This window comes from Anolis carolinensis, chromosome 5, assembly GCF_035594765.1.
Source record: "Anolis carolinensis isolate JA03-04 chromosome 5, rAnoCar3.1.pri, whole genome shotgun sequence".
NCBI classification, from domain to species: Eukaryota; Metazoa; Chordata; class Lepidosauria; order Squamata; family Dactyloidae; genus Anolis; species Anolis carolinensis.
In genome coordinates this window covers 79385346-79673703 of record NC_085845.1, presented here as the reverse complement: position 1 = coordinate 79673703, position 288358 = coordinate 79385346, and the positions used below count along the sequence as shown (strand labels likewise).

The 288358-nt window shown below is 40.2% G+C and overlaps 3 protein-coding genes across 8 annotated transcripts in view; 1 reads left to right on the top strand and 2 right to left on the bottom strand.

The window, feature by feature from the left end:
• Positions 1 to 8292, bottom strand: part of bend4 (BEN domain containing 4) — a 56342-nt gene extending 48050 nt beyond the window's left edge. For 3 of the 4 annotated variants that reach the window (XM_008111646.3, XM_003221549.4, XM_008111647.2), the window contains exon 1: positions 2142 to 2692. In XM_008111646.3, the coding sequence (XP_008109853.1) occupies positions 2142 to 2601 (460 nt within the window). In that variant the 5' untranslated portion in view covers positions 2602 to 2692. Of the gene's footprint in view, positions 1 to 2141; positions 2693 to 6720; positions 6784 to 8149 lie in introns of those variants that run through there. The other variant, XM_062981641.1, reaches the window with a different exon arrangement.
• Positions 8293 to 86312: 78020 nt separating this feature from the next.
• On the top strand, positions 86313 to 97580 carry shisa3 (shisa family member 3). Its single transcript, XM_003221550.4, has 2 exons — positions 86313 to 86748; positions 90859 to 97580. Exons 1-2 carry the CDS (start codon positions 86436 to 86438, stop codon positions 91305 to 91307), a joined length of 762 nt encoding a protein of 253 aa, XP_003221598.2. The 5' UTR covers positions 86313 to 86435; the 3' UTR covers positions 91308 to 97580.
• On the bottom strand, positions 96130 to 212810 carry atp8a1 (ATPase phospholipid transporting 8A1). 3 transcript variants are annotated; one of them, XM_008111650.3, is made up of 37 exons: positions 212572 to 212810; positions 184573 to 184687; positions 182171 to 182270; positions 181086 to 181184; positions 179827 to 179872; positions 178305 to 178345; positions 176842 to 176915; positions 171039 to 171108; positions 168609 to 168736; positions 167054 to 167165; positions 166300 to 166465; positions 164465 to 164592; positions 160511 to 160588; positions 153763 to 153851; positions 146657 to 146701; positions 145429 to 145501; positions 144180 to 144285; positions 142050 to 142132; positions 141888 to 141937; positions 138761 to 138830; positions 136808 to 136892; positions 136004 to 136143; positions 133643 to 133781; positions 130439 to 130503; positions 125723 to 125895; positions 123581 to 123764; positions 123365 to 123475; positions 120225 to 120299; positions 120001 to 120123; positions 114322 to 114400; positions 113043 to 113104; positions 111755 to 111811; positions 110355 to 110462; positions 104803 to 104891; positions 104285 to 104377; positions 102295 to 102386; positions 96130 to 100484 (listed from the first exon to the last, which is right to left on the bottom strand). In XM_008111650.3, the coding sequence occupies exons 1-37, from the start codon at positions 212618 to 212620 to the stop codon at positions 100387 to 100389; spliced, it is 3495 nt and encodes a 1164-aa protein (XP_008109857.1). In that variant the 5' UTR covers positions 212621 to 212810; the 3' UTR covers positions 96130 to 100386. The 3 variants fall into 3 exon arrangements, with proteins under 3 accessions (XP_008109857.1, XP_062837709.1, XP_062837710.1); XM_062981639.1 differs by lacking the exon at positions 176842 to 176915 and adding an exon at positions 173497 to 173570 and having other exon boundaries at positions 212572 to 212809; XM_062981640.1 differs by lacking the exon at positions 146657 to 146701.
• Positions 212811 to 288358: the final 75548 nt, after the last annotated feature.

Sequence of the window (288358 nt, the reverse complement as noted above, 5' to 3'; positions counted from 1 at the left end):
AAAGGTCATTTTTGGACATTCTGAACAAAACATGTCTTTGCATGCTCAAGAGTACTTACACTGTGACCAATAAAACATCTTTACCATAACGCTGAAACAGTAAAAGTAATTTTTAGAGCCCCCGCACAAGTGTACGATCACTCTTGCCCTCTGCACGTGCTCAGGGGTGCTTATACAGTGTCCAAAAATACCTTTACCACATCTGGTGTATATAAAACTGAAAGGAAAGGTAAGTTTTAAAGACCCTGCACAAGCATATTACACTATGTAACAAAATTTGAAGAAAAAAAAATCTGCTCCCAGTTTGAAAGTGTCATTTTCTGTTTAATTATGCGGTACTAATCTGAAAGTCATCGTTATGCTCCAGAAACTTCCATTTTTGTGGCTGCCAAGAACACTGTCCAACTGCTTGAGATATTGTGTTGTCCTAGGCTTTCATGGCTGGAATCACTGGGGCTCCTTCCACACAGCTGAATAAAATCCCACATTTTCTGCTTTGAGCTGGGATATATGGCAGTGTGGACTCAGAAAACCCAGTTCAAAGTAGATATTGTGGGATTTTCTGCCTTGATATTTTGGGTTATATGACTGTGTGGAAGGGTTCTGGGTTGCTGTGAGTTCTTTCGGGCTGTATGGCCAAATTCCAGCAGCATTTTCTCCTGACATTTTACCTGCATCTGTGGCAAGCTTCCTCAGAAGTTTGTTCAGAGGTCTGTTCGAAATGAGGCAGTTGGAGTGTATATCTGTGGAATGTCCAAGGTGGGAAAAAACCCTGTCTGAACATACATCCTGAAAAAACCTCACAGCAACCTGGTTGAGATATTCATTCAAAAACTAGAGCAAAATCTGCTGCAGGATGTCCCTCCCGCAAAAACAACATTTTGGCAGGTTAACTCTTCCCATGTGTTGGCAAAGGCTTTTATGGACGGAACCACTGGGTTGCTGGGAGTTTTCCGGGTTGAATGGAAGCATTCTCTCCTGACATTTCATTCACATCTATGGCAAGTATCCTCAGAGGTTGTGAGGTCTGTTGGAAAGTAGGCAAGTGAGGTTTTTATATCTGTGGAATGTTCAGGGTGGGAGAAAGAACAAAGGATTTCCACAGGTATGAATCAGCCAGGCTTTGAAGCTGCAACACTATTCAATGCTAATCAAGGTAATTAGTTGCAACATTCACACTTGCCTCCAACAGACAAGAGTTCTTTCTCCCACCCTGGACCTTTCACAGCTATATAAACATCAATTAGTTTCCAACAAACCTCACAACCTCTGAGGATGCCTGCCACAGATGTGGGCGAAACGTCAGGTGAAAAATGCTTCTGATACATGGCCATACAACCCAGACAACTCACAGGAACCCAACCCAAGCACAATACACCATGTGTGAAATGATTTTATGATAGGACCAATTAGGAAACAGCATTGATAACCCAAGTACAAAATTGTGTTATGATAGTGTTATCACTCTTACCCTCTGCACATGTTCAGAGGTGCTTCAAAGAGAGAAATAGTGGCATGCAAAATGAAAGGGGGGAAGAAAGAAAGCAATGTGTTACCGAAGGCTTTCATGGCCTTGAACATGAACAAAATCCGGTTAGCAGTATTAAAAAAACTCTAAAATCAGCACAGTAAATAAAGAACAACAGGAGAATTCCAGACAGGAAACAATCAGGGCCAGCTAACACCTCCCAACAAAGGATTCCCCCAGGCAGAAAGCAGCCAGGATTTGAAGCTGCAAGGCCATTAAATGCTAAACAAGGTGATTAATTGCAACATTCACACTTACACTAGATAAGAGTTCTTTCTCTCACCCTGGACATTCCACTAATATATAAACCCCAGTTGCCTAGCTTCCAACAAACCTCACAACCTCAGAGGATGCCTGCCACAGATGAGGGCGAAACGTCAGGAGAGAATGTTTCTGGAAAATGGCCATGCGGCCCGGAAAACTCAACAGCAATCCAAAGAAAGGAATGGTGGCATATAAAATTAAAGGGGGGGGGGGGCAGCGAGTAAGGAATGGTGGCATACAAAGTTAAGGTTGGGGGGGGCAGCGAGAAAGGAATGGTGGCATACAAAGTTAAGGTTAAGGGGGGCTCAGCGTTCTTTTCACATCACAGCCGCCCAAGAAAAGTTGCTACCTGCGCTGAGCTCCAGGCTGCCGCCTCCCTCGCTGCTGCCGCTACTGCTGCTGCTACTACTTGCTGCCCCCTGGTGGCCGTGGCCGAACCTGGCCGAAGAGGAGGAGGGCGCAGGAGCCGCCTGGTGCCTCAGCTGCGTCCTGGAGCTCGGCTGGCCCTGCTGCGAGCCCCGGAAGGCGCCGTGCGCTTGGTAAGGGAGCGGGTGCTCGCTGAGTGACGACGACGAGGAGGAGGCGACGGGCGGCAGCGGCTGGAAGGAGGCATGGTGCTGGTGCTGCGCCCTGACCTGCGGGATCTCCACCAGGGTGGGTCGCTCGTAGCGCCTGCCCAGCGCCGGCCGCCGGCTGCTGGGGAAGGTCTTGAGGACGCTGTACGGGCTGCGCTGCTGCTTGAAGATCTTGGCCACGATGGGGCCCTCTTCCGCCGCCGCCGCCTGCATCTCCTCCTCCTCCATCAGCATCGTCTGCTGCCCTTCTTCTTCGCTGAGGAAAGCGATGGTGGCTCCGCGCGCCTCCTGAGAGTCCCGCCGCGCGGCGCTGAGGGAGATTGGAAGGGGGCGGGGGCGGGGGGGGGGGGAGAGCGCGAGACAGAGGGAGGCTGGCGTGTGATTGACAGGCAGCCCCGCCAATGCCTGGAGGGAGAGAGCCAGGCGGGGAGCCCCCGGCCGCTAATGGGAACGGCCCGGGGTGGGGAGGCGGGGTCGCGGGGAGAAAGGGGAGGGAAGGGAGGACAGCAGTGGCCGTGGATTGCGCTTGAGGCGCTGCTCGGAGGCGGAGGCGGAGGGGGCTTCTCGGCGGGGCAGGTGCAGCCCGAGACCCCGAGCAGCGCCTCAAGTGCAATAAATAAGCCGCGCGTAAAACGAGAAACAGTTCACAAGTCCCGCGCTTTCCCTCTTGGCTGAGGGAAGCCCTCGTTGTTTGTTGTCCTGAGAGAAAGTCCGGCCCAACTCGACGGCGTCGTCTTTCTCTAGCCATGTACTCTCTCCTGCCCCCTGCACGCTTTCTAAATACAGCTTGTCCAGTAAATAACGAAGTCTTTGAGAGCCCTGGGGGCGGCTGAGGGCCCCTCCACACAGCCATATAACCCAGAGTATCAAGGCAGATAACCCACAATGTTATTTGTCTCTCCATCAATGTTTGACACCTACACAAATGATCAGCCACTGCCAGAAGGCACAGTGAGTTTCATCTATGCTGATATCATGCAATCACCAGCCAAGCAGAAAGCTTTGAAATGGCTGAACAGAAGCTCTCTGAAGCTTTAGGTGCTCTTACTGCCTATTACAGGGAAAACCAACAGATCCCTAATCCATCTAAAATGGACTGGACCCCTTTTAAAGAATGGATGAAAGACAGCAAGTTAAAATTTTTAATTTAAAGGGTACGAGAATAAAGAGAATTCTGCAAAGCAAATAGAGACAGGAAGAAATGGACACTTAAAAAGATTGTATGGTTCCACTGTAAAGAAAAATGGAAGTTCAGAACCTTTTTTTTCTTTTTTTCGTTTCTTTTCTACATTCTCCTCCCCCCCCCCCCCACACCCCTCTCTTTTTTAAAAACCCTATATTCTCACAGTTTTGTCTTGGGGGAGTTTTAAATTTTCTTTAATCTTTTTAAATATTTTCTTTATTTACCCCCTTTTATCTGTACACATGAAAATCTTCAATAACATTTTTGTAAAAAATGCAAACGTCTGCTTTTCACCTTAAGAACAGACAAATTCTCGAGCTCTGAGGATTACCTGGGAAGGAATCCCACTGGAGTATTGCAGCACACCAAAATACTTGGGAGTTACTCTGGATCATGCCCTGACTTACAAGAAGCACTGCTTGACTATCAAACAAAAAGTGGGCACCAGAAATAACACTGTACAAAAGTTGACTGGCACAACCTGGGGATCACAACCACAGTGAAGACATCTGCCCTTCGCTTTGCTACTCTGCTGCCGAATATGCATGCCCAGTGTGGAATACATCTTACCACGTTAAAATAGTGGATGTGACTCTTAATGAGACATGCCGCACCATCACAGGATGTCTAGGCCCCACACCACTGGAGAAATTATACTGCTTAGCCAGCATTGCACCACCTGACATCCGCCAGGAAATAGCACTCAGCAACAAAAGAGCCAAGGCATTGACATCCCCAGCCCATCCCCTGTTCAGGTATCAGCCAGCACACCAACACCTTAAATCAAGAAATAGTTTTCTAAGATCTACAGAGATGCTCGCAGAAACACCTCAGAAAGGGAGAGTCCAAAAGTGGCAGGCTAAAACCAGGAACCTCAATCAGTGGCTGATGCCGGATGAGAGACTCCCTCCTGGGTACACAGAAGACTGGGTGACTTGGAAGGTACTGAACAGACCTTCCAAATAAACATATAGCAGAGTAATTCATTAGCAGCAGTGTGACCTAACACCAGTAGACAAAAGTGATAAAAGGAACAAAAACAGACCAATGTTAATAATGTGTGTCGAAGGCTTTCATAGCTGGAATCACTGAGGGCCGTTCCACACAACCCTATATCCCAGAATATCAAGGCAGAAAATCCCACAATATATGTTTTGAACTGGGTTATCAGAGTCCACACTGCCATAAATTTCAGTTCAAAGCAGAAAATGTGTGATTTTATTCAGCTGTGTGGAAGGGGCCTGGGTTGTTGTGCATTTTCCGGGCTGTTTCCAACATACCTCACAACCTCTGAGGATGCCTGCTACAGATGTGGGTGAAATGTCAGGAGAGAAAGCGTATGGAACATGGCCTTACAGCCTGACCGCAACCCTATGGTTTTACTATTTACAAAAACAAGGTTTCCATAACACAAAGTTCTTTATACTTCCTTTTTTGCTTCCACACTGAGCTTCTTTCTCATGCAGATAAACAGCTCTCACAGAGCTTTACACACAGCAGCCTTCACACAGGAGCTTCACACATAAGGCCTTCAACCTGGAGCTTCTCTCACTGCAGCTTCTCACAGCAGGCCTAACTCACACAGAGGCCTACCTCACACAAAGGCCTTCTCTCGCTCCTCAGGACGGCACTAGTTTTGGCCCACTAACTCCAACAGGCTTCAGCCTACTCACTCTCTTCAGGATGACAGTAGCTTTGGCCCAGTAGTCACAACAGGCCTCGGCCTATTCACTCTCTTCAGGATGACTAGCTTTGGCCCACTAACTCCAACAGGCCTCGGGCTACTCACTCTCCTCAGGCCAACACTAGCATTTGGCCCAGTAGTCACAACAGGCCTCGGCCTACTCACTCTCTTCATGACGGCACAAGCTTTGGCCCACAAACTCCAACAGGCCTCGTCCTACTCGCTCTCCTCAGGACAACCCTAGCTTTGGCCCACGAACTCCCAACAGGCCTCGACTTACTCATTCTCCTCAGGGCAACACTAGCTTTGGGCCACGAACTCCAACAGGCCTCGACTTACTCATTCTCCTCAGGGCAACACTAGCTTTTGGCCCATTAGCCCCAACAGGCCTCGGTCTACTCACTCTCTTCAGGACAACACTAGACTTGGCCCACTAACTCTAACAGGCCTTGGCCTACTCACTCTTTTCAGGACAACACTAGCTTTGGCCCACTAACAGGCCTCGGCCTACTCACTATCCTCAGAGCGACACTAGCTTATTTAACCCTTTCAGTGCTTGACTCATATTTTTGTAATTAAAAATACCTCATTAATTTTTAATAGTTCTGACATCCCCTTCCACCCAGCTGTATGAAATCCAAATTGAACTCGTTTATATGACAGTGTGGACTCAGATAACCCAGGATCCTCCCACACAGACATATAACCCAGAATATCAAGGCAGAAAATCCCATAATATCTGTTTTGAATTGGCATATCTGAGTCCACACTGTCATATATCCCAGTTCAAAGCAGATAATCTAGGATTATAGTTGGCTGTGTGGAAGGGCCCCCAGTTCAAAGCAGATATTGTGAGTTATCTGCCTTAATATTCTGGATTATATGGCTGTGTGGAAGGACCCTTTGTTTCTCATTCTGTAACCCTGGCATGTCAGGCCCCTCCAGGCCTGAAGAGAGATAGATGGTGAATCAACAGCCTCAAGGGAGATGTGCTGAAAAAAAAGATGGGGAAGTAAATGAAGAGAGAATAGCTTTCCTAAGAGCTCAGCTTTCTTCTTTCACAAACTTTTTTTTCAAATGAGGCAGACATGTGGAAGATGGTGCTGCCCTCAGAAAGCCTCTTTTCCTCAGAAAAGGCTGCAAAGTGAGAAGGAAGGAATGTCCCAATGTCAGGCATTGAGAGGAAAGTGAAGAACGGCTGAGCATCCCTTTGGCCAAAATCCTCCCAAATTGGTGGCTAAAAGAGTTGACAGCTTCGCTTTTTGACAGTTCACTGGATGCAAACTTGGGCCCCTCCCACACAGCTGAATAAAATCCCACGTTTTATTCCTTTTTGTTTCTCTTTCCTGTCTTAGCCTTCAGCACTTGGCTTTGCAAAGTCTAATTCCTAGCCTGTGGAACCAGTTGCTCGTTGGCTAGGAATGCCTTTACCTCTCTTTATGTATTGTCTGTCCTTGTTAATTTCACAACAGCACTGAATGCTTACCATATGTGTGTTCTGTAAGCCATTTTGAGTCCTCTTCGGGGTGAGAAGGGCAAGGTATAAATGCTGTAAATAAATAAAATAAGACCAGCTGACTCTTTGGCTTTCAACACCAGCTTGATAAGACTAAGAAAGATTTTATATTGTTTTATTTAGAGTGATTTAGGACGTGTGGTGTGACAATAAGAGATAAAGTCAGCAATAAAGAGCTGTGTCAAAGAACCGGGGTATGTGACGTGATCAATAAAATCTATGAGACCAAAATAAGATGGGTGGGACATAGAAAAGACATATCGACTAACGAACTGGATACCAAGAGACCATAAGCAGCCCTTGGGCAGACCTCGTACTCAATGGGACGAACCAGTGGTTAAGCTATTTGGCCAGAAATGGAAAAGAAAAGCACAGGATCATATATTTTGGCAAAGGGTAAATTTGCATAATGCCCAAAGGAGTGGATTGATGACAAATCGCATAGAATAATTAGAGTGAAGTTGTTGCATGCCTTCAAGTAGTTTCAGACTTATGGCTACCCTAAGTTGGACCAGTCAAAGTATTTCCTTGGTAATGTTTCTTCACAAGGTATTTGCCATTATCTTCTTCTGAAACTGAAAGATCAACTGACATGCCCAATAGTTTCAGTGGCCTCAGACTACCAGCAATGTTGTGGTAAATTCTGAATTGCTAGTGCACATTAGGATAGGATACTCGTCTAGCTCCAGCCATCCAGGGAGAATTCCATAAATGTAGCCCAACAAACCAACCTACCCCTAAAGTTTTAGATCTAGATCCAATTGCTAGTCCTAACTAAAGCACACTCATAGTGTCAACGAGGTTCATGTAATTTTTAGCAATTTGTTTAGCAACTAGTTGGGATAAGCCATTGAATTCAAACTGGAGGTAGGACCGGTGGCCCTCCAGATGTTGAACTGCAATTCCTATCAGCCTCATCCAACATAGTCAATTGCAAAGGATGATGATGGGAGTTACAATTCAACAACATCTGGAGACTACATTTTTCCCACCCTGGATTTAGGCTTTTACTTCCATAATAGTGGGCCCAAATAGATCACAATTATCCATTCAAGGTGAAGCCACTTCAGAATTCTTTGTATTACAAGAGAGAGAGAGACCAATAATATGTTGTTGTTGAAAATCCAGCCTTCCCCAACTACTGCAAGAAAGGCCGCTAAACTCAATGGGAACAGGCAAGTGAGGGGGTAGTACAATACAGTGTCTTCGTCCCTCTTAATCAGATTGTCGTGAAACTTCAATTCTACTCACACTGGAACACTGCAGACAATTGACTTTTCAAACTATCAAAGTAATAGTATCAACCAAGGTACTGATAAAGCCCTGAGTGGCAACCCTGCTGCTGAGCAAACACAAGCCTAGGCTTAAAATTCTTACCACTGAGCTCAGTGGGACTTACTTCTGGTTTGATTGCTCACTTGCATTTTCATCCCTCACTAAAGCCTTCAGACAGATCCATTCATCAAAGCTGCAAATTCAACATGAGACCAGGCACTATTTACACTCTGGTAAGATTTCAAACTCTGCCCAAATCTGAAAGAAAAAAAAAGAAAAAGCTATGAGTATAATATGCTGTTTTGTTGCCTCAACACTAAACATTTTTATTTCTATCTGGCTGGCTGGTATTTCAAGTTGGTTGTCGTTTCTGATTTTCCCTAATGCACTTCAGCCTGGCAGAGTAAAATAGGATTTTCAGACGAGAGAATACAAATAGCAGATGCATACCTCTGCAATCTGTGTAATGTGGAACAGAGGGACTCAACATCTGGGGGCGATACACATCTGAATATCAGCTCCAGAGGGGCAGATGGGATGTCCGTCACTTTCATGGTTATTTGGGAGCCCTCAGTTTGGGATACAGGGCAGCCAGGCATGAACATGATTGACTCTTGAAGTGTGGATGAAGCACAATAGAAAAGAGCAGATGTTTTGTATTACCCCATCTATGGTCAATAAAAGCTGTTCAATATTCAGGCTTTCTTAACCAGGTGCCATCCAGTTGGCAGGACTGCACCTTCCATCACTGGCTGTGGATGATGGGAGTTGTAATTCCACCCCATTCAAAGGGTAGCAGATTGGAGAAGGCTGGATTAGAAGCACATTCCATCTGCCAATAGCATCCTGGTTTTCAATAAAAGTACTGTGCTTCTCAATAAATGCTATGTGACAATTGGTTGATCTGGAGTCATGTAAACTCAGGACACTTCCACACAGTAATATAACCCAGAATATCAAGGCAGAAAATCCCAAATATCTGCTTTGAACTGGGTTAGCTGAGTCCACATTGCCATATATTCCAGTTCAAAACAGATAATGTGGGGTTTTATTCAGCTGTGTGGAAGGGGCCCCAGAGCTTCCTGGACCAGCTTGTGAGGAACAATATCTCTTCTGGTGCCAGCTGTTATCTTACTCCTTACTTCTTTCTCCCTTGGAAAGATAGGGTTGAAAACAAATAAATTATTAATAATAATAATAATAATTTCCCCATGTTGAGAAAAATAGCCTTGGTGGTGGGGAGGGGCCACCACTACCTGATTTTAATAAGTGGCTAGTCCCAGCCATTCAAAACCAAGAAGGCCCTCAAGTGACATGGTGCATCTGATGATGAACCATGAAGAGCATTTCCATTTTCTTGCCTCTCATCATTTTGAAGCAGGTTCAGTCACTGCAACGACTGCTTGGAAACCAATGACTTGTCATTAAAGTCTATGTTTGTGTAGATGATGTCACCTGGGCAAAAAAGGGATGGCTGTCACTCACAATTACAAGCAATCTTGGTGGTGTGCAAATGGTTCAAGAGTGACTGTAGCACCATATTGTTATCCCAGTCAAGTGAGATTAAAAGCTTTTCTCTGGGCATTTTTGTTTAGCGAATAGCTAAACAGTCTTTTTCCTAAACATTATCTTTTGTTGGACTGGGATGGTGAGACGATGTTCACTTAACTGACCACTGATGGGTTTGATGAGTTCTTTTATCTCCTTCCTTCTTTTCTTCCCTCCCTCCTACACACACATACCCCTTTTTGGACAAAGAAGAAGGATACTCCACCACAGACAGAAAAGCTGCAAGACCAAGAACAAGGCACGAGAGTAAAAAGGAAGTGTTCTTACCATATATCAAGGGAACCACTGACCACATAGGGAAGCTGATGAAGCAACACAACCTAAAACTATCTACAGACCTACTAAGAAAATCCAACAAATGCTACATTCAGCAAAGGAGAAGAGGAATCCACTCACCTCTTCAGGAGCCTACCGTATACCATGCAGCTGAGGACAAGTCTACATAGGGACTAGCAAACACAGCAATTGGCAAACACGAATCAAGGAACATGAAAGGCACTGCAGACTAACTCAACCAGAGAAGTCAGCCATTGCAGAGCACTTGATGAACCAACCTGGACACAGCATATTATCTGAGAACACAGAAATGCCGGACCACTCTAGCAACCACCATGTCAGACTACACAGAGAAGCTATAGAAATCCACAAGCATGTGGACAATTTCAACAAAAAGGAGGGAACCATGAAAATGAACAAATCTGGCTACCAGTATTAAAAAAATCTCTAAAATCAGGACAGTAAATAAAGAACAACACTCAGAAATCAGGGGAATTCCAGACATGAAACAATCAGGACCAGCTAACACCTCCCAACAAAGGATCCCTCCAGGCAGTAAGCAGCCAGGCTTTGAAACTGCAAGGCTTTTCAATGCTAATCAAGGTGGCCAAATGCAACATTCACACTTGCCTCAAACAGACACAAGTCCTTTCTCCCACCCTGGACATTCCACAGATATAAAAAAAAACCCTTGCCTGGTTTCCAACAGGCTTCACAACCTCTGAGGATGCCTGCCATAGATGTGGGCGAAACGTCAGGAGAGAATGCTTCTGGACCATGGCCATACAGCTTGGAAAACTCACAGCAACCCAAGAAGGAAATAGTTTGGTCTGCTGGAATGAAGCAAAAAATGAAGGTTAATGGGTATTAAAAATGGAGAACAAGGAGGAGGATAGGTGTGATTCTGTAGTGTTTGTCTGTTTTGCCATGTCCAACTGATGTATTAGTAAACAAAAAGGTCCCCACATTTACTATGAATAGCTCTAGTCCTACAGTAATAATTTCCTGAAATATTCAAAACATAAAACAATTCCTCATATTTGTTGTTCTCTGTGTGTATTTACACTCCACCATAGAGAGAACAGCCACAAACAAGAGAAGCCGCTAATGTGGTATCTACTGTCCTGTCTTACACATTTGGTGTAAAAATGCATGGAATTTTGAATATTTTAAAGACTGCTTTCTGGGGATTAAGAGAAAAGAAGGAAAAGAAGAACATGAAAGGGAAGAGAACTGCAAAGTCAGCCACATTGCTGCACATTCCCTGTCGTCTTTCTAGAAAATATTATGAAGTAGCGCATGTTGTAGTAGATCGAAAAATACCCAGTCTAGACATGGGCTATCAATCATGAAATGTGTCACTGTCTGAAGGTGGAGTACTCAAAGAACAAAGCAGTACTCACAGAACAAAAGCAATTTAGCTCTACCTTCAGAGCAATGGCTAAATCGCTCTCCTCTTATGCCAGACTCAATTGCTGACAAGATTATGGAGGGCGAATGCGATTTGCCCTGCACATTCGCTGGCATTACTGACTACATTTGCCAAGTGGGATGAACGCTGCAATCAGGAACCATCCCCTGTAATCTAAGCTGCTTTTTGAGCAGGCTAACTGACCGTGTTTCTCCCATCCCTTCAAACATTTAACTTCAGCTAGCTAATTGAAGCCTAGTTCAATTGCTCATGTTTATGAATAACCAAACAAAATAGTCAGGAGGATCAAAAGGAAAAAGATGACTGTAAAATGTTTCAGCAGCTCTTGATAGAGAGAGAAAAGGGGGGGGGGGAGGAATTGGTATCAAAGAGCACCATTCCAAACCATAGGCCTTCAATTATGGTAATGAGCCTAACAAGGAAATGAGATTGAAGCAGCCATTCTTCTTTCTTTTTTTTTTATAAATCCCCTGAGGTTATAGATTATGCAGTGTTTGTTTCTGTTTTTAACCTCATTGGTGATTCTCACTGTAAGCCTCCACTGTGAAGACTGGATCAATCTGGTGACTGGAGCTCAGAGGGTCCTCCTCCTGAATTGCTGGCCATTGATAACTCATGAAATCTTCTTGTCTCCTTCAATATAAATGTAAATATTTCTATGGAGGATGTTGCTTCATACCCAAAATAATTTTCCATGCATTCTGAGGGAAAAGAATCTGTAATGCATTAGTTATACTGGACAATAGTCTTTATCTGAGGAGAGGGATCTTGCCATTATAATTTCGGCAATGCAATCTTTACAGATTTGCTTCGAGAAGGCAACTTCAGATGGCCTAGAATTCTGCTGCTTGGCTCACCAGGGAGAGCACATTCATGACTTGATCTGTATTTACACAAAATATTAAAATCCTACCCTTCTTGTGCCTCTTCATCACTTAGAGTAACTCACAACAATCATACTTTTTTTTTTAAAAAAAAACCCTCATCACAAAGAAAATAAAAGCGGCAGAAATAAAACAACTGTGGATAATCCACACTTCACTGGGCAGGATGTGGGCAACTACTGGGAAAGCCTTATCTCATTGTCTTTAGCTAGGCCTATTTAGGAAACAAAAATATGGACAAGTTATTATGCAGCTTCTTATAAACAACCAGTTGGCTGTTTGAACAAAACGCTGGTCTAGACAAGTCTGGTTTTAATCTTACTATCTCTCACTTTCAGCCTTCATCAATACCAAAAGAGATTGCAATAGGACTTTGCATTGCAAGACTGTTACAAAGAGTATTGAGATAAAGCTTTCAGCTCCATGGAACACAGTTCCATGGAACCCACTGGGTGACTTTCAGCAAGTCATATGCTCTCACCCTAATAAGTAAAAGGTGACAAACCTTTGAAAGTATATGCATTAGGCTTGTGCATTTTGGCTGAACCTTGATCCGTTTCTGCTGGCCGAATTCTGAGAGACTTGCAGATCCGTTTTCGCATGCTTCCCAAAAACGGGCGGGTAGCCAAATAGCCGATTTTGGTCTGCCACCAAAAATGTGGTGGTTAGATCCAGCCCATTGGCAGCAATGGGGGGCTCTGCGGGCTCCCTGTCATTTTTAGGGCTATCGAGATGAAAATGACCACACTTGAAGGACACATCTAACACTATCAGCTCACCAAGTTTCATAATGTTTGAGTCATCCCTGATTTTTAGGAAATCCTTTTCTTTTTAGAAATAAAATCTCCTTTAAAAATTCCCCAAAAGGTATTCCCCCCCCCCCCCCACACACACACACACTGGCCCTGCCCTGTAACTTCTCCAGGAGCAGCAGCAGGGCACCATTCCTTCCTGCCAAATGTCAAAGATGCACATCCACATCACACAGCCAGTGCCCCACTATTACACTTTCTTCTTTACTAATAAAAAAAACAATAACAGCAAGCAACTTCATCCAAAGCTTTTGCATTTCTTATTCTCACAAAACATACGGCAAGAGGCCAGCAGCAGCAAGCAAGCATTGTCCCCTTATTAGAAAAACTCTCCTATATAATCCACTTGGGGGGGGGGGGCATTTTCAAAATGTATTGTGGGAAATCTAGCCATGTTTGGGGAAAAAACGTGTTTTTGGAGCATACTATTTTAAGTCTTAGCAGTTCAGAGAAGGTCATCATCAGCTTCACTGATTCAGAAAGGTGAGGCAGCAAATGAATGAAATTATAGGGAGGTAGGTAACTAGGTAGTAGTATTCTCAGAATGAGACTTTTCTTTTTTATGGGATTATTATTATTAATTATTATTGACCGTTTTGGGTCCCCCGGGGGAGAAGAGCGGTATATAAAATAAATAAATAAATAATCTTTTAGAAGTATTTTCTGAAGGAAAGGAGAGGGGACGACGTGTTCTGACAAAGTTTCTCCACAGATAGAAGCCCAAAACTAAGTTTTGTAGTTGTTCTTTCTACTGGCAGTGGCTCAAAACAGCCAATACTACTACTACTACTACTACTACTACTTATTATTATTATTATTATTATTATTATTATTATTATTATATTATTATTTACTTGAAATTCAGAAGGTAGAGTGACTGCACCCACAGAGATATATATAAAAAGAGAGAACTAGTTTGCAAAGGAATGAAATTATAAGTAGGTGGCAGGTAGATAACTAGGTAGTACTTTTCTGAGAATGAGGCTTTTCTTTACTATTAATTATTATTATTAATAATAACAATGATCTTTTAGAAGTATTTTCTGAAGGAGGGGAGGAGAAAAAGAAGCTAAAGGGTGACTCTCCCAAGCCCCCAAACATATGTGCACACCCCACCCACCCATACTGCATGTTCCCAACTCTCAGCCAGCCCCACTAAATAAAAAGAATCAAGAAAATAAAGGATTCAAGATTCAAGAAAGAGGCCAAACCAGGACAAAAAAATAAATAAAAATAAAGCAGAGAGCGAGCAGCAAGGCAGTCGGACTGGAGGCAGGATGCAACTGAGAGTAATGGAGGTGGTCACCCCATTAAATAGACACAGCTTGTGTAAGACACGTCACGGCAGTCTTCTGTTCTGATTGGCCCAACAGGCAGGGCTCACAGGGAAACCCCATACAAACAGCACAAGGCAGCCTCTCCGCGATGCATGGTGCAGAATAGGAGAGGAGGAGCTGTGATAGGCTGCCATGTGGTCCCGTTACAGATAAAAAAGTAACAGCTGAGCCCTTACCATTATGGCCATCCGGCCAAGCCGAACAAGCCAGGTTGGCCAAAGGGAACTAACTACTCCGAATCTGTGCACAAGCCTAATACACATGCGTATGTATGTATTCAAACTGGTCTGGTGATATTTTTCAACAAGGTGGAAATTCTTTCTTGGAATTGAAAAGATCAGAGACCTTTCACCAAAGGCTATGTCTCAGTTTTTCTGTTCCTCCTCTTTATGTTGGACTACAATCTAAAACTATTTTTCTCTATGGACTCAGGAGCCCAGGCAGGCAGAGAGGGAAAAAAACAAACAAATTGATAGAAACCTTGAAGTCCACCTTCTTAGATCATCCTTCCCAGTCCATGAAGAGAAGGGGGCTATCTGTCAGAACCTGACCCTGACAAAAGGCCAAAGGGCATGATGGAGGAGCAGAAAGGCCAGAGGCTCTTATTTACTTCAGTAATATTGAGGACTGAAAGGAGACAGATTTTCCTTTATGGGGAGAGAACGTACTTCTAAATTTTGCCTTTCGTTTGATGAGAGGAAATTCTGAAAGGGACAATTGTTTGGATGAGAACTTAATGTGTAAAGGGAACTGGTTCCTTGGAAGTATGTGTGTGTTGCGGATACACGCTTAGAGGTATAGACTCCAGACGCTCTTATCCAACGCCCTATTTTGCTCCAGCATTTCCCCATCAATTAAAAGAGCACTTCCCAGCTCTCTCTCCATTCCCAATAAGTGAAAAAGGCAAGACAAGGAGGAGGAGGGAGGAAAGGTGGAAAAGAGGCAGGACCAGAAGCGGAAGCGTCCTCCCTCTTTCCCTCTCTGATTTCCACACTTCTCTTCCACATCCGGGCACTTCCTGCTGGGCTGCTCTAGCCCCAAGGCATTGCCTTGATTTAAAACTTTGAGTCCCTGTTGTTAGTATTCTAGGTGTCTAGTGCCGTGTCAGACGGGTAACAGTAGGAGACTCTGTATTATCTGACATTTTAGTTTATCCGTCATTCTGTCAGCTCATTTATGTCGGATAAGTGAGACTCTACTGGATAAAGTCCAACTGTTATTGTTTTCCAATGAGACAAGGACTAACAATACCTTTGTGCCCTTTAGATACAACTATTTTTTGTCTTTAGTGCCAACAGACTAAGTGTTCATGTACCTTAAAGGCACCTCTGATCTTGGAATCTAAGCAGGGACAACTCTGATTAAAACTTGGATGGGAGACCACCAATAAATACCAGATGCTGTAAAGGAAAAAAACTAGCAAAGTGACTTCTGGTCTAGGAAAATTCTATGAAATTCAAGGGCCGCCATAAGTTAATAAGCAACGTGAAAGCACACACAGACACACATACACAAGCGATAAGTAAAAACACTTCTCCATTAGCCAGCAGCCATCTAATTCTTTAAGTTTTTTGGCTGACTTTCTTAAAAACCTTTGGAAAAACAAACATCCCTATTCATAATCCCATACAGAGTGCAAAGAGACGACAAAATGTACCTTCAATCTAGCATAAACATGTTTAAAAATTGGCCAACGAGATAGTCTGTTATAGTTTGAAAGCTGACTTTCATCAAACAGTGTCTAGGAAGAAAGGAAGTTCTCAAAAGCAGCTACCCTTTTGTAATATGGCGGGATGTGGCTATTGATCTCCCTATCACATCTATTGCAATGATAATAATGAAGTCAATGTGTTGTTGAAGGCTTTCATGTCCAGAATCACTGGGTTGCAATGAGTTTTCCGTGCCTGGGCAATGCAGCATTTGATGATCCCTATGTAGACTTATCCACATGGTATACGGTAGACTGATGCAGAGATGAGAGGATCCCTCTTGTCCTTTGCTGAACGTAGCATTTGTTGGATTTTCTTAGTCGGACAGTAAATAAAGAACAACATTCAAAAAATGGGAATTCCAGACAAGAAACAATCAGGGATAGCTAACACTCCCAACAAATGATTCTCTCAGGCAAGAAGCAGCCAGGCTTTGAAGCTGCAAGGCCTTTTAATGCTAATCAAGGTGGCCAATTGCAACATTCACACCTGCCTTCAACAGACAAGAGTTCTTTCTCCCACCCTGGACCTTCCACAAATATATAAACCTTCCTTGCTTAGTTTTTCCAATATACCTCACAACCTCTGAGGATGCCTGCCATAGATGTGGGCGAAACCTCAGGAGAGAATGCTTTCGGAACATGGCCATACAACCTGGAAAATGCACAGCAACCCGACAATGAAGTTACTTTGCTTGTTTTTAATTACAGTAGGGGTTTCAACTGATGAGAAGCTGTCACTGAACTGGTAAATAAACATAACTCATTCTGGGCGTAAACTCCTGCAATTTAGCAAAACTGTAGCAAATGGAATATTTGAACGGTATAAACAATAGGAAGAGAGCATGATGGAAGGAGGAATAAGGAATGAATGTTTGTTTAGAAGGATCATGTTGTGTGCAGAAAAAAGGAGCATTCTCCCCCGAGAACTGACAAATGGATGGATGAATTATTTAAAAACAGTCAAAGGGGCATGCAGGGAGAAGCAATGGCTTTGACACCAGATGTGGGAGAAAGTATGCATATTTTAAGGAATCCAGTTGTGAACATATAGAAAAGCTCACTTTATTTAAGGACAGGAAATAATGCTGAGGGTTTGACTCCATTAAATATAACAAGAGTAGCCAACAGGTTCAATCATGGCTCCTGGGCAGATCAAATGTCTTTAGAAAAATTAAATTCTGTGACAAAGCAAGAAGAACATATGATATGGTGGAGAGGCAGAAGGGAAGAGTATAATTCTGATTAGTAGGTAGCTTTTATTTCTGATATAGCTGGAGCTCCTGACCTTCTGATGACAAGTTGTTTCCCTAAACGAATGCCATGAAATAGAGCGTGTGAAAACAGAACTGTGAAAAGCCCCCCTTCCTCTGGGTGTTCCCTTGCAATTGGTATTCAGAAGCATAGTCTCTGGTGCAGAACCAAATATATATCCATCATGCTTGAATCAGGCCCTCTTGAGCCATCTTTTGACCATATGCTAAACGTAACTGTATTTCTCAATGTTAAGCAAACATAGCACAGGAAGGTATATCTGGAAATGTATGGACTTTCCAATGAATTTGTCCAAGTCATGAAGGATAATAGGATTTGGGTGGGTATTAAGCTTTCCCGTGTTATGTTTGCTCAACATTCAGAGACTTACATTTAGGATTTTTTCATGTCAGGAGTGACTTGAGAAACTGCAAGTTGCTTCTGGTGTGAGAGATTTGGCTGTCTGCAAGGACGTTGCCCGGGGGATGCCCAGATGTTTGATATTTTACCATCCTGTGGGAGGCTTCTCTCATGTCCCCGCATGGGGAGCTGGAGCTGACAGACAGAGCTCACCAGCTCTCCCCAGATTCGAACCGACAACCTGTCAGTCAGTAGTCCTGCTGGCACAAGGGTTTAACCCATTTACTGCATGGCCGGGAGGACATGGTACAAGAAGACCTGGTTAAAGCTATCACTTAACTAGCAAGATCAGTTCTCACAAAAGTAAAAAATAAAACAAGGATGACAGCATCCCGGTGGGGGGGGGGGGGGGGGGCATGTCAACTGTATAATTGCCCTGTAGATATATTCCCAATCTTAAAAAAAAAGTGGCAGGCGCAAGACTTGGAATATTTTATATATCTATATCTATATCTATATCTATATATATAATAAAAGTGAATGTTTGTATGTTTGTGTCAGCGTTTTGATTGGTCGGGCGGTGTATGTGCTCGCATTTTGATTGGCCTGGCGGAATATGGATCAGCTTTCTAATTGGCCGGCCGGAATATGGGCCAGCTCTGATTGGCTGCCACTTTCACAGGCCAATGGGACCGCTGAGGCAAAAACTACTACCAACTGGCTTCCTTTGGCCTACTTATCTCCTCAGAACGAAGCTAGCTCTGGGAGAGTTAACAGCCTCGGCCTACACTTTGGTAATCCAAAACACCACTGGGACCACCAGGAAGGCCGGAGCTGGACCAAACCTGACAAACATAACCCCTACAACCCATGAACCCACTGACAACGGATCTGGACCACATAGACTCAACATGCCCAACTGTCATACTGATAATAAAAAACTTTGGTTCTAAGAATTACAGTTCACTCACACATTCACAGCATTCTGAATCCAACTAATGATGGAAAATAATTATGTTTTAATGCTTCCTTTTCAACAATGTTTGTGGGTATGTTTATGAAAACTCTACCCCCTCACCTCACCTCCTTCAGCGCTTCTACTGACAGGCTGCTAGGCCCGGCTAGGCCCAAAGGAGGGGGCCATCTTCACCCCTTAATACTGTTCCAAAGAAGACAGGTTTTCCCTGGCTCATTGGGACATAGTATTATTCACAGCACACTAAAGAGAAAATAATGACTATCTTTTAAATCTTTCCTTTTAAGGATGGTTTACTCCCCCCCCCCCCCCCCCCACAGTTTTTACTGAGGCAAAAAACTACCACAGAGCAGGCTTTGGCCTACTCACTCTAACAGGCCTGACACATACAGTCCCCTTGGCCTACTATACACCCGGGCACTGTTTGGGGTGGGATGGACCATGGATGATGGACTTGCATATGGGAGTTGTAGTTCACCTGCCCCCACTGAACACAGCTATGTCTTATTTATACTACTATTGCTTGACGTTACTTTTATGTTTTATTTATATGGTGGATGTTAGCACGTGGCTTAATGACCTTGCAAGCCACTTTGGGTCCATTGCAGAAAGGCGGGGGAGAAATATCAGAAATAAATAAATAAATAAATGTCTCAATTGTATGTATGGTTGGAATGACCTTCTGTCGGGAGGGCTTGAATGGTCTCTTCCTTTGTGGCAGATGGGGCTGGACTGGATGACCTTCAAAGACCCCTTTCAAATCTAGGACTCTATCTATCTCCCAATCGTATGTATGACTGGATGGCCATCTGTCAGGAGGGCTTGGATGGTGTCTTCCTTTACAGCAGAAGGGGCTGGACTGGATGACCTTCAAAGACCCCTTTCAAATCTAGGACTCTCTCTATCTCCCAATCGCATTTATGACTGGATGGCCATCTGTCGGGAGGGCTTGGATGGTGTCTTCCTCTATGGCAGAAGGGGGTTCAACTAGATGGCCTTTGGACACCCCTTCTAACTCTAGGATTCTATGGAAGCCTTTAAACCAGGCACGGGCCAACTTGGGCCCTCCAGCTGTTTTGGACTCCAACTCCCACAATTCCAGACAGCCTACCCCATGATGCGCTTTATGTCCTGGTGCCGTTTGCGGGATGATGGACCATGGGTGATGGGATATGTAGTACTTTCAATCACTACGATTCCCACAGGCCACTGCGATGCCCACCAGTGACGGAACTGGACCAAACTTGGCACACAGATGGGACATGTAGTACCTTCACTCTCTTCTTGAGACCACAGCAACTGCTACAAATGACAGAACTGAACCAAATCTGGTATATATATCCCAAATGACACACTTTATATGTTGCAGCAGTTTGGGGGAGGACAGACCAAGGACGATGGGAGTTGCAGTACCTTCATCCAATTCACCTCCCACAGGCCACTGTGATTCCCATGAATGACGAAACTGTACCAAACTTGATACACAGGTGCAATGTGGCCCCCTTTACGTCCTGATCCGGTTTGGTGCAGCATGGACCATGGATGATGGGATTTGCAGTACCCTCACCCGATTCACCTCCCACGGACCACTGTGATACCCATGAAAGACGAAACTGTACCATAGTTGACACACAGGTGCAATGTCACACAATTTATGTCCTGGTGTTGTTTGCAGAAGAATGCACCAAGGATGATGGGATTTCCAATACTTTCATCCAATTCACCTCCCACAGACCACTGTGATCCCCATGAATGATGAAACTGTACCAAACTTGACATATAGGTGCAATGTGGCCCACTTTACATCCTCCTATCATTTGAGGGAACAACAGACTATGGATGATGGGATTGACAGTATCTTCACTCACTTCCCCAGACCACTGCGACCCCCACCAATGTCTGATCAAGACCAAACTTGACACATCGAGTCCCCATGACCTGCTTTACATCCCGGAGCTGTTTGGAGGGGGATTGACCATGGACTTGCATATGGGAGTTGTAGTTCACCCATACCAACTAAAGCCAACTGACACTGGATCGAGACTAAACTTGGAACAAAGGCAAACAATTCCGTTCTCAAATAACCCGGGCACCGCCGGGCCCCCAAGCTAGTATATATATATATATGAGACCAGTAATTTATGCTTCATTCAGACAAGTCAAGATAATTATAGAGTGTGGGAAAGAGTGATTAATGACCATCACATACATTGAGTTGACCTTTCCTACAAAGCTGCTGGGTTGCATTTAAGGAGTCTATTCAGTTATTGAAATTTAAACTGGGAAAGAAGCGTTATGATGACTGTTATAGAACAGTGACTATAATCACTAGTGTACTAGTTAACTATCACGTTGATCCAGCACTTTATTAAGACTGGGCCTCCTTTGAATCCCATTAGTTCAGGAGTGGGCAACAGGCTCCATCAATGTTTTCTGTCCTGTAATTCCTAGCAGCTCTCACCACCATAGTCAAAGGTGAGGGATTATGAGAACTGCAGTTAGAAACAACAGTGGTTCATTCCTGAAGATCAGGAGTGGAAAACTGGCCCGCAACTACTCACCCTCCCTTGTGAATGGCCTTCTCAGAAGACCTTAGTTTCTGACCAATTTTTGGCAAATATGAGGTTGCTCATAATGTTTGGCAATACAGGGCTGGCACTATTATTAGGAAGAGGTAGGTGACCTCTCAAGGTGACAGAGGCTAATAGGTGCAGAGTGACTACATTTTGACATTGGTAGGGGATCTGTTCTGTACTATGTTACCCCAAATGCTGAGGAGAGTGCTGTCCTTGTTATGGTGATGATGTCAGCTTTGCTCATGAGAATTTCCAAGAGGTAGAGAAGCAACAACGTGCTCGGTATGACAAGATTACTAGCGAGCACTGTTTTAAGAATGGGAATTGAATGATGGTCTTGAAGGTGCTTCAGCTGAATCCATCTTGAGATGGGCCTTGCCCAGTGTGTAAGACTCTGGAAGTGCTTGGAATTGAAATCAAGCTCACAACAACAATAACTGGAAGCAAAGGATTTATTGTCTTTCCAAATCATTGAGAATAACAACTCTGAAGGTTTTCCCGTTCAAAGCTCCCTGTAAAACAGTGGTTCTCAACCTGGGGTCCCCCGATCTTTTTGGCCTTCAACTCCCAGAAATCCTAACAGCTGGTAAACTGGACGGGATTTCTGGGAGTGTAAGGCAAAAACATCTGGGGACCCCAAGTTGAGAACCACTGCTGTAAAATAACAGCCCAACTCCTATTTGCCCGCTAGCGGCCAAACACTGTGTCCACAGTCTGTTCACTGCAATTCCTAATTCCTTTTCCCCACCTCCCTTCTTTATGGCAGAGTACCGAAGCAGCCAGTTCCAGGCTGCTACAGTGATCCTGACACAGTGACTGAGTGTGCTGGGACTGTGAACGGTTTCATTCAGTTTCCAGAGACTCAGCTTAAGGTTTACCATATGAACTCAGTGAAGCTTTATAATGGCTGAGAAAGGCATCTTTTCATGCCCTGTTTTCTAGAAAATGGCCAAAAAAGTGGCTAGTGGTGTTTTTCTATGATTGGAAAGAGGATAGTAGCTCAGAAAATATCAGGACTCCTCCAAGACTCTGACCCAGCAACAGTAGAATTTCTCCAAACTAACCTCACCTCCATTTTTGCACCCATCTTGGAAATAATGATCTTCATACTACTGTACCAGCAGATGACCAAAAGTCACCTGCAGAACAACCTCAATGCATATCTGTTCTAGTGAAACAAGCTATAGAGAAAGAAGGTAAAGGAGAGTTTGGAAATGGGAATAATTTCACCCTCCCTGTGCACGGACACCTCCTGTTGTTCTTTTGGCAAAGAAGGAGAAATCTAGTTCTATGTAGAATGGAAATATCTGAATACCTCTTTGATGTAGAATCAAAGTATTAAATGGTTTTCAGCAACAGTTTTACTGGCTGTTTTCTTATTCTCAACCCCCCCCCCCCTCCAACTCAGTGGTTCTCAACCTTCCTAATGCCGTGACCTCTGAATACAGTTCCTCATGTTGTGGTAACCCCCAACCATAACATTATTTTCACTGCTACTTCATAACTGTAATTTTGCTACTGTTATGAATCTTAATGTAAATATCTGATATGCGGGATGTATTTTCATTCACTGGACCAAATTGGGCACAAATACCTGATACATCAAAATTTGAATACTGGTGGGGTTGGGGGGGATTTATTTTTCCATTTGGGAGTTGTAGTTGCTGGGATTTATAGTTAACCTACAATGGAATTGAACCAATCTTGGCACACAGAACTTCCATGACTAACAGAAAATACTGGGAGGGTTCAGTGGGCACTCTTGAGTTTTGGAGTTGCAGTTCCACTACATCCAGAGAGCACTGTGGACTCAAAACAACGATAGATCTGGACCAAACTTGGTACGAATACTGAATATGCCCAAATGTGAATACTAGTGGAGTTTGGGGAAAATAGACCTTGACATTTCGGAGTGGTAGTTGCTGGGATTTATAGTTCACCTATAAACAAAGAGCATCCTGGACCCTTCCAATGATAGAATTGGGCCAAACGTCCGACACAGAACCCCCATGACCAATATACTGGGAGATCTGGGAAAAACTGACAGTGATCTAGGGAAGATGTAGTTCATCTACATCTGGAGAGCACTGTGAACCCAAACAACGATGGATCTGGACCAAATTTGGCACAAATTTGGGAAGATTTGCCGTCTGTTTCCAAAAAGGAAGAGAAGGACAGGAGGAGAGATCTTCAGCATTCTTTGCCAAAGGGGTTCCTAACATCATCAGAAATATGTGTTTTCTGATGGTCTTTGGCAACCCCTCTAACACATCCTCACAATTCCCCCAGGTGTCCCGACCCCCAGGTTGAGAAACACTGTCCTAACTCTCTCCTGGTCCTTTGGTCATGTTCAAGTTCTGTATCATCATCCTGAGGTTAAGAAAGGGCATGGCAGAGCCTAGAGCCTAGAAGATTAATCCCCCAGTTTCTGTAGCCATGGAAAACCTAAGAATAGAATACCATACAATCCTCTAAATATGTGGCAAGGGGCCATCTAGTTAGGGGTATCAGGAATATTTGTTTTATTTGTTTTATGCTGTATGTATCAATTACAAAGTTATTTCAATGCAACCTTTTTGTGACGGTGAAACATCTTTTATTAGCTGGGGTGCATTTTCCCCAGGGAGAGGAGAGAGAAAAACAGATTTGTTTCACTACAGGGAAGTAGTGATTTGAGCATTGGACTATGATACTTGGAGCACTGGGTTTGAATCCCTGCTTGGCTGTGAAAACCCACTGGAAGATCTTGAGTAGGTCCACACTCTTAGCCTTAGAAGACCTTAAAAAGGTAAAAAGGTTTCCCCCTGACGTTAAGTCCAGTCATGTCTGACTCTGGGGGTTGGTGCTCATCTCCATTTCTAAGCCGAAGAGCCGGCGTTGTCCGTAGACACCTCCAAGGTCATGTGGCCGGCATGACTGCATGGAGCGATGTTACCTTCCCGCCGGAGCGGTACCTATTGATCCATTCACATTGGCATGTTTTCGAACTGCTAGGTTGGCAGGAGCTGGAGCTAACAGCGGCCGCTCATGCCGCTCCCGGGGTTTGAACCTGGGACCTTTCGGTCTCCAGCTCAGTGCTTTATCGCACTTCGCCACCGGGGTTTATCCTTGGATTTCCATAGTTGGAAACGACTTGAAGAAACATAGAAACAATAAATGCAGAAAGGGGACATGTGAAGTCTGCAGCTGCGGGCTAGGAGTTCCTGGTTGGCTATAACTCATCTCTGCTTACAGGCTCAGAGCGGAAGAATAATCAAGACAGGCCTAACAAACACCTACAGGAAACAGTCTGCAGAGAGATTCTGGAGGCCTCCAGTAGTGATTAACTGCTGTGGTTGAGGGATTGTTGCAAACCAGAAAATTTACAGAAGGGCCTTGGTACAGGGCTGGCTCTGATTTTCATCCTTCTGATTAAAAAATCCACCTTTTTTTGGATCAGAAGGATTCCGGATTTTGGTAATGAGTGTCCCCACTTTAGTTTTTTTTATGTCCCCCCCCCCCCCTGAAATTAACCTCATGGTACATATCTGCAGGGCTTGCAACTCAAGTCCTACAGCACCTGTTCCCTAAGGAGTTAGGCTGTGTTGGAGGCTCCCTAGATACAAATGCAAAAACTTACCATTGTGTGATGTCATTCTAAACTCTCTGTAAACCAGTGGTTCTCAACCTGTGGGTCCCCAGGTGTTTTGGCCTACAACTCCCAGAAATCCCAGTCAGTTTACCAGCTGTTAGGATTTCTGGGAGTTGAAGGTCAAAACATCTGGGGATCCACAGGTTGAGAACCACTGCTGTAATCCAATCTTCAAGGTGTATGAAGAGAGGAATGCATGGAGTAGCTCTATCCCAGCAGCTATGATAAAGTCAAAGGGCTTTGAGCTTTCTCAAAGTGCTTTCACTAGGCTTGGTGTGAGAAGAACAGGGGCTAGGCAGCCAGAGTCCAGTCTCAAGCAAGACAGGTTTGCGACCGCCAAGCCTTGTGTGATAACATCCTTATTCAATGGCATACATAGTATGCTTCTTGGGGAAGAGAGCAAGGGTAAGCCTCCCTGTGCATTAACAAAGTAGGCAGCTATTTGCCAAGGTTGGTCTCTGGTTTTGTAAGGAAAGAATGAGTTTTTGTAATGTTTGACGTGTTTGCTCCAAGGGTCTAGATTTGGAGCCCTGTGGCAAACATTAGTGACCTCTTCAAACTCTGTTGCTTTCCACTCTTGGCATCTTCCCTTTCACCAAGTAACAGCCTTCCAAAAATGGGGCTGCTAAGCTAACAGGTGTGAGGATAGGGAGTAAACCTTTCCTTCTAGTCACCTTTTCCTTTGCACCTTGCAGTTTGGAAGTGGAAGAATGCTTTTAGCTCCTGAGAACATTACACCAGATACCGTTTCACTCTGCAGGCTGTATTGTACTCTATTAAAAATATTGCATTTACCATGGGGTGGTAAATATTTATTTGTAACTTTCAGAGTACATTAAGCAGGGAGTAAACATTCTGTTGATGGCTACACTCAGCTTTCATTGGTAATTTTCACATAAATCAACTGATATGTATGGAAAATGTATTCATAATCTGAGTTTTCTCTATAGTGATAAAATGTTTCTGCTTCTGTGGTAGAAAATAGCTTATTATGCAAAAAGCATTGCTTGTCTTACATTATGCATAGAATTCACCTGGTGAACATCAGAAAGCTTCAATGTCTGTGTCTGTGTGTGTGAGATGGAAGAAAAATTGGTTATTCCGTTTACTGCAACACTTGGCTGTTATAATTAATTGCAAATGAATTGATAGCTGTACTTTGAACCATATTTCACATCTGCTATGGTAAGGTCACAGGAAGAAGAGAATAGATCACATCAGAAGCCTATGGGTTTTGAACAGCGGCCTTCAGGAACTTTTCCCAATTAAACCAACATAAAATACAATTAACATAGTTTCAGTTATTTTTAGTAATATTTACTTGCAGGGTGGCTTATGCCTGTGACTTTGTACACTGCATGTAATTGTCCTCTCAGCAGCTCCCTTGATTTAATTAAGAGATCGGAGTATATACTCTAGATTATCCTTAAAATAAATGGCATTCTAAAGTAGTTAACGCTAAACAAATGGGGGAAATGGAAGGATCTGGAACTCATGTAAAAGTGCATGGATGACCACTTCTTGGGACTTGCTATGGGTCATACTTCCATTCCACACTGCTATAATTTAGCAGCAAATTGCTTGAAGTCATTTAAATTAGTCAGACATTTTGGTTACAACAGTGTTTGCCACAAAAATTTGGCAACAAATGGTTGAAAATGTTTAAAGCACTCATTTTCTTTTTGCTTTAAATGCATTTCAAGTTTTGCTGTCATAATCTGATGCCAAAGTTCAGTACTGTCACCCGCAAACTGCAAATATGCCACTGGGGATTCTAGGCATGTTGCTTTTTCCATACCATGAAGCAGGTGATGGATAAGAGTGTGTGTGGTCTAACTCCTATTTTAGTTCTGACTAGAAGACCAAGTCACCTTGTCTGTCACCTGAGTAATCTGTATAACAACCAAGTAGCAACAGTGAGAACAGACCATGGAACAACAGCCTGGTTCAAGAATGGGAAAGGAGTACGGCAGGGCTGTATACTTTCACCCTATGTATTCAAGTTGTATGCAGAACACATCATGCGATGTACGGGGCTTGATGAATCCAAGGCTGGAGTTAAAATGGCTGAAAGAAACATTAACAACCTTAGATATGCAGATGATACCACTTTGATGGCGGAAAGTGAGGAGGAGCTGAGGTACCTTATAACCAACGCGAAAGAAGAAAGTGCAAAAGCTGGGTTGCAGTTGAACATTTAAAAAACCCAAGATTGTGGCAACCAGACTGATAACTGGCTAACAGAGGGAGGAAATGACAGACTTTGTATTTCTAGGCGTGAAGATTACTGCAGAAACAGGCTGCAGCCAGGAAATCAGAAGACATTTACTTCTTCGGAAGAGAGCAATGACCAACCTCGATAAAATAGTGAAGAGTAGAGACAGCACACTGGCAACGAGGGTCTGCATAGTTAAAACAATGCTATTCCCCCTAGTAACCTATGGATGCGAGAGCTGGACCATAAGGAAGGCTAAGCAAAGGAAGATAGATGCTTTTGAACTGTGGTGTTGGAGGAAAATTCTGAGAGTACCTTGGACCACAAGAAGATCCAACTAGTCCATACTCCAGGAAATAATGCTCACTGGAGGGAAGGATATTAGAGGCAAAGATGAAGTACTTTGCCTCTAAAATGAAGACAGGAAAGCTTGGAGAAGATAATAATGCTGGGGAAAAAGGAAGGAAAAAGGAAGAGGGGCCGACCAAGGGCAAGATGGATGGATGGTATTCTTGAAGTGACTGAGTTAACCTTGAAGGAACAGGGATTGGCAACGGCCAACTGGGAGCTCTGGCGTGGGCTGGCCCAGGAGGTCACGAAGAGTCGGAGGTGACTGAACGAATAAACAACAACAATGTTGGGACTAACTGATGGGATGCCCACCATAATGTGGTACTTGCAGAAAAGAGTTATATCTATGGGGTAAACCCTAGTGAGTAAAAGAAGAAAAGGGTTTATTTAATGAGGAGAGGAAAAGAGAGGAGTAACCAACACAAGGGATAAGCAATTTAAAAGGGCACCTCTCAATTATAAAATGGAAGGAATATGGCCTAGTAATTACACTATCCACAAATGTAATGTTATTTCTTAATATATCCAGTTCTGCAACTTGAGTCTCATCCCTAGTTATGGAGCATCTACTGACTAGGAGCTGTGGGAGATGCTACAGCTGTATCCTTTCTAAATTCTCCTCACTCTACTTAGGATCTCTATTCCATTTTTTTTGTTTCTTCTCTCCTTATAGTTGCTTCACAATATAATTTTTTTCAGTCTCATCTCTGAAGATGACCACATGCATCATCCTGAACCTGGCGAGTCAGAGTCCACTGCAGCTGAGCCAAAATCTGTCAGTTTTGAAGGAGAATCAACTCATTGTCTGTGTCACAATTACTGCTCTACTTTAGCCACAGAGCTCTGTGTGAACTTCTGGCCATTGTGGGCACCCCTTGCTTACATTGGCAGAGGCACTTGCATGATCAGGAAGAAGGATCTGGTCTCCCCACCTTATTTCTGGTCATGTAGGTGCTTCTGCTGATGTTAGTATGATGTACCCACAATGGCCAAGAGTTCACATTCTCTGTGGCAGTCTGGGAGTGTCGATGGTGGTGATACAAGTACAATCCGTCATCTTGTTCCTTAGCTGATGAGCTCCGGGGTTACCCTGGAGTGTTTGACAAATTGCAGAGTACTTCCAGACTGTTACTGTTGTAGGGCTAAGCCATATTAACCCAGTTTAACTCCTAACATTTCATAGAAGTGGAATAATGTCATAGGGAAACCAAGAGCCAACTCAGAGTGAGTCCATATTATAATTCCTATCTAACTGACTACATAGAGCAGTGGTTCTCAACCTGTGGTCCCCAGATGTCTTTGGCCTACAACTCCCAGAAATCCTAATAGCTGGTAAAGTGGCTGGGATTTTGGGAGTTGTAGGCCAAAAACATCTGGGGACCCCAGATTGAGAACCACTGCCATAGAGATAGAATAAGAACACAATATGTGACCCCAGTCCATAGTTCTATGGTTCTATAGCATGGCAGAAGGGAAAAGAGTATCTATATCTATATATGAACCAGAGTGGTAGAATCATGAGAATGTTGAGCTTAAATCATGATGTTCACTGGCGACCTTAAGACAGCCTGATTTGATTAACAGGGTTCTTGAGAGGATGAGGAAGAAGAGGACTATTTGGTACTCCCTGGAGGAAAGGCATGAGATATACAAGTGATCCAGAGTCTGGAAATTTCCTAAATCAATACTTTAAGATGGAGGGTTGTGTGATTCCCAGGATGTATGACCGTGTTCTAGCAGCATGTTCTCCTCATATTTCACCTGCATCTGTGGCTGGCATCTTCAAAGGATCTGTCAGCCACAGATGCAGGTGAAACATCAGGAAAAAATGTTTCTAGAACATGGCCTACTGCCATGCAATATACATCCACACAACAGTGACTCCGGCCATGGAAATCTGCAGGAATACAATATTCTACAATGATGCTATATTTCTTTATAGATATTGTGGAGCCATTTTGTTAGAAATATGCCCCTTTGGAACCTTTTTATTACAAATACTCTGAACACAAAGTTTCGCTGAAGCAGATGTCAATTTAGATAAAGGAACATAAACAAAATGGTAAAGTTCACATTTAAATCTCCCCTTTTTCCATATTACCTCCCCCTTGGATCACGTCAGAAGATCTCATTTCCTGTAAAACAGAGCCATCCTGTTGCTGTATATGGAGCCTCTTCCATCAAGTGTCTTTTGGCACATCTACATATTATATCTCTCTCTTTCCTCTTAATTTGATTTTAATTATCTCTACTTTAAATGACCGAATCCATTCGCTCTTCAACTTTCAGTGACCAGTCTCATCCGTCCTTGAATCTTCAACTCTTCCAGCACTAACAGCCGGCTTTTATCCAAATCTAATTTCGTCCTTTGCCTCACCTGCCTTTAGCATCAATTATTTCCTTTTCTGTAGGATGTCTGTGTAACATCTGCCGTTCTTGTATCTATAGCTTGTCAGCTGTTCTGTATTGTAGGCAACAGACAGACTACAAGTGCTTAATGGAATCTGATTTCTCTATAAATTATTTTATTTACTCCATTAAAAATGGCATTATGTTCATTTATTTCAACCTCAATCCCACCCACTCCTTGGTCCTATTACTTCCATCTTAAGAGAAGAAAATCGTGTAGAAAGTGTCCTAATTGCCACAGTAATCTGGTGGGTGATTTCTTCATTCTTTGGTGCTAGACTATACAACTCAGGGTCATGGCTTTAAACCACACCTTTCAAACTGATCAGTTTCCTAGAGGAAATAATCTTGGAACTCGAGGCAGCTGATGGATCCCCTGGGGCCAGAGCAGGGAATCCACCAAAACATTTTATTACTATTCACCCTGCAGGGGCTGTAAATTGAACTGAAATTCTGCCAGTGCCAACCAGGGAGGCATCTGCACAAAGCAGTTGTGAGAAAAAGCAGAGTGGATTTGCTCATACTGACTGCCCTTACATAAAATACCAGCACAGGATTTGGGATTGGAAAGGGGGGGATTTTGGAATTACAAGTACCTGAATCCCTTAGGCTAGATCTACACTGCCCTATATCCCAGGATCTGATACCAGATTATCTGCTTTGAACTGGATTATATGAGTCTACACCACCAGATAATCCAGGATCAGATCCTGGTATATAGGGCAGTGTAGATCCAGCATTAGACAGTATGGCTACTATTAACATTTTTTGAGTACTATTTCAGAGTATGTAATGTGTTCACCAAGGAGGACAATTCTGTAAGCTTGTCCTGTCAACTGAAGAAGCAACTGTAAGCCCTGGATGGGCTTCAGGATTTTTGTGATCACAGCTGGAAAACCTTAGCTTTAAGAGAAAATAAGAGAGGGACAATTACACAGCCCAATCGTCGGGCAAGTTTGTTATCGGGAAGATGTCACTGATTTAGAATTTCTCTTATGCTGCTATTACTACAGCTGAATAGTTTAGTCACATGTTCTGCAGGTTGTAGACAGTCCACAGTTCTCCCAGACATAATCTCTGTTTGCACCGTTTGATGACATGGCCAAGAAAGATTGGAGGAAGATTGTTTATAGGTTCATAGTCCCCCAGCCCATTTTCCCTTTCCCTATAACTGAATTGAAGGTAAATGGGATGTACATCTACATCACTATGCTTTTAGAAGGACATAAATGCATTTTTTGTCAAATGCCTAAAATTAAAACAATACAGCTAGACAGCACTTACAGTTTGACCGGTGTTTGGATGGGTATCTTGGACTTGGATGCCTGGAACCTAAGATCACATCCTACCTTCTTGGACCAGCTACTTACCAGCCAAACTGTGTTTTTGCTTCTAAGCATTGCAGAGATTACTAGTATATGGAAAGAACATCTGGCAGACCCCTTTGCTTAGGGCAGTGGTTCCCAACCTTTTTTGAGCAGGGATCATTTTGGCCAGGAACCACATTGACAAGGGACCACTCTCCAACATTAGTACCAAAAGGGTTACGAATCAGTTTTTGGTCAACTTTAGACTTGGTTTGGTCATTTCGGTGCTGATTCAGAATCTTGCATTGGATAGACTATATCAACTCTAGTTTCTGATACAGAACATATGCCATCTAGAAGTCGCCATCTGCTCACTCACAGAAAACCATATTTAATAATCTAGAGCTGATGTGGTCTATCTAATGCAATTTTCTGAATCAGCACCCATAATAACCCCAGGAACAGGCCTAAAACAAAGACACCAAGGCACCCCTGCTTCCAGGTGCCACATGGAACGGTTCCGCTCAGGGGGAGGGAAGAGGAGGAGAAGCAGCAGTCAGGGGGCTTGTTGTCGCGCCTTTCGCTTTTTCTCTCCCGACATCGCCGTTACCTTAGCACTATAAAAGGGTTTCGCAAGACCAGTCACTCTCGTTGCAACAGTGTGAGACTGTGGACCTTATTTTAGTTCTTGGGGACCACTGGTTTAGGGGAAAGAGTGGACAAGAGGAGTAGCAGGACTTTGCAGACCAAGGTTGTGTTCTTAAGCAACCACAATCCTTGCTTCCCTTTCCTTTAGTGGTACAAGTTACCTGGCAGCTTCAAGAGACTTCTGTGTTAGCAAATATGGATGCTGCAGTTTGGAATGATAACTGGATCACTCACTGCAATAGTGGACATAGAGATAGAGAGGCAGGGTGGGGTAGAGAGACATAGACAAATTATAGTCTTTTGGCTGTATGATTGATTGAAGGAGAGAGGGAGGGAGGAAAAGGGAGGGGGGAGAGAGAGGATGTAGAAGATGTGCAAGGGGAAGTAAAGTCAAAGTTGCAAGTATCAGTCTACCACATTAGAAAGAAACAGAGCAGACACTATCAGAAACCTTAACTAGTTGTTTCAACCTTTATTGCCCCCTGGTGGCACACTGTCACTTGTACAAGTGCTGTTGCATCTTCACTTCCAATAAAATGGAAGAGGTGATTGTTCTTGGTGATCTGTAACCCATAGCCTCTCTTCTAGAGCTGAAAAAAAAATGGGACCAACTTCTTCCCTGCTCACAGCACAAATACTACTTCCCACAGACTGTGAGTGCTCTGCTGATGGTATTTACTGGTAGTCTAGGACAGTTTTGAGTTTTGGGACTATGCACATTTTCCAATTATTTGCCTGTATAACTCAGGATACAGTAAACCCTTCTGCTCCCAGCTTTCTCCCTGAAGTGCATCCACATATACACACATGCTACTACTAAGAGGGGAATGGGTAACACTGGCCCTGCCTAACAGAAATGTTGTAAGGATTACTCAAATAATGTAATCTTTGAAATGTGAGCTATAACTGCTAAGTGCTATTCTTATTAGTACAGATCTACCAGGAATTTAAATTAGGTGGCCCGGTCTGAAAGTATCTGAAATGTTATGCAAACAAGCACATGGAGATTGATTGCTGCTGTCTGGCTCGATCATCAGCAGTTCTATTTCTTTGGCATTTCTGATGAGATACCACGGCTAAGAAATTGATACTTGAGAAACGTCCTTGAAAATGGATCTACTGGGTCATTCATCGCCTCTGAAATGTCATTTTTAAAATGTCAATTGGGAAGATGCTTGGCTCTGTATGCTTTGAAGGAAAGGAAAGGAATTAGCCACACAGTTCGCTTACACTCTCCTTTTGAAAATGCTCGTTCAAACTCAAGATGTCTGGCATATTTGCTCATCACCCAGATTTGTTTTTTGTGGATTTGCTGCACTGGACTCACACTGGTTCAACAGATAGACTTGTTCCACCAGATATCCTATGACCATAACAAAGGGTAGTCACTTACATATCGCTAACAGAGAAGATGTGTACCATCCTCAGAGAGGACAAAAGAGGGTAATGATTTGCATAAAGCTTACAGGTACTGACAGAAAATAATTAATGTAATTTAAATAAGCCACTGGGAGACATCATGAAGCCACTGGGAGAGATCATCCGGAGTTTCGGGGTGCGGCGTCATCTGTACGCAGATGTCCAGCTCTGTCACTCCTTCCCACCTGTCACTAAGGAGGCTGTTCAGGTCCTGAACAGGTGTCTGGCCGCTGTGTCGGACTGGATGAGGGCAAACAAATTGAAACTGAATCCAGACAAGGCGGAAGTCCTCCTGGTCAGTCGTAGGGCCGAACAGGGAATAGGGTTACAGCCTGTGTTGGACAGGGTCGCACCCCCCTGAAGACACAGGTTCGCAGTCTGGGGGTTCTCTTGGACTCATCGCTGAGCCTGGAACCCCAGGTCTCGGCGGTGGCCAGGGAAGCCTTCGCACAACTCAGACTTGTGCGCCAGCTGCGCCCGTTCCTTGGGAGGTCTGACTTGGCCACTGTGGTCCACGCTCTGGTTACATCCCGTTTGGACTACTGCAACGCTCTCTACGTGAGGTTGCCTTTGAAGACAGCCCGGAAGCTCCAACTAGTACCATGGGCAGCAGCCAGATTAATAACTGGGGCGGCTTACAAGGAGCGTACCACCCGCCTACTTAGCCAGCTCCACTGGCTGCCAATATTCTACCAAGCCCAATTCAAAGTGCTGGTTTTGACCTATAAAGCCCTAAACGGTTCTGGCCCAATCTACTTGTCCAAATGTATCTCCTCCTATGAGCCAGGAAGATCCCTAAGGTCATCTGGTGAGGCCCTGCTCTCGGTCCCGCCTGCCTCACAAGCGCGGCTGGTGGGGACGAGGGACAGGGCCTTCTCGGTGGTGGCTCCCCGGCTGTGGAACACCCTCCCCAGAGAAATACGGCAAGCCCCAACCCTTTTGAGTTTTAGAAAAGCCCTGAAAACATGGCTATGTGTCCAGGCTTTCAAAGATTAAATGATACAGACGACCCGGACTGATTTACGGCTACAGCACGAGGATTTTGGATGAATGGATTTTAATTATATGTTTTATATTTTTATATTGTTTTAATTGTTTTAATTGGATTTTCATTGCTGTTTTAATTATGTGTAGGCATCTAATTGTTGCCAATTTTGTACGCCGCTCTGAGTCCCTTCGGGTGAGAAGGGCGGGTGTTTTGGCCTACAACTCCCAGGAATCCCAACCAGTTTACCAGCTGTTAGGATTTTTGGGAGTTGAAGGCCAAAACATCTGGGGACCCACAGGTTGAGAACCACTGTGCTAATGGGTAATCCCAATATCTATTGTTCTCTCTTCTTAAGGTTCTTTATCTTTACTGAAAACATAGATTTGCAGTTTTTGGGGTACTTCTGGAGCCTGATGGGGCTGAACCTCGCCCCTGTGTTCTAACAAGCGCCTCAGGGGAGGTATACAGAGGCTCAGCCCTGTCTCGCGCTCTTGGGAAGAGGCCCTGCCCCTAGCCCCGCCCTTTAGTCCTAAAAGGCCTCTCAGGAGAGGTATAGAGGCTCAGCCCTGTCTCGGGCTCTTGAAACGAGGCCCCGCCCCCTTCCCTAGCTCCACCCTGTGTGTCCCAACAAGCACCTCAGGAGATGTGTAGATTCTCAGCCCTGTCTCGGGTTCTTGGGAAGAAGCCACACCCAGTCCTCTAGTTTTGCCCCCTGTGTCCTACAAGGCGCCTCAGGGACTCAGCCCTGTCTCTGGCACTTGGGAAGAGGCCCCACCCCTCCCCTGGCCCTGCCCCCGTGTCCTAATAGGTGCCATCACTGACCCCCTGGATCGCTGCAGCACCCACCAGGGGGCAGTAGTGCCCATTTTGGGAATCACTGAGCTAGACTGTTAACTGGGGAACACACAAATCCCCTTTTGTGACAGATCCATTGGCTGCCAGTCTGTTTCTGGGCATAATCCAACATTCTGGCCTACAAAATCCCATTCTACTTGGGTCCAGCTTTTAATGAGAGCCAGTATTGTCTAGTGGTTGATGCGATTATAACTTTGGAGACCAGAGTTCAAATCCCTGCTCAGACATGGAAACCCACTGAGTGCCCTTGGACAAGTCACATTCTTTTAGCCTCGGAGGAAAGCAAAGGCAATGTCAAAACAATTCTTGCCTAGAAAACCCTTTGATAGATTCACCGGAGAGTTGTCATAAGTCAAAAATAACCTGAAGGCATACAACAGTTTTCCCTCTATGAACATATTAGAACTAAGATCATTTAGATGTAGAGTATTTGGCATGTATAGCAGAGTAGAATGCAGTATAGCCAGTGCTATATATGAGTAAGTAAGAAGAGGAGAACACCCTGAAAACAGAGGGCTTACAGACATTAATCATCCAGGGGCAGCTAACACCTCAGAACAAAGGATTCCACCGGGCAAGAATGAAGCTTGCAAGGTCTTTAATGCTAATCAAGGTGATTAATCGGAATATCCACACTGGCCTACAAATGACAATAGTTCCTTCTCCCACCCTGGACCTTCAACAGATATATAAAACTCCCTTGCTTAGTTTTCCAATATACCTCACAAATTCTGAGGATGCCTGCCATAGATGTAGGCAAAATGTCAGGAGAGAATGCTTCTGGAACATAGCCATACAGCCCGGAAAATGCACAACAACCCAGAAGGAGAGAATGTCAGGATGCTGTGGTAAGGTTTACAAAGAGAAAAAATTATTTTTATTGTTCCAGGAAATACATCTCAGATAGAAATGTACCTAACTTTGGTACAGAACCTCTAATGCTGACACTCATGTGTCAACCATTTTGAGACGTAAGGCCTATCAGGCCCATATCCTGGGACCTGTCTAGGTTTTTACTTGGGGTGTCCAAATGACACCCCTGGTAAAAAATAAATCAATCCGGAATAACCTTGGTTATTCTGAATTAATTAACTACCCCATTAGATCTGGGCCTTCCTGAAAGGCCCGCGTCTAATGGGGTATAGGGCCTGTGGGGACTCACCCTCAGGTAGTTCCACGACAATCCGGAATGATGGCTTCTAATGTTATTGATAATTTAATTACAGTTAAAACGTTTGCATGGTTTAAATACAGTTGGCCCACACCATTTTGCTGCACCATTGTATATAATGGGACTTAAGTATCCACATATTTAATATTCATGAAGATGATCCTGGAAGCCCATCTCAGTAGATATTAAGGTCCCCAATGTATTTTGCTATAGGTGTTTTAATGTTCATAAGCCATTTTAGGTGCCCTTCTATACAGGTCCAAAACCTGTTATGCGTTTTGGAATAACCTGAGGTGTCAGGTTAATCTGGATTAATCTAGAATAAACTGGGATTTTCCCATTTATTCTGGATTTTAAAAACACCTGAAGAGATCCAGACCTTACTGCAAGGACCAGATCTTTTCAGGTGCTGGGCCTGTAGGGATTGACTCTCGGGACCACCTTCTGCAATTCCGAGGGCCAATCCCCATTTTATGTGTTGTCGAAGGCTTTCATGGCCGGGATCACAGCGTTGGTGTATGTTTTCTGGGCTGTACGGCCATGTTCCTGCCATAGATGTGGGTGAAACGTCAGGAGAGAATGCTTCTGGAACATGGTCAAACAGCTCAGAAAACATACAACAACCCAATCCCCATTTTATCCCAGTTCTTCGGGCTCTAAGGGATTTGGGCCCAATGTGTGGCCTAAATCGCTAAAGGAATCGGGATTTTAAATCCCGGATCCTTTCAAGATTTGGGCCTGTCTGGAAGGACCCTGTGTTTGAGATTGGGGAAAAGGTGGAACAATAATGACAACAGTAGTAGTAGTTATAATAATACTGAGACACAATAATGACAAAAGTTGTAGTAATGGTAATACTGAGACACATTTCATTGCTGCTTTAAAATACCTGCCTTGGTGAAAACCTTTCATTAAGGTACAGCATAAAAATAATTCTAAGCTTTAGAAACCCCTAAATGACAACAACAGAAAACAAATCAGAGTTTCAGGATTCCATGCATGCCGCTGTCTCTTGGTCATTATGTTTGATATTATATTTCCCTAACAGCCTCGCTGCTGTTATATTACTTTCTGGTATAATATGTAAAGCCCTAGTGTCATATATTTGCTAAGAGATTGAGTTAAACATCGGGAAAGTCCCTGGCTGAATCTTGCTTTTGCCACAAATTTACCATTCTTGTGCATTTTCACTTGGGAATAGGTAAGCAACAGGTAAAACACTCAGGCATAGGCTAGCAATGATGAGTGATACAAGAGGGAATATAGCATATCATTACACATACAAGGTCAGATGGATAATAGGCTCCAGTAGTCAAACTGCAGAAAATGAGACTGTAATATTGCTTGATAAGAGCGATTTACAGTTGTTAAGGGAGCCAATCATTTATATCTTTGTTATATGATGGGCATTTTACAATCAGTTAATCACATTGCATTGTGGGTCTTTTGCCTGATCAAAACTTGAAATCCAAAGAAGCAGTTACCAGGTGATTACAGAAATAGAAGACGGCAATTTCCATACTGAAGACTGAATGCCTCCAAAATAAAAATGCTTGCATTATTAAGATACCCTTGGGTGAAACACAACACCAAATTGTGCATTCAGCACACAGAAACAAACAACCACATCATTCTCATTGTCTAACAGCGTGAAAGTTATTGTGTACCTTTAATGCCTCTGCTACAATATTGTTCTCACAATTAACCACAAGCTGAATATTTATCTGAATATAATCCTCTACCAAGTCTATGTTTCTGGGAATTATTGGATTAGTTAATACACTGGCTTCCAGCTGCCTTTCAGAAATAACTGAAGGTGCTTGTCCTGGTTCCATGCAAGGAAGTAAAATATGTATTGTGAAACCTTAAAAGGTAGTAGATACAGATCAGATTGGAAAAACCAAGGTCAGGGTCCAGCAAAACAGGGCCAAGGTCACAACAAAGCGTATTGTCGAAGGCTTTCATGTCTGGAATCACTGGGGTATGGTGTGGTTTCCGGGCTGTATGGCCATGTTCTAGCAGCATTTTCTCCTGACATTTAACCTGCAACTGTGGCTGGCATTTTCACACAATACCCCTCACCACAAAGTGTTACTGGGAAGTGGAAGATCCAAAGTTGAAGTCCAACAAAGGAAAAGATGATGGAAATGCAGGCTCCAAGGAATGGCAACAGCTGATACAAATAGTCGGCTCTTTACATTTGTGGGTTTCACATTTGTAGATTTGATTATTCAGAGATTTGATGAATATGGTTTCTTTAAGAATCTCTAGATCCTCCAGCGAGGCTCTAGAACAGTGATTCCCAAAGTGGGCGCTACCGGCCCATGGTGGGCACTGTAGCGATCCAGGGGGGCAGTGATGGCCACAGGTGCATTTGCCGTATGCATTAATACATATATCTTTCTGTTTAATTGCTATTAAAATTTAAAAAATTAATTTCCAGGAGTAATATTTTTTTCTGGAAAGGGGACAGTAGGCCAAATAAGTTTGGGAACCACTGTTCTAGAAGTTGACCATACTGTTGCGCCAGAGGACCTAGATATTCCTAAAGAAAACACCTATCTAGGAATTTCTGGGCACTTCCAGACAGTACCAAATCACAGGTTTTCCATGAGGGGGGGAAAAAGGGACCTGAGAGCAGGTCTGCACACAGACCTGTTGGTCCCAGGATTTGTGCCTGCGATGTCTGGACATGCTGCTTTGTTTCGGGATTTAGAAGCTTGCAAAATGGTCACTGCGAGATGTCATTTTTTTCTTCATTTTTAAAATGCGCTGATGCTAATATGAGTATTGTTCATACATGTTTTGTTCCCGGGTTATGTCGGTTCCTCATTGGTACTATCATAAAAACCTGGCAAAAGTTGATTACAGGGCAAAAACTTTGTTGTGGCAAGAGGGACATTGTCATCCACCCATTTATTAAAGTTTGTGACACATAAAGTTTTTGCCGTGTAATCAACGTTCCCCATGTTTTTACAATGGAAGCAATGAGGAACTGACATTTATAACCTGGGAACAAACCAACATAAAAAATCCCGTATTTTCTGATTGCAGGACATACATCTATGGCAGGCATCCTCAGAGGTTGTGACATCTGTTGGAAACTAGGCAAGTTTATATATTTGTGGAATGTCCAGGATGGGAGAAAATGTGAATTCTGTAATTGGTCACCTTGATTAGCACTGAATGGCCTTGCAGCTTCAAAGCCTGGCTGCTTACTGCCTGGGGGAATCCTTTGTTGGGAGGTGTTAGCTGGCCCTGATGGCTTACTGTCTGGAATTCTGCTATTTTCTGAGTGTTGTTCTTTATTTACTGTCCTGATTTTACTTTCCCCCAGAGAGGAAGCAGTCAGACTTTGAAGCTGCCAGGCTATTCAATGCTAATCAAGCTGGCCAATTGCAGTAGTCACACTTGCCTCAAACAGACAAGAGTTCTTTCCCCCACACTGGACATCCCACAGATATATAAAACGAACTTGCTTAGTTTCCAACAGACCTCATAACCTCTGAGGATGCCAGCCATAGATGTGGAAAAAACATCAGGAGATAATGCTCCTGGAACCTGACCATACAGCCCAGAAAACTCACAGCAACCCAGTGATCTTGGCCATGAAAGCCTACAACATATGAATTCAAAAGGTATCAAACAATGTCACTAATACAAATTAGCTCTTTCCTGCCATTAGACAGCTGCTAACATCTGGCTATGATGCTAACAAGGACTCCAGAACCTATCTACCTGATGGCTCTACTCAACACAATAGCATTTGCATTTTACAATGAAGAATTCCCCTATGGGAAGGTACAACTTCCCACATTTTCATCCCTCGATAGTTTGCAGACCATTAAGAGGCTGCATGTGGCTGAGGGTCACGCAATTCCCATGCCTGCTTTAAAATTCTAGAGGAAAAGACTGTTGCTTGATTTTTGCATGGGTGTTTTTTCTTTTCCCCTTCAATAATCCACAATTTTCTTTGGTAAACCATGACCTCAGAAAAAGAGTGTAAACCAGTTTTCCAAGCTCTCTTTCACATTTGTCTTGCTTGCAAGCCCAAAGCTTACAAATGCAAATACTCTTACAAACAGTTGCTTGTTTTTATTTTTACAAGGAGAAAATGCCTGTATGAGTCTGGATGTTGCAAACAATGATTTCACATCAGTACATTAAATTCTATGGTAATGGTCATGGTAAATGGATAAGATGAATATGGACCCTTTTGCATGTTAATAGCACGTCAACCTTGTGGCATATTGATTGTAAACAAAGGAGAAGGTGGGTTAAGCACTGATCAAAGAGTCAATGCACATTTCCAAATCGCAGCTACATCTAAGTGAAACGGATGTGTGGCCGGGTGGGTGGGGGAAAAGAAACTCACAGCATCTATCTACTGTATGTGCTAGACTAGATTTGTTCTGATAGATTGGGTTTCCTTTCCATAACTCTTTGCCTGGTTTAATATGCATGACAGAGAAAATGCGCCTCTGCACCAGCATTGCCAAGATAACCTTGAAGAGTATAAATGAATGCACGTATTGATGGAGCAATTTGTGTTTTTATTGATTTCTTACTGCGTCTCCCTGAATTCTTAACATGAAGACCAGGCGATGGTGATTTTGCTGTCAGGGATGGGCACAATAATATTTTCTTTTAAATGGAGGATTTATGCCATTCAAAAGCACTGGCAGGGAATGTCTGATATAAAATGCACAGTATGAAATGTGGACACAAATGAATTCATAAACGGATAGGGACCCACCAGATTTAGCAGCAGCTTAAAAATGTGGAAGGGACCCTGATGAAAGCAGCTTGATTTGTGGTGAGAGTTTAGAACGACTATGCCTATTTGGTCCACTGCCCGTGGTGATCCTGCTACTTCATTTGAGCCAGCAATATTTACATTTTATATTATTACTGCTTTTAAATAAATGTGTTTAAAAGAGATCATATTTTGCTTTAAAAAAATGCAGGCGGAGGCATCTGAACTTCAAGAAACTGGTTCAAGTTCTTGAGTCCAGATACATTCCATGTGTTTGGATTCAAGAACTTGAACCATTTTCTTGAAGAAAGTTACCCTCTTCCCACTACCCATGTGCTGCTATTTGTCCTGAAAAGGTGCTGCGTACTACAAACGGACTCTTAGGAAACAAATAGAAAAGGGAAAATACTGCATTTACTCGAATCTAATGCTCACCCTTTTTTGGCTAATTTACCATCCTAAAATTAGGGTGCACATTAGATTTGTGTAATATGATAATCTTAGTGCTGAGTCAAAGCAAAAGGGGAAACGTACTTCAAGAGCAGTAGGAGCTCCTATTTGAGGAACATTATGTGTCATTTAATTGCCATGGCTCAATGCTGTGCCATACTGGGATCTGTTGTTTGCTTGTTTGTTTTTTCATGTCAGGAGCGACTTGAGAAACTGCAAGTCGCTTCTGGTGTAAGTGAACTGGCTGTTTGCAAGGATGTTGCCCAGGGGATGTCTGGATATTTTGATGTTTTTACCATCCTTGTGGAAGGCTTCTCTCATGTCTTCGCATGGAGCTGGAGCTGATAGAGGGAGCTCCTCCGTGCTCTCCCTGGGTTGCATTCAAACTGGCAACCTTCAGGTCAGCAATCCAACCTTCAAGTCAGCAGTTCTGCTGGCACTGCGCCATTGGCATCAGCATTCTTTAGCAGCCCCCATGACCCCATAGCATTGAGTCACAGCAGTTAAAGTAGATTCATTCTACAGCATAGATGCATCCCAAGATTTTATTTTCCATTGCTGTAAACTTTGACGTTTTAATACTTCTGTTTTTAAAAAAGGAATTGTAAGCAGGCAGCAACTGTAATGGCCAAATTACAAAGAATGCATTTTTTCCACTGCACATTGCATTCAGCAGCAAAAAATTAAAAACTTTTCATGGTTTTGAAAATTGAGGTGCGTAATAGATTCGATGGAGCATTAGACTCTAGTAAATACGGGTAACAGAAGACCAAGGAACACATAAGTCATCTGGATATAAGGCGCTTCTACACTGACACTATACTCTATCTGGAACTGGTTTGGAGGAACTTGTTGGTTTTGCTGCATAAATAATCAGATTGCCAGGCCTGAAACCAGTTTGAGACCAGGAAGGTGATTTATTTACCACAGAACCCAGCCTCAAACTGCTTTGAAGGTTTTATTCCTTTTTGTTGTTGTTGCAGAAATGTGCACAAGAGGCATGTTTTTATTCCTTCAATTGCTTCCAACTCTTTGTGACCTCATGGACCAGCCCATGCCAGAGCTTCCTGTCCGCTGTGGCCACCCCAGTTCCTTCAAGGTTGACTCAATCATTTCAAGGATATCATCCATCCATCCATCTTGCCCTTGGTCGGCACCTCTTCCTTTTTCCTTCCATTTTCCCCAGCATCATTATCTTCTCCAAGCTTTCTTATCTTCTCATTATGTGGCCAAAGTGTTTCATCTTTGCCTTTAATATCTCCCCTCCAGTGAGCAGCCGGGCATTATTTCCTGGAGTAAAAACTCGTGGATCTTCTTGCGGTCCGAGGCGCTCTCAGAATTTTCCTCCAACACCACAGTTCGAAAACATATATTTTCCTTCACTCAGCCTTCCTTATAGTCCATCTCTCGCATCCATAGATTACTACAGGGAATACCACTGCTTTTACTATGTGAACATTTTCTGCCAGTGTGATGTCTCTACTCTTCACCATTTTATCGAGGTTTGTCATTGCTCTCCTCCCAAGTAAATGTCTTCTGATTTCCTGGCTGCATTATGCATCTACAGTAATCTTTGCGCCTAGAAATATAAATTCTGTCACTGCCTCCACGTTTTCTCCCTCTATTTGCCAGTTATCAATCCACCTGTTTGACATAATCTTGGTTTTCTTGATGTTTAACTGTAACCCAGCTTTTGCATTTCTTCTTTCACTTTGGTTATAAGGCTCCCCAGCTCCTCCTTGCTTTCAGTTATCAAAGTGGTATCATCTGCATGTCTAAGGTTGTTAATGTTTCTTCCAGCAATTTTAACTCCAGCCTTGGTTTAATCAAGCCCTGTACATCACATGATGTGTTCGGCACACAAGTCGAAAAAGTAGGGTGAGAGTATATAGCCCTGCCGTACTCCTTTCCCATTCTTGAACCAGGCTGCTGTTTCATGGTCTGTTCTTAATGTTGCTACTTGGTAGTTATACAGATTTCTCAGGAGACAGACAAGGTTACTTGGTATCCCCATACCACCAAGAACTTGCCACAATTTATTATGATCTACACAGTCAAAGGCTTTAGAATAGTCAATAAAACAGAAATAGATGTTTTTCTCAAACTCCCAAGCTTCCTGTATTATCCAGCAGATACTGGCAATTTGGTCTTTCGTTCCTCTGCCTTTTCTAAACCCAGTGTTGTAGCTCAGCCTGAGCTGGACTTTGATCCTATCCAAAACTGTGATTATAGGCCTGCAATCCAGCTGCGGGCACCTGAATTGGTTTCTACAGAGGACTCTGAAACCAGGGATGAACATTCCGATGAACAGTCAAGGCCAGTTCAGCCAGAAGGTAGCCCGGAGGAGAAGATGGATGGTTTTGACAGAAGGGGGATGGTTTTGACAGAAGGGGGATGTTTATGGAAGGGTGAAGCGAAAGGGAGGTTCGGAGATGAAGCCAGCATTTGGTTCACAGACGGTTAATGAGCAACTTTCTCATGAGACGAACAGCACTCCCTAGGTCCCATAGCCTTGAAATCTCCTTAAATATTCCTTGCTTCCTTTGCACCACAGAGGTGTCAACTTTGCAATTGTGAGAAAGATCTCTCTTCCTGCTCTTGCATTCGTGAATTTCAAGCCAAGATCCTGCCTTGTGGATTAAAAGTATCTCCTGTCTCGTCAACCTTGTTTCCAGTTGGACCTTCCTGATTCCTTGCCTTGTGGATTATAGTTTCGTGGATTACCTTGAGCTTGCTTCTTGCTTCTTGTGGCTTTCTGCTGTTTTCTGCAAAGGAACTCTGTGTGGATTACCTTTGATACTTCTTGTGGGACTAAGCACAGTTCCAGTTTGGATTACATCCGTGATAGACTTTTTTGGACTTCTGTTTAAGGACAGATAAGTACATTGCTGGGTGGTTCGCCCACTCTATTGACTTTGAACTGTACTTTCATTTACTCTATTGACTTTGATCTCTATTTGCTTGTGCTTACTTATATTCTACAATAAACAGCTTGATTGTTTATATTCTGGGCTCCAGTGTGGTTTTCAAGGTGCCTAAGCAGCCTTGGGGTGTAACACCCAGCTTGTACATCTGGCAACTCTCGCTCCATGTATTGCTGGAGTCTACCTTGCAGGATCTTGAGCATTACCTTACTGGCATGTGAAATAAGTGCCACTGTATGAAAGATTGAGCATTCTTTAGCATTTCCTTTTTTGGTATGGGGATATAAATTGATTTTTTTCCAATCCTATGGCCATTCTTGTGTTTTCCATATTTGCTGGCATATGGCATACATCACCTTGACAGCATCATCTTTCAAGATTTTAAACAGTTCATCTGGGATCCCGTTGTCTCCTGCTGCCTTGTTATTAGCATTGCTTCTTAAGGTCCATTTAACCTCACTCCTCAGAATGTCTGGTTCTAATTCACTCACCATACCTTCAAAGCTATCCTCAATATTACTATCTTTCCTATACAAATCTTCTGCTTGGTCTCACCACCATCTCTTGATCTCTTCAGCTTCTGTTTAGTCCTTGCCATCTTTGTTTTTGATCATGCCCATTTTTGCCTGAAATTTACCTCTGATGTTTCTAATTTTCGGGAAGAGATATCTTGTCTTTCCTATTCTATTGTCTTCTTCCACTTCCATGCATTGCTTGTTTAAAAATAGTTCCTTATCTCTTCTGGCTAACTTCTGGAATTGTGCATTTAATTGGGCATATCTTCCGCCATCACTGTTTCCTTTTGCTTTCCTTTTTTCTTGGGCTACTTCCAGTGTCTCAGCAGACATCCCTCTTGCCTTCTTGGTTTTCTTTTTCTTTGGGACGTACTTTGTTGCCTCCTCCTGAACAATGTTGTGAACTTCTGTTCATTGTTCTTCTGGGACACTATTTATTAAATCCAGAGCCGGCCCTAGGTATTTTTCAAGTGTAGGCGAACAGAATTTTGGCGCCCCCCCCCCCAAACCAATCACTGAAAAAAAAAGCGTTGGATAAGCAAAAATGTTGGATAATAAGGAAGGATTAAGGAAAAGCCTATTAAACATCAAATTACATTACGATTTTACAAATTAAGCACCAAAACATCATGTTTTACAACAAATCAACAGAAAAAGCAGTTTCGACTGCACCCCCGTATGTTTTGCACCCGAAGCGACCGCTTAATTTGCCTCATTGTTGGACCGGCTCTGATTAAATCTAATCCCTTAAATCTATTCTTCACCTCCACTGTATATTCACTAGGTATATTAGTGAGATCATATCTAACTGGCCTATGTGTCTTCCCTATTCTCTTTAGTCTGATTCTAAATTCAAGCACTCTCTTCCAACAACCTAGAAGACGGCTTTATACATGGACTTCACCAGATTGTCAACACCGAAATCAGATTGACTACATTCTTTGCAGCCAAAGGTGGCGGACATCCATTCAGTCGGTGAAAACAAGACCTGGAGCTGACTGTAGTTCACATCACAAACTTCTTATTGCAGAATTTAGAACAAGAGGTATAGGAAGTGAAAAAAGATACAGTGACTGAGAGTGGAGGTAATAACTTACCACTCCTAGGGGGTTGATTAGCTCCCTGCCTCCCAGCCATGCCCTTGGGGTGTTTTTCAGCAGTTCCCATTCAGAATTCTTTTCTGCGCTTCAGCAGAGGCAGGTGTCTATAATACAACCTGCATTTTGCACAGACAATTTTGCTCTGGATATGGGATACACCGGCATCTGCTGCAGCACATTTCTTTGGTTGAACTTGGACTTTCTTGAGACTTTTAAAATGTGTTGCATACCCTTAGATGTGTGCTGCTGAGCACATTGGCAGTATTCGTTTCATGGCCACTGAAGACTTGAGTCAGCTTTGAACTGCATTATATGGTTAATGTGAAAAGGCCCATAATCTTCCCTATTATGAGACATACTATATTTCTATTTAAATTACAATAATTATTATCAATTTTTATTCATAATTATACATGACTTTAGAAAAATATTTATCTTCTGTTTTGACAATGCATAAGTAGCTACCATCACAATGCATAAGTAGCTACAGAGCAACATGGCACCTGCACAAAAATTGTGCATAAATCCTGATCTTTACAAGGCCTATGTATATAAACTATCAGTGCAAGTTATATTAAAGAAGAAGTCAATATCATCTGATATTTCTACCAAAAGAGTGGGGGACCCCTAAAATATGATGGCCATGTCTCTTTTGAAATTTAGAATAATTTATGTGGTTTTACAGAATCTGCTTGAAAACTAAGGTTTAATTTAGTGACATCTGTTATAAATTATACTAAGCTATGCATAAGGAACGTTTCTGAGCAATTTAAATTTTTTTCCATGGGTAAGCCCTGTTGATTCAGATTACATGGAATAGGTTTTCATTGTTTTCTCAAAGGTACCATATTTCATCAGGAGCCCTAGTGGCGCATTGGGTTAAACTGCTGAGCTGCTGAACTTGCTGACCGAAAAATCAATGAATCGAATCCAAGGAATGGTGTGAGCTCCCGCTGTTAGCCCCAGTTTTTACCAACCTAGCAGTTTGAAAACATGCAAATGTGAGTAGATCAACAGGTATTGCTCCAGAGGGAAGGTAACAGCACTCCATGCAGTCATGCCAATCACATGACCTTCGAGGTGTCTATGGACAACGCCAGCTCTTTGGCTTAGAAATGGAAATGAGCACCCAGACTCAGACATGACTAATGTTGTGGCTCAGCCATCATGGCCCAGGTTTCATCGAGAGTTAGAAACAGATGAGGCGATGAATTTCGAGGGTATTCCTGCTTCAGTTCCAGACCCCATGGCCTTGCAGGTGCTGGATACTATGGAATCACAGGATCCGCTAATTGACAAACATTCCAAAGTCTCTCCAGTGTTACCTGTACCAGATGGTACAGACGTGGGGGAGAATAGAACTTTTAATCGGAGGGATTTTGTTATAAAAGATAGAAGCAGGAAACAAGGGGTGAGAAGTCAGAGACTCGCTCTCAAATTGGATGATTAAATTTCCCATGAGAACTTTGTGGGCCCTGCACTTCCTAATTCTTGCAGACTTGGGATTCTTTAAAAGAACTCCTCACTCTATTCTGATTGCGGCGTTACCTTTACCTTTCCTCGGAAGAGATTCCAGTTTCCAGCTCCTTGCCTTGTCTTCTGAATCCGTGCCGAGTTTCCAGTTTTAGGAGAGCTGCGCCGAGCTAAGACTCCCAGTAGACCTTGCCTTGTTACCACGACTTCCTTGTTCCTGAATCGAGATTGACTCTGCTTTGTTTACCTTGCTTCCTTGATTTTGCTATGGGACTTTTGAAGCGGATTTGCAGTGCTTTGTTTCTGCTATTGCTTCATGGACAAATTTTGATTTCTAAAGGAAGCTGTCGAGCTTCACTTGTGGATTACAAATTCGACATTGATAAACTCTTTCTGAATTGCAATAGACTATATATTATGGACTATTTCTTACTCTGACTTTCCATCTTAAATGCACATAGATATATATATATTCTGCTTCAATAAACGGCTTGTGTGTTATATCGGCTCCGGTCTGTTTTTTGAGTGCTCGCGCTGCCTTGGGGTGCAACAACTAAACTTAATGTCAGGGGAAAATCTTTACCTTTACCTTTACCTACCATATTTCATCACATAATAGTTGTCATCATGTAGTAGTTGTACCCCATTTCTGGAGTCCCAAAATGAGGCTTCTTCCTTTTCTTGTATAATCGTCACAGGTAGCGTTAAACTAAACCAAACCAAACCAAACCAAACCAAAGCACCCCTAAAAGAGAGTTTAAACAAATGCCAATCTCTCCCTCAAATGAGTCCCCCCATCTTGTCTTGGGTATAAGACAGTTTTTAAAAATAAACACCCAGAAACCGGCAAAAACAAGGCAACATTATTTTTCTATGCATAATAGTCAACCCCTCCCTTTCTGGGGTCAAAAAAGGTGATAAAATGCAACAATTATGCAATGAAATACAGTATAGTATATGGTAACTCACCTGTATTTGCTTTAATCAAAATAGGATTTCTGAAAAGCAGCATATACAAATGCAGGACAGAAGATCATCACATGCACACAGACACACATATTTCTTATCAGGCTATTTATCTGCTTTCTGAAAAAGGTTTTTTTTTTCAGAAGCATGAAAGTTGCCTAGGAAATAGTTTTTCCTTTTGGTCTTTTAAAGATAGTTTTTCAAAGGGACTCTGTTCACACTGTGTACCTAGAAACGAGAATTATTAGAAAATCAAGTCTCTGTAGATTTTTTTTAACCTTCAGACTACCTTGCTACACTCCTGAGATCAACACATGAATGTAAAAACAGAATCCAGGTTTTCTAGAAGCGACAACACAAGAGTAGTGAAGTCTCTAGCACCATTATTTAGAGAAAACAGCATCACCCACAAACAAGAGATATCAGCATACTTTGGGAAAACCATGACGTTTGTAGAACTGTAAGGTAAAGGTAAAGGTTTTCCTCTGACATTAAGTCTATTTGTGTTCGACTCTGGAGGCTGGTGCTCATCTCCATTTCTAGGCCGAAGAGCTGCAGTTGCCCGTAGACACCTTCAAGATCATGTGGCCAGCATGACTGTATGGAGCACCATTATCTTTCTGCCGGAGCGGTGCCTATTGATCTACTCACATTTGCACATTTTCTAACTGCTAGGTAGGCAGAAGCTGGGGCTAACAGCAGGAGTTCACCCCACTCCCCGGATTTGAACCGCTGACCTTTCAGCCAGCAAGTTCAGCAGCTCAATGGTTAACTACCTGTCTCACTGGGGGCTCCTTGTAGAACTGTAATCCCACCTCATATATGTAGGTAAGAATCCCACTGGTCAATGAGGTCTGAATATGTTCAAAGCAAATAATATGTTGCCAAGGAATAAGGGGACAGAAAACTGGGGAAGGGTGAGGAGTATGGAATTGAATGTCCTAAATGTATGCATGGGTGATTGCAAAAGAACAGCTTACAATATTGATGCTATGTGCCTCCGTTTCTAACTGAAGGTGACTCTAAAGTAAACCTACATATAGTTTTCCAGGCTGAGAGTATGCAATACATTGAAGGTCATCCAGTGGGTTTCCATGGTCAAGCGGGAAATTGAACTCTTGTCTCCAGAACATAGTTCAATGCTCAAATTGCTACACCAGTGTACACTACACTACTTCCATTTGTATGGATTAGTGTCAACTAGAGTAGGTAAAAGGTTTTCCCCTGACGTTAAGTCCAGTCATGTCTGACTCTGGGGGTTGGTGCTCATCTCCATTTCTAAGCCAAAGAGCCGGCGTTGTCTGTAGACACCTCCAAGGTCATGTGGCCGGCATGACTGCATGGAGCGCCGTTACCTTCCCGCCGGAGCAGTACCTATTGATCTACTCACATTTGCATGTTTTCGAACTGCTAGGTTGGCAGGAGCTGGGGCTAACAGCAGGCGCTCATTCCGCTCCCGGGATTTGAACCTGGGACCTTTCGGTCTGCAAGTTCAGCAGCTCAGTGCTTTAACACACTTCGCCACCGGGGCTAGTCAACTAGAGTAGACCCATTGAAATAAATTACTTGTTAGTCACTACTTACATACATCAAAGAAAGTTCATGTGAAAATAAAAACCAGTTAGTCTTAAAGGTGCTGCCACATTTATCTCCCCACGCCTTTCTGTGATGCAAAAGACTAATATGGCTTCTTTCTTGGAGATTTTTACATGAGGGTTGGGACACATTAGCGGTTTGTTAACAACATGTGTAAACGCTGCTTATCACATTGTTTTCTGTTGCCCTGGAGACTAGCATGCAGAACAATGGTTTAAACTACAGGAAAGGAAATTCCACCTGAATATTAGGAAGAACTTCCTTACTGTGAGAGCTGTTCAGCTGTGGAACGCTCTGCATCGGAGTGTGGTGGAGGCTCCTTTTTTGAAGGCTTTTAAGCAGAGGCTGGATGGCCATCTGTCAGGGGTGCTTTGAATGCGATTCTCCTGCTTCTTGGCAGGGTGTTGGACTGAATTGCCCATGAGGTCTCTTCCAACTCTTCTATAATGTTGTCTCAAAACAGCAGAATTCTTGTTTTTTACTTGTTCTTTGGCTATGCATTTTAATGAATGGGGGAATCGTATGAATAGCCTCCGGAAAGCTCTGTTCCCAGTGTGGACAGTGGTGCAATAAATTGTTGCAGAGATTGGGAGAATTCATGTATTGATGTAGGTGTCACTTCCCTGTTTCCAAACTGGGGCCATTCAACTTTTAGCAAGCAGGTGGCGAGGACTTCTGGCTCCATAGCCATCAGTTCCCCTTTACACCATCAGTTTCCCTTTTTGCGTTAATGTTTTTGTGTATATATGTATTATTATTATTATTATTATTATTATTATTATTATTATTATTATTATGACACAGCAAAAAAGATAGATATGCTGGATTTTGTATCACAAAATCACAAGTCGAACCTTGACGTGGTGGGGGGGGGGGGGGGCTTAACCATTCCGAGGACGCTGAGGGCTATGCTGGTGGTAGTGTAACTACCGGCAGGTCCAACCAAACCAGAGAGGCCTCAGCGGAGGAATGGAACCAAGAGCACCTAACCCATTAGCATTATGGAGAATCAAACCAAAACGAAGTCTATACTGGCTCGGTCGTCGCCCAGGATAAAAAGGACTGCGGTGGATGCTGCTGATTCTGGACATCCATCGACAAGTGAGCTACAGAATCAAAATACAAATGAACAGTCACAGAAGCAGCAGAAATATACAATGCCAGAAAACCGCACTATTATTATTATTATTATTATTATTATTATTATTATTATTATTATTATTATTATTATAAACACAACAAGATGAGTCCACAGCAGACACTCTGCTGGCTGTTGTATTATTATTATTTTATTGTATGACACAGCAAACAAGAAAGATATGCTGGATTTCGTTTCACAAAATCACAAGTCGAATACTTCTCAAGTGTCTAGTACTGTGTGATGTATTTTCGAATGATGCGTGCAGATCCCAGTAGGGTGGCCTTTTGCAGTTGACAGATCGTAATTTTGTCAATGTCTATTGTTTCTGTGGTATACTGTGCCTTTAAGCCACACTCTCTGTGAGATCTTTTGGCACGGCATTGTTGTTGTTGTTGTTGTTGTTGTTGTTGTTGTTGTTATTTATACTCCTTTTTTCTCTCCAAAAGGAAACTCTGGGTCTTTCCACACAGCCATATAACCCAGAATATCAAGGAAGAAAATTCCAAAATATCTGCTTTGAACTGGGTTATCTGAGTCCACGCCGCCATATATTCCAGTTCAAAGCAGAAATGTGGGATTTTATTCAACTGTGTGGAGGGATCTTTTAAATTACAAAATAATACCTTTCAGTTGAAACACCTCACATTTTTTTGATCGAAATTCATTTTGCGTCCCTGAGAACACAAGTAAAACGCAGTACCATATAGTCCATTATTATAGTATTTCTGTATCTCATTGCATTGCTGTTGTTTTGTATTATATGATGCATTTGAATGGTTACACAACCGACCTGGTGTGTAAGCACCCTGCCTCTTGGATATAAAGTTTCAATAAATAAACAAAATGAAAAACGATGCAGAATTGGTTCTGAATCAAAAGGAAATCAAGACTGTGTGGCTTGAAGACCTTAGTTTACTTCTTATGCATCACTTCCATCATTAAGTGGTAGAGTTCACTGATAATCTCAGGAAGAGCCTGTGCTGTCAGATACAAAGATAAATTTAGGTGTTGTGTCAGGTACAGCATGTCAATAAAAAAGATTAAATCATCCGAGAGTATGGCTGATGATGCAAAAAGGGAAAATCTGTAAAACATTCATACCCTGTGTGCAAAATACTTTGCTTGAAATGGACAGAACAAAGATAGCAATGAATTCTAGAAATCCCAGATTTGGAGGCTGGATTTGAAAGATCCAGGGTTCATCTACACTGTAGAATTAATGCAGTTTGACACCACTTTAACCACTATGGCTCAATGTTATGGAATCATGGAAGCTGTCGTTTCTGTCAGCACTATTTGGCAGAAAAGGCTAAAGACTATAAAACCACAACTCCCACAATTCCATGGCATGAAGCCATGGCAGTTAAAGTTGTTTCAAACTGCATTAATTCCTCAATCCAAATTCCAAAATTGTACAATATGTACAATACATTAATATAAAACTGATAGAACAATTAACGTTTATCACATATATTTCATAAGAGTAGACAATCTAATTAAATCAGTATATTCAAATGGAAGAATCATATGATAAAATATGAATACAATCACAATATGAGATATAACATCACTGGAATTGAAAATATGTTTAAAATTAATATTTAAACAAAAGGAGCAATCATATAGTAATATCAATTAGAACAGAAATCCATTGGAATACAAGCCATAAAGCCCATTTATTTTAAATAGTATTACTGTAGCTTAGAGATTTAGGAGATTACTGCACGAGGCTCTGAAAATGAGCCCTGGTGTTGCTAACACATTATGTTGAAAGGGCCGCGGTGGCACAATGGGTTAAATCCTCTGAATGCGATTTTCCTGCTTCTTGGCAGGGGGTTGGACTGGATGGCCCATGAGGACTCTTCTAACTCTTTGACTCTATGATTCTGTTGCTAAACTGCTGACGTGAAGGTTGATAGTTCGAATCTGTGGGACAAGGTGAGCTCCCGCTGTTAGCCCTAGCTCCTGCCAACCTAGCAGTTCAAAAACATGCAAATGTGAGTAAATAAATAGGTACCGCTTCAGTGGGAAAAGGCAAAGAGATGCCCTAAGCAGTCTTGCGGGCCACATGACCAGGAGGTGACTATGACAACGCAGGCTTCTCACCCTGGAAACAGCCTGGAAGCACCTCCCCCAGAGCCAGAGATGAAAGGAGAAGCCTTTGCCTTTGTCTGTGTATTTGTGGCTCATTGTATGTCATTGTAACAAGTCACTGAATGTTTGCCTGTGTTTGTTTATATGTTTTAATCTGCTTTGAGTCCCCTTGGGGAGAAGGGCGGAATATAAATAAAGTGTTATCATTATTTTTGAAAGATGGAGAATGCCAAGATAGACATTCTTATTTATGCACCACTTCTTTCTGTATGTGCTTTCTGAAAGCTGAAAGTGCTTTTAGTTTACTGCAGAAGCTCAGTCATAACTCCTCCCAATCCATGCATTGACCCTCTTCATCCACGCCCCCCTTGTAATGTCCCCCCCCGAGACTTTGTCTGCTTCAAAGTCCACACGCACTGTCCCTACAAACACTTAAAATACTAATAGAAAAAAATAATAATTTCATAATTACAAATTAATACTATGTGTATTCACAAGGGGGAAGTGTAGTTACGATTGGCAAATCCTGGTTAGGATTTCATGGTCATGCACGAGCTGTGGCTTGGTTGTGGCGCAGCTGGCTAGTAACCAGCTGCAATAAATCACTACTGACCGAGAGGTCATGAGTTCGAAGCCTGGGTCGGGTTAAGCCCCCGACCATTAAATAGCCTGGCTTGCTGTTGACCTACGCAGTCTGAAAGACAGTTACATCTGTCAATTAGGAAATTTAGGTACGCTTTATGTGGGAGGCTAATTTAACTAATTTACAACACCATAAAACTGCCAGCAGCACGTGGAAAGGAATGAACTGTAACTCCCTTTTCCTCAAACTTGTCCAATACGTTCTGTTGGTTATGAGGGCTGTGTGGTCCAGGTTTGGTCTTCGTCCATCATCAGTGGGGTTCGGAGTGCTCATTCATTGCAGGTGAACTATAAATTCCAATACCTACTACTCCCAAATGTCCAGGCCAATTCCCCTCAAAGCCCACCAGTATTCAAATCTGGGCATATCGGGTTTGGTCCAGCCTCATCATTGTTTGGGTTCATAGAGTTCTGGGTGTAGGTCAACTACAATTCCTCTATATTCCCCAGTAAGAGTTACAGTGCTCTAACTTGATGCAGGGTGAACTACAACTTCCACCATGTGGAGTCAATCCCCCAAACTCCTCCTCTGCTGTGATTGTTCTGCAGACAGATTTGAAAGGGAAGGGCAGTAGATGGGGTCATGCAAATTCCACACCAATGGAGAACCCTGGGATGCCTGCCTGTAGTGGAAGACAATGCAAGATCTAGGATGAAATGGTCCCCAAACGAAAGCATTCCTTGGGTAGTGGGCCGTAGTGTTTGGGAAGGACATTGGCAGGGATTGGGCTACGTGTTCATGGAGCTCGCTGTAACCTCAATGTCAGTGGAAAAGAGTAACTTGCTGGCTCCTCAGCACTGGGAACTGTAGCCTGTTTGTGGAGGCCGGAGGCTGTCTGTATGAACGGACACGCGTGCCACATACATACATACGGGTTTTCACTTTTATTATTGATATAGAAGATAGAAGATATAGATATAGATAATAATACATAATAATAATACACTTTACTTAGATTCCGCTCTATCTCCCTGGAGGGACTCAGAGTTGATTACAAAACACATATGATGCAAACATTCAATGCCATTTACATGACATACACAGACAAAAAGGTCTTCCTTTTTTTTTCATCTCCAGCATCTGGAGGCGATGCTCAACTTCAGGCCATGGGGAGGTGCTCTTACTTAATTTTCCCATGACTAGGAGCCCATTATCTGTAGATTCTCTGATGTGTTGCCGGTATGTTTTTGCATATCTGCACTGGCACCCTTTTACCTTTCTGTCAAGGCTGTACCTATTGATTTACTCACATTACATGCTTTCAAACTGCTATGTTGGCAGAAGCTGGGGGCTGACAGCCGGGAGCTCACTTCTACTCACGGCTTTTAATTGCCAACCCTCCAGTCCACAGATTTTTCTGCAGCTAGTGGCTTAACCCACTGCACTATCACATATACATCTTTGAAGTATGCCCTACACAACCACCATATACATACTGGAGCATACACAGAACTTATATTGCATTGAATCTGCCAGGACATTTTCATCTCCCCCCCCCCCCCAAAAAAAAAAAACACAAGTTGGGATTGTTTGTACACATTGACAGGGCAGACAGTATGCACTAATGAGCTATAAGTGCAGGTCGTTTGAGCAAATTCCAAGATTTGCACATGTTGTGTTTCTCCTAAAAATAAGCACATCCCCTCTACCTAATAAATTTTGCATGCAAATATGGGCTTGTTCGTTTCATCACAAGATTCTAATTCATTTCATTTTTTATTCATTTTGCAGCGTACGCGAGCTTGCATGTGTAATTCATCAAGCGTGGAAGCAATCTTTTACATTCTCATCACTTGTGACATTTTTAATCAATGAGTCCTTGCCTCACAGTGATTAAACTTCTCTTTCAATGGAAAAGGCTGTAAGGCTCTCAGACTCCAGGAAATGTGGGCAGTTAACCCACTCTACACACACAAAACCCCCTCTAATACATCATAAAGTATCTACAATGTGCAGGTATTCTATAGCTAAAGCTGTTTGCAAAATGCAGATGATTAAAGAGTAAGAAGGGAGACAGCTGTATCCAGGCTGTGTCTACACTGAGTGGGTCCCTCAATTGTAAAACGGTCTGGGAGCAGCCAGCAACCAGCAGATACATCCTGCATCTGAAGTCATTGTTCAGTTGGGCCCTAACCACACTGGCCTTGCATTGGCCCTGCGAATGTCTGACCATTATGATTGTATCTGCTGATATCAGAATGGGGTGTCAGCAGGACCGGAAAGGAGGAGGTCAATTTCATCTTCTTGCCGATTCCTCAGTTGCTCCATCTTGGTATCAGCAGATGCAACTGTAACTGTTAGGTGGTCACATGGAGATCAGTGACAGTGGTGACATGAGGACAACCCATCCCCATTACCTAGTTGGATCTACATTGCCCTATAATCCAATATCTGATCCCAATTATCTGCTTTGAATTTGATTATATGAGTCTACACTGTCATATAATCCAGTTCAAAGCAGATAACTGGGATCAGAAACTGGATTATTGGGCAGTGTAGATCCAGCCTCTATATTGATCAGCGCAAAGGAAGGGTGATGGCAGTGTCTGCCTGGGCAGTGAACTGGGTAGAACTGAATCCAATCTTGTTGTCCAGGTCTCTTCCACATGCTATTATCACCTTCCTCACTGTGAGAGCTGGAACTTTCTGCCACGGAGTGTGGTGGAGGCTCTTTCTTTGGAGGTGTTTAAGCAAAGGCTGGATCTGTCGGGGGTGTTTTGAATGTGATTTTCCTGCTTCTTGGCAGGGGGTTGGACTGGATGGCCCACAAGATCTCTTCCAACTCTACGATTCTATGATATTCTGGGGGAAAACTGGTGATCTTGCCCATTTGAGGGGAAAATAAAATGGTTTCTTCTTGCATGTAAGAACAAAGTAAATGAAGATTTATATTCCTAAAAGGCGTAAGTGATCACCTTAAGAAGTTTTGATTGCTTTAAAGAAGGTGCTCATTATATATGGATAAAAATCTCTGAATTTAAAAACATCTGTTCTTATTCAGGTCTGATGCCAACAATTTAAAATATACATAATACTTGGAATTTGGTGACAGGATTAAGGAAGCGTCTGCTGGTGATGGGGAAATCATTGATTTTTCATTCATTTCTTTCTAGAAATGTGACAGCTCCACTTAGCAAAATGACCTGGTAACAGCTCTGCCTTATGTGTACAGTATTGGCAAATGCTTCCTCACCCTGTTTCATGTGGTAATTTAAGAATAGTATGTGTACGAGAAAGTCAGATGCAAAGAAAGTCTGTCAGGGAAAAGAGAAGTTTTTCTTACTACAAATCCTTTTATGATTAGTGCATTCCTCTCGTTACTTATACAACACTTTCCCCTACCCCAAACTTTAGACAAGATGAGAACAGGAGATATTTAATGATGTGAACTCTTGCAGATCTTTCCTCTTCATTTCCAATGCCTGTCTGAACACTTCTGTTCTTCTTGGTGCAATGGAAAGAGACATTTTAGATCAGGCCTCCACAACCTGTGGCCCTCCAGGTTTTGAACTTCAGTTCCCTGAATTTCTGAGGCCTAGGTCTTCTGGGAGTTGGAGTCCCAAACACCTGGAAGGCCACAACATTGTGCAAGCCTGTTTTAGATAGTTTTGAATCTCAGCCATCTATACAACAATCACTGTTGCTCAATCACATTCCAGAAAAGAGTAGGATCATTGCTGTCCCAACACACCACACATCCTGATACACAGTGTTGGGTTAGCAAGCTGATCATGGAATGGGGAGGCTTTAAAGTAATGGTTCCCAACCTTTTTTTTTTTTTTTACCAGGGCCCACTTTGACCAGGGAACACTTGACCAGGGAACAAGGACCACTTTGAGAAGGGACCACACTCCAACATTAGTACCAAAAGGGTTACGAATCAGTTTTTGTTCAACTTTAGATTCGGTTTGGTTATTTGGGGTGCTGATTCAGAAAATTGCATTGGATATACCACATCAGCTCTAGTTTCTGATACAGGACATATGCCATCCCGTAGTCGCCATCTGCTAGCCCTCAGAAAACCATTAATAATCTGGAGCTGATGTGGTCTATCCAATGCAATGGTTAGCTCTGCAGAAAGAAGCAGAAATAAATAAAATAAAATAAAGAGGAAGAAGGTTTGTGGACTGGATTTGTGGGCCGTGGCCCACAGGCTGGGAACCACTGCTTTAAAGACACTATTATTCCAAGAAGGCTGAAAAGGATTGTTGGAAGGGAGACTAAAGCACCCATTATCACAACAACCCTGTTTATGATAACTTTTGTTAATGACAGGCAGTAAAAGGGATTCAGTTGGCGAGATCTGTTACTAACGTCCAGCATTTGTTTTTTGATTATGACAAATGTCTGGATCGCTTTGCATATGCAAAGAGAGCTTCACGTTTGATAAAGGGCCCATTGTTGCATTTTGATTAAAAAGGATTTTAGCAATTTTGCTCCACCACACAGACAGCACAGCTGTTGGTCATAAGGGGTACACAGAGGACCTTCACACAGTATGTGCAGCAACATTGTGGATTCATCCCTTTCACACTATGGGGCAACCAATTCTCATAATGAAATAATAAAGGTAAAGGTTTCCCCTGAAGTTATGTCCAGTCATGTCTGACTCTGGGGATTGGTGCTCATCTCCATTTCTAAGCCAAAGAGCCGGCGTTGTCCGTAGACACCTCCAAGGTCATGTGGCCGGCATGACTGCATGGAGCGCCGTTACCTTCCTGCCGGAGCGGTACCTATTGATCTACTCACATTGGCAGTAGAATCATAGAATCATAGAATAGTAGAGTTAGAAGAGACCTCATGGGCCATCCAGTCCAACCCCCTGCCAAGAAGCAGGAAATCGCATTCAAAGCACCCCCGACAGATGGCCATCCAGCCTCTGCTTAAAAGCCTCCAAAGAAGGAATGGGAAGTAATGAGGTCGTGTCAGCTTCCCAAGGGAGGACAGTCCATAGCCTTGGTGCCACAAGTATCTTGCTCAAATAACTCATGGGAGAAACCTGGAGCGGGACCTCAGATGCTGTTTAGATAATCATAGGCTATCAATCATAGCTGAGTATGATAGTCTTCCAAGGGTAGAGTTTTGGCGGTGGGTCCATAAGTGGCTGTAGAAACATATTCTAGATCTGCATGGACTTTCGCAGTGAGAACATACATCTCTAGATGGAAGGTGATCCCGCCTTCCTCTTGGCACATTTCTCCCTTTTACCCTGTATTTGTGCCTCTTCAAAATCCACAGCACTGTAAGTAACAGTTGATATCCACTTAGAACACTTGAGGACCAGGTCTCTTATTCCAATTTTTTAAGATTAGCTTTAAGCCCATCTTCAAATTTGTTTGCTATCTATTGACATTCCATTTTCTGTTCTTAAGCTGAGGGTAAAGAAGCTGCTATGGGAGATGGAGACTGGGCATTTGGACAACATGGTCAGTTCGGTGAAGTTGATGGGGAGAATCATTGTTTCAGTGCTAGTGGTTTTGGCTTCATCCAGAATGCTGATGTTTCTCCACCTCTCTTCCCAAGAGATTTTCAGGATTTTTCGAAGGCAACACTGATGGAATCATTCCAGAAGTCAAGAGTGACATTTACAAATAGTCCATGTTTGCAGGCATGCAACAGAGTTGGAAGGACAATAGCTATATAAACAAGTATCTTGAATGTCCCAATACATAAACACTCTGCTTCATTTGAAAAAATGCTGCACTCCCAGAGCTCAGACAGTGTTATATTTTGGTGTCGATGTCAACTTGCATTACACCATTAAGTTGTATTTCTGGCATTGCGGAAAGTTGGTTGGTGCAGTCTTCACGGAGAGAGGTTTTGATCCAATGGCATGGTTAACGTGATGACCGGTAGCCTCCCATCAGTTATAGACTTCTTCCGCCTTCACAGCGGTTGTAACCTGTAACATGTTATCATTTACCTGCTCTGCCATTGAGGTTTCAGACTGTTCTTTGTCTGACTCCTCCCCTACAACCCCACTGTCATGGGAGATACTTTTGGGAGTACAGAGCTCCAACAACTTCATTCATAGGTTCACTGGAACACACAAGTTTCCTCATTACGACAAGGTGACAGTTCAACAAGATATGAAGAAGGTTAAACGGTTACACAGATCTGAAACAATGTAGGGCTTTGAAAGGCAAGTACTGTTCTACAGACATGGTGGAGGCGAGACGCACGGGTAGCATGTGCTCTAGTGCACCTTTCATCATGTCAGTCTCTGCATCTGAGCAAGAAGGTTCCTCCAGGACTGGGGTGGCAGCATCACAGAGGGGCGCATGGCTGCACCAGGAGGCCTCCCCCCCCCCCCCGCCCCGACCAAGAAGCATGCATTAGAAGGAGCAGGAGGGCGGCCCAGCTGAGGCTTCTCTTAAAGTTAGCAGACCACGTCCCCCCGAATATTCCTCCTGGCTGGAGCCTGGCGCTCGCATCAGAATTTGGAAAGCCCTGTTTTTTTCAGTTGCATAATTTTTTACAGCGAGAGCACTGCTATTATGTAATACTACCATCAGCAACAATTATTTTTAACTGGGCACGACAGTGCGACCTGGATGAGATGAAGGTCGCCATTCTGGGGGAAGAGCCGGCTTGTAACATATTGGACGATGGCATTGCCTTCAGCCAGAAGGAAAACATGTTGTGCTGCATGTACTTGCACATGGAATTGCTCTATACCATTCCAGGCTTTCCTTTTAACTACATTGGCAAGTACTATCACCTTGAGCTGAGACCAGTAAACCAATGGTCATGGCAGATAAAAGTCATATGTTCCACCCAGCTACCTTCAGACATAAATTTGGTGGTGGCATTTTGGACCACTTATAGCTTTCTGATACTTTTCAGAAACAGCCCAACTGAGATCACCTCCAAAGTTGATGTTACTGACGCATGAATTACTAATAGCCTTTTCTAGAAAAGGATCCTACTGGCGTAACTCCGTGATCTCTGTAAAAGGGATGAAAGGTTCAGCATCTCCTTCAAAATGTCACGTTTCTCATTGCTTAGTTATCTTTGTGATGAATCCAAGAAGCACTGGCCCTTTTCTAAACCACAGCACTCAGACAGATCTGGCTGGCTATAAATCATGCCATTATCACATTCATTGTGACCCCCATTTGTCAAACATCACCAAAAAGAACTGTGAGTTAGCAAAAAAATTGATACTTTGGTCCTAAGCAGAGCAGATAAGACAATCAATGGTAGTTCATATGGCTCAGAAAAGGAACTAGGTTTTTGAGGATATGTTTCTTATTTTGGACAATAAATCTCAGACTCCCCCGCCAATTCTGGCTCCAGGATGCTGGTAGATGCAGTGCAAAAGTGTAAACCTTTGAAGTTCTGGATTGTAGAAAAAACTTCCACTCTCCATTATTCCATACCTGTTGCTTTGTTTTTGTTTTCATTGTTAAGTGATAAAGGATATGTTGTTCTACTATAGGGGTAGTCAAACAATATACTGGTGACACAGATTGTTGAGCATTTCTAATTCTCACTTATGGAAATTGGAGAAAAAACAAACTGCGACCTGCTCAAACTAAGAAAGCTGTGGTGGAGTAACATGAATGGGACCAGGAGTGGATTTTCGTGTGTTCAGTGTTGGTATTCAAAATAAATTTCTGGGCTGAAAATCCCTAATCCAAATGGTGTGCCTTTTGTTCCTATCTCCATTTGATGGATCTTGGAGTTATAGTAGATCCTCTGACATCCATGTGATTCTTGGCCTACTGCATATTCCCTGCCACGCTAGCCAATTATGTAGGCAAGGAGATAGATGTGAGACGTCAAACAAGGTTTGGCTGTTAAAAAGGAAGCCAAATTGTTTTTGACAGTCAAATATTTTATAAGTGCTCCTTCATTAGTTGATAATTAGTTTTTGGAAACAGCATAACCCAAGCTCTGATTACAAACTAAAACAAAACATATCAGTGAAAATGAAGAATTACTGTTTGCTCAACGAAATGCTGATTAACAGTAAAGTGAACGAAATACCTTACAGAACAAGCTGAACAAAAGGAGCCTGATGCCAGTTACACTAGTTTGGATACTGCATATAATACAAGGAATATTTCATAAATAATATAATATGCAAGAATGAAGTTTCTTGATTTTAATGACATGTGGATATGAATGTTTCTAGTTTTCTGATCAGTTCTATGACCTTAAAAACAAACAAACACACATATAATTCAATAGTAACAAGTAGCAGCAATGAGTTCATTTTGAAATACTGTAATTGTAATATCTATTGGAGATCATTTAATTTTAAGGTAGGTAAAGGTAAAGGTTTTCCCCTGACATTAAGTCTAGTCATGTCCAATTCTGGGGGTTGATGCTCATCCCCATTTCTAAGCCAAAGAGCTGGTGTTGCCCATAGACACCTCCAAGGTCATGTGGTCAGCATGACTGCATGGAGCGCTGTTACCTTCCCATCAAAGTGGTACCTATGGCTCTACTCACATTTTCATGTTTTCAAACAGAAAGCAGAAAGCAGAAGCTGGGGCTAACAGCGGGAGTTCACTCCACTCTCCGGATTTGAACTGTCGACCTTTTGCTCAGCAAGTTCAGCAGCTTAGTAATTTAACCTGCTGTGCCATTGGGGACCCCATTTAATTTTAAAACATCATTATTTCCTAGGCTAAGGTGCTAAAGAATGTCTCCCTACTTATTTGATGTTGTAGACCAGCATCTTTTTTCCCAATGTGTCAGAGGCTGGTTCTTTATTTGTTTCATATTGTTATATATTTATACACTTTCCTTATCTGCATTGATCGTACAATACAGTTTGAGGCTAGAGGCTAGCTAATGCATGCGGCCTTAAGGAGAAGAAAGCACATCAAGCCAAGTTGTGGGAAAGTCTGAAATAAACTCCAGTGTGGGAGTAGTGTAAACCACATTACACAGCAAAATCACCTCTGCAGAATGGGAAGCACATTAAAGACACCTACACTGGAGCACTTTGTAAAAATAAGAATGTGGGGAGTGCCAAAAGATGCATCAAGGGCATGGCTGGGGAGCAGGGAGCCAACTGACCTCCTGGGACAGGAAATTGTTTGCTTCCACTGCTGATGTCATTTTTCCCTTCATGTTTCCAGTTTTGCAGTAGTACCAACTGCTACAATTTATTCCTGAAGAAATAATATTTGTAAGTGAACATCATTGAAAGAATAAGCAGTCATCTCCAGCATCTTGATCTGGTGAGGATGAGAGGTAATGTCATCTCAGTGAGAGTTCCACAGTTCTTTCAGGAAGAGTCATTTTTAGGTTATGATCTAAAGACATTCATGTTTCAGAAAACATTTCAATTGTATTTTACATGTTTAATCCTTTTTACAAAATAATTGACATCACAGTGAGGACACTTTATCCTATTTCCTTCCCCTGCGCAGATTGGGGACCACCAGGGTTTTATGTTATCTGTTACAATAAATATTTATTGTTTTAAATTGTATTTATACTAATGTAAAATTGTATTGTGAGTGAAAGCTTTTTTGTTGAGAATCAAAGAATCATAAGAGTTGGAAGAGACCTTGTGAGCCATCCAGTCCAACCCCCTGTCAAGAAGCAGGAAAATCACATTCAAAGCATGCCTGACAGATGGCCATCCAGTCTGTTTAAAAGCCTCCAAAGAAGGAGCCTCCACCACACTCCGGGGCAGAGAATTCCACTGCTGAACAGATCTCACAGTGAAGAAGTTCTTCCTAATGTTCAGGTGGAATCTCTTTTCCTGTAGTTTGAAGTCATTGTTCTGTATCCTAGTCTCCAGGGCAACAGAAAACAAGCTTGTTCCCTCCTCCCTATGACTTCCCCCCACATATTTATACATGGCCATCATGCCTCTCTCAGCCTTCTCTTCTGCAAGCTAAACATGTCGAGTTCTTTAAGCCACTCTTCATACGGCTTGTTCTCCAGACTCTTGATCATTTTAGTCGCCCTTCTCTGGATACATTCCAGCTTGTCAATGTCTCCCTTAAGTTGGACACAGTAGTCCAGATTTGGTCTGACCAAGGCAGAATAGAGGGGTAGCATGACTTCCCTGTATCTAGACACTATACTCCTATTTATGCAGGCCAACATCCCATTGGCTTTTAAGCTGCCACATCACATTGTTGGCTCATGTTTAACTTGTTGTTCACGAGGACTCCAAGATCTTTTTTCACATGTACTGCTGTTGAGCCAGGCGTCCCCCATTCTGTATTTTTGCATTTCATTTTTTCCGCCTAAGTGGAGTATCTTACATTTGTCTTGGTTGAACTTCACTTTGTTAGTTTCTGCCCATCTCTTTAATCTGTTAAAAACCTTTTTGAATTCTGCTCCCGTCTTCTGGAGTATTAGCTATCCCTCCCAATTTGGTGTCGTCTGCAAACTTGATGATCATGCCTTCGAACCCTTCATCTAGGTCATTAATAAAGATGTTGAACGGGAACGGGCCCAGGACGGAACCCTGCTTATGGCACTCCACTCGTGACTTCTTTCCAGGATAAAGAGGAAGCATTGGTGAGCACCCGTTGGGTTTGTTCGCTTAATCAATTACAGATCTACGTAACTATAGTTTTGCCTAGGGCATAAGTACTTATTTCTCATCTACTCTCAACAAAAATGCCTTCACATGCAATATATGGAAATACACTTATAACAAGTTATCCAGTTTGTTTTATTGTATGAAGAACAAAATAATATATAGGACTGAACACTGAGGGCCCATTCAGACAGGCCCATATCCCCGGACCTATATCAGTTTTACTGGAGGTGTCCAAATGATGCCTCTGGTAAAACTGAATTAATCCCGAATTAATTAAATATCTGGTAAGCTCTGGATCTTAAGGTAAGATCTTGGTCTTACCAGGTGTGGACCCTGTGGGGATTGGACCCTGGGACTGCATCATGCGATTCCCGGGCCCAATCCACACAGCCATCTCGGTTGTGTGGAATGAGACAGAGAGGGCACCCACCCCTTCCCCCAAGCTCCAAATGTTCTCCTAAACGTAAACTAAAATGCGTCTGTCTGCCATAAGTTCCCTCCCTGATCTCTCCTGGTGCAAGGAAATGATGTGCCAGGAGAATGGAGGAGGGGGGTGACGAGGGATTTTCCTCCTCACCCCCTTCTCCTGCCTGCCATGTACTTTTTACTTTACTTTTAGGGATAAATTGGGGCGCTTCGTGGTGGTTGCATGCCATCCTGATTTTAATTGGAATGGCATAGGGTCACTCCCCCGCCCGAAAGCTCAGGTTTTTTGGGTGGCGTGAGGACTGTAACCCTTGCTGAAGCACGTTTTAAACCCCGCTTTGGCATGGAATTATGCCCTGTCTGGAAGCACCCTGAGAAAGGCTATTTAAAAAAGACTAATGACCTAATCATGAGTAAAAGTTGAATGTCCCGTATCCAAAATGCTTGGCACCAGAAGTATTTTGGATTTCACATCCCCCCCCCCCGATTTTGGAATACCTTTATTTGCATATATGTACACAATAAGATATCTTGGTGATAGTATCCAAGTCTAACCATCAAATTCATTTATTTTTCATAGTCGCCTTATACACATAGCCTACAGTTAATTTTATACACAATGCTTTTGTGCATGAAACAAAATGTATACATCAAACCAGCAGACACCAAAGGTGTCATTATCTCAGTCATTCATGTGGAATATTTTGGATCTGAGGTATTTTGGATATTGGAATTGCTAATAAAGGATGCTTAACCTGCAAACACATTCAGCAGAAAGCAATAAAATGTACTGAACTTGCAAAGAGCAAACTTAACTGACACCGAAACACATCTTTGCTGAACCAAAGAGAAGTTCTCAATAAATACTAAAGAAGAATTGCAACCACAGGGAAGGTGACTGCAGGACGCTATACCGCTCACTATATTAAGAGCTATACAGAACCACAGTTTTTAGCTTGTTAGAGAAAAGCAATGCTTCTAAATGGGAAAAGGGATTTTACTATGCAAACAATCCTGGTAATCTTTTATTAAACAATGTCATAATGTTACTAAGCAGTAGATGGCACTATTAAGCTACCTTTCCATGCTAGCTTACTTCTAAAGGAGAATACTGTGACATTTAAAGGGCAGATTTATTTTTTTGTTTGCTAAAGCAAGATAAATGACAAAGTTTGGGACTATATTTAAACAGAGTTAATATTGAACTTTGAATGTAAGTGTTTTATAAATGTGACTGAACCCCTGTGAAAATGAATAATGCTGTTTTGCTTCATTTTCCTTTTAAGAAATTCAATATGAGGAAACTGAATTGTACTCATACGCTAACCTTTGGTTTTTATTTATTAAAGCATTAAGTAACAACAAGAAGCTGTATTACAATAGGATACTCTCTGTGTAAAGAATTGTGCTTCAAGATTAATTGAACACTAATGCTAATTATGAATCACTGATTAAAAGTTCAGTATTGATGGCTCTCCACTTGATATTTCCCCAAATGAGAATCTCTCAAGTTGATCCATGGTAGGCTTTGCTGTGCCTGGTAAGTCTGTCCTTGAAAAGTATTTGGAAACTTCAGCAGGTTAAAGAAACAACCATCTGATTACTGTTTTGGCCTGGCAGTGCAAAGCAAACCTACAATTCTGTGTGTTTTGGAAATAGTGTCATCATTAAAAGTATATTCATTGATACAATTCAGGGTGTTGGCTGTGACTCTTAAAACCCCAAATAATTTGACCATATATGTTTTCAATGACAGCAGACTCCTTTACCAACATTTGATTGAACTAATACGACAGCGACAGATTGGGGCTGATGAGCAGGATCTAAACTGGGAGCACTTTCCTGCAAGCCTGTAGCCAGGGTGGGGGGGCGGCGGCGGTGTTAGGGGTTCAACTCCCCCCCCTCAATTGTTCAGGTTAAAAAACTGGTTTACTCATGAATTATAACTATGAGAAGCAAAAATTAGAGACCCTCCAAAACTACAGGCACTATCTCAACCAAATTTTGAGCTTAGCAAAACATTACAAAGAGAAGATGTGGACATTTTTGGTAATCTGCAACATGTCGAACGTCTCTTAGAAAAATCCAGGAAGATCCGCACAGAATATGTGAAAGAATGTCAGGAAATCTTTGACACAGCAAGATCAGTGGTGGAGCCTATGGGTGGAGAAGTGAGGATTCCTCACATCTGCTCAAGGCAGACTTGTAAAAGCAACATGCAGGCAATTTCACCAACACCAATGGAATATTACAGGCTAAATGTGTACATCCCATTTCTGGACTTTTTCTACAGTCAGCTTCAGGAAAGGTTTACAAGTCACAGAAAAACAGTTCAGGGACTGCAAGTGTTCCTCCCTATTATTTGTGTTGTTTATTCAATTGCTTCTGACTCTTTGTAACCTCATGGGCCAGCCCATGCCAGAGCTCCCTCCACCAGCCGTCACCACCTCCAGCTCCTTCAAGGTCAAGCCAGTCACTTCAAGGATACCATCCATCCATCTTGCCCTTGGTCAGCCCCTCTTCCCTTTTCCCTAGCATCATTATCTACTACAAACTTTTCTCTCTTCTCATTATGTGGCCAAAGTACTTCATCTTTGCCTCCGATATCCTTCTCCCCAGTGAGCAGTCGGGCATTATTTCCTGGAGTATGGACTGGTTGGATCTTCTGGCGGTCCAAGACACTCTCAGAATTTTCCTCCAACAACACAGTTCAAATGCTCAGCTTTGCTTATGGCCCAGCTCTCACATCATAGGTTACTACTGGGAATACCATTGCTTTTACTATGTGGACCTTCATTGTCAGTGTGATGTCTCTACTCTTCGCTATTTTATCGAGGTTGGTCATTGCTCTCCTCCCAAGAAGTAAATGTCTTCTGATTTCCTGGCTACAGTCTGTGTCTGCAGTAATCTTTGCACCTAGAAATGCAAAGTCTGTCACTGCCTCCATGTTTTCTCCCTCTATTTGCCAGTTATCAATCATTCTGGTTGCCATTATCTTGGTTTTCTTGATGTTTAACTGCAACCCAGCTTTTGCACTTTCTTCTTTCACCTTGGTGATAAGACTTCTCAGCTCCTCCTCACTTTCAGCCATCAAAGTGATATCATCTGCATATCTGAGGTTGTTAATATTTCTTCCAGCAATTTTAACTCCAGCCTTGGATTCATCAAGCCCCACACGTTGCATGATGTGTATTGCATACAAGTTAAATAGGTAGGGTGAGAGTATACAACCCTGCCGTACCCCTTTCCCAATCTTGAACCAGTCTGTTGTTCCATGGTCTATTCTTACTGTGGCTACTTGGTCATTATACAGATTCCTCAGGAGACAGTCAAGGTGACTTGGTATCCTCATACCACCAAGAACTTTCCACAATTTATCATGATCCATACAGTCAAAGGCTTTACAATAGCCAATAAACCAGAAATAAATGTTTTTCTGAAACTTCCTACATTCTTCCATTATCCAGTGGATATTGGTAATTTTGTCTCTTGTTCCTCTGCCTTTCTAAACCCAGCTTGGAGCTTGTTCTGCCTCCATGCTTAATTAAATGAACTGGAAGGACTCATAGCACGAAGGACAGATTGGAGACTGTAGTTGTGAAACAAAATATTTTATTAATAGACAAAATTGATCTCTTTTCCTCTTGATGCCACTATGAAGTCTCTTGTGAGGAAAGAAATCTTTGAGTCTATGCAGTTCTGGATAGATATTGCCACAGAGTATAAAGTCTTGTTATGACTGGATTCTTTGTATCTTTGAGATGATTTCAATGCAGTGTTGTTGACATGGCTTTCTCTATTGCTGTAGTCTATGGCTTTTTAATCTAATTTGAATACAGTTCCAACGTGACGTGAATTTCTGTGATCCTTTTACTTCCTACACTTCCTTCCAGTGCTTCACCAACTGACAAATTCTAACTGACAAAAATAACTGCCATTTCAGGCTGGCAGGGGCCAAGGCTAAGCTCCGCCCCTTTGGAACCTTAAAGAGACAGGGCAGCAGGTAATGTTTTGCCTGCTCGTGGCATGACACTCCCCACCTAAAACTTATTAATAAGTTTTACTCCCTTTTTAATAACAAATATCTAACACAAAATATCAACTAATCTAAAACAAACTATAACTGTTCTAACTTGTAGATTCATCATCCCTTTGACTTCCTCTAGTGTTTCATCCTTCAGCTTTCCTACAGTCTCTGCAGATTGATCTGGATGAAATGGCGGGATGAAGTATGTGGTTGGCCTTTCAAAGTCCAACACTTCGATGACCTTGCGATCCTCCTTCATGTGGACTAAATCCTCTTCGGTCAAAGCTTACCTTTAATTCTGGAACATGGAAGGCAAACCTGTCCTCTGCGACGCTGCAACACCCGTTCAGGCTCCCCTGGACTGGTACAAGCTCTTGTCTCAACTCCAACACCTTCGCTCTCTGCTGGGCACTCTTTTGAAAGCTCCGCCGATCCTGGCACTGCTGCTTCACTCCATTTAGCTGTTGCTGCAGTTTGGTTACAACTGCTGCTATCTTCTTTAGCTTCTCCTCAGAATATGAAGGCTTTATTTGAAGATCAGCAACCTGCTGTTCTTTGACCAATAGCCTTTTACTAGATAATTGTTTCTGCTCTTTTAGCTGACCATGAGCTTCTTCAAGTTGATACTTTGTCTCCGAAGGTTTTTGAAGTTCTTGCTCATATACAGCAACTTCTCGGGGTTCTTTGGCAAGTTCAGCTCTTAATCGATTGGTGGTAGCCTGTGAGGTCATATATTCTGCTTGCAAATGATTACACATATCTGAGACATCAGAGTGGAAGTTTGTATGACTCACTATCATTTGTGATAATGCAGGATCACTTCCAGTGTTCTTGTGGCCATCTATATTATGCTCACTGTCCTTTTGAAGTTGTACTTGGCTATAATTTAGACAATTAATACTCTCTTTGTGATCAGCCATCCATTCTTCTTTGGTAACCTTTGCTGGTAGGGCGAAAATGTCAACACCAACATTGGTGGGTGGTTGCACTATTGGAGATATCATTGCAGCATCTATAGCTTGCTGTACAGACTCTTGAGCTTCCAGATGGTCAAAAGGTATATCTGATTCTACCCTCTGAGTTGAGGAATTGGTTTGAAATGCAGTCTGCGATGTGGACATATCTTCAATTTCATCTTCTTTTATGACAGACTTTGAAGCACTAGGCTGCTCTGAACTTCTGTTATCAGTATGATTACTTTCTTCATATTTGATGATATATAACTTGTCTGCTAAGTCCCTTCTTGGGTTTCTATAGAAGGTGTAATTTAAAATATCAAGTGGGACTGAGGACTGTTGCAAAGTTGGTTCAGAGTTAGTTTGGATCTGGGGTTTTTCTGGAACCCAACTAGCTGCTTTGGGATTGAGACTGAATGCAGTTGTTGGCATTGTGTAGTTTGACTGTATTGAGTCCTGTGTGTCTACTGGAAAACTGTGCTCCAACTTGGTTTGAGATATATCATGCAATGGAACTGCTGCTTGACTTGCTACTTCTGCATACGGCAAATAATGTTCTTTGGGTGCAGAAACCTCTATAATTTCTGGTTGTGATACAAAAGAATTATTTGCTACTGCACTTTCTCTTGTTAGCACAGGAGGGGCTGCAATATTGATAATTTGGGTATTTAAATAAGAATCCACTTTTGTGACAGGATCTTCTGTTGTAACATCTGGAGGGAATGTATTTCCTAAGAGACCTTGCTCTAGGACTGAGGCCTTTACTTGTAACACCTCAGCCTTTGCAACCTGTGCTAACGTTGCTAGAGCAGCTTCTGTTTTAACTTGACGGGCCTTATTTTCTGCATCCATACCTGCTTGCTTGGCAGCGGCTGCTGCCTGCTCGGCGGCAGCTGCGGCTTCCATTTCTGCCTTCTTGGCAGCGGCTGCGGCTTCCATTTCTGCCTTCTTGGCAGCGGCCAAGGCATCCAGTTCTGCCTTCTCTGCAACAATTTGCTGTCTTTTCTTAAGAAACTCTATTTGTTTTACTGCGGCAGCTGCCTCGGCCCTAGCCTTTATGACCAGACTAAGGGATTGGCCAGAAGAACCACTATGAACAGAAGTCCCTCTTGTTCTTTCTGTTCTATGGGATGTGTGAGATGATCTTGATTTGCCTGCTAATGTACACACAGACCTGTTTGACTTTGTATCTGTGTCTTTACTAAACATGTGTTGCACTTGTTCTTCATCAACAGTTTCCATAAGGGAGGCAGGGTCTTCTTCTGCCTGACCTTCTGATATTTTGTTAGATAAATCATTCATGATGGTATCAAATTCTAGTTCCCTTCTCTCTCTCTCTGACAACATTTCTTCCTTATTACTTAAAGATTCTGATGTTTTCATATGTTCAAGCAAAGAGATTATATTATCTGAATATGTTATCCACTCACAGTATTGATGTTGTAATCTTTCCTTACAATCTAATATTTCTTTCTGCTGCCTAAAGCGATGGCTTGCTTGACTCATATCTAAAATTCTCTGCCATGACTTCTGATATTTAGGTTTCAAGGAATCTAGTTTATCTTGCCAGAAGGACAACATTTTTGAGGTAGGTTTAGATATTCTGCTCTTTTGTGAGGAAGAAGCAGACATCTTTAAGTCTTCTGAAGTTTGTGTCACTTTATATTAGACTGAATTGCTTTTGGACAGAAAGGACTGAATAGCCTATTCTCCGTTACTTTGGAATGTAGGTCTTTTATTCTCCTGTTGCTGTCCGTTACTAATAGTCCCTTAAATAAAGTGATCACTAACTTTTAAGATTCTCAGTCCTTTTACTGAGACTTAAAGCTTTTTAGACTTAAAAATAACTATTGTGGTCCTGAAAGCCACATTTTCCTCCGAAAGGGCTTCCCTCAGGTTCCTTCAAAATGGCGCTGCCCTCTATGACTGCACTCTCTCTACAGTCAAAATGGCTGCTTAACTCCTTCTTCTTCTGAGGTAGTTTTCACTTCTCCTCAGGAAGGTCAAAAGAAAGAAATCAACTGCTACTTGGGAAGCTTAAAGAAAATAAATTCACTTTTACTGGGGAAGCTCAAAGGAAAATAAATTCACTTTTATTCAGGAAGCTTGAAGGAAAGAAATTCACTTTTACTTGGGAAGGTCAAAGGAAAGAAATTCACTTTTATTCAGGAAGCCTGAAGGAAAGAAATTCACTTTTATTCAGGAAGCCTGAAGGAAAGAAATTCACTTTTACTTGGGAAGGTCAAAGGAAAGAAATTCACTGTTCTGCCTCCATGCTTAATTAAATGAACTGGAAGGACTCATAGCACGAAGGACAGATTGGAGACTGTAGTTGTGAAACAAAATATTTTATTAATAGACAAAATTGATCTCTTTTCCTCTTGATGCCACTATGAAGTCTCTTGTGAGGAAAGAAATCTTTGAGTCTATGCAGTTCTGGATAGATATTGCCACAGAGTATAAAGTCTTGTTATGACTGGATTCTTTGTATCTTTGAGATGATTTCAATGCAGTGTTGTTGACATGGCTTTCTCTATTGCTGTAGTCTATGGCTTTTTAATCTAATTTGAATACAGTTCCAACGTGACGTGAATTTCTGTGATCCTTTTACTTCCTACACTTCCTTCCAGTGCTTCACCAACTGACAAATTCTAACTGACAAAAATAACTGCCATTTCAGGCTGGCAGGGGCCAAGGCTAAGCTCCGCCCCTTTGGAACCTTAAAGAGACAGGGCAGCAGGTAATGTTTTGCCTGCTCGTGGCATGACAGAGCTGGCAACTCTCGCTCCATGTATTGCTGGAGTCTACCTTGCAGGATCTTGAGCATTACCTTACTGGCATGTAAAATAAGTGCCACTGTACAAATGTTTGAGCAGTCTTTAGCAATTCATTTTTTGATTTTTTTCCAATCTGATGGCCATTCTTGTGTTTTCCATATTTGCTGGCATATGGCATTTAATTGTGGCCATTTAAAATCCAACACAAACAAGTGCAGAGAACTTTACAATGAATTCCTTCAGGATACTGACACACTGATGGAAGAATTTGTCCTGTGCTGTAGAAATTGGAAAAAGATTGCACCTGCAGAAAAACCATCAAATGCATCGGAAGCATATCTTGTCTATGATGGACAGTTTTTTCAGAATGTGAAGAAACTTCTTCAGATTTCTGCAACATTGCCAATGTCAATAGTTACAAATGAAAGGTTGGTTTCAAATCTTAAACATTTGAAAACATACATAAGAAGCACAATGGAGCGAGAAAGACAGACTGGACTTGCAATCTTGCGTGTCCACCGAAGTTTATCAATGGAACCTGATTTCTGTCAAAGTGTATTGACACAATTTTCAAGTGTTTCCAACAGACATTGTGGTAATCTTTTGCAACTATAAATTGCCAATTAACAGTCATCTTCATTATTTTAAGACTTGAAACTTTGTAACTAAAAATAATTTTGAATTAACTATATAACACTAGCTGTGCCCGGCCACGCGTTGCTGTGGCGTTGTCTGGTGGTGTTGGTGAGAAATTGGAGTTAGTGGTGGTATTGAATGTCTGTTGTATGGTTGTCTTTATGTTTAGTATGTATTTGGTTGTTTGTGTAATGTGAAAGTGGTGAGAGTAGAGGGGGTCTTTGTCGCTGTGTAGTATTGTCTAGTATGCATACGTTGTCCAAGTGTTGTGAATGGTTAGATTGTGTCTTGGTGCATAGTAGAAAGGGTTGGGGTGGATGGCCGTTAGGGGTGTGTCCAAATTATTGGATGGTATAGTATTGGATGGTATAGTTTTATGATTATTATTATTATTGTTGCTGTTATCATCATGATTATTATCTTTATTATCATCATTATTATTATATAGTGGGTGGATGGCCATCTGTCAGGAGTGTTTGGATTGTGTGGTGTTGCATGGTAGAAGGAGGTTGTACTGGATGATTCTTAGGGCTGTCTGGAAACATGAGGATTCCATGATATTGTTATTAGCATTATCATTCTGAAGAGGCTATATGGCCATCTGTTGGGAATGTTTGGATTGTGTTCTCCATGGCAGGAAGGGGTTGGACTGGATGGCCTTTAGGGGTCTCTCCTATCTGTGTGACTGTAGGATTCTATTATTATATTTATGGTGGAGATTGTAGAGATAAGCACCAAAACATCATGTTAGACAACACATTTGGTACAAAAAGTAGTTCAATATGCAGTAATGTTATGTTGTAATTACTGTATTTACGAATTTAGCACCAAAATATCATGATATATTGAAAACATTGACTACAAAAATGGCTTGGATAATCCAGAAACTTGGATAAGCGAGGCTTGGATAAGTGAGACTCTACTGTAAATAATTCGGATGATGGGCGGGCGCTAGGACCCAGGGGAAAGCTTTTTCCCATTGCCTGCCTTCCCTCTTCCCTGCCGGCCTGGATAATCCAGAAACTTGGATAAGCGAGGCTTAGATAAGTGAGACTCTACTGTAAATAATTCGGAGGATGGGCGGTCACTAGGACCCTGGGGACAGCTTTTTCCCATTGCCTGCCTTCCCTGTTGCCGGCGGCCATGAGGGCTTCTCTTTTCCCTCCCTGGCATGGCTTCCGATGGTGCGTTGTGGGTTCTGTCCATGTGGAGGTGCGTGAAGTGATTTTGTGTTGTTTCAACCTTAAGGCGTGGATGATGGGTTGTGTTGTCAAATTTCGAGGTTGGGGGGCCTTTACTTTTGCTGTTTTGCTCGGTGCCGCGATTCCATAACCCTTTTATATAGATAGATATAGGATGAACCATATAATTTAAAGGAAATTTAATATAATGCCAAGTTTTTAACTTTGTTTGTGATTTTTCTATATATTATAACTGTATTTTTAATTCAATTCTGTACTGTTCAACATCTTTATTAATGACTTGGATGAAGGTTTAGTGGGCATGCTGATCAAGTTTGCAGATGACACCAAATTAGGAGGGATAGCAAATACTCCAGAGGACAGGATCAGAATTCAAAATGTCCATAACACATTAGAGAGTTGGACCAAAACTAACAAAATGAATTTCAACAAGGACAAATGTAAAATACTACACTTAGGCAAAAAAAAAAAATGAAATGAAGAGATACAGAATGGCTGATGCCTGGTTCGACAACAGTCCATGTTAAAAAGATATTGGAGTCTACATGGACAACAAGTTGAACATGAGCTAACAGTATAATGCAGCAGTTAAAAACCAATGGGATTTTGGGCTGCATCAAAAGGACTACAGTGTCCAGACTGCGGGAAGTCGTGGTGCCCATCTATTCTGCTTTGGTTAGTCCTCAATGTGTCCGATTTTGAGCACCACAGTTTAAAAGAGATATTGACAAACTGGAAGATGTCCAGAGGAGTACAACTAAAATGATCAAAGGTCTGGAGACTGTGCCATATGAGGAGCGTCTTAAAGTATGTTTAGTCTGCAGAAGAGAAGGTTGAGACGAAACATTATAGATATTATTAATATGTGAAAAGATGTCATAAAGAAGAGGGAGCAGGCTTGTTTTCTGTTGCACTTTAAACTAGGACTCGGAGCAATGGGTTTAAATGACAGGAAAGAATATTCTACCTGAACATTAGGAAGAACTTCCTGACTGTACAAGCTGCTCATCAGTGCAACTCTCTGTCTCAGAGTGTGGTGGAAGCTCCTTCCTTGGAAACTTTTAAACAGAGGCTGGATGGCCATCTGTCAGGGATACTTTGATTGTGCTTTCCTGCATGGCAGGGGGTTGGACTAGATGGCCCATGTGGTCTCCTTCAACTCTATGATTCTTAGTAACTGAGTGATAAAGTGTGTAGTATAGAAACTAGAGAGGCTGAAATAAGGCTATTACATATACATATTGATAAACCGATCAGAAATACATCATCTTATTTTCTTTTTTCTTTCTTCACTTATTTATTTTATTGGAAGATACGTTATAATTTTGGGTTTAGATACTGCTTTATTGTTTTTATTATGCTTTCTCCAACTTAATAAAATATTTAAAATATTATGCAAATAAATCAATTACAGAGAGAACAAAATTCCTGGCATGAGAGAGTAAAATTCCTGTTCTAATGCATGAGGGTTAAAGGCAGAAGAAGATTACTTTTGAATGCCCCAGAAATGAACCAGAGGAAAGGAAAGAAGAGGTAGTCAAGTCTAATGCTTATGCATGTGAAAAAAAAACTCAGTTTCTCATTATGGCCCATACTGTTAAATACAAGCATGTTCCACACATTTTCTCAATGAATGCCACACAGGGGAAAGAAATCCCAAAGCCATTATCATATCACTAAGCGAGCTTGCTCTTTTCCGAGCAGCTAGTATTGTCCCTCAGAATGCTTAAGGAAAAGGTATTTATCCTACTTATCTGCCTTCCAGAATTTCTAGAGTAATTTATCATTGGGAAAGGTGATTTGGATGTAAAGGTTGTTGCTGCCATGCGTGTCAATCCAGAGATGAGCTGGCTGATTAAAAATCTCGCAACCAATCTGCTTCTTTTGCTGAGGGTGCCTAAGCTTTCCCAGCTGTTTTTGGCAGTCAAGTGAGCCTGTGTCCTGAACGATGAGCCCAATGCCTATTCTTACCCATTCATGAGGGCAGTCATTAGAATCATTGTGGCTGCTTTGTGGCTTAAAGGCTTTTAGTCTAGCAAGGGGGGGGAATTGATGCTGGCATTTTGCTCGCTAGCAGAACATTGAACTCTGGACCCACAAAATACCTGTCCACTTAAGGAGACAATTATAAAATATTGCTTTCAGTTCAGGCAGAAAGGATCCTGATCATTTTAAATTGGTCAGTATAGCGTCCTCCTCCCCTTCTTTTCTCCAGCAGACTCTGGATAGCTCCTCATAATTGTCATGAGTTCCTAAATCCACCAAACTGCGCTTTTAAAAAAATTCACCACAGATTTGTCAGCAATTTAAAGGTTAATTCAGGTTTAATTCAAGCCAGTTTAGAACTCCAATAATGAACCAGACTGCAGGGGGCTGTGCAAACCTAGCACTGAAGCAAACAATTTAAACACTGGACTGACTGTGTTGGTCCCCTTTTGTCTTGTTTTGTTTTCTAAAATGCTTCAAATGCACACCGAGATTCTAAACACATTTGCCAAGAAGAAAATATCATGGATTCCCAAAGCAATTAATTCTAAAGCCAGGATGCTTAAGAATGGCAGTCTTTAGTAAGCATCACGATGTTCCCACAACAGGTGAAGAATTTCTGTACACATTTAATCAGATGTAGATCCCACCACTCTCAATGGGGAATACCTCCCCAGAAATGTGCAGATGACTGCAATGTTACTTTTATTTTTGCTCTGAAAAGCACAGTCTGAATAATATAGCATTCATGCAGTTCTACAGAATATCCAAAATGTTTCACACACAATATAGGGACATAATCCAGCCTAGATCTTAGAAGTCGCAGAGTGAATAATATAGTATTTATACAGTTCTACAGAACATTCAAAATATTTCACACAATATAAGTTTAGAAAAGTTTTTCAAAGCAATTAATCATAGTTCCATAGCCACATTTTTAAAGTTAAGTGTCTGTTATGGTTACAGTTTTTAAAAAGTATGTTTTAAGCTTCTTATTTCTCAAAAGTAAATAGACTGGTTACATTTTAGTAACTTGAAACACACACTCTCTTGAATGCTAAAAGCTATTGGTCTGTGGCCCCAAAACACTTTCTTGACCATCTAATTATCAACTGAACACCCACATCAGAACCTAAAGTAATGTAAGAAGTGAAAATCAGCGCTTGAATCCTGTCATAACTTCCCTTTATCAGATATTGAAGTCGCACTGCTAGGCTATAACAATAACTTTAAATGTTAGTTACACTACAAAAAGTCAAGCTCTCTCTCATTAAGTTACAATAACATAATATAGTTATACTTGATTTATGAAAAATAATTGTAAACAAATAGTGACTTTAAAGATCTCATTTTCGGTTCACATACAAATGTTATGTTATGTACATAAATGACATTTAGATTATACCCTATCTCAGTAATTCTTACAATTCTTATTTCTTCTGATAAGAAGAGGTAAAGAAGAAGAAAAAGTGTTCCACATAACTAAAAAATATACTTGTACTAATTTTAAAGATAATTTTGCCCAATTCGGTATTTGCCATCGTTTTTCCTGTTCAACAATTCCTGATCTGCGAGTTCAATTTAATAGACACATTCTTATTTAGCTCTGTTGATCTCTGCCAAATATTTTTAATATTAAATCAGTAGCTTAAATGTTAATTTATATTTAATTATCCCAACCGTTTCCCTGAAATCGAGTTTCAAGACACATCCAGATATTTCTTTTTCTGACTTTGAAAAACCATTTCAAGAACTTAACAGTGAAGCAAGAAGTGATCCAACAACACCAAGAAAATTTCTCACGAGGGCTCTATACATCCACCTCAGTTAATGCGAAAAGGGTCAGGAATGAATTAGGCTTTAATTATCATAAGACTGCCTTTTTGTCCAAGCTGTTTGAGAGTCAGAAATCCATGGTGCTTATCTTTGTATAGAAAATGATGGCAATAAGCATTATAGCAACTCGTAATCAGCAGCAAAGATATTTGAGGAGGAAAGTGAATGGTTCCTTATTTCTATATGGGCGGGGGGAGAGAAAGCAGCCCTCATATTGGGGGAAGACCTTCCTTGGGAAAGAAGTCTAAGGTTTTTGACAAATGCGCCTGTTAGTCTAGAGAGTTTTACTGCTGGTACACAGCACACTTTGTTCTTTTTGTTTGCCTCAACCTGCTGGTGGCTCAAATTAGTGACACAGACATTTGAAATGTTTGACAAGTGGTCAGGCTGAGATATCCATATTCATACTCCCACCATGAAATGATGGGAGGAAATTTAAGACGCAGCAAAAACAAACATTGTTTCCCTTCTCCAGACACAGAGGTTTAAGCATGACACTTAATTTCTTGCTTTAAAAATACAGAAGCCTTACCGCCTTTCAATTCTGTGTTGCTATTTACAGCTTGCAGATCCAATTTTTACACATTTCCCAAATGTTGACATGATTCTGACTTGAGTTTCAGAAGTGCTAGTCTTCCCATGTTTTCAGGCTGAATCTCTGTAATCGGATATGTTTCCTCAAATAAACTGCATGTAGTTTGCCAAAGGAAATAGCAAATCTTGAGCCAGGCTTTAATGGATGGCTAGGATAAGCAGATAATTCAGCAGGTAAAGGAAATTTCACTGCAGGGCTCAAAGATCTTCACTGGAACATATTCAGCACAAATGATATTCAAGACCCTCTCCCACATACCCAAAGTCCAGGGCTTCATAGGAAGTAACAGGAATGCAAGAGAGGAAGATAAACACAGCAGGATTAATAGATCTGATGGTTTTGTTGTGAGGATGTGGCTCTTGATGTAACTGATGCTCTGGGGATTTTATCATGTGAAGTGAGCAAACTGGAATTGCAGCATGACAAGTCTACTGCCAGTAGCTATCACGCAACATTGTGTGCATCTAGCTACCGGTTTTCCTTTCCTGTAGTACCCCTTTAAATGAGTCACAGAAAAAACTGGAGACATGCATCAAGATACTGAAAATATTATTGTCTGATCCGGACTCAGCAATGTTTTAAGCAAACTCATTCAAATTAATGGAGAACATTAAACACCAAGATCAACTTGTCTCATCAGTGTCAACAACTCAAGTGCTAGCTACCGGTTTTCCTTTCCTGTAGTACCCCTTTAAATGAGTCACAGAAAAAACTGGAGACATGCATCAAGATGCTGAAAATATTATTGTCTGATCCGGACTCAGCAATGTTTTAAGCAAACTCATTCAAATTAATGGAGAACATTAAACACCAAGATCAACTTGTCTCATCAGTGTCAACAACTCAACTGCTAGCATGCCTAGATCTCAATGCAACCCACTGTATTTTATAATAAGGCACTTTAAGAATTTGAATCAAAAAGCAGGATATGCATCTAAATGAGAAAAAAATAGTTATATCAACTCCTCTTCAAAACAGTGCATTTAAGGGGTTTATTGGAATTATGCTTTTAGAGTACAGTAAGAGACAGAAATAACTTTTGAGGGATAATCAAAGACTCACACTGTGTTTCAAACCACCTATGAGGACTGGAGAAATTTAGGCAAACTTGATGAATTTTCAGTATGTTTTTCTTTTCTCCTCGCCCGGTTCTTTTGGGCAGGGTAGACTATAAATCTCTCTGCATAAAGCAGTAAACATACGATGAAGTCAACTTCCATTAAAATGTGCTGGTGAAGCTGCTAGCTATACTACAGAAGATGTCTTGCTTTAAAAAATGGATAGAAAGGGGGAAGTGGGCCAATTCAAATGTGTCATACTTCGCTTTGTTAATATTGCAATACTTTTCTCAATGCTTTAACAGGATCACTAGGGCTGAGCCTTGGAAAGAGACAAGTAGCCCTTAAGTCATTATTACAAAAGGCTTATCTTCGGAGAAGAAGAAATACTGTGACAAGCACGCATAGCAATGTAAGCATCAGAGCATTGCAAATAGGAAGTGACTAGAAGCCAGCCCTCTAGTTAACAACCTCACTCTTTTGTTATGACAGCTGTATCTGACAATTACTTTGGGCAGCAAAACAGGAGAACCCCCCTCCAAAATTCCATGCCCTAACCCCCAAATCCACCTGGGAAACTTGGAGCAGGTCTAATTCTTGTCTTCTGGGTAACTTTCAAAATAGATGGGGTAGTATGCATTTCAACATAACTTGGAAAAGAGTTTCCTTCCTACCGTTTATCAAAAAGATGCACCAGGTATTATTAGGTCAAACGCTAAGAAAATAGTCTCTTGTGGAGGGCAGCCAGTGACTGAGGGAGTTATTGGATGATAGGTGAAATGTAAAGAATGTGGGCAATCTGACAGTTTTTGTTGTTGTTGTGGTTTGTAATTATCTCAGTTAGTTTATGTACTGCTAATACCTGAATGATATTCTAATTGATGAGTGTTCTCAAAATAGAAATAAGATGGTAACCAGAGTAACTGGTCAAAGGATGTTCTCTTTAATCTTGTGCAAACTGATATCAGAACATCAACAAAAGACAACAATAACATAGAAAACCCATAGAACATTCTCTCTCAGAATTGTGAAAAATAGTAGTTATGCCTCTTCTTGTACCAATCCATCCTTTCTTCAGTTGTTTTCATTTTTTCTGGTTTTTTCTCATTGTGATTTCTTTTCATTGCTAACCTCATTTTCTATGCCAGATTTTCAAGAACAAGCACTATATACAACAGTACATTGGGAAGAACATTTCTCAGACCAGTTCTGACTGTGAAAGGTTGTAAAACCATGAACACAAACCAGTAAACTCATTAAATTTCAAATTCCAACCACATTTCTCTCTCTCTCTCTCTCTCTCTCTCTCTCTCTCTATCTATCTATCTATCTATCTTTAAAAGCTATCTCAGAAAGCACTATTAGACATTAGACATATTTCATCGCATAATAGTTGTCACATATAAGTAAAGGTAAAGGTTTTCCCCTGACGTTAAGTTCAGTTGTGACCAACTCTGGGGGTTTGTGCTCATCTCCATTTCTAAGCCGAAGAGCCGGCGTTGTCCGTAGACACCTCCAAGGTCATGACTGCATGGAGCGCCGTTACCTTCCCGCTGGAGCAGTACCTATTGATCTACTCACATTTGCATGTTTTCGAACTGCTAGGTTGGCAGGAGCTGGGGCTAACAGCGGGCGCTCATTCCGCTCCCGGGATTTGAACCTGGGACCTTTAGGTTCAGCAGCTCAGCGCTTTAACACACTGCACCACCACAAGGGGCACATATAAGTCACACCAAAATTGGAACTTGTGACGTTATTTGCATAATAGTTGCACCCGCCCACCCACATGCCCACTCCTTGGAGCTACAGGGCTTCCCAACTGAGGGAAGCCCCATAGCTCTGAGGGAAAGGTGTGAGAGTGGGTGAAGGCTCACCCACCTTTATGCCTGCAGGTGACAGCTATGGGGCTTTCCTCGGCTAGCAGCCAAAGGAGGCCCAGTAGCTGCAAAGAAGAGAGACAGGTGGGCAGGCAAACTGCATTTTTTTCACTACATAATAGTCGCCACTGCATAATAGTTTTATCCCCCTTTTTAATTAAAAAAGGGGGGAGTGTGACTATTGCAATGAATGATGGTATATCTAACTCTCTCTTAAATTATACTCAAAAAACAGTACAATTTTCAATTTACAACTTACAACATATAAGCAATAAAATTAAATTAAACAGAAGTCTTAAAAACAAATAGTTAAAGTCACATAAAGTCAATAAATCTATTAAAATAATTAAAATCCTACATAGCACTCCCATGGCTCATTCTTAAAAATGTTATTTTTTAAAAAAGTTGCCTGAATAAAAAGGCTATAGCCTGTTGCCAGAAGGAAAACAGCGAAGTCTTCTGATTTTCCTGAGCAGAGAGTTTCAGAGATGCGGGGCTGCCACCAAGAAGGCCCTCCCCTGTGTCCCCACTAACTGTGCTTTTAATGGTGGTGGGACCAAGAGAAGGGCCTATTCTGAGGATCTCAGGGCCCAGACAAGTTTGTACAAGGAGATACAATCTGCTAAATCCTTTGGTCCTGAGCCATATGGCCATAACAAGCACTTTGAATTTTGCCCAGAAACGCACTAGCAGCCAATGGATCTGTTGCAACAGGGGAGTTGTGAGCTCCATGTAACCAGCCCAGGGTTAAAATCTGGCTGCAACTCTTTGGACCAGGCAAAGTCTCTGTATACGTTTTAAAGGCAGTGCCATTGCAGTAATCCTAATGGCATCTAACAGGCATGTACCATTATGGCCAGATCCAGCGTCTCAAGGGATGGGCGCAGTTGGCACACAAATTTTACATGTATAAAGGTACACTGCCCCAGGTTCACCTTTAAGGCTCCATGATGGAATCAACAACCCTTGCTCACCTTAAGTTTACTGTCAACTCTACACTGAAGTATTTATCTTGAACAGAAATTAGTATCTTTTCCTCAAAATTTATAACAGGATGTTTCACACTCAAAGCTCTGTACAAATCCTTGGGAGGGCTGGGGTGTGCAAAACCAGGTTTGAGAAATGTAGTTCTTAGCAGACCAATTTCCATGTAAAACAACTAAACAAAGTAGCTAGCCCTCAAGCCCACAGGGAGTAACACTGGGAAGTATTTGGTCTGTGTGCACAGATTTCAAAAATGAATTGAGGTCTTGAATAGGGCTCCAAGAATCTTCAGTCACATTGAAACAGTGAGAAAACAGGGTGCTAAGATATGCCATTGAATAGACAGTTTAGCACCACAATGCCTACTTGTTTTCGGGGGGGGGGGGGGCTTGGGTCTCCCCCCAGCTGCTTCATACATCCCACAATGCCTTTCCCTTACTACTGCGAAGCTTTGGCCATTCCCACAATGTGAGGAATTAAGGAACCGAGGATGCCTCTCAAGGGCAGATGCAAGAGCTCCTGTGTTAGAATGATCGCAGTAGCTTTTCTTTGCGGAAATAAAACCAAGTTTCCATTTCTCTTGTTAGAATTTGTGACCCCAGTCCAGTCCTAAAAAACAAAACAAACATCTGAACCTTAAACCAGCTTCACCTTCTACCTCTAAATGTGTTGAACTACAACACCCATCATCCTAAGGTAGCATGTTCTAAATTGAGGGCGAGTCATGTGATGAAAGAAGCTGCATTCTTAGCAACAAAAAAACTTTTCATGTGAGAAGCTGATTGAAACCACTGCAAACAGGACAACACAGAGCATCGACTTTTAATCTGACCAAATAGTACTCGTTATAGATTCTTTCACACACAGAATCATTGAATCACATGTGAAACTGTAAGGGGTTGTGTACAAAAAGAAAATTAGAAGACACAATGTTGTTAGCAAGAATTTGGGAGCCAGATGGAAAGGAACCTCATGGCCCTTTTAAAATCTGAAAGATGTAGTGGAAACCAAAACCCGATTTCTTTCAGCCATTTTGGATGCTCTGCACACCAAAATGAAGGTGTCAACTATTTGTCTACTGGATCTTTGTGTGTCCCAGTAAATGCCCTGCTACTCTCCAAGGACTGCTGCTCATCCACATGCCACTCACTGCTTGACACTTATTTTAGGCAAAGACAGGATCTTAATTTCTTGGAAAAAAGATTGCCATCTTCTCCCCATTCAATCTTAGGCAAATTTTGTTGTACACCTTCAGATTATTTTCAAGCAAAGGCGACCCTAACATGGAGCTTTGTTGGCAACATTGTTTTAGCCTTCCTCTGAGGCTGAGAAACTGTGACTTGCCTAAGGTCATCCTGTGGATTTCCATGGCCGGGCAGGGATTCAAACACTAGTCTTGAGTCGTAGCTCAGTGTTTAAACCACTACACCATGCTAGTAGTCCTCAGGCACATTTATCTGGGTCTAACAAAACCAAGACCAAGCACAGTGTAATGCAGAGTTTTTCAAACCATGTGCTGTGACACAATAGTGTATGAGGTGTGTCGTGTGAAAATAAGGAGACACCTTTGAGTCTATGTGAAAGAAATATTTTGAAAATATAAATGAAAGGTTTTCATGAGATATGTTGCGTCCTCCCCATACATTTCGTTAATACAATGTATGTATAAGTCCATATCTTCTATATGGGGTTGGTGTTTAACCTCTAGTTTGCTAGAAAGACTGTGTTGCGAAATGATGCGTGTCTAAAAAGTGTGTCACCAACATGAAATGTTTGGAAAGCTCAGCTGTAGGAGTCACATATAGAAAAACAATTAGGTGATACAATGTCATCGTTAAGACCTTTCACAGGCCTTTAAAATCTGTAAGAGATTGTGCAAAGCAAAATTCAACTTCCTCTAGTCATGTTTGATGCTTTGTATAAAACAAAGATGTCAATTATTTGGTCAGTGGGCTTCTAGGAGCCCCAGAAAATGCCAAGTCTTGCGACTGCTGCTCATTAATATACCACACTTTGCTTGACATTTATTTTGGGCAAAGGCAGGGTCTTGGTGCCTTGGAGAAAGGATTGCCATCTTCCTCTCATATTTTGTTGTTGCCGTTTCAGAATACAAGTTATAAACAAGATAGGTTCTGTAGGACTGTTCTTAAATTGAATTTCTATGTAAGTTGGAACAAATACATATCGTATTTTCAGTGTAATTCCAGCCATAGTTATTTAGCTTTGGATAGCAGAGGGAAAGGTGCCCCTGTTCAAAAGATTTCACCTCACTTGTCATTTGTAAATTGGATGTTGGTTATTCAGGCACTGCCTGCAATGGTGGCCTTGCATGTAGCTTTTTTGGCAATATCTGATCAGAAGGGGTTTGCTTCTGTCTTTGTCAGAGAGGAAGATTTGCTCAAGGTTGCCCAGTGAGTCTTCATGACTGAGCAGGGATTAAAACCCTAGTCTTCATAATCCAATGTTCAAAAGTTGTCTCTCCTAAAAACCTTAAGGCCAAGCATGAGGAAACGGGCTCAGTCTTGGATTACCACTCCGGGAGACAAGGCCGATCCCGAATTCCAAGCATTCAACTTACAAATGACTCATAGTTGAAAACGAGGGTGAGACAACAGAAAGTGAGAGAAATCTACCCCTCGGAAGAGGAATTCATTCCTGGAGGAGTTATCATGGCGGAAAGATATCTCAACTGAAGCTTTATTACCAATTCTCGTTTCCACAACAAGCCAAATTCTTCAAAATCTAATTATCAGAGACAGAAAGTGAGGTGAAACTTTTTGAACAGGGGCACAGATAGCAAAACAAACACAAAGTATCCAAAGCTACTGGAATTTGGCACATACAGTAGAGTCTCACTTATCCGACATTCACTTATCCAACATTATGGATTATCCAACGCATTTTTGTAGTCAATATTTTCAATACATCATGATATTTTGGTGCTAAATTCGTAAATACAGTAAGTAATTACTACATAGCATTACTGTGTACTGAACTACTTTTTCTGTCAAATTTGTTGTCTAACATGATGTTTTGGTGCTTCATTTGTAAAATCATAATCTAACTTGATGTTTAATAGGCTTTTCCTTAATCCCTCCTTATTATCCAACATATTCGCTTATCCAACATTCTGCCAGCCCATTTATGTTGGATAAGTGAGACTCTACTGTAGCTTAGACTAGGGCTACTCAAAGGGGCAGTACCTGGATTGTTGCCTGTCCATGTGCAGTTGAAGGCAGTTGATCCCTGGCACATTGGGGTGGGGAGTCATTGCGAGTTCCCTACTGCTGTAGTCGATATAGGGCCCTTCCAGACAGGCCCTATATTCCAGGATCTGATCCCAGGCTTTCTGCTTTAAACGTTGATAAATAATCTGAGATAAGCGGCTGAGGGGAAAAGGGAAGGGGCCTGAGGCTGTGAGGAATGGTGGGAGTTGAAGTCCAAAACCCCTGGAGGGCCCAAGTTTGGCCAGGCCTGCTTTAACCCATTCCTGGGAGAAGAGGTGCCCAGGCAGGCCCTGAGGGGAGGAGGAGGAGCCCTTGGCCTGTTTGCTTGGAGGATGGGGGGACCACAGGGAGCCGTGAGAGGGAGCAGGCACGCCGAGGAGCCACGTGAGAGAGGCCCCCGCTCGCCAGCCTGGGCTTGAGGCAGCCCCCTCTCTCTCTCTGTCTCTCTCCTCTTTGGAAGGAGCCATGGCCCGCCGCCGCCTGCTGCCTCTGCTGCTGGGCTGCTGCTGCTGCTGCTTGGCGTGGAGCGGGGCCCAGGAGGCGGCGGCGGCGGCCGGCGGAGGAGGAGGCGAGTACTGCCACGGCTGGGTGGGCGCCTCTGGCCGCGCCGCCGACGGCTTCCTCTGCCCCGAGCGCTTCGACGCCGCCGACGCCACGCTCTGCTGCGGCTCGTGCGCCTTGCGCTACTGCTGCGCCGCCGCCGAAGCCCGCCTCCAGCAGGACGCCTGCACCAACGACCCCCGCGCGCCCCTCAGGCCCCAGGAGCCCGCAGGAACCCGTGAGTGTCCGAGTTTCAGAACGGGAATGACTGCGTGGGGCTGGATGATCGCACTCTCATCCAGTCCCGCGCAGTCCTTCCTCATTCCCTAACAGAAGCTCTCTCTCTTTTCCTTCAGGTTCCTCCCGATGGCTAGAATTAACACCTTTAGAACCAGACTGTGCTTAAGCAAGGGAAAGCTGTGCTTCAGGGCGCGCGCCCTTCGGGAGTCGAGGCATTTGGAAGGCGTTTGCAAAACTTTGAAGGGCTTTGGCAAAACTTTGCTAAGGCCCCTTCCACCCAGCCGAATAAAATTCCATATTTTCTGCTTTGAACCGGAATATATGGCAGATAACCCAGTGCAAAGCAGATACTGTGGGATTTTCTGCCTTGATATTCTGGGTTATATGGCTGTGTGGAAGAGCCCTGGAATATATGACTCCTCACAGGCAGATCACCTGGGAGAAACATAATCTATATACAGTAGAATCTCACTTATCCGACATAAACGGGCTGGCAGAATGTTGGATAAGCGAATATGTTGGGTAATAAGGAGGCATTGAGGAAAAGCCTATTAATCATCAAATTAGGTTATGATTTTACAAATTAAGCACCAGAACATCAGATTATACAACAAATTTGACAGAAAAAGTAATTCAATATGCAGTAATGCTATGCAGTAATTACAGTAGAGTCTCATTTATCCAACATCCACTTATCCAACGTTCTGGATTATCCAACGCATTTTTGTAGTCAATGTTTTCAATACATCGTGATATTTTGGTGTTAAATTCGTAAATACAGTAATTACTATGTAGCATTACTGCCTATTTAACTACTTTTTCTGTCAAATTTGTTGTATAACATGATGTTTTGGTGCTTAATTTGTAAAATCATAACCCAATTTGATGTCTAATAGGCTTCTTCTTAATCTCTCCTTATTATCCAACATATTCGCTTATCCAGCGTTCTGCCGGCCCGTTTATGTTGGATAAGTGAGACTCTACTGTACTGTATTTACAAATTTAGCACCAAAATATCACGATGTATTGAAAACATTGACTCCAAAAATGCGTTGGATAATCCAGAACGTTGGATAAGCGAATGATGGATAAGTGAGACTCTACTGTACATATATACAGTAGAGTCTCACTTATCCAAGACTCACTTATCCAATGTTCTGGATTATCCAACGCATTTTTGGAGTCAATGTTTTCAATGCATTGTGATATTTTGGTGCTAAATTCGTAAATACAGAAATTACTACATAGCATTAATGTGTAATGAACTACTTTTTCTGTCAGATTTGTTGTATAACATGATGTTTTGGTGCGTAATTTGTAAAATCATAACCTATTTTGATGTTTAATAGGCTTTTTCTTAATCTCTCCTTATTATCCAACATATTCGCTTATCCAATGTTCTGCCGGCCCATTTATGTTGGATAAATGAGACTCTACTGAATATAATATAATTTACAATAATATATAATATAATATATTGTATATGCATATAATATTAATATCATTTTGTAATACAATATAATACTAATAATACAATATAATAATGTTAATTATATATTATATTATATGTAATATTAATAATAATATTACAATATATTGATATAGTACAATATAGTAATTTATTGCCAGTATTGTGCTATGCTAATAATATAATATTGCATGTAAATTTAATTTGTAAGCCGCTCTGAGTCCCCTTCTGGGTGAGAAGGGTGGGATATAAATGTATTAAAAAATAAATAAATAAATAATCTAGGATCAGATCCTGAGATAGAGGGACAGTATGGAAGGGCTGTCAGAGAACCCAGAGCAGATATTGTGGATTATCAGCTTTGACATTCCAGGTTACATGGCTGTGTGGAACGGGCCCATGACAATTTTTGTCTATCTATCTATCTATCTATCTATCTATCTATCTATCTATCTATCTATCTATCTATTATCTTTACGTCCAGGACTCAAGGTGGCTAACACTCTAGACTAGCAGACACGTTTAAAAAGGTGCAATGCAAAAGTTTAAAAGCAATTAAAATCAATTCAATGGTGCCAGTGTGGTAAAAAAAACAAAAAAAAACAGAATACTAAAATGGCATTTAAAAGTCATACTGCCACCTCACCCACAGCGCACCCTGAATTAAAAACTACAGCATTCCCCCCCCCCCCCCCCCGCACTAGATTAATACCTTCAATGCCTTTTAGGAGCTGAAAAAGCCATCAGAGCAGCAAACAAATATAATCGATAAGTTAATTGACCTTAAAATATCAGCCCAAAGAGCCAGGATTTAGCAAAGTCTTCCTTAGGCCCCTTCTACGCTGCCATATAAAATCCAGATTATCTGCTTTGAACTGTGGCCATGTAGACTCATACAATCCAGTTCAAAGCAGATAATGTGGATTATCTACTTTGATAATCTGGATTATATGGCAGTGTAGAAAGAAGACATTGCTCCTCATGTTGAGAGCTTATGTTTAGATGACGATCTGAAAGGAAACCCTGAAGCCCACCTTGAACTTTAGGGCAGTTTGCAGTTCATCAAGGAAGCAACTTGTCATTTGTGGCTTTGTGTGTGTGTGTTGTATATGTGATTTCTTTAACACATACACAAATACATCTTGCTATAATGAAGTCCTACGGCACATTTGTTGTTTCTTCTGCTGAACAATCAGAATTAATTACTGGGGAAGTGAGAGTATTCAGTTTGCATTATATGAATCATGAGTGGATGAGATTCCTGTTTTTGATCTCAATAGCAAATATATAAATGATAAATATCCAGAAGTTAGCCAGCAAACAAAAATGACTTCGGATCCAGAGCCTTCCCCAATTCTTCTAATATTTGATAGCTTTAGTATATTCAGGAATTGAAGTTTTGTCTCTTTTGTAGTAAGTTTATACTTTTTTGTGCAGTCTCTTATTTCAAGTTCCAGAATTATACGTTACACTAAAATAAAACATGCAGGTACACCTAGAAAAAAACAATACTGCTTAAATGCAATTGGTAATCACAACTAAAATAAGCTAATCGAATCAATGTAAACTTAGTAAGCTAGTTTCATTGATTTGGCAAGTCTACTCTGGTACCAAGAGATGAATTTAGGTTACTAGTTGCAACCTGATCGTTCCTTGCAAGGGTTTTTTGAGATTTTAATGCCTTCACACACAGCCCTTCTAGAATGTTGAAAGTGTTACAGACTTAAATAATTCCAGTATTGGGACAGACATTTTCACATTATCATGGCAGTGCGAACCTGTCAGGAAAATATCCCAGCATTTGTAGCACAATGCCTATGCTAGGACAAATTAAATAAAAATCCTCACCAGTAAGTTAACATTTACATTTTTCAGTCTCCCTGTGGGGGAAAAAAATAAAAAAAGTAAAGGCGGGTGGGGAAGAAAGGTTTCTTGCAAATTGTGTGGTGGATATAATATTAGGAAAGTAAGTCTAAAACGGAAGAGTCATAACTTTAAATGTGCCCACTAGAAGAAGATGACTGGAAATAGTTACTTTTCTAGAAGCAGAGCATATTCAATAAGTGAACATCCTTTGGATGGAAAACTGCGAATTTTAGCAGAAAGCAAGTTTTGCCTTTTTAAAAATTGCTTTTCAGTGAAATTTGGTCCAAAGGTAGGATGCAGATGGAATCAGAGATTAACAAATATTAAAAATACTTAACAACAATATAATGGGAGAAAGTAGAATCTTTCAAGCTCTTGTTCTGGTACTGAAATATCTCAGACTGAACATGTGTTTGGAGGTGCCAGGAGTCTGTGGCTGCCTTTTTGAACCACAGATTTCCACCTGTCACTAGTTGGTCAACTTTTGGGGTGAGAAAAAATTATATCTCTTTAGCTTGAGTTTGCTTTACCTTGATTTAGAAGTTGACTGGAAAAAGAGGGTTGAATCTGGTTGATTTAAGGATATGCACGCATGAAATTAGCAATATGACTTTGGCTAAAACATCAGTGAGTTCCTCAGTGAGTTAGATACAAGTTTGGTTTTGTGATTGTTATGAGATCATCTCAGTGAAGCACTTTTTGTTCTGAAGAATTTAAATAATTTAATTCTTCATCAACATACAAATGATTCATTCCCCCCTTCTTTTTGTCCAGAACCCATCTATGTACCATTTCTCATCGTTGGATCGATATTTATCGCTTTCATTTTTGTGGGCTCCTTCGTCGCTGTTTATTGCTGTACGTGTTTAAGGCCCAAGCAAACTTTGCAGCAGCCAATGCGATTCTCCCTTCGAAGCTACCAGATGGAGACTTTGCCCATGATCCTGACCTCAGGTAGCTTAAGGACTCCGTCGAGGCAGTGCAGTTCTGCAGCCAGCTCCAGTTGTGCTGCTGGCTCTGTCCACAGGTTTTCCTTGGCCAGGCCAGAGTCTGGGTGCCCTGCGACCTCTTCGCCTCCACCTTATACAGCTGGCTGTTTGCCGATGGGCCATTCTCTCAGCCTCTGTCAGCCTTCTGGATTTTTGGTGTCAGCACCGTATTTCTCGTATCCTCTTGACTCGGAGCCATCTCTGAATGGAAAGAGCATTCCGGATCTGAGCTAGAAAAGCGTTTTTGACGTAACACGTTTGCAAAGAAGCACAATGAACTTTACTTTATGGGTTTTCATTGTTGGACTTTCTGGTTATGGGATTGAAAACAACATGAATGTGTGAGTTGCCCTTTTTCAAAGTGCAAATTCTTGCAGGAAATGTTCTTTAAAAGCAGCATGGATCAGAAAACACCTATCTTCAGTTCACAACTGAATACACATTTCAAAACCATGCCAATTTAGAATACTGCTTTCAGTAAGGGTCACTTTATCACTGTGATGTTATGTTGCTTCCTAAACTCTTCAGTTTGTGTTTAAAACTATGCACCTAATAATGTGAACAAAAACCCTGCATATAAGAGTAGAATACTGCATTAAAGCTGTGATCCTGTACGCACTTAATTGAGAGTATAATTGAAGTGATTTTTAAAAATCTGTATTTTAATATAAATGCTCCTCTAATACACAGGATTGGCACGGCTTTTGGATTTTTCAAGTTCTGTAATAAAACGCTCCTTTAAATAATGTTGGAATTAAGAAAAATAACACAAAGTGCCATATATTAGAGGACCATGTTTACAGCAAGCACATGCTGTACTGTTAAATCTGCAGACTGTACTAACTACACAAAACTCACAAATTAGGATAGAAGTGCATGCTAACTTTAATGTGAATTTTAAAAGAAAACATTAATAAACTGATAGGGAAATGGGATTGAAAACCTGTACTTGAAAAAATGGAGATGTTTTGAAAAGAGAAACAGATTCGTTCGTCTTTACCTGCCCCATCTTGCTCAGATGGGGAGTTTTGGTATTGTGATTATTATGTGATCATCTTGCAACGATTCTAAAAGGGTTAAAAGTAAAGGATAATTGCATTCTAGTTCTTTTATTAGTTTGGAAAATGCAAATTAGTTTTGCTTCTGTCCAGATGGGTGACAGACAAATGTAACTGTAATCCCTTTTGACCAGACATACATAGGATTGCGCTGTTGGAAACTAAACAGGATACTTTTAAGTGTTGAGGAGCACTATTTCAATGGGAAATTTAAATACATGTTTAACTCTTTAATTTCAGGGATTGGATTAAAAATAGCTGGTTCGTGCTTAGTATTTGATTTTTTTTATAAAGCCAACTGTTTTGAAAACATTGGAGGCTTTTAGAAACATATTTAGTTTCATATATTCTAAAGGAAAAGTTTTGTAAGCAAGTGCTGAAAGTTTGAGACACTAAACTAACAAGTTATAAATTAAGAAGAGGTTAATGGCTAACAACTCCCAGACATTTTAAAGACACATAATACTGAAATATGGACACTTAAGCTACTATTCCATGGGCAATAACTTTAGAGTACGCCAAACTGAACTCAACAGGACTTTCATTTGAGTAGAGAAGTATGGAATGCTGTTGCAAGAATTCAGTCCGAAAACTTGCTGTGGTAGGAAAAAACCCAGATACAGTATAGGGAAGGTTGTCTTGAATGGGAGACAGTACAAAGATTCTGCCAGGACAATACTGCACACGCAAAGATTTCTAGCCTTATAAAAACGACTGCAACGTCAGTAATGTATTAGAAACACAGCAGGATATTTTACTAATAAGTAATTTTTCAGTAGCATTATGGACATGTTCTAACATGTAATATGCAGTATCTTTACTGAGTGTTAGAGTAAAACATTAAAAGTAGTAAAAAGTTTACAGATTTCTTAAGAATGTATTTATTGTGTTTGGTGACTTGGAAAACAGAAGTTGGGCAATGGTCTTAATTTTTATTTGTAAAATTAGCACTATGTGAAAATAACACATAAGCACTGTAATTTACAATGTGTTAACAACATTAACAATATTTAAGTCAAAGGTGTTCTAATAACTGGTCCATGATTGAAATTTTATTTCAGTTATTGCATACATTTATATTTTGACTGAGTAAAACTTAATTTACTCTTCTACTTTGTTTGATTTGAAGATTATAAAGTTGTTTGTAAGACCTGAATTTATTACATTGTGAAAAATTAAAATGGTCAGAAAGTAATTTTAAATATCTATGTGTATTACTTATCCCCAAAATTTAAACATCTTTGCAGAAGAAAGGTTCTGTTTAAATAAAGAACCACTTTTCTTCAAAATAAGTCTGCAATCTTTTCACTATTCTGCCTAGTAGGGCTTCTGAGTTTTCATGTATAGAATCAGGCTGCATATAAGACAATTTGATTAAATTTAAAAATGCAGCATGGAAGAGGGTGACTATGGCCATATTTCTGCATAGGTAACTTTTTTATTTGGATCTTGGCTACTGGAACTCAGCATTGAAGTTTTATTCTGTAAAAATACACTGAGAACTGCACTCAAAAGTTGTTTGGTATTTCAAGCATGAATTCTTAGGACAACTATGGATGTGATGCCATTTTTATCATTTGGCGTTTTTAGAAAATAGGTGGTATGGGACCTCTGGAGTGTCTTTGAGTGGAAGCTTTAATTCCCATAATAAATAGGTGCAGGAAACTAATGTTGATCAGGACATGCCATGGTTATAGATTGCATTTAACCTTAGGCTTAGCTCCCTGTTCCTAGTGCTGGCTGTGTTTAAATCTATGCAGAAGAAATTTATATGCAGAAAGATTCTCCCAGTTATTTCTTTTTGTAGCTCCTAATGCCTTTTCCCAAGAGCTGTTCTTAAGGATTAGGGCCTCTTCAAAATGGTGTCCAAGATGGTACGTGGTACTGCTTTTGGTGGTACCAGGGTGGTAACAATATAAGTTCAACATGTCCCTTCTTTACAGCCCCCAAGAAAATGATCTAGTAAAATTTTGACAGCCCCCCCCCAAATATTTTGCAGCAATAGTTTAATAGTGCCTTGAAAACAATAATTTGATGCATCAAATTTTAACTTAATTATCTGTAAATGGTATGGTAGTAGTAGCATCTAGGGTAGTTTTTATACAATACTACTACCACCCAATTTCCAATAAGCCTTTGATATACATATATGCCAATAAAGGCTTATTGGAAATTGGAAATTGGTGTGGTAGTAGTATTGTATAAAAGCTACCCTAGATGTTTTGATGGATTTGAATGTTAGCTGTGTACCATACTTTCAACCCTTGGTTCCACTCCTTCATTGTTCTTTCTCATCCTGGGGAAATTACTATATGAAGGCTGGCTGGTAAATGTGTGCAGGTGTGCTGGTTTCGGATTATCTGCATTGATTCATGCCTTTTATTGTATCTCTGGGGTGTGTGGTCTTCTCTTTCCTTGTTCCATCTCCTTGTGCCTTTTCATCTAGGGAATTATGGAGGCTGGCAGGTAAGTACACAAAATATTGCAAAGTGACTAAGTTGACTTGGCAGTTTTCATTCCCATTCTCAATTGACTCAAGAGCCATCTTTCTTCATTCACTCTATGTTCAGTCATTTGTGGTGCATCTTAATTTATGGGCAGAGGGTCTCTTATAGCAGTATAGCATTTGTTCTTATACTGTATATGGTCTATGTGTGTACACACACACACACACAGAATCATAAAGTTGGAAGAGACCATAAGGACTATCTATTATAGTCCAACCCCCTACCATGCAGGCACCCCTGACATATGGCCTTCCAGCCTTAAAAATCTAGAGAAGAGGCACCATATTACACTGTTGAACAGCTCTTGCCTAATGTTTAAGTGGAATCTTTTTTTCTGTACTGTAATTTGAATCCATTGCTCCGTGTCTTAGTCTTCAAAGCAACAGAAACCAAGCTTGTCCGCTCTTCAATGTGACATCCTTTCATATATAATATGAATATATATTAATAATTACAGTGTACTATATGTTAGAGAAAGAAGGGAGAACAGTATATATGATTTTAATTATACATAATTATAAAACGTATTTGCAAGCTGAAAAAAGGTCTGGGTTCTGTTTTTCAACGAATTCCACTTCTTGACAGTGCTCTTGTCCCTAGCCTGTCAAAAAAGCAGGGATGCCTGTACCATGTGGCCCCATAGAAGTTTGAGATCTCTGTTGCATGGCCTAACAGCTTGTGGAGTTAGGTTGGTGAGTACATGAAACACCCAATGTTCTTTACAGTTATACCCTTATCCAAGGAGATTTGGCTGGACTCATCTTTTTAAAGCTTCTGGCAAGCAGTGCTGTTCTGTATGGCATTCAGTGTTTGAAATTGCTGTTTAAGCTGTTTAAAAACTAGATTCTAGGATTGTTTTTAGACTGCTCCTAGGTGCTTTAAAATAATATTTTAAGTTATTTTAAAATGTTTTTAATCTTTGTACTGTTTTAATCGATCTTTATTTGTGTATCGCCTTGGATGCCCTTATGAGCCGAGAGGCGATACAGAAATACTTAGAATACATACATAATAAACTCTCACCAGCCTTGACCACTCTAGTCCATGGTGGAAGTTGTAGTTCAAGATGTGGAGAGCTCTGATTTTCTCTTCCCTGCTTTGGAAGAAATAATTATTTGTTAGTTAAACTGCAAGATAGCATTTTATACTTATTTTCGTGAGATACAGTGCTGCTCATCTCATGGGAAAAAATATTTCCTTCAGATTTTCATGTAAGAGCTGGTATATTTTTCTACATATTTATCAATTTGTATTTTTTTCAGTTAGAATGCCCTTGGGTGCATAAGAAAAAAGTGTAGATTTTTTCAAAAAGAAAATGCTAATTTCATAGGAATAAAATGCCACTTCTCATAATAGAACAGTAATTATAAAATATCAGATTTCAACCTATGATGTTTTTATCTGCATTATTTTAACTGAGTTCAAAATTAGAATAATGGGAAGTACTTCTAAGAAGAAGAGTTTGAAGTGTAGACAAAATGCCAGAGTTCATTATATTTAATGGCAAGGTTTTATTTTTTTTTAACAATTAGACAAAACATTTAAAATTTGCAGTTCAGAACATGCACATTCACAAAATGCCAATGACATGTAACACTGCATCAAACTGAATATATTACTAAAATTTAATAACTTTATAAAACAGTGCATTTAACATCCAATTAAAACTAAACCTGAGGAAAACTACCATAAACATTGAGTAAAAATCTTTCCATTCATGCAGCTTCACAATTTCCACAGCAGTTTCAGCAGTAATGGTTTAGTGGAGCTGGAAATCCTACTGTACTTTGAATGCAGTCTTAACTTTTATATAGTGCCTCTGCCTTTCATGGCAGCATGAATATCAAGTTGCAGTAGAAAAACAATATTAATGCATTATGGCTTCAATTGTTGAACAGGAAAAACACTGAAACATGATTTTACTTTTACACATTTGCGTCACAGTTTTGCAGATACAAAATATTGAATGAATGCAAAAGTAACTGTTGAAATAACCTATAAAACACAAGCTGCCCCCATAATTTGACATACTAAGCAATCCAGTCAACTCACTGAATCTTGAGCACATTTTGTAACATTATCAACATATATATGATTTTTGAAATTACACTTACTGTAATGCTAATAAAAAGAAATTGGTAACTCAGTTGTTCACTAACATTTAGTTTTGCTTACCAAATGCATACATTTTGATGCATGTTTCAGTTGAAGGAAAAGGAATAATGGGCTTTAGCACAAGCATGCATCAGTTCAGATTCACACTGTGATGTATTAACACATGCAGACAGGTTGATAAAACCTACCAAAACAACAACTGCTTTTGCATCATACGTAAATCAGTAGAAAAAAAGAGCTAATTGTGTGGTCCTATTCTTTAACAAGTAATGGAACAAATCATGAAATGATGAAAAAAGATGTCTTCCTGTGTGAAACTGTATTACATTTCTTTAAATATTTCCTCTATTTTATACAACTAGAAAGTTGTTCAACTATAAATTTGTCAAAAATTGTCTGCAAAAATAAATCTTAACACTATGAAAAACAAGTCCACTTATGGCTTCTCAAAGTATTTCCAATTAGCTGATATTCTGGTAAGGTACTACATTCTCACAAGTAATTCTAAAGAATAAAAGTGTAGACATTGTGTCAATTGAATGGCAACATTTTCATTCAACTTATGAAATATTTTTTTTACGGACAGTTTGAAATTGTTTCACACTACACTTATTACATACAAACTATACATCTTTCTTTATGTATTTACTTGAGAAATGTAAAAATTTTAAATGTCCAAACAAGTACATTATAGTTAATGATTATTAATTGGGTAAAATATTTTATTAAAATATATGCCTACCAATTGATTGATATATTAACATGTAATATATATGTGTGTGTGTGTGTGTGTTTGTTATAACATAATAAACCACTTATGAAATATATTTGTTTGCAAATAAATGTATTGTGTTTTTTCTGACTTTTGTTTGAATACATCTAGTGTACATGGACATATTTCTTAAGGAACTCGAAGTCTTAAGCTGAATTTTAATATCACTGCATTTCCTCATGCTGATTACTTAAGATAGAATTTTTTTGCAAATAATGTAAAAAATAAGATGTGTGAGACCTCATAATTATAAAAATATGTAACATTGTTGTCAATTCAAAATCTGCTGAATGAGGAAATCTGTTCAGAGCTGCCTACTTTAAGACAGCAAGGGGAAGTTAAAACAAATGTCTACTATATGCCGTTTTTCATAACTATAGCTACACCACTATAGTTAGTAGAAAAACTTTCATTTCCTGAACTCTGGTTAATGCAATATGCATGTCTTCACCTGGATCCATCAAGGGCGATCTGTGCGAGGAAACAGAATTTTTCTCTGTGTTGAAATGTTTCTGCATGCAGATCATTCTCCAAGGTTATTTCCATGCGAACAAGTGTTTCATGCTGCGGGAAAAGGAGTGCAGGTATGTATATACCTGCATCCAGTATTCAGAATATACATGATGCTCATCAACTCTCTGTCTTGGGTTTGGGAACTGAGTTGCGGACACTCTCTTTCCTCATTAGATGAGCATTTCTGTCAGAGGTCATAAGAGGATACATTAGGCTAGGAGTAAAGAGCAGGGAATGAGAACAAGCTCCTAGCTTATGCTGAATTAGTCTTTGATTTGACTAATTTGTTTTAAAATAAAACAGGCACTGTTTACAATTATATTATAATATGCTGAAATTTAATTGCTGATACGGGAAATGTTTTTATGTGAATGTGTTTTATTGACTAAATTAAAGTTTGGGAGGGGCATGCCTTTAGACATGGGGATTTGGCTCTCCTTGATGATTCATTCATTATGCAGGCCTGATGTAGCTCCCCTGAAGACTATTTCTTGCCACACAGTTAAAAACACGGCTGTTTTATCAATTTCCCTCAAATTATTATTGAAAAAACAATCTCATCGGCACTATGAATTAGTGCAAGTCTTTCAATATTCATAGTAGGTATAACTTAGTAAGAACCCACCACACACAAATGTTTATTTATTAAAATATTTATACTAGTGTCCAGACAGGTAGGGAAATAGTAGAGTACGCTCAAGTCAGAAGTGTAATCCATTATATATAGTATGTTTTTTTTCAAAAATAGTAAAATTAAAATGGCTTTTAAAACTCAAAGCAGAATAAAAAGTCATTTGCAATATTATATTGGATTCTGTCTGTCATCTTAATTTTACACATTGATAATATTAAAAGCAATTAAAGATTTCTGGTTGTGAGGAGGGATACCTTACGGGCTGGAATACGAAACTTTTTTTGTTACATTTACCTTCATTAGTAGCATACATAAGGAAATATATATTTAAGAAAAAGAACTCATTTGTCATAGTGTAATTTAAATCAGGTTATGAACTGCACACAGAATATATTTGACATAAAAATGTGATATGGTGCAAACTGAAATATAATGTAGTACCATGTTGATGACTGGTGTTCCTGTTGTTTTCAATTTCGAAAATCACCGGAATAATTATTCTGTGTAGCATTTACACTGTTGGCAAATTGTAAATAAACCCCAACAGTTCCAAATATATGTCATCCCTATTAAGGACAATCTGTGCACATGACCATGTTTTTGTGTGTAATATCTAATTCTAATTTCAGTCTTCAATATAGAACAAAATTATGATTGAAGGGGAACAAAACTCATAAGGGATGCATGCGCTCTGCTCTTGCACTATGTATGGACAACAATCAAAGCTTTCAACTTTGTAATCAGTGGCATTAGAAACGAAAGTGCTGTTCTGATTTTTGATCTGGCAGCAAGGGAACATCTTTACACACAGGTTTTTTATTTGCACAAGTGTTCCTGGATTAGGGTTCTTAGGCCTAAGGATATAAGGCAGTCCAGTATTTTTCTGTAAGTCAGTCAAGTCCCATACACATGCCCCTTACAATAGAAAATGGTTGCTGTGTCAAATTTACACATTTCTGTTAACTGAAGAGTAGAAGAAAACTATAATATAAGGCCAAAGTTGAAAGTGAGCACAAATGTGAAAAGAAATCCAACAGAAAGAAATCTGTATTAAGTTCACATTTTTGTGGAACTTTTCAAGTACAGAGTTTCAAGCATGCAATTCTGCTATCACACTTGACATTGCCATCACTACTCTTTAAAACATTATGTGGAAATTATTACTAAACAAGAAATGTGGAACATCTTTGGCAAACGTCTTAGACTAGTTAAACACAATTCCTTATAAATACCTTTTTTGAAATCTTAACTTATCATATGAATACATGTCTTTTAAAAATGGTTATTTAGCACTTGTTGAAATCAAAGGCTCATTACTTTTAAACAATTTGCTATTTGTAAACCTTGGCAAAGGCTGTGGCTGTCAATGTATGCTATGTTGTGCAATCTGATTCTTTATTATATTCCCAGTATACATAATAGGAACAATACTTGTTCAGCTTTGCTGTAAATAATCAGTCTGAAAAGACTAAAGCTAATTTTCAATGTCTGTTTACAAAATCCAAGTAACACTTGTTGAAAATTTAGAGATGGTGTATTACAGTATAGTTGCACAGTGCTTATGTCTACTCAATGCGTGAACTCAAACTTCAGGGAATAAGAGCAACAACATACATCTTCTTCTAATTTCTGTTACTGGACCTTGTTAGCAGACCCAGAAAATATATTAGTTTGCCTTACTATGGCAAATATTAGGGCTCTGTAACACAGTTCTTCACCATTCATCAGGTCTCTGCTTTGTAGTGTCATAGGCTCTTATGACTTCAGACTGTGAAACAATCCCATGTTCATCTTGAGAGAAAGCATAACCATCTGGAAAAATAAAGACAAATTACATGAGAAACTTGTACAATTCTATTTCTCAGTTTTTAAAAACTTTTAAAACAACTTCTCCACTTAAATAGTAAAATATTGAGAAATCTGTTGCTAAGTATAGGCAGTTGCCAAGTTACAGATATCCAACTTACATATGATTCATAGTTAAGAATGGGAGTGAGACAACAGGAAGGAAAGGAAATCTACTCCTAGGGAGGGAAATTCACTCTTATCATGGGAAAAAGGTGTCTTACTGAATCCTTGTTTCCACAACAAGCCAATTTTTTTTCAAAATCAAATTGTCACAAGGACAAAAAGTGAGGTGAATTCTTCTGAACGGGCAAAGACAGCAAAACAAATGTTACAGTGCTGTTAATCCTTCCCTATGGAATCCAAAACTATATATACATATACATATGTACATACATACATATAGGCTGGAGTTACACTTAAAATGTACCTGTTCTTATTTACATACACAATCAACTTAAGAACAAACCTACAGAACCTATCTTGTCTGTAACCTGAGTACTGCCTTTGCTTCTAATATATTATAAAACCAGGAACACAAGCAGAATAACTTCTCTTACTCAAATAAAAAATATTAGGCATTCAGACCATGCACACAAAGATGCATTTATTAATTCATTTATATTTTACTTGATTAATTTGTTGTATCTGATGTTATAACCTGAAATTTTGCTTACATACAAAATGTGGAAAACAAAGGATATAATATTACATTTATTCTTCTTCAGCTCAACTATTTGAAGGGATAAAAAATTCATGACATTTTTACCCATCTGAAACTTTTAGTTGGAGCAAGAGAAGTATTATTGTTATTATTTATTAATTTATATTCTGCTTTTCTCCCCCATTGGGGATTCAAAGCAGCTAACGACAGAGTTATGATCATACATCAGGCCTTTCCTACTCTCTCATCCCTACTGCAGCCCTCTGTGCATTGCAATTTGTTCTTGATAGTCAATGAGCTCTTTACTGGAGTGTAGAGAACTGAAATAGAGAACTGGGGCAATGGAGGCACCTTGTTAACAAAAGTATTCTTTGAACTGTTATATGTCTACAAAAACTGATTTCCACCATTTTCATGCTTAATGTAATATATTCAGTATATGTATTGTATAGTATGAGCTGCCATCCCCACTAGCATCTGTAGGACCAGTATGCACCATTTCATTTATTCACATCTGACAAAATTTTCCAGTTCTGGAAGTAGATCATGTTGGCATTTTTAGGTCCTCCAGCTCAACTTTATAGCACTCTTGGGCTGCAAGTACTTAATTTCAATAGGATTCACTATCATCTACAGTTCCGCACATCCATGTGAAGCCTGGCCACATAGCCCATGAGGATACTGTATCACATGTTCCCATTCTGAGCTTTTCAAAACAGTTCAGAATGAAAATCACTAAAATGTAATGATAAACTCAAATGAAAAAAGGCAGGACTAAAGCAATGCAATAATCCATGTAATTTAGTCAGGAAAATAAAACACATACAGCATATAGAAAGACCAAATGCATATTCAAAGTTCAAATCCTGTGCGTTAGATACAGATTTTCCATGAAGAAGCTCTCCTGATGACATCTCTTGTCAGAGCCACAATGGTAATTTTTATTGCATGCCCCTTTATCCTGCTTGGGAAAAGTCAGGGGGCTGGTGAGAAAATTTCAAATATTCTAAGTCAGGGGATGTGTGCAATAATATTTAAGATGCCATGGATCAGCTTGGACAGGACAAGTCTGAATCCAATCCAATACATTGTTTTTAATTCAGAAATACTTACGCAACAAATTTTGCTGTAGCGATTCAGAGTGGTATAAGTTGACATGGTTCTTCTTAAAGACATTTTTTAGTAGCTGTGCTCGTTCAGTTAAGCTAAAAACAAACATTTTAAAATGATCAAATTTATTAAAATCTGAAAAAAATATTCAGTACACTTTATTGGCTACTATGCAGACTCTGGCAAATTAACTTACTGGCAACTGTAATTGTTCAAGCCAAGCTGTATAAATTTCTGCTTATGAGAAACATAAGACGTAAGTGAGAGTAGACAGAACAATCAGACATGCCAGTAACTACTGGTCTTGAATGGGCTGTCTATTCTGTTTTATGACTCCCAATTTGTCACAGTTAGGCAGGGCCAGAGCAAATTTACAAAGTATTATATTTTGAAATATGTAATGCTATATTTCCTCTTGAAAATGTAATATAAAACAGTATTGTGCATTTAGTTTTGAATTTATCCTGAGGCACAAAACAACTTTTTCATGTCTATCCAACGTCTACACTAGAAAACCCTGAATTTTTAGTTAGGATACAATGTCTTACATATATCCAGATTAATTAAGCACTGAATATTTTAATTGCATGGCCTTTAATCTCTGTGAATCGTATCTAGTTTTGTTTACTCTGTTGACAATATGTAACAGGAGAAAAGGGAGAGACATAAAATACTATATTTATACTTATGAGAAATTGTGGTGGTTAATAAAATGAACCAGAATATTTAGTAACAGAATATCACAAGTGTCCTTTCAATTCGAACTCGTAATGGATGTAATTGGCACACGTTTTAAATGTGTGAAGGCACAGAAACCTGGGCCTCCAGGTTCAACACCAAGTCCAGGAGTACCCCCAACTGTGGACCTGTGTCTTCAGGAAAAATGTGACCCCATCCAGCACAGGTTAAATCCCTATTCCCTGATCTGCTTTCTGATTGACCAGGAGCACCTCTGTCTTGCCTGGATTAAGTTTCAATCTATTACCGATGATAGATATTGGTTCAGGGCCAGAACAGCTTCTTTAGCTTTGGGTGGAAAGGAGCTGTGTGTCTTCGTCTTATAAATGGCACTGCACCCCAAAATTCCAGATGATCTCTCCCAGCAGTTTAATATATATGTTAAACAGCATGGGATTAAAACAGAGTCCTGAAAGGCTGGACAATGGCCAATAATTGTCAATTTTAGAAGGGTTCAGAGATGGCCCTTTTAATACAGATCTCAACTGCCTCCTTTAGTCAAGTTGGAATTCTGCCTTATTCTAAGGAGATATTGACCACAGCTTCACTCATTCCACCAATCTCCCTCTGGTCTGTTTGATCAGCCAGGAGAGGCAAGGATCTAGAACAAATGTGGTGGCAATAATATCTCCAAGGATCACTTTGTTCCATACAATAAAGAAAACAGTTGCCGTTTCAGAAACCCGTATCTCTGGACATGCAGAATATGTGGTATTTGGAACTTATTTAGTTCTTTAAATGCTGAATATTCCAAGTAAAATCAATTTGCAAGAACAAGGTTTTAAGAATCGATACTAAAAATGTTGTCGAAGGCTTTCATGGCCGGAATCACAGGGTTGTTGTGTTTTTTCTGGGCTGTATGTCCATGTTCCAAAAGTATTCTCTCCTGACGTTTTGCCCACATCTATGCCAGGCATTCTCATCTACCTGTGTGGATGCCTGCCATAGATGTGGGCGAAACATCAGGAGAGAATACTTCTGGAACATTGCCATGCCGGAAAACACACAACCTTGTGATACTAAAAATTAATGTCATCCATATCAATGGTATGTGATCCATTTTAGAAGCAAAATTAACCCAGAGAAAACAACTTGCAAATAACTCTAATTCTAGCATGAAAAACATTGAAGTCAAGTCAAAGAACTGGATGATTCAATGGTTCCTAATTAGATTCATATGTTGTTCTTGTTAAATGAGTGTATGATGGAGCTCTAACTATTTAAATGCAGGAATTATTTAGAGGTATTATGATACCTTTTCCCATGAACTACAGCTCCTGGATCTTGTGACTGTGCTTCCAACTCTTGAACTTCATCGACCAGTGTCTTAAATGCTGCTCTCTTCACTCTGCAATAAGAAAATGTTCTTGGATAATGCACTCTGAAGCTCTAGGTTCTTAGATGTCTAAAATATTAAACCAGCAATCCTCAGGGTAAAAATAAATGTAAGCAACAATTTAAAAATTCATCTCAAAAGTGATTTTATGTAAAATAGGTTCTTATAGCGCACAGATTGTAACATTTTCAAGGTGAATCACTGAAAAATAAGATTTCTCTGAATAAATATTTAACATATAACTATATATACCCTCTATCTATTAAATAAACATGTAACATCTATTTGCTTTAACATTTTGTATTAACCAGAAATCAGGTGAACTTTTATAGTAACACTGCATATTTTAAGTTAGTATTTAGTAGACTAAATAATGCCTTAGGATAGTTATCAACACATAGGTTATTAATTTCTTATAGAGCCCATTACCTACTTACACTTTATATGCTACATCAAAAACCAAGGCTGTTAAAGGAATACTTAGTAAGCCCATCCAGAAGACACCAGAGCTGAACATCATAGCTGCCTATATGGATTTAAAGAAAGGTATTATTTAAAACATGAAATGAAACTGGTTTATATAAGTGAAATATGGTGATCCATAAAGATTCACCTACTTGAAAAGGATTTGGGAAGATAATGAATTTATTGGTGGGGGTATATACGCGCACCTCTAGTAGAGATGAAGAAGGATGCTTTGCTGGCTATGGCATCTCCTAAAAAAACTACCTGTCTGCTTCCTCTAATCCACTGACAGTATATTGGCAGCTCTTCACTTAGATATTTTAATTTATTTTTGCTTTCTCCAAGAGAAGAGGTAAAGTGTAGGTGGCATAACCTTTGAAGGTACATATCATGCTCCCATTTCAAGATAGAGACTTACATAGACTCCTTTCCAGGAAGTTTCAAATAACTAAGTGGTCTTAGGGTAGAACTACACACTAACCAAATCTAACTGTCTTACCTTCAAAGGGGGGAAAGATAGGCACCAATGTTTAAATAAATGTCATTGGTAAGCACATGTACAATCAGGGTTGTTGTGTGTTTTCCGGGCTGTATGGCCATGTTCCAGAAGTATTCTATTCTGAAGTTTCAGCCACATCTATGGCAGGCATCCTCAGAGGATGCCTGCCATAGATGTGGGCAAAACGTCAGGAGAGAATGCTTCTGGAACATGGCCACACAGCCCGGAAAACACACAACAACCCTATGATCTCGGCCATGAAAGCCTTCAACAACACACATGTACAATAATTCAGATGTTTAAGTGACATGGAAACATTTTTCAAAATAAACACTGATTTAAAAAAATGAATCAGTTTCAGGTAATTAATATGTATTGTTTAATCTCAAATTCTATACACAGAGACCATGGCAACCAAGGGTTTTGAATGAAGTATATCACTTTTAAAAACTTCAGCTGAAACGCAACACCATTCAATATATCAAAAGTCATTAGCTTGCATTTCTAGATGAACAAAAGGCTTTCCTGATCAATTTCCCGCTAATCCTCTCCAACTGTAACCTATATGCAATAAATATCACAACGGAGAGATGATGAATCCTCTGATCTTTTCGCAAGGCTGAGTAAAGGGAGCTGTTCATTCATGAGTGGATGTATTGCATTTTCCATGCATTATTTATTTATTTAATACATTTATATCCGCCCTTCTCACCCCGAAGGGGAGTCAGAGTGGCTTACAAATTAAATTTACATACAACATTATATTATTAGCATAGCACAATACTGGCAATAATTACCATATTGTACTATATCTATATATTGTAATATTATTAATAATGCATTGAATCTCTGAATCTAAATCAATGCTCACTTAGACGGATAGCTCACCTTACACTTAGGGATGAGGGTAAGCAACAATATGATAATTAATTAAACAGAATCTCTATGAAATATTAAGAACAGCTTGCGATTCTTTGGCGATTTGTATGTGGGAAAAATAAGTTCGTAATCATTATCATGTTCATGCACACAAGGAAACACACAGGGTTAGGTCCAAGTACATACTTTAACAAACGGGGAATGCAGAGCACATGGTTATACACTCTGAAAAGATAATTGCTTAGAATAATGTTGAATAATGTAATGATATCATAAATAAAACAATCCAAAACCAGCTGGAGACATAATATATACATTAGAAATAAAAAAACCCTAAACTTTCTGTTTTTACTTCTACGAAATGAACTGTTTCAGAATAAATAAATTTATATTTGAATCCTGAATAATGAAGAAAAGCAAACATGAAACTTAATATAATTTTTTTATTTTAAAATTATTGTTAATGACTTTTTAAAGTGGAAACAGAATAAGCTATCCTTATGTAAGCCACCCTGCATTAAACGTTTCTTGGTGAAACAGCAGAAGTGATAATGTAGGTCTTAGGATGTTAATTCTGACCATTGTAATGCTAACTATGAACGAAGGAACAACTGGCGTCTACTATTCAGTCAATCCAGCCTTTGGCTTTACAAATGAGCAACATGAATTGAGGGAAAGAAAGTTTTTCTGCATCATATTTGAAAGCCTGTCAGATTTTTTTTTCTTTTGCAGAGTTAATCCAAAACTAAAAGATTTAAAGCCGGCATTCGCATTAAAGACAGAAGGCCTCTTTGTATATTTGGATGAAGAGGGAGAAAATAAAATCCTACAGAGGTATTTCCTGCCTTTCTGTTCAAAAAAGCTCCCTCATTGCTCAGTAGAACCATTTTTGTCTCTAAATTTTCACATCTTTCTGCACATTGGCAGGTCAGCTGGGAAATGGCAAACTGATCCATTTTAAACAATGGTGCTAACAGGAGCAGCCTGTTTTGGCAGTGGATTTTGTCTGCCTCTGTGATTTAAAAATTTACCCCAAACCATGAGATCTAAGATTTGTGCCAAGTTTCCTTTCCTCATCCCCTTTTGGCCTGGCGAAATCAAAAGAAATCTGCTTTAAATGTGGTTTCCAAGAGTATATAACAAGCACTGAAAATACACATTCCTATTAATTGGTGTTAACTGGTCACAGAAAGAAAAATAAAAGACATCTCAATATATTTCAGAACTTGTTAAAATTTGAAAGCTGTCAGGCCAAAATGCCTCTTTTAGCCTGTGAGGACAAGGCTAGTGAGAACTCTGTAAGTATTCAATAAAGGAACTTGTCCAAAATGCAAAAGGCATATTTAATTAATGACATATAACTGAAATACATATAAACATTCTTTAAGACAATTTTAAATAATTGAACAGTACATTTAAAATATTTTAAGCAGAAGAGTGCAATTTAAAATTAGCTAAAATATAATAATGATAAATCTGTTGCAAAGTTTAAGTAATTTGTACAATTTCAATTGTTCCAAAACTGATATATTGATTATTCTTTTTTATTTTTCTGTCTCTATGGCAATTTACTCTGTTTAGGAATTGTATGTGTTTAATTTGATTATGTATATTAAAACATGCATATGTGCACTATGTGTTCTGACCCTCTTAACCTCCCACCTCTCTCCCCCCTCCCATTTCAATCTGTATTCAAATAATTGAACAGAGGGGAATTAACTGGATCATGGCTGTGGACCCTGTATTTCCATTAATTAACATAGTCATCTTCAGGCACCAGTATCAAGATTCAGACACTCCATATTCCAGGGCACTAAACTGTGTGTAAAGGATCATACCATGATCAAGTGTATATATGGAAAATGTGGATGCCTGAGCCAGCAGGTGTAACTTCAATGACCCCATTCTACGGGTTTATCTGTACACTAAACCATGTTAGAGAATGAATATAAAATGCAAGACCTCAAAGGTTATTTCTGTGAAAGATAGAATATGGTGGCAGCCAGAAAGAGCTCTGAATAGTCATTTGTGACTCATGGCATGGATTGTCACTATTTTCTCAACTTTCCTTTGTATAAGTAGTAGTTAATTTCTATCAACTTGGTTCTGCTTCTTTATGACTTAACCACTGAAACATGATGTCATTGGTCCTTCTGATGTTAAGGTTTCTGATAATTGTGTTTGAGCTTCCATATTGGTTGTGTTTTTATAGGAGATCGACAGTCAGAATAAATTTCTATATATGAAAGGTTTAGCTATGCGGCCGCATCAACATCAGAACAAAATTCTTTGCTTGAATTGTTCCATCACTTATCAAAACCTTCTGTAAATGTACAAAAAAATTATAGTTTTTCAGGTTGCCAAGTCAGGAGCATTCTAATCCCCACATCTCAGGGTTGAATCCTAAGATATAGGGACAACCCTTTGTGAAATCACAGAATGTAGACCTCAGTAATGTCCTGGTGAAATCATTCAGCACCATGTTGAGTGAGCCAAATTATGTTTCCTCAGTGAACGAGACAGAAGTGAGATCTGTCTCAAAAAAGGAGTGGGCCTCAGACCTGTATTCATATCTGATGGAAGAAATTTAAGGACTTTAATAACCCCTACTTTTTTGGGATTTATAGCTTTCCTAAGACACCAATAGAGAAAGAAGATTCCATTAATTTTAATTATAGTGGAATGATGGGGGGAAATGAGTTATTTATGACTCTGCTGAACTAGTTGAGACACAGACAAGTGTTTTGTTGAGTGAACAGCTAGTTTGATGCTGCCAGTCTGGGTGAGGAATGAGCTCCTGAAAGAAGAGATAAGGAACAAGTGGTAGAGACTATAGTTCCCATGCTGTCATATAGACTGTTTTGGAAAATCATGGTTGCTGGGGCCAAAGGGCACCCGTGAGAACAATACCTGATCTTTCTGGCCTTGTACCCCCCATGAGCCTGGAAATCATGGGAGCTGAAGTATATATATATAGTGGAGATCTGGTGGCTATAGAACCATAAGCATGTCCTTGGTTCTTGCCATCTGTGAGAGAAACTTTGGGCGTTTCTTCACACACACTATAATCCAGTTTGGAAGTGAATTAAAACAATCCGGTGTCGAGGTGCAGCACCTGCTTAAACATCCCAGGAACTGATTTGAGGAATTCATAGTTCAAATAGTTTCCAGAGGAGACAGTGAGAACCACAGTGGCACAGATTAATGGACTCCAAAGGCACCTGGTAAGATTTTAAGTAGACTTCACCAGCAGGGTCATAAAATCAATTCCAGGAAGGAATAAATAATGAAAGAAATAAAATTAAAAGGTTTTTCAGATAAAGATAGAGAATTCAATTTTAAAAATAGGCAAAGAAATTATGTGAAATATCAAAAGGAGTGAAAAACATTCATAACCTAGGCACAGATATATTCCCTTTTCTGCATATCCCTTTGTTTTAACCACTATGATTTTTTTAAAATTACATAGTGTATTTTTATATTCATATCATTTTCTGTCTGTCTTTCTAGCTTTTGCTTTGCTTTAATGGGTTCAGATGGCATACAGTCATCTCTTTCCTATACAAGTTGAGTCTCCCTTATCTGAAATGCCTAGGGCCAGAAGTCTTTTAATTTTTCCCAGACTTTGGAATACTTGTATTTGCACATTGAACAAGGGATGAGGGAAAGAAGGCTAGTTTCACTGAGCTTTTCTCAAGGAGTTGTTACTCTGGATTTTGCTGCTGGACTTACTCATATGCCTTGTAAAAAGCAGACTTCAGGGGAGATAAAAGTACAAGAAAATGTTGCAAAGCTTCAGCTACCCAGCCAATCCATGCCATGCTTGGGCCTCCTTTCCAGGCTGCCATTGGCTGGGTGGAAGGAAAACACAATGTTAAATTTCAGATTGTGTTGGAATGACAGTTCCTTGAAAATACTATGAGGGACTGGATGTGTAACCAGGAGAAATGGAGGCACCAAAAGATTGGTTTTTGATCTTCTGGATTTCTGGAAAAAGGAGACTCAACTTGTAATTTTGTATTTACTTATTTATAAAAAGTAACGATGTTAAAAATTGCCTGTAAAGCAGTAGTCTTGTTCATCTCATTTAAAATAAAAAATAACTTTGTACACAGGTTTGGAAAATTAGTTAAAAGACAAACATACCTCTCCAGACATATCAGGTGCCATAGGAATAAGAGGCCATAAAGAAGAGTAGATTCCAAAAAATACCACCCATAGCACAATGCTGCCCCAGATAGCTACATGGCTAAACTGGAAAAAAGAGAATAAAAAATACAAAGTCAGTTATCTAGTGAATGCTTGCTAAATAGTTATACATATGAAGAGTCACCCTCCTACCCATAAATTTAGAATTTTAAAAATAACTTATTACACACTGAATTTATACTACTGGCATATTAATTGCTATTTGTTCCCTCTGATATAAATGTGAAGTATTATTCAGACTTCAGTTTCATTTATTCCACTGGGAACTGAACAATTTCCAGTCAACCATTTCTGAATGGAAATTTTAAAGAAATTTTGGAATTAGCATAGCTAGGATCATATTGAACTCTATGTTGAATTCTGCTGAAAGAATAGTGGTTTGAAATAATTGCTATTTTAAAGGAACTGAAATTACTTCATATGAAATACTAAGATTAATTTAAATAAAAGTTTTAAATGGAATACAGATATTTCTCAGTTAACAAAGCCTCTGACTGGGAAGTTTCTTTTTATATAATTTTTTACACGGCCAGATCCCCTTTTTGTTCCTTGTCTACCTACCTAGAAGTTTATTTTTAAGGAGCATTGACATTGGGAAGACGGTGAAGGACAACTGGAGAAACACATGTTCAGTTCCAGTTTGAACTAGCATATCGGGTATTTTATTCCAGCCACTCCTACTACAAGATAAATAGCATCTGCCCCCAGATGTGGCATCTGAACATGTGTGAACAGCAAAATCAGAAGAAACAAAAAAGACAAAACCTAGAAATGTGTGTGGGCAGGTTGCATTACTCTTATCACTATGCACATGTATAGTGTGTTCATATGTTTTAAAACCCTGCACTTTCTTGCACCTCAACCTTATGCAGATTTTCTTATAAGTAACTTACATTTTCATTTGTCATATATATAGGCTATGCATTTTTCCCATTATAATTGCATCACTCTAATGTCCAGCCTCTACAGTGCTCTGGTGTCTGAGGCGACTTTACATCTGTAAAACCATTTTTAAACTAAAGAAAGTATAAAAGGAGATTGAAATAAAGTACAGATGTCTCCTGTATAAACAAAAAGGATTGCATTGCCTACACACAAGCCTGAAGGAAGGATTTGATATTCCTGGTTATTGTTCCTAACCTCTGTTTCATCCCATTATTTCCACTGTTTCCCTGAGACTTTGCAGAAATTGCATTTCTATTTGTGCAGAGTTACTGAGAGCAAAATTTTGAATGATAAAAAAATGTTCACCAATAAGAGTACATCAATCATACTGAATGTAATGTCACTTTATTGCATTGTATTACAGTGCAAAGTACATTAAAAGGATCTCTTACCAAAGTCCAATATGAAGTCTCTAATCCAGCTTTTAAACATACTGTTATTACTACAAACTAAAGGAAAGATAAGAATTAGCAACTTTTCTTTAAGAGATATAGTGTGTAAACTCTGAGTGAACTAAGATGTTTCAATTAAAAAGATATATAGGTTGGGTATCTCTTATCTGAAATGCTTGCGACCATGAAACAAGATTTATTGAAATTTAACCATCAGAAAACAAAGATATCACTTTCTTGGACAATTTTGCAGTATTCCAGATTTCTGGGAAAGGGAAGCTCAACCTGTAATTACCACAAAACACTATTCCACTTTACAGTTTAATATTTCGGCATTGTTGCATGGCATTAATCCAATTATTAGTCCTGAGTAGAATACATATAATTAAGAGAAACTTATATAATGGGCCTTGGTATCTCTTGCGATTTGTCTTCAGCCCCCCTCCCCTCTCCCAGAGTAGCAAAACCTGTTAATATTCAAGACCCATTGTAAACAATGGCATAGTAAAATTGTGTCCCTTACATAAAATGGTAAAATCAAAGTTTGCTTTTTAAAAATTATCTTGAATATTTCCAAGCCATTGATGGTTGAATCTGTGGGTGCAGAATTGATCATACTAAAGGTTGACTATATAAGTGTTCACTTAAAGTTCTCTTTGATTCACTGGGACTACTCTAGTTTGAAGTTACAATTTGAAGTAAGTATATGTATACAATATGTAGCCAGGATTGGAAGAAATGAATAACTAGTTGTGTGAACTTCACACAGCAAATTGGTTTTGAATTTGAAGATATTTTTTTGGTATGGTTCGGTGTCAACTGTTCAAAGAAACAGGTTCTAAACTCCACTAATTCACTTGGAAAGCCCTTCTTTCAGCCTTCTATCTAAAAATTACTGTTAGCCCTTCACATCTATGCATTTTGCATCCATGTATTCAATCATCCATGAGTTGAAAATACTGTATTGGTGAAAAAAATCCAAAAATTTAATTTTGCCATTTTATTTAAGTCACCATTTTACTATGCCATTGTAAAAAATGGGATTTGAACATCCACAGATGTTAATAATTGAAGAGGGTCCTGGAACCAACCCCAGTTGATATTAAGCACTTACTATTTTCAATTCCATAGGAAGCAATGAAAACTTTGTTAAGCAACACCGAAAATACATATTTTCATTCCAAGAAATAGCAGAAATTTAGCTGGTCTAGCAAAAAATCTTGTTATCAAAGCTCCATCGTTCTCTTCTGCTTAGAATATAAAGTAATATAACATTAGCAAAACTTACTGTATATACTGTGTTTCCCAAAAGCAAGTAGTCTGAAGTTTTACCACTGGCAAATACAGTATCTGTAAGATAATATCATTGGAAACATTCACTGAATTGCTCTGTCTGCTGCTCAGGATACAAACAAATGTACATTGAAGATGACTATAGAATAATGCTGTAAAGCTTATAAATGCCTAGAAAAATGTTTTATCTAAGAATCTATAGGTCCTCTGGCTGGAACTACAGCTGGAGAACCTAGAACCTCCTGGTGGCTGAGAAATCAGGGGTGACTTTGGCACAGCTGGTGTATCTTGGACCATCCCTAAGAGATCCAGAACCAGGCCAGATCTACAGGCTCACTGATTAACAGCTAGGTTGGTTGATACCTACATCCAGACTCATGTGTGGGCCAACCATTTGACTACAACTGTAAACAAAATAAAGTTGTTGATTTTCCCTCCAAGCTATTTATTTGTATGATTTGTATGAAACTGATGAGGGACACCCCCCCCCCATTTTCAGACCCTGTAAAACTCCAATAGATTTAATAGACTGACCTATGTGACCCTCACTGTGAGAAGTCACTGATAAATGTCAGAAAGAGTCATCTGCGCAGACAAGAATCAGAAGGGGGAACTTCCTCCCCTTCATACTGGTTGTGTAAATGTCCTGCTGCATGTACAGGCATGAGTTGCACTTCTTATGCTAAACTCCAAAAAAATCATCCTCACCAGGGAAGAAGGGTTTATTTTGTTTCAATCTCAAAATAGCTAACATTCACAAAACATTCAGGGGTATACTACTGGTCATTTCACTATGTTTGAGGGCATCTCCGCTTTTTAAAACCAAGACCATCCCACACCTTCTGCACGCAGGAGTACAAAAATGACTCCCAGAGACAGTTTAATGGTCAGAAGGTTCCCCCAGAGGCCTTGGAAGTGATAGTGTACATTATTTTATTATTCATTTATCACCACTTTGGGAGGGGGACAAAAAAGGTGTAGCTTACCTCTGAATTGGAACCCAACATTTTTTACTCTGATTGAATGTATCACTTAATCAAACTCTAGCTCTCAAATCACACTTTGTGGAAAAGGCTTTTAATGCTAATTGTTAAATAACTATCATGCTGCTCATAATAATATATTTTAAAATATTTTAAATCATAAAAACAAAGTAAAATGTGAAGAAAAAAAATTATGTTCAAGTTTTTACATTATAAATTATCCCAGGTGTAATCTTGGATAATGATGTTTTCAATAAATATACCTGCTTTGAGTTTCATTCATTTACTTACCATACTGGATGGCTTTTAGTGGAAACCAAAACAGAATTACTGAGTGGAAAAGGCCATTTAAACAATGAACCCAGAAAACCTAAAGGAAAACAAACATTCATGAGAACCATTTGTGATATAAAACTAACTCTGTGAACTCTAACCTTCTTTTTATCTTTTAGATAGATTCAGAAAATGTGTTTTTCAAAAGGCCACCTCCAAGAACTAATATAACCAAGGCATTTTCTGCCTCACAGCTCTTCATGGGTCATTTATTTATTTTTATGTTTCTCAAAAGATGTCCATGATCTTTCACTTTTAATTTCTTGAACAAAAATGAATAAATGCCTATTAAACTAAAAAGCCAAAGCTCAAATGAAAAAGAATCTTTGCTATGTGCAGTGATAACATTGAGCTATATTAAATTCTTTCTCCAAACATTTGATCAACAGAGAACATAGATAGATTTCAACACAAATATTTTAACTATAAAACAGATTGTGTTGTTGTAATGTATAAGCATCAGATTTCTTCATTGTACACACATTCCTATGATTCCCTTTTTTGCTATAAATATTTTAAAACTCTTACTTCAAAAATTTATGTAATAAATACAAGCAAATATATGAAATCAAGTAAGAAAAGAGCTTTATGTACCTTTCCCCTATAAAAAGCAGCTACCTTCTATAATTAAGTAATCTTTTACAAAGTATCTTTATTATGTTAAACTGAAGTGCACAAAATGTTTTAAGTTGTTCAAATAATAAAAATGAAGTTGCCTGCCTCAAAAAATGTTCCACCATGTCTCTAACTTCTTTGTTACTTTCTCCAACTAGGTAAGGTTGTATGATCCAATTTACGCCACAATACTATGCACATTTGAACTTGTGTTACTCATTAACCTTTGTCTCGCCTTCTTGCTGTGTCATTGCCACAATTTTTATTTGACAGAAAGCACAGGTGGGTGCAAGAAAATTAGACCTACTTTTCCATTTTCCTGACCAATACTTATTGTTACATGCTAATCCTTTAACCTCCGTCATGGCCTCATGAACCTTGACCCTTTTTACCATAACAAATATACACATCATCATTCAGTGCAAGAATGTTCCCATATATTTTCTACATCAAACTTGTTTTAGCTATTCTGTCCTCACAGGTATTTAAAAACCATTTATATACAAAATGTACTTAAATAAACAATCAAGTATAATATATGCTTAAAACCAATAAAAACTAGAACATTTATAAAGAAAATGTTTAAGTTTATAAAAAGAAAGTTTTATAAACTACATGTTATAATCATGTGATCACCTAATAGTGAATACTGCTGTATTAAATTATTAAACATTTTTTCAACTACTTTGTCTTTATAGTTTGTTTGTTTTATTGATTAGCCCATCAATTTGACACATACTCATACAGCATACAATCCACATTGCAATCAAAGTTAAAATAAACAAGCTGTCTTTATGATTTGGTTTTTTATTATTTTGATCAATAAAATCAATAGGCTTAGTCATCAAAGCTATGGGCATCTGATATGTGAGAAAAATCTAATTTAAGAATAAAAACATAAACTTTGAAAAAAAAGATGTGCACTTTTTTGGAATACATTTTCTGCTACATACTTCTGGAATTTAAAAATTCAGTGTTGAGTCATGAAATATTAATTTCTCTTTAAGCATTGTTTTGAATTTGTGTATAATCTGATGAAAGCACTGGGAACTGCAAATTTTAGTGATGCCTTTTTGTGAAAATCACAGGCAAGATCTAATATAATTATTTATCCCATGCCAAGAAAAACTTTCTTTTTTCTTCCCCTCCTTGTACTTCTGCAGATTTCCATGACACCAAACATTTATTCTAGAGAAAATTTCCCAGTCTCTGGTTTTAGTGTTCAGAGCCAGCTGTAACAGTTAAGAGAATATTGCTAATCCTGGTGAAAGAAGTGGGATCCAACTGGAGTAAATCATTTGATTCTTGTGATTGCAGTACAGTACATGCAAATACAGGCTTCTTGTTATTGATTCTGCTATTTATTCGTATAATAATTCAGTGTATCTGCACCTTTACACAATAGGCTTGGAATCAAAATTAGTTGCTATACTTTCCAAGTAAATTATCCAATTTTAAATTGGAAGCTTTTTGCAAGGTATTCATATTTATTTAAAATGTATTTCCAGATAAGGATTGATACTAGGGGGAGGGGATTATCTATATATATAAAAGGATTTAAAAAATTCGGCCTAGGACAAAACAACAAAACTACACATCCCAGAAACACTAAACTTGGCAACACAACACCTCATCCATGCCCCTACATTCATACAACAAAAAGAAAAGAAAAATAAAGTCCTAATTAGAGGGAGAGGAAATATTGTTTTTATCCAATTGCTGCCAGTTAGAAGTCTAAGCTCTGCCAACTTGGTCTCCTAGCAACCTACTCAGCCCAGGGGACAGGCACAGTTAGGCCTCAGGCCTCTTCCACACTGCCTATAAGATACAGATTATCTGATTTTAACTGGATTATATGGCAGTGTAGACTCAAGGCCCTTCCACACAGCAATATTACCCATTTATAATCTTATATTATCTGCTTTGAACTGAATTATCTTGACTCCACACTGCCAGATAATTCACTTCAGTGTGCATTTTATACAGCTGTGTAGAAGGGGCCTCATATAATCCAGTTCTAAGCAGATAATATAAGATTATAAATATACAGTAGAGTCTCACTTATCCAACATAAACAGGCTGGCAGAACGTTGGATAAGTGAATATGTTGGATAATAAGAAGGGATTCAGGAAAAGCCGATTAAACATCAAATTAGGTAATCATTATACAAATTAAGCACCAAACATCATGTTATACAACAAATTTGACAGAAAAAGTAGTTCAATGCTCAGTAATGCTATGTTGTAATTACTGTATTTACAAATTTAGAACCAAAATATCACAATGAATTTAAAACATTGACTACAAAAACATTTGACTAGTAAAAGGCAGACTGCATTGGATAATCCAGAACACTGGATAAGCGAATGTTGGATAAGTGAGATTCTACTGTAATATGAAATAATTACTGTGGTAATCCAGTCCAACCCAATTCTGCCATGGAGGACACAATCCAAGCATGCCCAACAGATGGCCACCCAGCCTCTCAATAATAATAATAATAATAATAATAATAATAATAATAATAATATCATACAATCCTAAGGTTAGCAGATACCCCTAAGGATCATCCAGTTCAACTTTCTTATATCATGCAGGAGGACACAATCCAACCACTCCTGACAGATGGCCATCCAATATCTGCACAATAATAATATACATCGAATCATAGCATCAGACACTTAGGAGACACCCCTAAAGGCCATCCAGTCCAACCCAATTCTGCCATGCAGGACACAATCCAAGCACTCCCAACAGATGGCCACCCAGCCTCTCAATAATAATAATAATAATAATAATAATAATAATAATAATAATAATAATAAATATCTGGGCATATTACAGCTGGACAACATCAAGCATGAACATGTGAAAACTGTGGTCAGTAAAGAATACACACAAAGGGTCAGAAAAATTCTCAAAAGCAAGCTCAATGGAGGCAACACCATCAAGGCCATAAACACCTGGGCCATACCTGTCATAAGATATACTGCTGGCATTATAAACTGGACACAGATGGAACTGGACAATTTGGACAGAAAAACAAGAAAACTCATGACCATTCATCATTCACTGCACCCTCGCAGTGATGTTGACCGGCTGTATCTGCCTAGAAGATCAGGGGGCAGAGGACTCTTGCAAGTAAAACAAGCAGTCAAAGAAGAAGAACATGCCCTGGCAGAATATGTAAAACAAAGTGAAGAACCTGCTTTGATTGAAGTCAAAAATCAGAAACTCCTCAAAGCACAGCAGACAAAAAACCAGTACAAGAAAACCGCACTACAAACTAGAGCTGACAGCTGGCACAACAAAACACTGCATGGAAAGTTCCTTGACAAAATTGAAGGAAAAGCTGATAAAGAGAAGACCTGGCTCTGGCTCACAAATGGGACCCTGAAGAAGGAGACAGAAGGCCTGATCCTTGCAGCCCAGGAGCAAGCCATCAGAACAAATGCAATCAAGGCCAAGATCGAAAAATCAGCTGATGACCCAAAGTGCAGACTGTGCAAGGAAACCGATGAAACCATTGATCATATCCTCAGCTGCTGTAAGAAAATTGCACAGACAGACTACAAACAGAGGCACAACTATGTGGCCCAAATGATTCATTGGAACCTATGCCTCAAGTATCACCTCCCTGCAGTTAAGAACTGGTGGGATCACAAACCTGCAAAGGTTGTGGAAAATGAACACGCAAAGATACTGTGGGACTTCCGAATCCAGACTGACAAAGTTCTGGAACACAACACACCAGACATCACAGTTGTGGAAAAGAACAAGGTTTGGATCATTGATGTTGCCATCCCAGGTGACAGTCGCATTGAAGAAAAACAACAGGAAAAACTCAGCCGCTATCAGGACCTCAAGATTGAACTTCAAAGACTCTGGCAAAAACCAGTGCAGGTGGTCCCGGTGGTGATGGGCACACTGGGTGCCGTGCCAAAAGATCTCAGCCGGCATTTGGAAACAATAGACATTGACAAAATTACGATCTGCCAACTGCAAAAGGCCACCTTACTGGGATCTGCACGCATCATCCGAAAATACATTACACAGTCCTAGACACTTGGGAAGTGTTCGACTTGTGATTTTGTGAAACGAAATCCAGCATATCTATCTTGTTTGCTGTGTCATACAACGTCGTTGTGTCAATAATAATAATAATAATAGCAACATCATCATACAATCCTAAGGTTGGGAGTGACCCCTAAGGACCATCCAGATCAACTTCCTTCTACCATGCAGGAGGACACAATCCAAGCACTCCTGACAGATGGCCATCCAGCCTCTACATAATAATGATGATGAAGAAGAAGATAATAATAATAATAATATTTGGAGAGAACCCTAAGGGCCATCCAGCCCAACCCTTTCTACTATGCAGCAGGACACAATCCAAGCATTCACAACACATGGACAACGTATAAATACTATACAATACTACACAGGGACATAGACCCCCTCTACCCTCACCACTTTCACAGTACACAAACAACCAAATGCATACTAAACATAAAGACAACCATACTACAGACATTCAATACCACCACTACCTCAACAAGTTCTCACCAACGCCACAGCAACGCGTGGCCGGGCACAGCTAGTTTATTGATAAAAGAGCTTAATCCAGAGTTAGCCCCATGGGTAAGCAGAGAATTTGTTTACAAATTTTGGGTAGTTCATTGAAATTCTCTTTCACCTGCTTTCCCTCAAGCAATATGTTGCGCTGGAGTTTCCCCTACATTCAGTAGCAGCTTCTCTGGAGAACAAAAGACTGCAGTTTGAATGAAAGGCTGAAAAGGTTGCAGGTTTAGATCTTATTATCTAATTATTTTCAGTTACTACAGCCTAACAATGATGTAGAAGTTTGATTAATAATTTTAGCTTTATCCTCAACTCTATCCTTATCTCACAGAATATAGATTCTGATATTTTAAAAAATAATTTCTAATTACACAGAGCTAAAATAGAATAAAGTAAGCATAAAATGCAGGTATAAAACGGAACAAACTTGCTCCTACCTTTGAATTAAAATCCAGGGCATTTTGAGAAGTCTTGTATAATTCAGGGTATTTTAACATATTTTCTTTGCGGCAGGATCTTTCAAATATTCCAAGTGTCAATGGAGGCATTGCTGTAAACATCTAAAGTATAAATAAAATATATCATAAGATCAATCTGATAAAATAATGTTTGTATTTTACATTAATGTAAAATACCAAAAGAAGTAACCTAATAGCCTTACCACATTATAAAGACCTATGCACCACCTTTCAAATAGAATTTGTCCAGAAAATCCATTTACAAATGCAAACCAAATCTGAAAAAGATAAATATATTCAATTCCTTTTAGGCATATTTACATTTAAGCCTTAAAATATTTTATTAAAGCTGAACATTTTCTAGTTTTACTAGTATTCAAAAACAAGACAATTGTATTCTTATTAGATTTTAACTTGAGCAATTGCAAACACTGCTCAGCTTGCATGTCTCCAAAATTTCCTTTTTATTTTTCCAAAATGTCTTTTACTGCACATAACCTGATGCGGGAGAGAATTGGCTCCACGGTGTTTACATGAAACATGGAGTCATTTCATCCCCACAGGCTCAACTCAGGGTGCTTCCAGACAGCACCAAAATTTGCACTAAACCTGGGCTTTCCCTGGGGGCGGTGGCGGTGGTTATGCACCAGGAGACCCGGGGGGGGTTGGAGGAAAATTCCTCCTCCCCCCCCCCTCCCCCGGTATCCTGGTGCACTATTTCCTAGTGCCAGGAGGGCGCAAGGAGCAAAGTTATGGCAAGCAGGTACGTTTTATTTACTTTTAGTGGGAAATGTGGCGTCTGGGGGAGAAGGAGTGGGTGCCTTCTTGGTCTTTTGGGCTCCAGGAACCCAACCCCCCCCCCCCCAAGATGGTTGTGTGGATTGGGTCTGAGAATCGTGTGACATGGTCCTTGAGTCCAATTCCCACAGGTTCCACACCTGGTAAGACCCAGATCTTACAAGGTATTTAATTTGGAACAAGCCTTATCCTGGTACTTGCCCATCCAGACAGATCCCAGGATCCACAGCAGCACAGCATTAGAGGGTACTGTGAATAACTGAGGTGGTTCTGATTCTGAACCAGCCACACTGTTTATATGGGCAATTGCCACCATCTTGTAGCATAGAGAAAATGAGGTGGCACTTACTTGTGTTATCATCGGCATAACAACAGTCACCCAGCTCTTTGGAGCTCTATGGCCACTTTTACAAAGACAACATGACACAGCAAAGCGAGACGGAGACAGGCAGTATAGGTGCCCCAGGGGCCACTCTAGAGTTTTGCCATCCTGGCCTAGCCCTGTAGTTACTGGCCTGTGTAGCTGGGGCCCCATGTAGATATTTCCCACTCTGCCCAACCAACAATGTCTTTATTATGGTGAAAGCAGTATCAGGTTAAAGAACCAATCTGTTTCTATAGGAAACAAAATACAGTGGATCTATGTCAAGAGCACAAAGCTTAGCAGCATAGTGTGCAGATAATGTAATGGAGATTTGGAAGGCTGCCTTCAAACTAGTAGTTTCCAACTGTAAAATCTACACAAATCAGAAGCCAGTGGGGGGAAATAGCATTTCAATGCTGATTTAAACTTTATAGCCAAATATGCGGCTAACACAGTCTTTAGGATCTTGAGATACCACTATCGCTATCTAAATAATCCCCTATATTATGCTAGTTATCAAAGGTTTTACATTTTAAAAAAACCCATAAATATGCAGATAGACTTATTTTATGTGCTAGGGATGACTTGTGTTATGCTAGTAAAGGAGTAAAATAAGATACAAAATTAGTATTGTCTTTATTTCATTTTGATCCAAGATATCCATCCCCCTTTCCCCAAACCTGGGGAAATTTATTAATCTCTTTAATCGTATTGTTGTGACTGCGCCTTCGGGGATTATGGTTGATGGTGATGGAATTCGAAGAGGAAGAAAAAACCCTCGTGATGAGGGTTCACTGGAGGAGTTGCGCAGGAAGCGACTTAGAGAGCTATATGGGGGATCTTCTGAGGAAGATTCAGATGGGGAGATGGATGCTGAGGAACAGGTGGTGGCTGGGGAAGCGGGCACTGAATGGGCACAGCCACCGGAGATGTCTGGGGATTTGGGGCTTATGGATACTTCTGAACCTGGGGTTTCTGCAGGAGCTGATCCCAATTGGGATGCTTGGAGAAGGGAGGATGGTTCTTTAAGTGTTCATGGGGCTAAGTGTGGGCAGGATGATTGGGACTCCGACGAATTGCTAGGTACTCCAGATCCAAGAGCTCTAGCTGTGTGGAGTTCAGACTCTGAGTAGATTTGGGACACCTGGTGTTTGGGTGTGAGTGTTTGGTCACCCAGGAGGAAGGGGAATAAAATGGGAATGTTTGGCCACTGCACTTTGCGTGTGGCAAGGTGTTGCTGAGGCGCCATTGGGATCTCTGTGTTTCCATGAAGACTGAACTTGGACTGTGATTTGAATCTGCTGATATCATCTAGCTTGGCTCTCGCTGTGTCTTATCGTGGACCTGTTTTGGATGACTGCACCCTCTTCGGACTTTGGATTGAATTTGACCTGGCTTCTGTCTACGCCCTCTGACTGATGGCTACTCCCGGCTTCTGACTATTGGTTTGTCTTTCGGAATTTCTGCTGCCTCCTGACCTGACCTTGGATTCTTCTGACGACGGCTATTCATCATCCCTTTGAGGCTCTCGGCTTATCTGCACCGTGGAAGCAGCTTTACTGCTTTTCTAGTTTGTTTATTTTCCAGCAATTAACTCTATTTGTTTTCCAAAGCTGAATTGAAGCGTTATTTAGTTTTTTATTGAATGCCAGCATGGGAAATTAGCGTGACTCGTTTTTGAGTTATTATTGTCCAATCTACTCTCGAAACACTGAAAAGTGAAGTGTTTCAAGGATATTTCCTGTGTTTATGTTATTTTTTGGCTTATCTTCGGAATAAACTTTGTTTTGTATGTTAACTGGCGTCTGACTTTTGACACGTATGCAATCACAAGAAATGAATATGTCTTTATGCCCCTGGTCATGAAGACATCTTGGATTTTATTGTTGTATATACTTAAAGTATACACAACAATTACGGTTCTCAAATTCTATAGCCTGTCTTACAAGTAAATATTTATGCTGTGCAGCTCTGGTATTATTACAATAAATTTTATTCCAAAACAAAAATATTTTATCAAAGATATATTCCTCAAATTTTCCATCTGAGTTTTACAAGTCAAAACTGAAATGAATGTATTCAATTGTATATAATATTCACTTTAATAGTGCTTAATATTTATAAATTGTTCAATTTAGAAAAAGATTAAAACATTTATTCTGATATATGTACCATTATTACCTCAATAATGTAAAGGACAATATTCTTGTAGAAGCAGTATAAGATGCATTTAGCAATTCTGCTGTAGTTCCAGGCACCATGGACCAAAAGTAAATTCTTCAAATACTTGAACTACAAATGATAAAGGGGAAAAAACTCAGACAGAGGTACATAATACTTAGTTGTTTACCACTTAAAATGCATTTTAAAGTAATGTTTATCAGTGTAAGAGTTTACCTGAGCTATTGAATAATCTGAAGAATTAGCAGCTTGTAGCCCTTCATTTCCACTTATACCAACACCAACATGTGCTGTTTGTATCATACTGACATCATTTGCTCCATCACCAATGGCCAATGTTACTACTTTTACTTGCTTTTTAACCATTTCTACAACTTCAGACTTCTGAAGAGGTGAAACCCTATAAAAATGAGAGGGGTGGAGGACATTTTGAGAAAAACATTATTGTGTATGTGCATGTGTATGCATTCGCAGAAGTAAAACAAGAATTCAAAACTGCCATTTTGGCTTTTCTTATGACCATATACTTCTGAATTCTTAATATATACAAAAAATATTTGGGGGCTTCTTCTAAAAGATGCAGTGAAACAATCAAGAACATACAGTAAGGTGCTGGATGTGCAGAAGAAGAAAAATCAAAATCATGTGACTTTTAACCTTCATGCTAGTTTCAGAGGCAAGAATAATTGTTATGTGTATCCAGTCTGTTCTCTGTTTCATTTTATAGCTTCCTCTAAACTTAAATGGGGTCATGAGAAAGACAAAGTAGAAAAAGACAAGGAAAGGAAGTAATCAAAAAATTTTCTCACCCCTATGCAATAACTGTTACTGCCAAGTGTCCTGGTGGGGGTGGATTGCCCCTTAACATGTCCAAGAATGTACATAGTGAATACCTACATAATGTTGTCTGGATGGTGCAGAGGAGCAATGAACAGGCACGTGGGAAGTACCGAAACACTTTATTACTTTGTAAATACTATTACTCTACCATCCCAGAATTCTTCTTGTCCCAAAACAACTTTTGATGAATGAAATCAGCCTATCTCATAAGGTCAAATGAAAGTGGATGGTTCTGCCTAGCCTACTGCCTCATAAATTTCTTCCAAGGACATAGTAAATGAAAATGCTATTGAAGCAACTGCTAATCTTGTTGCATTATGTCAAAATTAGATGAGGCTAGGAACATTAATAGCAGCATAAACTTGTTTCTGTCTATAGAAATATAACCCAGTGGCAAATGACACCCCCTTTCATCAAACTGGGGCTTGTCAGAGAAGCGGAGAAGACCAAATCTCACTTCTCCCCACTCCCTTCTTTTTCAGTCAGAGAAGCACACTTCCTGAGTCTCTCTCACACACAAATATATGGAAATGTAAGTGGAAAAAAGTCTTACAGTTAAAGGGGCATTTATTTCATTAACCTTGCCTTCAGCCACTTCTTGTAACTTTCAGTTTCAGACTCAAGTAATTGTTGGCAGAGGAAAGTCAGTGTACAGAACTGTAGTCTGATCCATACTGAATTGATGCCAAGGAAAGAAGGTAGAAGGATGCGAGCATAGAGTTCTGTACTTATGATTAAAGAAATGCCTCTTAAAACACAGGGCAGTTTTCATTTATATTTCCATATGTCTGGCCATCAATGTGTGTGAGAGGGAGGGGGGAGACTAGAATTACACAGCTGGCTGCAGAAAGTGCTTATCTTAAAAAGAGAAAAGATTTTAATCAGGGAGGGGAAAAGTGAAGATAAGCTCCAGGGAAATGCCCAAATAACATTAAAGTAGGAAAAGAAGCATGCATGTGTCTCGGAGGTGGTACAGAGTCAGCAACCCCAGTTCTGTGCATGATGATTTAGAAAAAATTAACGCTGCAATTCTGGAATGATTCCAAAGGAATTAAAGGAAGGAGATTGCACTGTAGAGCATTTTAAAGAACAAGTTTTCAGCAGAAAGAGTGTGGTGTAATAAACTCCTCAATAATACCTGTGAAATGTTTTGCTCCTTTTTGCACATCGTACTTCTATACACGTAAATACATATTAGCCCAATTCAGATTTTTTTTTTCAAAAGCTGGTTAGATAAATCCATGACCATGTTAACCCCTCCACTGCTACTCTGATCATACAAGGAATGATTTATAGAGGGGAATTTCCTCCATCTGAGGAGGGGTCTCCACACCAACTGAAAAGCAGAATTTTAAACTGAGCTGCTTTTTTATTCTTCATGTGAGGTAAATGATGGAGAGGATATTGTAAAGTACTACCTTCTTCACATATTTATTTAGCCTACTCTTGAGAATGCTTTTGGGAGAGAAAGATTTCACAAGATTGTATGAACATATTGGACTGATGGAAACATTTTACCTGCAACAAATAACAGCTTTACATGACAGAGCCAAGTCCAGAAAATATTGTCTTACACCAAATGTCAAGGCATATTTCAATGTTTTACCATCAATGATAAGAGCAAAATCATTTTCCTTTTTCAAAGCATCACCGAGAGTGCTGCAGTGATGGCTTAACGTCTCTCTTGTTGCCTGTAAAATACAACCACCAAAAATACACTTTATTTTATTATTTTGAATCATTTTACATACATATAATAGCTATTTAAACATTTTCAATGTCTCTTCAATGCATAGCTATCAACTTAAAACAACTGCCCAAGTTTTGCACTTCACAATTGAAGACAGGTTTTGATGGGTGTAGTGGTGGTATGTGTGCATGGCTGTATGTGTCTGTGGGCATATAAAACACTGTTCAGAGATGCCTTGATGTTGCCACCATGTTCTATCAGTGTATTTCATCTTCAATTGATCTGGATTCCATTATTGCTAATATCCACTGTTCAATACGGAGAGGGCCAAATTCCTATAAAATTTACATCCATTTGTTTTCTCTGTTCCAAGACTCCAAACAATTTCCCTTCCTTTATAAACTTATACGATTTCACTGCAAAGGTTTCCAGAGCAAGGAATTAATTGATTAAAGCTGCTGAGAATCCCATATTTGGAAAAAAGGTGAGATACAAAAAGAAAAAAGGCAGGCATGCCACTAATAAGAATGCCATTTTATGGCCTACAGAAGACTGCAAATTCTGAAAATGTCATTTCTGATTCAATTTACATCTCACCTTTCTTATGAGATGGATTGTTTGTTCTACCCTTATACCAGCTATTCAAAGTGTTAATGTACAGTGCTAATTCATGTGTATGTCTGTATGTGTGAGGAGGGTATAAAATATTGTTCAGAGATACCAAGATATTGCTATTTCACAATCAATTTCCAGGAAATGCCAATTTGATAATAATATGACACAAGTATGGTATCAGTTCGTGAAACATTTAGAAGAAAAAACGTCTATCCACTGTCACCTGTCACCAATGGCCAGCCATCAGCACTGCCTTATATTTTTATTTAGTTGCCCAATAACAATACTAATAATATTAGGAAAATTGACTGCACTGCAACGATACCATAATACAATCAATTAAATGTACAATCAATCATTATATATTATACAATTGATTGAATTAATAAAACACTCATTAAAATATGCATTTTTAAGTACTTTACTGTTTGGGACTACATGGTGTTCATATATGACAAACGTAAATTCTTATGGCCAAAGGTTGACCACATAATATTCTGGAATTTATAATGATGAGCATTTTTCAAACATTATCCTTGATTGTATTGTCTGATTGTTCTTTGTATCATGGAATGTTGCCTGTGGTGGAGAAGGGTGGATAGGCGATAATGTACTATTATAAGAATCTAAAGTAACAGAAAATGTCAAACCTTCTGGAAGTTCTAATATGTTAATTCTACCTTTAGTAACTATTAATGCTAGAAAACAATAAAGTCATAGATCCTTTCCAAAAATCCCACTGAACCCAATATTATTATACAGAAGTTTACACATTTGAAATGCTTCACATATACCTCAATAATCTTTATAACCACCATGAAAACTAGGATAATTATTTCCCTATATGCTGGATTCGGGAAGGAAGATGAATCTAAGAATGGAATCACTTCCCTAAGACTACCTAAGATAAGATTTTAATGGTGTCATCTAGCATTATTAGGCATACTGCTACTTTAATTTGCTACACTAATTCAGCTATAAAGTTGTTGTTTTTCAAAAAAAGCACATTTAATTATCTACTGTTACTGTTCTTTATATCAATTAAGTTCTATAACTCAATATTGCCCTCTGGTGGTTTCACAATTCACACACAATTGAAAATAAATTCTGTTATATATGCTGTTTTAAAAGTTTGGAATTCTACTTACAATACACTGTTATATTCCAATATACTGTTTTATGTGCATTTTGAGGACAATCCTCACCTGCACTGGACATACTCTCAGATTATAGGTAACTAACCCACCATCAGCAAGATGTTAAATTTTATCTGTAGCAATGGAAAACATGGCAGGGACAGGTTGCTTAACTGTAATTAGCTATTTGAGTGGTCATCTGTGAGTTCACAAAAATATGTTGTCAGTACAGTAGATCTTTTGGAAACTTCTAGAGCTCATATATTAGCATTTTAGCAGTAGCCCTGCACACTCCCCTTTCAGTGACCTGAGGCTCATTGTAAATTATAAGAAATCTCATCCGGAACCATCTCAACACATAAAGTTCATTGACACTCTGTTGGACTCTTGAACCCAACAAAGTGCCTTTTCCCCAGACAATTAGTACAATGTTCTGCACAAAGCCATCTTTTATCATCCTAGGGTTCATGGATTCCACTACATTGGTCACACCATTCGCCAGGCTTCAAATGAGGCCTTTCTAGTCCTGGTTCCTATCCTTTGATTCATTGACAGATTCTCCTCACAAAAAACTGACCATTCTGCAAACCATACATTTCTCCCTGTGTTGGTGGACAGATTTGAAACATGCAAGTGAGCATGCTGTTTCTCCTTCCACTATCTACGATGCATCTCTCAATGGGTGGTGAACACATTTTGCAATATTTATGCCACACATGCCATCAAAGTGCCACTGCACCAGTGAGAGCCTTCCCACTTCAATTGCCAGCATGATGAGAGGTGACAATCAGTCACACTGCCAGTTTACGGATCTCTGCTTGAAGCAGCACAGTAATCTTGTCTTCTTCCTCAGAGAGCTGATTATAGTAAGGGATCATCTTCTCCCAATAAGAGTTGATAATAAGTCTCCATGCAGACTGCATAATGAAAAATTGTGTACATCGGGCAGTTTAGGAATAAAATTATCTTCCTATAGCACCCAGCTTCTTACTTTTCTTGTCAGTAGGTGTGGAATGGACTTTTGGGAGGTCTTGGATTGGGCTGTATCCACTATGAGTTTCTTTGGGGAGATAAAGCAGGGTATAAATAAATATAATAATACTAATACTAGTAATAATAATAAGATTGAGTTAGGTTTAAGGTGTTGGACTAAACATTTAGCTACTGTATCCTTGATCTTGTGTAATGCCTTTTTTCTTGGATGTGGAAGGAATCGATGATGCTATTGCCCAAGATTTGCATATATCCTGTATAAAGTAAGATAACATAGAAACAGAAGCTGGAACAGGCACTTGCACATGAAACCAATGAAAGACAGAATCATCAATTTGCGCTTCTGACTGTTTAACCTAAAAATCAAGCATCTTAGGCATCCAGGCCATGTGGTCAACAAATGACCAAATATCATCAGTAGGCAAAGCAGGTTCAGTCTCACCCAAGAGAGTGGGTGGAAAGCGTCAAGTCGGCATGACAGAAGATATCAAATCTGAGTCGGAATCCAAATTGGAATCGGATAAAGTGGAGACTGTAATCCAAGCAATATACAATGGAGAAAAAGTTGAGTGCCACCGACAAATACATCACTGTTTTCGGGATGGGGGACATACGTGTTTGGCTTCAGTTAATTCTGAATGCCCTGGCTGAGAGGGCTTGCCTGCTGTGGAACCACAGGCCCCATCTCAAATTGAATATTCTGTACAGATCGTCCATGTCAAGAAGGATGGTGTCAATACTTGTGTCGATGTGTAATTCCTTGAAGGTACAGTACTGATGGGAATATCTTCAGGAGAGGGCCTTCCCTCAGTATCGCCTCCATCTCAAGCTCGGTTGGTGGGAATGAGAGAAGGCCTTTTTCTGTGGCTGCCCCTCAGCTCTGGAACTCCCTGCTCAGGGAAGCCAGAATGGCCCCCTTCCTGCTGTCCTTCCAGTGGCAGGCCAAAATATTTTTATTCAGGCAGGCTTTTAAAGATGAAGTATTTAAGATCAATTCAGGAGGTGCTGTGCCTTTTTATTATTATCTTGAATTGGTTTTAATGGTTTTAATGCCTCCAGAGACTTGCCCAGGTTGGTCAGGGCATGGAACCACAAAGCCTCTTAGGATTCAATGGGCACTCCAGACTGAGACAAAGATTGACACTCCTACCATTGGTTCAACAAGAATAATGTCAGCCTCTACCAAGGACCATTTAACAGCAACACAGGCCAATGAAACTGATGTTGATACCAAAGCAACGCTATCGGAACAAGAGACACTGGAAGAGGCCATAATGGTTGATACCATAACGGTCAAGTCAGTCCCAGTAGCCTGTAACTGCTCTAAAAGCATTCTCTTATAGGAGAGGTTTCAGCCAAAGGCCTATTACAATAGGCTTGGAGGTTAAAGGCTCTACAATAGAAGCAAGCACTAAGTATGTGCCTTTCTCCCAAACATAGAAGATACATGGAATGGCTACCCCTTTCAGAGATCTTTGCTCCACAAGACATAGACGTTTTGAAGTAAACCACTGAAGCCATAAACCACGAAAGGCAGGTCCAGCCCAAACTGACTTAATAGAATCACAATCCAAGCTGATCAAAGTCTTGTTGGAATCAAAACAAACAAAAACAAAAAACATTCCTAACTATTAGCTACACTTTAAAAAATGAAGGGGCACTACTGCTCTCTTGCCACACCTTACATAGCAATAAAAATGGAACCCACAGAAAGTATGAAATTCATCATTTTTTCCCAGAAATGTATGCATCACAAACAAAACCGTACAGATATCAATAGAAGTGTTAGATTATACTTACATCAAGAGACCCTTCATTTATGACAAGTAGCCCCATGTTTTTTCTCAAGAGTTTACATGAGTGTCCTAGTAGAAGAAAGATATTATTTAAAAATTCTTCAATATCTGAAAAGAGTGGGCTAGTATCAAGGTGCCAAGTATATATATACAGTAGAGTCTCACTTATCCAACATAAATGGGCCGGCAGAATGTTGGATAAGCGAATATGTTGGATAATGAGGGATTAAGGAAAAGCCTATTAAACATCAAATTAGGTAAACATTATACAAATTAAGCACCAAAACATCATGTTATACAACAAATTTGACAGAAAAAGTAGTTCAATATGCAGTAATGCTATGTAGTAATTACTGTATTTACGAATTTAGCACCAAAATATCATGATGTATTGAAAACATTGACTACAAAAATGCCTTGGATAATCCAGAACATTGGATAAGCGAGTGTTGGATAAGTGAGACTCTACTGTAATATCAAGGTAGGTAGGTAGGTAGGGGGATATATATATATATATATATATATATATATATATATAGAGAGAGAGAGAGAGAGAGAGAGAGAGAGTATATACAGTAGTTCAAAATAAGAGGGTAAAATGTAGTTCTGATATTCTCTCAACTACCATGCAAATGAGCCCTAAGCTCCCACTGACTCAATACCAAATGTGCCACCGTACAGAAGTTTCAACCTTATGCGCTAATTCAGTAATACAAACTATTCAGGAACTGAAGAATGTATGGCTTTAGAATAAAAATAAAACAATAAGTCTTTTTCTTTCTTATCTGTAAATGCAAATTTTTCTGAGGTAACAGGGTTGGCAATTGTTACATATGGAAAAATGCAAGTTGAGTTGTTTTGCTTACAAAAAGAACAAGAGATGCCTCCTTATTTGTGAACTCAAGGTTTGTGAACACAATAGGCAACTCTCTGCTTCACCCCCTAAAATGGGTAGGTAGGTTGAATGCTGCTCAGATTTATCAGGAGATATTCATACTACAATCTCATTGTAATACTCCGTCAAAAAATAAGATGTTTTAAAGCATAAAAATGGTTTGAATAATTCTTTCAAGATTACTGGATTTATTTATAACACATCTCAGTTTGTCTCTTAGCCAAAGGTTCCTATGGAAAAAAGGAGACCTGGAGCAGTCATACCACTCCGGTATATCTCTACCAATTTTGAGGGGGACCAAATTGCCTGGTAACAGGAATAAATATTTTCATTTCACATGTGGATTTTGTAAATTGCAAATAGTTTCAGCTGCAAGGAGTTAATAACACTCCATTTAATTATTAGAATTACATTATACATTTAATTATTGGAATTGCAATTGATGTAGAAGGTATATTTAACTCATTCTGACCTTGCTATAGTTTTGAAGAAAATCTACTTTCTGAAACTGTCAATAGGGAGGTTTCACCTCAAAGCAAATACAGTGTTCCCTCACTACTTCGTGGTTCACTTTTAATGGATTTGCTGTTTCGCGGTTTTTCAATAAACTCTAAAATCATAAAAAATTACAATTTACAGCCTAAGGAAGAAAGGAAGGAAGGTAAAGCCAAAGGGAGAGAAAAGGAGACCAAGCGGCAACAAGAGGAGAAGGTGATTAAATCAACACACAATTGGTTGATAAAGACTTAAAATAGTGTATAACTAATAAAATAATGTATAAATATTAAAATAAATATAGTGTCCCTACTTCGTGGATTTTCACTTATTGCGTGTGGTCCTGAAACCTAACCCCAGCGATAAGTGAGGGAACACTGTATCACCATCAGAAGAGGGAATAAATAGACAAGAAATCCATCCTTTACACTTGTTGCAAATATAAGCCTTCCCCATAGCTCATAGTATATTTTCCCCCCAAATTTTCATGTTAAAAGCAAAAACATACATGGTCTGTCCTTGCTGGGCACAATGTTAAAGTTAGAAACTTAGAATGAGGAAACCAATGAAAAAGTCACCATGAAGTGAAGGTTTTTACCAAAGTGTCTTCCTCCTATGGAGAATTTTTTCTTTGTCTTCAAAATCTTTTACTATATAGTAAGGCAGGGACAATGTTAGAGTTGCCAACTGAAATACAGGACAAGGTCTTGTACCTTTAATTTTAGTGTAAAAGGAACATTTCAGGAGATCTTGGTTGCATGAGAAGAATCAACTGCTGAAATTCAGGCTATACAATCATTGAAGCTATATAATTCTTGCTATAGCACATTGTGGGTGAGTGTACTGTCCCACACTGTGACATCTTAGTCTGTAGCCAAAATGAGCTACCTTGGAAGAATATTGATCTAAATTAGAAAAAAAAATCACCTAAATTATTGTATATGCTCATGTATAAGTCAACCTCATGCATATGTCAGTGTCAGAGTAATTTACGCAGCGCAGCAGTAGTTGGATGGAGTCAGAGGAACGCAGCATGAAAAGACATCAGAGACGATGGTAAAGCTATATACAAGTTTTACTGAAAGCAGTAATAAAGACAAACAGACTTGAAGACAATGGACACAGGACTTGACTTCTCAGCAGACAGCAGAACAGAACTGAACTGATGCAATCAGTAATGCACACACACTTGTGTCTGGACACTCCCTAGCTCCAGCCACACATCAAGGTCAATACAGCTTCTCAGCAATTAACTCTTTCCAGACTATAGCACACTCTGGATGATGCAATCAGTATGCAATTCATGCAAGACACAAATTTCATTTAAACACTACCAATACACAAATCCCACATTAACAGTCAGCACCAGGTTTGGGGGCAAAATTATGGATTTTGATATGACCCAAGGATAAGTTGAGGGTCCTTTTGAGGAGAGGGGAAAGCACTAATGCTGTCTCACCTAGCCACCACTGCCATTTCCCCACCCAGGCATTCAAGAAGGCCATAAGTGTTGCTATGGTTGAAAGAGCTGAGGGGGTCAGTTCTTCATTTGGGTTTTCCCAGGATGAACTAAGCTCTAGCTTTTCATCATCTACTCAGAGAAGAGAATAGTTCCTTTTTTGATAAGTGTTATGGCAGAGTACTTATATTGACTCATGGATAAGTTAACTCAGGGTTCTGAGGTTGATTTTTTTAACTAAAACTTTTAGACTTAGATATCAGTATATTGGGTAAGCCTACATCTCTTTTTTATTTTTTTAAACTGTGGATAGAGTTAAAATAAAAATGTTACAAACAGACTTATGCCTAACACATTACCTATATTAATAGCAGTCTCTTGCTTATCTCCAGTAAGGATCCAAATTTTGATATCTGCTTTCATAAGAGTTTCTATAGTTTCAGGCACTTGGTCTTGCAGTTTATCTTCTATGGCTGTAGCTCCAAGTAACTGAAGATTCTTTAGAAAGAGAACAGATAATTACTTTTTAAAAATGTAGTATTAACAAAAAGCACATTTCAAAACAGTAATGATACATAAAAGCAGGGATTGGAGCAGATAATTTTAAACCAAGGATGAGAACTTCAAAATCTGGAGCTGAACCAACTCTGGATGGGTTCTCCAAATGACCACATACAGTACGTGCGACCCATGTCAGAGTACTTTGGTGATTTTCCACGTTCATATAGGCTTTTCCTAATCTATTATGTTGAAATGCTTCTACTAATACTTAATTACTATGGAAAGAATTGTAAGTTAAATATGCTCGTTGACATGGGCCCTTGGTATCTGCTGAGATTTGGTTCCAGGGCAGCCCATGGATATCAAAATCTGTGAGTGCTCAAGTCTCATTATACGCAATGGCATAATAAAATGGCAAAATCAAAACTTGCATTTTGGATTTTTCTATTTTTTTATTATTTTGAACCCATGGATGATTGATTCCATGGATATAGAACATGAGGATATAGACAGCCAACAATGTTTTAGCTCCATTTTTTTAAGCTTTGGCTTTCAAGCACTCCCTTGAAATTGAATTCCACAGTTTTACTGAAAATTACATTGTATGAATTTCAGTGACAGTTGTTTTTATCTAGATAGGAACTCCATAAGACCTTAAAGTGTAAAGTTATGTAATCAAATATCAAAGTCAGAAACATATATATATCACAATATTTCTGACTTCTACCAGTATGTACAGAGGTGAAAGCTTGATAGTAAAGAAAGCAGAGAAGAAAACAAATTAATTGGAAATGAGTTGTTGAAGGCCTTCCAGCCTTCCTATCCCTTCTATAAGTAGTCATGAATCTTTAAAAAATTCATGCTCCATCCTTCTTCTTGGATAATCTTGGTGTTTCACCAGCAGTGATAGTTTTGAGCAAATGGGTAAGGAATCAGGGATCACCTAGGTAAGTAATGGTGAACCTATGGCACCCAGTCTCTAAAAGTTTTGCCATCACTGACGTAGGTTATGAAATTCTTTATTCTTGGGTACATCTACATTGACCACTTATCTCGATAAGCTGGCAAATCAGCTCCATGGCAGCTAAATGATGCATGGAGCTGATCCAAGTTCATAAGGGACAAACCTTCTTAATATGGCCTTGGACCATTAATCAAAGTTGTAGGTTGCTTCAAATTCTCCAAGTCTTAAGTTACTTGGATAATGGCACTAACTCCAACCAAGTGTATTAAAACTGTGATGAAAAATATTATTGCTAATGGTAACTCCGGTTTTGATCTTTTGACTCTGTCTTTCCTTAACAACTTTAGTACATGCAGAATCCAAATCCAAAGGAATTTTTGTGTATTTTGTGTATCATTGGAATGTTTAAAGTTTTTGTCAAATATGTTGTGTTGTTGTTTCGGGTTTGTCCCTGTTGTGAGATGCCCCGAGTCCCTTCGGGGAGATGGGGCGGGATATAAAAATAAAGTTTATTATTATTATTATTATTATTATTATTATTATTATTATTAAGGCGTCCATGACATAGAAAATGAAACAACAGCACCTCCCCATGGCCGAGTCAAGCACAGCTGGATGCCTAAGATGAAAAAAGGGAAGGCTTGCCTCTATTTATGTATTGTTTGTCTTTGTTCATTGTATAATGATTTTGAATGTTTGCCATATATGTACCTGTAATCTGCTCAAAGTCCCATTGTGGAGAGAGAGCAGAATATAAAATATATCATCGTCGTCGTCGTTGTCATCATCATCATCATCATCATCATCATCATCATCATCATCATCATCATCATCAAATTCTGATAGCTGATCTAAGTGATCCATGTAGAGATGCCCATTGTTTCAAGACTATCTAGGGTCTCATCTATACTGATCATTTAATGTAGTCTGAAACTACAGTAGTTTCAAACTGCAATGGCTAGACAACACATGCCGCCAAAGCATGCTGCTGTGTGCTATAAATCCCAGGAACACAGCATTTTTCAATACTGGTTTCAAAGTGACCTAAGTTGTCAGTGTAGATATGCCCTAAGTTATAATTGTTATATAGGCAAAAATGACAACCACAGCACCCAGGCTCAGACACCGAGACATATAAAATTGTGTTCATTTCTTCAAAACTGAAAACATCTAACTTCAAATTAATATTCACACATTCGTTTTTCTCAAAATAAAGGCTAGTGATATAAAAAGAAAGTATTCAAGTGTTACCTACTTTTTCAATTAGTTCATAACTTTCTTCAAGTTTTAGTGTTCTATTCTGTACAGAAGTTGAAGCTCTTTCATAGACATTTCGCCATTCTTGATAGTCACTTTCTGAAATTTCAGCTACAGCAAAACAAAGTGTCCTCAAGCCTTAAAAATGAGAAAAGAATGTTCCATAAACACCTATTTTTAATCCGTTTTAATTTTGGGTTTGCATTGCACTTCACACTGTATAATATAATATTAATTTTAGGAAAATTGACTACAACAGAAATTTAATCATACAGAAATAGGAACAACTTCCTGATAATTTGTCTAATGCTCTGACTTTCCTGGAGATGAAAAACGCTATGCTGTAATTAATTCAAAATAGACCACAGCATTGTGTACATACTGTGTACCTCTCAGAAAAAAGCTCTGAGCTCATAATTACAAGCAGTTGTCACCAGTTGGCTATTCTACAAAGAAAAATCTAATCTGTAAGAGAAAACCTTATAGTTCCAGATACAGTGAATAACGGAATGTTTGAACTGGCATCCAAAAACATTTTATTTAAATGTACAGCCGTATCAAATACATATTCTCTATATATGATTTCTGCTGTATCATATTGGAACTTAAATGCATGAATGCCTACATGCCGCCATTAAGTGAAAGAAAATCAAATATAAGAAATCAAGTTATGTGTGAAAGATTCCTTAGACACCATGAAGAACCACTAGATTACAGGATAGAATATGTATATGTGCATTTTACAGTAATCACGAATTCATACTTTTATTGTGATTATTATTCTTTAAATAATAGTATTCACCTTCAGTAGCAAAGAGTTCCAAATGTTTCAAGGTAATGTCTGTGTATCTTGAATTTTCAGCCAGGCGGTCATAAATTACGCTATCCTGTAATTATATAAAACACACTAAAGAATGATTTCTTTTGCATAGTACTGAAAAAATTATCAAAGGATAAAGCATAATGCTTTTGCATGTACAAATCCATGATAATCCCTGGAAACACTGCAGATGTTTGCAGCCACTTACACTATGAAGCAGGGCCAAAATGCTGCAGCAAGGTTGGTTACAGGGAATATATATAATTCCCTTGTTAAAACTATTTCTCTGGCTAATGTTTTCTTTCCAGGCATAATTCAAAGTGTTTGTTATTACCTATAAAGCCCTATAGTAATTGTGTCAAGATTATCAAAGACTGTATCTGCCCATATGAGTCTGCCTGAATTTTAAGTTTCTCTAGAGATGTAATTTTTCACTAATTTTCTTCTGAAAGGTAGTTAAAAGGTTTTCCCCTGACGTTAAGTCCAGTCGTGACCAACTCTGGGGGTTGGTGCTCATCTCCATTTCTAAGCCGAAGAGCCGGCGTTGTCCGTAGACACCTCCAAGGTCATGTGGCCGGCATGACTGCATGGAGCGCCGTTACCTTCCCGCCGGAGCGGTATTTATTGATCTACTCACATTTGTATGTTTTCGAACTGCTAGGTTGGCAGGAGCTGGGGCTAACAGCACGCGCTCATTCCGCTCCTGGGATTTGAACCTGGGACCTTTCGGTCTGCAAGTTCAGCAGCCCAGCGCTTTAAAACACTGCGCTACCACCAGGTAGCAATGTTTAATTTTAGCAATTTTCTTCCTGTTTTCAATTCAGGGCTTTTTCTGCACAAAATCTGCAGTTTTTTTTGTTTAGTAACATTTTTCTTTTTCATCTTTCCAGTAGAGAGTGCATTTTATGAAAGAATACAAATGGCCAATTTACCATGGGAGAAATGACATATACGGTACTATACACACAATTGCATGACTATCAGCCTCCTCCCAGTAGACTCAAATCAAGGAAGGGCTTCATGAGAACCACCACTCCTCTTGATGTTCCTCCAGCAGCAGCAAGGGTGTCCCTCTGGGCAGCTAAACCTGGCAATTCTAACTGGATGGCCCCCCATGAGGGTCTTCCTCCAGGGGCAAACCAAGAATGGGCAACTTGGAAGTCCCTGAACAGACTCAGAAGTGGAGTGGGCAGATCAAAAGACAACCTGGCAAGATGGCACTACCTGGAGGAATCCTCCACCTTGTGTGACTGTGGAGCAGAACAAACAACTCCGCATATGTATGCTTGCCCACAATGTCCTGCCTCATGCACGGAGGAGGAGTTGTTTAAAGCTACGGACAATGCGGTTGCTGTTGCCCGTTTCTGGTCTAAAACTATTTAGTTGTTTGTGATTTTTTTATTTTTTTCATCATTTTTAAATGTATTTGTTATGCAATGCTTTTGACACGAAATAAATAAATAAATACACACAATTTGAAACTTGACAATTGGTTATTCGTACATAACTTCTTCCCACAATCTGATTCTTCTAAATATGTTAAGGCTATAGAATTTATGTTCTCATTATATCACTCACACCAAAAGGGATTTATTATTTTTAACTTGATACTTGCTTTTACTTTTACTTTACTTTAATATGTTGTATGTCTCCCAAAATGTAGCACTGTCACAACACAAGGTTATCTAAAAACCTTCACACCACACAAAAGAAGAATCAAAATTTCAGATATATGGCTAAAGCTTCTTGGTTAAGCTTAAAAATACTATAGCAACCTCATCCCTATGTGGTTAAAGTTGCCACATATTATTATTATGAGATGGTAAAATCTACACCTTATTACCATCTCTGCTCAGCATGTTCCTGCTAAAAAGCAAATTTACTTAATGTAGAGAATGCGTTAATTTATTTAAAAGTATTCTTAAAATAACTTACAGCCCCTTTGCAGTACAGTCTTAATTTTCCTGTTGGTGTGCGGACAATGACAGACATTCTTTTTCTTGAACTGAAAAAGAGGTACATATCATTGCCAGTAGATTTGCAGTGACTTAGTCACTCATATGGAACATTAACTTTTGTTCACATCTTGAAATGAGGTGAAAAAAGTTCAACGTATAGAAACAGTACATAAAAACAAATGTTGTCTAAAGCAGGAAATCTGTTTACAAAATGCAACATCTAGAAGGCATCAAAACAGTACAGTGGGCTCTCTGTATCTACAAATTTTGTATCTATGGATTCAGTTACTCACAGTTTGAAAATATTTTCCTCTCCCTCGCAACCCATTCAAAAAGCAAACTTTTTATATAAGGGATGCCATTTTACAATGCCATTAAATAAAATGGTAACTGAACATCTATTGAATTTGGCATCCATTGATGGTCCGATAATCAAACCAAGAGCCCATTGTATAAGAAAAAAAGACAAACTTTTAAAAAAAATGTTTTTATTTTATTACATTCTAACAATTAACAAAATTTTAGCGATGCATGTCTTATTTCAATATACATAATACCAAAAGTAAGTAATGCTTAAATGACATTTTAAACGAACCTTTGGAATGTAACACACACCCCCTACCCTCCCCCGTTCTCCCTCTCCCCGGAACAGCAATTCAATATATTATCATTGTATCATTTTAACTGTGTGGAACGCCTGGTTCAAGGTAGTGTATCTTTCATCTCCATCTATTTTGTTAATTAGGATTTACCATTTCCTGAACCAGTCAGGTTCTTTTAGACTATTTGTATATTTTCTTTTCCTTTGATTAATGAAATCATTAATTATATATTCTGATATATAAGACCACCAAGTTTTTACGTCCCATTTGGTCTCATCTCTCCATCCTCGGGCTATTGTGGCTTGTATTGCGGCTGTCATATATTTTAGAATCTCGGTCCAATTATTGTTATCGTCCCTTACCTTTATTGTGAGGGACATAAATCTGGCTTTGTCCCATATTAATTCTTTCCCTATTATTTCTTCCATTTCTTTTCTTATTTTACTATAAAAGATTTGAATTTTTCTACAGTCCCACCACATGTGTGAGAATGAACCTATTCCACCACATTTATGCCAAATTTTTAGAGGTACTTCCCGTTATATGAGCTAATTGTAGGGGAGTTCTATACCATTTTGAGATTATTTTCCTTTGTGTTTCTTTGATCCTTATATTATTAATTTTATGAATATTATTGATCCAAGCCCCGATTAGTTTCTCAGTAAAGTTTTTTTTCCTGTTTCCAGATCTCTGTAAGCGTTTCTTTCGTATTATAAGTTAAGGTAATTAGTTCATCCTACCATAGCCCAGTCATTCCTTTATCTATTTCTCATTTCCTTCTAATTATTCTATCCAGGGGGGTTTCACCTGCTTCTCTTCTTTTCATGGCCTGGGCTTTACTGGACAAACCTAACCATGCTATCCAGTTCCCTTGGCCACATTTATCTTTTATTTTATCCCACTTTAATATTTCTCCATTGGGGTCCATAAAGTCCCCAATCCTTTTAATACCATTTTCCTTCAGTGCCTTAATTATATTCCTAAATGTCTTGTCCTTATTTTCCAATGTTTCTAATGGGAAAGGGTCAATTTTATTTATTTGTAATTTAGTTTGCCATTTTTTCCAGATTGACAACATTGTTAAGCAAGGGCCTGCTTTTATGTTCTTTAGGTCTTTTCTATCTATTCTCTTTCCCATTGACGTTCCCTTTTGCCAATTATTTGCTTCCTTTTCTATTTGCACCCATTTTTTTTTACCCTTCCAATTCGAATTCTAGTAACTTCGCTAGTTGAATTGCCTCATAGTATATTCCCAACCAGGGAGCCCCCCATCCAGCCAATTCTTGTTTACTATAATATAAGAAGTTAGCAATTCTGTTTTTGTTTCCTCCCACTACCCATTTTTTGAAAGAGTTATCCCATTTCTTCAACAAATTGATAGGGATATTCACCGGGAGGGTTTGGAACAAGAATAAGAACTTGGGCAAGATCTTCATCTTGTAAATTTTTAGCCTTGAGGAGATATCTCGAAATTTCTTTCCCCATGAAATGATTTGTTTGCTCATATTTTTCCATAAATGATTGTAGTTCATTGGTATAATATTATTAATATTTTTTGGTATATCTACTCCCAGGTTTTTCATCTTCTTATTCCCCAGTTTTATTCCCATGATGTTTTGAACCTTCTTAAGTTCTTCCCATGTTAGATTTTTATGTGGAATCTCTGATTTCCCTAAATTAATTGTGAGTCCCGAAGTTTTACCAAAATCCTTAACTGTTCTGACTATTGATTGTAGTGACTCCTCCACCTCCCCTAAAATTATCATAACATCGTCAGCATATAAATTAATCTTGATGACTTCCTTCCATTAAGAAAAAAAGACAAACTTTATCACTTTTTTCTGAAAAGTTGCCAAAGATTCTCTAATTATTTCTTTAAAATTTATTTTTTTAAAAAATACTTCTATCCCACCTTTTATCATAGGATCTCAGGGAAGATTAAAAAAACATTGAATACAATAAAATATAATAAACATGGCAACTGTTAAAGTCATTTTAAAAGCAACAGGTAAATTATCTTTAAAATCTACAACAATTTAAATAATGTACATGTATATATGCACATGAAATAAACAAATCCCTTAAAGATTTAATAAAAAGCCATGCTTTGGCTTGGCACCAGAAAAAACCCTAATCTTACTGCCAGTCAGACCTTCAAAATATACAGCTCAAAAAATGGTTTCCTATTAGTTTGTTATACCAATTACATTTTGACCTATATTTCTTCCAGTGAGTTCAATGTACACACCACTCTTTTCTTCTGCACGTCATCCTCACAACTCTATGAAGTAGAATAATCTAAGAAGCTGAAGATCACCCAATGAGTTTCATGATTCAGCAATAGAAATTGAATTGCTCAAGTTCCAGACTAGTATTCTAACAATTACAGCAAGATCCATCACAGCTGTAGAATGAAATATTCATAACTTAGGAGCTTAGGTTTCCTTGTTGAAATTTTGCTTAAACGTACACATACACACACACACACACGTGTTTACTTACCTTGTGAATTCTAGCACATTCAGCAATTCGTATCTTTCTTCCTGTCCAAGCTGAGGGAAAAGTGAAATACTGCTTATTCTTTTAAAAATATTTTAGCAGCATTTTCTACTTTAATAATTGTTACTAACGTCAACTAGATAATAACTATTTTGATGTACTTACAGATTCTATAATTACAGAATTTGGAGTTCTTCCGGTGAAAACAAAATGAAGATGTTTGGCTGCTCTAACCAAAGCCCCCTCATCTGCAACAAACCATCTCATTATTTCATGCAGAAATTGATAGAGTGAAACATAAACAAATCTTTCAAAATACTTTTCTATACTCTCCAGTGTATGGCTGGAATTAATTTGTGGGCTTACGTCTTTGTAATTGGACTTTAGTCTGTTGGAAACAGAATTAAGTCGTTTTTCAACATCTGTGTACAGCAGGCGTCCCCAAACTAAGGCCCGGGGACTGGATGCGGCCCTCCAAGGTCATTTACCTGGCTCCCGTCCTTAGTTTTAGACATAGGCTCGCCCAAAGTCTGAAATGACTTGAAGGCACACAACAACTACAATCCTAATTAACTTGACTATCTCAGTGGCCAGAAGCAGGCCCATACTTCCCATTGAAATCCTGATACATTTATGTTGGTTAAAACTGTTATTTTTAAATATTGTATTGTTCTTTCATTGTTGTTGTGTTGGTTTGGTTTTTTTTTTTTTGCACTACCAATAAGACATGTGCAGTGTGCATAGGAATTTGTTCGTATTTTTTTTCAAATGATAATTTGTCCCTCAACCGTCTGGGGACCATTAACTGGCCCTCCACTTTAAAAGTTTGAGGACCCCTGGTGTACAGCAAGGGACTGCTTCTAGAGTACAAGTAGGGAAACCAGCAAAATGACCCTTTTGCATCAGGATTCATGCATAAGGGTCATTTTGCTTGTTGCACAAAGGACTTAGTGTGCTTAGCGTGATGCATAGGGGAATCAGCGTTTATTGGAACACTGGCTGAGAAGTATGAATTTGCACTGGGAGAGCCCAGTGTCCACTGGAATACTTTTGTTGGTGTCATTTTCGCAATTCATGAAAAAGGTATCTTAGAGCCTTTTTTACACAGTTAGTATGCATGTAGTTATGCAATGCTGATTGCAACAGAGAATTCCAATTTCCAGGTATGTGGAGTATATGGAGTATATGGAGATATCATTGTTGTCTAGTGCATTCTCACTTATTTTGGCACTATTTCTGGAGAACCTCCTCCCCTCGAAAGAGGAACAGAACAAATACAATATATTTTGACTGGCAGCATAGGAGATATCTACCTTGAAGAATCCCCAAACTTTTGCTGCACTGATGCAGTCTTGCTTGGCAAGTAATCAGTCCTGTCAAAACAATTATGTAAAGTGGCTTGGGCCTGGGAAGGCATATGGAATGTAGCTGATGTCTACTTCCACGTCCTAAGGCAGGCATGAGCAAACTTTGGCCCTTCAGGTGTTTTGGACAATTCCTAACAGCCAGTAGGCTGGCTGGCATTTGTAACAGTTGAAGTCCAAAACACCTGGAGGGCTGAAGTTTGCCCATGCCTGTCCTAAGGAATCCTGTTAACACATCTGAAAGGCTGTTTTGTTGGGAGATGCTGTCCACAGCAGTTTTTTGTTGTGAAATCATGCATTATAAGCTATGTATGCATTTTCTACTGACTTGTACTAACATTCTGTTCAAGCTAGATTGCATGTAAAAATCCAGTCTTTTATTATAGACCTGGTTGTCTATGGTAAAAAAAAGTATCCATAAAAGACCCGGTAAATCTTCACTTTCTGAGGATAGCATTCTACTCACAGCTATAACAGCTCAGCTATCCTCATATGAGATGTGCTGTGATCATAAAATGTTCCATGGTTTCTCTTTTTTCCTTTGAAACCTACAATTTACAACTTATTTGCAACTTCATAGCACTTCAAGGATCCAAGATTGTCTCCTGCTAGCAAAATGATTCCACTAAGAAGGTCTATCTGCCTAATTTTGTAGAAACCTTTGTTCCCCTACTCACTATAGCTCAACTTTCTGCATAACATTGTCAAGGGACTGGAGAGGTTTCTGCAAGAAGGCGAGAACAAGGAAATCTGTTTCTGCCAACCCAGCTGAACATAACGAAATCTGAATACAATTCAGATTTAGGCCGCTTAAGAAAACCCTCAAAACATTTTAGAAAAAGTCTTCATACTGAAAAATTTCCCATTTTGGTCAATCTGCTTAACAAAAATATATATTTTTTTAAATTTTATGCAATTGCATAACCCTTACCTGGTGACGATGCTTGATAAATTATCTTATCATCCTCTCTTTCTGGAACTGCTGTATGGCAGACTGCCATCATTGTCAGAAATTCACAAATGATAGGTGCAGTTGGCTAAGCAAAACAAGCAAATAGAAAAACTTGAAACATGTCTGATGTCAAAAATAGCTACAAAGGTGAGAAGTTTAAAAAACGTGGCCTAAATCGAATTGCTTGCCCCAACATTCATTACAAGATGAATGTAAGTAAATGCATATATAAATCCCATTACTTCAGCTAGGGCTAATCATATACGTATAGGCCATTATCTTTTACTGAACACAACCTGCACAAACTGTTCCCATCAAAGATCATTTGGTTGAAACTTTTGAAGTGTATCACATGGAGGGAACCTGGTAATCACAAGCAAAGAGCCCAGAAAACATTAACAAAGCTGTTTCAGTCTTTCAGGGGCTGATAATTTTTCATATGGAAATAAGATTCAAGCAGACTGTGCTTTATCATCCAATCAGATCCATTTGCCAGAACAGGAACACAAATTCTGACTGCAAGACATTTAATGGCCTCTTGGATTAGCTGTAGCTTCAAAGAGCCACATACACAATACTGCCTACTTTTTGTTGTATGTTGTGGCATGGGACTGGGAGGGTGCCATCATTTTTGTCCAACAGATGGTTGGGCATTGGTTACCATACATGTGAACAGACAACAGTCACCTAGTTGCCACATAAAAGCCAAAATAAATAAAGTTCTGTTTTTTCTTCCTGGCAAAACTGTTTCCTGTTTCTTCTGTTCCTCTTTTATCTTGCAGACATTCATTGCTAAAGGACCAAGCACCATCATTAGAGGGCCCCAGTTAGAGTCTACAAAATACCATGCTTCACTCTTTCCCTTCAAATCCATTATATACTGAAACTCCACTTCTCAGATATCCTATTCCCACCTACGTACAATTGAAATTCTCAGATATCTCCTTGAGGACAGAATGTTGCAAAAGAAAAGGTTATAAGGGCAAAGCATTAAGTATTCTTTTTAGGATTATTTCTCTGCTCTGAATTGTATCCTTCCATGATAAAAGTGCCTGTCAGAGGATTTTAAAAATGCATGCTTGTCAGTAACTTGTAATTATAATCTTAATTATTATGCTTTATTCAAAATGTATGTGATGACTGATGCCTGGGATACAAATTAGTTTTTTTACTTTGCTGAAAATCCCTTCTCCTTTGAAAAGGCATAATATTTATTTATTTAGCTTACATGTTTATTTTGGAGGTTTTCTAGCAATGATGGATCATTAAATATTTTTTCTTCTTTGGTTTGTGTACTCTGCCTAAAAGACATATGAAGTGAAAACATAACATTTAATTTACAATCACAGATCATCAAAATCTAGTCCAGAGTCTAGAACAGACAAATCGGCATTTTAGAATTGTTTTGTACTTAATAAATACCCAAGATTGAAGTGTTTATTTATTATGACATTTTGAAATTCTAAGTATTCTGAATAATTTATTAATGCAGTTGAACAAGTTAACTTTCATATAATAACAATTCTTTATTGATTAGTCAATTTTGACCATATCAAAACATGTGAAACATACAAAACGTACACACTTACCCATACATACAGTAAAACCATGTAAAATCATGTATAGATACAAAGCATCCCGGCCTACTAGCCTACCAACCCACTCCTAGGTAGTTGTGAAAATACAGAATAAAAAGATTAAAATTAAAAGTAATTATTTCTTTAAGGTAAGGTTTAAGCGGGGGACTTTCATATAAGAAATTGCAAATTAAGCAAGTTAATGATAAGATTTTTTAAAATAAATTACCCGCCTTTCCCTGAGGCTCTAGGCGAGGTACAGCATCATTAAAATAACATATAAAACACTATTAAAACACAACCAATACAAGATGCACAAATATAAGTTAAAATCCAATGATGAAATGCGGATTAAAATTCACAACTTAAAACTGACTGGTTTGATTCACACACGGCTTTCCCCTGCAAAAAACATTACAATGACAGCTTTGCAATTTTTACTTATATTACACACATAATTAGTCTTATATATTATGTCTTCCATCAGGCAAGCATTTAGCTTTGTTGGATTACAGCATTTATTAATACTTTTGAAGGCAATGGCAAAGTCAAGTTATCATACGAAAATCAATGCTGGTGAAATATAAATGTGTTCAAAAGCATAACCATTTAAATTAAGTAATCAATGTCCCTATGACCAAAGAAGCTTTCACCTCTTCTCTCACAGAAACTTGCGCTCCTGAAAATCAAAATCTGTCAGTTTGGAATTGCTCACTTTCAGGGTCAGAAACTGTTTCTCTTATATATATATATTCCAGATATTAATTTCAATATGCAGTGTTAAAAGTTGCTTTAGAGTTAATAATAAACAAACATAATGATTTTAAAACAAGCTAGCAAATAAATACATAAATACACTTATTGGAGGTTAGTGCTTACCAATCGTCTGCAGGAGAGCCATCATCCTCTGATTCAGGAGAATGGCTAAATGAAAAACAAAGGCAGTAGGAATAAAGGCTCATAGAGAAAAAAGGTGTTAAATGTAGAGTGCCCAGCAAGGAAAATGAAATAAAACAAGCAAAGAATGCAAATAAAGGATTTTTCAGAAGTAAAAGAGCAACAGTGCATGCAGTGATCAGTGGGAGGGATAGATGGGCAGAAAGACTGAGAGGAAGATACAATGAATTACCATTCTAGAAAGGCTGAAGGAGTAATTCACAACCACTGGATTAAAAAAAAGGCAGGAGTTCAAAATTCTAAACTGTTTTATCCATTGTTCCCTTCTTGCCCTCCTTCAGTTTTGTTATATAGCCAGGGGGTAAAGCCACCATGATATAGGTTTAAGTCAGATGGAAAGCTCTTCCTTTTTCTGTTTTGAAGTACAGTCTCCCTAGAATGATTATTCACAAAATCTTTCAACCTCTCACTGGGTATCCCAGGGCCCTTCCTGACATGCCTAAATCCCAGAATTTTGGTGGTGGCAGCGGCTAGCTGCTTTCCCGTGCTGATCCGGGCAAGGACGTTGCCAGTCTCCCCTCCCTGCCCTCCATTTTCCCCTCCACTTACACGAGGAAGAGTCCGAAAGAGCCCTCAAGGCTTTTTTCATCTCCCTCCTCTCTCGGAAGAACCAATAGTAGGCTTTGGAGAAGGGAAGGGGGAATTCCTCCTTCTCTTCATCTGGTAAGTGGAGGGAAAAATGGAGGGCAGCGAGGGGAGGCTGGCAGTGCCATCCTGGTTCTTCGGGTTCTTGGAGCCTGAAAAATTGGGATAGCAGTAGGGACTGACTCTCAGAATCGCAGAAGGTGATCCAAAGACTCAATCCCAACAGGGTCCATGCCTGCGAAGATCCGGACCTCACTGAAAGGTTTGGTGTTTTTTTTTTTTAAATTGGAGTAAACCTGGAAATCCAGAAAATCCAGGTTTACTCTCAATAGTTTCTTGAAACTATTTCTTGGTACTGGTGATGGCAGATACTTTCTCTTTAGTCTTCTTGAGAAAATGATTTTGTAACCTTTCTGAACTACGCAATGGAAGAAGCCAATTGTCTATAGTTATGTATTTCCAAAGATGATCCAAGTGAAGTAAACATCATCTCACTTTCAAGTCAGTAAGGCTGCCTGCCAACTCTGCTGAAGTGATCTGCACCCTTTTCCTCGTTGTTTCTGAACCTTTTTACACTATAGGAAGTACGTGCTTCTTGTTCTTTCCTTCCATTAAAATCTTTCCCAGAGCCGTTTATCCAAATAATAGCTTTCCCTTTAAGGGAAAATTTGCTAGGCTTTCTCTCAATTTTTGGTAGTCTTCCAATGCTTTACCCATAAAGAATGATGACCAACAGTAGTAGAAGTAATTAATTGTTCATGCATCATATTCCACATTAGCTGTATTTTGGAGAATCTGTTCTAACTTAGATAATGCTAATACATTTACATCTCCTGAATCTAAAAACTCTAGAATCTCTAATATGGGTATTCTAGCAAACTTTGAGCTTGCCACAGACTTTCTAAGATACAGTGCCAAAACTTCACGAAACCTCTTTAAAGCTGAATCAGTTCTAAATGCACCAATATCCTGCAATTTTTTTTCCTGTCAGGAGCGACTTGAGAAACTGCAAGTCGCTTCTGGTGTGAGAGAATTGGCCATCTGAAAGGATGTCGCCCAGGGATGCCAGGATGTTTTGATGTTTTTATCATCCTTGTGGGAGGCTCCTCTCATGTCCCTGCATGGAGCTGGAGCTGATAGAGGGAGCTCATTCATGCTCTGCCTGGGTTGGATTTGACCCAGCAAGCTTCAGCTCAGCAACCCAATCTTCAAGTCATCAGTCCAGCCAGCACAAGGGTTTAACCCACTGTGCCACAGGAGCTATCCCACAATAATTTATCATCTTCATGTTGGGCAATTGTATATGAGATTAGAAGTGATACATCTTCTATCTTCTATGGAATCACGGCAACGGACAAAACAACAAAACTAAACACCCCACAACCTTGTAAATTGACAGCAAACCCCTCATCCATGCCTCTACATTGATATAACAAAAAGAAAAGAAAAATAAAGTCCTAATTTGAGGGAGAGGAAATATTGTTTTTATCCAATTGCTGCCAGTTAGAAGGCTAAGCTCCACCCACTTGGTCTCCTAGCAACCTACTCAGCCCAAGGGACAGGCAGAGTTAGGCCTCACTTAGGCCTCTTCCACACTGCCTATAAAATACAGATTATCAGATTTGAACTGGATTATATGGCAGTGTAGACTCAAGGCCCTTCCACACAGCTATATAACCCATTTATAATCTTATATTATCTGCTTTGAACTGGATTATCTTGACTCCACACTTCCATATAATCCACTTCAGTGTGCATTTTATCCAGCTGTGTAGAAGGGGCCTCATATAATCCAATTCTAAGCAGATAATATAAGATTATAAATATACAGTAGAGTCTCATCCAACATAAACAGGCTGGCAGAACGTTGGATAAGTGAATATGTTGGATAATAAGAAGGGATTCAGGAAAAGCCGATTAAACATCAAATTAGGTAATCATTATACAAATTAAGCACCAAAACATGTTATACAACAAATTTTACAGAAAAAGTAGTTCAATACACAGTAATGCTATGTAGTAATTACTGTATTTACAAATTGACCACCAAAATATCACAATGAATTTAAAACACTGACTACAAAAACATTGACTGCGTTAGATAATCCAGAACATTGGATAAGCAAATGTTGGATAAGTGAGATTCTACTGTAATATGAAATAATTACTGTGGTAGAATAATACAGAACAACATAATCTCTAAAACAAGGACAATAAATAAAGAGCAACACTCTGAAAGCAGGGAAATTGGAAATTCCACAAAGGAAACAATCAGGACCAGCTAACACCTCCCAAAAAATGATTCTTCCAGAAAGGAAGCTGAGAAGGGAGTGAAGCAGTGTGTATTACCAAAGTCATTATTATTATTATTGTTGTTGTTGTTGTTGTTGTTGTTGTTGTTGTTGTGTTGCTGTGAACTGTGAAAATGAATACAATCTGGCTCCAAGTATTCAAAAACACTAAAATCAGAATATATAAAAATTATTGTGGTATAATAAAACAGAACAATACAATCTCTAAAATCAGAAAACTAAATAAAGAACAACACTCTGAAACAGGGGAATTCCACTCAGGAAACAATCAGGGCCAGCTAACACCGCCCAACAAAGTATTCCCATCACCAAAGTCTGGCAAATCCTCTGTTTTCCGAGGGCCACAGACAGTAGAAGCACATAAAATATCACAAACAACACCACTCTGAAAACAAGGGAAATCCAGACAGGAAACAATCAGGGCCAGCTAACACCTCCCAACAAAAAAATTCACTCAGGGAGGAAGCAGCCAGGCTTTAAAGCTGCAAGGCCATTACATGCTAATAATTTTCCCTAATTGCAGCATTCATACTTCCCTCCAACAGAGAAAAATATCAAAAATATTGTATATTCACAACCTTTAGGAAATAATATCCCCTTATGGCGCAGCGTGTTAAAGCGCTGAGCTGCTGAACTTCTGAAAGGTTGCAGGTTTGAATTGGAGGAACGGTGAGAGCCCCCACTGTTAGCCCCAGCTTCTGTCAACCCTAAACTTCAAAAACATGCAAATGAGAGTAGATGAATAGGTACTGCTCTAGCGGGAAGGTAACGGCGCTCCATGCAGTCATGCCACATGACCTTGGAGGAGTCTACGGACAACGCCAGCTCTTCAGCTTAGAAATGGAGATGAGCCCCAACCCCCAAAGTCAGACACGACTGGACTTAATATCAGGGGAAAATCTTTACTTAACTACCAACAATTCCTCAATACTTTATTTCCCATACCACCATACTTCGCCACAGCAACGCATGGCCGGGCATAGCTAGTCTTCTTATAAAATATATATATACATTTTTGATATCTCCTAGCAACCTTTTAGAATTGAAAACTGACACCTCTGTCTTTACTTTTATCCTTTTTAACCTTAGACAAAGACTTAGATTTAGATCTTATCACTGCAACTTTTGAAATGGAGTATTGATGAGGGGATTTTCCTTCCATGTCACTCTCATTACATGTCTCTCAATGCCCAACTGAATGGCAACAGACCTTTTATCTAAACCGTTACTTTCTGAAGCCTGCATGCTTTCAGGTATTCGAGTGGTTAGAATGGCATTGTTGCCTTTATTTACACTTTCACACTCTGATAGCTGTGTGCTTACAGGCATTTAAGCAGTTTTATTGGCATCTTCCTCATCTACCCTTTTGTTTTCATCTGATTGTGCATGGAGCTCTTCTCTGCCTAAGAAATTTTTCTTTTGTTTTTAGCCAAGTCGAGCAAATTGAAACTGAATCCAGACAAGACAGAGGTCCTCCTGGTCAGTCATAGGGCCGAAGAGGGTATAGGGTTATAGCCTGTGTTGGACGGGGTCGCACTCCCCCTGAAGACGCAGGTTCACAGTCTGGGTGTTCTCCTGGACTCATAGCTGAGCCTGGAGTCCCAGGTCCATTTGCACAACTAAGACTTGTGCGTCAGCTGCGCCCGTACCTTGGGAGGTCTGACTTGGCCACAGTGGTCCACGCTCTGGTTACATCCCATCTGGACTACTGCAACGCTCTCTATGTGGGGTTGCCTCTGAAGACTGCCCAGAAGCTCCAACTAGTTCAACGGGTGGCAGCCAGATTAATAACTGGGGCGGCATACAAGGAGCGCACCCCCCCCTGCTAAGCCAGCTCCATTGGCTGCCAATATGTTACAGAGCCCAATTCAAAGTGCTGTTTTTGACCTATAAAGCCCTAAACGGTTCTGGCCCAATCTACTTGTCCGAACGTATCTCCTCCTATGAGCCAGGAAGATCCCTAAGGTCATCAGGTGAGGCCCTGCTCTCGGTCCCGCCTGCTTCACAAGCGCGGCTGGTGGGAACGAGGGACAGGGCCTTCTCGGTGGTGGCTCCCTGGCTGTGGAACACCCTCCCCAGAGATATACGGCAAGCCCCAACCCTTTTGAGTTTTAGGAAAGCCTTAAAAATGGCTATGTGCTCAGGCTTTTAACGAATAAACAACAAAGACGACCCAGACTGATGTATGACTAAAGCATGAAGATATTGGAGGAACGGATTTTAACCATATGTTTTATATTTTATACTGTATTTAACTGTTTGTAATAGATTTTATATGCTGTTTGTTTTTTAATGATGTGTCGGCATCGAATTGTTGCCAATTGTATGCTGCCGAGTCCCTTCGGGTGAGAAGGGCGGGATAGAAATATTGGAAACAAAATAAATAAATAAATAAGTCTCCTAACACTGCCATAACTGCTATATATGCTCTATAAATGCTAAAATAAATTACTGTAGTAAGATAGATAGATAGAGAGAGAGAGAGATCAAGGGAAAGCAAGAGAAGAATTCCGGTCTCCTTCCTTGATTAGCTGGGATAAGTGATTGACACAGTGGTTCTGAAATGACTCATGGAGACATGCATAAAATCATAGAATAAAAAATTAACTTCTTCTGAAATTTTTGGAGATTGGTGTTTTTGATTAGTCTGCATTCGGCGGGGGCAGCTCTGGGTTCGTAAGTCGCATTGTAAGTATGAATTTGCCAAATTGCTTAGAATTTACAACCTGTATCTGAATTTTTGCACAACTCTATTATATATTCACTATTTTGCTTGCTAAATGATTTATTTATTTATTTATTTCATGCCAAAAGCATTGCATAAAATAAGTTTAAAACTGATAAAGGAATCACAAACTGCTAAACAGTTTTTGACCAAAAATGGGCAACAGTGACTGCGTTGTCTGTAGCTTTAAACAGTTCTTCCTCTGTGCATGAGGTAGGGCATAAGGGGGACATGGAAAGAGACTTGTGGAAGACTGAGTAAATACAGTCGGGCGTCCCCTGGACAACGTTTCTTATAAATGGCTACTCTTTCCAACCCAAAAGCATTGCTTTACAATATTTTTGGTAAAGGATCATATTATTTTAACTGAGATTAACTCAGATATGACAGAAACAAAAGAACAGATGAGAAAACTGCAGAATTTCAAAATGAATTGTAAACTGAGTGTGAAACATTTTGCAATTCAGTTTTCGGCATTTAGCACTATTCTTTCAAATACAAAAGGTGTTTGGATAATTATCAGCTGGGAACTGAAGTATACTCATACATTAGGCAGGAAGTTCTGAATACATAGGGATGCCCCAGGTATGAAAAAAGATGCAGAAAAAAATAGAACATTTTCCCTTCACTTGATTAGTTTGTTAAAGAAATCTTGAAGAGTCATGCAAATTGAAACAATCAGTACAAACAATCCTCAAAAAGATTGGAATATATGCAGAGGTGACAACGAGCAAAACCTAGGATGTTTCATTGAACAAACACATATTTCTTTAAAACAATCTCTAACAATAAAGTTTAGGGTCATGTGAAATGGCCACACATATGGAATGTCACTTACATAGCTGTGAACCATTGTGTCCTTTGCACAACACCTAAGCAAGCACAACCACAAATGTACACATGCACAGATGTAAAATACCAACAGGATTCTGGCAATTAATTTTCCAAATCAGTATATTTAGATTGCTATCCCTAAAGATCTCTATCTAGAAGCAAGTGTTAATTAATTAAGGCTTCCAACAGAGCAAAGATACAAATGATTGTACTGTTTGAAAAAAATAATAATAATGTCCACTCTACATTTGTCTAATAATGAGACAATTTTATTGATCAACCAATTGGCCTTACCAAAACAGACAATATAAACAATAACAAACACAACTTGTTTAATAGAGATCCTTACTAAACACAGTGAGACTCACTGGCAAGTAGACAGAACTCCATTGTGCTAGTAGTGTAAGGTTTACACAGCAAATTATTGCTGCATCCAAGCTTTATTTATAATAAACAGTTAAAATCTTGATCTTACTGACTTAGTAGTTTACGTTTTGACCTTACTTCAATTCCAAAAACAGAATTATAATAAAAGCACTTTTCTCCAGTAGCAAAAAATATAAAGAACCTACCCATAGGCTATTCCTGCAATAGTACACTTCTTGAATTGCATTACATTGCACGTCAGGGTTCCAGTCTTGTCAGAAAATATGTATTTCACCTAAACACACACAAAATGTATTATTTTTTTTCATGATGTTTATATTAATGTGATTTTTAAATATTCATCTAAATCCCCTTGCAAATCTTCAAAGGTAACTTGTAGTAGATGGTTGCATATGGATAAGCTACTATACATTTTAGCAAATTGCACAAATAAAACATATTGAAAAGGCAAAACAATGTTACAAAAAAACCCACATTTCTTCTATTGGTTAGACTGGTCAGTATTTCTTTCCTTTCTATTAAGCTCATTTGGCACTCCTCCTCCAGTGTTGCAATCTGCACTGTGGGATGAGTGTGTGTGTACAAACATTTATGAAGGCCATTAAAATACAAACTATGTTCAGACTGATCATCAATTTCCAACCAAATGTTATATATTAGCCAGCATTGCCAGAGGCAGAGCAGGTGTGATACATTAGTACGATGGCACAGTACACTGTCACTTCCACAATCTGCAAGTCTATAGGAATTATCAACAGGCTCTAGCTCAATATGCACCAGTTTTTATCATTATTTTATAAAGTTACCTCTCCACTTTTCAAAATACTGAAATATATGTATACTGTATTTAAAGTGATACGTTTTGTCTTTTTTGTGGAAGGTAATATTGAAGTTGTAAGAGCATTATTTCTACAATTAAACGTTTAATGGGTTGCTGTGAGTTTTTCAGGCTATATGGCTGTGTTCCAGTAGAATTCTCTCCTGACGTTTAGCCTGCATTTGTGGCTGGCATCTTCAGAAGTCAGTTGGAGGTGAGGCAAGCTCTGTGTGTGTGTGTGTGTGTGTGTGTGTGTGTGTATTGTGGCACGTCCAGGGTGGGAGAAAGAACCCATGCCTTTTTGAAGCAAGAATTAATGTTGCAATTAGCAAGCTTGATTAGTATTGAGTAGCAACCCAGTGATTCCAGCCATGAAAGCCTTTGGCAACACAAAAGTTCAATGCTTTTGTTGATACATGTATATATAACATCTCCAATAAAGCAGGCCAACACATAAAATAACATTTTCATGCAAATTTCCAAAAAGAAAACAGTACTGAAATGCAATTGTACTTGTTTGTTTTTTATACTCCTATACCAGACTTTACCACATGGCTCTTGTTAAAGCAGATAGACACAGAACAAGTGATACCAGTATCACAATTAAAAATCTAAATAAGGTCTGCATTGTCTGTTTTTTTATGGATTATGAACCTCCCAAGCAATTTCTAGAACTTGAAACAGTCTTCAAAGTCATTTGTATTATAATTTGTATTATAAGGGAGAGGTAGAAATGCTGAGAGCAAGCTTGAAATCCCTCAAAGTACTCCTCAGACTGGAAATGCCATGGGATTAGGTGTGGGTATATATCCCTGGGTGCCAGAAATATTTTATTGTTCTCAGAAATATACACCACAACTGGCATAACAATATCTGTATTTTCCCCTGGACATCTTCTTAAGATGCTGCCCCATGGGCTTTACATTTATTGCAGCCACTGCACTTAATAAACAAACATTACCAAAATATCAAAACTAGCATTCACTCTGAATCTGCAGTCCAACCTGAAATACGGGATAATGCTGGATGGCTGTAAACATGTGGCCTTGCAGAGATCTGACAGGGAAACATCTCACAGAGTCTAACAGAAGCAGCTACAGCTCTAGCAGAATGTACTTTCAAAATCTCTGAATAAGCTGATTTGCCAATTAGTATGCCAGTCTGTCTGAATAACCCAATTTGAAAGTCTTTGAGAAGAGGCTTGGAATTACTTCCTAGGATCACTATAACAAATGAAAAGCCCATTGGACTGTCTGAATGGTGCAATACGCTCCATATATGTTAAGGCTTGACATTCGCCAAAGCTATGCAGAGATTGCTCTTCCTGGATAGATAGACATTGATAAAATGTAGGGAGAACAATATCCTGTTTCAAATGAAATGGGGAAACAACCTTTGAAAGAAAAGCCACAATTTTATTTCTATGATAGAAATGGCACATTGGATCTGCCAACTCTCTTGTACATTTTGACGAAGTGATGGCCACAAGAAACACTACTTTTCAAGGAAGTAGTCATTCATTAGCCAATGCCAATGCATTACAAAATTTCATATGTTAACTGAGAAAATCTTAGTGAAAGTGACCACAATGGTTTCAGTGATGTCTCAGGAGGATGCACGTGATATAGGCCTTTAAGGAACCTTTGTAAAAATAAGGAGTGGAGTTGGTATGTTGGAAATGCTAAGCCATAGTCCTTCAAGTGTGAAAGGAAAATGGGGAAGAAGTTCAGATCTCAATACTGCACAGCAACAGATGCAATGCCATTTAATGCTTATAAGACTTTTTATTAGAGTCATTTTGTGACGAGAAGTCTTGATGTTATTCTTCATGCTGTTAGTCATAACATCTGAAGGTCTGGATGGAGGACTTGACTTCAAGAATATGACAGGAGGTCAAGAACATGGAGAAGCAACATGAATCTGCCCTTTGACAGATTAAGGACAAAGCATGGTTTCCTTGGCCAATAGGGTAATATCAGTATGGCATTAGTCCTGTATCAGTACAATTTCACCACTACTCTTGAAAGGAGTGAAAAGTAGTGGGAATAGATAAAGGAGCAACCCGGACCATGTGAGAAAGGCATATACATACGAGTGACCTCTGACCTTGGCCCACTTTGGAGAAGAACAGGGAAAGCTTGGCATTCATTGGGGGAAGCGAACGAATAAAGATACGAAGTCCCTTATCTAGATGCTAGGGACAAAAGAGCATCACCTGAAAGAGTCAATTCATGCTGAAGAGACTCTGCTAACACAAGGTCTACGCCTGGTAGAGGAATTGGTATGGAATGAAAATGCTTTTGAATACACCAGATAGTCAAGTTCAAGAAGAGTAATACAGTGTGTGTCCTCTTGTTTGTTTATGTAAGACACTAGTGTCATACCTTCCAATGTGATTTGGAGCACTCTGCCAGAGTGTCTTCTGGAATGCTCAAAAGACCTTTATCACATCAAGCAGTTGTACAGCACTTATGTGAAGTTTGGATTTCTTTGGAGGCAAGCAGCTTTGAACTGTTATATTGTTGCAGTGAGTTCTTTATCATATCAAGAGTGCTGTAGTTGTATGAAGAACGAAATTACATATTCGTGCACAATAGGTGATCGATGTCAAGGCTGAAGCCATCATCTTAAGTGGATTCACTAGTGGGATCAAAGGAGCCAATATAGCAACAGAAGATGGAGGTGGATATGATATGGTAAAAGTAATCCTAGGTGGAGGAAATTTGGTTGCTCCCTGCACAAATGTTTGTTGGTGCAGATTAATGTATGATGCCAATGTGAAGGTTGAGCCCTTTCGGTACTGAGGTTCCTCATCATGATAGGAATGCTTAGAGGAGGGGTCAGATTACTCTCTAACAAACAGAGAGATCTTCCTGATGGAAGAAGAGGATGATGAGAGAGTGAACCTTGGTGCCAGGAAGCACCCATTTTGGAAGAGTCCTTGTACTGAGCTGAAGTCACAAGTGAATGGTTGGATATCAGAGATCCAACATCTTTGGTAATGAAGTAATTAAAGTTGGAGTAGTGGCAATGATTGGTAAGGGAGCAAGTACTAAAGGCACAGCAGATGGCAATGATGAACGTGGAGTCAAGACCAATGCGGGTATCATGACTGAAGTGGTTACTGCTGGCTGCTTTTGATTTCTTCAGTACCGTGCAGTACCTTGAGATGCAGGCAACTTCATCAAATCTTTTTAAATAAACTAGATATGCCTTTTACATGAGAACTTTTCTTGCATAGAAACTGTTTGTTTATGTAAGACGCTAGTGTCATACTGTCCAAATGGATGTCCAAAGAACTTCTAACTGAGCTAAAGCTCAAAAGTGACATGCACAAGAAGTGGAAAAGGGGAGAAATCACCAAAGAAGAATTCAAACGTATAGCCAACACCTGTAGGGAAAAGGTTCGCAAGGCTAAAGCGCAAAATGAGCTCAGGCTTGCCAGGGACATAAAAAACAACAAAAAAGGCTTTTTTGCTTACGTTGGTAGAAAAAGGAAGAAAAAGGAGGCGATAGGACCACTGCAAGGAGAAGATGGGGTGATGGCGACAGGGGATAGGGAAAAGGCAGAACTGCTTAATGCCTTCTTTGCCTAGGTCTTCTCACAAAAAGAAAGCCATCTTCAACCTCAGCAACACGGAATGGACGAAGGATTGGGGGAAATCCAACCCCAAATAGGGAAACAAGTTGTCCAGGAACACCTGGCCACTCTAAACGAATTCAAGTCCCCAGGGCCAGATCAGCTACATCCAAGAGTATGGAAGGAACTAGCTGAAGTTATTTCAGAACAACTGGCAATTATCTTCGAGAGTTCTTGGAGAACGGGAGAAGTCCCAGCAGATTGGAGGAGGGCGAATGTGGTCCCTATCTTCAAGAAGGGAAAAAAGAACGACCCAAACAATTACCGTCCGGTCAGCCTCACATCGATACCAGGCAAGATTCTGGAAAAGATCATTAAGGAAGTGGTCTGCAAACACTTAGAAACAAATGCGGTCACTGCTAATAGTCAACACGGATTTACCAAAAACAAATCATGGCAGACTAATCTGATCTCTTTTTTCGATAGAGTTACGAGTTGGGTCGATACAGGAAATGCTGTGGATGTAGCGTACCTGGATTTCAGTAAGGCCTTCGACAAAGTCCCCCACGACCTTCTGGCAAACAAACTAGTAAAATGTGGGCTAGACAAAACTACGGTTAGGTGGATCTGTAATTGGCTAAGCGAACGAACCCAAAGGGTGCTCACCAATGCATCGTCTTCATCATGGAAAGAAGTGACAAGTGGAGTGCCGCAGGGCTCTGTCCTGGGCCCGGTTCTGTTCAACATCTTTATTAACGACTTAGACGAAGGGTTAGAAGGCACGATCATCAAGTTTGCAGACGACACCAAACTGGGAGGGATAGCTAACACTCCAGAAGACAGGAGCAGAATTCAAAACAATTTTAACAAATTAGAGAGATGGGCCGAAACTAACAAAATGAAGTTCAACAGGGAAAAATGCAAGATACTTCACTTCGGCAGAAAAAATGGAAATCAAAGATACAGAATGGGGGACGCCTGGCTTGACAGCAGTGTGTGCGAAAAAGACCTTGGAGTCCTCGTGGACAACAAGTTAAACATGAGCCAACAATGTGATGCGGCAGCTAGAAAAGACAACGGGATTCTGGCCTGCATCAATAGGGGTATAGCGTCTAGATCCAGGGAAGTTATGCTCCCCCTCTATTCTGCCTTGGTCAGACCACACCTGGAATACTGTGTCCAGTTTTGGGCACCGCAGTTGAAGGGAGATGTTGACAAGCTGGAAAGCGTCTAGAGGAGGGCGACTAAAATGATTAAGGGTCTGGAGAACAAGCCCTATGAGGAGCGGCTTAAAGAGCTGGGCATGTTTAGCCTGCAGAAGAGAAGGCTGAGAGGAGACATGATAGCCATGTACAAATACGTGAAGGGAAGTCATAGGGAGGAGGGAGCAAGCTTGTTTTCTGCGGCCCTGCAGACTAGGACACGGAACAAGGGCTTCAAACTACAGGAAAGGAGATTCCACCTGAACATCAGGAAGAACTTCCTCACTGTGAGAGCTGTTCGACAGTGGAACTCTCTCCCCCGGGCCGCGGTGGAGGCTCCTTCTTTGGAGGCTATTAAGCAGAGGCTGGATGGCCATCTGTTGGGGGTGCTTTGAATGCAATTTCCTGCTTCTTAGCAGGGGGTTGGACTGGATGGCCCATGAGGTCTCTTCCAACTCTACTATTCTATTCTATGTCCAATGTGATTTGGAGCACTCTACCACAGATTGTCTTCTGGAATGTTCAAAATATTCAATTTCCTTTGTTTTATGCCATGGAAAAATTTCCATCTGCAGGTTTTTCAGCAGGTATTAGGGTTGCAGACACTTCAGGATCTGTAGAAGATGCTGGCATGGAAAGGGCAGAAATTTTCAATCATGTTTTTGAGGCTTGGTTATCAATACCAGAGCCATACACAAAAGCTGTGTTGTTGTCACTCCTGAAGAGACCTGGAAAGATTGCTTCCAGTAGAATGATTCCAAATGTGAAACTCTTTTTAAGCAATTTCAAAGTTAAACTTCGCAACAATGTGCCCTCCACCTAAGCAAAACAGGCACTTTAATTACTTGTCCAACGGGGAAAGCTTGTGGTTGCAGATGAAACAAAATGTGAAAAGAGCTCTTGAGTCATAGGAGGATGGAGGAACGGTTACAAGATGAAGATACGATCTAAAGCAATTTTCTGTGTGATAGAAGATAACAAGAAAATATATGAAGTTGGAAGAAAATAGAAGCATTAGGATAAGAGAGAATGAAAAGGGATGATAAGTTAAGCTGAAATGCATAAGTTTCTCTGTTGATGGATGAAGAAAAATTGAGGCAAAAGTAGCTTGGGGGTTAGGACACCTGCAATATGTGGTAATGGGCAGAGTGTTCCTGCCAAACTGGAATTCTAGATCTTTCTAAATTGAAGTGCAAAACCCCATTCACCGATTTGTGTGAATGAAGAACAATGTATCATAAAATAATTTAAAATACAAAACATTTCATGAATTGAAAGTACTGTAGTGAAGAATTTACATGCTCAGAATTAGGAAAACAATTAGGAACACCTACCTGACCAAGTTCTTCATTGAGATTCGACGTGCGAGCCATTGCAGCAGTGTCTGTAGGTTCGTAATGCATGTCAATATCCTAACAAAAGAAAGGGTTGTTTTTTTAAAAGCTAAGGGACAATTTTTATGTATATTAAATTAAAATAATTCCCATTTTTATCAATGGAACACATGTTCCACTACAGTATTCTGTATGCCTGCTAAATCACCTATCAAAACAGTTGGCTATGCATGTTCAAGCACTTGAGTGTATTTGAAATAGCTCTTTTGATTGTAGATCATGTTAGTTATTTGCTTTGAATTGCAAAGTCCCAAGCCACATTACAACTCATATTTGAAATGTCTTTCAATATTAAAATAAGCTTTCAGATGTGGTAAGATGGGTACTTCAAGAAAACCAATCAACTCCCAAACTCTCTTGGTACATTAACTAATTGCATGTTTCTTTGAATTTAACCTTCATTACAGATGTTATTATAGTGAATAGTCTTATAGTAACCAAGGAATTTTATCCATTTGTCTATTACCAAATTAGGTTGAAACTTGCCATTCAATGGTGTTTCTCCACTACATATATAAGTACATAAAGGGGAAATAAGTAGCACCATCCTATTCGACTCTGCTCCTGATATTGTTGGCCAGGGCAATATGAGGGAAAGCCTGACACCATGAATTATCAGTAGAGGTCTAAAGAAGCAATCTACAACCAGTGGATTAATCTCTTCCACCAGCTGACTCCTTTAGTAGTGATCATAGTTATTATATAGCCTTGCTCAGCACCAATATAGCCATAAAGACGGTATGGAAAGAAAAATAAGAGAAATAATTTATCTCCCCTGCAAAACAACATACAAGTGCTAAGCGGGAGGTCAATTGCATTTTCAGTCCTCCTAGAATGACTGATCAATAAAAGAACAACCTTTCATTCTCAGTGGGGCTGAAGGGATGATCCAAAACAGTGGAATATACCCTAGTCTGGCACCTCAAAAATGAGCATGACTGTTAAGTCCCACAGTATTGCTTGTAAGATAGTAAAGCAATCTGTCTTGACTTAAACTTATCAACTTTGTAGATCATTTTACAGTTTCTTCTGCTCTACTATCTGTATTTTGGAATATGTCATTTTCTTTATCTGAATTTAAATCTGAAATATTCAAGTGTTTGCTTTACACTTGTCACAAATGTTATTCTTATTCAATACATGTCTTGTTTTTTTTCATACATTTTGTACTCTCTGAACATTGCTTTTTTGTTGCTTGTATTCCTTCTCCTTGTTCAGAATCTTCTCTTTCAAGATGGTACCCGGAAGCTGTAGTAAAGGTAAAGGTTTTCCCTTGACATTAAGTCTAGTCGTGTCCGGCTCTGGGGGTTGGTAATCATCCCCATTTCTAAGCCGAAGAGCTGGCATTGTCCGTAGACACCTCCAAGGTCATGTGGCCGGCATGACTGCATGAAACGTCATTACCTTAAATATAATTTCCTATATTTTTTATCTTTTTAGATTTCCTAACCGAATCAAATTCTTCTTCTTTCTATTTTACCACTATATGTATCACTTCTAATCATGCCTTATTCTGTTGCTGTGGAGATCACCCCTCTGACTCACTTTCACTAGATGAAATAAATATTTTTCTTTGAATCGATTCCAAAGTCTGTTCAGAGGCTCATTCAATAATCAGTTTAATTACTGTATTGTTCATTTTGATTTCTCATCCAGCAACCTACAAATTTGAGGTTGTTTGGGTAATCTTCAGGGTTGACTCACCCACCATGTGCCTTTTATTTTTTTTCTGAAGGCAAAGAGGACTCATTTCTATAAGTATATGATTCTTACAGCTGTCATTTTGTCTTTAAAACATCACTGTTAAGGTAATTTGCCTTACTCTCAACCTGAACTAAATAACGATTAAAGAATAGAAATAGTATAGAAAAGACAGATAGTAATATATCTTTAACTGGTAGATCATGCAGGAAATGAAAAACTAATGAGGAAGAGACAAAAGGCATTAGAAAAAAATGCATTAGAAGTTTGAACTCTTGCTGGAACCAGGGATTAACACACCAGCTGTGAATAGTTTCTGCAGCCCTAATGAGAATGGACACAACTGTCAACAGTCTAGTCAGCCTATGGATGTTGGGGGACAAGTCACATTCTCCTTTCCCTTTCACAAGCTGAATATATATAAAGGACACAAGTGGTCTGTCTGAACACTGCCATATATACAGTAGAGTCTCACTTATCCAATAATAATAATAATAATAACTTTATTTTTATACCCCGCCCCATCTCCCCGAAGGGACTCGGGGCGGCTTACATGGGGCCAGGCCCGATAAAACAAACAAAACAGTAACAAAGCAATAAAACAATTATCCCAGTAAAAAACATCAACATCAATAAAAACAATCATTATCCAAGCCTCTGGATAATCCAAGCCATTTTTGTAGTCAATGTTTTCAATATATTGTGATATTTTGGTGCTAAATTCATAAATACAGTAATTACAACATAACATTACTGCCTATTGAACTACTTTTTATGTCAATTTTGTTGTATAACATGAAGTTTTGGTGCTTAATTTGTAAACTCATAACCTAATTTGATGTTTAATAGGCTTTTCCTTAATCCCTCATTATCCAAGATATTCGCTTATCCAAGCTTCTGCCGGCCCGTTTAGCTTGGATAAGTGAGACTCTACTGTATTATGAATGGTTAAAAAATTTATTCCTTTCCATAGTGCTCATAGTTCATCTCAGATTTCATAGTTGTATGAAGTGCTGAAGAACTAAGCAAGATCCTGTACATTGCTGGCTCAACACATTTTAACATTAATGGAATTGTGTAAGAATAATAATGTAATGTATAATTTAAGTTTACAAAGCATCTGATCTTGTTATCTATTTATCTATAAAAATTATTTTGTGGTTGGTTTGTACCACGAAAACTCCTACATGGCTTGATTAGATCTGCACCCTTCAATATCCAACATAAAATAATTAGGGATTTGAACTAAAAAAAAAAAAAAAAAGCAAAACACCCCTTTTGAGCCCAGAGCAGAGAGAAAGAAAAAGAACCAATTTGATTGGTTGTGGCTAAATGAAGTGGCCCTCTGTCATGGGACTGGGAAACAAGGGGTGTGAAGTGAATTGGCTGTTAATAAGTGACATGTATATGAAGGAAAAGTAGGACAGAAGGGGGGAGAAAGAAAAAAGAGGGGAAGGAAGGAAAAGAAATGGGGAAGCTATGAGGGAAGGGGAGAAAAAAAAGAGAAAGATTGGAAAATAAGAGAAGGGAAGAAAAGGGTGAGGAAATAAAAAGGGAAGGGAAGGGAAGATGTATGAGAGAAGGAAAGAAAAGAAGGAAACAGACAGGACAAAGGTGTATGACCAAAATGGAGGAAGGAAAGAAAGGAGCCACAAATAGAGCATGTCCACTGTTGCCAAAGCATTGCCATGGATTGCGAGGTAAGCCTTCCCATAGTTGGAAAAGAGAGAAGGCAGGCAGGCAGCATCCGTTCTGTCACCAAGGCAAAAACACCATATATAGTAGTTACTTTAATAAAACATATCTTTTTATAAATCTGGTGTTTAAATCCCCTAAAAACATCAGATCTTAACCCAAATCCTACTGTCAGTTCTGACTAGAGAAAACCCACTGAATCATTGACATTTACTGATGTGTTGACTCACCATTCAACTATTGATGGAATAGGTCCACCCCAGTTGGAACTAATCAGCTATTAGCTGATTCTAGAAGTTAAGCAGGGTCAGAACAAGTTAATACTTGGGAGATGATCAGGGAATACTAAGTGCTACAGACTATATCCAGTAGAAGGCCGATCACCTTGTTAAGAAAACATATGATATCATGGGGTTCTACACAAGTCATCAGGAAAAATTTATTCTTGAAATTGCTAATTAAAAGGTCTGTGAATAGTACAATTATGTTCATATTTACCCAATTTATGAAATATGCTTGGATAAATTTCACAACTTCAAGTGTGACCAACAAACTGATTGGAATTAGATTATTGAAAAGGATGATAAACGTCAAGAAATTCAGTCCAAAATTATTAGCACCAGCATCTATTAGGAAAAAAAGATGGAAAAACATATACGGTAAGAAGACATGTAAAGCTTTTGAAATCAGCAACCCTACTATCAAAAGATATCTAAGAGCTAGCATTCTGCAAACTTAATAAAACAAACTTCCAAGAAATTTTCTCACAATTCATAATCTCAGTAAAAATAATCCCATGAAAGATTACATTTTTCATTGGAGAAAGGTCATTTCAATTGCACATTGGCAACAAGTAGCTGCATGAGCTTTTTGCTGGGATGGTGCAGGAGGAAAGGAGTAAACCCATATTCTCAAATGCTGTGATTCCAATTTTTAATGTTTCTATGCTATTTATTCTAACATTGCTACTCAAAACAGAGGCTAGAAATAGAATTATGCATTTCATATACGACCTAGGAACTTCTTTAATATACAGCAAATATATATTAAGCATTTTACCACCTTTACCTGTTCCACAACTAACTCTCTCCTTTATTTTACTGACCTAAAATGCACTGCAGGTTGGGTCTCGCTAATTCAAAATCCTTGAGAGCAGAAGAGTTGTGGAATTTTTTTTTTTGGATTTTGGAATACCTGCATTTGCATATATGGGACACAAGTCTCAAGATGAAATGCATCTCAAATGCTGTGATTCCAATTTTTAATATTTCTATGCTATTTATTCTAACACTGCTACTCAAAACAGAGGCTAGAAATAGAATTATGCATTTCATATACGACCTAGGAACTTCTTTAATATACAGCAAATATATATTAAGCATTTTACCACCTTTACCTGTTCCACAACTAACTCTCTCCTTTATTTTACTGACCTAAAATGCACTGCAGGTTGGGTCTCGCTTATTCAAAATGCTTGAGAGCAGAAGAGTTGTGGATTTTTTTTTTTGATTTTGGAATACCTGCATTTGCATATATGGGACACAAGTCTCAAGATGAAATGCATTTATATTTCATATAATGGTGGCACTATCTCAGCCACCCATGGGGACAATTTCAGATTTTGGAGTATGGATGCTCAATCTGTATCACAATTTTTCTTGTAATCCATGTGGCTACTCCTTTATTTGTATCACTTGAAGAACAACAATTTTAGGCAGACAATAGTGGGTTCTTGAAGCAGGGGAGATTATACCATCTCAGATAAAACTGCACAGTTTGTCACTTAATAAAACCTTGAAGTTGAGCCTTGACAATACAAAGACAAAAGAGTTGGTGAGCTTTGTACTGCCTAGGGACAGCTTTGAGTTTTCAAATGTTTTTGTATTCATGAACAAAGAAATCACATTTTGAATTTCTTTTATTGCCTTGTATTCGAGTAACCTACTTTCTTCCACCCCATATCAAAACACCATGCAGATTTAGCTCTAACATCTTCACTTCCAACTTTTCTTCTGCAATTTTTAATAATAAACATCTTTGTCTAATGAAAAAAGATAGGATTTTGAAAGCATGCATAGAATAGTTTCTGTTTCTTTAAGTGATTTAAGAAAGATATGAATACAAGTATACACAAGTATACACTACCATATGCATATACCTTAAATTACAAGTGATAATATGTATGGATGTGAAATCATTAATCAGCGTGCAGTCAAATACTGTTCTTTGACATTACTAATACAAGGATAGGACACATTGATCTTGCTTTGTCAACATAATCTAATGAAAACATAACTTTGGCAACAAATGATACAATTATATTTGATGCTTACAGTTTAGATTGATATACCAGTCCCTCTCCTCATGTTTTTGATTCCATATAGCTGACCCAATGGAACAAATCAAAGATATAGCAATAAGAATGCAGAATAAAAACAGAATTTGGATATTTGTAATTCTTTCCACATTTGATAGTTTAAGAGGTGGGCTTGTTGAATTCTGTGATTGAAATAAAGAGAGAGTTTACAGGTAAGACATCCACATTTGATTTTGATTTTCTGATTTCAAACTATATATTCATACTGTCTACAAAAATATATTAAAAGCAATTATACACTTCTGTTCCAGAAGTGAAAAAGTCACTTGCCAATATGGGTACATATGAACCAAAAACATGTGTTTTTCTATGAAACATATAAAGCAATTTTTAAACACCAGTTTATTAGACAGTGAAGTAAAATAAAACCAGAATTGTATCTGCTGACATATTTCAAATTATGTAATTATACGAGCTGAGCAGAGATGCCTAGCTTTTTTTTTTTTTGCCAATGCGTGCTTAATTGAGTCCAAAGCATAAATGACCATTTGTGATTTGAGATGGGGTTGCCTTCAAGTATATTGAGCAGTCAAAAGGACTACGCTGGAAAGGAAGATAGTAACTAAATGTCTGTAACCAAAATGCAGATGGATCCTAGTGCACCTGCATAGATATATCATAAACAGTGGCTGGCTGCACTTAAGCAAGTATACATTACTAAAGCATATGAATAAAAACACATAAAGGTTTTTCAGAATTGTAAAACAAACCTGCATGAGCTTTGTATCATGCCCTGTGTAGACAACTATACCATGAACCCATTGTGTATTTCTTAACTGAGCTCCACGCAGAAGAATTTGATCAGGTCCCAGAGGAACAGTTCTAAAAAGAATTGAATGAAAGTGAATTCAAGTTAAACTACTGATTTAATGAAATATTAACATTAATGTAATGTTTTGTTTCTGTCTTTTTCTCCTCTTGAAGTATCAGTTTGCAATCAATGGATCCCCCTTCATTCACCAGGGATAGAAGGACACGAACTGGGAAAAGCGAAAAACTATGAATACAAAAAATTGCTATTCTTTTTACCTAAGGGAACACCACTGTAGGAATAACCTACAAAAGTGTTCTCTCCAGAAATTTTAGGTCTTCCAGAGTGACTCTACCTACAGCCTGTGACATTGTGCCAGTCTGGGGAGTGATGTTCACTGTCTTGTATAGGGTGTTGAGTTAGAACATGCTGTTCAGTAGATGTTGAAGGAATCAAATTGACCTTGATCAATGATTCCAGAGCTGGTGTTGTGGTATCAATGGATGTTGATCACATTTAGATTTTTCTCTTCTCCTGTCAGTGTTCATATGGTATTGACAATGATGAGCAGCTAGATGTTTTCTGGCCTTTTCCAAGCCATGAGAAGTGGATGGTTTGGTTTGGATAGGCATTTGTTCCAAATCTCCTTACTCCAATATAATTAACACATGCGTGGATGGCTCGTGTGTGAGATCAGAACTATAGACGAGGCCATTACTGTGGATAATGATACTGTTTTGGTACTGCTGTTGGACCTGATGGGTTAACAGAGGATGTACGGTGAGGCCCGTTTTCTTATATTTCCTTTAGGGTAACTTCAGGAAGAGGAATTGAGCTTGGTGCCACTTTCTTGGGGACTTATAAGACTTTTTTCAAGGCAAGAAGCTCCATTTTTTACAGCTTGGGATGTTTTCTATAGCTTGACAAATTGTGCACTTTTGCACATTATGAGTCTGCTCCAAATAATACAAGCACTTCATAAGTATATCTGATAATTATACCATGAATCCATAAGTGACACAGAGTTTATGTGGAGGCTATAGAAAGGAAAGCATAGAGAAGAATGAAAAAAAGTTGAGGAAAGATAAAACAGAAATAACCTAACTACAGAGAAGTGGATTTTTTTCTGTTATTCAGAAGTAAATTAAAGCAAAATAGATTAAAAGGCGAATAAAAAGGTATTGAGATTTAAGGAGGCTGAAGCAGAAGTCACAAATAATGCTTCTCTTTTAGCAAATGAATACAAACTGAGTAAAAGTAGTTTGGCGGGCTTTAACATGAGTATGGAAAAAGAGGGGATCCCACTAAACTATTCAGTTATAGAAAGTTTCAAATTAGGTCTCTGTGAAGGTGTGAAACCTATTTGCATAAGGCACAGAGACCACAAAGAAAAAGTATAGATAACTTGTTATAACATGTTGTTTGCTTTCAAATGCATTGAAATGCATTGTTTCACCTCTGCAAGTTATAAAACATGATGAACCCATCAAATTCATATTCAGATTATGACATACCCATGTCCTTCTAATCGGATATTTCCAACAAAGTCATAGAGATGTCTGTTGGGACTTTCACATTCAATTCTTCCTGAAAGTCCCACCAAGCTATCAATGTCCTTCACATCAGATGTCAATGGCAAGCCCTATACGAACAAAATACATCCAGTTTAAGAATCTTGCTAAATTAACTGTGGTTAAATTGTGGCAAACTTCTGAACTTTGCTATCTCTTAGGGCACTTCCAAACAGGGGTAAAACCCATGCTGAAGCTTCATAGGTTTTTATCCCCACAAGGGCACCCAAACTACCAGGATGGCACCCAGAAACCCAGAAGCCCCGCCAAAATAAGCCCTTAAAATTTAAAACAACTTACTCGGCCACCATTAAGATACTCTTTGAGTCCTCCTGATACGGGCAAATGACGTGCCAGGAGACAGCCAGGGAGGGGGGGGGGGGGAGGGAGGAAAATGGCTCCTTCCTGGTCTTCTGGTGCATCATTTCTACATGCCTGGAGGACTCCAGGAGTACCTTAATGGAGGCCAGGCAAGTTGTTTTAAAATTTAAGGGCTTATTATAGGGTCTTGGGGGAGGACATGGGTGCTAGCATGCTTCTGCCCTATTTGGACAACACTTCCCCTGTAAGATGGAGAAAGTGTTGCTGTGCCAGAGCAGTGTGCAAAACGGCACCTGGGGAGGAGGGCACCCCTGTGTGATAAGGTCAAAAGACTAAACTGGAGACGAAGGAGGAAGTAAAGAGAGCCCAGGACAGATAAAAATTAGGAGATGCTGAGGAGGTAGAGAGGCAAGACAGGTAATCATGTCAGAGCCAGTGAAAGAGAGGGACAAGAAGAGTGAATTACAGTAGAGTCTCACTTATCCAAGGTTCTGGATTATCCAAGGCATTTTTGTAGTCAATGTTTTCAATATATCATGATATTTTGGTGCTAAATTCGTAAATACAGTAATTACAACGTAACGTTACTGCGTATTGAACTACTTTTTATGTCAAATTTGTTGTATAACATGATGTTTTGGTGCTTAATTTGTAAAATCATAACCTAATTTGATGTTTAATAGGCTTTTCCTTAATCCCTCCTTATTATCTAAGATATTCGCTTACCCAAGCTTCTGCCGGCCCATTTAGCTTGGATAAATGAAACTCTACTGTATTGAGAATGTTGAACCCAGGAAAGCTGAGTGCCAAGAGAGTGATTGGGACAGCCTTAAGAAGGATGTGAGCTGAACAAAGAAGCCCTCTAGAAACAACAACTAAGCTACCAACAAACACATGGCTCAGAACTCTGTTGGAGCCATGTAGCAGTAGCCAACTTCTAGGTTACACACCAGGTTGTAGAACTGGCCAGGAACTTTCTACACAGCAGAAACATGAGATAGAGGCCTCTGAAAAGAAGAAATGGGGGACTGATCTATTAACTTAACTTTTAATATCTTGAGAAACGATCTTCTAAGGGGCCTCCACCTATGGAATTTCCCACTAGACTCCTGGATCTAAAATTACCAATGCTGCAAAGCAAACTCTTTTGAAGTAATGAGGAGGGAAAAGTTGAGAAAGACAATAGCATTCACTGACTCCTCACTTTGGTAATGCAAAGGGTCTCGAGGGGAGGCACTCATATGGGTGGCACACAATAGACGTACATTCAATCACCCTTGCTACCTTATACCACTTGTTTGCCTAGTTTATACATCATTCTATCTCAAAAGATATAGGCTTGTTTAGTATAAGCCCTACTGATATTTTGAAAAATATTATTTTTTTATTTGTGAAGACTCTATAGTTATTAGTCTACAATGGTGTGATTTATCAAAATAGATTCAAAACCTCACTATCATGCTAGGGTTATTTCCAAAACATTATCCCAGATTATAAACAATGAATAGATAAACTACATTTTTTAAAAACACATTAATTACGTGAAATAATAAAAACACTTAATGAACCTGCTCTACTTTTAAACATATTCTGTCCTGAAGAAACATTTCTCAAAGTAATTATCATATTAGAAGGCAAGATTTTCACCAACACAAGTTGGTAAAATAAAGTATACATTTCTACATTCAAGCATATGTTTGTGAAACAGCTGAGAGGACACGTGTTGTTCCAAATAAATCCAGATCTTGTGATAATCATTCTCACATTTCACAGTACGTATCTACTAGGAGAATAATAAAACAGATATCTAATACCATCCCCTTCACAGTCCCTACTGAAATTTTATTTGCAAAAAACAGCTGTAGTCCTTCATGTCCATTCAATAATATGCATGCAGTGTAAAGAGCATATACATCTATGACTAGTAGTTCCATTCCCACATACATTCATTCTCTTTTGACATATTGCTTCAACTGATTCTGTGTGCATTAACTGGGAGCAATACAAAAGTAATACTGTATATGAGATAACTGAGAACAACTTGTTTCTTACCTGTCTTATTTTTAGATTAGTTTCACCATCTAAATTTGATGTTTCAATGTAGCACATTGCTTGTGGTTCACTTACAAAAAAAGGAAAGATCAATTTTTTAAAAGTTAATCAGTTTCAAAGATACATTGATATACAACACCATTCTGTATGCTATTAGTCCTTTAAATTTTTATGTGAAAAAAATCTCATTTACAGGTCCAGAAAATTATTACCAGAATAATTTTTATTTTTATGAAGTATATTAAAATCTAAGCAGAAGATAATATTCGTTCCATAATATATTTTAAATAGCAAGAATATCTAAAGCCTTATGAGTTATCTACAAAGTTTGTGTCAACCTAGGTTCATTAAAGAAAAATCATTACTTCCAGGACTGCACACAGCACTAAATTATTCTGCCGAGATATGCAATTCCTTGTCTAACCAGTTGAAAAAAAATCGCTGAACCTTAAACTGCTTAGATAAATAAAAAAAAATCAAGATGAAGACAGATACTCTTCACTTAAGGTTCAAATTTCACAGTCTTAAGAAAGAAATTAAAAACCTTTATTTCGAGGATTGCAAACAACTGATGTTTACTGTTAAATTCAAAATGAGGCAATGGCTCATTCAAGTTATTCTTTGAATAAGCCAGAATCAAACCATGATTTATGATTTTCTTTATTGTTATAAAATATAGTTAATGTTTTATAAGCTAGTAACAGGAGTGTTGCAGAAGCTATTGACAGTCTTCAAGATTGTTGTATATATTATTTAATATAATCAACATTTTTCCATGTTTAGATGAGACTTCTCACTTTTGCACTTTTTTCTTGCTATATTTTCTGCAAATGTAAATGACTGACCCCCTCTTAGAAATTAGTATAGTTCAGCACACTAGTTAATAGATACAGAGGGCCCTTAGTATCTGTGGGGGTGTCCAGGACCCTGCTGGATACCAAAAAAAATGGATATATTCCTATTAATAAAATGGTGTAGGGCAGCAGGCAAGGTTGTAGTAGTCTTTGCTGCTAGGCACACAGTCTTTGAATGGTTTGGTAGGGGAGAGATAGTCTCAATAGAAGAAACCATAGACGTTCCAATAATTTAACTGATCACTGATATCAAGATTGAGACCAAATACACAATTTATTTTATACATTTTAGCAACACTGAAGCTTCAAGCCTTTATAGACATGGTTGGGAGTAAATCCCATTGAACTCAGTGGGGCTCACATCTGCACAGACATGTATAAAATTGTATTGTAAGACAACAACTGTGTACATATTTAGATAAGATTAAATCCCACAAGTCTGAGAAAGCTGAGTGAACATGCATAGCACTATACTGCATGTTTTGTGGAATTTCGAAAATAAACAAGGCAGCAAAAACATAAAACCAAAGTAACATACACCATTACAGACATACTCAGAAGTAAAATAGACATCAACATCATAAAATCAAGCTCTTTGATTAGCAAAATCAGTTGCAATAACAGCACAAAACTATTCAAATTCTGAAGTATCGTGCAATACTTCTGTGAACAAAAATATCACTACTGTATTAACTCGAGTCTAATGCGCCATCGAATCTAATGTGTATACCAATTTTCGAAACCCTGAAGCCAAAAAAAAGTATTTGCTATGGGGTCATGGGGGCTGTACTTTGGGATCATGGGGGCTGCCAAAGAATGCTGATGCCTCATCAAACTACAAATCCCAGGATGGCATAATAACTGAATTAGAAATGACATCCCTCAAACCGGAGCTCCAGGTGCTCCTGAAGTAGCTTCCCCTTTTGCTTCGGCTCAGCACTAAGATTACTGTATGACACAAATCTAACATGCACTCTAATTTTGGGAAGACAATTTAGCCAAGAAAGGTGAGCGTTAGATTCGAGTAAACACGGTATTTTCCAACTGCATGCAATATAATGAGTATAATATTTAAATTGTGCAGAGGGTCCTCAATAAATCTTAAAATGTGGTGTTTGCTAATATTTAAATTGTTATATAACACTACTGAAAAGAAGAGATTCTCTAAAGTACAAAGATGTGTATTAGTTATAACCTAAATATATAATCTTCATAGAAATGTTTCACTCAATACTTCTGCATTAATGGGAAACCAAGAAAAACAAGCATTATATTTTTAAATAAGTTTATGTTTTTACTTGTTTCAATGCAATTCTATGCATGTTGACTCAGAGTTATGTTTCACTAAATCAATAGTTATGACATAGTAAATGTAAATATCAGCAGAATATACAAGATCTTTAACAATTAAAATCAAAGTACTGCTATTGCTTCAGCACAGGCAAGATTCTCTTTAACTCTCATCCTCTTTAATGCTCAATTATTTCTATAATTTGTATTTAATTTGCATAAAGGGTTTATGAAAGAACCCTTTATTTTTTGTATCTTAATTTCGTGTATGAGGACCCACATACACATCTCTTCTGATCCCAGTTCATTCTAACCTTGTTGACAGACTGATGAGATCAGCTGGGAGATGCTCCCCATTGGTCACTTTCACTATTTCCCCTACAGCAACCTATATCACCCAGTTTTAAACATTGTAACAGAAGAAGAAAATGAAGTAGAAGGGAAATCAAATGGACAAGAGAAAAAGAGAAAGATGGAAATTACTTAACAATAAGATTAATACATGATTTGACTCCCTTTTTCAAAATCTATTTAGATCAGGAAAAATATGGTTGTAATCTGCATATGAATGTGTATATATATTTTACTGATATATTTTAAGATCCAAAGACAAAGAAAAACCAATTCTTCGTTAAAATGCAAGTATTTAGATATTTAAAATGTACAATTACAAGTCAGAAACTATAGCACTGAAAATTATGTTTGGCAAGGACAGAAAATGGGAAAGATTTCTACTTTTGTTGGTTTCCTTTTCAGATAATGGTCTTAGAAGAGAACAAACAACAACTGGAAGCTATTATTGTTTTGGTCAACCAGAAACATATTCCCACTTTAAAAGATGGTTTTTAAAAATTCCTTCCAGTCTTTCAAAATGAGTATTTTCTTTTACAATGCTTAATAAATTTCTATAGGAGTGCAATTAGATGGAGCAGCAATACAAATTAAAGGTAACATGTTGGCTTTTGGAACTGGGTGGCAATTGACTTAAATTAAAAATAACTGACTGAAATACTTCTATTTTAACAGGGAACCATGTTTCTACCAGGCAATTTCTGTGACTATTTCTACTTCACCATTATAATCCACAGGTTTATACCTGGAAATAAATCTCATTGAACACAACAGGAGTTATATCTGATTAGACATGGATCAAATTGTGGAACAAATAGATATATATTGTCATAGTGAAATAGCATATTATTATTAATAAAAAAATAATAAAAAGGTAGCTCTCAGAAACACCAGTTAAAATGCCTTACTCTGAAAGATCCTTTTAAAGTGAAGGGTGAAAGTGTCCCCATTTTTCAGAATAGCCAGCACACACAATCAAGCCAATGTAGCACTTCAATGGAGGATCAGCCAGAATACTGTCAAATGAGTGTTTACTGGAGTTCATTCCTTAATAAGTGTTCTGCCCTCACGCTATCTTAACTACTTGGAAGGTGAACTGGCTGCACAGGGAACAGATCGGAGACTATATAGTTGAATCAAACATTAATTTATTAACTGACAAAAATTTTAAACTTTCTCTCCTCCTGAGTCTCACAACAAAGTTTTTATGAGGAGAGGTAAAGTTTTTGAGAGAGAGAGACATAGTTCTGGACAAACTGAGACTCTTGAATCTTTTTTTCTTCTTATTGTTTCTTTCTTGTGTAGTGTTCAACTGTCTCTAAGATAGTTTCAATACTGAACTCTGACTGGACTTGAATACAGCTCTGAGTGGATATGCTATTTGCAGACCTTTCGGCCTCCTTCTCTCTTCACCTGCCAGTCATGAAAAGGCGGACTCTTCTAAGAATCAGAAGTATGTAAGGATCTCTTACATATAGAGGAATGTAACTATAAACTGTAGGTTCCATCAAAAGGAAAGACAAAAGTATTTACACAGGAGTTGTGTATATGAACTACAGACAGAGTATGCACATGGGACTAATATGTTCCTTTCAAGCCGATTCTGAGGCCAGGTTGCCCTTTCTCTGAGGGCACTTCCATATATACCTAAATCCCCCCCCCCCCCAATCCCACTTTACTCCTTAAAACTTACTGAAAAGGTCCCATCTCTGGGGGCTGGAGAGGATGGGGTGGGCACCCTCCCACTCCTTTGGGAACCAGGAATCCAAAGGTGTTGAATGGCTCCCGGGAAACGCATGACATGTCAGATATCACAGGCCCAGCATCTCATTAGAACCAGATCTTTCATAAAGATCTGGATCTAATGAGGTGTTTAATTAATGCGGAATAAACCAGGGAAACCTCAATTTACTCCGCATTAATTTGCTTTTACCTGATGCGTCGATTGGACGCCTCCGTAAAACTGAGACAGGTCCCACATTTTGGGGTTGTCTGGATGGGTCCTGACTGAATGACAAAAGTGAATTGATTCTCATGGAAGTGACCATGAACATCTTTTAAAGAGATACAGTGGAGTTCTGGTTAACCGACACTCCGTATTATTTGAGGCGCCACCGGGGGTGCCCCTCCCTCTCCTTCTCTCGAATTCCTTCCTGGGGCAGCCCGAGGAAGGGAGTGAAGGGAGCTCGAGAGAAGGAGAGGGAAGAGGAAGCGCCCCGTGAGCGTTGCTAGGCAGCAGCGCTAATGGGGTGCTTCCCAAGGGGCGAGGGCTAGCCAAGGGACGGGGCTCATACCTTGGCAAGCCCTCGCCCCTTGGGAAGCACCCTGTGAACGTTGCTAGGCAGAAGCGATTGCGGGGCGCTTCCCTAAACCGGATTGCTGGGAGGGATAATAGGGCATCCCTATTATCCGAGCAGTTCTGGTTATCTGAGATTGGACCCACCCCTTTATCTTGGATAGCTGGAACTCTACTGTAACATAGGCCTCCTTCAATGTTTAACATAAATAATTGGAAGTGAACTTTTAACTACTTTCTGGCTTTATTTTGGTTTTGGTTTTTTTGGAGAGAGGGTTGAATTTTTGACCGCTTGACACTCTTCAGCTCTCAGTGTCAGCCCCCCCCCCCCCATTTTTTGCATTTAGAAAAGAATGAAATAAATCTACAATAATTAGAGCACAATAATTTTTAACCTGTCCTGTTTTGTATTTCCTTCTTTTCTTCAAATCTGGAATTGACAAAATGAACTATTTGATATGACTTGTGATGTACATTAGAAATAATCCAGTTTATAGGGTAAAATATTATTTTCGTACTCCATTCAAATGCAGTTTAAAATAACAGAGGCCTCATTTTCATCTGAAAGCAATGGACATGTTATCAATTGATCACTTAAATTTAAAAACATTCCAGATTATTAAAGTAGTCTATTCAAACATTGATGACAACCTAATTAAATAGATTTCGAAAAAAGTGATTCAATATATTCAGCGTAGACTTGTAAATTAAGTTATCCAAGGAAATACAGATATATACAACAGTTAATATTAAATATTTAGAATATTAACTGTTATTCTGAAGAACTTGGAGAAACAAGATATTTTCATTAAACAGATTGGTACCTGCTATTCTGAAGGTTTTTATTCACTTAGAGCAGTTACTTTATTAAAAGTATTATACAATAATTTTTAAATTGTAATTGGGATTAGAGGTAAATAATACATTTGATTATTCTTTATTTCCTTGGACTAATTATAAAGTCAAGGCAAAAGAAAGCCCCTATACTAGAAGTACTGTTGATAATCTCTACCTTGATGAGAGAAGTACAGTGTCAGCTGGTATATATTCTTTCCCTTTTATTAACACTATATCTCCAACATCTACCTGAAAGAAAACTAGTGATTGGTTAATAATATGAAACTAACAGAACAGCTCTTGAATTATTTAGTCTACTTAAAGATGTATTATCTTATATCAAGGGGAAACTATTTAAGTTGAAATCTGTAAATCATCCAAAAGGCACCTGTTTGAAGACAAGTCATATCTACCTATATTTTTCCTTATATTTAACAGAAACATGGTTCAGCAATGTCACCGTGGTAAGTTCTACACTGACCTCATTGTGAACATTGCTAGAAAAATATTTTCTGGCTAAAAATGAAGCCAATCTGAAGCCATGATAAAACTCATGGGGTTTCCATTAGTCTACAGGTGACACATATGAATCCATCTAATTAAATTTCTAAATGAGAAACTGAATTTTCTCTTGTAACCCAAATTGATTAAATCATATAAAAATATGTGAACAAATTTTGTTTTCCTGATGCCTAGAGCTTATTTATTCATAAAGCTCCAATTATAATGTTAATTTAATAAATAACCAAATCAGAGAGAAACTTGTACCAGAACAATTAAAAGAATTACGTTTGCTAAGTAAGAGCGGCATTGCTACTAAATTATAAATAAGGTGCATTGATTGCAGAATATTGCTTAAATAATATGAAGAAAAATTATTCCTAATAAAATGTATATTAAGACAAAGGTCTGTACTGATGCACTCCCTACTGAAATTTCTAGTGCAACAGCAAGATTATTCTAGGAGTTCTTTTTATGCTGATCAACAAGTGCTGATGGCTGCCAATGCTTACAGAGGTCATACTAAGACACCATCATCACCTACCATTTTCACAATTTACTGTCATTTTACATTTCAATGAGCTGGTATTTAAATCTTATTTCAGCACGAATAATGCCGATCCTTTACCACACTGAGGTACTAGAGTTTCTTAAAAAGCTACCAGACTCTTCTCACTAGATCCTATAGTCCATGTCTTCTGCATGTATCCCTGCAGGTAATTTTCACAGAAAAAATACATTTTTATTCTTATTCTAATGGATTATACTTCCATGATCATATTTATATTGGTATTATGTAACCCGTGAAAAAGAAATACGTTCAGCCAATCAAAGTAAATCTGGATTTTAAAAGCCTTCCTTGTGCAGGATATCCCTTCTGCTCAGAGCAGAACTGTTTTCATTATTGCACAGGAGGAAAAACACAAAATCCTAAGATGTTCTTCCATTTCCTTAAGACCTTTTCCAAGCTCTTAAACAGTATAAAACCAGTAAAAGAACTTACTTCAAAAAAGTTCAACTCCTGCTTCCGCAAAGATTTGCAGAACAGTGCATTCAGAATTTTCCATATGTTCCTAATTGGAACCAAGCCATTATTTTCATTTTAAAATAATAAATTATAATATACAAATGACATACCTTTTCCCAGTGAACAATTTCCCAAGCTCCATTTCTCAATACTATAAAAGTGAAAGACAAACAATGAAAACACAAAAGCTGAAATTTCAAAATAAAACAGAAAAACAATTTATTTATGCCTTTAACTAAATAGTTGACCAATAACAAAAAAGGAAGGAGAAAAAAGCCCTGAAAAATAAAACTGTACAAGAACATAAAATTACTGGAGAAGTTAATGCCTGGGGGAAAGCTCTATGTGCAACAAAAGAAGCAAGACCAATACGGCATAATTTTCTGAATAAGCTGTACAGTCAGTGTCCAAGTTACAAACAAGACAGGTTCTGTAGGTTTGTTCTTAAATTGAATTTTTATGTAAGTTGGAACAGGTACATTTTTTAAAGTGTAACTCCAGCAACATACATACATCTATCCCCCCTACCCTCCACTTTGGATAGTATAGAGAAGAGTTAACACCCCTTTGGTGTTTGTTTTGATGTCTGTGTAAGATTTCACCTCACTTTCTGTCCTTCTGATCATTGGATTTTGAAAAATTTGGCTTGCTGTGGGAACAAGGATTGGTGGGAAAGCTTCTGTTGAGACACGTTTTCCCCATGATAACTCTTTCAGGAGTTGATTTCCCTTCCGAGGGGTAGATTTCCTGTTGTCTCACACTCATTAACTATAAGTCCTTTGTAAGTTGGGGACTGCCTGTACTTTTAATAGATCAACAATGATAATATTATACTGCACAAAGTTGTATGTTCCTAAACTAATAAAGTCTCTATCTACAAAAGATGCTAATATATTTTTTTATTTTTTAAAAAAACCCACATTTTTCCTAGCTTCAAAATTTTACATTTATAAAAATCGCATTGTAGTTAAACATAATGTTTTTCTTAACATGTACCAACACAGAAGCATGTTTAACCAATGTAAAATATTCGTATTAGAATTTGTTACTGATTATATGGTCTAACATTTTTAACAGCAGTTGCTTTTGCTTTAAGAATTGATATAATAATTTACACATGGTGATGAATGTTCTCAACCACATTTCAGAGCAGACAGTTATGCCTTAAAATGTTCTGGTACTGACATGGATAATGAACATTCATTATGAAACTGCTAGGTAAAGGTAAAGGTTTCCCCTGACGTTAAGTCCAGTCATGTCTGACTCTGGGGGTTGGTGCTCATCGCCGTTTCTAAGCCGAAGAGCCAGCGTTGTCCGTAGACACCTCCAAGGTCATGTGGCCGGCATGATTACATGGAGCACTGGTATCCTTCCCGCCGGAGCGGTACCAATTGATCTACTCACATTGGCATGTTTTCGAACTGCTAGGTTGGCAGGAGCTGGAGCTAACAGCGGCCGCTCACGCCACTCCCGGGGTTTGAACCTGGGACCTTTCGGTCTCCAGCTCAGTGCTTTAACGCCCTTCGCCACCGGGGCTCCATGAAACTGCTACTGTAATATAAAGTAATAAAACAAAAGGTATCAGCAGTCCATGTATTCATTTTTCTTTACAGTACATTTCACTGTTCCTACCTTGTATCTGCTTCTTGTTCACAACGTTATCAGCTTTATGCCTTTTCTGAAATAAAATTTAATTAATTTTAGATGGCTATAATGAATATGAAAGTACTTACCACTACGTAAATAATAAGGAAACTGTAAGTGAAAGCCATTCAGTGAGGGGGTCTGTGCCTGAGCTTCAGTATCATACCCATTATCTGAACCTGAAGAAAGGGAAGTGCTATCCTGGACTTTAGAGATGTTTAGAAAGCAACAAGATGCCCCATTGTTTCTCAACGTCTTCAGGGAGTCACCTACTCCTCTTTCCAATTTGATTGGGAGGGGTGTCAGACTTTATAGAATTAAGAAATGGGTTCTTAAGTGATAAGTTGGCAAATCACATTTTTTGGAAATGTACATGTAACTTCTGCCTTTCAAGTAAGAAAATAAAAAACAAAGTGTATAACAGCCCTTTCACACTACACAAGTATAGCACTATCATCCCACTGTAACTGTCATAACAATATCTTATGAAATGCATGGGGTTACAGATCAGTGAGGCACCAGGATTCTCTGGCTGAGAATGCTAGATACCCCTCCCTAAAGTAGAAATTCCAGGATTCCATGTGACATAATCGTAGCAGTTAGAAGAATCGTAGTGTTTATAGTTGTGTAGTGCGAAAAGGCCCTAAGTCCCTTAAATGTCAGCCCCAGAAGTAATAATATATTTTGATTGACTCTTAAAATAATCTAAAACAGATATAAGATCAAGAAGGAAATCGTTATAATGGAAGGGGTGGACAAATTGAAGACGATGGAATCACTTGTGTCAGTTCTGCTCCTGACACAAGCTCAGGCTGTGGCGCAGGCTGGAGAGCAAGCCAGCTGTAACCAGCTGCAGTGAATCACTCTGACCAGGAGGTCATAAGTTCGAGGCCCGCTCGGAGCCTATGTTTGTCTTGTCTTTGTTCTATGTTTAAAAGGCATTGAATGTTTGCCTATATGTGTAACGTGATCCGCCCTGAGTCCCCTTCGGGGTGAGAAGGTCGGAATATAAATGCTGTAAATAAATAAATAAATAAATATTCCTCTTGATGCTCATAGTCCACTATTACATGTTATGGGTAAATACATGCCTGACCTATAGCCCAGTGTTTCCTCCTTGTTGCACAGATAATGAAATAAGCATAAAATCTGTCATTATTTTAGAAAATGAACATTAAGTACTACAACTGGATGATAATATTTAATAACATTTTAATGATAAACATAATATTTTATTTAGTACTTACAACATCTTCTATTATTTCTTTAACTGCTGCTACAACTAAAATAAATAACAGAGGAACCAAGGTTGTATAACGTCCCGTTGGAGAAACATCTGGAATTTGCTAAGGAACGAAAAAGGGGGGGGGGGGGAAGAAACTTCATTTTACAGCTGAAGTATTGTGTAATTATTATAACCAGGAATACAAAATAAAAAGTAAAAACTCATTTTAAATATAATATATATATATTAAATTATAATATATAACATTTTACTGCCATATATGAAGTACTCAAATGATTCTTCATTTATTATTGCCCACTAGTTCTACACTTCTTTCCCATGCAGTAAAGACAAGAAGATCAGAAATATTCCCTTTTTGGTTCTTATTTTGACCTCTTCTCCAAAATGTTAATATATGTTGATTTGGTTTTATTCCTTGTTCATCAACAAATATATATTCTAAGAAGTCATCCCATATTACCTCAAAATAATTTATTTTCATTAGTCCATTTTTGCATTTTATTTCATACGTTTATCATTTATTGCGATATTGCAATAATTAAGGATTAATACATGTCTCATGGGTGGTGGGTGCACAAACAGATTAAATGTATAAAATATATGACTAACCGTTTGACTGATTTATTGTACATTTTGAGTTAATGTTAGTTGTGTTTAATTTTATAATTTATTTATTATGAATAAATAATAAAAAAGAAATATGCCCTTTTTGTTTATTCATTTTATTTTTCTAAGAATATTACATCTCTTAACATGAGTTTAAGTATACAGACTTTATGACAACCATGCATTTTTTGAATATATTGCTATGCTTTAAAAAATATGATGAAGATATTACTTTAGAACAGTGGTTCTCTACCTGGGGTGCCCAGATGTTTTTGGACTAAAACTCCCAGAAATCCCAGCCAGTTTACCAGCTGTTAGGATTTCTGCATTTGGGGACCCCAGGTTGAGAACCACTGCTTTAGAACAAAGTATTCTACTGAAAATTTCTCTGAAATGTTATATCAAACAGTTAACAGTCAATTTCCTTGTGACATATGATAATTAAATACTTTAAATATATATTTACCTCATCTAGCTTACCTGAAGCAATGCAATGAAAAGAAAAAAGGCATTAGCAGCTCTTCTGAACTGGGAATAGAGGAACCTCGGCAGGAATGTGATTAAGTTGTATTTTGCAGTGCTAAGAGACAGAGATTAAAATTGTATGTAGTTAAGAAATAGAGATAAATAGTGTTCAGAATTTACTAACAGAGTTGACAAGTTTGAATAATGATTCACACTTTATGAGTCTAACACTTCAGAAATGTGTACAGTATAGCTAAGCTATTATTGCTGATAAATATTATTTCTTTTTATCACTGGAGGCCCTACTTTAACATTTTTTTCAATTTCTCAAAGAGCTTCAAATTTTAAATTGGAATAGCCAAATTACTTGATGAATGTTCCAGTTGTCACTCCAAGAGGTATACATGTGCTTTGGAATGTATGATGGGTCCTTAAGGGAATGATTACCCCATATATCCAAACATGCATGATTTAAAGTGATGTAAATTTCTTTAAAAAACACTGCTCAAAATACTAGTCCATTCTTCAATTGTATAAGACCAAATAAAATATAGAACAATCCATTGCTTAATAAATTAATAACTTACATATATATTTAACTTAAATTGTTGTAGTTTTAGAATGATTTAAGCAACAAAAATCAATCTAAAATTATGTTGTAACATCTATCCTAATTTTTAAATTTTTGTTCCCTTGATTATAATAAATCTAGAAATGATACATTAAAAACTCTTCTTAACAGGACCATAATCTAACATTTTATTGTCTAAGGTTTCAGAGATACCAAGAGAAAATTCAGATTCCCTGCACTCTTTGAAAAACAGCTCTCTGTATGAAAAACATTTCTCAAAAGCAGTTTACCATGTGACAAAAGCCGAAAATTGGTTTTGTACACATAGCAAAATGCATTGATTCTTTTGATTTCACTCTATTATTCAGCATTTAAAGAACTTTGTTTCCTTCATGAAAGGTTTAACTAAAAAGGATTTTACTTTAATTTAAGAAGTAATAACAAAACAACAAAGGAACATGATCACATTTGTTTTGAAAATTTCAGGATTCTTAATCTATAAATCTAGACAATTTTGTTCTACTACCTCCAAAGTGTTGAAATAGGGTCAAACATATTTTAAGGAGTATCTGAGGAAGTCTACTGTACTTTCTCTCATTGGCCAGATGGATATATCAGAATCTTTATTTCTGCTGTTTCACCAAGATCCAGTAGATGGTGTCAACATATTACAAATTGTATATTTTTGCTGGAAGGGAAATTCAGACATTACCTCCTCTAACAGGTATCCACAATTAAACATGTTCATTTGTTGGAATAAGTGTCCTAGGCCCTCTAGCAAGGAGGACTTTCAGCACTCTTTTTGATATTCCAGGTTGGAAAGAAGCTGCATGACGAGTGATAAAACTGTCTTTTTTCCATTTCTTAATGGCTTATCAAGGAGTCCAAAGAATACTCTCTCAAGTGGCGAGGAAGAAGAAGAAAGTTTGACTTCTCCCAGCAATATCTCAATTGTTGTAAAAAGATGAGACTCTACCTCTTCCAGCCCATTTATACACATGCACATCCTTCCTCTTACACACACACACACACACACACACACACACACACACACCCTGCTTCTCTCATACATAACTACCACAGCAGCTTGTTCTGCCTGAAGAAGTGGAGAAGGAGCTGCTTCTTCAGGAATGATACCTTCAATGTCCTGTAGCACTATCAGAAAGACCAAAGAAGCTTTCGGGAACCATTACTTCAAGCACTGCAGGGACCCTGATATGCATTCCAATGAGTCACTTTTTCCTCACTCCTACTAACAAGAAATGTTTGTGGCAAGTAAAACCTTCAGCAACTAGCCCTTCAAGCAGCCTTTGGGAAGGAGCTCTTTACCAAACTGGATTCATTCCAACCTTCTCTGAGCAGATAGGGATTCTGGGAAAGATGTTAGACACAAGAGGTCAAATGAGGATTGCTGGTAGGCTCACTCAGGGGTTTTATTTCATGTTTTAATGGGCTTTAATCTGATCTAGACAAGCATCACATAACATTCAGGTACTTGCATATGATTCATTGAATTACTGTCATTCGAAACATGTTTTCATACTTGTGTTTTGCATTAAAAGTGTTTAACAGCAATAACCCATACAGGTTTTCTCTCTTCAATTTCTTACAGGTTTGCCTGAAAAACAGGGATGCATACCTTTCAAAATGTAACCTAAACATGTTTTTAGGCTTTAGTCATTAGTAGGTTTGTTAACAGAGAATCCTTCTAACAAAAGTGAATGAACATGATAGTTCTTTTGCCAGATTTATTTTTTTAAGACAAAATGGACACTATTTATTGAAACTGTATGCAAATTATCACAACTATAATTATTGTAACAAGTTATAAATAGGTTATAAATACCTGACATGATTGTTACAAAATTTAGAGAATTGTGGTTGATTTATAAATATCGTTCTCACTTCCTCCTGATCAGCTAATGAAGTCTTCTCTGAAACATCATCTGTCTTCTCATACCCTGTAAAATATTAATCAATTTGTAAATATATTAATTATATATCATTTGTAATATATAACCATATATGTATGATGTAATTCAACATATAGCATAATTACTTGTTGGTTGAAAATAATAATAAAGCAACCGGAAATATAAAATAATGCTTTTAAAATAACTCTGTGTCAGATTCCTGCCTCCTCTAGCAGTGCTCTATAACAATCCATGGACAAACTGGTGATCCATAGACTTCTGCCAGTCCTTAGTCATTATTGAAGGTCCCTGGATAGTTTTCAAAACAGAAAGAAACAAGTGTAGTCAATAGATACAAATATAGCATTCCAAAGGCAAATGGAAATTGTTGGTCTCCTCGCATGAAGTAGTTGAAGAAGCACTACTCTATAACAGCACTACTCAAAGTGGTAGTCCATGAACTAATGCTAGTCCACAAACCATCAAATGTGGGTTCTTGGGGAATTTCTAAAAAAAAAATACACCAAAAAATTGGAGCCAGTGGGTACTGATGGTACTTCCATGTTGAGGGGGGGGAGATCAGTTCATCAAATCAGATAACTTACAAAGGACTGCTATATAAAATAACATAACAGGAATATTAGATAGGCATTACATCCTTGTTTGGTGTCCATAGGTAAAGGTAAAGGTTTTCCCCTGACATTGAGACTAGTCGTGTCCGACTCTGGGGGTTGGTGCTCATCACCATTTCTAAGCCGAAGAGCCGGAGTTGTCCGTAGACGCCTCCAGGGTCATGTGGCCAGCATGACTGCATGGTGCATAAAATAAAACAATTGTTGAGAAAACGGTTCCCTTAATTCTTATTTGGGATATTGTAATGCTTCATAATCATTATCCCATTTTTGTTTGCATTATACTTAATTATGTCAGTTTTCCAAAACCTTTGAATTAGAAATATTTATAACAAATATTCTGCTTTCCTAAATTGACCAACATCTGATTCTGCATTCCCATTGGACTTATACTTACAGTGCATCCTTGGTACCTGTTGGGATTTGGTTCCAGGAGTCCCACTCCCCATCCCACCATGGATACAAAAATCTATTGATGCTCAAGTCCCATTACATACTGTAGTGTAATAAAAGAGTCTCCAGACATTCAGCTTAAGACACCAGGTATGTATCTAGATAGATTGCTGCCATAGCCAACAGGCTTATGCGATATATCTATTGATGACACATCTATTATACTATTTAGACAATATATTTACATTAAAATAAAATCTTCATGCTCATATAAATATTACATAGCAGACAAATCTTGGCCACAACATCTCCCTTACTAGTTCTGTTTGCAAAAGATATGTTGTCATAGGATCTGCTATTAATGCATAGTTCCTCAAATGAATTCCAAAGTAATAGAACCCCAAAAAAAACCCTGTATCTCATTATTATTCTGGGCATGTGGTTTGCTTCAGTTGAGTATAACACAATTGAAAGGATTTCTTAACTTAAAATGCAGACAACTTGGTGGATGGTCATTAAAATATTAATATGATTAAACAGGACATTTTTACATCTCAATGCACACATTTCTATTTACAAGAAAAAAAAACTACAAGAGGAAGCATGATAGCTCATGGTGAGAAAACATGTACAGTAGAGTCTCACTTATCCAAGCCTCGCTTATCCAAGCTTCTGGATTATCCAAGCCATTTTTGTAGTCAATGTTTTCAATATATCATGATATTTTGGTGCTAAATTCGTAAATACAGTAATTACAACAAAACTGCGTATTGAACTACTTTTTCTGTCAAATTTGTTGTATAACATGATGTTTTGGTGCTTAATTTGTAAAATCATAACCTAATTTGATGTTTAATAGACTTTTCCTTAATCCCTCCTTATTATCCAAGATATTCGCTTATCCAAGCTTCTGCCGGCCCGTTTAGCTTGGATAAGTGAGACTCTACTGTACTTGAACTTGAAGAAGCTGTATACATACTGTATATACTTAAATATAACTCTATACATTTTAATTTTTAAAAATCAGCCCCAAATCAGGATTAACTTATCCATGGGTCAATGTAAGTCCCTTAATTCTCATTTTTTTAAAAGGGCGAGGGAAAGAGAAAGAACCATCCCCTTCTCTGACTAGAGGGGCAAAAGGCAAGAGCTTAGTATGTCACAGGAAAACCTAAATGAAACACCAACCCTCTCTACTCTTGCTGTACTCTGACACTGCTTCTTGCCTTTTTTAATGCCTGGGCAAGAAAATGGCAGTCACACTTGGCTGCTTGCCCTTAAAAGAGCACTTAAAAAAAAAAGTTAATATTTTGCTGCTGCTCAGTTGTTTAGTCATCTCCGACTCTTCGTGACCTCATGGACCAGTCCATGCCAGAGCTCCCTGTCGGCCGTCACCCAGTTCCTTCAAGGTCAAGCCAGTCACTTCAAGGATACTGTCCATCCATCTTAACTTTTATCAAAGAAGTGAACATTTCCTTCTTAGTGTAGAGAGACAAAAGGCATTTTTGAATGCCCGAATGAGAAAATGTCTCTGGTACTTTCACTTCTCTGCGGAACGACCTTCAACTGTAGCATTGGTCACATCAAAAGCCATAATTAGGGTCCCCAAATTTGCCTGTGACTAATATATGAGTTTAATCTCTACACAAGTACATATGATAACATCCACAATGAAACCTGATATATTCTGCCTTTGTAAGGAAAAATGTGGAAGGAAAAACTGAGAATTCATATTTACCGTAACTACTTTTACCTAAAGATTTGTACTGTTAACAAACATTACAAATCACATACACATACAGACACTTAAAAACACATACAGACACTATCATATATAGAGGATAAATTATGTGCACATTAAAGTGGAGAGGAAAGTGATTAAATAAAATTGCACATATTCAAAAGTATATATTACAATAAAACGATGAAAGATATTGGAACAATGTCTGTAACCTGCATTTTTGCCAGGATCCATTCTCAGGGTGGTTCTACATTGCCATATAATGCAGTGTTGTTGCATTAGCTTGTGCATGTCCACATAACACACCTAGGCTGATTCAAGTTAACTCAGAATAAGCTGCTCAATGCAGTTTCACCCAAGTTTAAAAAATGCAGGGGAAAGTCCGGATTCTCTTCCAGGATTTGGAATTTCCCCTCTGTTGGGGTAGTGGGGCAGCCATCTCAGATCCAATAATGTGTTTCCACAGCCATCGCACGCTCCCTAAGCTCAACCAGTCTATGGAGGTGGGGTGGCTATCTCCCTGCCTCCCCAATCCTCTGTCCCCAAAAGACAGAAAAACACCACTTACTAAAGCTCTGTGCTTTCTACTTCCTGGTTTGTCCCATGTCACTTAGAAAAGCAGATTGGGAGGAATGAGCCCCCTCCTCTCCTTCCAAACTGGTGGGCTCAGTAACATGGTAGCAAACTAGTAAGCTCCAGTAAGTAGTTCTGTGGGTTGGAATCTTGTGCAAAAACTGTTTTCAACTGTGGAGATCCAAGTAAAGAGGACCACATGCATAATACACTTACTTAGGGTAGTTCTATGCAGGCACATAATGTGGCTCAAAACGGCACAAAAATATGTCAGGCTGTGGGGCTGCTGTCCTGAATTCAAGGTGGTTGACAGCATCCCTGTGGTGTGTAGAGAGTATACTTAATAAGTATGGGTAAAAACAAACTCAGTCACCCTTACTGCTCTAAGAGAGATGGGGAATATTTTGTTGAAATAGTAGTTTCTTTTTAACTTCTAAAATAGGATTCTAAACACAACCTTTAAAACAAAGACATTTTTATCTGTTTGATGGTTAATAGACAAATATCCTTTTACTAGTGATCTATCAAAAGATAGAACAAAAGTGTTTAAATTTATGTATAAGCATGCTCACAAAAATGAAAAAGCAATCTTGCAGCTAAATATGAAAAAGAAGTATGGGTTGCTTACCTGTAACCATGTTTCTTCGAGTGGTCACCTGTCAAATCCACACATATGGGTTTTCCTTGCGCCTGCGCAAACAGTTCGGAATTCTCTAGAAGCTCTCAAAGATACATTTTTGGCGGAGGCCCCGCCCCATCTCCCCTCGTTAGTATATATAGCCAGTGGGCGTGGCCGACGCCCCAGTTCCTAGCCGCGAGAGGCAGCTCAAAACTGAGGCATGACGTGCTGCGGGGAGGAAGGGCGGGGATGTGTGGATTTGACAGGTGACCACTCGAAGAAACATGGTTACAGGTAAGCAACCCATACTTCTTCTACGTGGTCCCTGTCAAATGCACACATATGGGTGACTAGCAAGCTACCAACCTGGTTAGGTGGGCGTCATGCCAGGCACGATGACAACACGGCTCTTCCGAAGGCAGCATCACGTCTAGACAAGACGTCCAGCTTGTAATGCGAGACGAACGTCATGGGTGTCGCCATGACGTGCTGCGGGGAGGAAGGGCGGGGATGTGTGGATTTGACAGGTGACCACTCGAAGAAACATGGTTACAGGTAAGCAACCCATACTTCTTCTACGTGGTCCCTGTCAAATGCACACATATGGGTGACTAGCAAGCTACCAACCTGGTTAGGTGGGCGTCATGCCAGGCACGATGACAACACGGCTCTTCCGAAGGCAGCATCACGTCTAGACAAGACGTCCAGCTTGTAATGCGAGACGAACGTCATGGGTGTCGCCCAGGTCGCTGCGCGGCATATATCTTCCAGGGGAACACCCCTCATAAAAGCGTGAGTCGTCGCCACCGCCCTGGTGGAGTGTCCCTTCACCATAGCCGGAGGATCCCGACGAGCAAGCTGGTAAGCTAGTCTGATTGTCGCTACAATCCAGCAGGACAGGCGTTGAGGGGTTACTGGTAGGCCCAGAGCATCCTTCCTGTATTTTACAAAAAGGCGTGGTGATTTCCGATGGTTGCGAGTCCTATCGATGTAGAAAGCGAGGGCCCTCCTCGCATCCAAAGCATGGAGAGAAGACTCCAGTGGTGTAGTTGGATTGGGGAAAAAGGCAGGAAGGATGACGTCTTGTGATAGGTGAAAGGTAGTCACTACCTTGGGGAGAAACGCAATATCAGTTCGGAGGACTACCTTATCCTTATGGAATCGTAGGTAAGGATGGTCGACCCTTAGGGCACACAGTTCACTCGCTCGCCTCGCTGAGGTGATCGCAACCAGAAAGGCCGTCTTCCACGTGAGGTGTTGGAGATCAATGGTGGCCATGGGTTCAAAGGGAGCCTTCGATAATTGAGATAACACCAACTCTAAGCTCCACGCCGGGGCTGGTGGCCGGGTAGGTGGGTGAAGATTATTGTGCCCCTTGAGAAAGAGACGAATCATGGGGTCCACGAAACAAGACGGTTGCCCAGCCTTCCTACGGTACCACGAAAGTGCTGCCAGGTAACACTTAATAGAAGAGAGTGTCAGGCCCTTCTCCGATAGTGAGAGGAGGAAGTCTAGCAGTACCGCGGTAGGGGCCGAAATAGGCTCGGTACCGGCTCGTTTTGCGAAATTGGAAAAGCATTGCCACTTGTAAGCGTAGGACTTTTTCGTGGAGTCCTTGTGGGCTGCAGCGATGATCGCTCTTACAGGTTCTGATATGGTTGGGACGGACGAATTCTCCAGGCTGTCAGGCGGAGGGATTCCGCGTCTGGGTGCCGGACAAGGCCATCCTGTGTGGTAAGTATGTCCAGTGTGTACTGGAGGTGCCGGAACTCGCCCTTCGACATCTGGAGGAGGGGCCCGAACCATGGCTGTCGTGGCCACCAGGGTGTCAGCAGTATACAGTTGGTCCTGTCGTCTAGTATTTTGGACAAAGTTCGAGGTATGAGTGGGATTGGAGGGAAGGCATATAGAAGGCCGGGGTTCCAGGTGTACAGGAACGCGTCCCCCAGGCATCCCCTTTCCAGGTTCTTGGGGGAGCGAGCACAGAACAGGTTGCACTGAGCGTTGTTCGAAGTGGCGAATAGATCCACTGCTGGGTGGCCCCAGCGAGTGAAGATTGGTGAGAGTGTTTGGGGTCTCACCTTCCATTCGTGGCAGGAATTTGGAGTCCGACTCAAGGTGTCTGCTAAATCGTTCTTCTCCCCTGGGAGGTAAACGGCCAGCAAATGGATGTTGCGGCGAAGGCACCAGTGCCAAATCTGTAGAGACAGGTTGATGAGCCTCCGTGAGTGAGTCCCTCCTTGCTTGTTGATGTAAAATTGTGTGGTCGTGTTGTCCGTTAGCACCCGGACCACCTGACCCCGAAGAGATGGCTCGAAGGCCCGGAGCGCCTTGAGAACAGCCAACATCTCCAGGTAGTTGATGTGATGTTTTTTCTCTGTCGCAGACCACGACCCCTGGATTCTGAGGGTGCCGAGATGGGCGCCCCACCCCAGTAATGAGGAGTCCGTTGTGAGAGTCAGCGACGGAGTTGGAGGTCGAAAGGGCATTCCCCTTTGGATGTTGGACCTGGACATCCACCAATGGAGGGAGCTGAGGACCGGATTGGGGATGAACAAGGTCGAGTCTTGACTGTCGCGAAGGGGGTCGAAGACTGACAGAAACCAGCCCTGGAGGGGGCGCATGTGTAGCCTTGCATACGGAGTTACGGCAGTTGTTGAAGCCATGTGGCCGAGTACGGTCTGGATAAGGCGCGCGCTCACGCCGTGAGGTGTGAGAGCCTTGAGAACGATTGACCTTAGCGTCGCGGAGCGATCGTCTGGAAGAAAGGCCCTTCCGTTGACGGAGTCGATAAGGGCGCCAATAAAAAGAATGGACTGGGAAGGCCGCAAACAGGACTTTTCTCGATTGATGGCCAGGCCGAGGTCCTGTAGAAGAGATAACGTGAAGTGAATATTGTCCAGTAACGCTGCCCTAGACTGCGCAACGAGAAGCCAGTCGTCTATATAAGGGTAAATGACTATGCCCCGTTGTCTGAGATATGCTGCTACAACTGCCATGCACTTGGTAAACACCCTGGGTGCGGTCGAGAGGCCAAATGGGAGAACGTTAAAACAATAGCACAAACGGCCAACTTTAAAACTAAGGAAGCGACGGTGAGAACGTCTAATTCCTATGTGGAAGTAGGCGTCCTTTAGGTCCACAGTGGAGAACCAAGCCCCTTTCCGTATCAGTGAGAGAATGATGGGGAGCGTAACCATCCTGAATTTCCGGGGTTTGATGTAGAAATTCAATCCCCGCAGGTCTAGGATGGGCCAAAGGCCCCCGCCCCTTTTTTCAACCAAAAAGTACTTTGAGAAAAAACATTCATGGAGAAGGTCATCCCTCAAGCGCTGGACCGCACCCTTCGCCAGGAGAGATCGTATTTCTTCTAAGAGCGGAGGGGAGGAGGGTGTCGTTCGGACCTGACCTGTCGGTGGTAAGGTCTCAAACTCAATCAGGTAGCCCCTACGAACGATGTCTAACACCCATCTGTCTGAGGTAATTTTAGCCCATGCGTTTATAAATGGAGCTAAGCGATCCCTAAAAAAGGGCTGCTGGGTGGATGGAACCGAGGGTGGTTTCGGAGGTTTGGCACTGTGAACCAGGCAGACGTCATCGGCTAACAACTGGGAAGAACAGGGGTTTCCCAACGGGGAACTTGGTGGTATCTTAACACGGTGACGGCTAAACGCGCCGTCTGGGCGCATAGGTTTGCCTAGCCCTACCCTGTGGACGACGCCTTGATGATGAAGTTGATCTCCTAGCGGGGGCCGGCTGAGTAGGGATGCGAGGCCTCGATCCCAGAGGAGCAGGACTAGTGCGTCCGCGCTGGAACGGTAAGTACGAGGACCAACGTTGTCGAGGGTAGGTAGCTGATTGGGATGGTAAGCCAAACCTGTGCGCCGTTTGACGCATTTGGTGTGTGCGCTCGAGGTTGGAGTCCGTATTGGGGTTGAAGAGGCCGGACTCATCCAACGGTAGGTCTTCAATTGCTGTACGTGCCGTGGAGGATAACCCGGAAGAGCGAAGCCATGCGTGGCGACGGAGCGCGATAGCATTAGCGAAGAGCTTACCCGCTGAATCCGCCATATGCTTGGCGAGCTCCTTTTGTAGGTCTGCAAGCTGGCAAGCTTCTTGCTTGAAAGCCTTCGCTAAACGTAGCTCCTCCACAGGTAGGGGGGGTAATTTTATTCCACAAATAATTCTGATAGGCTCCCATGTAAGCCCCATAGTGGGCCATACGCGCAAAAAGGCCAGCAGATGTGTAAGTTTTGCGGCCCATGGCATCTAGCTTTTTCCCTTCTCTGTCCGCTGGGGTCGCTTGGGATCTTTGAGCTGGGCGTGACTGAGAGACGTCAACTACTATCGAGTTTGGCTTAAGCTGTTTCCCTAACCATTCTGCTGATGCGAGGTCGATACGGTAAAGGCTATCAGCCTTCCTGGAGATTGCTGGTATCGAAGAGGGAGCCAGGTCGGGTGACCTCAAAAGGCGAAGGAGATACGGCAGGAGTGGTAATGGCGTTGCAGTAGGGCCCTGCTGTTGCTCCCGTGGAAAAACTGGATCATCCACAACTGTAGGGTCCTGACGGGTAGGTAGGTTAAGCGCCTTAGCGAGGCGTGAGATCAGTGAGGAGAAACTTCTTAGTTCCTCTGGGGAATCGCAGTCCATCTCGGGCACCCCCATCGTAAGCTGTGGGTCAGCTGGTTCAATCACCGAACTAGCATCAGAATTAATAGCCTCCTCCAGGGCCCCAGATCCCTGTGATGGTTGAGGGGCGGGGGCTGGCTGAATGGGTATTGGTTGGGTCGGTAAGGCTACCGGCATTCCTGGGGTTGAAGTATGGTGGCCCGTGGATTGAGCCGTCGAACCCGAGGCGGATGGCGCGGGGGCGGCCGGAGGGGCGGCTGGGGCCCGATCACCATCAACTGGCAGGCGTGGGACGTCCCTGGCGACATTCCGTCGGCGCCTGTGGCGGCGCGAGAAAAAACGAAAATAGTCCCGCGTATAAATTGGGTCGTGGAAATAATAAGGGGAGGGAGATCTTGAATCGCGTGAAAAGCTCCTCCGGGACGAACCACGGGACCGAGAACCATGCCTGTCTTCCTCCGATTCGGAGCTCCATGAAGCTGAGGATGAGGGGGAGCGGTAACGCCTCCCTCTGGAATCGCGTGGACGGCTTCGCCTTGAAGAAGAACGGCCCCGACGCCGAGAAGTCTCCTCCCGACTCGACGGGCCTGGGATCGCATCCAGGGGAGCAGCTGGAGCCGGCAAAACCGAGCGCTCGGTCCCCGCGTCCTCCCTATCCAAGGTTGGAGTAAGGGGCGTGGCCACCAGGCCTGCCTCTGCGCTCGCCCGATCTCCTCCCAAAGAGGGGGGAGGTGCGCTTAGCGCGGGCTCCAAATGTGGAGGGGAGGGGCTATCTCCCTCGGGCTGCAAGGGTAAGAGTGGAAGACCATGCAGTAAGGCCTGATCAGTGAGGACGGCGTAATCATCCGGCACAGCGGATCCGAGGGACGATGAGGAGGACGTTGCGACGGCAGTCACCTCAGTGTCGCGTTTCGGGCTCTTTTTAACTGCCTTTCCCCCTTGGGGAGCTTTGATTTTTTTAAGTTTTGGCTTCTTCGTCGGCGGAGGTTGGGCCTCAGAAGGTCCGTCCAAGGGCATATTTTCAGGTAAGGAGGGGGCCGGTGCGGCCATGCGTCCTGCTGGTGGGAGCTGGCCCGGGGGCTCTGAGGAGGCCCTTTTCTGGGGTTGGGGCGGTAGCAGGGCCTGTTCATATAAGAGGGCCTTGAGGCGAGTTTCACGGTTCTTCCGGGCCTGTGGGGTGAAGGCCTGGCAAATCGCAGAAGATCGGGCCGCATGGCCCTCCCCCAGACAAAGGAGGCACATTGAGTGTCCATCCGTATCAGGAAGCTTCCCCTTGCACTGAGTGCACTTCTTAAAAAGGGCAGCCATATCAACGACAGGGAAAAAAACTGGCCTGATTGAAGGCTAACTTCGTCCGTCGATCGAAAATGGAGAAACGGCGCGCGATGGGATAGTCAGGAGTCCGGAGTCAAAACCAAAGGGACCTACAGCTAAATGGCGTACAGAATCGAGCTAGAGAACTAGAGAGCTGTCTAGCGCGGCGGAAAAAAGGAACTGGGGCGTCGGCCACGCCCACTGGCTATATATATTAACGAGGGGAGATGGGGCGGGGCCTCTGCCAAAAATGTATCTTTGAGAGCTTCTAGAGAATTCCGAACTGTTTGCGCAGGCGCAAGGAAAACCCATATGTGTGCGTTTGACAGGGACCACGTAGAAGAAACTAATTTATTCAGAGTTGTTCCATGCATGGTAACCCTTTCATTTATGACCACATATGAACATGGGAACACTAACTATGATCAGTTATATACAAAACAAAGTGAGGAGTAATATAAATAGCCAAATAATAATTTAGTTTTAGATGAAATCTGTATTTTACAATTATTTGACAGATTAGTTCATAATATGTTTACTAGACCAAGTAGTTCATGAACCCAATCTGATTTTGAAATACTGTATGACCATAACCATTTTAAACCAGTCTTTCCATCACAAATTGTTTTATAAATCTAGGTTAAAGAAATCCGATTGTAGCTGCTTTTATCTGCTTATTTCTAAAAAGCGTCCAGTTTCTCAATGCAGAACAAGAAATACAACGAAACATTTAAACTGAATAAGAGCACCATACATGCTTTTACTCCAATAGTTTTGTCAGACAATTAAATGTATATGGGGGTCCAAGATGAAGTTGTAGGAACTGTAGCTAGAATACAACATACACACAAAATCAGAACAAAAATTAATTGAACATTTTAATATTAATTTCCTAGTATTATTAGTAAATAATGTGTGAGGTGATGTATAGCTTTCTTTCTTTACTGCACCAGTGTTAACAGAAATAAACAACTGTACTTTTATAAATTCCTCCCAAGAAAAAAGCTCAGTCTAAGTTAGCATGAATTATGTGTTAGATCTGTTTTCCATCCTGGTGGTTTTCAACTTAATTTCAATATGCAATTTTAAATGTTGCTATTAAAAGCAGTTTCTATAATATAATGTGTATAAAATGAGGATGAATGAGGATTGAATGACCATTGGGGAATTCTTTTCCCACTGCAGTATTATGATAATATCGAGTTTAACAGGTAGATGAGCAGCTTTCAACTCACCAAACCCTGAGCCACAGCTCTCTGTTGCGCAGTGGGTAAAGTCTTGTGACTTGAAGGTTGGGTTGCTGACCTGAAGGCTGCCAGGTGCAAATCCAACCCAGGGAGAGCATGGATGAGCTCCCTCTATCAGCAGCAGCTCCATGCGGGGACATGACAGCCAATTCTCTCACACCAGAAGTGACTTGCAGGTTCTCAAGTCGCTCTGGCATGAAAAAAAGCTCTCTGATGTTGCAGTGTATTAGCTAAACAGCCCTGTATGATGAAGACTGAGGCTAGAAGAGTAAGAAGCTGCTCTGAATTAATAGATAGATTACAGAAATTTTCCCAACTCACTTTCAATTTATTGGACAGGTGAGCATGGGACCTTGAAAGATACAACTACACAATGCATGTGACAAATCCTTTAAAAAATGTTTAATTTAAGCTTTTTAGACTCCCTTCAGTAGATGTCTGTTCTTCTAATCCTGGAGTAGGAATCTAGAAACTGCTAGATTGGAGCTCCCATAATTCCTCATTTATAGCTACACTGGCTAGACTGTCGGGAGTTAATTCAACAACATTTGGAAGAGCTGCACAATTTTCTCCTCTATTCTAATTTTAAAACATCTCTAGACCTCCAAGAGTTCCCTTTTTCTAGATAAAAGTAAACAACTTCCCAGTGAAAATTCTAAGAACGGCAATTTTCCTTTTTAAAAATGTTGCAGTTCTGCATCTCTCGCAGGGCCGGCCCTACCATTGAGGCCACGTGACGCCGCCGCCTCGGGCGCAGGTCCCGGGGGGCGCCGTCAGGCTGGGCGGGAGGCGGGGCACCGCTCTGACGGTGCCCCGCCGCCCGACCAGTGCGCCCTGGCCTTGTGGCTCCCTCTTTCGCCGCCCGGGGAGGGAAGGAAGGATCCCCTCCTCCCCTCCCCGGGCGGCGAAGCCTGTCTCTTTCGCCGCCCGGGGAGGGAAGGAAAGATCCCCTCCTCCCCTCCCCGGGCGGCGAAGCCTTTCTCTTTCGCTGCCCGGGGAGGGAAGGAAGGATCCCCTCCTCCCCTCCCCGGGCGGCGAAGCCTGTCTCTTTCGCTGCCCGGGGAGGGAAGGAAGGATCCCCTCCTCCCCTCCCCGGGCGGCGAAGCCTGTCTCTTTCGCTGCCCGGGGAGGGAAGGAAGGATCCCCTCCTCCCCTCCCCGGGCGGCGAAGCCTGTCTCTTTCGCTGCCCGGGGAGGGAAGGAAAGATCCCCTCCTCCCCTCCCCGGGCGGCGAAGCCTGTCTCTTTCGCTGCCCGGGGAGGGAAGGAAAGATCCCCTCCTCCCCTCCCCGGGCGGCGAAGCCTGTCTCTTTCGCTGCCCGGGGAGGGAAGGAAAGATCCCCTCCTCCCCTCCCCGGGCGGCGAAGCCTGTCTCTTTCGCTGCCCGGAGAGGGAAGGAAAGATCCCCTCCTCCCCTCCCCGGGCGGCGAAGCCTGTCTCTTTCGCTGCCCGGGGAGGGAAGGAAAGATCCCCTCCTCCCCTCCCCGGGCGGCGAAGCCTGTCTCTTTCGCTGCCCGGGGAGGGAAGGAAAGATCCCCTCCTCCCCTCCCCGGGCGGCGAAGCCTGTCTCTTTCGCTGCCCGGGGAGGGAAGGAAAGATCCCCTCCTCCCCTCCCCGGGCGGCGAAGCCTGTCTCTTTCGCTGCCCGGGGAGGGAAGGAAAGATCCCCTCCTCCCCTCCCCGGGCGGCGAAGCCTGTCTCTTTCGCTGCCCGGGGAGGGAAGGAAAGATCCCCTCCTCCCCTCCCCGGGCGGCGAAGCCTGTCTCTTTCGCTGCCCGGGGAGGGAAGGAAGGATCCCCTCCTCCCCTCCCCGGGCGGCGAAGCCTGTCTCTTTCGCTGCCCGGAGAGGGAAGGAAGGATCCCCTCCTCCCCTCCCCGGGCGGCGAAGCCTGTCTCTTTCGCTGCCCGGAGAGGGAAGGAAGGATCCCCTCCTCCCCTCCCCGGGCGGCGAAGCCTGTCTCTTTCGCTGCCCGGGGAGGGAAGGAAAGATCCCCTCCTCCCCTCCCCGGGCGGCGAAGCCTGTCTCTTTCGCTGCCCGGGGAGGGAAGGAAAGATCCCCTCCTCCCCTCCCCGGGCGGCGAAGCCTGTCTCTTTCGCTGCCCGGGGAGGGAAGGAAAGATCCCCTCCTCCCCTCCCCGGGCGGCGAAGCCTGTCTCTTTCGCTGCCCGGGGAGGGAAGGAAGGATCCCCTCCTCCCCTCCCCGGGCGGCGAAGCCTGTCTCTTTCGCTGCCCGGGGAGGGAAGGAAGGATCCCCTCCTCCCCTCCCCGGGCGGCGAAGCCTGTCTCTTTCGCTGCCCGGGGAGGGAAGGAAGGATCCCCTCCTCCCCTCCCCGGGCGGCGAAGCCTGTCTCTTTCGCTGCCCGGAGAGGGAAGGAAGGATCCCCTCCTCCCCTCCCCGGGCGGCGAAGCCTGTCTCTTTCGCTGCCCGGGGAGGGAAGGAAAGATCCCCTCCTCCCCTCCCCGGGCGGCGAAGCCTGTCTCTTTCGCTGCCCGGGGAGGGAAGGAAAGATCCCCTCCTCCCCTCCCCGGGCGGCGAAGCCTGTCTCTTTCGCTGCCCGGGGAGGGAAGGAAAGATCCCCTCCTCCCCTCCCCGGGCGGCGAAGCCTGTCTCTTTCGCTGCCCGGGGAGGGAAGGAAAGATCCCCTCCTCCCCTCCCCGGGCGGCGAAGCCTTTCTCTTTCGCTGCCCGGGGAGGGAAGGAAGGATCCCCTCCTCCCCTCCCCGGGCGGCGAAGCCTTTCTCTTTCGCTGCCCGGGGAGGGAAGGAAGGATCCCCTCCTCCCCTCCCCGGGCGGCGAAGCCTGTCTCTTTCGCTGCCCGGGGAGGGAAGGAAGGATCCCCTCCTCCCCTCCCCGGGCGGCGAAGCCTGTCTCTTTCGCTGCCCGGGGAGGGAAGGAAAGATCCCCTCCTCCCCTCCCCGAGCGGCGAAGCCTGTCTCTTTCGCTGCCCGGGGAGGGAAGGAAAGATCCCCTCCTCCCCTCCCCGGGCGGCGAAGCCTGTCTCTTTCGCTGCCCGGGGAGGGAAGGAAAGATCCCCTCCTCCCCTCCCCGGGCGGCGAAGCCTTTCTCTTTCGCTGCCCGGGGAGGGAAGGAAAGATCCCCTCCTCCCCTCCCCGGGCGGCGAAGCCTTTCTCTTTCGCTGCCCGGGGAGGGAAGGAAAGATCCCCTCCTCCCCTCCCCGGGCGGCGAAGCCTGTCTCTTTCGCTGCCCGGGGAGGGAAGGAAGGATCCCCTCCTCCCCTCCCCGGGCGGCGAAGCCTGTCTCTTTCGCTGCCCGGGGAGGGAAGGAAAGATCCCCTCCTCCCCTCCCCGGGCGGCGAAGCCTGTCTCTTTCGCTGCCCGGGGAGGGAAGGAAAGATCCCCTCCTCCCCTCCCCGGGCGGCGAAGCCTGTCTCTTTCGCTGCCCGGGGAGGGAAGGAAAGATCCCCTCCTCCCCTCCCCGGGCGGCGAAGCCTGTCTCTTTCGCTGCCCGGGGAGGGAAGGAAGGATCCCCTCCTCCCCTCCCCGGGCGGCGAAGCCTCTCTCTTTCGCCGCCCGGGGAGGGAAGGAAGGATCCCCTCCTCCCCTCCCCGGGCGGCGAAGCTGGGCCAGGGCGAATAACATGGGAGGCGGGGCCAACCCTGGCCCCGCCTCCCACCCAGCGTGCCCTGGCCCCGCCTCCCACGCAGCGTGGGAGGCGCGGCCAGGGCACGCTGGGTGGGAGGCGGGGCCAGGGCTCAGGAGGCGGGGCCGGTGGGGGGCGCTTTTCAGCGCCCCCGCTTAATATTTAAATTTATCTCCGACCGGCCCTGATCTCTCGTGCACTGTTTTAACAACAACAATGTCTGCTTTTGTTATGGCTTTTATCTGGAAAAACATGGGGCAGTCTGTGTAGTCTCTGCAACAATGACATCCGGAACCTGCTGAAATTGCTCACCTCTATAATATTTCCTCCTCCCTGGCTTCTTTTAGTTTCAAAGGGATTAAAAGGGATATTATTATCATTATTTCCCATCTTTCCCCTGACATAGCATTCTACGAAAGGATTGAACAGCCCGATCTCTCACAGTTAACAGTGCACCTATTGTCAACGGGCCCTGATGATCAATAAGCACACTTATTCTCTTCAGTCATTTGGATTTTTCTCTCTCCACCAGATCTAGCAAAGAAGAAAAAGCTGCAGATATTGAATGGAATCTTCAGCAATTCAAAAAACATCTACCACTGTGTCAGGGGTGCGAGATCAATGGTCTGTTTGTTTTATGGGAGTAATGAGTTTTGTTGTTTGCCTACAAGTTGTTTCAGACTTATGGCAACCCTAAGGGCCTTCCACAGAGCCCTATATCCCAGAATATCAAGGCAGAAAATCCCATAATATCTGCTTTGAACTGAAATATATGGCAGTGTGGACTCAAGATAACTCAGTTCAAGGCAGATATTATCAGAATTTTCTCAGGCTGAGTCTGTGACTTTCCCAGGATCACCCAATGGGCTTCCAAGGCTGAGCCCGCGTCCTAGACCAATGCTCAAACCACTATATCACATCGGCTCTTTCTCAATAGCCTGGCCCAGACATCTCCAAATTGAGTGTCATGACACATCAGTGTGTCGGATGCAACGTGTAGGTATTGGGCAAACCAAACAAGAAACCTCTGAGTCTACACGAAATAAAAAACACCAACTTCAATGCGTTTTCCCCTGGCAAAGATACACTAAAAACATAAATGAAAGGTTTTTATGGCAAATGTTGTGTCCCCATCCATTTATTTATGTGTTTGTATGTCTTACAAGGGATTGGTTTAACCTCAAGTTTGCTAGTGAAACTGAATGAGTGTGTTGCAAAAATGATGCATGTCTATGAAGTGTGTCACCAACATAAAATGTTTAGAAAATTCTGACCTACTCTCATATTAAATGGGCAAAGTATCACAGAATCATAGAGTTGGCAGGGACCACAAGGGCCATCCAGTCTAACCTTCTGCCATGCAGGAACATATAATCAAAACACCTTCGACAGATGGCCATCCAGGCTCTGCTTGCAGGGACAAACAATCAAAGCACCACTGGAAGATGGCCATCCAGTTTGTCTGCTCATTGGTCAGCTGGCAGCTGTTTTCCTAGGTACAGGCAGTCCCTGAGTTACAAACATCCAACTTACAAACAACCCATCATTAAGAACAGGGGTGAGTCAGCAGAAAGTGAGAGAAATCTACCCCTAGTAAGGGAAAATCACTCCAAAGGTTATCATGGAGTCTCCACTGAAGCTTTCTCTACTCTGCTGCTGAGTACGCATGTCCAATGTGGAACACATACCACGTGGATGTGGCCTCATCACACCAGAGCATGGATCCACTTTAAATCCGGTTTCTGCCTCCTGCAGAATTCTAGGGTTTGTAGTTTGGTGAGGTCCAGGACCTGTCTGGCTGACCTGTTTAAAAGTCCTTCTTAAAGTGGATTTAAAGTGGATTTAAATTGGATCCAAACTCTAGTGTGATGAGGTCCAATGAGACATGCCACATTATCACAGGATGTGTATGCCCACACCACTGGAGAAATTATACTGTTTAGCTGGTATTGCACCACCTGACATCCGCCAGGAAGTAGCAGCCAATAATGAGAGGACCAAGGCAGTGACATCTCCGGACCATCCCGTTCGGATATCAGCCAGCACGCCAACACCTTAGATCAAGAAACAGTTTTCTAAGATCTACAGAGAAACTTGCAGGAACTCCTCAGCAAGTGAGAGTCCAAAAGTGGCAGGCTAAAACCCGAAACCTCAAGCCATGGATGATACTGAATGAGAGACTCCTCTGGGCACAAAGAGGACTGGGAAGGCGCTGAACAGACTGCGCTCAGGCACCATGAGATGCAGAGCCAACCTTAAGAAATGGGGCCACAAAGTGGCATCCATGACATGCGAGTGTGGAGAAGAGCAAACCACAGACCATCTATTACGATGCAGCCTGAGCCCTGCCACATGCACAATGGATGACATTCTTATAACAACACCAGAGGCACTTCAAGTGGCCAACTATTGGTCAAAGGACATTTAGTATAATGCCAAGTTTTTAACGTGTTTTAAAAGACATTACAACTGTACCCTCGGTTCGCTTCTGATATGATAAATAAATAAAATAAACCAATCCTTGTTTCCTTTTTTCTTCAGTTTTTAAATAATAAATTATACAAATCACACACAACTAACATTAACACAAAACATACAATAAATCAGTTAAACAATTAAACATATTATTTATACATGTAATCTCTACGTGCATCCACCACCTATGGGACATATATTGATCCTTAATATTAATAATTCTTATATTGACCTCTTCTCCAAAATGCTAGTGTATGTTGATTTGGTTTTTCTTTGACAAATATATATTCTAAGAATTTGTCACATATCACCTCAAAATAATTTCTTTTAGTTAATCTTTTACATTTTATTTCGTAAGTCAGTTTATTGTTTATTGCAATGTTACATATATCGTTGTACCAATGATCAATTTTGTAATCATAATTTTCTTTCCATTTTTTTGGCTATAACTAATCTTAAAGCAGTAACAAAAGTTACTATGAATTCTTTTTTTTGTCATTTCAATCTTATGTCTGCAAAATTTAATAGAAGTACTATATTTGGATTTTTTTGTAGATTATAGAATCATTGAATAATAAGAGTTGAAAGAGACCACATGGGCCATCTAGTCCAACCCCCTGCCATGCAGGAAAAGCACAATCAAAGTATCCCTGACCATACAGCATCTGTTTAAAAGTTTCCAAGAAAGGAGCTTCCACCACTCTGAGTTGTTCCACTTTTGAACAGCTCCTAATGTTCAAGTGGAATCTCCTTTTCTGTAATTTGAACCCATTGCTACTAGTTCCTAGTTTCATGGGCAGCAGAAAACAAGCCTGCGCCCTCTTCCTTATGACATCATTTCATATATGTATACATGGCTATCACGTCTCCTCTCAATCTTCTCTTCTGTGGGCTAAACATGCCTAGCTCTTTAAACCGCTCCTCATAGTGCATGGTCTCCAGATATTTGATCATTTTAGCCACCCTTCTCTGGACACCTTCCAGCTTGTAAATATCTCTTTTGAACTGTGGTGCCCAGAATTGGACACAGTATTCCATGTGAGGTCTAACCAAAGCAAATTAATTGATAGTATGTCATTAATTTCAACAAATATTTTATCCCATTTTTTAAATCTTTTCACGCTCCCACCATAAATGTATAGAAGCCCCAGTTTCCTTACTGCAGCTCCAACCATTTTATAGTTTGTTTCTATTATAATCATGTAACACTACTAGCGTTATGACCAACCCTTGTTTCCACAGCAAGTGATTTTTTTTTTCAAAATTCAACGATCACAAGGACAGAAAGTGAGGTGAAATCTTCTGAACAGGGGCACTGACAGCAATTATTATTATTATTATTATTATTATTATTATTATTATTATTAAAGTCAGCCTCACAATGCTCAAGTCTGCAGTCCTAAATGAGGAACAGCTAGCTAGCTTTAGGCTAGGCTGAGGGAATCCCTCCCCCTCCCCCGCTCCTAAATGTCAGTGGGAATGCATCTATTTGTTCTCTCTCTCTCTCTCTCTCTCCCTCCCTCCCTCCCCCCCCTCCCTCCCTCCCCCCCCCCCCCTCTCCTTCTGCTCTCATCCTGATTGGCGGTGTAGAATGGATACTTTTCAGGTTGCATGCCTTTGTTTAAGACTTCTGCTTGTCCATCTTTGCACTCAGACCTCTCTCTGCTCTGTGTGTTTGAAGAGATGTAGAGGGTTTTCCTCTTGTTTTGGAAGGTAGAATTATGGAGTTTGAGAGAAGCTTAGACCAAATTCTTTCCTATCAAGAAATGTAGTTCTTAATTTTTAAATAAACCATTTCGGTAACTTTAAAGATTGAACTCTGCATCTTTGCCTGCTAAGCTCAAAATTCTTTTGCAGCCACACAATCAATCAATCAATCAAACGTTATTTATTTTCCATTCTATCTCCCCATGGGCTTGCAATATGAAATAATAAACAATAAATTAAGCAAAACAAATAAACAATGTAAACATTCAATCATAAAATAAATCATAATGAAAGAGATCAGAACAGCTTGTACCCTCATGTCCTTTAGGAAAAACTTGAAAACGTTCCTATGTGGAATAGCTTTTAATTAGTAGTGACAGAAACCTATCAGTTGCACTTTATAATATTTCATTTCCTTGTGTATTTTTAGACTGTTTTTACTTAATCAATTGATAATGTTACGTCCGACAAGGACCGATTTGGGATTATTTTAATGGTTTATTTTATATTGTATGTTTAAAGTGTTGTTGCAAACAGCCTTGTGTCCTTGGAGAAAGGCGATATAGAAATTTCCCAAATAAATAAATAAAGTCAATAAAGCACAATACACAAGAACAATAAAACAGGGTTAAAAACATAACACTTCCCCTTTCCACTTGTGGTGAGCTGACTGCTCAATTAAGTATCCTGTTTATATTTTTGGAAGAATTTTGTAACAATGTATACCACACTTTGTGTCAAAGCAGCCTGACATAAAAGCATCAGCATAGCCATTTAACATATACACATAAAACAACACAAGCAAAGGACTTTGAAACAGTCAAAAATCAACTTACTAATGCCCTGAAAGATCTCTCCAGCTATTACAAAGATAACCACCTGAAGCCTAACCTTGCCAAGAAACAAATGTGTGCTTTCCACCTATGTAACCATGAAGCCAACAGGAAAATGAAAGTTACCTGGGAAGGCCAAGAGCTCGGACACTGTTCCTAATTTCACCCTAAATATCTCGGCGACACCTTGGATTGAAGACTAATATTTAGGAAACTCTGTATGAACACCAAGCACAAAGTAGCTATCCTCAATAACACCCTGGAGAAACTTACTGGTATTGCATGGGGTTCAAACCTAAAATTAATAAGAACATCAGCCCTGGCCTTGTCTTACTCAACTGCTGAGTATGCCTGTCTTGTCTGGCACAAGTCTGCCCACGCGAGGCAGGTGACTATAACACTGAATGCAACATGTAGAATAATCACAGGATGTCTCAAACTTACACCTGTTGATAGACTCTATAACAAGGGTCCCCAAACTTGTTAAACAGGGGGCCATGTCACTATCCTTTGGACCGTTGGAGGGCCGGACTATAGTTGGCCACTGAGCAATAACAACAACAACAACAACAACAACAACAACAACAACAACAAAAAAGAGGGTTGGCAGAGACCCTTTGGGCCATTGAGTCCAATCCCCTTCTGCCTCTGTGCATCAAAGGCATAAGCAAAGCATCCCTGACAGATGGCCACCCCACCTCAATGTTGTTAATAATAATAATAATAATAATAATAATAATAATAATAATAATAATAATAATAGGTTTTGGAACACAATACTCCTGACCTCACAATCGTGTTAAAAAACAAAGTATGGATTGTCAATGTTGCAATCCCAGGTGACAGAAGGATTGAGGAGAAACAACTGGAAAAGCTTACACAATATGAGGATTTAAAGATCGAATTACAAAGACTCTGGCACAAGCCAGTCAAGGTGGTCCCAGTGGTAATCGGCACACTGGGTGCAGTGCCTAAAGACCTTGGCCTGCACTTAACACAATCGGCGCTAACAAAATTACCATCTGCCAGCTGCAGAAGGCCACCTTACTGGGATCTGCACACATTATTCGCCGATACATCACACAGTCCTAGACACTTGGGAAGTGTCCGACATATGATCCAATACAACAGCCAGCAGAGTGTCTCCTGTGGACTCATCTTGTTGTGTTTATAATAATAATAATAATAATAATAATAATAATAATAATAATAATAATAATAATGGTTTTAAGAGAAGAAGAGACCCCTTGGGTCATTTAGCCCAACCCCCTTCGGATAAATGGCTTCGATGGGCCGCATCTGGCCCCCGGGCCTTAGTTTGGGGACCCCTGATCTAGACGATCTCATAAGACCATAGGTAAGCAAAAAAGACCTCCAAAGACCAAGTAGACTCAGGTCAATCCTAAGTCTAAGGTTCAGGGCAGGGACCAGGTAAATGACCTTGGAGGGCCGCATCCGGCCCCCGGGCCTTAGTTTGGGGACCCCTGCTCTATAAACTCGCTAGCATTGCCTCCCCCCCATGTGTGACGGGAAGTTGCTGCCAACTGTGATAGAAATAAGGTTGAACATTGATGAAGCCATCCACTGCATGGCTATTAGCCTCCTTCCAGTAGACTCAAATCAAGGAAAAGTTTCATAAGAACCACCACTCCTCTTAATGTTCCTCCAGTAGCAGCAAGAGTATCCCTCTGGGCAGCTAAACCAGGAAATCACAGGGGCAAACTAAGAATGGGCAACTTGGAAATCCCTGAACAGACTCAGTAGTGGTGTTTGAAAATCAAAAGTTAACCTGGCTAAATGGCACTACCTAGAAGAATCCTCCACCTTGTGTGATTATGGAGCAGAACAAACAATTCAGCATCTGTTTGCTTGCCCATAATGCCCTGCCTCATACACAGAGGAAGAACTGTTTAAAGCTACAATGAGGTCACTGGTGCCTGTTATTGGTCTAAAATTATTTAGCCACTTGTGTTCTCTCTATTTTATCAGTTTTATACTTATTTATAATAATAAGACTTTATTTGTAACCCACCCTATCTCTCGGAGGGAACTCAAGGCGGTTTCCATCAAAAGTGGCAAACATTCAATGCCATAATAGATAATCAATACAATAAACAAAACAACATCAAATAGACTTATAATAACTAAAAATAAACAAAAAGTAAAAACTTAAATAAACATATCACACTACAATGCTTTTGACACAAAATAAATAAACTGTTGTTGTAAACCGCCTGGATGAAACTTGGCACAAAGAATCCTGGTGACCAACATAACATACTGAAGGGGTTGGGGGGGGGGGAATGACCCACCCACGTGGGAGTTGTAATTCACCCTGCATCCAGAAATATTACCAAACTTTCCAAAACAAACAATGCCTTTTTCAAATCACCTGGGCACCACCAGGTCCCCAAGCTAGCATATAAGAAAGTGAATGTTTGTACGTATGTATGTATGTTTGTGGGCAGCGAGCGGTGTGGTGATGTTTCTTACAGTTTTCTGATTGGCTCCCACTTCCACAGGCTATTGTGACCCCCACGAATGAAGGATCTTTCTAGAGCAAACTTGGCACACACATCTTCCATGACCAACAGAGCATACTGGAGGTATTTTTTGGGGGGGGGTACTGACCCACTCAGGTGGAAGTTATTGTTCACCCAGCATCCAGAGAGCATTCTAGATGGTGATTGACCTTGGCATCCAGGAGTTATAGTTCACCCCTATTCAGAGAACACTGGACCCAGCAGATGACGGATCTGGACCAGACTTGGGACACAAATTCAAAATAGCCAACTTTGATTACTGGCGGGGTTTGGGGAATATTGACCCATGATTCTGGGAACTGTAGTTCACCCACATCCTTGTGCATTTTCTAATGGGAGCATTCATAAAAAATGAAAGCAAAGACTGATTTTTTTCCTAATAAATAGCATTACGAATTACCTAAGTGACATAACCTAACATCCAAAAACAAACAATGTCTTTTTCAAATAACCTGGGTATCACCAGGGAACCCAAGCTAGTAAATAAATAAAGTCAATAAAACACATTACGCAACAGCAATAAAACCGGGTTAAAAGCACAACACTTCACCTTTGTGCTTGCTGTGAACTGACTGCTCAATTAAGTATCCCGTTTATATTTTTGGATGCTCTGCTATTTTTGGGAGAATTTCCTAACAATTTATACCCTGCTTTATCTCAAAGAGGCTTGACATAAAAACATTAGGATAGCCATTTCATGTTGGAAATGATCACCTTCTTTAAGCCTTCTCTAGGAATGTTTATCTATGATCCTGTTGCTTACTGTTTGTATGTATGTTCTGATATTCAGATTCCTTTACTCTATGGTTCCTGAGGTTATAAAAAGGGTTGCAGACAACATGATGACTTCACAATAGCAGACTATTGCAGACAGACAGACTACTTCAGATTACAGTACAGACTATTTCAGACCTCAGATTACACGCTTGCTGTTTTGTTGTAAGAGATGCCCTGGCCAGATGGCACAGAGAATTATCTCAAACGTATCTGAAACTGGACTGATAGGTTTTGTACCTGTGTATGCTGAACACATGAAGGTTGTGAGTAAACCAAATATGTTTTTATCCAAGTCCACTTCATTTTTGTCTCTTGAGTGCATGATTTAAAACAAGCTGTTTTATGGGTGAGTATATATATTTTGGGCACTGAAAAACACTTCTGAACATTGCTATTTTTATGCACTGGCAAAATCTCTGCTTTGCTAACCGATCAGAGATAAGAGGTTATTCAGTTGGTCAACTGAAAACCACTGCATTGCATAATTATATCTGGTTGTATACCACAAGAGAAGATTCTGCTCTAAAGGGTTTTTGGCTCTTCTCTGAAAGGTCACGCTTTTCTAAAAGTAATGATCTCCAAAAGGTGTTTTTCCAAAAGGTTATGAATGCCATTTTCCAAAATTTCACATATACAAATATACAAACATTATCAAATGGGCAAATACAGCACCCCTGTTGTGCAAAACAAGCACAACAGGGGTGCTAACTTTTCCCTGTGCTCAAGCCCGTACCTAAGGGGGCGGCTTAGGGGTTCAAACCATCCCCCCAAATTTTCAGGTTCAATAAATAACTGGTTTACTCATGAATTTCAACTGCGTAACCAAATCCCCATGCCAAGTCTATGAGAAGCAAAAATCAGAATCCCTCCAGAACTGCAAGCATTATCTCAACCAAATTAGAATTATTCACACAATCATAAAACCTACCTTCCTACCAATTTACATTACAATAGCTGCAATAGCTGACACAGTGGAAGCAACCAATTTGGTCTACCCACAGCTGGCAGGCAAAGTCTAAGGCGCAGGGCAGTGTTGGGGGGAGGGGGGATTTGAACTGAATTGCAGGTAAAAACTGAGGAAACTATGGAAACTGAGGTGTCTCCCACTGGTTTATCTAATCCAAGCCCTGTCAAAGAAACAATGGAACAGGAGCAAAGACAAGACACTTGTCTTGTTAGACCTTGGACTTTAAAAGAACAATACTGTTCTTATAATGAAAGCTCAATTAGTGCAAAAACCAAAGACTCCATTACCAGGATATGTACAGTATTTCCTGTGGATAAGAAGAGGCACCTAAGATTTCAACCCAAATGGTTCAGCGGATTTCCCTGGTTAGCCTACTGATGTCTGTAAGTGCAGTGTGATGTTTGGAGGAAAGGTTGGGGGTAAAGGTGTTCATCCAAAGTTTGGTGTACAGTGTTCCCTCACTACTTCGCGATTCGCTTTTCGCGGACTTGCTGTTTCGTTGTTTTTTATTAAATACTAAAATAATAGTAAAAATCATAAAATAATATTATAAATCCCTCTTTCTACTTTCCTAAGAAGTCAAAGGAAGAAAGGAAGGAGAAACCGAAGGGAGAGAAAAGGAGGCTGAAGCAGCTTTGTTTTCGCCTCACAAGGCAGTGGCAGCGATGGGAGCGCAAGAGGGGACAGAGACCGTACTTGTAGACAACACAAATATAGCGACTCTACTTCACAGATTTTCACTTTTCATGGGTGGTCCTGGAACGTAACCCCCGCGATAAGTGAGGAACACTGTATTGGTTGCTAAACCATTTGTGCAATGGAAATAGGCAATAGAAGTCTTCAATGGACACACACACACAAAAAAAACCCAAGAGTACCATCATAATAACTTTTGCTTGGCTGAAAACATCTTGCTAATTCACAGTGGAAAACATCTTGATGTAACCCATCATCATGATAAAGGAAATAAAAAGAAAGCAGAAAAAAAACTATTATTTCACTATTACATGTGAGGAACCTTTGCATAATGATGGTAATTTCAGGCCATTGTTGAGATCAGATCAGGAGACACTGACCTGAAAAGTCATCTCTGGGAAAAAAGTTTAAACCCCTCTCGAATTATTTTTCTGGCTATGGACATGATATAGTGCAATATAATAATAAATAATAATATGGTCATTGTATATTATATATTACATATAACATTGTTAGTAATACTGGAGTATAATGTTTTATTATTTTTGATGCAGATGTGGATTTGTTTTTGGGATTTGGAGAGTTGGTTATTTTTGTCTTTGTTCAGCTTCTCATGGCATTTAATGTTTACCGATATCTGTTGTCAACCACCCTGAGTCCCCTTAGGGAGATAGGACAGGATATAAAGTTATTATTATTATTATTATTATTATTATTATTATTATTATTATTATTATTATTATTGCAAATGGTTATGAATGCCATTTTCCAAAATTTCACATATGCAAATACACAAGCATTATAAAATGTATAAATATAGCACCCCTGTTGTGTAAAACTAGCACAACAGGGGTGCTAACCTTTCCCTATGCTATCCAAAGCTTATATCTATCTATACATGTATACATATAATAAAAGTGAAAATATGTATGTGTGTATGTGGCTGGGGTGTCCACTTACACAGACAGGCTCCCGCTTCCAGAAACAGCTACAACCCACAGTGCTAAGGAATGATCAAAAGCACTCTCTCTAATGACATTTCAGGTTATAGTGAGCACCATGAACATGTAGCCCAAACCCTGCCAATGCTGGGCTGCTATGATCACAAGCTAAACTGTTATTCAGAGGCACGTAGGTAATGGGATTTATAGTTCATCTGTAATCAAAGAACACTCTGGGCCCCACCGATGATGGACCTGGACCAAACTTGGCACACAGAATCTCCATGACCAACTAAACGTACTGGAGGGATTTGAGGGGACTGACCCACCATGGTGGGAGCTATAGTTAATCCTGCAGCCAGAGAGCACACTGAACGCCACCAATTGTGCATCTCTAGAGCAAATTTGCCCAATGTGATAAACTTTAAGTATTGATGGAGTTTCAGGGGGTTAACCTGGCATGATGTTAGTTGAAGTTCACTCACAACTTTATGCATTTTGTAAAATTAAAATATTGACTTCTTCTAATAACTTGGGAAATGCTGGGTACTCAGGCTAGTCTAGTAGAGTCTCGCTTATCCAACCTTCGCTCATACAACGTTCTGTATCATCCAACACAGTTTTCCTCCCACCTGGATCCACAGCTGTTTCTCTAGGCAGCAGTTCTATCTTTATTTGTAGTCAATTTTTAGTAGTTAATGTTTTTGTAGTCAATGTTTTTCAATACATTGCACTGTTTTGGTGCTAAATTCGATAAAAATTACTACATAATGTTGCCGTGTATTGAGCTGCTTTTTCTGTTGATTTGTTGTAAAACATGAAGTTTAGGTGCTTAATTTGTAAAATCATAACGTAATTTGACATTTAACAAGCTTTTCCTTATGTAGAGGATTGATGATGATAAATGGAAGTTCTTATGTGTGCCCACAATTCAGAATCACCCACAGAACAATAACATGCCACCCAGGTTTGCAGAAGAAAAATACAGGAACTTTACTGATTCCAAGAGATAAAAAAAAAGTAGTATTTTCAATGATCCCTCTGATCCCTTACAGAAGTCTACAGTCATAAACAATCCTTTCTCAGTCCACAAATCTGCTTCAGGGAAGAATACAGTCGTCGTTCGTCTCCCTCTTTTCTCAGCAGCAAACAGGCCTCAAGATAGCAAAGCTTCTCTGAGTACACTGCTCTCTCCACCAGCAGTACTCAGTCAGCACTGAAAACTTGTCCAAACAGGTTCTGCAGCAGCAGAACAGAAACAGTATCAAATCAACCCCAAATCTTTGCAGGCTCAGCCAAATGGTTTCATGCACTTCATTTTCCAGTTAACACACACAGCACAGTGCCTTTAAAAACCATGACACCTCAATCCCTCCTTATTATCCAACATTTTGGCTTATCCAACGTTCTGCCCCCTCCCCGTTTATGTTGGATAAGTGAGACTCTACTGTATATACAGTAGATTCTTCCTTATCCAACCTTCGCTTATCCAACCTTCTGGATTATCCAATGTGGTCCGCAGTTGTTTCTCTAGATAGCAAGGATTGAACTTTGTATAGATTTAACTTCCGACAATGTTGTTACTGTAAGTACATTTTATGCAATTCTATCTTTATTTGTAGTCAATTTCTTAGTAGCCAATGTTTTTGTAGTCAATGTTTTCAATACACTGCGATGTTTTGGTGCTATATTCGTAAATACAGCAATTACTACATAACTTTACTGTGTATTGAACTGCTTTTTCCATCGAATTGTTGTAAAACATGATCTTTTGATGTTGAAGTTGTAAAATCATAACGTAATTTGACGTTTAATAGGCGTTTCCTTAATCCCTTCTTATTATCCAACATTTTCACTTATCCAACGTTCTGCCAGCCCGTTTATGTTGGATAAGCGAGACTCTACTGTATAAAGAGAGTGAGACAGAGATGGAGTGACACTTATAAAATGTGCCTGTCCCGACGTACATACAAACTCAACTTAAGATCAAACCTTGTTTGCAACTTGGAGACCGCCTGCATATAGGCATCACCCACATATCTCAATGAAGGTAAGCAATCCAGGCAAGCGGGCCTGAGGGGAGAAAAGCTGGCTGACGAAGGGTGAGGAAAGGGGAGCGAAGGGGGCGTGAGGCGAGCGGTTCTAATCAGTCATCCCTTTCCTCGCCAGCAAAAAGAGAATGACAACAGCGAGGCCGCGCCTCTCCTCTCCTCTCCCTCCCACAGCAACCCCCTCAGCAAGACTCACCCTCGGCCCTGGAGCGCAGCTCGGCCACCGTTTTCTGCACCGCCGGCATGTCGCCTCAGCGAGGAGCGCCTTCGGCGGGGAAGCGAAACTCTCCGACAGAGGTTTCACACCGAAAAAAAAAACCAGTAAGAGAAATTATCCAAATTGCGGGGCCTCAGCCGCAGCCACTCTCCTCGCCGCCGCCTCTTGGGCCAACTGACAGCCGGCGCACGAGCGCAAGCGGGACTCTCACGCGCTCCTCCTCCCCTCACCCCTCCCCTCGCCTGTCACCGTCCGATCTTCCCTCCGCAGCCAACCTGGACTGTACCAACTGTCTTCCGCCTCTTGGCATATATCCTTCCAAGCTCTGTCTCTGAATTTTTAAATGTAGATAGATAGATAAATATAACAAAAATTACAGCACTGGAGTTAAAACTGATGTTTTTTTCCCACAGAGCGACCCCCTAAATGCCATAATCTCCCCCTCTGGAAGTAATGGAACATGCCACGTCTGGGGCAGGCGATAGGAGGCGGGAAACGGCATTGTCATGCAGCCTCGAGACGGGAGGAAGGCTCGGGAGCTCATTCGGAGGGAGTCTGCCTCCAGAGCCACTTCGGCTCGCTTCAGGGCCCTTCCTCACAGCCATGGGGAAGAAGATCCCAGAAGAGCAAGGCAGACAATCCCACAATATCTGCTTTGAACTGGAATATCTGAACCCCCTTCCACACAGCTCAATAAAATCCCACATGATCTGCATTGAACTGGGATATATGGCACTGTGGACTCAGATAACCTAGTTTAAAGCAGATATTGTAGGATTTTCTGCCTTGATATTCTGGGTTATATGGTTGTGTGAAAGAGCCCCGGGTTATCTAAGGCTCCTTCCACACAGCTGTATAAAATCCCACATTATCTGCTTTGAAGTGGGTTATATGGCACTCTGGACTCAAATAACCCAGTTCAAACCAGATACTGTGGGATTTTCTGCCTTGATATTCTGGGTTATATGGCTGTGTGGAAGGGCCTTCAGGGAACGCCGCAGTCCCTCTTGGCTCACCTTCGGGGCTTTTGAAGGCTCTGCGTCCATGGCCCTTTCAACATAGCTGAATAAAATCCCACACTATCTGCTCTGAAGTGGAATACAGTAGAGTCTCACTTATCCAACGTTCTGGATTATCCAACTCCTTTTTGTAGTCAATGTTTTCAATACATCATGATATTTTGGTGCTAAATTCATAAATACAGTAATTACTACGTAGCATTACTGCATATCGAACTACTTTTTCTGTCAAATTTGTTGTATAACATCATGTTTTGGTGCTTAATTTATAAAATCATAACCTAATTTGATGTTTAATAGGCTTCTCCTTAATCTCTCCTTATTCAACATATTCGCTTATCCAACGTTCTGCTGGCCTGTTTATGTTGGAAAAGTGAGACTACTGTATATGGCGATGTGGACACAGGATCCTTCCACACAGCCATATAACCCAGAATATCAAGGCAAAATGACCCACACTATCTGCTTTGAAGTGGGTTATCTGAGTCCACACTGCCATATATCCGAGTTCAAAGCAGATCATGTGGGATTTTATTGAGCTGTGTGGAAGGGGGCTCAGATAACACAGTTCAAAGCAGATATTGTGGGATTTTCTGCCTTGATATTCTGGGTTATAGGGCTGGGTTATATAGCCCCATACCTTCACACTCTAAAGCTGACAGCAAGGTTCCCCCCCCCCCCTTCTTATCTAAGGCCCCTTGCACTCAGCTGAATAAAATCCCACATGATCTGCTTTGAACTGGTATAAATGGCAATGTGGACTCAGATAACCCACTTCAAAGCAGATATTGTGCGATTTTCTGCCTTGATATTCTGGGTTTTATGGCCCTGAGGCCCTTCCAGACGGGTCCTATATAGCCCAGGATGAATGAATGAAGCTCTATATTCCGCCCCATTTCCCAAAGGGATTTTTTTTCATGTCGGGAGCGATTTGAAAAACTTCCAGTTGCTTCTTGTTTGAGAGAATTGGCCATCTGCAGGGATGTTGCCCAGGGGACGCCTGAATGTTTTGATGTTTTACCATTCTTAAGGGAGGCTTCTCTCATGTCCCGGCATGGGGAACTGGAACTGATAGAGGGAGCTCATCCGCGCTCTCCTGGGGTTGGATTTGAATCAGAAACTTTCAGGTCAGCAACCCAGCCTTCAAGTCATCAGTTCTGCTGCACAAGGGTTTGACCTACTACACCACCAAAGGGACTCAGAACAGCTTACAACAAGACAACAGTATACATTATAATAAAATACATAACAAATCAAAGTTAAATCACCGGAAATAAAAGGATCTGATCCCAGGTTTTCTGGTTTGAACTGGATTATAATCTGGGATAAACAGAAAACTTGGGATCAGATCCTGGCATATAAGGCCTGTCTGGAAGGGCCCTGACTGCTGCCTCCTGAGATGACCATTTTCTTAGGCCCCTTCTACACTGCCATATAATCCGGATTATCAATTAATCCAGATTATCTACATTGAACTGGATTAGATGAGTCTATACTACCATATAATGCAGTTCAAAGAAGATAATCTACATTTTATATGGGGTGTAGCCTCATGTCCCTTCTACACTGCCATATAATCTGGATAAAGGGTTAAAGGAGAAATAAATCTACAATTATTAAAACAAGTTACTTAAAATAACTTAAGTAAAAACTAACAATAATTAAAAAACGTACGGCACCCCAACTTGTTCTTTAACATTTCCTGCTTTAAAAGTTTGCCTGAAAAAAGGTTTTAGTCTGCTACCAGAAGGACAACAACTCTTCTGGGAAAGGAGTTCTAAAGCCCAAGGGCAGCCACCAAGAAATCCCACCTATTGTGCTTGTTCAGAAGAGATTTGCCATTGCCTGCCTCTGAGGCTGAGAGTGTGACCTGCCCAAGATCACCCAGCAGGTCTCAGGGATTTGAACTCGCAGACCATTACACAACGGTGGCTCATACACCGTTCTATAACAAACCATTTCACTTCTTCCTGCATGAATAACTGGAGGAGGGCAGAGGGTGCTGATGTAAAAATGGAGACCTAGTAACCACTATCAAGTTGCTTTTTACTCTCAAAACACAGATCCAGTGGCTTAGGGAATTTTATCTTGCATTTACATACTTGTAGCAGCTATTGCGAGTCTTAAAAAAACAAGACTATAGTTTGGACTTCTCATGAATGGATTGGTCTTGTCGAGAAAAAGTGTTATCTAGGTCTTCTCCATCTGCACCACTAGCAGTTTGAAGTTGATGTTGCATACCCTAACCATATTACTCTCTTTGATGAAGCCCCCAGTGACGCAGTGGGTTAAATCCTTGTGCCAATAGGACTTCTGACTGACAGGTCGGCAGTTCAAATCCAGGGAGAGCGGGTAAGCTCCCTCTGCCAGCTCCAGTTCCTCATGTGTGGACATGAGAGAAACCTCCCACAAGGATGGTAAAACAACAAATATTTGGGCACTCCCTGGGCGATGTTCTTGCAGATGGCTAAATCTCTCACACCAGAAGCGACTTGCAGTCTCTCAAATTGCCCCTGACATGAAAACAAAAAACCTTCATTGATATGGACCTTCTCAACCCAGCCAAGGTGTTGCCTGACCTGCCAGTACCTTCAGATTCTTCATCACTGCCTAGAAGTGCTGGAAACTGTGCTCCAAATAATAGAAGATTTCATTTGGATTTAAATCCTTTTACTGATGGTAGTTCTTACTATCTGGATAAAAGGTAAGAGGGTCATGGAGTAATAAATGCTTTGCTTTTGGTGTGGTGCACTGTCACATAGATCTCTGGTGCTTCTGAGATTTTGGAACAGCAGAAAGCAAACCCTTCAACATTTGGTCCATATCCAGAAATTATTGGAATCTTTGATGCTCCCCAAGCAGTTGGCAGTCATCCATTGCTGAGCTCACACTAAAGAAAAAACTCCCAAAGCCAGAAGGGAAGCCTTTGCAGATGCTGCTGCCAAGTAGGCAGCCAAGGAGCCACTTTAGCTACCCCTTCTGAGCACCATCACCACACACTTTGATCCAGCCTCCCAACCAAATTACTTACACAGTCCTCTCTCTGGGGAAGGCCATTGAAGGACCAAGTGCATCCATATCAGCCTGGGGATCATGTTGGGCATATAAGAAGACCTTGGAGGATAGCTACGAGAGTCCTTATCTGGATTTGCTAGTTACAGAGATTGGTCTGTTCTTGGAAGGGGAAAAGTTGTGGATTCACAACAGTCATGCAAAACCTGCAGAGATGAAAAGAGAGTTGGAACCCCCAGAATTTCTTAAGCAAGTGAATACAAAATGCTGAGAGGTTGCTGATTTGGCTTTGCTCATTGAAGACTTAACTTTGCCAGCATAAACGGTCAATTGGGAGGGAGGAGGTTGTCTACTGGGGAATATTTTTTCAAAGAACATTCCCCAGCAGCATTTGGAGAGCACCGCAGATTTAAAGGGAAAGAGACTTTCAGGAAAAAAAAACCCTCCCTGCTGCTGTTGCTACTCCTGCACTGCAGTTAACTGTCTCCTGGCTCCATTGACTATTTACCTCCTTGCCAATGTGACTGGGGCCTATGAAGATAATCTGCTCATTAGAATGTTCCAGGAAATGAAACTCAGGCTTCTGGAGAATGAAACTGGGTGTTGGGTTTGTACCCAGATGCCCTGACAGGTAGATAAAAGACTGCCTTACAATGTAATCCAATTTACTGCTGCTAATGTGACTTAATCTGACTAAAGTGATACTAAAAAGCCTGAACTTTGGAATAATACTAGCAAGCCTGAACTAGGCCTCTCAGTGTGGAGCACACCTGAATAATTTCATTTCAATTATCAGTGTAAAGGGAGAGTTTGTTTTGTAATGTCAGGAGAGATCAGGACAGAGATCATAGGAAATAGTGTTTGTGATATATAGTAAAGGTAAAGGTTTTCCCCTGACATTAAGTCTAGTTGTGTCTGACTCTGCGGGTTGGTGCTCATCTCCATTTCTAATCCAAAGAGCTGTCATTGTACATAGACACCTCCAAGGTCATGTGGTCAGCATGACTGCATGGAGCACCATTACCTTCCCACCAGAGGGAAACCTATTGATCCACTCACATTTGCATGTTTTCGAACTGCTAGGTTGCCAGTAGCTGGGGCTAACAGTGGGAACTCACCCTGCTCCCCAGATTTGAACCGTCGACCTTGTGATATATACAGTGATGAAAATTTGTATAATTACCAAACTGATCTTTGCAACACTTCAAATTGTATCACTACCTATTTATTCTATAAATCTACTCACATCAAACAACTTCAAGAAGCTACTAACTGTACTACAGGTACTTAACGATGCTACTTACTCTCTACAGCTCCTATAATAACAAGTCAAACCTATACAAATAATCTGAGTATCCTGATGTGCTGAACTTCCTATAATAACGCAGATTCTATATTCTGTCCCTTCACTAGTTCCTGGGTCACCTCTGGGAAATTTCATTTCTCCCCTGCCAAGTTTGGAATGTATTGGATTTGTGACAATTGAGCCTACTGTTAAAAAATTGGTCAGAAAAAAACTTTCGCAACCCTTTAGTAAGATTGAGCATATTTAAAATATGGGAAAAGTATAAAGGGAAGCTATATGATAAAACTCCACCTTGGATATCCCCACTAGAGGCCTCCCAAAGAAGAATATTAGGGTAGAATAAATGGCCACATTATAAAGAGATATTAAGAAAAGAAGGAGAAATAAAGATGAAATCACAACAAGAATTGAATACAATTAATAAGATGATATCATGGTACTAATACTGGCAAATAAAAGAATACTTCAAAAAAGATTTTAAAAAATGGATTCATGGAACAAGAAAAAATTTGGGATAAAATAATGCAGGCAGAAAGAAAGATAATAGCCAAAATCTATAAAAAAGTATTGGAATGGTCCAAAGGGAGAGAAGAAGAGAAAGAATATATGAAAAGATGGAAAGAAAACATTGGAAGAAGAATCAGGAAAGAGGAATGTGAAGAAATATGGAATAGACTAATGGCTATCTAAGAGATGGGAAGTAAAGAATATGGACACACTGACGTTTTTGATGAAGAAGCACCAAGAAAAACCAAGGAAAGAAACTGATTAGTCAAACTTTGAGGAATATACAAGTTTAAGAAGGGCACAAGCGAAGAATGCGACTTAAGGAACAGGAAACGCAGGAAACGCAAGCAACCACAAAAATGACATCCAAAGAAGAGAAGACCCTTCTTCCTAGAGACAGTAAATACATTCCACATCAAATTACAGGAACTGTAACACCCGTAAGCAGCACGAACACTGGAAACCAACACAGAGGCCAATAAACAATCTAATATCTTTATTAAAGCAAATAAAGTTCTAAACTAAAATAAGCAGAGTATATAGTCCAGCAGTTGACCTTTTAGAGAAGATCAAAATTAGTCCAGTATAATGAAGTTATGTGTCCAGTATTAGAGTCCAAAGTCTATAATCCAATAACCGAAACACACTCAAACTCTTTGGACGTTTGAGTGGGGAAAGAGCAAGGTTTCACAGGGAGATTCTTGAAGTAAAGTCCAGAACAAGGATTCAAGGCTAGGCAAGGTAATTCGTGGTGGATCTGAAACTTGGCTAGGAGTGGAACGCAACTCCCGGTCTACTCGTGAGTAAGCGCACCGGAGGGCCACTTGGAAGCTCAGGAACAAGAGACGATGTTCTTCTTTGAATAGTCATGTTGACACCGCAATAGGGAAAGCTCAGTGCAGAACTTTTATGGAAGTTCAAGAACTCCCCCCAAGCAGGTGTTTGACTCCCCAAATATTCCCAGAGAACGGAGCTGTTTAAATATTGTACCAGATGCCTACCTCCCTGAAACTTCCCAAGGGAAACGGTTTAATCACAATCGTCTCTCTCTGCTAATCTCACGCTTCGCCTTAAAAACTGCTGCTGTTGGGAGCGATGTGTTTTGAGAAAAGCATTCCTATCAAACACCAAGCTTTCCGGAGAAACAGGCTCTGTTTCAAGGGTGCCCCTAATTGGCTCTGGCATGGAAATGTCAACAGGAGACATCTGGAATGGAACAGAATCTTGCTGAGATGGAAAAAAAGCCCAAATCCTCTTCAGTTTGATGTATGATGGCTGCGGGGTCATGGGGCAAAGGTCCCTGAGACATCACAGGAACCATCAAGAGACGATACCCCATCACAAATCAAATCACTCCACAGATCCTCTTACCTCTACACCCTCTCCTTTCCTTCCGCATGCACTTCCCCCCTTCCCAACCACTCTTTAACCCACCCCTCCCCTCCCCCCCACAAAGTGATTTCCCCTTATTTTAATTCTGTATTAAAAGTTATCAATAAAAATTATTTAAAAAGAAAAAAAGAAATATGGAATACAAAATTAAAATACACCTACGCAACAGACTTAAGGAAAAACTGGATAAAGATGGCCTACAGATGGTACATGACACCACAAAAATTAGGGAAATATTATAAAAACACAAACACAAAATGCTGGAAGTGTGGAGAAATAGAAGGATCATATTACCACATGTGGTGGTCATGTAACAAGGCGAAAGAATACTGGAAAAAGATACAGGAAAAATATACAAGAAATACTAGAAATACAAATATCCTTAAAACCAGAAAACTTTCTACTTGGAATACATGATTTAAAAATAGAAAGAAATAAGGACAAATTCTTATTCTTATTAACAACAGCAGCAAGAATTTGCTATGCAAGGTGCTGGAAAAAGGAAAAGATTCCAGAAAAAGAAGATTGATGATAAAAATACAAGAGTTAAGAAATATGGATAAACTCACATACCTAATTTCCAAATATAAGGGCAGCCCCAGGAAAGAAACTGACTGGAAGCAAGTCACAGAATACTTAAAAAAAGAAAGAAAGAAAAGATTTATATGAAGAAGAAGAGACCACACAGAAGAGATGAGAGGAAGAATAAAGAACAAGAGGGGAAGAAGAATAAAGAACAAGAGGGGAAGAAGAAAAAGGCAGAAACCTCAAGGATGATACTGGGGAGTCACTTATCACTCTTTCTTATTTTCCTTAGTCATTTTAAAGTTTTTTTCTTTTTTCTTTTTCTTTTTCCCCCTTTTTCTTTTTCTTCTTTTTTCTCTTCTTCTTTTCCTTTTTTCTTGCTTACCTCTTAGTGTGTCACTTACATCTTTCATATTCTAAGTCACACATTTTTAGATGCACTTTACAATTTTAATGTATATTTTTTAGTGAAACCTCTCAATAAAGATTATTTTTTTAAAAGAAAATTGGTCAGGGAGATGTTATTTGGCCTGGATGTCTCCTCCAGTAAACGTTCATAAAAAATATGCTCATTAATAGCATACAGAGACATTGAAGAGCTAGGTAAGCAAGAACTGGTACAAAGGGCTAACTTGGAAAAATTGGGCAGGCATTTTAAGCATTAAAGAAACAGTGATACACCTGTGAAGGTGACTGGAGGCATTTTCAAATGATGCAGTAGACATAATTTAAGAGATAGCCTTAGAAACCAGACAACTCTGTTTACAGAATCATCTGGCATTGGGCATGACTTTGACCACAAGAGTAATGTGTGCAATGTTGGGCTCTGATTCCTGGGTTGTTGTTAACAGTCCATATTCCTCCATCTAGAACAATAGGGCTTAACATCTCCTGATCATTGGGCGGGGGATCATTCAAAGGACAATGCCTTCAGTGATTGGCTGGAAAAAGTTTGGTAATAGCTTACAAATTGAATCCCTGGTAGTACATGGATAAGAAATCTCTTCACAATCGTCGCAGCTCCTACTACTCTCTTATTGTTAATTGTTGTGTACATGGTTTTCCTTTGAAAATAACAACTTGTATTTCAATGTGCAAAACTTCCTTGGTACAACTCCCTGAAGGGGTACCTCAACCTCAGTTTCAACTTGATGCTCTGCAACAAGGTGCTTATTGAATTTATTTTAAAAGTGTGATATAATACCCACTTATAATGGAGCAATAGTGGATTGGATTCAACTGAAGGAAATAGAAAGCTTATAAAGCTTCAGAACCTGGACAGAGTTCCTTTCTAGACCATTTATAATGGAGTAGACTCCAGGTTGGCTAAAATTCAGCACCATAGATAGTTCCCTATTGCATTGCCCCTGTAAGGACATGACTACATGAGGCTTGTAGCTCACGTTTAAAGCTTTCTATTCAAAGTGTTTTCAGTCATGTGATAATCTTTGTAAGTGTATGGGGGTGTTTCTTCTGCTCTCTGCACTTCCTTGGTCCAAAGTTGTTGCCATTTCAACAGGTTTTGTCCATCAATAGTGGGCAGGAGTAATCGAGAGTTGAAGACAGACTGGCACTGGGATGTACCCAGCATTGTATTATAGGGACTCCAATGCCAGTTTGCCTACTTTGTGCAATAGTCTCTAGGAATTTAAATTATTTTTGGTTGGCCTGCATTTCAGTTAGATTTATCCAAATAAGATTTTAAAACTACATCATGTACAGCATGACATTTGTGCAATTACACCTGTGTCATTACTTTATTTCATCTGACTTTTCAAAGTCATCAATTTTAGAAAAAACTGCCACACTTGACAAATCCACATCTGTGTGAAACTGAGACCCACCTACTCATATCATGTGGGTTGATAAAAACAGAGATTCGGGCTGTACCTTGCTCCAGGGTGAAACTGCAGAAGCAACATTTTCCTTTCCATTTTATTTCATCACTGGCACTGACAATCTGTACAATATCTAGAAAAGAAAAGCAGATTCACAATGTTAGAGACATAAGTTAAAACCCTTCTAATTCAAGCAGAAAGAGCCAGGGTAATTTAAACTGATGCAGAATTGTCATACTGCAGAGCTTTTTAATGCTATGGTGTTCAGCAGCTATACCAATAAGGCACTGACTGTTTCAGACACCTCTACAAAACAGAACAAATAAATAAATTGTATCTGTTATCTGAAAGAACCTGATCTCAGTTACTCAGTTATGCCTTGTCAAAGCTGACACTGTAACTTTCATAACTTACGCATCTTACATAAATATGATGAAATGTTTTGTTTGGTAGACTATATTAAACATACTTTGTGATGGAAACTCAACTGCAGTATTGGACGTAAGAGATATATCCTTATGTGTTCTTTTTAACTGGTGCAGGGATTTGTTGTTGTATGCCATCCGGTCGTTTCTGACTTATGGTAATCCTAAGGCAAACATATTGGAATTTTCTTAACAATATTTGTTCAGAGGGGGGTTGCCTTTGCCTTCCTCTGAGGCTGAGAGAGTGTTACTTGCCCAAGATCAACCAGTAAATTTCCATGGCCAAGTGAGGATTTGAACCCTGGCCTCCTGAGGTATAGTCCAAAGCTCAATTCACTACACCATGCTGGCTGGAAGACTATTTAATAAACACAATTTTAACTCAGTTTCTAAATCAGCTCAGCAAACTGATCTGACATGCTGTGTGAAGGGAAGGATTACATTGAGAATGGTTTTGGATCCTCAGGATTTGTTTCAGAAATAATCCTTAGATGTCACGAAGAAAGAATTCTGGGCCACAAAGTATGCAATGCCGCTTTATAGTTTAGAAATAGAGGTGAATTCCACTAGGCCTTGAGCCAGAAAACCTGTTGACAGCCCATTGCTCGAAAATAATAAGTTACTCCTTGCATCATTAGTTTGCAATATTTGGTATTGTGTGTCTAGCCAGTCTGTGGAGTTGAATACTGCATATAACTATCAGTTCAAATTCCCAACTAGAAATAAGAAAAAGATACCCAGATGTAAAAAGGAAATAAATCAGTATGAAATTTCTTTCTCCTACAAACAGAGAAGTGGGATCAAAAATAAAATGTTCCAGGATCGTTTTCACAGGGTGCCTTTTGAGGATTTCTACAACATAGCCAGAATAATCTCAGGGATACAATAATCTAAAAAGAAGTCAAGCAGGATCCCACTGTCACTTGAATTTTCATTATTCTTTTACGATATACGCACGAGATGCCATGGCTTCTATGCAAGTTGAACCCTCCTCACTAAGCTGTTTTCTTCTCCAGGGAGGAGTTTATTGATTAATTAAATATATCTGTCCTACCCTATACTAGTATATGTTATCAGAGCAGCATATAACTAAGATCAATTTAAACAAAGCAAAATTATTTAAAATGGAAAAACAGTAAAGAATAATTTAAATAAGAGCAACACCATAATAAACATGTTAACAAGTTAAAACAGTTTCAAACCTTGTGCATATTTAGATTCTTGGTGGCTGCTTCCAAGCTTTAGATCTGCCCCCTTGGGTGGTAGGATGGCTCCCGTCTGGTTATCCTTCTGTTGGAAAGTCATAAAAAACTTTTCTAAAGGCTTTTAGGAACAGAATACAAGGACTGTAGAAAGTATGCTCTTTTATTGACTTTTATCTTTTGTCTTTTTAACTGATTTGTTTTGAATGACTTATATTCTGTGAATAGTTTCATCAATGACCAAAATGTTATGTTTATGTCTTTGTGCTGTTATCTATACTAGAATTGTTTTTTTTGGGTGGGGAGGGGGTAATTTTTGTAAGCTACCTTGAATTCAAATTTTAGGAAGACAAACGAATAAACAGCATAGATTGAGTGTCTGTTATCCAGAAATCTGAAATACTCCAAAAATTGAAACGTTTTGCAGCTAGTCTTCAGGGAACGGGGGCTGGTCACACATCTGATGCCTGCTGAGTTTTTCCTCAAGCAGCCCTGATGGGGAAGGAGAATGGGAAAGGGAGGGGAGGGAGTCCTGTTTACACAAAGTCCCTGTAAAAAGCAGATGTCCCAGATACTTCTGTACTCACCTTCCATCCAACTAAAGGTATCGCAAGGTGTGATGGGCATCCTGGAAAGAGCTACAAAGACAAGTGCAGCCCTAAGAGAATGAAAAAGACTCACAATTGGGAGGAGGGATGGGGGTCACCTTCTCTTCCTGGTGGTTACTCTACTGAAAAGTGCAAAAAGTGTGATGATAACCCTTGAGGAAAATCTCAATGGTTGCGAGACATGTGACTAGCCACTTTCCCCCCTTATCCCTTGTTCACTATGTATACACAAATACATGTATGCTGAAATCCACTCCACACACCCACACACCAAAGTCTGCAAAATATCTAAGCCCTAAGCATTTTGGGTTAAGTTGTTGATGTCGACTGATGCATTTTTATGATGTTTTTACTTTTCTGGTTTTAATTGTTTTTGTTATATTGTTTATTTGTTACATGTTTTTAATTGTGTAACTTTGTAATCCCTATTTATGCTGGACTTGGTCCCCGTGTAAGCCGTCCCGATTCCCTTTGGGGAGATGGGTTGCGGGATATAAGAATAAAGTTATTATTGTTGTTGTTGTTGTTGTTGTTGTTGTATGACACAGCAAACAAGATAGATATGCTGGATTTCGTTTCACAAAATCACAAGTCGAACCATTAAAACCAGAAACAATTAAAACCAGAACATTATTATTATTATTTTATTATGACACAACAAACAAGATAGATATGCTGGATTTCGTATCACAAAATCACAAGTCGAACACTTCCCAAGTGTCTAGGACTGTGTGATGTATTTTCGGATGATGCGTGCAGATCCCAGTAGGGTGGCCTTTTGCAGTTGGCAGATCGTGATTTTGTCAATGTCTATTGTTTCCAAATGCCGGCTGAGATCTTTTGGCACGGCACTCAATCTACCGATCACCACCGGGACCACCTGCACTGGTTTCTGCCATAGTCTTTGAAGTTCAATCTTGATGTCCTGATAGCGGCTGAGTTTTTCCTGTTGTTTTTCGTCAATGCGACTGTCACCTGGGATGGCGACATCAATGATCCAAACCTTTTTCTTTTCCACAGTTGTGATGTCTGCTGTGTTGTGTTCCAGAACTTTGTCAGTCTGGATTCGGAAGTCCCACAGTATCTTTGTGTGCGCATTTTCCAATACTTTTGCAGGTTTGTGATCCCACCAGTTCTTTGCTGCTGGGAGGTGGTACTTGAGGCATAAGTTCCAATGAATCATTTGGGCCAAATAGTTGTGCCTCTGTTTGTAGTCTGTCTGTGCGATTTTCTTATAGCAGCTGAGGATATGATCAATGGTTTCATCGGTTTCCTTGCACAGTCTGCATTTTGGTTCATCAGCTGATTTTTCGATCTTGGCCCTAACTGCATTTGTTCTGATGGCTTGCTCCTGGGCTGCAAGGATCAGGCCTTCTGTCTCCTTCTTCAGTGTCCCATTTGTGAGCCAGAGCCAGGTCTTCTCCTTATCAGCTTTTCCTTCAATTTTGTCAAGGAATAATAATAATAATAATAATAATAATAATAATAATAATAATAATAATAATAATGATGATGATGATGATGATGATAATGTTGTAAAGGCTATCTTTAAAAGCCTTATTTTAATGACAGAAGAATGAAATCAGCATCAGGGCCAACCAGATACCCCCCAAAAGAGCATTCCATGTACAAGGAAAAACAACATATCAAATCCCCCCTTGTCCTCTCATAGTACATACCTGCACTATGAGAGGATACAGAGGATTACTGCTTTAGTTGTAAGGATCTTTAAATTTATATTTGCAAATCTCACAGTGCCCCGAGCCTGCTGATATCTCCTTGCTTCTCAGGGCCCTTCCACACAACCATATAACCCAGAATATCTAGGCTTAGTAGTATGTAGCAGGTACCATTTAGATTTTCCACCTTCATACTACCATTTTTTAGCCAAACATTAAATAATCTTTGCTTCGTCTGAAATAATGTCTGAAAATATGTGGCCTTTTTCCAGACTTAGACACATAAATCTAAATCTTCTATCTAGGTGACTCATAACAGTCACAGGGGGATCTCTGACATGCATAAAAACTGCCTAAGATTGTCACATTCACACAAATGCTGACACAAATCTAACTGAATATGACAATCATCTCTGTGATACAAAGGTACAGAATATTTCAGTAGTTTCTAAATCAGTTTTGCATGGTAGGTCAATATTATCTATCTTACACAGAATGTTTGAGTGTCAGCTTGAGAGTTAGTGATAAGTGACAACCCCCATCATCAACTGAATTTCTAGGTGAAGTTTTGATCTAATGTATTCCTGGTTCAAACTTTGCAAACTGACTGTAAGTTATAAAGTACATTTTGAGTTGGTTCAAATACTATAGAAAAGTACAAGCAATGGTTGTGTCTTTCCATACTTCTATAGTAATATCCAAACATCATTCTTAATCTCATAGTGTGATCCATTAATCCTGTTTTGCACGTTAAATATATGTAAGGAAAACAGAAGTATATTATCAAACACTCTTCCTTCTGCAATGCTGCTTTGTAAAATCTGAAGTGCTTTTGAGGTAGCTTGCAACATATCCTTGATAGTATGGTATAACTGATCCATGAAGGGCAATGATATATTAGGAACTAGATTGGGTGGCCTGCTGATATTTAATTGTATCCCAATTCTTTGACTTATTTTGGACTACTCTTATACTATTTATTTTTAGATTAAAATTCCTTAAATGCCCGTCAGCATGACCAAGTGCAATGCTGGCTGCAGGATTGTTGGAATTGGTGATTCTACAATTGTAAGAAAAGCAATATTTATCAAGTTATAGCTGTCAGTGACCTCTGAGCAACAACACATCGGCAAGGAGAACTGTTTTCATATTTAATTTAAAAACATTTCCAGTGGCAGCTGCTTAGAGGAACTACTGAACTGGCAAATTTCCCAACTGAGCCAAGATAAATCCTATTAATGCTGAGAATGTTGGTTGAACTATCCAATAATGACTTATCCTGCAAGAATGAAAATGGTTAATTTGGTTGTCTGCATCATCCAGTGAGCATGGCTTTCTATCAGCATCTTGGCATCTTTCATTAATTTAATCAGAGGAATACAGTGAATCACCTATATATTTAATTAACATTTTATACTCATAATTAATGGCAGAACAGGAAACCTAGTTACTGAGCATATTAAATAGCTCCTCAGCTACGTGATCGAATGTCCTTTGAAACTGGTGCCATATATATTTATTTCTGTCACATATTTTAAATAAATAGTGGGCAATGCAGTGGATCAAGCACATTTCACTGGTATTCTCAAATTTGTTTATGATAGGAACAAAACTTCTACACAAACATGGATTGTGGTTCTTGTTGTGGCTGACTTCTCTGATTGAGTTAGTCTGCAGTGCCTTTCATGTTCCTTGATTTGTGTTTGGCGGTCCCTATGTAGACTTGTCCACAGCTGGTGGTCCCTATGTAGACTTGTCCATGCAGTTGTGGACAAGTCTACATAGGGACCACCAAACACAGTGCCCAAACACAAATCAAGGAACATGAAAGGCACTGCAGACTAACTCAACCAATGAAGTCAGCCATAGCAGAGTACTTGATGAACCAATCTGAACACAGCATAGTATTTGAGAACATTGAAATGCTGGACCACTCTAACAACTACCACGTCAGACTTCACAGAGAAGCCATTGAAATCCACAAGCATGTGGACAATTTCAACAGAAAGGAGGAAACCATGAAAATGAACAAAATATGACTACCAGTATTTTTTAAAAAAACTAAAATCAGGACAGTAAATAAGGAACAACACTCTGAAAACAGAGGAATTCCAGACATGACTCAATCAGGGACAGCTAACACTTCCAAACAAAGGATTCCCCCAGGCAGGAAGAAGCCAGGACATGAAGCTGACAAGACCATTAATGCTAATCAAGGTGATTAATTACAATATTCACACTGGCCTCTAACAGACAGGAGTTCTTTCTCCCACCCTGGACCTTCCACAGATATATAAACCTTCCTTGCTTAGTTTTTCCAATATATTTCACAACTTCTGAGGATGCCTGCCATAGATGTCGGTGAAACGTCAGGAGAGAATACTTCTGGAACATGGCCATACAGCCCTGAAAACACACAACAACCAAGATTAACATTTCCTTGGTGTGCAAATGTTATTCTTAATATCTTCCCTTCCAGAGGCACAGACAACTGTTGCACTCCAATTAAACCATGAAGCAACTACCTTAGCCACACAGGGCTTTGGCAAATCTAATCTGCATGCCACCATGGACTGTGTGGCATGGTGATGGCAGAAGCACATTGGAACTTATCCCATGATAGCATTATCGCATACTGAAGAATCATAGACTCATAGAGTTGGAAGAAACCTTGTGGGCCATCTAGTCCAATCCCTTGCCAAGAAGCAGGAAAATTGCATTCAAAGCACCCCCGACAGATGGCCATCCAGCCTCTGCTTAAAAGCTTCCAAAGAAGGAGCCTCCACCACAGTCCGGGGGAGAGAGTTCCACTGCTGAACAGCTCTCACAGTCAAGAAGTTCTTCCTAATGTTCATGTGGAATCTCCTTTCCTGTAGTTTAAAGCCATTGTTCCGCGTCCTAGTCTCCAGGGCAGCAGAAAACAAGCTTGCTTCCTCCTCCCTATGACTTCCGCTCACATATTTATACATGGCGGCCATCATGTTTCCTCTCAGCCTTCTCTTCTGCAGGCTAAACATGCCCAGCTCTTAAGACTTACCCATTGATGCAGTTGGGCTTTTTCATTCCAACATTGATGAGGCTATGAAACACCTCAACAAAGCAAGAGATATTGCTCATAAAATGGGATAGACAGAATAGACTATATTGTTCATTTTGAAGATGCTTTGGCATCACCTTTATTTGGATCCTGACCAGCATCTGTATATCACCTAGTCTTGAGTCTACACAACTGGAACTGATTCTGCTGGATTTTTATTGTGTAATTGTTCCTTGAGCACCTCCAGATAAAGAAAAACATTCAGGAAAACCTGGGATTTGTTCCTGTATAACTCAGTTTTATTTCTGATATTCAGATTACCTATTGATTGTTCAAATATATTTCCTACCAACTCCAGATACTACTGAAGAATTCAATTCCCACTAGTAAGCTGGGTTTATTTAAGAACCAGCATGGTGTAGTTGTTTGCACATTGGACTATGCTTCTGGAGGCCAGTAGGTCATACTCTCTCTGCCGGAAAGGATGGCAATTGTAAACCCCTTCTGAACAAATCTTCCCAAGAAAACCCTTGATAGGTTCACCTTAGGTTCATCATAGGTCAGAAATGACTTGAAGGCAAACAAGAACAAGAACCAAAATGAAATAAAACTTGCCTACATGTTTTTACTTTTTTCAGCTCAGTAAAGATGATTGCCAGTAAACACAGCTAATGTTTCCAGAACTGGATTCCACAGAAACCAAGTGAGGGAAAGAGGAATATTAGCACAAAAACAAAGCAGTCCTATTTCTTGACTAATATAATATTGCTAATGCACTTCAGCCCCAAGACTCTAATATGTAGATACAATCAAAACAAAAAGAACTCCGGATATTTTTGTGCTATATACCTTTTCCTTTGAACAGCCTTGTCCTTTTTCTCTTCTCCTTGAGAGTAAACAATAACATAAGCCAAATGTTGTACTGCTTTGTGGTTAAACTGTAAAGTTTATTACATGACACTTGGATGCATGATACCTTTGTTAGGATCAGTGTAGGATAAGAAAAAGTCATTGCATCAGTGTGAATTTCCCATATACTAAAACCACAAGTTTTCTGTGCCTAATGTTCCCCTTTGCACATCCTTTTTTCCATTCAAGTTCCCTCTGAGTTCTATGTGGCAACTCAGGATGATGCCATAAGGCCAACTCAATTCCATCCTGTCCGCCCCCGATTAGGGATGTGGTATCAGTTACTGTACCAGTCAAAGATCCACAGAAACCCAGATCTGCTTTTTTATAGCTGCAAACATAATTATATCATTTCAAATGAATTCTTAAGTGTGAGGGCTGCTCTCTCGCCATGCCGGAAAATGGACAGCTTTTGGCTTTTATTACAATAGATATAGATCTATATGCATAAAGTCTTCCTTCCTTTTCCAGTCTTATGTCAAAACATACAATTCGTCTGATAAACCTACTAATGATCTACATCCAAAGTTATATTATTCTCTTTTTTCTGAAAAAAAAGCAACGAAGAGCTCTTAGATTTTCAGAAATGATTCTAAAGATTTTTCTTTCGTCAAAGTGGGCAGTTTATTTATTTCAGCTAAGTCATTCAATTTTAACAGCTAGTTCTCTGTTGTAGGTATTATCATAATGTTCCATCTTTGCACATAAATCAGTCTTGCAGTTGTGGTCATATATCATAATAATCTTACCTCATCTTAATTTTTTTCCCCTTAAGATCATAACACAATGTCTATTTCAACCCCTTTGACCACAATTTCACCACTGCTCTATTTGTAAATTATATCAAACATTCTGAGTCCATGTTATCATACAATCATGAACTTGCTCTTCTTCCATATCCATTTTAACTGTACACACACACACACACTCAATAAAATGTTCAACATCAGTACATAATTGTAACTCAAATTCAGATTTCTATTCAAAGCCAAGAACTGTCTTTTAAGAATCTACCTTATGTAGTTCAATCAGGATTGATGCCCCTATAGTTTCAGTACTGGAGTTATGTGAGTCATCATTATTATTAACCTTCATATATGTATTGCTACTATGTAGAAGTATTTTGATGTATGTCATGTAGAAGTATCTTGATGCATGTCATGTAATCTGAAATGAAGTTACCTAGAAATGGGTTTCTGTGAGAATGAATTGTTCTTAGTCACTACAGCTAAGATCACCTGGAAATAATCCAATTATTGTATGAGACCTACATATTAGAAAGCTTCCTCCTAATATATTCTATGCAGACCAGACCAATTTATATTGTACATAAATAAAATATGAAGCCATTTTTCTCCTGACGTGACACTTAAATCCTTTGCAAGAAACTTACCATGTGTTGAGTTAGGTACCTGCAGAAGGGATTTATGATATCCATAACTTACTGGCATAATTTGTTCAACACAGAAGGTGTAATAGAATATAAAAAATCATGATAAATGGACATATAAAGAAATAAAAACTACTGTACTGTGGACAGATAGGGAATGGGAAGCTCTTTGGAAGTCTTGGTATCTGTCTCATTTGTGTAGACCTACCATGGAGTTATTTGTTGGCCCTTTGTCAGCTTTAGTGGTGGACATAACTGCAGAAAGAGCAGAGAGTTGGGGAACATTTTGGTCCTAATGACCAAATTTGAAATCAGAAAATATTTTTCTTAGGTAATATTCCATCAGTGGGTGGGGACAATAGCATTTTACAGAGAGAATTAATGTTAGTGGAGCCCACTGTAATTCTTACTAATTAGGATATTTTCCCATCAAGAATGCAGGTTATTGTTAGGAATATACACCAGTGCAAGAGCTTTTAGATATGCAAAACAGCTGAATTCTCTGTGACAGCATGCTGTGCTTTAAATAGCATCTTATCTCCTGTCAATAATCAGAGATAACAGCAGAAGTCTACAGTTTGATTGGAGGAGACACACAGGTTGTATCTGGCCAGCAGGCCAAAAGTTCCTCATACTAAACCTGGTTCTAGTTTATTGTATATCAGTGTAACGGCATCAATTGCCACTTGTAAGCCGCCCTGAGTCCCCTCGGGTGAGAAGGGCGGGGTATAAATAATTGAAATAAATAAATAAATAAATTCTAGGCACAACACAAAAAGCTTGGATAGTGAAGGACAGTGTAGTAGTAAGAAAAACAGTAGTCAACTGTTATTCAGTAGCAGTGAAGGTGGGGACGAAGATGGTTATCATTATAGGCAGTTGCAAATATGGGTGTAGAAACATTGCACAGTTGTGTGGCTGCTAATGTGCTAGCAACCCAGTGCAAATATGAGTCAACATTGTGGCTAGTTCCTGGTGAACACTGTTGGTCTGTCAGAAGTTGCATGCCTGCGACTACCCTAAAGGTAACTTTTCAGGTTTTCCTGTATTATGTGTAGCAGCTGCCATATAATGCCAGCTTTTCCCCACCATTGCTTATTGTTTACTGGCCATTACTCTTCCCACCTCACCCATGATGCAAGGGGTGAAGAATTAGAAGAGAAAAAATAATTTAATGTTAAGCAGGGGAAGACCTGAGAGTTTCTGAGGTGAAGTCTTTTGGAGACATTGAAAGTTTATAATAAAATTCTGTGTATGTTCTACGGTATGTTTGCTACACCATATGTCTTTGATAATACATTAAATAGAAATTGCCCCTAGATAAGTCTGCTGCTGCCTAAATACCCTAAAGGCACCAGATCCTATTGATTGTGAAAATTTAGCAGAGTCAATTCTGGTGAATACTTGGATGGGAGACTTACTAACCAACATCAGGTGCTGTGAGCTATATTTCAGAGGAAGGATCTGAGAGAACGATCTCTTTTATCTCCTTGCTGAAGGAGATCCTGTGAAATTCATAGTTGCCATAAGCTGAGAAGTGACTTGAAGTTTTGTTCATGTGCGCATGTGCACACACAAATGTATACAGTAGTCTCGCTTATCCAACATAAATGGGCTGGCAGAACGTTGGATAAGCGAATTTTTTGGATAATAAGGAGGGATTAAGGAAAAGCCTATTAAACGTCAAATTATATTATGATTTTACAAATTATGCACCAAAACATCATGTTTTACAACAAGTCTGCCTCTTGTTTGGGAGTGTGGCTGCACTTGTGTTGTTGTTGAGTGTGTTGGCCCGCTGCGTGTTGCTGCTTAGAGAAACAGTTGTGGATCCAGGTGGGAGGCAGACTGTGTTGGATAATACAGAACGTTGGATAAGCGAGACTCTATCATGTAAGATTTTAGCCATTCCCATTCAAAACTGATAGCAAGTTGACTTGCCAGTTTTACTGAACATGATAGACATTTTCTTTCAGCTTCAGTCTACTACTTTACTTACACCCTCATCTTAAAAGAAACACATACACATGCTAGAAATGTTCGCACACACATATCAATCAATCAAATCATTTATTTCAGTCATAGACCAGCACAGGAAATAAAGGTTACAGTTTCATACAAACTTGGTATGTTTAGTACATTTAAGTTATAAAAATAGTTGTAAAAATAGATGCTGAAGCACAATAGGGGAGGTAAGAAGCAAAGGGGGAAACAGGGTAAAAACATACAATGCACAGGTCTATCAGCAAATTATAGAATCAAGTGAGATGAATACTGAATTCATATAAATATGAACACTGCAGTCCAACCTTTGGAATGTGTTTTCTGTAATCCTACCCATGTTTATCAAAGAACAAGCATTACGGAAAACAGTGAGACTTACTGGGAAAGATCATGGTGCAAATGAAGGGACTGGAGTAGAAGACAGTGTGATTGAGGGACAACAGTGAAAAGGTTGTTTTCTTCCTTTTCACTTGTACATTGGTTCACTGCCTAGATTGTATTGAGCAGTCATAGGCATTTAATCTAGCCACCTTGAATTCTAGTATGTAGAAAAGGGTCAATTATGATGCTACCCCTCCTTCCCATGCTTCACATATTGGTCTTTTTGGGAGACCAGATGCATGCACACTTCCAAAGATAAATGCTCTGTGTGAGCTGGATAATCATAGACTGACTGGTGAATAACAATCATAGCAGTCGGTTTTTCCTTCTAATCACCAAGATGATGTGAATTCCTGGTGTTATCTGCAGAGTTCTTCCATACCAGTCTTTTGGGCATCCATATCAATCTGTGGTTGAAAAAAAAGGCAGAATTGTTTATACCGTTTAACATACTGTATTTGCAGGATACACATTCCAAGACCCCCACCCACCCTCATGGATACCTGAAACCACAGATAATAGTGAACCCTATATATACTTGGGCTGGAAATATACCACACAACCACACTGGAGGACCTAAAGAAGCCTGCAAACACTTGGGGGGGGGGGGGGGTTGAAGTGTGGGAAGTGAAACCCTGGATAACTGGCTAAGGGGATTGTACTGTATTGAAAGAGGGCAATATTTGGTGAAAATATCTTTTAATAATATATTAATGATTTTCAAGTCTCAAAGAATATCCGATCCTCAAAAGCTTAGCTAACAAAGATGTAAAAATACTGATATGATGATAGTATTGGAACATCATGGGAAGAAGAGATCCAAACACGTTTTCCCTCCCAGCTGCCTCAGTAGGTTCTGGTTCTATTAATTTGAATGCAGATTTTTTTTTCAATATTTTAGTGGAATCCTAGTCAGGTCTACACAAATTCAAATCTTATACAATTCAATGGGTATTTTTGTGTATATAGGTGTGAGACTACATCTATTATTTTGCAAAGAAGGCAGCATAATGAACATTCCTGCTTTGGTTATATTACATAAATGTGTGTTCAGAGTTTAGGAAGGAAAAGAAAAGAAAAATTGCATTCCCCCAACTTTTCAGACTAGTTGCATATGTATTCTTCTAACTGCAACCTACAGCAATGTACCTAAATATATTAAAACTTACTTTTTCTATAGTGTCTGCATCTGTGGATTTGAAAAGGAAACTAATCTTATGAAATGGCTTCTTCAATATGCATTATGGCCTATTTTCAGTCTGGTACATTCATAGTGTTCTTCCTTGTTTCTTTAGCAGGAATGATTTCCCTCATTGTAGAAATCACTGAGGCTTCGCTATGTGCCAAGATCCACTAATGCGACAAATCCCTTTGAGTCATAGAGTAATAACACTACAAAGACTGTAACAGCTGCTGTAGAGAGGGATTCATGGAATATTTTAAAATCTGAAAGGGGATATCTTTTCAATGTCCATTTTGGCTGTATATTATTCAACTTAATGTAACTGCTAAAGCAAAATTAAAATGAAATTAAAACTAATTGCGCACAGGGGAATAGAGAAACAATGTAAGGTTTTGAGAAATCTTGTAAGGATGTAGAGATTTCAGCTAGGACCATGGATAAGGAGGTCTGTGCCCGGTGAGCTTCTGCTAAACCAGATCAGCCCAGATTGAAGACAAGCACTCCAAGTTGAAGGCAAGGCTAGAGAGGTTTATTCCAATTTGGCCAAATAGGATGCAAGTACAAGCAATATGTTTCAAAAGGTACAAACACAAATTTATTGAAAAACTCCAGACATTTTTGGCAGGTCTGACAGCTATTTAGACTTCCCAACCCTTTCCCTGTTTGGCTGAAAAGCGAGGCCAGCTTGGATCTATGCAGGGATTGGCCAGAGGTTCTCCTGATGTCACAGGCTGAAGGAGGAGAGATCCCTGTGACTGGAAGAACAGTTGGTGGTTTGGACAGTTTGAAGGTCCAATCAGTTGTAGCAACACCCCCTATGAGACTACCACACTAGGGGAAGTGGTGATGTGGATATGCAGATGATTCTTTGATTGTGTCCAGTTCTATGTGAGACAATGGTGCAAGACTCAAAAGACATAGAGTGACAGTTCCAAATAATCAGGGGCTTGGCTGCCATTCAGGAAATTAATGAATTAATGCTTGTTGAGCCTTCTCTCCCATGGGAGTGGTAAGCTGTCAGCCTCAGTTAAATGGACATACATTCTGAGTTCATCTTGGCGACAAAGGGGATAATTTGACTAGCATATACACACAAATGTCCTGATATTATTTGACTTGGGAAATAGCTGGACGGATCCTGGCTGCAATCTCTGTTCCCAAGGGTTTATGCAAACTGAGGGCCCAAAGAGGTAGCTCCCTTCAAGATACATTTGATTCATTTAAGAATTGACACAGTATACAAGTAATACAAGTTACACACAAAATATAAAGTTGATAAATTTATTAAAGGGTTAGATTTAATAGATTTTTAGGATACAGCTGTTGCTAAGTTCTTCTGGAGCCTCTAGCAGCTTCAACATTTTGAAACTTTGAAACCACAAAAATGTTTAAAAAATAAAGAAAAATCATATTTCTTTCTTAGAGTCTCTTCATTGTTCCTAAATGTTTGAGGAAGGGGGTGCCATGGCTCGACAACAAGGAGAGGAGTAAAATTCACTCCAGATTATGATAGAACTCCAATTGCATTTGTTACCCTACAACTGTTTACCTGTATGAAGGCCCCACTGAACTTTGTGGATCTTGTTTTTGAGCAGACATGTACAGTATGTAGAGTATCTACATTAAAGTGTTGTTTTAAAAGTCACTGGCATACATGTACTTGAAAATAAATGTCATTTATTTAAATGAGACTTGTTCACACATGTTTTGGTTTAGGGCACAAAAAAATTGCCCCGTATAATGTTTAAAATGGAATGTTGCAAAAGTTATCCTTGTGGTAAATGGAAGATGTGTTCTTTAACATATTTATTACATTACTGATCTGCATTTATTTTAAACAACACAGGAGGATGGTTCCTTTTCCAATGGGATGGCAATCAACCCAGAGGAACATAAGAAAGTTGGTTTGACATGATGTAAAATGAAAAGCTAAGGACAGTACATCTAATCAGCTCCTCCAGTTGAGGCAATGGCTTCAATTCATAGAGCAGGTGGACAGGGTTATGGATGTCTAACTAATTCTCCCAGTGGGAAGGAAGACATTGAAAAGGTTGTGTGGGCATATAGTGGGAGAAAAAGAACTCCTATTTTTCATATGCCAATTACAGCTGTTAAACCATACGTTGAACAGTTCCCTTTATTGTCCATTGAACAACTTGCTGAACTACAATTCAAAAACACAGCTGTGTTGTCAGGATCAGTGTTTGAAGTCTGGATCAATATCTAGTAACACTTTTGAGAATAAGAAGTTGGTAGCATAGGTCTTTGTTTGTGTTTACACCGGGTGAAATAATCTGAGGTAGTCTGCTCTTGAGCTCCCTGGATATGTCATGGGGAGTCCACACATATTGGTGTGAAAATGCCCTGAAACTGTTTGCAATCCATACGGCCAGACAGGCCGACAGTGTATCAGCATGTGTACCCAATCCTTCTGGAGACTGGCACAACTACTATTGTTTTGCTGGCAAGAAGCAGAGCCTTGTTGGCAATGTTGCCATGTGATCAGTGCAAGTGATATCACCAGCAAGGCTCTGCTGGGCAAAACAGTGGTGAGTCTTTTTGACCATGGATCCAGCCCAATCCAGCTGTCCACACATCAAAAACATCAGGAGCCACCCCAGAGTTTCCTGGGAGCTCCCAGTGTAACATGTAATTCTCCTTGTGACAGATTGAAAATTGGAAGAAACCTTTCTGCCGTAGAACTGGCCATACGTTGCATTGTCTGCTTGCAGTGGGCTTGAGGTGAGTATGTTTATTTGGTCTGTGTAGATCTGGAGTAAGTCTACTTTGAAATCACATGCTGCCAACTTGGAAAAGTTTATCAAAAGCCTATCGTTTTCTGTTCATGGCCCCTGAGATGTGGATGATTGGTAAAATCTGGTGTCTGAAAGCCTAATTTAAAATCTGGGCCTGCATTTTCAAAATGCAAAAATAAAGAGCAACATTGTTTCTAAAGGTACTACCATTTTATAAAGCATCTAAACATTTATTTCAGTCTGATTTATTGGACTGTACTAGCTTTATAGACGGAATACATTTGACATCTATTTTATTAGCTACAAAGGTTTTGTCAAGTGCATCCACGACTGATATCTTTGTATATGATTGCTTCCTTTTCCTAATAAGCAAGCACAAAGGCTTCCTTTTTGTGAAAAGAAAGATTGTAATTAAAATTGACAGTTGCAACTAGGAGTGTTTCTTGGATTTGTTGTGTGTTGCCATTAGCACTGCCATGAAGACTGTTTCTGTAAGATTCGAAGTACATTTTGCCAAATATTTTATAACCCAAAGGGCACAGTGGTCTGGAACTAAGTGGAACACTAAAACACACACTGTGCAGAGTGGGTTTTAATGGAAGATTCTGATTTGCATTTAGCATAAAGGGTATCCTCAAAGAGCATGCCATCTCTATGGAGTGCTGATCAGAGAGAGCTTGAATAGAGGCTCTTTGATGTGGATAAATAAAAGAACTTTACATGTATTGTTCTTGTTGTCCTTATTTTTTACATCAACAGATTTTCATGGCTCTTTACTGAATACAAAAGGCTGGAGCCTTAAGAATGATTTTTCAGTAGAAAAATCTTATGTTTTCATATGTTTCTTTATCTCCTCATGTATAGAAATTATAAATGTATTTACTCTATCTCCTCAGTTATAGAAATTGCAATCAAAAATTCTGGGCCAATGTATTTATGGGTCAATATAAGTACTATACCTTAAGGTGGAACCTAATTCATCCTCGGAGAACCTGGAAGAAGCATCAAACCCTTTCTAATCTCTCCAATGCAGCACAACTGGTCTTTTTGAATATTGTACTTGGGTAGGAAAATGATGTTGATGGCTGGACCTTGAAGTGGTGCTGGTGCTTTTGCATCCCTGAGAGGTGGCTTTCTATTTATCCAGGGATCATATCAAAATCCATAATTTTGTCCTCGGTATCTGCCCTCAAGGTATGTATAAGGTCGACTTATACATGGGTATATACAGTACCTTAGAGTTCTTTTTTATTGACACATAAAATGTGTGCTGTACAAATCTAAATCTTACTGATCAGTTGTTAATTAAGTCAGTATAAATCGTTCTGCATTCATACCCAAACACTAAAAACTGACATGTCATTTTGATTATGGGAATCAAGCATGAAATAATCAATTAATGCATAGATTTTGTAGTCCTAGATGTAATGGTCTGTAAAATTTGGATTATTTTGCAGCCAATATGCAAGACAAATTTGTAAAGATAGAGCATTAACATGGAGTACTTGCTATTGAGTTCCTCCATATTAAAAAAAAATCATCCAAATAAGGGGCTTTTTGCACTCTACAATTATAGTCTCATGATTTCACTTTATTATTTATTTATTATTTATTTTTCTCCCATTTTCCCCCATGGGTGGGATTCAAAGCGGTGAACAAATTGTTAAAAAACAGAAATTACATGATACAAGAGCACAACATCACCCCCCCAAGCAAAACAAATAAACAATAAGAAAAATCATATTGCATAAACCATATAAAACAAGCTTAATAACATTTATAATTAAAAGTCCCTAGGCCTCAGGCCACTGAGATTGTCCTTAACATTATACTAAGAATCCTTGAAGCTTCGCATCTTTGTCCATGTGAACCTTGCCAGACTGAGATAGACTTCAATGATGTGTCTTGGCAATAGCCACTAGCTGCCTAGTCGTTACTCATTATTATTATTATTTATTATTTACAGTATTTATATTTTCTCACCCCGAAGGGGACTCAGGGCGGATCACATTACACATATAAGGCAAACATTCAATGCCTTAACATAGAACAAAGACAAGACAAACACGGGCCTCCGAGCTGGTCTCGAACTCATGACCTCTTGGTCAGAGTGATTTGTTGCAGCTGGTTGCTCAACAGCCTGCGCCACAGCCCGGCCCATCATGTTTCCAATAAAGTTGCCATTATTATGTTATTATTTTATTCTATCCTATTCTGTCATAATATATTATTATTCTGGTTTCTTATTGTATTATATTGTTGTCTTTATTACCGCATATACTCGAAGATAAGCCAAGTTTTTCAGCCCTTATTTATGAGCTGAAAAAGCTTCCTCCGGCTTTATTATGGGCCTGCTTCCACAAAAAGGTTTTAACCTGAGAGTGAAAGGCCAGTAATGAGGGGATTGAATGCACTTCTTTGGGGAGGGAGTTCCTGAGCTGCAGGTCCACCACCAAAAAGGCCCTTTCTCTCATTCCCACCAACCGTAATTGTGACGGTGGTGGGACTGAGATAAGGACCTCTCTGATGATCTCAAGGCTCATGTGGGCTGGCAGGAGGAGATGCAGCCCCTCAAGTAGGCTGGCTCAAACCGTTCAGGACCATATAGGCTAAAGCCAGCACCTTGAATTGCGCCCGGAAACAGACTGGAAGCCAGTGTAGTTGCTTCAGGAGTGGGGTAGTTCTTTCCTTATATCCCACTCCCATGAGTAGTCTAGCCTCTGACCTTTGTACCAGTTGAAGTTTCTGAATGCTCTTCTGAGGCAGCCCCACGTAGATCGCGTTACAGTAATATAATCTGGTTGTGAGTAAGGCGTGTATCATCATGGCCAGATCGGACTTTTCAAGGTATCGGCTCAGCTGGCACACAAGCTTTAACTGTGTGAAGGCCCTCCCAGCCACTGCCGACACCTGGGCCTCCAGGGTCAGTGCTGAGTCCAGGAGGAACCTGCGCTTCAGGGGAGTGTGACTCCATCCAGGACAGGTTGCGGCCCAGTACTCTGATCAGCCCTATGACTGACCAGCAGTACCTCTGTCTTGTCTGGATTGAATTTCAATTTGTTCATCCTCATTGACTGCCATGGCAACATGCAAGATTGTGTAGGAAGCAATTTCAGCAATTATGACCCTGGGATTGTTGAATAATGTCCCAGGAAGATGTTTATCAGCAGGACATCTCTGATGGCATTCAAGAGAGACTGAAATGGCTTTGAAAGAACTTTTGTGCAGTGATAATTGTTTCTTCATTGCTGCTGGATGGCTTTCTATTAAGTATAACAAAATTCTATTTCATATGGGTTTTTCTGGTTCATTCAGTTCTGTTATATAGCTCTTTGAGAAATGTAGAAGTGGGAGAGAAATATTTAACTATTAAAAAACCCCTTAAACTATAAGTACTTTTAAGGATCATATAATTAACAAAACACACCCATACAAATAAAAACCAGTCTCAGTATGATTTGAAGAGATATGCCTATATTCTATTTGAATAAAAGGTAAAGGTTTCCCCTGACATTAAGTCCAGTCATGTCTGACTCTGGGGGTTGGTGCTCATCTCCATTTCTAAGCCGAAGAAACGGCATTGTCCGTAGACACCTCCAAGGTCATGTGGCCGGCATGACTGCATGGAGCGCCGTTACCTTCCCGCCGGAGCGGTACTGTGATCGAGGTGACCCCCCCCCCCCCCCAGGACTTTGTAAAAGATAGTTCAAAAATCAAGACTTTATGTTCTATATTCCATATATTTATAGTAGAAGGTGATTGAGACTTTTTACTGGAGTTTACTGTGACTCTCTGCACAAAAGGTGTTTGACCTTTTAGCCTGAGGCAAGAGATAACAACTTCATGAATTGTAAAATCATGCTGCTAAAACTCCACTTTTATGAATTTCCATGCTGGGTTCTCCAGATGTTATGAACTTCGTTCTTATCAAATATTTTTAATTGTTTATATCATTCATGATTCCCTTTTATGCAATGTAACTCACTTTTATGAATTCTCCCTTATTTCCATGAAATCTATCTATCTGCCTATATGTATTTGTACTCTTTGGGATCCCCGGAAAATATGTATTTTTCCCAGCATGGTTTATATTCCAACTTTATTTTATTTTTCATTTTATTTCATATAATTGTCAAGTCATGAAATCAAATAGGAAATATTTTGAACTCAACCTGAACCCCAGAAGTTATCCCATTTCCTATGACCCAGGCTTCCCTTCCCAAAAACAAAAGGATAATCTGCCCCCGCTAAAACCCAATCAAATTCAAATTGCATGGACAATATAGGGCTTGAGTCGCCGAATTCGGAGTGTTGACCTAAAGGTGATTCGCCCCAAGGCAAACATTGTCATATCTCACGCAAAGGAAAAACCAGGACACCTCAGGAAGGCGCCCTGCGGAGCCTGTCAATATGGCTCATCACCACCCATCTTTGCTTCCACCTCTGACACCCCAAGGCATATCTAAAATCTGTATATGTGACAGAAACCCGGACACCCTTGATTGCTGCCATTAATCACCCTTTAGAAATCAGTCTAGCAGGACTTAATCCGACAGTTCCTGCCCTGTCACCTCATTGTTTCAATAACTCCCGCCTTCTCTTTCCTGATTGGCCCGAGTAGAGACAAAAGGCAGCTTCCTATTGGGCCAACGGAGCAAGGCGGGAAACGAAAGCCCGCCTCGTTCAACCTTCTAGCCTATCAACGATCAGATGGGCGGGGGAGCAGGGCGGGAAATTCAAAGGGCAGTCAGACTGAAATTTTGTATAAATATGGCTTTATTTTGATTGTATGGTACCCTAGTAGACCGAATGATCGCTACTAGAGTCCTCTTCAGCTGAATTGCTCAATAAAGACTCCTTGGCGGATTTTCCTTCAACTTTGGTGGACCTTCTTCATTTCGGCTTCAGGTTGTATTGCGGCTCATATTTTCCTATTGGCTCCGCCAAGGTCCGTTCTCTCAGGACCGGATCGGGTCTCTCCTCAAGGGCCCCGATCCCCTAAAACGCGGTCGACAACAGTACCTATTGATCTACTCACATTGGCATGTTTTCGAACTGCTAGGTTGGCAGAAGCTAGAGCTAACAGCGGCTGCTCACGTCACTCCTGGGGTTTGAACCTAGGACCTTTTGGTCTGCAAGTTCAGCAGCTCAGTGCTTTAACACGCTTCGCCACCGGGGCACCTCTATCTATCTATCTATCTATCTATCTATCTATCTATCTATCTAGATGCTATATGAATAGCATCTAGTTTAGGCCAAGCAAAGATTATGATGTTTTATGCTAATAATTGCTAGGCGAATTATAATGCACACTTATGCATCCTTTCTTTCTAGTAAATACTATTGAATCCAGCCTCATTGAATTTAATGTAATTTACTCCCATACGAGTAGATAATTATACTCTTCTTTTGTTGTCTTCTCACATATATCTGTTCGACAAAAATGATGAACCTTTTAAGTGTTACAGAGATGATTGCAAACCATGATACGGTGTGGAAACCTTGTATTAAGTGAGTTACTTTTATCCAATGATAGCAGTAATATTTTAGTGCAAAAGTATGTTTGACAGCAGTTCAGTAAATGCCATTATTTCTCCCGACAACTTTTATAACCAGTACATGAATATAATAAATCCTGACCAATTCTGAAATGATTTCAGCCATGTATTATTACATGTGAAGCTAATTACAGAATCACTTTCTTTTCCATTTGGTAAATCACAATAGGCTCCCACTGTGTTTTACTCTCAGCATTTGGCAAGCTCAACCATTACCCGACACCCACTGCTCAAACATTATTAGCTCTATGTCATGATCCCCATCTCATGCCATCTCCCGATACAGAGTGCTGACACAGAACACATGGCCATGGGCCGAAAGGGAGGACAGGAATATGAACCAGCCATAAAACTCAATTGCCCTGAGGTGGGGGGAAAGGTACTCTGGAATGTGAGAATGGGCAACCTCCAGGCACCAGGACTCTAAGGATGATTTATAACACTGTAGCTAGGGCCTATATAGATGGGCAGTAGAGTAGACTCTTGTATTCTGAACAATAAAATCGTATGGTATCTTCACTCATTGTGTGTCTTGGTGTATTCTTCCGAAGAAGACTAACCCACAGCAACACAGCTGGAGCTGAAAAGCATTACACTCTAAAGGTATTTTTGAAAATCTTAACTAGTTACTCAGGAGTCAGCATACAGTTCTCTTCTCATGTTACTTTCCCACACAGTATGAAAGGCGTGTGTCTTAGCCAAGGGAACTAAATCCTTTTCTTGAATTGGACATTTGTATTACTCAACTTTACTGTTTTGGAGACTGACCTACTTGAATGAGTTTTGGCTTCTTACAATCCATGTTCATATAGTCACTAATTTTAAACAGTAGGGCTATAAAACTACAAGATAATGGGTGTTGTGTGGTTTCTCTGAAAATGCCAGCCACAGATGCAGGAAAAACATCAGGAGGAAATGCTGCTAGAACACGGCCATACAGCCTGGAAACCACACGACACCCCAGTGATTCCGGTCATGAAAGCCTTTGGCAATATAATCAGATATTTTCTTGAAGTGCTGAAGTATTACAGCAGTGGTTCCCAACCTTTGATCCTCCACGTGTTTTGGATTTCAACTCCCAGAAATCCCAGCCAATTTACCAGCTCTTAGGAATTGTGGGAGCTGAAGTCCAAAACACCTGGAGGACCAAAGGTTGGAAACCACTGTATTCCACTGAAACCTGCTATGTACCATTTCCACTCTGGTGGAAAAACTTGCAGTGGATTGACTTGGAGGTCCCTTATTCATATTGTTGTCATAAATTGAAATTAACTTGAAGGCAATTAACAAAAAATATATGTGGCTTAGTAGTATGAAGCAGGTGCCATTTAGATTTTTTGCTTTCATACTAGCATTTTTAGCTAGCCCAATGCTTCTCAACCTGCGATCCCCAGATGTTTTAGTCTTCAGCTCCCAGAAATCTTTACAGCTGATAAACTGGTTGGGATTTCTTGGAGTTGTAGGCCAAAACACCTGGGGCCCCACAGGTTGAGAACCACTGTATTAGCCTTTTTAGGAAGCTACCAGCAAAACAACTTTTGGTTTTCAGTTAGGGCTCGTCCACCCAGTCACATAACTCAGAATATCAAGGCAGATAATATTGGCTTTGAACTGGGTTATCTGAGTCCACACTGCCATATTATCCAGTTCAATGTGGATTTTATACAGCTGTGTGGAAGGGGGCCTTAGTTAGGGTGTGGGGATGACAAAAAGATCCACCACAAATTTCAGAGCCAGTTGTTCTTGATATAGTCACATTTATATTTCAATCTATTCTGAGCAGAAATTGGAGAGCTTCTTTGTTTTGGACTACAACTCCCATAATGCACAACTCACCAGCCAGAATATCGACATTTTCGTTGTTTCTGCAAATTGTAGTCAAAAGTGCATGAGAGAAGGTGAAAACAATGTCTCCAAGCCCTGCTTTTAAGAGCAGGAGTTGATCTTTTTTAGAAACACATACTGATTATTAGAACTTCGCAAAAACAGGACAATAAGTTGTCAAAGGCTTTCATGGCTGGAATCACTGGGTTGCTGGGTTGCTGTGACCTCATAACCTTTGAAGATGTCTGCCATAGATGTGGACAAAATGTCAGGAGAGAATGCTTCTGGAACATGGCCATTCAGCCTGGAAAACTCACAGCAACGCAGGACAATAACATTGTGCAATTGGAAGCCAAGGGTTGTCTTTGGTTTGGGGGAAAAATCGAGTGCCTGAGCCTGGTGAGCACAGGATGGCTGTGGGGACAATTCATGGGATCGGGGATGGCGATCCAAGGAGGCAATTCCCACAGCCTCCATAACTGCAAAGATCTGGATTTCCAAGAAAGATACAGATCTTTGCAGGTGTTATTCAATCTGGATGTAAACCAGATTAAACATTTAATCCCAGGTTACCCAGTATTAGCCTGGGGTGTCGTTGGGACTCCACAGGCGAATGCAATTACTGTTACACATGAATGTGGCAGTGCAGATGGGCCTTCAACTAGTATATATTACTTTCAATGCATACTATTGAAATACGTACACACATACCCGATGGCGCAGCATGTTAAAGCGCTGAACTGCTGAACTTGCAGGCCAAAAGGTTGCAGGTTCTAATCCAGGGAGCGAAGTGAGCACCCGCTCTTAGCCCCAGCTTCTATCAACCTAGCAGTTCAAAAACTGTGAGTAGATCAATAGGTACCGCTCTGGCGGGAAGGTAACAGCGCTCCATGCAGTCATGCTGGCCACATGACCTTGGAGGTGTCTACGGACAACGCCAGCTCTTTGGCTTAGAAATTGAGATGAGCACCAACCCCCAGAGTCAGACACGATTGGACTTAATGTCAGGGAAAAACCTTTACCTTTACTAACCTATTACTTTCAACCTAACTGAATATTGTATTACTCTGGTGGGGATAAAATACATGGGCATGTCATATCCTCCAAAGTTTTTATATGAAAACCAGGATATATGTGTCCAAGCAATGTGTGGTCCGGATAGGGAACGTTATTACTGAGGAAGAAGACACAAGTCAACTATATAAAATACTGCAACTGTTTGCTTTTTTCAAAGCCTACTCAAAAAGGCAAAATTCTATCCTTCCTCTTCCTTTGTCCTTACCGAGTTAACTTCTGCACTATGAACTCAATTTGCATAGAGCTCCTATGCTGCAGTGTCATGAAAAGGCAGCAATTTGATAATTAGTTAATTATTGTATTTTACTGCCAAGAAGGGAAAAGTCTGGAGATTTTCTGCTTCAAATGTAACAGTAATGATACAGAGCAGAACGAACAGGTGGAACCTTAAATGCAACAGGGTGGCATTTCTACATTTTGGAACAAGTGACCCTAGTATTCAGTATTTATGTGAGGGAGGATATAATAAAGTTGAGCGGAGTGGGGAGAAGAGAGGCTCCTTCAGGCAGGGGACATCTTTTAATCCCACCGCTGCCTCCAATATAACAAAGGAGCTGAGACACCAAATATAACGAACACCTCTCCACTCTACACTCTCACACGCAAGCACACGTATGTGAGAGGCGAGGCTATACCGTTTGATTTTAGATTTCCTTTTAAAATGGTAGCTGCCACCAACCTAAAATGTTTTTAGGATTTTTGTTGTTAAATGTGTCTGAGATAAGTTTCTCCCATTCACTGCCCACATTGTTTCTACCCCTGGCTCCCAAACTGATGTTCACTATGAGGCTTTTCTGTTGTATTTTATTGTTGTATTGCTGGAACTATTATAAAGGCTTCTTGATGGAAATATTCACTGTGAAGGCTTTTGAAAGTTGAAAATACAATAAAAAATTATTTTCTTAAAACAGGCAATAATTACTTCAGAGAGGTACATTAGCATAAACGGTTACAGAAGATTCTTCAGCTTAACTTAGTTGTATGTTTCAGATTACTTCACTTAGTTTCAAACAGTTCCAACCAACCAATCTAACTATTGGTCACAAAAACCCTCGCTCTATTTGCTGAGAATAGTCATGAATTCCCCTGGGTTATTAATTAACTCTAACCTAGACTCCTTCTATTAACCAGCCCAGTAGTGAGAGTCAATCATTTGAGTTATCTTCCTCTCAAGAGATCCAAATTGCCTGACCTACCCTGTCAGTTTCCACAGCTTTTAGTTCTCTCTCACACACACACTCCAAACTCCAAAACCGAACTGTTCTTTTCAAACCCCAAAACAGAACTCTCTCTCTGGAGCTCTTTTTTCTCTCTCCCTCTAAGACTTGGCTCCTCCCATCTGCTCTGGTTGGCCAATCCTAGGAGTCTCTCTCTAAGCTCCTCCCTCTTTCTAACCACACTCAAAATGGCTGCCTGGCATTTCTCAACAAAATGGAGGCCTGCCTCACTCACTGTTTCCCAGGCTTCATTCCTGGCCTAATAGGTAAGGTTCACTACAGAGGGACAATGGTTTTAGTCCAAGTTCTAAAACCATTTAGCAAGATCACTGAATGTAGAACAATGTGAACACCAAAGACATTCTAAGTCTGTGTGAAGGCTGTGGGATCTCAAGGTGTTTTTGATTTATGGTCACCATAAAGCAATATTGACGGAATTTGTTCAGAGGGGTTGCCTATGCCTTCACCTGAGGCCGAGAGAGTGTGACTTGCCCAAGTTCACTCAGGCCCCTTCCACACTGAATAAAATCCCACATTTTCTGTTTTGAACTGGGATATATATGGCAGTGGAATATATGGCAGTGCGGACTGAGATAACCCAGTTCAAAGCAGACATTGTGGGATTTCTCTCCTATGATATTCTGGGTTATATGGCTGTGTGGAAGGGCCCTCAATGGATTTCCATCAGGAATTTGAATTCTGGTCTCCAGAGTAATAGTCTAATGTAACTAGACTAATAGCACATTGGATTTGTTTAAGGGAAATAATGCTGTTTAAATTTTAAAACAGGGAAAGGTTTTTTAAAACAAAAACCTGAGAGTTTATAATAAAACAAGGTTGTTGTGTGTTTTCTGGGCTGTATGGCCATTTTCCAGAAGTATTCCCTCCTGACATTCTTTCTCCCACCCTGGACTTTCCACAGATATATAAACCTTCCTTGCTTAGTTTCTCCATACCTCCCAACCTCTGAGGATGCCTGCCATACATGTGGGCGAAACGCCAGGAGAGAATACTTCTGGAACATGGCCATACAGCCTGGAAAATACACAACAACCGTGTGATACTGGCCATGAAACACATTTATAATAACAAATTGCTATTTATCCCATCTGACCTATTCTTGTTTAACAATTTCCTGTGTGTTTAATCCATGCTGGAAAATATATATGTGTACACACATTATGACTGCATTAGCCCATTCCGGTAAGACTTTGCCTTTTGGATATGGAGCATCAAATTAGCTAATAATGCTAAGCTGATTTTCTGCACAGCACATGCAGAACAGGGCCAGTTTAGTTGATAATGAAATTCAGAAAGTCCCTACGGAAAATAGTTACTAAGCTTTGGAGCATCCAGGTTCTGGATTTTGAAATACAGTGTCAAACCAGGAGATGAGCCTTTTCGATATGTTGAAGTCTATGTGATTATTCACTACAACCTCTGCTTGTGGCCTGCTTGCTAATGCTCCTACACCAGGGAGCTACATATGGATCCCAAGATGTTTTTATGGCTTTCAACAGACTCTTCCACAAAACCATATAACCCAGAATATCAAGGCAGATGATCCACAATATCTGCTTTGAATTGGATTATCTGAGTCCACACTGCCATATAATCCAGTTCAATGTGGATTTTATACAGCTGTGTGGAAGGGGCCAACATCTCCAAACCTCCTAGATTATCCCCATTCTGCTCCTGCCCCAGACTGAATTGACTTTCATGGGGCTCTTTCCCCAAATTGTAGCACTATGATTCCATTCAGTGATCATGGCTGTATAAGACGGAATGCTATCCCTGAACACACTTCAAGAGAAGGGGGTCCGCTGTGGCAAACCTGCTTGCTGTGACATCAAGGTGTTATCTTGCAAAACCTGATTGAATATTCTTGCAGGAAGGCCTCTTCTTCTGGGATTGTGCGGAAATGGAGCTCCACAGAGCCCCCCTGGAAGTGCCCTTATGTCATGTGATGGTCTCTGTGGGACCTCTGTAGGGATCCATTTCTGAAGCACATAGAAACGGAGCCAGAAGTCTGTCTGATGAAGTTCTAGTTCTCAGTCTCTTTTGACTACTGGCTTTCTAGTACTCACCCACTAACCCCAATGCAATCTGAATATTCGTGAGCTATTGCTGGTTGATGTCAGAGGAGCAAAATCATTGTGACATTTTTTTGCCTTGCCTGGGGACTACTTGTGGGGGGATAGGGCGAGATGGGTGAATGTTAGGGCATATCAGCATGATAATAAACATGATTGGACACTTATCCTGGGTTACATGGCCGGCCCAACACGGGACGCCAACCACGCCCCCACGTTGGGCGCCATGTTCCCGGGGGCGCTATCGAGCCTGGAAGGCAGGACCAGGTCTGGTCCCACCTCCTGCGCCCTAGCCCCGCCTCCTGTGCTGCGCTCCCTGGCCCCGCCTCCCACATTGGCCCCGCCTCCTGCGCCACGCAGCCTGGCCCAGCCAGGCTGCGGTGGGAGTCTTTCCAGGCTGCAGTGAAGGCCCAGCCAGCATGGCTGGGCCTTCGCTGCGGCCTGGAAGGACTCCTGCCACGGCCTAGCTAGGCCAGGCTGGCTGGGCCAGGGTGTGTGGCATGGGAGGCAGGGCCAGACGTGGCCACACCTCCCAAGTCACACACCCTGGCCCTGCCTCCTGTGCCACCTGCACAGCGGGAGGCGTGGCCACGCGATGTGGGAGGCGGGGTCAGGGTGTGCGGCCACGCCTCCTGCGGTGCGGGGGGCGCGAATTTTTTTTTTTTTGCGTACCCTTTTTAATTACCTCGGGCAGGTTCTGCTGGGTTATACAGTTTAGGGAGCAGCATGTAGAATTGTCAATCAGAGAGCTCCTATGGAGCTTCTGAACAAACTACAAAGCCCTGATTCCATAGGATGGTACTGCCCCCAAAACTGGGAGGGCATTTAGACACCCCCTTGGAACGGAGGGACTTAAATGTGCTTCAAAACGGGTTTCTTAAACCTGTTTTGCACGCATTTAAGTGAAGTCTGGAAGCACCCTGAGTCCACATTGCTATATAATCCAGTTCAATGTGGATTTTATACAGCTGTGTGGAAGGGGCCTTATACAGCCATTCAGATGTAGTTGAATTGAAACTCCCAGCATTCCTCACCATCGACTGTGCTGCCCAGGGTTGCTGGGAATTGCAGTTCTCAAAAAACTGGAGGGTCACATTTTCCCACTCCTGTTTGTGTCACATTTTGGCCAGTATGGAAGGGTCCTAAAAATCACATACTAAACTGGATAACTGAAACAGGATTTGAACCAGAGTCTCTCTAGCAAGCCCAGAACAACAACACACCGACTCCTACATTTTCCTTTACTCTCACAAACCTCATTTAGAAAAAGTCACTTATCTCCCAGCAAATGCTACTTCATTGTTGTGAAGATAAAATAAGAAAAGCCAGTGAATATATATCTAAGCTTTTTGGTAGATGTGAGAGATATAACCATGAAAAACAAGCCTCTCTTCCTTGCGCCCCAATAGGTGTTATGTTACAAAACAAACAAATGCTTCTGTTTCGTTTTCGTTTTTCTTTTATTTGATTTGAGTCCTGCGCTGATCGGAGGGTAGCATTCAAAGTGACAGTTCTCTAAACGAATCACTAAAAATCAATGAAGCTTTTGATTAGCTGCCTGAAAGCAAAGGCAACAGAAACCTGTTACAGAAGGATATTTTTCTATTTCTCAAGGCTGTTTGTTTTCACAGACTTAATGGTTTTCTCCAGCTGAAATGATATGTACCACAATTACTTTAAATTACTCAATAGAGATAAAACAAATTCCACATTTACATCTGTTAACCCCTTGGTGACTGTAAAATCACAATGTATGTTGGCAAAGCATAACTGTTTAGGCATGGCCTAAGATCAGTGCATGGAAGTGGAAGAGGGAAATGGACCATCTTAACAGCATCCACCCAAACATCCAATTCACCATGGAAAAAGAAAAGGAAGCAAAACTGCCATTTCTAGATGTTCTGGTCATCCACAAACCCAATCAACAATTGGGCCACACAGTTTACAGAAAACCTACACACACAGATAGATACCTTCATAAAAACTCCAACCATCACCCAAGTCAAAAAAGGAGCACAATCAAAGCCCTGACAGACCGTGCACAAAGAATCTGTGAACCTCACCTCCTCCAAGGTGAACTAAACCACCTAAACTGGGCTCTACAGGCCAATGGATACTCCACCACAGACATCAGAAGAGCTGTAGGCCAAGAACAAGCCATGAGAGTCAAGACAAAGATCCACCCAGAGGAAAGGTGTTCTTACCATACATCAAGGGAACCATTGACCACATAGGCAAACTGATGAAGAAGCACAACCTACAAACTATCTACAGACCCACAAATAAAATCCAACAAATGCTACGGATCCTCTCTCCTCTGCAGGAGTCTACCGGATACCATGCAGCTGTGGACAAGTATACATAGGGACCACCAAACGCAGCGCCCAAACAAGAGTCAAAGAACATAAAAGGCACTGCAGACTAATTCAATCAGAGAAATCAGCCATAGCAGAGCACTTGATGAACCAGCCTGGACACAGGATATTATCTGAGAACACAGAAATGCTGGACCATTCCAACAACTATCATGTCAGACTACACAGAGAAGCCATTGAAATCCACAAGCATGTGGACAACTTCAACAGAAAGGAAGAAACCATGAAAATGAACAAAATCTGGCTACCAGTATTAAAAAACTCTAAAATCAAAACAGTAGATGGCAACCAACACTCTGAGGGCAGAGGACAGCTAATGACTGAACAAAGGATGCCCCCAGGCAAGAGATAAAACCTTTCCAATGCTAATTAGGGTGATTAACTGAAACATTAATGCTGGCTTCCCAGTGACAAAGGACTCTTGCCACACCCTGGACTCTACACAGAGTCTATATATTCTTTCCTTACTTAGTTTATCCATACCTCACAACCTCTGAGGATGCCTGCCATAGATGTGGGCGAAACGTCAGGAGAGAATACTTCTGGAACATGGCCACACAGCCCGAAAGACATACAACAACCCTGTGATCCTGGCCATGAAAGCCTTCGACAACACAATGTAGGGAAAATGTTTGTAAGGCTAAGGAGCAAACCAAAACTTGAAACCTGTCATTGAGTTCTGGTCATAGCGGCTCAAAGCTTGTCATTCAAACCCACCCACCCACAGAGTTTCTCCCTGTGTGGAATTAAGATAGAGAAGTCGGGTTGGAATTAAGAGAGACATCTTAGCTAAAGGGGCTGTTTCCAGATCAAGAGGAAATGTGGGGATTATTCCTTCTTACTGGTTAGGTGTGATAGGAAAAGGAAAAATAAATCTAGCATACTTGCTTCCAGCCAGAAAAGGAACAGAGAGGACACTGGTCTAATCCCAGTGTTGAACCAAAATCTACCTATTAACTGATTTGCTTCTATATGTAGGAATGGAATAATCCTTTTCTGCAGGCACTGTTTTGGGCCAGTGTCTAAAACTGTGGCAGTCAGTAGATATCACCATTTTCCTGGGTGGCAATTTCCATCTATTTATTAATGAAGAATTGGTTGTTGTTTTTTTGCAAGCCTCTCTCCCTCCCACATACCCTATCTGCTTTCTTTACACAGTTCAGTCTTGCAATCTATCCACCCTCAGACCTTCTGCTGATTAAAATAAATGGGTGGTATGTACTCAAGACAATTTGGTCTGGCAGGCTGTAAAACAGCAGTAACATTTACAAGACAGACAGATACCAAATGGCTTGCTCACTGGAGTCCCAAGTGTGTTGAATTTTCTTATTTTATTTGGACAAAACACTAAACAACTGAATTACAAAAATAGGATTAAGGGAGGCTAAAAGACAGGGCAAACAAAATTGACAGGACAAGGCTATCTGTGCTAGGCTCATATAGACCACAAGTTATGTTATCTGGATTGCCAGTCATTTGACAACACTTCAGTGTTGGTGGTTCAAGTCAGTCAGTAATAATGAGATAGGAACTAGTGTATGGCTGATGGAGCTCTTGGATTCAGGAGACTTGGGTTGCAGTCACTATAAAGCTTGGAATAGTTAGCTGGCTTGTACATCTTTTCCAGGGGGCCTTAGACACTACTCAACTACAGCATTATGATTCCACTTTATGAGAACTAGGACTTTGGGAGACCATGGTTGAAAAGCTATCAAACTCCTATAAATGTCTCTGTATGTTCCTTTATTTCTGATTTGAGTGTGTAGACGTTCCTGATATCCACTTTAGCCAAAGCGAATAAAGCCTCTGATCCTTACCTTCACCCGTGTCTTATTTTGGATATTGCACAACATTGTACAATAGGAACCATCACCAAAGCCGCTTTGAGTCCTCTCTGGGGTAGAGTAAGGCAGGATAGAAATGAAGTAAATTAATATTGTGCCAATTTGCCTAATCTAGATTTTTTTTTTTTAGAAAAGAATGACCTTTTGGAGATCATAACCTTTTACAGAAGAGCCAAAAACCTGTTTGAGTAAAATCTACTCAAGTGGTATACATCCAAATGCAATTATGCAAGGCAATGGACTTCAGTTGTTAAGAATGAATAACCTGTTGTCTCTGATCTGTTAGGAAACAGAGAATATGCCAGTGCATAAAAAGTAGCAGTTCTTCAGAAGTGTTTGTAGTGCCCAAAAATAGATCTCCTCTTCCATAAAATAACTTATTTTATATTATGCACTCAAGAGAAAGTTCATGGTGACTCTAATGGGGCATCTACACTATAGAATTAATGCAGTGTGATGCCTCTTTAGCTGCCATGGTTAAATGCTATGGAATTCTAGGATTTGCAGTTTGGTGATGCAACAGCTTTTTGCAGAGAAGGCAAATGGTCTTCTAAAACTACAACTCCTATGATTCCATAGCATTGAGCTATGGCAGTTAAAGTAGAGTAAATCTACATTTATTCTACAGTGTAGATGTACCCTTAGAATCACTATATGCTGAAAATGACTTGAAGGCACACAACAACAAGGTTCTACTTTAGCTGCTATAACAGCATTTGTAGTTTAAGAAGTGATATTCAGAATTCTCAATCAGAGAATTCTAGTTTCTCACCAAACTACAGACCTGAAGATTCTACACAATTCAGCCGTGCAGTCAGTGGAATTCAGCGTTATGATGACATGGTGTGAAAGGATCCAAGATTAGGCGGGGTGGGTGGGTGGATGGGACTTGTTTAAGGGCTTCCTAAATCTCTTTTCATACCACATTCCTGATTTCTGACCACCAGGGAAAGGCTGCACAGATCTCACGAAAAGGAAGCTGCTTTCTACCCAAATATGTACCTACTGTATCTTATTTTCTAGACAGAGGAAGTCATGGCTTTCATTTTACATTTTTATGATATTATCATAATGGTTTGTAGTCTCGCCTTCAAGATCACAGACAATTTCTCATATAATGCTGATATGGTTTCATGATGACAATACATTTTAATAATTCAAAAAGGATAAAGCAACGCTCATCTTATCAGTCCACTCTAAGCCTTTTGTAAGTCTTGCCAAGAGCCTGACAATATCTTAGAATTGTTTTCTCCTGAAACTTCAGGAAATTGTCTGCTCTGTTCTTCATTAGAGAGAAATAAGCCTTGGGCAAATTTCTGTTTATTGGTGTATATTCTTATTTGCAATGCTATGGTGTTATGATTTCTCTAGCCCTCTTTTTCTTTAGTTCATGGAGGAGGATCATGCAGCCTTCCAGATATTGTTGGGTGATACTTCCTAGTATTCCACGCCATTGGCTGGGGCTGCTGGGATTTGCAGTTTAACTTTATTATGGGGGTAGAATTCCCATCCCTACTTTACATGGTTGTTGTTTACATTAGTTTTGGAACTAACATCTGAACAAATTTCAGGTGTGTTGACCAAACAAACACATCCATTATCTCTGTTAAATCACTGATAAAACATATTATTACCAGAAGTCTATTAAGACCTTACGCTTGGGACATTTTTACACTTGTTGAGATTTCAGCTAGGACCGTGGATAAAGAGGTCCATGCCTGGTGAGCTTCCACTAAACACACCAGATATGAGTCCATGACACAGTCATATTTTACTTGGGTGAGTAAACCTTGCTTTACTCCTGTTTCTATGTTCCTGACATGACAGAGCAACAAAAACAAAAGAAAACTGCTTGCCATGCCTTATAAAAAGTAATTGCTCTAAGCACATTTTAAACGCATTAAAATTAATTTAAGTCTTCAATACCTACAAATCTCTGTGTGATCACTTGGGGAGTCCCATGAGCAGGGTTCTATTACTTCAGGCATGTGATTCAACATCATCAATATGATTATGTAGCCCAATGCAATATATTTACAGAAGGCAGGTTCTTAAGTGTGGGTTCAGATTTGCACTCAAATGGTGTACTGGTTCCTACAATACAATAGCATAATTTGCCTTGCTTCCTCTCAGTGCATTTGGACTGGAAGAGGTTGTATCTAGAAGTGGCCAAATGGTTTCCCCATTATATGTAACAGAGTTTAGGAACATTCTGTTGTAAATCATGGCTATGCTAGATGGAGTCAAGGTGCGGTAGACCTTTAGTATCTGCTGGCATTTGGTTCCGGGGACCCATGGAGACCAAAATCTGTGGATGCAGAAGTTTCATTATACAATGGTGCAACAAAATAATGTCCCTTATCTAAGATGACAAAAATCAAAATTTTCTTTTTTTGGGGGTGGGGTTAGCATATTTTAAAGCTGTGGGTGATGGAATCAATGGATGCAAAATCCATAGATATGGTGGGCTAAACTGCTAACTATTCTATAGTCAAATAACTAACTTCCTCATGCATGATGCAGCCCCAAACCCCAGATGACATCTCAAGAGCAGGACAGATTAATTCTGTGTGGATGAGTATTTCCTAGTCATTTTCCGTTGGCAGTATAGGACAATGAATATGAAAAATCACCATTCTGCAAATTCATATGACTTGTCTTAATATCATTCATGCCCAACACCCAATTTTTAATGAGTCATCATCATCTGTTCAAGTCTAGAGTATGTTTGGAGAAAACAGTATCATAATTAAAAAACAGCTTGTGAGCACAAGGGAGTTGGATTATTTTTAAGTCTTAAATTTTGAGAGATGAAGGGGAGATGCAGACATTTATGAGTAAGCACCATCATCTGAGTTAGCAAAATGATCTGCCATTTGGCCTTGGCTTGATTTTGTTTCTCCCTACACATATTCCCCTTCCTTGTAGCTTGGCTTGCATCAGCTCTGTTCCTGTAAAGCTGTTCTCTACTAACACCGCACTGCAGTTCTGGCCAGATGGCATTTGTCTTTGCTACAAATGTTTTTGGAGAGCTCCCATTTGCAACCAGTTCTGGGGGTGGAGGGGGGTTGCTCCTCCCATTCAGTTGAGAAGAAAAAATCAAAGAGTTTAAAATGCAGTGCTGTCAAGACCAATGGCATTATGTAATTAACTAAATTTTGAAAAATGAATTCTTTTACTCCAAACCAGATGGAAACATTGCTAGTTAGGTAAAAAGCATCACAGACCAAATACAATGCAATATTGTATTATTTTGTGTAATGAGCCACAGACATTTTTTCAAAGTCATTATTTTTCACATTGTAATCCTAGATAGTGTAATACAATAGAATTAGGAAAGATGGATGTATCTACATTTGGATGACGGTAGCAAAGGTTTTCCCCTGACATTAAGTCTCGTTGTGTCAGGCTCTGGGGGTTAGTGCTCATCTCCAAGATCATGTGGCTGGCATGACTGCATGGAGCGCTGTTACCTTCCTGCTGGAGTGGTACCTATTTATCTAATCACATTTGCATGCTTTCAAACTGCTAGGTAGGCAGAAGCTGGGGCTAACAGCAGGAGCTCACCCCACTCCCCAGATTTGAACCGCCAACCTTTCAGTTAGCAAGTTCAGCAGCTTAAATCATTTGGCCAGCATGACTGCATGGAGCGCCATTACTTTCCCGTCGGAGCAGTACCTATTGATCTACTCACATTTGCATGTTTTCGAATTGCTAGGTTGGCAGTAACTGGGGCTAACTGCGGGAGCTCACCCCACTCCCCGTATTTGAACTGCCGATCTATCAGTCAGCAAATTCAGCATCTCAGTGGTTTAACCCACTGCACCATCGGGGGCTCCCGGATAATAGTAAGACATGCATATTTGCAGGGGTTACATTCAAAGCTGGATCGCTGTTACATGAATCTGTGAATATGACTTAATACAATTAAATTACCTCACTTCCAGCATATCATATTATTGCCTTGGAGGACCTAGAGATTCCTGCGGGTATCCTCTTTTGAAATTTGCTAGATCCTCCAACACAATTCTATGGTAACTTCCAGGGGAAGTATTGCTATAAATTGTAGCATTTACCTATAAATTATCACCATAGTTTATAGAACAAATATTAAAAGAGAAAGGAGGAGATTGAGTTTCTATATTGTCTACGGCAGTGCTTTTAGCGGCATCTGATGTAGGGGACTAGCAATTACTCCCTATACCAGTGTTCCAGGGATCAACACTATCTGTTTCTTTCCTTCTTGGAAATTTGCCAGGGACCAGCCATCAACTGTTCAGGTACTAACCCCTTCAAGTAGCCCTAGTCTAAAATATGTGGCAATTCTGGTAGAGTAGAGAAGGGCCTAGGAGTCCTCATTCATGAGGAATTCAACTTCTGGGAAAACTCAGATTTAATTTGAAATAAAGCATGTTTCTAGGTCTCACAGAAAGAACCATGTTTGATGTCTACTGAAATCTTAAAAGCCAGTTGCATGACTGTTACATAATACAGTAGTCTTGCTTCTCCAACCTTCACTTATCCAACGTTCTGCATTATCCAACGCAGTCTGCATTTTAGTAGTCAATGTTTTTGTAGTCAATATTTTCAATACATTGCGATGTTTTGGTGCTAAATTCAAAATTACAGTAATTACATAACATTACCATTTATTGAACTGCTTTTTCTGTCTGTTGTAAAACATGATGTTTTGGTGCTTAATTTGTAAAATCATAATGTAATTTGATGTTTAATAGGCTTTTCCTTAATCTCTCCTTATTATCCAACATTTTTGCTTGTCTAATGCTCTGCTGGTCCGTTTATGTAGGATAAGTGAGACTCTACTGTATCTCCACTAGGTTTTTAGTGTCTTGTACTGTTGTGCTTCTCTCTGAGTAGCAGCGACAGGATCAAATCAAATAAGATTGTAAGAATAACCACTCTGGATGGGATCAAAGGCCTGTCTAGTTCAATGTTTTGGAAGCACGCTGAGTAATATCAGACTCCTATAATTACTGATTTGTCGACAGAACCCATCACTTTTAAGTTAGCCAGTTGTATTTCTAGTTAAGTGAAAAGAACTGAAATCTCGAAGTAGTTTTTTAAAAGCACAACTTTTTCTTCTTATGTTCAATAAATAGATGAAAAGCTTAACTTTTGGTCTTGGAACAAATCTCACCCATTTTATTAATCTCTTTTCAACACAATTCCTCCATGCTGTGATTTTAGCAATACCTTTTAACTTCATTCAGCACAGTGACCCTGACTCTGACTCATCACATTGATTTCAGTGCCTATCATGAGCAGGGAACACAAGAGCTGCCTCTGAGGTTTGATTCGTAAATATATCTTCTTGGCCTCAATATGTTTGCTGTCAAAGAGACCAAGAAGACAAAACAAGCACCAAATGTTATCTCTTGACTGAAAGCATCACAAAAACAAATGAAACATAAAAGTGGCTAAGAGAGATTTGTTATTGGCTGAGACACAGGCTAGGACTGACAAGAGCAAGGAGTAAAGAGTGAGATTTGGTATTAACAAATAAGAAACACAATGGATAATAGTACCTTTAAACAGGAATAAGTTACTTTACTCATCACTCTGTTCACTCAACAGGAGATCATTACTTGGCAATATTCTTGCAGTCTAGAAAGTGCCTTATTGGGATACCCACTACTAAGTAATTACCACTACTGCTGTGAGTTAATCATAGAAAATACAGGGAAGCGTTCCTTTGCTCCCCCAAGAGACCAATTCAGATATTGGGCTGATATTCTGAGAAAAATACACTATACTACAAAGCAATATTTCCTAGTGGTTTCCTTTCAGTTAGATTCCTTGACTTCAACTTCAATCACCTATATGCCATTTGGAGATGGGGTGGAATTTGTGATCCATCACTTCATTTGTTTAAAAAAACAAAAAACAAAACTCTGATTTGGTTGGAGTTTTATACAGATAGGAGATGTACATTTCAACGGCACTCAGATTGCAGAAAATTGAAACTAAAATTATAAAATCAATAATATATGTTATCCTGCCTGTTATGGGTTGGTTCATGATAATACAGTATTGGTGTTGTAGCCCAGCCTGCACCTGAGCTGTCAGAGGAGCCTGAGGTTGGGCCTGTTCAACCTGTGATTGTCCCTGCTCCTGACTTGTCCAAAGACTCTGGGTTTGGGCCTGAGATTCCTATGCAGTTTGAATTGGAGGAAACTGCTGTTCTAGGCCAGCCAGAGTTTGGTTCGGAGGATTCTGGGAACAGGCACACAATGGTTTCAAGCCGACAGCTTGAACCGCATTCCTTGAAGGAGTCAAGGTCGGATCTTCTTTTGTCAGATGGGCATTCTAGTTGTGATAAGGCTAATGAGCTTGACAGAAAGAAAGCAATATATCAGCAGAGAAGAGAAAGGGAGTTTTCCAGGTGCAGCAAGAGGCTGTTATTGAGAAAGAAAAATGTGTCAGAGTATATGAACAGATTTCCCATGGGAAGAATTTATCCTTAAGAAGAGCTGCTTCTGTGAGAGATTCAGAGGTGGTAACTTTGCTCATCGAGAGAGAAAATCCTGTTTCATGCTTCAAGAATCCTGTTCCATGTTTTTGTGGACTTTCACGTCAATTTATGCAGTCTTGTGCCTTGAATTTTGTTCCAGTCTTTGTTCCTGCTCTTGGGGATTTTTGGATTATCTAGTTATTGTTCCTGCAAGTGTGCAGTTTGGATTTCCTGCTCCAGTTAAGACCCTGTCTTGTGTTCCAGCATTGATCCGGTTCCTTGTACTAATCTTGGTACTTTGATTCCTGCGTTCTGGTTTGATCCTGTGCCTTGGACTAATTTTGATGCCTTGTTTGGACTAATTTTGATATTCTGTTTGAACTCTGTTCTTTTGTGTGATTTTCATGGACTCTTGCTTCAAGATTATCAAGTAGTTTGTACCTTGTGGAATTAAGCCTTATTTCATTGACTTTGAACTTTGATTTGCTATTGCTTGCATGTAATCTTCAATAAACAACTTGCTTTGCTTATATTATGATGCTCCAGTGTGGATTTATAGATTTATTTATTTACATGTGAATGGTCTACGGTCTAAGCATTAATAAACTACTGCTACAATGTTACTTGTTTCTTCATCTTCTGCTCCCCCTACCACTTTGAAGAAATATCTTCTCCTTTATTTTCTCTTCCAAAACTCACATCAACTGAGCCTTACAACACAGTGTGTGCCGTGTGCTGCTGTTTGGAACAGCCAGCCTGGCAAGGCAATCCTTTCCTGTCCATGAATACATTCTCTTTTTCTCTAATCTCTAATTCTAGTGCCAGTTATGTTTTCAATATCCCTCAAAGATCCACATTGAACTGCATTATATGGCAGTGTGGACTCAAATAATTCAATTCAAAGCAGATATTGTGGATTATCTGCCTTGATATTCTGGATTATATGGCTGTGTGAAAGAGCCCTCATAGTTGCTGCAGAACAGTCCACAAAAAAGCAGCCTTCCTCTTCTCTCTCTGATTGCTCAGACTTTATCAAAATATACCTATTAATGAATAACAAGTAAACGCCTAATTACATTAGTGTTCTGGAAAGTAATAAATCACAGCCCTAGACATTACTCTTACTGCCAAAAGTACTTGTTGCAAAGTACATTAGAATTGACGTGTTATTCCTTAGCACTACTATGGCTCTCGTAACAAGTTTCTCTTGAGCTGTTGACATATTGCCATTTTAGGTCCAACTTAGGGCCCTTCCACACAACCATATAACCCAGAATATCAAGGCAGAAAATCCTACAATATCTGCTTTGAACTGGGTTATCTCAATCCACACAGCCATATAACCCAGTTCAAAGCAGAAAATGTGGGATTTTATTCAGCTGAGTGGAAAAGGCCTTAGAAGGCAATCTACGTGGAGCTGTGAATATCAGTAAAACTTGGGATCCAGTGGAAAGGAAGCTATCTGCATTAAGGAGTATTGCCAAAATGCCATACATTGGATCCTTTTCATCAGCCGATGTAATGGAAACAGAAAACTTTCTATCTATAGATTTCTCCTGGGTTCAGTGCAGTCTCTGCCACTTTTTTCCATGTCAGGAGTGACTTGAGAAACTGGTGTGAGAGAATTGGCTGTCTGCAAGGAAGATGCCCAGGGGACACCCTGATGTTTTGATGTCTCTGCAACAACTGGGGGGATTTTGAAGTAGGGGACTATTTTTTTCATAATTTTAAGTCTCCCACAGGAATGGAAGAGATTGTGGGTTAGGATTGCTCCAGGTTTTATATATTTATTTATTTAAAGTATTTTAACCATGTTGTTCTGATGAAAAAGACCCAGGGCCCTTCCACACAGCCCTATATCACAGAATATCAAGGCAGAAAATCCCACAATATCTGCTTTGAACTGGATTCTCTCAGTCCACACTGCCATATAGTCCAGTTCAAAGCAGAAAATGTAGGATTTTATTCAGCTGTGTGGAAGGGGCCCCAGAGTGGTTTATAGAAGATCAACAAAACAAGACAGACTCACCCTAGATTTACAATATAGAAGGCCCACTATAAAGAGAGAAAGGGGTGAGGGAAACAAATTCAGGGCCCTTCCACACTGCCCTATATCCCAGAATATCAGGACATTGTGGAAGGGCCCAGAGACTCCAGGTTTTTTTTTGTAGTCAGTATGGACCTCATCACATTGAGATCTGAATTCGTGGGGCAATGGGGGCAAGCATTACCCCACACCATGCATTGTCCGCTGCACCCCTTACCCCATCCCATGGGGGAAGCATTGCCGCCCGCCTTCCCCACGTTCTCCTCTATGGAGCACACAAAGCCTCTTCTGTTCCCAGGGAAGCATTCTACTACGCTGCCAGGATATGTCCTCTATGGAGCCGCTTCAGAAGTTGCCTTACATCATCTGATGGCGTCTGGTGAGCTCTGTGGAGGAGGAGTCCTGACAGTGTGCTAGGACACTTCCCTTACTGCATGTGATGAGGTGGTATATCACTATCTCATCTCCCTCTATGATCCACCACGGAGAGTAAGATCTTCCAGGGAGGCCCTTCTCTCAGTCCCGACACTGTCACAGGCGTGATTGGCAGCGACAAGAAACAGGGCCTTCTAAGTGATTGTCCCTCGGCTATGGAACTCCCTCCCTGGCGAGATTAGATCAGCCCCCTCCCTCTTGTCCTTTAGAAAGATGGTAAAATAACTGCACCAATAGGAAATTTCACCTTGCTGACCGGATCCAGTACGGCAGATTTGTGATAATTTTAAATAATTGTTTTAATGTGAAGATAACTGATTTTAGTGTATATGTATATTTATAGTTTATTTTATGCTCCGGCATTGAATGTTTGCTGTATATATCTTGTGCTCCACCCTGAGTCCTCTTTGGGGTGAGAAGGGTGGAATATAAATGTTTTAATAAATAAATAAAATATCATGCAATTTTAAAGTTTTTTTTTTTCGTGTCAGGAGCAACTTGAATAGCTTCTGGTGTGAGAGAATTGGCCGTCTGCAAGGATATTGCCTAGGGGATGCCCGGATGTTTTGATGTTTTTACTATCCTTGTGGGAGGCTTCTCTCATAGTTCCGCATGGAGCTGGAGCTGATAGAGGGAGCTCATCCGCACTCTCCCTGGGTGGGATTCGAACCTGGAAGCTTTCAGGTCAGCAACCCAACCCCGCCATCGGGGGCTCCATAATTTTAAAGTGTCCTTGATGGAGGGAAAAAGGAAGCATAGTTTGTTTGATCTTCCCTCACCATGCATGTGTTTGATCAGGATTAATCTCCCCCATCTGAGTAAATACAATCTAGGGTGAGTCCTAATGGTTTGGTGAACATGGAACCCAGGTCAGTTGTACCCAGTCCTTCCAACTCAGTATATTTAAATTGATTTATATAAAAGTCTATACCTCACTTCCAACATGACATGTCCTTAATATAAGAAAGAGAGCATTCTAGAGCTTCTTTTAGCTCAGGGCCTTCCAAACAGCCACATAACCCAGAATATCAAGACAGAAAATTCCACCATATCTGCTTTGAACTGCGTCATCTGAGTCCACACTGCCATATATTCCAGTTCAAAGCAGAAAATGTGGGATTTTATTTAGCTGTGTGGAAGGGGGCTCATGATCCAAACTGCTTCAATGATCTTCAATTTCAAGAAACCTGATAAGATTTCAGGACAATATTCACCTTCCTAGAGATACAAAAATATTCTTTCCCCTCCAGGTACGCGGCAACCAAAATAACAAAAGGAAGAAAGGAACGACCTTGATAACTATCCAAAATGCTCATGCTGCTATGGCAACAAAAAGATCCTTCTTCACACTTCAGTGCTTTCTAATGTATCTGAACTTCATTACGAAACTCTAGTAAAACTTATCATCTTGTCATAATGAAGTGTCATATAACCTTTCTTAGCCGCAGGAGCAAAATATAGCCCATTGCTCGTGTCTATGGTAACCATGCTTTCTATGCACAAGTTTAATTAGGGAAATTTAGGCTGACTCTTAATAGGAAAGAGTGGCCAGAAGTGGGTCTTACTCTTAAGTGCTAGAAACTACTCTATGGACCCGTCCCACACTGTTTATTTTTAAAGAAACTGGGGGGGGGGGGTAGATATTTTACTAAATAGTGTATGTCCCTTGAATCAATTGATTTTCCTACAAGTTCATAGAGCTTTGAACAATTGATATTGCTTGGCTGAACATGTCCTAGTTTTCATCTGTTGAATGTTTGATGGTATTACACTGTTCTAATTAGAAGCTGGAAAAGTTACTTTTTGTTCCCTGACATTAAGTCTAGTTGGGTCTGACTCTGGAGGTTGGTGCTCATCTCCATTTCTAAGCTGAAGAGTCGGCGTTGTCCATAGACACTTCCTAGGTCATGTGGCCAGCATGACTGCGTGGAGCGCCATTGTGTTTATATTGTTTACTTGATGAAATGTGACTAAAGGCTTATAGTTCCCATAGAAGAGAAAGCTAAGACAAAGATGAGTAAATTAGCCTTATTAAAGACAGCCAAGTCTCTGGCTACCCAGGATTAGCACCTTTTGTTTTCTTTGTCTTTTTTGAACTGGACACTTAAATCAATCAAGGATTCATCTACATACCTATGTCATCATCCTCTTCAGCTTCATGCCCTCCATGAGGACTGGACCTTAAACCGACTAATAACCAGCTGTTCTTCTTCCCACGAAGGGGATTCCCTCCTTCTGTCTGTGATGAAAGGGAAACCCCCAGCCAATCTCTGTGCGGATCCTAGCCAGCTCATTTCTCAGCCAGGTGCAGGAAGCCTGAATAGCTGTCTAAATGTAGAAAATATCTTATATTTTATTATGATGTTTTTGAACATTTTCGAGCAGTGACTTGGTTCTTGCATGCCTTTTGTCTTCAAACCCAGAGTGCTTTGTTCTACGTCTTGGCTGATCTGGTTTAGTGGGAGGTCACCGGGCATGGACTCTCTAATTGTGATCCTAGCTGAAATCACTACACTGGGGAGGAGATGAAGACCAGCAGATACTACCTGCTCTTCTCTTCCTACCAGGCCATGGAAGTGGCAGTTGGGATGGAGAGAGGGCCTTTCATTAGCTGTCAGGGTTTAGGCATGATGGATGTTATGAGGATAAATGGAATAATGGAACACATGTTGCCTCAAATTCTTTGAGCAAAGACGGGATGCTACTCTGCTTCAAAAATAATGGTGTAACACAGGCTATTTTAATATCAGATGTCAGCTTCATATGCACCTTATTTACGTCTGCAAGCCTAATGCTCATTTCCTGAAACAAGGCATTACGGGTAAATTCAAAGAGCTGTCTTTTATATTTCACTTTATGATATTGCTTGAGCAGACTTTTGTGCATAGAAAATTTTCTAATATTAGATCTTAGCGAAAGTAATCTAATAAGGGTTCCATTATACAAATGCAAGATTAGGCTTTCAATGCTAACAATTCACTTTGTCACAATATTGTAATTTCAAGATTTAATACATTGTACATTTATGTTTCAGAGCCATAAATATGAGTCATGAACATAAAAATGACATAACTACTTTTTATCAAGTGCAGTAATTATTGAAGAAGAGGAGGTTATGCTGTTTCCACATTGTAGAGAAATAAAATTGCGAAGTTGGTTTCAACTTTATCACTACTTGTCACACCCTGAATTATTATTCTTAAAAAACAGATAGAACTCTTCCATCCCACCCAGAGGCAGGGTGGGTAGGCGAGCAAGGTGGACATGAGACAGAGTGAAAAGTGATATGGACAAAGGAAAGATAATGGAAACATAATTTTGGTAATAAAAAGAGATCTTTCCAGTGCCTGAAATTTTACAAGCCTTCTATTGGCTTATCACTCATTGCTGATAGACCTATTTGAAGAGGCCATGGGCAAATGAGAATTGGTTCTTTAGAAAAATACCAATGAGTAAATTTAGCTTTTGCACCATCTAACCTATAATTCTAGAGTCACTAAGCACATCCAATCAGAATGTTTATTATCAAAGAGAAAGTGGCGAAAAGGGGATCCAAGGATACTAAACATTTGTTACATTGTGCTTGATGCTATGGCCTTGGGGATAAAGAATGACCCCGCTGTAGATACATCCTAGTTCTGTCCACCTCGGTACACTTCGGACAATATTTTAAGTATGGCAGCATATATTAGTTTCTGTTAAGGTGAGATTGTTTGGGATGCTGGAAAAGAGTTGCAATGATGGCCTATGAATAGTAGACAGTTAAAGGAAGTCAAAAAAACAGAACTGTGGGCTTCCAGGGGGCGCAGATCATGCACTGAACTGACTTGCAGTTTGACTGAGGACTTAAGTGTCAGACTTCAACTCATCACTACCTGAAACTTCATTAAAAGATTCCAAATGACAAGTGCCTGGCTTATAAATCTTAGTTCGATAATCACAAAATCATTTCTCATAATAGCCCTGGCTTTTCGGGATGGATTGCAAGAAAAGAGCAGGAGTTGTGGATGATTGATGGGAATGGGTCCTTGTTTCCTCAGAGGTTGTGTCCCAGAGAGAATTCTAGAAATATTTAGTAGTGAGAATCTTTGCTCAGGCTTTGGCAGGAGAAAGCTTGGTTATGGTTTTATCTTAGTCTCCTCGCACTCATCTTTTAATGTTCATTGATACAACAAACACAATTATGTAGCTAGAGAGTGAGACCCCTCTTACATTGCCATATAAAATCTAGATTATCTGTCCAGTTCAAAGCAGATTCAATCTTACACAGATTGAAGCACACATTTGTTGTGTGCCTCTAAGTCATTTCCGACCTATGGGTTTTTCAGTGGCTTGACTACAGGGTCATCCAGTGTGTTTCATGGCTGAGAGGGGATCTGAACCCTGGTTTGCAGACTTAGAGTCCACCATGCTTGCTCTCCAGTATCTATATTTTTCTTAAAAGGAGAATGGTGGCATGATTAATGGCTGCTCTGCATATAATTCAGCAAAGGGGATCTGTAACAAAGGAACAGAACTCAGTCCATCGGCCCTTTATTCTGCACTAGAGCAATAATCTTATTGTAGTTTGCCTTATCGTGTTCCCCCAACTTATGGTGACTTTACCCGAGGAGAGAGCTTTTCAAACTGTATTGTGACATGTTACTGTGTTAGCTGCAGTGTGTACATGTGTCAGAGGGTGCATCCAGACAGAGTGCATATCCTGGATATTCGTGGGGGGCATCCAGATGACACCCCACGAAATTGCAAATGCTTTTTTGTAGCGAATTAATGTGTTAGTGGGTTTGTTCCATGCCTTCTTGGAAGGCGCGGGGCAAACCCACTATGGCCACTGTCTGGACTGGCCAATCAGAAGTCCTGGGACTTCTGAAGGGGCTGTCCGCACAGCCGTCTCGCATTTTCCAGGTTTTTTTTGGCGGTGTGCAGATTACAGTCCACCCCAATCCGGATTTTATTAACCTGGATCGAAGCGGACTTTACTGCTATCTGGCACTGCCCTGAACCTATGTGAAGCAATTCATCATATATTATTAAATACATAAATGAAAGGTTTTAATGAGATCTGTTGTGCCCCTCCCTATACATTTTGTTATTACAATTTATATATGTGTCCATATCTTTTATTAGGGGTTTGTTTAACGTTCAGTCTGTGAAATAATGCATGTCTAAAGTGTGTCACCAGCATGAAATGTCTGGAAAGCTCTGCCCTAGAGAATGTGAATGGGTATTTTTTTTTGGAGAAGATTAGTTTGCCTTTGCCTTCCTTTAAGGCTGAGCTAGTATAACTGGCTCGTGGTCATGCAATGGGTTTCTATGGGTAAATAGTAATTCAAACCTTGGCCTCACAGAGCCCTAACTCAAACCACTACAGTATGCTGTCCTCTGAGCAGTGAAGTACTCAAATTGAAATGGCATGTGGAATAATCAGTAGCTTTACAGGGTAGGTAGGATCCTGTTGGCACTTTTTGTGATCTCTTCTTTACTGAAAATCTGCAACATCATCCTCCAGCCATCTGCAGTTGTGATGCTGCAGTGCAGCAAAGACCAAGGCAGTAATTCCCAGTGTTTACTAACTGCTACATCTAGGAGTAAGAGACTAGTTTGTTACCAGATTCCTCGGTTTGATACCTCCACCCCTTTTCAGACAATATACACCAAGTGTGTATGTATTACAGTCTCTTACGTATGTTTTAAAGAGGAAACTAAGATACAGTGTAATGTCTGCATAAAATACTCTGTATTGCTCTTCTAACCGGCTAATTTCACTCCGCCTCCCCAAAATGGCAATTCCCAGAATTGTTTTAAGGGGAAAAAAGAATGATTAATTTCTCAAGCCTGTCTGTTCAATAAAGAAGATTAGTTCTTTTGCTTGGTTGTATATTTTATTCACAGTCTCAAAATGCATATTAGGAAACACTGCCAAAAGCAGAGGGCTTTGAGTTAAAGAAATAAAGGAGTGTGAACATTCTGTTGATTGTGTAACGATCTGTGTGGTACGCTGAGGAGTGTGACCTCAGCTCCTCTCTTGGAATGGAGAGTAATGTGAAAAAGGTAATAGATCATATCTTTGGTAAGGCAATGAGTTTAAATAAAAGCTGCATTGATTTGTTTTTCCTTTACAGGCCATTTAATGGATCTGTAGTAATGAGATTTAGTGCAAATTGATTAACTTTGTAGCTCTAATTGTGTCTTTGGCTTTAGAAAAAGTGAGGCTGTAAAGGGGAATTAAGAAAAAAATCCCCAACCATTGCATTATTTCACTTGAGGATCGACTCAAACTCAAATAAACATTGCATAGCATTTTTCTATTGTGGGCACAATTTCTTCATTACTCTAGCGTTTCAGCTGTTGTGATGATGATTCAAGATTTCAATCTTTCTACTATTACTAGTAATCATGGAGGGCCACAAGTGAGCAAAGGGGCAATGCGGCTCAATCTTCTTTCTGTTGATAAGTTGCTTGCCAGAAGGTATGATCATAGATGCCCATTTTGTTGCATCTTTCTTTTCTCTAGACTGGTGGCTGAAGGGAGATCAGATGGCATTTTTCAATGATTCTATAGGATGCTGCTTTGAGTCTTAAAGTGGAATCATAGTGCTATAATTGTGTAGTGTGGGTGGACCCAAGATCTGGGTCACGAAGTACCACCAAGTGGTGTACATGCTCCTCTGATGTGGGCGTAACTGTAGAAGAACATTATTTATTGGGAATGACACAGATCTTCCTCTATTTTCTGAGGGCATATCCATACAGTGCCTAAAACACATGAGCACCCGCATTTTTACCTGAGGCATCCAAATGACACCTCAGGTAAAAACAAATTCTTTCGGGACAAAATGGGAAAACCCTGCTTTGTCCAGAATTAATTAGCTACCCCATTAGACCTGGGCCTTCCTGAAAGCCCCAGGTCTAACGGGGTATGGGGCCTCTCTGGACTGCCCTCTCAGAAGTTCTGGGAATCTGCCCAGAATACCTGAGGGGACTCTAACTTCCTCCTCAACCCCTCCAAAAGGGCTTAAAATTACATGCCTGGCCACTATTAAATTGCTGTCAGAGCCCCCTTGGTGTGCAGAAATGATACGCCAGGAGAAGGGGGGGGGGAGGAGGAAAATCACTTCGGTAGCAGTTTAATGGCAGCTGAGTAAATAATTTTATTTTTTAAAATCTTTTTTTGGGGGGTGGTGGTGGTTCGAGTGTCTTGGTTTTTCCCCGGAAGGCATCGGGAGGACATCTAGGAACCCCCCATGGAAAGCATCAGGTTTTGGGGCTGGTGTATGGACTAAAGTTTGCCCCAACCCAGGTTTTTTAAACCTGGGTCAACACGGACTTTTCTGCTGTGAGGAAGAAGGCAGCTAAGCTGTAGCAAGGACTTAAGTCCAAAGAAAGGGTGTGAAATGGGTATGGGAAAGGACTGAAAAACAGTAGAGAATGAAGCATGAACAGAGTAACAACCAAGAAAACAGGAACCAAAGTAAGAAAGAGTTCCTAAGACAATGTCTTACAACCGTACCACATTTAAGAGTAAGGGGAAGTTATGTTTTGGGGAAAGGAAATGAATAAATAGTATGATGGGTGAAAGTCTAGTCAAGATTCTGGAGAAGTAAAAGAAGGACTAAATACCCAGGACATTCTGGACAATTTTATATAACCTTATTACTCTCAGATACCATCTTGGCTGTGACGTATAATGTCGCCAAGTTCTGCATGGTTACGATTAAAATCCGGCAGATGATGATTGAGAGCCAAAAGAACTAAGTATCACCTATAGAATAGAGTTGGGAAAGCAGATATAGACCGATATTTATAGTTATAGATTGTTTTTTACAGTTATGGGTATCACTCCCCCCGGTGCCATCCCCACTTCCTCCCTTTCGATCCTGTGGGTTGAGTTGGGTCTTAATAGTGCTGGTATGTGGACTTTAGCCTAGATTTTACATTTTGTCAATGATTCAATTTTAAAAGGGTTTTATTAATATGGAAGTCTGAAGTATATAACCTCCTCAGGTTTCATATGGATGTACGGGACTGGGCACCCTTGATATGAGCTGGTCATTGACCGTAATAAAAGTTTACTTACTTACTTGTCAAGATTATGGGGAAGTAAAAGAAGGAGAATAACATTTTCAGTGATCTGAAGATCAGAAAAACAAGAAAATATGGGGAGAGGAGAAGTGAAGAGGGTTTTTTCTCTCTTTAAGCCAGTACCATGCTGTTTCTAGTATGACACTTGTCCATTCTACATTTTTTTTTCAAACTAGGGAACTACTTGGAGAAGAGGGTGTGCCTTGTTCTTTACTGTCAAGTCAGTTTTGATCCATGACGACCCTATGAAAGAGAAAACTTTGTGACATCTGCCATAACATCCTTGCTCAGATCCTGCAGGCTTACGGCTGTGGTTTGAGCCACCTGTGTTGTGGTCTTCCGCTTTTCCTACTGCCTTCAGCTATATTGAGAATTATCGTCTTTCACAGTGAGTCATCTTGTCTCGTGTTATATGCAAAGCATGCTAACCTTAGTTTAGTCATTTTGTCTTCTGGTGAAGTTGAGGCTTGATTTGTTCTCGGGCTATTTATAGATTTATGAAGCATTGTTTACCCTGGTGTAGACTCTCCAGGCATTCTACCTAGTCCAATCCTCCCCTCTCAAACACTACTGAACAGTATTTTTGAGTTTCAGGAATTGGGTTCAAAATCGTAGGGACTGGGATCCTGACCTGGCAATTGTATATAAATCAAAATCTTCTCATGCTAAATATTCTGGAAAAAAATTATTTACCATGATCTCATTATGTCAAATACACTAATTTGACCTTTCCCCCATTTCTGAATAAAGCAAGGATTTGCCTGGAATAATGAGGTCTAAAATTTAACAAAAGTGGCACAGTTCTTAATGTTTTCCTAATGCTTATTAGGACATTCTTCAAATGTGCTTTTATACTTTAGGCTTTGCATGATCATATCCTCTTGTGTCCTGTCATTACAGATAATTTATTTTCCACAGAAGGAAAATTCCACATTTCTGTTGAGCATTCAAAGCTGCAAAGTGTGAAGAAAAATGGAGTGTCTCTGAGGGCACACATTTTCTTCTATTGCCAAATGGATGTTTCTAGCCTGCTCCTAGTCTGATTTAAAATTAATGCAGCTCTGTGCTGGTGCAGGAGGGAACCCAACCGTCTGCAGTTCACTGCAGGATGAAAAAAATATTTCAGCCCATTAACTTTGGATGGCGTTTTTGTTGAAAAAGATATTGGTGCTGTGTTATTGCCTAGGCTCAGGGAGAGAGGCTCTGAAAGTGTTGATATCATGCACTGAAAACTGGCACTATCCTCAATCCTATGAGCTGATGTTATTTTAAATTTTTTGCTATCTGTCCTTGAAATCTTTACAGATCCACAGGGAGGCAAGGAAGGAGAGCAAACAACAATAAGCATGTTTTTTTCAGGTTTAGAAGAGAAACCCTTTCATACAAACACATCAGGTAAGTTATGGTGCTTGTGGAGGTACAGGGTTCATTATTTCTATTGCTTTAGAGGAATGTATTGAGTTGAAAAAGATTAGACCTTAGATACTACTACAGTAAATGTTCCACATTGTCCAAAAAGATAAACATGGAGGATGCAAAATGACTCCTGATTACCCGAGTTTCATGGCAAGCAGAATGGAAGAGATCATTTGAAGGATGCAGTCATTTTATGGCAAACACCAAGTGGTGACTTTAATAATAATAATAATAATAATAATAATAATAATAATAATAATAATAATAATAATAAAAAATATGCCTCAAGTACCACCTCCCAGCAGTAAAGAACTGGTGGGATCACAAACCTGCAAAATTATTGGAAAATGAGCACGCAAAGATACTGTGGGACTTCCGAATCCAGACTGACAAAGTTCTGGAACACAACACACCTGACATCACAGTTGTGAAAAAGAAAAGGGTTTGGATCATTGATGTTGCCATCCCAGGTGACAGTCTCATTGATGAAAAACAACAGGAAAAACTCAGCCGCTATCAGGACCTCAAGATTGAACTTCAAAGACTCTGGCAGAAACCAGTGCAGGTGGTCCCGGTGGTGATCGGCACATTGGGTGCCGTGCCAAAAGATCTCAGCCGGCATTTTGAAACAATAGGCATAGACAAAATTATGATCTGCCAACTGCAAAAGGCCACCCTACTGGGATCTGCGCGCATCATCCAAAAATACATCACACAGTCCTAGACACTTGGGAAGTGTTCGACTTGTGATTTTGTGATACGAAATCCAGCATATCTATCTTGTTTGCTGTGTCATAAAATAATAATAATAATAATAATAATAATAATAATAATAATAATAACAACAACAATAATAACAATGATAACTTTATTTTTATATCCCGCCTCCATCTCCCCTAAGAGACCTAGGGCAGCTTACATGGAGACAAGTCCAATCCAACAAAGATTAAAACCAAACACAGATTAAAACATATCTCAATAAAATCAACGACATTACAAGAAGGCAATAACATAAAAACAGCATCATCAACAGCCAATAATATGAGCAGTAATGGGGACTGAAATTCAGGGGGAAGGGAATTGTGCAATAGAATTTCAGAACAGGATTGGTAGACACAAATGCAAGGGCCAATAATAAATTAGAAGTAAAAGAGTAATGTCAGTTTAAAATGCTAAACCTATAGGTGGAAGGACCAGGGATAAAGTACGGGAACTGCTGGTAGATATAGTTGGTGGCCAAATATCTTGTGAACTGCTTAATTGAAAGCACAAAGGAATATCCACATTTTTAGCTCTTTATGGAACATGGACAATATGGGTGCCAATCTAATCTCCCTGGGGAGAGAGTTCCAGAGTCGGGGGGCCACCACAGAGAAGGCCCTCTCCCTCATCCCCACCAAACATGCTTGAGACGGAGGTGGGAGTGAAAGAAGGGTCTCCCCTACAGATCTTGGAACCCACATGAGTTGTAGGGGAAGATGCGATTGCGAAGATAGACAGGTCCCAAACCATTTAGGGCTTTGTAGGTAATTACCTGCATCTTGAATTGGGACCGAAAACTTATCGACAACCAGTGGAGCTGTTTAAACTTCTCCTTATTGTTCTTCCACAGTGAGATTTTCTTGCATATGAACCTTCACAATTTTGACGAAGAATAACACTGATTTTCAGGTGATGCATAAATTTAAATTTGCCTGTGGGAGGGAGGCATTCATAAGAAAACTTAACAATGGAAGAAAACTCTTTATTTAGTGCCTTTTATTTAGGAGTAGTGAAAGGGCCCAGGTTTATATGTGTCACTCAGATACTCTGAAGTCTTCAAAGTAAAGTTACACTGTTGTCCAAACTGGATGCATTCTGCTCATCTCCATCTAGATGAAGCCATGGTCATTGACAGCCCAGGAGGAAGAAGAATATATTTTCCATGTCTATGTGGTGGAAACTTCCCCACAGTTGCAGATGGGCAGCCAGTAAACTTTGTTTCACAGACTACAGTCACCTCCAATAAAAATGATATCAAACACAAACACATTTGGGTTTTACAGTTCTCTCTTTTTAAAAAAATATTAAAGATTTTCAAAAAGTACATAAAGGTAAAAAGGAAACAGGAAAGAAGGGCAGACTGGCAGATTAGGAATTATAGAGGGATAGTCATAGGGGAGGCTAAAGGAGGGAGGGATGATACTAAGGATTCTCGGGAAGAGGTGGGAGGAGAGGTGGGAAGGTATATGGAGATGTCTGAGGGGTTAAAAAGGGAAGGGGGTGGTTGTTGTCTTCCAATCTTCCTTTTCGTGTTCAGTTGTCCATCTTATTTATCATTTTACTTCACTTCTTTTCTCCACTTTTGTTGGGATTGTCTTTCTGGTAGTTCTTTGCTAAATTTATATTATAATCATTTTCCTTTCTGTGTTTATATAGTCTTTAAATGGTTGCCAGTCCGTTGTCCTTTTGGGTTTCCCCGGTGTTGTTGATATTAATTGGGTCAATTTATCCATATCCATGGTTTCCATAACTTTGATTAGCCAATTTTGTTTTGTAGGTAATACTTTTAACTACAGTTTCTTGCAAATACTATTCTTGCCATTATTGCCAGGTAGTTGAAAAGTACTTCTGTATGCTGGTCTAGGTCAATGTCCTTATCAGTTAGTCCAAGTAGGAAATAATCAGGTTTTAATTGAATCTTGAGCCTGAGGATCTTTTGGGATGCTTCTTGAATCACTCTCCAATAGTTTTCTACTTTTTCGCATGGCCACCACATTCTTCGCACATCCACCACATGTTCTCTTATAGAGGCTGAAAGTTGGTTATATATCTATAACAGTGGTTCCCAGTGGTTTTTTTGAACAGGGACCACTTGACCAGAGACCACTTGACCAGGGACCACTTTGATCAGGGGGCACTTTCCAACATTACTACCAAAAGGGTTATGAATAAGTTTTTGGTCAACCTTAGACTTGGTTTAGTCATTTGGATGCTGCTTCAGAATCTTGCATTGGATAGACCACATCAGCTCTAGTTTTTGATTCAGAACATATGCCATCCAGTAGTTGCCATCTACTCACCCATTGAAAACCATATTTAATAATCTAGAGCTGATGTGGTCTATCCAATACAATTTTCTGAATCAGCACCCCAAATAATCCTAGGAACAGGCCTAAATGCAATGGCTCCATTCAGGGGGAGGGAGGGAAGACATGCAATGGCTCCACTCAGGGGGAGGGAGGGAGGAGGAGGAGGAGAAGCATCAGTCAGAAGGCTTGTTGTCATGCCTTTTGTGGGTAGTCAGCCTCTCCCCTCCTGACATCCCTGTTGCCTGGGCATTATAAGAGGGTTTCGCAAGACAAGTTGCTCTCATTACGGTGTAGTAATGGTAATGGCGCAGATCATATTTTATTTCTTGGGGACCACTGGTGGTCAACAGACCGCAGGTTGGGAACCACTGATCTATTGCCATGTTGGGAAAGATATGGCCTGTATCTGCCACTTTTGCACCCCCTGTCCCCAGGGAAAACCCAGTTTTCAAAATGAACAAACAAACAGTTTCAACAAATGCTCTTCACAACCTTTAGATTTGAACAAGAAATGCATATAGTATTATGAAGAACTGTTGTTATTTAAACTGGAAGAGTGATGGTGATGTGGCTTGTCAAAGCAAGAGAAAGAAATATCCAGCCTACACTTTATTATGTTGTGCATCTATTGACTTCCTCTGTGCTGGTTTATCATAGACAGCAGTAAAATTTGAAAGCCTTGTTATCAGCTAATTTACACCAAGGAAGATACTTCGATATGTGATGTCCGCTCCCATTCTTTGAAAATCACCCTAAGGCTGTGCTCCCCAGTGTCTCTCCTATATTACAGCATATGGTAAATGAAACAAAAAAACCAAAACACTTTGTCCTTAACAGGGATGCAGGATAATATGTGAATACAGTATGTGTTTCCTTCCTCATTCTTAGGAGTCTATCACACAGAGCAAACAAATTACAAATACAGCAGGACAATCGTGTCTTTGGCTGGGACTTAACACATCATGTCACTGCTTTCTCTCCACTCTTTCAGTGAGAGACAGTTGGGAAAGTGTTTCTTTTATTACTAGAAATGATTTGTTAATTGCCCCCTTTTCTAAAGGAAATGCCTTCCAACAGTCTCTCCTATCTCAAGAAGAACAAGGTGACACCATGTGATAAGTCTCATCACTGTTATCCTGCTGAAATTGCGATTTGCCTGCTTCATGTGATAAACTCCTTACATATGTTTTATTTTACTTCTTAATTAATACTGAGTGTATTGTTGATTGGATCAATTATTGCCTATTATTAAGAAAGCAGTAAGGGAGAACATATAATAGACAAGATATTAAAAGAGAGACTGGGTGGCAAAAAAGGATTAAATAAAATATATGGAAGAATGATAAAAGATAAGGAATCTATGTATAGAATAATGGAAAACAAGTGGGAAATGGAATGGGGCTAGGAAAAGAAAAGAGAGAAAAGATAATCAATGGATTAAATAAAATAAAATAGAAAAATATAAGGAATTCGAACTAAAAATAATTACAAAATGGTATACAACACCGGTCCATGGCAGTGGGTCAGAAGGTGGTGGAGGGATCAGCTATAAAGGATTACCTGGGACACCCCTTGTACATTGTGTTGCAGGGAAAATGTTTAAGAGACACACTTTCATCTCCTGCACCACAAAGGCACATCTTCCTATTTCTCTGATCAGCAACAATCTATGTCCCCAGTTAGTAATATATTTTAATTATTGTTTACTCACTGCCCTATTAAAATATATGAAGGATTTGATTCCAAGCTGTCAGACTGCTTCCATTAGACTTATTGGAAATAGTGAGACACAATTGCATTGGATAAAAATGTCATTCTTAGTATATGGCCAGACTTAATATTTTGGCTTGTTCTCAGTGTTGATATAAGCTGAGTGAGTAAAATTTGCTCCTGATGCAGAACCAAATTACACTCGTATTGCAGTCTTCCAATAAATCATATACTCAAAAGCTAGATATTCCTCTCTCAGACCTCTGTTCATTTAGTATTACAACAGAAGAATGTTTGTTTCTTCAAGATATTTTTCTGCTGCACTTCAATTTATATCTGCTAGTATGGAAACAGTGATAATTTGCTTGCAAGGCCATTAATGCTAATCAAAGTGCTAATCAAAGTGATTAATCACAACATTCACACTGGCCTCCAAGAGTTCTTTCTCCCACCCTGGACCTTCCACAGATATATATTAGTTTTCCAATATAATTCACAATCTTTGAGGATGCCTGCCATAGATGTGGGTGAAACGTCGGGAGAGAATGCTTCAGGAACATGGCCATACAGCCTGGAAAATGCACAACAATCCGGTGATACAGTAATTTGGTTTGCTTTGATTTTCTTAGAATTTTCTACAATTTGCAAATTTCTAAGAAATTCTAAGATATTGAGGTTTTTAAAAACAGTGAGATAAGGCAAAGCTATTGATCTATGTAGAGAGGCTTTTCGTTTGTAGCTACAGTAGAGTCTCACTTATCCAACATTCGCTTATCCAACATTCTGGATTATCCAACACAGTCTGCCTCCTGCTTGGATCCATAGCTGTTTCTCTAGGCAGCAAGAACTGAATTTTTAGGGATTTATTTTCCGACAATGTTGTCACTGTAAATTTATTTTGTGCAATTCTATCTTTATTTGTAGTCAATTTGTTAGTAGTTTTTGTAGTCAATTTTTTCAATACATTGTGTGTATTGAACTGCTTTTGCTGTTGATTTGTTGTAAAACAGGATGTTTTGGTGCTTAATTTGTAAAAGCATAGAGTAATTTGACATTTAATAAGTTTTTCCTTAATCCCTTCTTATTATCCAACTTTTTTGCTTATCCAAGATTCTACTGTCTCGTTTATGTTGCATAAGTGAGACTCTACTGTATTTCAATCCTGAGTTTCTATCCCTGTGTTTTGAGGAATGTTCATGATCCTGTATCAAGGTGTTCTCCATCCATAGGAAAAATATATATGAGGAAAAAAATCCAAAAAGCAACCCTTTATTTTGCAGCACACCAAATACAACACTGATATGTAGGCATAAGCTTACATATCTCTGGCACTTGTTTGAATTGGTCATTATACGTTATACGTTAATACAAATACGTTATTTGTATTCCGTCTTATCTCCCCAAGGTACTCTGGGAGGATTCCAGCATACACAAACACAAAAGCAAACATTCAATGCCTAGAAACAACCATAACATAGATAAAAGTAAAGACTTTCCCTTCTGGCTCTGAGGGTTGGCACTCATCTCCAGCTCTAGGAGATGGTGCTCATCTCAATTTCTAAGCTGAAGAGACTGCATTGTCTCCAGACACCACCTAGGTCCTGTTCTTCTCTGGCTTTGGGGGGTGGTGCTCATCTCCATTTCTAAGCCAAAAAGCTTGTGTTGTCCATAGATACCTCCTAGGTCACGTGACCGGCATGACTGCATGGAGCTCTGTTACCTTCCTGCTGAGGCAGTACCTATTGATCTACTCACATGCATGTCTTCAAATAGCTAGGTTGACAGAAGCTGAGGCTAAGAGGATCTCACCCTGTCCCACAGTTTCGAACCGCCAACCTTACGGTCAGCAAGTTCAGCAGTTTAACTTGTTGCACAACTGTGGCCCAAACTTACTACACCTTTGTATATAATAGAACTTGAGCACCCATTGATTTTGTTATCCATGGGAGAATCAGGAACCAAATCATAGTGGATGCCAAGTATCTGGTGAATTTGATCAGTAGAAATGGTTGAAAAATTTGTTTGGTTCATTTGTGATAGGAATTTATAAAAAGCCATATATATGGTACCTTCGTATAATCAATAGAAAGAACCTGAATAAGAAAGAAAGCCAAGTAGACCCATCGATCTAGCTATATTCTAAAGGTAAAGGTAAAGGTTTCCCCTGACGTTAAGTCCAGTCATGTCTGACTCTGGAGGTTGGTGCTCATCTCCATTTCTAAGCCGAAGAGCCGGCGTTGTCCGTAGACACCTCCTCATGTGGCCGGCATGACTGCATGGAGTGCTGTTACCTTCCCGCTGGAGTAGTATCTATTGATCTACTCACATTGGCATGTTTTCGAACTGCTAGGTTGGCAGGAGCTGGAGCTAACAGTGGCTGCTCCCGCCGCTCCTGGGGTTTGAACCTGCGACCTTTTGGTCTGCAAGTTCAGCAGCTCAGTGCTTTAACACACTTCACCACCGGGGCTCCTAGCTATATTCTAAAAGGTATTTATTTGTTAGTGGCAGGAGCATTATAGTGAAGAGAAAGAAAGTAAAGGGTGGGCTGATATGACAGCTTGTCCCTCCCTGGCTCTGCCCCAAAACAAATAGCCATTGATTTGTGGCCATTGTTTGGTTGTTTAAAAGCCTGCTCTCCCTTACCAGGTTAGTCGGGTTTCCTTTTCACTTTACAAGGAAAAATGAAGAAATGCATTTCAATGTGTTTGAAATAAAAACATGTTTGAAGTCTATGAATTAAAGATAAATAAACATATCAGATTGCCCTTCCCTCTTTTCTAATAACCACAGTGTTCCTCATAAATTTGGAATGAGGAAGCTGGACATAAATCCATTTGTTTCTCCCAATAGAATAAATACATTAAATCCATAAAATATATGCTAGTCTTTATTTACCAAGTTTTTATTGATTTATGGCTGGGATTAATAACTTGCTTTAGGTCATGAATAAAACTTACTGCCTCTTTGTATAAAGTGTGGGGAAGGAAGTGGAAGAGGGATGGGGTGGGGAGAGGAAGAGGAATTGATCACTGATATCACCCTTGAAGAACCACTACTGGGATTGATAACTATATGCTTACCAAATATTTTACTTTGCATTCAAAACTATATTAAGATAGTTATTCTACAATCCTATTAGAATTTTTCGTGTCAGAGAGCAATGAATCCAAGTTGTAGTTTGAACTTTGAATGAGCTATCCAAGATTTCGAATCTAATTTGGGGAGATTGGTCTGCAACTTGGATAGTTTCTTTAGTGTACAAACTCAAGCAGGGGTCCCCAAACTAAGGCCCGTGGGCCGGATGCGGCCCTCCATCTGGCCCCTGTCCTAAACTTTAGACTTAGGGTTGACCTAAGTCTGAAACGACTTGAAGGCACACATCAACAACAATCCTAATTTTGGACTATTTCATAGTCCAGACCCCCAACAGTCTGAGGGACTGTGAATCGGCACTCCACTTAAAAAGTTTGAGGACCCCTGAACTAGAGTCTCGAGCAAATTCACCACCAGCCCTAGCATGGATGCCAACCACTACAGTTCAAATCAGATATTATCTTGATGTGTAGCATAAAATGAGATGATTCTCAAGTAAACATGCTTAGAAGTTCACTTTCCAGTGAAAAGTTCACATTGCAAGGAGCACATATGTTTCTCAACCTTATAATTACCCTGTGCCTTTAAGGCAGAGGTGGAAGGTGTTTTCAGGGAGTCAAAAGCTTCCTGTTCCTACAATATGTTTCCTCTGAATGCTTTCTGTGGCATCAATATACATATTTATTCTTGGACTACAAGCAATTCGTTTCAGGAAAAAACAAAATATTCAGGGGGAGCATTGCTGAAAAGTATTAACAGGTGCAGGAAGAGCGGTGGAATTTATTTATTTAGTAAATTATAGCAACAAGACATGCATTTGCAATTCAGTTTACTGTTAGAATGTGTTGTTGTCAGAATATATCTACAGTCAATTTTGTGGATGGTAGACTCCGACTGCCAGAACCCACACAGCAGTCTTTCCAATGTGTTTATTAATATCCCAGCGTGCATACCCTCATGTGGCAGCATAAAAGTACTACATCTATAACAAAGGTTGGTCATTTTAAAGTGTGCACTATTTTATTTTGGGGAAGTGGGGAGACTCAAAGCTCATCCGGATAGGCAATTTGTGCTGATTTATAACGACGGTCTATGCAGTCATGCCGACCACATGACCTTGGAGGTGTCTACGGACAACGCCAGCTCTTCGGCTTAGAAATGGAGATGAGCACCAACCCCCAGAGTCGGTCACGACTGGACTTAATGTCAGGGGAAAACCTTTACCTTTACCTTTACTATACCAGATCATTTCACACATCTTCTTATCCCTTCGTTCTGCTTTGTACTTCTTCACCCAAAACTTCCTTTGGAGCAGTGGTGGGAGGACAGATTTTGGAATGGGAAGGTAATAAAAATTTGATGGAAGCAACCAATTCTGTCTTCTCATACCATTCCATTCCAATATCACCACTCCTCTCACATTCAAATTTAATTAATATGCTCTCTCCAACCTTATTGCTAAAGCAGTGGATGCTAATAAAACTATTACTGTGATTAGAAAGATCAAAGCATCCTCCCTCACTACTCGGTTTCCATTTGAGATTATGCCATCTTCTTTTCGCTAATATCACCAAGCCCAAGCCCATGAAGAGATCAAAACCACCTTCCCCACTATATTCTCCATCTGAGTAGTTCTTTAATATTGTAGCGGAAGCCAGACTTCCCCTCTTCTCGGCTTCTCATGTGTCTGTGCGGACGCAGTGGAAGTAGGAGACAGACAACTGGAGTTTTTTTTCCAAAGAAAGCAGTTTACTAAAGTTCATGCAGCTGCAGAGGTTCATCCCACGCACAACTAGGTGCTGAAAAGGGAGAACCCCGCCAACAGGGTCAAGTGTCTATTTATACAATTCAATGGGTTCGGTTTACGACCGCCCACATATCAAACCATTGGTGCATATTTGTGGTGCAGTATTACATTTCTTCATTACTTTCGTTTCTCTCAAAACACATGATTTCGGGGAAATCATGTGATAACCCATCGGCTGTGTACCTGGCCTGCTCGTACCTCCTTATATGGCCATTTCCTCCTACCCCTTCATTCCTGCCTTAATATCTTTTACAATCTTATAGCTCAACAGATAGAGCTTGAAATACACAGTACATAAAGTTTGAAATATAAATAAACAAACAATTAAAAGTATTAAAAGCATGCTCACTAAAAAGAAAAAAAAACATACATACACTAGTTATTAGCAGTCCTTTTTCCTTGAGTAATCAGACCTGAAAAGCTCAATGAAATAGAAAAGTCTATGGGTGCATTTATATTGTACATTTAATGGATGACACACAGCTCAATGCTATGTAAGTATGGAGTTGTAGTTTTATAAGGTCTTCTGTAGCCTTCTCTGCTAAGAAGTACAAATCTCACACCAAATTATTTATTAATTTACAGTATTTATATTCTGCCCTTCTCACCCCGAAGGGGACTCAGGGCGGATCACATTATACACATACAGGGCAAACATTCAATGCCCATAAACACATCTAACCAAGACAGAGACAGACAGACAGACAGACAGACACAGAGGCAATTTAACCTTCTCCTGAGGGGATGTTCGATTCTGACCACAGGGGGGAGCAGCTGCTTCATCATCCACTCTGATGGCACTTCCTCACTTCCTCATTCCAATGTTGTAAATTAGTTAAACTTGCCTCCCCACTTTTATAAGTGGTACCTTATTTCCTACTTGATAGATGCAACTATCTTTCGGGTTGCTAGGTCAGCAACGAGCAGGGGCTATATTTTATTTTTATTTGGTGGGTGCTCACCTCGCCACGGGCTGGTCTCGAACTCATGACCTCATGGTCAGAGTGATTTATTGCAGCAGCTGCTCACCAGCCTGCGCCACAGCCCGGCCCATAGTCACATGGCACTGAGTCAAGTCAGTTAAAGTGGTGTCAAACTGCATTACTTCAACAGTGAGGACTGACCCTTCAATTGCCTACAGAAGGATAACAAGGTGAACACCCAGTCTATCCTCTCTACAAAAGGAACTACACCATCTGGGAGCAGGCACAGAGAAGGCCCTTTCCTGTGTTCCTCATCAGATATACACATGTGGATAATGGATAAAGGGAAGGACCTCTCCAGAAAATCTCAAAGCACAGAGAAACTAATATGTGAAAATACTGTGAGTCAGATAGCCTGGATCAAAGCCACACAGGCTTTGATCCAGGTCATAACAAGAACTTTAAATTATACCAGCAGCCATTCTGTGTTTCTCTTTCCTCTGAGGTTAAGTGCCTTCCACCTCATCAAGCATTTGTGTCTTTTTCTATGACTCATGTCTTCTCATGTCCAAAATGCAATAACCTCAGATTAGCCATGCTGGCTTCCAGCGAGACTTCAGATTTGATTTAATTAGGCCCCTTCTACACAGCTGCATAAAATATATTTTGTCTGCTTTGAACTGGATTATATGGCAGTGTAGAAGGGTCCCTACACCCATTTATTTGAGTTTTTGGTAATCCTGATGTCCACTGAAATACTTTCCAGCGCCATATTTTATCTAGTAGTAAAACTAATTGCAGCCAGTAGGGCTTTCTTTTGAGTAGGTGTATTCAGGATTTTGCTAGAGCAGTGCTTCTCAACCTGTGGGTCCCCAGATGTTTTGACCCTCAACTCCCAGGAATCCTAACAACTGGTAAACTGGCTGGGATTTCTGGGAGTTGTAGGCCAAAACACCTGGGGACCCACAGGTTGAGAACCACTGTGCTAGAAGACTAAGTTTTGCCTGTCCAACTCCCCTCAGCCCCTCCATGCATGTCTCTTGAAGAGGAAGGAGCCTAGTTCAGGGCAAATGTCAGTCATAATATATTATGCATATATGCAAAAAGCAACTTCCTTTATGAGCTAGTAATTTTGCTATGTTTCTATTTTGGGAGAAGTTGAATATGTCCCCAAACCTGATTCCAGACAAAGAACATAAGAGCTGAATGAATTAAAGAATAGCTAGTTAAGAGACTGCATAATCTATCCACACAAAAGTTTGATGTCTGCCAGTTTTGTTGCATATTATAAAATTTCCGGGTAAATATTTGCATGTCTTTCTGTGCCAGGTGCATTTCAGATTTCTTCTGAGGCTTGCAAAACGACTGATGTTTTTAATAATGGTCTTGCGCGTGCAATTTCAGCAGCACAAGAGTTTATTTTTCATTCTATTACTATGTAGAGCACTTGAATTGTTGGTGATGGGGTTCATAGGGATACCACAATAGGTAACAGACAGGGTAGTCAATACTTCAAAGAATCACACAGGGTTGTTTAATCTCTGAGTAAACACCATGAATTGCCCTTGCCACACCAGTGTTTACATAGCACAGCAAACACAGATAACATTGTGTATAGAAGAATACTTTTTGGGTTGCTATCAGTTTACCTTTTCTCCAGATATATTTATATTTTGGAACCATGCATTGACAAGTCTTCAGAGTGTGCGCCACCCACCAGAGACCTTAAGGGTAGTTGTACTCAGCTGCTACACACACACACATACACGCATACACACATATACACACGCGGGTTGAATGAAAATTAATGCCTCCACCTTCGTTACTTGGGTTTGGATGGGAATATTTTAATAAATCAAATGGAGAAATAATCCTTAGAATGTGCTCTTTAACTACCACTATTCACTTTTCCACATAATCACCAGACAATTGGATACATTTCTGCCAATGATGAACAACGTTTCTGAAGCCGTCACAGAAGAAGTTGACACTCTGTTTCCGCAACCAGCGTCTCACAGATCTTCCGATAGTCAAGCAAAGCAATAATGTGACCCACACGTTCTTGTGAAATGCCGATTATGCTTGAAATGTCTCTCTGAGTAATATGACAATCATCCTGAATCAATCTGTGAACCTTTTGCTTGTGAAACTCGGTTGCTGTCACAGGACGTCCATCTCTGTTACGCAAGTCAGATGTTTCCACCTCAACATCTTTAAACTTACTTGCCCAACAAAGCACAGTATTCACATCAACACAATCACTATAAACAGCTTGCATTCTCTGATGAATCTCCTTTGGGGTGACACCTTCTGCTGTCAAGAATTCAATGACTGCACGAAGTTGCATTGACCGACCATCTGCGCAGGGTTCCATACTTCACACTTTAACAACACAGCTGTTCAATGCTAAGGCTTCCCGTCAAATGGAACTGTAGAGGAGAGTCTACTGAACAAGCCAGTACCTGCCGCACACCAGTACTGCTATCTGTTGAGGAGTTACGAAGGTGGAGGCATTACTTTTCATTCAACCCTCGTGTGTGTGTGTGTGTGTGTGTGTGTGTGTGTGGGTGTCAGAAGCGACTTGGGAACATACTGCAAGCCTCTGTTTAAATGCCTCTATAGAATGAGCTTCCACCATACACCAAACAGTGAGTTTCACTGTTGAACAGCTCTTACAGTCAGGAAATTCTTCCTAATGTTCAATTGGAATCTCCTTTTCTGCATTTTGAACCCACTAGAAACTAACCCCCTTATCATACTGGGTCTTAAACGCGGGCAGCCCCATTCTTCTGGTGTGTGGAAAATTCTGGGAAATGTAGTTTGGGAAGGCTAGAATCTCTGTAGCAAAAAATTCAAAAGGCCTGCCCTAAACTACATTTCTCAGAATTCTGCACGTGCCAGAAGAACAAGGCTGCCCACATTAAAGCCCTAGTGTGATAACATGGTAACTCCCCATTCCATCCATACTATCATATAATCTAGTTTCTGAATCCAGATTATCTGTTTTAAACCGGATTATATAGTAGTGTAGACTCAGACTCAGTTTGGGGGTGGGGGTGGGATCCCAGATTGGAACCTTGGGATGTGGGTGACCAGAGTGATGCCAATCTATTATTCCAAAACATAGAAAGTAAGGACGAGTTGGTTTCCATACCCAGCAGGTTGGCTGAAGGATGCTTAGATCTGGATGCATGCTGAAGCCCAGCCTCCACGGCCACAATCAATACAAAGTTGTGGCACAACAAATGTGAATTGTGTCATTATTGCCAAGTGGAGCTTCTTTTACAACACAACCTATAATAAGGATTCTGCTCCTAACAGATTGCAAGTACTATTAAAATTACTGGCCATCTCTAGGCTGCAGAGTTTGAAAGGAAATGTGCACCCCCCATTATTGATTAGTGTTATATGGATGTCAGCATCTAAAATATCAGACCTTCCTATTATCCGTATTTTTGGAGTGTGTATCACTACTTGAAATCAGCCTATTTTAAGCCATCTTTTGATGTTCTTATTAACATAACAAATAATTCTTGGATGGCACGGAAAGGAGTATTTGGGCCGGTGTATTTGGCCCTGGTGGCAAAGTGTGTTAAAGCGCTGAGCTGCTGAACTTGCAGAACAAAAAGTGCCAGGTTCAAATCCCGGGAGCGGAATGAGCGCCCGCTGCCAACCCAGCAGTTTGAAAACATGCAAATGTGAGTAGATCGAAAGGTACTGCTCTGGCAGGAAGGTAACGGCACTCCATGCAGTCATGCTGGCCACATGACCTTGGAGGTGTCTATGACAACGCCGGCTCTTTGGCTTAGAAATGGAGATGAGTACCAACCCCCAGAGTCGGTTACGACTGGACTTATCGTCAGGGGAAAACCTTTACCTTTACCTAAAATATTTTTTCTTTCTTTTCTTTCCTGTACCAATCAGAAACTGAGAAGCCAGCTAAAATTGTAGCTCATAGCAACTCTCACAAAGTTTGCTCACATAAAAGGAGTCACATAAAAGGAGCACAGACGAATGAGAATTATGTAACTCGAAGTCCCTCGGCAAGACATTAAAATGCAGATTGGATGGCAACCTCTGTCCACAGCAATTCATTACCTGGTCAGGATTTCGGATCCCTGTGGTGAGAGCAGTTATCCTGCTACTAAATGAGCTCATTAGATTCCTGGCCCTCATATATCTTTTCCTTTGGAAATGTTGCACTGCCAGCTATCAAATAGTTCACTTCTCAGCCTGGATGAAACTGTCCATAGGGACCGGTGAAAGACACAGAGTTTGCTGCTTCAAAGAACAGGAAAGCTAAAAAAGGACACCATTATGGAAGAATTATAAAGCCTGAGTCAGAAATCTAATTTGAATATGCATTTGCATAGGAATAAACTTACAATGCTTGTGACAGGTTGATGGCTGTCAAAATTTGGCAGGCATATTTCCAGTTCCCTACTCAGCTCATGTTGGAAGTGGGTTGACAGATGGTCCCACTGCTAAAAGACATGGCGCAATCCTATCTCACATTCCCACAGAGTATTTCGGTACAGCTGCTAACAAGGTCACCACTGGATTCACTTTCACTAGGAACTTTATTGCTCAAATTTGCTATTCCATTACAGTTGTGCTATCATTGAGCACATTTGATATCGCACCTCTCTGCATTTTTGCAATTGTGGTGATTCGGAAATTTGTGGTTCTATGGCCATACTTCTTCATGCCCTTGTAACCCCCGCTTTTCCATTGTTCCACTGTTCTATAATTATTTAATTTTAATTTCAGAATAATTTTGCAGTTCCAACTTGGAAAAATGAAAAAAGGAAAAATTAACTACAAAAGCTATACACATAATAAAAGTGAAAAATGTGTATGTTTGTAGGTGGAGGAGGTGTCCACTTACACAGACAGCCTCCCACTATAGTTCCCACTGAGCAGGAGACATCGATGGCCCTCCCTCCACTGACATGCAGGTTATAGTGAGTGCCATGAACATGTAGCCCAAACCCTGCCAGTGTCCTTCACAAACACCATTCTGCCCCCCACTCAAGTGAAGGCTTTCATGTCGGGACAATTTCATCCTAGATATTCTGTTTTTCCTCCAGAAAGGACATCCAAGTGTTCCTTAATTTGCATAATCCCACCCACTGCCTCTACCTTAACCCTTTCCTACCCTTTCCTATGGCACACAGTTGACAGAGGAATTGATCAGCAACTGAACAAGAGGTTTGGGGAGAATTCACCATGATTTACAAGACTTGTACTTGACTTACATCCAGAAAGCACTGTTAACCCAACCAACGATAGATCTGGACCAAACTTGCAATGGATAATGGGACTTGCAGTACCTTTACTAATGCTGTGACCCCCACCGACAATGGACTGGGACCAAACAGCACAGAGAAGCCCCTTGACCAACTGAACATACTGCAGGAGTTTAGGGGAATGGACCTTGATTTTGGGAGTTGTAGTTCAGCTGATGTCAGATCTGGACCAAACTTGGCACACAGACCGAAAATGGCCAACTGTGCATACAGGCCTGGTTTGGGGGTAACTGACCTCGG

What these genes read in the sequence shown, in the direction of transcription:
- atp8a1 (XM_008111650.3), bottom strand. Translation starts at nt 212,620, where the DNA reads ATGCCGGCGGTGCAGAAAACGGTGGCCGAGCTGCGCTCCAGGGCCGAG. An exon ending in TTTTGTAACAATCATGTCAG is followed by an intron (nt 182,271 to 184,572) that starts GTATTTATAACC and finishes TCTGTCTCTTAG; the next exon opens with CACTGCAAAATACAACTTAA. An exon ending in CACCTGATATGTCTGGAGAG is followed by an intron (nt 104,892 to 110,354) that starts GTATGTTTGTCT and finishes AAATCCATATAG; the next exon opens with GCAGCTATGATGTTCAGCTC.
- shisa3 (XM_003221550.4), top strand. Translation starts at nt 86,436, where the DNA reads ATGGCCCGCCGCCGCCTGCTGCCTCTGCTGCTGGGCTGCTGCTGCTGC. An exon ending in CCAGGAGCCCGCAGGAACCC is followed by an intron (nt 86,749 to 90,858) that starts GTGAGTGTCCGA and finishes CTTTTTGTCCAG; the next exon opens with AACCCATCTATGTACCATTT.